Raw genomic sequence first — 288358 nt, forward strand, 5'->3', positions numbered from 1 at the left:
ATTTTTTTCCACTCAAGTATGTACGAGATATTATGTCGTTAACAACATATATTTTCTCCTAATAAGGAAAGTGGCGTAACTTTATAATGACGGACCCCGGTGCAACCACAAATATCATAACTATCTATAGGCCTACTGTAATTAAGACATATATTCAAGAAATGTATTAAAACAGAAAGACGCTATAGTTTCAGCCTTGCTCAAAGACTGAGGAAACAGGCCATTTACAAACGTCAACCCATTCCCGACGATCTTGGTTTGCTTCTTATTTATTAAATATACAGCCAAATAGTTGATTACACATTGATCAAAATTAAAATACAATTTATACAAAACAAAATTAATTTTAAAGAAAGACTTTCTAGAAAACACAATTCAATTGTGCTCAAAATCCATGTCTCCAGACATATGCACATCTGATTATGTAGCCTTACTCATGCTGCTCACTTTTCATAATCAACATATGAAATTAAAAGATTATAATATTTAGACATAGCCTAACTATATGAAACTAAATAGGCTACGTTTTCTTTAACCCTCTGTCCGACGAAGTCGTTGGCGCCTTTTGATGGATTTTTTCCTTATTCCACCAGAAACTCACAATAAGTGCAAGACATAATAATTATAAACAGTAAACTCTCTACTTTTATTTGTGTACACTCAATAACAGCAAAGGCCGTGGACTCAGTGAACAGATTATTTTGCACTCCACTCCAAACGCTGTCTTCATTTCAAAAATATATTTTGTTTATTAAAAGCATTTCTAAATTCAGTTTATATTTCCAAAAAACGAAATTCCGAGCCAAAATAACGAGTGTTACCACCATGCAAATTCAAACTTTTCGCTCGTCTCTGTATGTGGCAATGCGTCACAACAACCTGGCGTATGATCAGTCGATCATTCTTTACAGATGATGGTATGTTTGGACAGAAGACGAGTTCTTTATTAAACTCATAAAAAAACAATAGAATATAAAATGCCACAATTTATCATAACACCTCATAAGTGCCGCTCAAGTATAAGGTGCTTTCCTTGCCATCAATGCTTGGATAACACACACGTCTCTTTCCATTAAAAATAATAGTGCGGTGGCTGGGATATACATAAACCTAACAACAAGCGTAGCATGATTTTTGGAACGTTTTATTACGAGAGGAAAAAAATTGTTTTAGTCGCATAACATCAGTCAATGTAAACGCTGTCATTTCGCGATATTTTTTTATCGACTTTTAGAAAATATCGCAAAAGTTTTGCGCAAATCTGTAATGGAAACACGGCTATAGACGCTGTGAGAATCAAAGGCGAACGGCACGTGACATACGTAACGACCAAACGTTAGCGATTGGTTATGCAGATCAGAGTGACTCTTGGCAGATCCAATAGTTTTAAACTTCAACAGAGTTCCCGCCTTCAAGGAAGTAAACGCTTGTCAATGGAGAGTGGCCAGACTCTATGTACAAATTAAATGTACGAGAGTCTGGTAAGATCAGGCTAGTCCCTCACAACAATTCACCAAATAAGAAATCTTCAGTTCAATCGTCAGTGAAATAATGGAAATATAGAGATGAGAAATTATATTGAAAATGCATCTAAATGATCATAATCTTGTATAATATTTCCACATTTTGATTGTCAAGTAATAGATTATTTTATTTTGCCCTGTCCTTCTCAGTCCCTTAATTGACGGTTGATTTCTGTCGTCTTATGTTAGATTTCTGATTATTTTAGATATTAATTTAATAATATAACCTGTGCCCAGTTTCATCCTCATAATATCCTGTATTACATAAAATGAGCAACCTAGAGCTGTTTATACACTACTAACGTGTAACCATCAAAATGCTCTATATTTGAACTAAATTAAAGACACCATATGTATTTGCTGTTAAAGTAATTAGGTATAAATTCAGGAACTTATCTTTGATTTGTCCAGGTCTGGTCCTGTGGGCGTCAGTATCTCACAGTGATCACAGTTCACACCTGCAGTGAAGCCCCTCCCACAACAATTCACCAATAAATACTGGGAATATTCACATCATCCTACAAGAGAAGGACAAACTCCAGGTGTAGCAGCTGAAATCTGTGTGACTGTTAAAGATGGAGTTTATTAAAGAGGAGATTGAAGACATGAGTTATCCAGATCCATCCAGAATAAAACATGAAGATACTGAGGAACAAATAGGTTGGTGTCCATTCTTGATTCTTCATTATTGACTGCTTTAGTAGCTGTGAAATAATAATCAGTATATGGATAATAATTCATAGAGAAATGCATCTAAATGATCATAACTAGGGATGGACATGATTAATCGACGATCGATAATTGATCGTTAAGAATTTTGTCGATCATGTTAATTTGTTATTGATTAATCTAATGCATTATTTTTTATCTAATGCAGGTTGCGTTGCATAGTGTGAGTCTTGAAGCAATTAAACAAATGTAACTGTGGCAGCAATTAAACATTTTACCACCAGGGTGCAATATTTGACACCAAAGGCCTACTCGGTTATCTGTGATCTTCCGTTTTAATTTCAAAAGAATAATCATGAAGAGGTCACGGCGAAGTGTGGCGTGGGACCAAAATAGTTCACTGCAAACATTGCGATGCCGTTTATAAGTACAACACGGCCACGACTCAAATGATGTACCACTTAAATAAAGTGCATCCGTCCCTGGTTAATGTCGATGGCGGTGCATCCTGCTATCAGTCTCAACCTAGCATCAAGGTGGGCTGGCCAAGTTAGCGTGGAGGTACCTGTGCATCCCGGCAACGTCAGTCCCCTCAGAGCGGGTGTTTTCGGCGGCTGGACTGACCGTCACCAGGTTGCGGTCGCGTCTGACCCCAGATCATATCAACATGCTTATATTTCTCAACAAAAGTCAGTAGACTGGTGCAGAAGTTGTATGCGAGTTACTAAAGTTAGTCAGTTTTCATGAGGCTTTAAGTAGCCTAATTTGTTAAGTTAGCCTAATTGTTAGGAAGGCTAATATCTGGCCCTTTCTTCTGGCTTGAATAGTTTTGAGTTACATTTTGACAAAACCTGCCAGATCTAAGTACTATTACGTTTTTTTTGTTTAAGTTATTGTTTAATATGATTCTTTTTTATTAGAATTATTTTGGAACAAATGAGGTCTCTGTTTAAGAACGCCGGCTCGCAGCTGCAGGTTCCGCTGCTTTAGAGCACCGCATATGCACGCGCATATATGTCCGGTTTGCCTAACTGAACGTAGTTTAACTGTCTGCCACAAGTTGATCTTGTAATAAAGGTCTCATCGAGGAAAAACACGCTGTGTTTTTGTATTCATTGCATTTTTTTATTATAAAAGTTAAATTATTATTTTTATTCTAAAAATATTAATGAATAATCAATAGTCGATCGTTAACTCTCCCGACGATCGACTAAGAAAATTTAATCGAATGCCCATCCCTAATCATAACCCAGTTTTAATCATATTAACAAGTGAATGACAGAACTGATGCAAATAAATAATACTTAATACTCACACAGACAGATACCTGATGTCTTGTTTTCTGCTGAGTGTTTTTCATTTTCACATTTAACCTCATTGAACTGATTCTGACTACTTTATATGTTTATTTTAGACCAGGTGGAAGTGAAGGAACAACGTCACAAACTAAAGGACATGAAGAAACTCTGTGACTTCAAAACTCAAGAAACAAAAGCCAAAAAGCTGCACACCTGCTCTCATTGTGGAAAGAGTTTCCAAAGTAAAGGAAACCTTAACATACACATGAGAGTTCACACTGGAGAGAGACCGTATACATGCACTCAGTGTGGAAAGAGTTTTACTCAAACATCGGCTCTCAATGTTCATCTGCGCATTCACTCTGGAGAAAAACCATTTAACTGTGATCAGTGTGGTAAAGATTTTATTTCATCATCACTGCTAAAAAAACACCTGATAGTTCATTCAGATGAGAGACCTTATGTGTGTTTTCTCTGTGGAAAGAGTTTTACTAGAGCTGACCATCTGAAAGAGCACCAAAGAATTCATACTGGAGTAAGACCTTACAAGTGCTCATATTGTGGCAAGAGTTTCAATCGGTCTTCACACCTGAAAAGACATGAACGAGTTCATACTGGAGAGAAGCCGTACCACTGTACTCTGTGTGAGAAAGAAGAGTTTTAAACGTTTATCAAGTCTTCAAACTCATATTAAAAAATGTTGCAAGTGAGTAACATTTGTTTTCATGTAAAATAGTAAAAGATAAAAAAAATGTTTTTCCAGTCAACAGTCAACAACTCTTACATTGTAAATAAAGCCATGTTTTTATTTTCTGTCAGGATGGATTGTGTGCTAAATACAGTTCTTTCTAGAATTGGATATATTCATGTCAATGTCATATTTATCAGATGCACTAAATTGTCTTCTGAAAGAACATGCAATTATGAGAAATAAAACAGAAACAACATCTAGTCTTGATTGATCTATTTATTGAACAGAGAATGAATTGATGTACAGTATTATTTTAAACTAAATGATCATATCTTGTATCATATAAAGAGGTTGGAGTTCAAATGTCCTTCATTATTGACTGCAGAGGAACAATAAAGTACCAAAGCTTACAGATTTGGTGGATGTAGTGAGAAACAATAAACAAACTGTTGATCATTTGCATTATTTACAGATGGTTTTAAATATCCTAGTACTGTTAGTTGTATGTGTGCACAAATATAATGGATTTACAGGACAATCATCAGGATCTCACAACTGTAGAAAAGAACGTAATTGTTGAAAAATGTCTCAAACATACGACTAGAACAGAAGCCAAAAACTCTTTCACACGTCATCAGTGTGGGAAGAATAAATTAAGGACTTTAAGGATAATGATAATTCCCACTGGAGAGAAACTGTTCTGCTGTCAGTGAAAGAGTTTCAAATGGGCAAACAGTGTCAATCATCATATTGTACTAGAATGTATTCATTAAATTCAAGCATCTTACACAACACACATGACAATGTGCTCTTCATCATTATTGCTCATAGTGTTATTTCAGCACTGCCTGTGTTATTGTGTTAAATGGCTGTTTAAAGGGGTCATGAATTGAGAAATCAACTTTCCCTTGAGCTTTTGATATATAAAAGGTCATGGTAATATAAGAATATCCTGTTATAAAGTTTTGAAGCTGAAAACTTCCTTGTTAGCCAAAGAAAAGCTTTTATAGACAGCTGGCTCAGCAAACGATCAATTTTCGAATGGAGAGGCTACTCACTGCAGATTACACATTACCTCCGGAGTATCCTTTTTATTTGAGGTGTTGTTGGTTTATTGTCCTGCGATTTGGGGTCAGATTTGAACATGTATGGGCCAGGGTTCGCAAAGCCTGACATCCCGAGGCTAATGTGTTTTCCAGTCGGGCTACCAAAATGTATTACCAGCCTGCCCGACGGGCTATCTTAAAGAGTGAAATAACATTCCTTTCTTGATGAGCTTTGTTCACTCTCTTGACTTGATATTTGAAGGAAAAATACAATTATAGAAGTTTTGATCATGCTGATTTGTCTGCAGGGAAGTTTTGCTGATGCACATACGTGGCTTGTGTATGTGTGCGTCAAGTCAAGTCACCTTTATTTATATAGAGCTTTTTACAATACCGATTGTTTCAAAGCAGCTTCTCAGTGTTAACAGGAAAATAATGCAACAGAATTTGATTCGGCTGTACAGCCGAGGAGAAAACAGTGAAGTCATCCAGCTCAGTTCAATTATCATATAGTGTCAATGCGGGCAGATCAGTAATATAGTTGATTATTTACAGTAGAGTCCCCAACTGTGTGTGTGCGTTAGGGATGCATGGTTTGCGGTTAGATTCACCGATCGGGCAGGCCAAGTAATAAAAAATAACATTCCAATTAATTGCGGGTGAATGAGAGATAAATCATTGTGTTTGTTTGATAAAGACATTTTGTGAGCCCTGTGGGCAAATCATTCTGTTCACAGCAGTGGGCATTTACTTTCAAGTCTTCCATGCGACACACCCATAAAAACAGAGCGTTCCAGGAGAGAGGCTCAAACTAATATGCAGCCAGAACTAACTCAGCAAATTCTTTGATAAAGTCTGTATGATGCTCTGGTGGCCTGTATACAGTAGACAGCACAAATGTAACCCTGGACCACAAAACCGGTCTTAAGTCGCACGGGTATATTTGTGGCAATATATCATTAATTATATATGTATTATTAGTAGTGATTTGCCTTGCTAAGGACTTCATTTGGAGATTTTTTTGCACCATCAGATTCTAGATTTTCAAATAGTTGTATCTCGGCCTAATATTGTCCTATCCTAACAAACCATCAATGGAAAGCTAATTTATTCAGCTTTCATATGAGGGTAGCTTTAACGTAACTTCTCTGAGACAGAAGGTTGAGAATCCAAACGCAGCTTTATGAAAGGATAATCCACAATAGTAGTCAAAGAACTGGCAAAAGTTCATACACGTGCAAGCAATCCAAACAGGCAAACAAGACAGGAGAGACAGGCCAAATAGTAATCCAAGAACAGGCGGGTAATCCAAAAACTGACAGACAAGAAACCAGGGAGAACACTCAGAATTGCAGTTGTTACACTAAAAACAAGATTTAGCAATGATTGACATAATTGACCAGGATTATATATGGTGAGCTAACAGGGTAAATGAGACACAGGTGAATGTAATCAGGAATGATGTGTCCGGGCAGTGAGTATTGTGGGTAATGTAGTCTGTGGTGATATGGCAATAGTCTGAGGTGGAGTGCCCTCTGGTGGACTACACGGGCACTCTCACTGGTGATCGTGACATAGCCCCCCTCCTAAGGAGTGGCTTTCAGACACACCTATAATTATCCCGGAGGGCGGTGGAGCAGAGGCGGACCCGGGGGCAGGATGGAGGGCCAGGAGCGGAAGAGGACCCGGAGACTGAGGAAGAGCAGGCAGCCAGGGCAGAGCAGGCCAGGCAGATGACCAGGGTAGAAGGGCGGAGCAGACGACCACCACAGCAGTGCAGACTGTCTTGAAGACCCCAACGGCGGAGCAGACGACCACCACAGCAGCGGAGACGGGTTTGAAGACCCCCATGGCGGGGCAGACCACCATCACAGCAGCGGAGACGGGTTTGAAGACCCCCACGGCAGAGCAGATGACCACCACAGCAGCGGAGACGGGTTTGAAGACCCCCACGGCAGAGCAGATGACCACCACAGCAGCGGAGACGGGTTTGAAGACCCCCATGGTGGGGCAGACCACCACCACAGCAGCGGAGACGGATTTGAAGACCCCCACGGCAGAGCAGATGACCACCACAGCAGCGGAGACGGGTTTGAAGACCCCCACGGCAGAGCAGATGACCACCACAGCAGCGGAGACGGGTTTGAAGACCCCCACGGCAGAGCAGATGACCACCACAGCAGCGGAGACGGGTTTGAAGACCCCCACGGCAGAGCAGAATCCACAATCGTAGTCAAAGATAGTGATGGGACATTTGAACTGAAGGGTCAAGGGTCAAGTCAAACATCACTTGCCTCTTCATCAGACACATATCCTTCAAGAATGATTTTATGATCAATATTAAAATAATAATCAATGATAATCAAGTTATAACCATTTCCTACATTTGATAAATCAGTTCACCTATAACCTCTCTATATTTAATGAGTGATTTTGAAGATTTTAGTGAAGCGGCAGGTCAGATACCTGTGTCTCTTCTTTTATACACATATACTTTTCAATGAGTCTTTTTATTATATCCATAACCTGAATAATCCAGGATAATCAAAATAAATATATCTTTCTCTGCTTTCATATGTAATCTAGAGATGATTGTAATTCTGTGTGATTTTATACTTTTATATATTTAGTTTGAGGATGATTTTGTAGTGTTAAATCTAGTCTCCCCAGCTGCTCTGGGTTGACTAAAGTTACCTTTTAAGTAATACATAACATTAGTTCAGTTTGAAGGAAGAGTTGAATGAATTTAACTTACGTGATGTGAAAATAATTCTGGCCTTATGAGGCTTCCATTCATCTCCAGGACATTCTTTCAATTTTACAGCTTTTGTTAAATCAGTTTTATTTGGAGGCCACATGCACTCTCCGTTTTTCATCCAGATGGAAGAGACAACTTCTACCTCATTGTTGTTGTCAAAAACCACTATGTGAAACATCTATAGATTTAAAAAAAAAAAAAAATCAAAACCACAGAAACATACTCTTTAGCCAACTGAAATACTAAAGCAACAGGGCTATTTGCCTCAATGCAATAGTGGAACAACAACAAATCGGTTTTGGAAAGGCAATCTCACATACTTCTGGGGCTTACTTCTAATCATGAAACATTTGATGTTAGTAGAGAGGTTGGAAACAACATAAATTCCCAGCTCTCTTGAGTCAATAGGATATGTAAAGAAGTGTTCCACCTGTTTATATTCATTGGCCACAATGTACACTACTCCTTTATCCTTAACAATGTTCTGGACTAACACCAACTTTTTATCAATTTTGATGCAACAATCTCTCTCTTTGACCTTCACACCTACATCATCTGTAGCAAGCACTTTATATTGACGAACTTGTTGTGAAAAGCATTCTGGCACTGGCCCATCCATATGCTCATTTTCCAGTTTTTGAGTTGCCTCTTTAACATCAGGACTGTAACTGCCATTTTCAATCTCTGATAATCTGCGTATCACCTGAGTCAAAGGATTAAGTGGCCCTCGAACCAATTTTTTTAGTTTTCCTAAGAAATTTTCAAAGGGAAATGCTGATATAAGGTCTAAATTGCCATGGACTTTGACTTCTTCACTGAGATGCACCAGACCATGAATATTGTATACTAAAAACTCTTCACCGTAAAGCTGGCCAAACTGTTCAACGAATGACACCAATAGAGTTTTAGCAAAGTCATTCAACTCCATACAATATTGTGGACTTGCCAAAATGTACACGCCTACTGACAACAGCATGAAGTTGTCATAGATCTGAGGCTGTAGAACAGGGGTTTTCAACCTGTGGGGCCCACCCCCCTAGGGGGGCGCCAACACCTGTTAAGGGGGGCACGAGAAACTGTGAATTCAGAGTAAGATAGCAAATCTTCATTCATCCACTAGAGGGGGCAATCTGATTAGTACCGCAGTTAATCAGGCGAGGCGACCTTGTTTACATATTAGTTGGTTACAGAGCAGAGTTGACGCGATCGAGTTCAAGCTAAATATTAAAAAACAAAACAAAAATGGGCCGTTGGCTTAAACGTAATAATACCACCAGTGATAAAACGGGTGAAAAAGAAGTGTCCGACTGAACCCGTACAACTTCCGCAAATTGATGTCGAACCCTCCACGTCAACCGCGCTTTCCACGCAGAGAGGATTAATAGCAAAAACCAAAGGCCTGGGATCATCAAAACGACGAAAGTATGACGAACAGTACATAAAATACGGATTCACGTGCATCACACTTAATCACGAACCACGTCCACAGTGTGTTGTCTGTTCTGAAGTGCTTGCAAATGACAGTTTGAAACCTGTGAAACTAATACGTCACTTACAAACCAAACACTCAACGTTAAAAGATAAACCGGTTGACTTTTTTCGCCGTAAAGAATCAGGATTAAAAAATCAAAAACAAACTATGACCAGCCAAACCACTGTGACAGTCAAAGCGCTTACAGCATCATATGAGGTGGCTTATTTAGTTGCCAAGGATAAAAAGCCTCATACAATTGCAGAGAGCCTCATTCGTCCAGCAGTAATGGCCATCTGTAGAAATATGTTTGGAGATAAGTTTGCCAGTGACGTTGAACAAATTCCACTATCAGACAACACTATGAGCCGCCGTATTACTGATATGGCAACCGACATCAAATGTCAACTAATTGAGAGAATACGGGACGGAACATTTTTTTCATTGCAATTAGATGAGTCGACAGACATCTCAAACTCCTCGCAACTACTTGTATTTGTTCGCTACCGTCATGAGAGAAAATTGCTTGAAGATCTGTTATTTTGCTCAGCAATGGAAAAAACATCGCGACGAACTAAGATTTTTTCTGCTCGATTGTGCATCTTCCTTTGCAAATTTTTTTACTGACCCAAAGTGGCTCACAGATCTTGCATACCTGTCTGACATTTTTGATAGACTCAATACCCTTAATTCGTCTCTTCAGGGCCCGAATTCAAACCTATTAACAATGTCCAATAAAATTGTGGGGTTTGTGAAAAAATTGGAGCGATGGAGAGGACAGGTTGATGGGGGTAATGTAGACATGTTCCCAACCTTGGATGAATATCTCACGGAAAATGAGCTTAATTGGGATGATACAAAAAAAGAAATAACTCTCCATCTACAAGCCCTGTCTGCACATTTCAATAAGTATTTTCCTGAGCAGCAGAGTTGGAACCAGTACGACTGGGTTCGTAACCCCTTCATCGAAAGCGCAGTGAGTCTGTCATCAAATCAGCAGGATGCCCTTCTGGACCTTTCAAGTGACCGAACTTTGAAGACACTGTTTGACTCGAACACACTGCCGGAATTCTGGCTGTCAGTGGAGACAGAGTACGCTGAACTTGCGAGACTTGCAATTGATATACTTTTGCCTTTTGCCTCAACTTGGCTCTGCGAAGCAACATTTTCTATATTAACTTACATCAAAAGCAAGTATCGCTCATGCTTATTGACAGTGGACTATGATTTACGGATAGCTGTGTCGGGTATCAAACCACGGATTGGTATGTTGTGCTCTCAGAAACAGGCTCAGCCATCACATTAGGTAAGCTGCTAGATATGTACTACTGTTCAATATAACTATTTTTATGCACGCTATATGCAGCACATAATACAGGTGAAACTCGAAAAATTTGAATATCGTGCAAAAGTTATTGTATTTCAGTAATACAAATTTAAAGGTGAAACATATTTAGTATATAAATATGCGCATGATTTTCAGAGGGCCGACATTTCTGTATTTAAAATCCTGTAATATTCTAATATTCGAGGGGGGCGTGGTTCCGCAAGGTCTGTAACGGGAGAGTTTGAAGGATCCTGTGGAAATACTGATGAGTGTAAAGAGTTACTGACGAGTGGAAAGAGTTTATTGTGAGATTGTTTTGTATGCTGTAGCAAGGCTACGGTGAATGCACTGTTGGCGCGACTTTTGTTTATTGATTTGAGTTTTGTAAATAAAACGTACGAGTGCAGTCACACCGACCCTGTCTTCTTCCTTCCAAACACTGAACCTCTTCACAACTTGTATAGCAATGATGTTCATTTGCACGCATGAAATTGGCGCGAATGAAATTAGACAAACTTGGAGGGGCGCATATCCTAAAAGGTTGAAAACCCCTGCTGTAGAACACCCCTCAGCACAACTGGACCAGTATACAACAAGAATTGGCGTAGTCATTCTATTCGATTTGCGGATACCTGTTTGGTGACACTTGTGACATCCATGATAACCAGTGTGTGACTTCACACCTCTGATGAAGGCTCGGGCTGGGGTGTCACACACAACAGAAACAACATTAAAAAAAAGGTTTTCTGCTTGAACAGAAACCCATCTTTCAACACTTTCAGCTCTTGAACCAGATCATGAAGATACTCAGTCAATGAATTTGGCTTAGAAGTACCACAAAACAGTCCTATCAAAATTGGTTTCTTGGTGTATCCTTGCAACAAACCAAGAATTGTCCAAAACGGTGTAGAAGTAGTCTTGAACATGGGTAAACCATCAAAATTCAATTGCAGTTTAAAAACATGTCTGTCTGGCACATTAGACCAAATTACATCTAGAATTTTCTGAATAGAATTCAGAATCCCACAATAATGGAACACACCACCAGCCACACTGCTAATTTTGTAGCTTGTTTTTGTTTTCAGCAACGTTCGTCCATCTTTTGGCAGAGAGGGATGATAGATTTTGAGGATGCTAAGAAGCGCTGACAGAGCTATTAGAGATATTCCAAATTCAATTGCCCAGTCTGCCAGAGAATTCTGCAAATCACCACCCATCTCACTACACTGTTCTCCAAGAGCAGGCAGATCCTCAACGGAAGCTGCAGTATTTTCATGTTCTTCCTTATCCTCAATGCCATCAACTATATCCTCATCACTTTCATCACCAATTTGCATGTCAGATTCCTCTGAATCATCAACATAAGCACTTGTCTCATCATTCACGGTTCCTTCCCTATGGTGCTCATTTTCCACCAGTTTACTGACTACACTTAACGCCCTTCTTCGTGAATTGCCCCTATCATTGTACATCCAAGTCTTTTCCATACCCTGGCTTTTACTCAGGTCTTTTGTTCTTCATCCTGAAACAAACAAAAGAGAATATTACAAATTGTAAAATGATTTATATAAACACACACAAACACACCAAAAAAACAAGGTCCATGTACATTTTTATAGTTTGTTTTTTCCATTTGAAATTAAATAAGCAGAAACAAGAAAATTGCACCTTTTAATCTTTTTTTTTTTTTTCATTATTGTTCCAAAAAAATTAAATTTTGACTTTATTCAATCAACCAGATTAAAGGAAAATAAAGCAGAAATCTTTTTTTAACAAACTAAAAAAATGAATAAATGTGTTTTTTCATTTCTGCTTAGGCCTATTTCATTTCAAATTGAAAGACAAGCTATCAAAACACATAAACACGTTAAATATTGTTAAGGAGGTCCACAACGAATTAAAACTTTTTTCTCTTTTATTCACCATTGTATTATTAAATCTATATTCAAAAACTTGAATATTACAACATGGCTAAGTTACATTTAATCGCTAAAAATACAGTCACAATACAGTTAAAAAAATGTTTATGTTAATCCATCAGTGTATGTGACTTAATTTTAAATCAGGGATCTCAAACTCGCGACCCGGCCCCCTCTGATCTTTAGAGTTTAGTGTTAGTGCGGCCCGCGCGTTGCTCTGAAAAGCACCTTTTTGCTGAATCGTTGCGTGTGCAGCGCTTGCTGCCTCCTTTGTGTGTGTGTGTGAGAGAGAAAGAGTTGGCTCGCCCCTCTCTCATGCAGTATAATTGGTTGACACCGCGTGATTGACAGGAACAGAAGAACGAAGCTGGCCAATCAAATCAAAGTATGCGGGGTTAACGTTCTCTTTAGGCTCGTGCACACTGCACAGTCTTCACACACAGAGGAGCGCGTCAATCTATCGCTTAATGCCGTTGCTGAGAGAGACTATTCTTTCCGGTGAAATCACAAAACAAAATGCAAACGTGTCCATGATCTTATTATACAATCATTGATGAACATCTTTGATTTTAATGAAGAAAAACTATATGAGAGCGGATTAGAACCCAGAACCTTTGACACGGATGACAAAAATTCTACCACCAGACCACTAGAGAGTTCGAATGTCATTTGCGGATCTATGTATTTATTCACTCACTCATGCGAAGAATATCGGGACTAATAATATATTTGACGAAAATTAATGCAAATATTGTTTACAAATAGTCCCAAAAAGATTATTTCCCAACTAGAATTAGACCTAGAATTTCGCTCACTGTTCTGTTTGACCTGGTGTCTTGCTGTGAATTAGTCTATTATTTAAAATAAAATTAAAATCATTCATTATTTCATAATACATGATCGAATTTCTATAGGCTATATTTATTTCAAATTCAGAGGAACATTTCATGTTCAGAAGAAACATTCATGTTGAAGAACTGTTAATAATAAAGATTGAGAAGATTGGATCAGTTGTGCTACTTCTTTTTGGAATACTTGAAACACTTATGTGTAATACTTGATGCGGCCCAGCCTGACTCAGAGTCTACCTCCAGCGGCCCCCAGGTAAAATGAGTTTGAGACCCCTGCTTTAAATAAATAAACGGCTGTGATATAAAATAAAGATGTCTGGTGTCATCTAACGTTAAATGTAATCGACGAACATTAAACATTAGTGAACTAACGTCACATGTTAACTACGATTGTGCATTGCCACATCCTTAACTTTCCAACAATGTTAACTCACACTTACTCTACAATAAAAAAAGCAACGTCAACGGTCAAACTAAATATATGAAATTGTTTCCAATTATCACTTATCCAATTTCCAAAAAGTTGAAGTCCACGACCATAGATCCACGACCGTTAGTGAAGTGCAGCAGACTCGAGTGCATTAGTGCCCGCCCAGTTCTTCTTCGCTGATTCCGGGAGTAGTTTTCTCATACATTTGGGGGTTTTTTTTACATCTTGGTTAAAGCGTTCTAAACCGTTAACCAAATCAGCTAAATCTTAAGATTACACACTTCAAATGAAGAAAAAAATATGTATTCTAAAATCGAATAAAAAGACAAAGGTACAAGATTGAGTGTGTAATGACTACAATGAAGTTAATGAAGTTTAGGCGCGCTTTCTTGGCGCACTTTTCTAGATGCGACCTGATTGGTAGATGTTTCTTTCTCTCTTTTTTCCATAATAGGACATTTTAAGAGAAAATAAATATGTGTGAAATTTTTTCATCAGTGAATGTTTTGTTCCCTTTCAAAAGCAACACTCAATGCTGCATAAGCTACTGCAAATGGGGAATGTCTTTGACATAACCAGCTGTGAAAGTAGTGTGAAAACACGTCAATGAAATTAACCCGGAGGTATTTATAGCCTCGGCCGGTGACGTCATAGGCGCACCTGCTGCACGAGGCTATAAATAGATGAATTTCAGCTGGAGCAAACCAGGTCTTTTTGTTTTCAGACCAACTCTGTGTTATGGTGTGTTACAAAGTCTCTGGAAACAAATCTCTCTCTCTTTCAAGACTCAACTCGAGATCTTTGTTAGGAGTTAGTTTTCAACATGGCAGTGTGCAGATTTCTCTCTCTCTTTCTCATCTCTGTTACAAAGAAACATTAGTGGAAAGAGTTCTAGTTAAATCTAATCAGTTGGAAACGAGTCAGCAGAGTAAAACGCTGTATATCCATGTTCTCTTTCAAATAACATCACTGATGCGCACGTTTATTGCTGTGTGTGTTTGGGGAAGAGCATGCGGTCGCTGCATTGAGTCAGACGAGAGCGAGCATTGCAAGCCTTTACAGTTAGAATGCTTTATGCTCGTCTGGGCTACTTTCAGTCCGCACCCGTGTTCGGAGCTCTCGAATGGGTTTGTTGACGAGCAAGAGACCTGTCCGTCCCTTTCGCTTGCTCGCTCACCAAATACATGTTTCCCCGCGTGATCCCAAAGCGCGCTCCGCCGTTTCTTCGGCTCGCGCGGGGAATGATGATGAATCTCTTGGTCCGCGGACCTCGAGCAGCCGGCCTGCGATCGTTCCTCACATGATAGTGAATCCATACCAGGAATTTATCGAGGTGGTTGTTCGCGCGGTGGCCAGGGCAGTTTGTCTGGTACCGAATGAGCGATCCAAGAACGCAGTGAGCTTGAGGTTTCTGTCTTGAAAACAAAAACATTTACTTCACGTGTTTTTGTACCCTTGACGTCGACATTTTCGACTATCATGGGTGCGAAATCGCGTGGATTTTTGAGAATACCCCAGGTGGGAGACGCTCACGAGCTATCTCTCGCCTGGGTCTGCATTTTCATTAAAGAGACATTCCTCCCCACGAAGCCATGGAGAAAATAAACGTCGGCTGTCGTGGGCAAAGCTTATATATATATATATATATATATATATATATATATCCACTATAGTGGTCATTTATGAAATCAATGCCCTGTTCTGTAACAGAGTCATATTTTGATTAGAAACCCCATAACATTTTCCTGAGATGTTGATTTATAACAAACAATTTGAAAATTAATCAGATTTAAATTATAATTAAAAAATATGATCATATTTCCATAAGAGTGCTCAACATTAATGTCAGCCATTTTTAAAGACCAAGAAGTTGTTGTCCTGGTAAAACCTCCAAACATTTGGTATCCCTGCAAAGCCCCGAATGTGCTCTTTACTGGACATCCAGACTGTGACATGTGACATGTATGATGTCAGAGAAATTCACTAAAATATAATGTCCACTACAGTGGACAAAAGTCTATTCTTGGGTCCCAGGAGGATAGAATATATATATATATATATATATATATTGTATATTATTTTATATGGAATATATATGTAAGAATAATAAATATAAGGGGACCGGCTGGTATTGCGCTGCACACTATGGCTGTCTTGCAGGCATATCAGGCTGACCTTCTGAAGGATTTGAGTGGTTCATTTGGTGACTCAGTTAACTCTGTAGTGGCCAGATTTAAAGGAGTGGAAGCATGAAGTGTTCACTCAGTTTCTTCCTCAATGCACTCAAGGGGAGGGGCTGTCAGCCACATAACCTCTCTTCGGTCCTTCAAGATTTAGGGGGGTAATAAGTAGTGATGGGCAGACCGAGGCTTCGTAAAGCACTGAAACAGTTGAAGCAAATGTGCCATATTGTTTCGAAGCTTCGAATCAATCCGACACACGTTTCTACGGCGACATCTAGTGGTCACTTGCATGTGTTGATCTGAAATAACCTTGACAATGATCCATGTAAAATAAAATAAAAATTATCTTGATCTTGGTTTTGTAACCTGTAGCCTCCTCATTGTGAGTAACTATATATATTTTTTTTTTGTGGTCATGAAAAATGAACATTATTAAAATAAATAAAGCCACAATGTGTCACATTTGGTACATAACATTTTTATTCAAAAATATTATTTGCTGTGCTGTTAATGTAAAATGAGGAGTTAGCTGACTTCTTTTTTTACATATAATTTCTCCAGCCTTTAAAAAATCCTCTCACATGGGACAATTGTTGTCCTCTGCACCCTCCTAAATGCCTGGATGAGTGCTCTTCAAATGGTGCATCAAGGCTAGCTGCCTATCAAAATACACACATCTCACTTTATTTGGTGTTTCCAAATGGAAATGGTCCCACCACAGATGTACGGCATCTCTTGTAATGGGCAATAACAAAGATAACTTCCTGATTAACAACATCCTCATGCTGGGAAAATTTTATAGACACATGCAAGTTCTTAAAGGTGAAACCACGATTTTTTTCCAATCTTAGATCTTCGAGTCTTACACTAACTATGTGGTTCAGACCCCGGTTCTTGCCTTGGGTCCCACTCTAGGCGTACCTTCTGGCCCTGAAATACTTTCTCCCCCAATTGAGGGGCTGTCATGTCCTAGTGCGGGTGGACAGTACAGCTAAAGTCTCATATATAATCACCAGGGAGGTCTGTGCTCACGCTATCAGAATAGCGAGACAGATTTTTCTCTGGGCTCAGAACAAGTTCCTGTCACTCGAGCAGTGTACATTCAAGGGCGGTTGAATGTGGGAGCAGATTTACTGTCCAGACAGAGTTACAGATGGGGGGGATGGAAACTCCACCCAGAAGTAGTCAAGCAGATCTGGATCAGATTTTACAGAGTGGGAGTGGACCTCTTCGCCTCTTCTCAGACAGCGCAATGTCCCTGCTTCTCTCTGTCACCCAGCCCCGCTAGGTCTGGATGTGATGGTTCATACATGGCCCAAAATGCGTCTGTATGCCCTCCTTCCAGTCGCTCTGCTCCCGGGAGTTCTAGCCAGGGTTCACCAACAAGGGTCTTGCTTCTTATCGATAGCGCTGCGTTGGTCGAACAGGGTTTGGTTCTTGGAGATAGTGTCTCTCCTCAACGGCTCGCCTTGGGCGATTCCGGTGAGGAGGGACCTTTTGTCTCAGGCAGAGGGCACGATATTCCATTCCAGGCCCGACCTGTGTAACCTTCATGTTTGGCCCCTGAAGGGCACCAACTGAGGGACACGGGGCTTTCGCCTGCAGTTATTGAGACCATCCTAAGTGCTAGGGCTTCCTCCACTCGGGAAGTTTATGCTAATAAATGGGGTGTCTTTGAAAGGTGGTGTATGACACAATGTGGATTCAGTCAACTGCCAGGTTTCTTCAGTTCTGGATTTTCTGCAAGAAAAGTTGTCATCAGGCACCTGCCCCTCCACTCTCAGGGTTCATGTGGCCGCTCTTTCGGCTTGCCACGCCTTGATGGATGGGCTGCCGCTCGGGAGACATCCTCTGCTCGCTCGCTTCATTCGTGGGGTTAGGCGGTTGAGGCCACCTGTTAGAACCAAGATCCCTTCATGGGACTTAGCTTTAGTCCTCGAGGGTCTGGTTGAGACTTCTGACCCTTAGAATTGTTTTTTCTTTTGGCTACAACTCTGTGCAAGGAATTGTCAACATAACTTCTCTGAAAAGAATTGGGGACATGCAGGCTCTGTCAATATCGCCATCCTGCTTAGACTTTGCCCCAGGTTTGGTGAAAGTGATTTTGCATCCCCACCCTGACTACCTACCTACGGTTCCTTTCTCGACGGTACATCCTGTCACTCTTGAAACCTTCTGCCCTCTGCCGTTCACAACGCCGGATCAGGAGAAACTTCACAGACTGTGTCCAGTCCATGCTCTTCAGGCCTACGTCCACCGCACTAGCCAGTGGCATAAGTCAGAGCAACTGTTTGTTTGCCATGGGGGCCGTAACAGAGGTTCTGCTGCCACCAAACAATGTCACATTGGGTCAGGGATGCTACTGCTCTTGCCTATGAGGCGCGCGGTCAAGCTTCACCTATAGGATTAAGGGCTCACTCCACCAGGGGAGTCGCCTCTTCTACTGCGTTAGCAAGGGGTGCTCCCTTACAAAGTGTTTGTGATGCGGCAGGTTGGTCCTCTCCACACACATTCATAAGACTTTATAGCTTGAATGCTCATGCCACTCCGGGCTCTCATGTCCTTGAGTCGACATCACAGGCTAATGCCTGAGGCTTCTTGCATTCTTGTGCACACCTACACAAACCGTAAGGGGTCCAGGCACCATCAAGCACAGTGGTGTGGGTATTCTCGTTTCCATTTGCATAAGCTTATGCAGCATTGAGTGTAGCTTTTGAAAGGGAACACTTGGGGTTACTTGACTGTAACCCTGTTCCCTGAAAAAGCGGAACGAGATGCTGCATTGCTAGGCCGTGCTGATGATGCTTCAGGACTGGTCTTCAAACAAAGAACATCTGGTTTGCTCCAGCTGAAGCTCATCTATTTATAGCCTCGTGTAGCAGGTGCGCCAATGACGTCACCGGCCAAGGCTATAAATACCTCCGGGTCAATTTCATTGATGTGTTTTCACACTACTTTCACAGCTGGTTATGTCAAAGACATTCCCCATTTGCATAAGCTTATGTAGTATCTCGTTCCGCTTTTATCAAGTAACAGGGTTACAGTCAAGTAACCCCGAGTGAACCATTTTGAACCATTTTTAGTTGTTTGAGTGCCTCTCAAAATCACAGTCACTGCTGGAAAGGGTTCAAATATGCAAAAAAATGCTTGAAAACTGAAGAATCTGAAGGATTTTTCTGAAGAACAGAGATCAGTTTAGCTACTCAGAACAAACAAGAGACTTAAGAACAACCAAAAAAAAACATAAAAAAAACCATCATCCAGGTAACAACACACAGTATTAAGAATAAAGGGTTCACATACAATTTTAATAAATTTAGCTGTGTTTTTGTCTTGTGGACCTTATGTAAAATATCTTATTCAGGACAGTATACTAAATAAAAATGAACATGCATTTTGTATGATCTCTCTTATTTTGTTAAAATAATTCGCATTTTCAAAGATTCTGCAAGTGGTTCACATACTTTTTCTTGCAACTGTACATAGGCTATAAAATGTGTGTATGTGTGTGTGTAATGTTAAACTGTCGTAGTATATTGCACTTTTGTTGGTTTGATTACTTCTGTTGTCCTCTATTGTAAATCTCTTTGTATAAAAGTGTTTGCTGAATTATTAAATGTAGTAGTAGTTTATGGTGTTTCATTATTATTGATTAAAACCTTGTTGATAGAGAGCAATAAACACACGTTGCAAACATGAATAGGGCAAACAGCTGTGTGTAAATATGATAAATTATGAAATATCACACATATGTGGCCCACAGTTCTATATTTTACATGTGGGCCAAATAATACTCTTTACAACTGGCCCATATCTTGTTTGCCACCTTAAAGGTCCCATGGCATGGCATTTTTCTATTATTTTATAATGTTTCCTGAGGTGTACTTATATTGTTAGTATGATTTTTACATCATAAAATGTCAAAATTTAGAAATAAAAGGCATTTTTTCAATACTGATGTTTGCCCTGTGGCTGAATGCCCTGTTTCAAGAGTGTCTGCTGTGAGACTTCAGTAAAAACGCCCACTGTTGTGATTGGCTGACATCTTTGCATTTGAAATGAGCGGAGGGGGCGTGGTTTAATGAGGTCTACCAGGCACGAGCTGCTGCCAGAGAGACGGATGGACCCGAGTTCACTTCTCATCAGTTCATCGAACTGTTGTAGTTCCTAGCATATACTTCAGGTTATTAGTTTATTTCTAGTCGGAGGGTCTGTCACTCATGTCAGAAAGTTAGTAACTTTAGTAAATGATGGATCAGCGCAGACTCGAGACGCGAACCGTTTAGAACGATTCAGTCCGATTTGGTGAACTGATTCGGTTCACTAAAAAGAACCAGTTCAAAAGAATGATTCGTTCGTGAACCGGACATCACTAATGTACCAGAGACTGAGCAATTGCTAACAAAGTTATTTATAGTAACTACTGAGTTGTGAGAGCACTGTCAGCACAAGTTTATTGTGTTTGTATCTGAGAGTTCTGAATAAACACGAGTCCCAGTCACACGAGTCCGTCTTCATCATTATTCTACCAACTTTGTAACACATGCAATGTACCATTACAGCTGTCGAGATGAACGAGTAAGTGTTGATTATAGCATTATTTTTAGATATGTTCCTATCATATGAAACGTGTCAGTGACGCGCATTGAGTACACAGCGCAAAAAAGACACAACAGCAGTAATCGAATGTAATCCAGTTTATTGTGGGGATTGCTGGCTAGCCTAGCCAGATAGGCTCACGCTTACCCCCCTTCTGCTTAATCTCGCGCCGCGTTTGGTGCCTCCGCTGTGGGCCAGATGCAGTACTGGGGGTCGGGGATGTTGAAGGCCGACCGGCCAGTGCAGCCCGAGCTTCGGCGTGCGTGAGGTTTATCTCTAAAGATGTGACTCTGCTGATGTTGAGCAGAAACGACTGTATGCACATTGTAGAACAGATAGACGCGACGAGGACGTACAAAAACACTGACTCACAAGATAGAAAACACAAAAACACCGTTCTGTCGGGAGAGAGAGAAGCCGCAGCGTGTTCACGAATAATAAATAATTAGCTGCACATACGAAATCACAGATCAGAAGGAACTGAAAAAAGACTTCTGTTTTCATTTGTACATCCAAACACTGAGAAACTGCCAGCATTCACTCGTTCACAAGCCATGATCTCTCAAGGATAAATATGGCGCTTGCATGGGCGTGCCAAATTCTCTGGGCGGAGGAAAGGGAGTTAACCGTTCCTGTTCTGATGTCAAAACAGGAGACTTCAGGATTGGCTAGTCTGGCCTGTCATTTTCTCAAGGGCAGAGAAAGACAGCCAGAACTCAGTTTTACACCGATCAACATTTCTATCCACTTGGGGACAATATTCAGGCTAGGGGAACTCATATTAATGTTGAAAAACCTCATAAAATGAAAATTTCATGCCTTTAAAGACGGTTCCATCTCCACCATAACCGGGCCATGTTCGGTTCACATGCCTTTTGCCAGTGCCGACTGAATGCCAGCTGTGCCGGCTTCATGTCAAATCAGGGCCAGAAGTCTTTGCTACCTGGGAAGGAAGTAGAAATTCTGAAAGGTATTTAAAAAAACATAATAGGCCTCATCATTTAACGGTAGGCTAATGAAAACAAGGCTTTGAGGAACAGGCATGTATCTCTTCAGTGGCTTGTACTGTTATTGTGTTGTTTTTGGGTTCTGCTGATGAAACACTGCAAAAATATCTTTCTCTAAGTTATTTCAGTAGACAAAAAACTCCCAACGATATAAGCTGTGGAAAACTATAAGTGATCTAGGAGCTTTATTCAGCTTTTTACAGCTGATGCCAACATGGTAAGTTGTTTTTCACAGCCTCGCTTTCATACCTGTCAATTCACCTCATTCACTATGGTGAGGTCATTAGTGTCAAGACCAGGGGTGTCCAATCCTGTTCCTGGAGGGCCACTGTCCTGCAGAGTTTAGCTCCAACCACAATTAAACACACCTGAACCAGCTAATCAAGGTCTTAGTAGGCATACTAGAAACTTCCAGACAAGTGTGTTGAGGCAAGTTGGAGATCAAATCTGCGGGACAGTGGCCCTCCAGGACAGAGTTTGGACAGCCCTGGTCAAGACAATCGTCAAATGCAAAGATGCAAGGGAGACATGTAGAAAAACAATACTGTAACTGTAATATTGAATATAATGAATGTAGATATATTGTTGAATCCATACACACACCCACAACACACAATTATTGTGTATTATTAATTATGATAGTGTATTTGCTTCAGGGCCGTGCACAGGGGGGTGGCCCGGTGGCTAGAGCCACTGCCCCTTTGCCCTCATCAGCTGAGGAGCCCCTCTCGCAGTCTATGGTCGCTACCCATCCCCGCTAAAAGGGTTCTGTTTTCCCTCCGCTAAAGATCCACCGATTCCGCGAATCCGCTCCCGTGTTTTCCCGCTCGTTCCCCAGCGTCACTCAGAGTTTGTTGCGTGGAAATCTGGAAAGCGGAGACTATACAGTTCCAGAATGTCGTCGCATTAACAGTAGCTATGCATTGCAATCCGCAGAATTTGTAATTTGGTAGTTTGTTTTTGTATTTCTGTCTGTATTATTTTGCTCCTAATCTTGTAATAGTGCTAACAACTTGTACAAAATACACGTTCTTGGAAGAGAATTAGAACAAATTTTTGTACCCGATCTGATCTAATATAAATAACACCAACTTTTTGTTGATGTATATTATACTTGTAGAATATATATAGGCATAATTTCATATAATAACCAGAATATAGTTACAGAATGTACAAATTACTTTTGATATAATTCTTATTACTATTTATATATCTTCTAAATAAAATATTCTACTTAATTTTATTTTGACAACTTCGTAGAATAATTGAAAAACTGACAACAGAAAAATCTGAATCCCATTAAAAGATAATCATCTGAAAGGTAATTGTTTTATGACTTATGTACAATCATATCAATATTTACTTATTTAATTGTCCATATTTTAATTGAAGATACAGTATGTCATAATAAAAAAAAAACATAATAGATTTTGTCATAATAGAATTCACTCATTTAACCTAGCCTATAGGTTTTAATGGAAGTGAAGATGCCTGAAAAGGTACATCTAAATCATGAAGGTATTAAATAATAGCCCTGTTAATTACAATGAGTATTACACTTAAAAACAATAACACCAGTAACAACATGTCACTTGGGGCCTTCTGTGCCAAATATGGCTCCACAAAACCATCACTATTTTCGATAGACACAAAATTAGATCAAAACTGTTTTGACTGACTAAATCTCACAAATGTTGATATTAAGATGAAATGAAAAGATGAAAAATAGTATATTCATTCATCAAAAGTGCTGAGATGAGATTTTGTCGTCTATGGTCAGGAGAAAAAATTAGGGCTCAGAGAGTGAGGGAGAGCCCACTGAGCATCAGCCAAATCAGACAGTTACTGGCTGTCAGTAAAGGAATAGTAAGATTAAGATGGATAATTTGAAGAGAGAGAGATTGTAAGAGACATGACACCACTCATACCCCTTTTCCACCAAGGCAGTGCTAGAGCTAGTTCAGAGCCAGAGCTAGTCCCAGTTCATAGGTGGTTCGACTGAGGAGCCTTCTAAGAACCGTTTGCTTTTCCACATGCTGAGAGCCACAACAGAGCCATGTCTTACGTCACTGTATACGTCTCAGCTTTCTCAGCAACGCTAGCTAGGCAGCGGCAGTGTTGCCAAGTTGGGCTGTTTGTCATGTCCGCAGGTTGAAGCGACCCCAATTATGTCATTTAGCCCCGGGAATGTGAATTTTAGTAGGCAACCATGCCAAAAAAACACATTTTACCCCCAAATGTGATTTTTTTAACGGGGAAGCCCCCCTGAAACGCGATTGGGCTTGTTTTGAGTAGCAATTGGGCGGGTTTTGGGTTAACACTGAAGACGCGTCACACTGAACCATTACACGATAGAAAGTCTTTATTGCTCTATTTCGCAAGGAACAAACACTTACTTTAACAGATGTTCTTCATGAACCGTACAAAATACCTCAGTGAAATCACAGGAGATGTTGATGAGGACAATAATGGTAATAGTGACTGTGAAGGTGACGGTGACGATGGCATTGACGGTCAACAGAAAGTTTCTCCCCATGCTCACCCTGCCGCCATGATCCAAACCCTTAGCCGCCACACAGGTGAGCACACACATTAATACAAACACCACGCCCCCCAGTGCCACCCACAGTAACCGATGACGTCACTTAGCGCAAGCACATACACAACAGTATAGAAAAAGAGGAAATACCATAAAACTCAAATCAAACCCAATGTATGGCTCCTACACCGAGTACCACCCCAAACTTCCTAGTTCCTGGGGAAAGTTCCTGCGGTGGAAACGCGGCTTAAGTAACATTTTGAGTGAAAGTGTAGCTCTAATACACCTGTTGCACCAGGAGCTTAATCTATTTTGTTAACAATAATTCACATAAGGTTCCAAGTATGTGCTTTTAGTTTTTTTTTTAGAAAGACTTCAGATATTATGTGGATTACTGTAAAGTGCTGTTATATGGGCCATCATGCCAGCAAGGCTATAATGGCTATAAAAAAACAAAAGAATAACTACAAAAGGATAATGAGGATTACGTCTCATACACTCGAAGGTGTAAAACGGTTGTTGACTGAGCACATTATAGCATTAATTGAGCTGTTCTCCTCGCCAGAAATTAGACAAAAGACTGCAAATGGGTGTTTGCTGGCCAACATATTTTGATAGCATCTTCTCTAAAACAAATCCTGACATGGTCATACCTTTTTTTTAATTTTGGACATAACAGCCGCAGATTTGAAATGAAGCATGACCACACTTGTGACTTCACTTCAGTTGTGTGTGGTTATAAGTTGTTATATGACATTCACATAATATTTGTATACATTTAAAAATACATTCTTAATATTTAAAATTTTTGTTTTTATGTTTGAGCCTATATATCTCCATATTAATAACTGTCTTTGTAATTATGATTATTCAGCTGTAAACTGGCAAGTGTTGGCTTTCTAAATATAAATTGGTTATGTGTATATTCAGAATAACTTGTGAGCAGCAGCCTTTTTACTATGGGTATGACAAAATGCCCCACTTGCCAAAATGGGGGGTGACAGGCTAGGGGTTAAATTATAAATAAGTCTGCCCCCCTATGAAAGTAAACCCCCAAATTATGTATTTTCTGCTGACATCCCTGTCACATTTTCAAATCTAGCCATTCATGAAAACCGGGCAACTGACTAGTAGAACCATTTCAAAACCGATTTTTCTTGCACTTTGAACCCTGGCTAACAAGCTAATAGAGTCCAGCCGATGGTGCTGCCGCACTCTCAGAATCAATCCGTGCATATATTGGAAAATGTAACATTTTGCAGTTTATTTAGTAATTGTTAGAGGCCATTTCGCAATTTCAATCATCATAAAGTAACATGCAACTACAAGCAATTTCATGTGCCCTTGGGGGCCCCCGGTGGCCTTAAGCAGCCGCTTAGTTCGCTTATGCCTTAGGCCGACTCTGCTTATGCATATACAGTATATTGCACATGCATGTTCCCATATAAATGTCAATGTATGTACACACATGTATACACCCTTTACATAATGAGTTACAATCAGTGGTTACAACGGATTTATTAGGGTCTTTAAAAGTACAGTTTGTTGCATCAATATATTCTATATAATGCTCTGCAATATACAATGGAAATGTAACAACCTATAAATACAGTACAGTACAGTACAGACAGTTGCATGGTTTAGCACATACATTTTAAATGTAATGCATTGTGTAGGTAACATAACTACAACCGATTACCTATACAGCCAACATAACAGAGCGCTTACTCAAAAGTAAGAAATTTGCTTTCTCCAAGTAATCTACATTTCAGTTAATGAAACATTAGGTAACTCAAATCTCTTTCTTATCTATGTAAGCCTTGTTACCTACAATGTATGCTCTCTTTCCCTCTTTGCGTGCCTTTTCTACAAGACACCATAACTGGGTGTGAGCTTCTTTCCCAGCAAGTGATTTTGTGTCTAAAAGACGTCTAATAGACGTCAAAACATAGCCCAGACGTCTAGGCTAAAACACGGCTAAATTTGGGCTGTCAGTGAAAATCTAATAGACGTCTAATCAATGCCCAAGAAAAGACGTCTAATCATAGCCCAAGAAAAAAACGTCTAATCATAGCCCAAGATTAGACAGCTATTGAATGACTACATATATGGGTCTAGGCTAAAACAAGGCTGAATATGGGCTATCAGTGAAAATCTAATAGACGTCTAATCGTAGCCCAAGAATAGACTAGTCATAAATTCGACGGCTATTGAACGACTACAAATATACGTCTAATAGACAGCAAATATGGGTCTAGGCTAAAACAAGGCTGAATTTGGGCTATCAGTGAAAATTTAATAGACGTCTAACACCGTTTCCTAACTAAACGCACTGCCGCAACACGCAATAAAAGGCGTCTTTTCCATGTTAATTGGAGGTTTTGTCCCAACCAGCCGCGACGACGACAGGCGATGAATCTATTTTAGAAATGGTTTCTATTTCTGCAACGTCGCGGCTGGAACAACAACAACATAAAACATAATCTCAGGTAATGTGTATGTGCTTTATTTAATGTTAAAAGCGTGTAATGTGACTTTGAATATCATTTAGTGCTCCCAGCTTTGTCTTACTAAAAGCAACAATGGATAATTCACCTCAGATCTTGAAATGAAACAAATGGAAACAAGAACGTTCAAACTGTGAACCAGCAAGTATATTCTATGACAAAGATTGTCTTAGTGACTCAGTATGTATTTGTAGTAATGTTTAAATGGCGTGATATTTGTGAATTTGATTATGTACTTATAGCCCGCCCACACGCTGTTCTGATTGGCTGTGGTTTTTGATTGATTTGTCGCATCTCGTAGTCGCGTCGCCTCTGGTGTGGACAGACAATTTGCTTGTCGCTGGAATCTTATTGCGTCGCGTGTAGTTAGGACACGGTGTAACCATAGCCCAAGAATAGACAGCTAATGAATGACTACATGTATACGTGTAATATACAACAAAATGATGGTTAAAAGATTATTTTCACTTAAATACAACATGTTCTCAAATGAAAATCCATCCACAAAAAATATATATAAAAAGGTTTTATTTAGAAAAAGAATTGCACAAGAAAAGCATTGTTGACATCATCATTAAAATTGTGAAGAATTAAATCTCTTTTGCTTGGATGCACACTACAGCTAGGCAATATAGGCCCGGTTTCACAGACAGGGCTTAGACTAAGCCAGGATTAGGCCTTAGTTCAATTAGGACATTTAAGTAACTTTTATAAACGTGCCCAAGAAAAAAACATTACTGGTGTGCATCTTGAGACAAAACAATGCCACTGACATATTTTAAGATTTGTCAGTGCAAGATTCTTTCAGTTAAAATAGCTCAAAGATGCATTTTAGTCTAGGATTAGCTTAAGCATTGTCTGTGAAACCGGGGGATAGAGTTTTAAGAGATATGGCTATATTTTCCAAAGCAATATAGATTGAGACTATATCATCAATATAGCCTGATGTCACATTAAAATACATTTTTCAAGCAGTTTTGAAAGACTTCAGTATTGACACCAGAATGTTTGATTAATGTTCCACATTTTGTTGGTTTTACCTGTCCATCATTCTTCTGGCACTGTCTTTGTTTCTTCCTCCAATTTTGTACAACCTTGACACCTGAACAACACATGCCAATGTCACTACTTGGCAGGTAGTATTACAGCATATGCTTCAGTGTCATTATGGTTTTTAATACATTTATTGTATATGTCTTAATGACAGTAGGCCTATAGATAGTTATGATATTTGTGGCCGCAACGTGGTCTGTCATTACTAGGTTAAAGTTACACCACTGTCCTTATTAGAAGAAATATGTTATTTTAAACAAAATAATATCTCGTTATTACGAGAAGATGTTGTAAAACAAATAACATCTCGTTATTACGACATAATTGAGTGGGGGGGGGGGGGGGGGTAATATGTAGGCCCTATGTGGCAGCAATGCGTCACCTGGTGACCTGTAAATGCAGTTTCCATTGCAGTTTTGCGAGAATTTCCTTTATCGAATGGCCTGGAAAACCACCTCATGCGAGCGTAAAACTTTATTGCGATAAATGGGAGTGATTGCGAAATTGACCATTGGGCGTATTTTCAGTTTGCAATTACAATTTGCACAATTTGAAGGGTAATGGAAACGCGGCTATTGACAAAGATATTGTATTCTATTGGCTCATACTCAGTATACAACAAGCTATTGTTTAGTCATAAATTCAATATTATAGTTCAAATAAATGATGAGAGCTATAGTGAGAATATGTTGCTTTGGAGTGTATTTTTGTTTTTACCATTGCTGCCCGGGTATTCTCCCTTTCCAACTGCCTGTCCAGGTATGGGAACTCCTCCTCAGTGGCCAAGGTAGACAGGTGGAACACAGTGTCTGATTCCACAGTTTGACCAATTCTTATGAGTTCTGCTTTTATTTCGATAAGCAGTGTTAGCACTTTTCATTGGAATCCTAAATGCAACAAAGGCATTGTGTTACTTTCAGATAGACCATGTCAGGAAATGCATCTTGTAGATATTATTGACATTGCAAACACGATGGGATATCAACCATATCATGCGCTACCTGGTCAAAAACTACAATGAATCATTTTTGACTTTTGACTATGTGGGCTACAAATAGCCGGTCTGACTAGGACCTAAATCATGGCTACGCACAGCCTACGCAAAGAACATGTGAAAGAAATTAAACTAACCAAACTTGGTTTACATGATGGAATAATATACATCTTGCACGTTATTTTGGCCAAAACAACATGTATCAAAATTCAAGGTTATTTTGGCTAAAAGTGGGCTACTCATAGCCGGACTATATCGGGTCTATAGTTAACCTAGACGGTGAAATGACGGCTATTGCTTGCTGGGAGGGTTGTCTGTAGCGGTCAGATCCTCTTTGAAACAAAGATGATTTCTTTGTAGATATTCATTCGCTTTGGCATTTCTCCACACCAAGTCTCTTGCCCTCCGTGAAAGGAACCTGATGATCACTGGTGTGACGTTGTTCTTCACCTCTGGAGGTTTGCCAGTCATGTGGACTACATTGATGGCATCTGCATTCAGCTTCTGGAAGGATGTCTTTACATATATTTCTTTCACAACCACTTTGATATGTTCTTCTGATCTCTCATGGACTCCGTAAAGACGCAAGAGCTGAAACTTTCTCCAGTTGGAGCTGAAAGTGAAACTGTTAATGAAGGAGAAATGTGGAATAATTTCCCCGAATGCCTAATATTTCCAATCTGCAGGTGAGAGATGTTTCTCAGATTACAGAGTTTAATATTAATCATCTCCAGAGGTTACATGTTTAACGAACAATGTAATGAAATGCGTTGTGTGTCCTGGTTTATTAGAGTGTGATAATATGTTGGCAGAGAGTTTTTCACAGACTCTGACTCTATTACACCAAAAACATGTGCTTAATGTGCCACTTTACGGAAGATATCAGACATCAGCATAATGAATGAGGTGAAAACAGGGAACTTTAGGAGACAAAGAGGCTTTTCAGCAGCTCAGTTAAACATGATGGTCCTGTTGTTTCTCTCAAACTTTGGACAGGAGTTGAACAAACCTGGTTTTAAATGCAATTCATATCTAACTTGCATCAAACTACTCCATATTCCTGACAGAAAACATGTTCACTTCATTTAAGCATAAATGTAAATGTAATTAAAGTAATCCAGTATAAATTCAGTAACTTCTCTTTGATTTTTCCAGATCTGGTCCTGTGGGCGTCAGTATCTCACAGTGATCACAGTTCACACCTGCAGTGAAGCCCCTCCCACAACAATTCACCAATAAACACTGGGAATATTCACATCATCCTACAAGAGAAGGACAAACTCCAGGTGTAGCAGCTGAAATCTGTGTGACTGTTAAAGATGGAGTTTATTAAAGAGGAGATTGAAGACATGAGTTATCCAGAACCATCCAGAATAAAACATGAAGATACAGAGGAACAAACAGGTTGGTGTCCATTCTTGATTCTTCATTAATGACTGCTTTAGTAGCTGTGAAATAATAATCAGTCAATGAATGAAAAATGATAGTGAAATGCATCTGCAAATTACATAACTAACCTTTGCACATCAAGTATACTTTGGTAACACTTTACAATAAGGTCTAATTTGTTAACATTAGTTAATGTATTAAAGGTGCAGTTTGCAATCTTACATTACACACACAGTGCAAGAGTGCAAAATAATAATAAAGATGATGAACAAACGACAAGGAAGCAAGACTTGGTTGTTAGTCGCCAGCACAGCAGCTCCAGACAAACAATGACACTCGAGACTGTGCTGTTACTATAGCTAACATTACGACAACAGCATTTCTTGGTTCTGTGAAACCGCAAAACTAATGTTACTCACGGATGGAGCAGAAACATTTCCAGGCCTTCCCGCATAGGTCTCTCTAGCGCTAGAAAACACAGATCCTAAAGCTCTTGTCTGATCATAACTCTTCTTTTTCCAGTGATATTCCTGAGATTTTCTCTTTTATGTTTCTCGTCTTTCTTTCAACCGTCTTTCTTCAAATCTCCCTTTTGCTCTCTCTCCTCCTCCATCAAATGCCCCCTAATGCAGTATGGCTACACATTTGTTGATCCAACAACTTTTCAACTGTTTTTGTAAAATCACTCACTACACCTTTTAAAGTCCCTCTGTGGTCAAAATCAAGTTTGTAATGTTTATATGTCTATGTGGTGTTTTTAAAATGCTTTAATACAAACCATTTTCAAATTCATAAGTCAACATCACTGAGTATTTTCTCTTTAAAATTGCAGGTAGTTTTCTTTAAAAACTACCTTGTAACCAATCACGTCAACGTGTGGGTGGGCTTTAGCATATCATTAATTATTCTCTGAAGCAGTGGACTGAGTCTCTAGAGAAGCCAGGTTATCCCGCGGTTGAATTATGTGCATGATGTACTTTTATCATGTTATGATGAACTATATGTCTTTCTCCACTGATGCTCTACGTTGTTTAAAGCGTTTCTCAGGATACTGACTGATACTGAAGGCCGACTGAGATGAGATCATAACAATTACTGTTATGTGTACTGTTAGTGTTGTAGAGAGCGCCATTGTGCAGTGTTTACCTCAGTAAGTTGGCCGACTGTATTTCTGAGCGTGTGCGAGTGAGTGGGGCGGGGCTCATTTGCATATTCATGAGGCAAGGGTGTAGAGTTACTTTCAAGCTATTTTAAGGCACAAATTATTTTTTTCACAGGAAAAAGCGATTAAATATGTCATTTTGGGGATCAAAGTTGAGTTTTGAAGGATAAAATCATTGGGGACTTTAACATGAATTAACAATGAGCAATACATTTGTTACAGTATTTATTCATCTTTTGTTCAGTGTTTGTTCATGTTACTTAACAAATGTTAACAACTCTTAATTTTAATAATGTATTAGTAGATGATGAACTAAGATTATAAATGCTGTAGAAGCGCAGTTCATTATTAGTTCATGTTAACTAATGAAACCTTAATGTAAAGTGTTACCAATACTTTATACTTGTTTTCTGGTGTTTTTAATTTTAATATTTAACCTCATTGAACTGATTCTGACTACTTTATATGTTTATTTTAGACCAGATGGGAGTGACGGAGCAACAACACAAACTAAATGACATAAAGAAACTCTGTGACTTTAAAACTCAAGAAACAAAAGCCAAAAAGCTGCACACCTGCTCTCACTGTGGAAAGATTTTTGGGGGAAAAGGAAACCTTAACAAACACATGAGAATTCACACTGGAGAGAAACCGTATACATGCACTCAGTGTGGAAGGAGTTTTGGCAGAAAAGGAGACCTTAAAAAACACATGAGAGTTCACACTGGAGAGAAACCGTATATATGCACTCAGTGTGGAAGGAGTTTTGGCAGAAAAGAAGACCTTAACAAACACATGAGAGTTCACACTGGAGAGAAACCGTATACATGCACTCAGTGTGGAAAGAGTTTTACTCAAACATCAGCTCTCAGTAATCATCTGCTCATTCATACTGGAGGAAAGCCATTTACCTGTGATCAGTGTGGGAAAGATTTTAATTCATCATCAAATCTAAAAAAACACCTGATAGTTCATTCAGATGAGAGACCTCATGTGTGTTCTCTCTGTGGAAAGAGTTTTTCAAGGCTGGACAGTTTTAAACTGCACCAGAAAACACATGATGAAGTGAGAGATCATGTGTGTTGTGACTGTGGGAAGAGCTTTACTAGAGCTAGCAATCTGAATCGGCACCAAATAATTCATACTGGAGAAAGACCTTACAAGTGCTCATACTGTGACAAGAGTTTCACTCAGTCTGGATCCCTGAAATTACATGAGCGAATTCATACTGGAGAGAAGCCGTACAACTGCACTCAGTGTGAGAAGAGTTTTACACATTTATCAAGTCTTCAAACTCATATTAAAAAATGTTATAAGTGAGCTACATTTGTTTTCATGTCAAATAGTAAAAACTGTGAGATAAAATATGTTTTTTCACTCAACAGTCAAGAACTCTTACAGTGTAAATAAAGCTGTTGTGTTTTTATTTTCTGTCAGGATGGATTGTGTGCTAAAGTTATTTCTAGAATTGGATATATTCGTGTCATTTCCTTATTTACTTGACATCTGTTTGTAATGAAATTATGAGCATTAAAACAGTAAAAACATCTTGTTTTGATTGAGCTGTTTAATGAACAGAGAATTAATGATATAGTTTTAATCACACGAATGTGTAATATTTTTGTGTTTTGTGTTTGTGTTCATGTCTTTGTAATTATGCTCCTTGTCCAGGGGTCCATTCTTCGTACGTCGCTAACTCAGTTAGCTGGATTTGATTGTTGACGATTTGGCATGATCTTGGATTGTTTGGTTCTTAGACACTCATCCTGGACTTGAGCCGCGTTTCCACCACAGGAACTTTCTCCTGGAACTAGGAACTTTGGGGTGGTACTAGGTGTGTTTCGACCGCAGGAACCAGGGTCTAAACGAAGTTCCGGGTAAATATTTCCCGTTTAATGGTTCAGCGTGACGCGTCTTCAATGTTAACCCACATGTCTTAGCCTGCCGCTGCGTTTGGATTGATTTTGAGTTTATACGCCGCAATACTCTGTGTTTCGACCGCAGGAACCAGGTTCTAAATGAAGTTCCGGGTAAATATTTCCCCCTCCAAACGGCCCTGCTCCCGGGGTAGTACTTTTTCAAAGTTCGGGAACTTTCGGGGGTGGGTCTTGGGCGCCGAACATGCTGATTGGTTGAACTCACGCAGCATTTTATTTAAACCGGCAGTTTTAAAAGTCTTTTACGAGGTTTGTTCGTTCTGCGTTCAGTAAATATCAGTCTTGCTCTTTCTGTCCGATGGCATGCGCTGTCTCCTCAATCGCACGGTCAATGTCCGTAATAACTGATAATAACATACGTTGTCTTATTTTAAATCTAGCTTTACGAGCTTTCAGAATACGCTTTAGTATCAGTGCTCGTCTCTTTACCGCCGTTTTGTTAATGACCTCTTTATTAAAAGAATACATAACTACCAAAAGCAGCGCTGCTTGCATCTCCTCGTTATTGTTGCAGACAGTATCGTGCAAAAAGGATTGCTGTCCGTCGCTGACTGGGAGGAGCAGCCGCGCGCAGTCCTACATCACCGGACTAATTGGCCTAATCTTCCTGGTACTTTAGACCGCATTGGAAACGCAGACAGTAGCAGATCTGGGGGGAAAAAAGTTACTGTAAAACTGTAAAAAAAGTTCCTGGTACAAATTGTTCCGGGTAATTTCGGTGGAAACGTCTCAGGTTACTTGTGTAACCTATGTTCTCTGAGTAGGGAACGAGACGCTGCGTCACTTTAATGGCGTAATGGGTCGCCCTCTGGGTGTGCCGGTTGTCTGAAGCCCTTATAGAATCACGCCAATTGATTGGCTGATGGCACGCACGTCACCCCACTTGACGCAGTCACCTATATCAGCGCGCGCGCGCCATCTGCTCCTCAGATTTCTCTGCCGAAAAGGAAGGCCTGTCGGCAGCGCAAGGAGCTTGGCAGCGTACGCAGCGTCTCGTTCCCTACTCAGAGAACATAGGTTACGCAAGTAACCTGAGACGTTCTCTTTCATAGGTTCACTCGACGCTGCGTCACTTTAATGACGTAATGAGAACGATATACCAAACACGCCAAGCTAAAGCGCTGCCGTATCTGGCTCAAAGAACACCAGATAACCTGCATGACTAGGTTAAGCAGACAGGACATGCGAACCCGGAGCCATGTCGAGATCCAAACTATAGAATCTCACAAAAGTGTGCGGAGAGGACCAACCTGCCGCCACACAAATATCTTCCAAAAGAGCCCCTCTAAAAAGTGCTTGAGAGGAAGCCACACCTCTAGTAGAATGCGCTCTAATATCAAGAGGTGAAGGTAAACCACGCACCTCATAAGCTAAGGAAATAGCCTCTGTCACCCAATGGGAAACCCTTTGCTTCGAAGCGGCAAGCCCGCGGCAGCCAGCACCGAAGCACACCAACAGCTGGTTAGATTTCCTGGTTAGAACTGGGCAGAGCAAATGAAGTTTCTCGTCTTCCTCCGAGTCAAACGGAGGGGGGTGAAAGGAGTGAAGAGTAATAACCTGAGAGCGAAATGACGTGGACAAAACTTTGGGCACATAACCCGGCCTAGGTCTTAAGGTAACCTTGACTAGGCCAGGGGCAAAATCCATACAGGTCCCGTTAACAGAGAGAGCCTGTAGATCGCCCACTCATTTCAAAGAAGACAGAGCTAACAAAAGAGCAACTTTGAGAGTCAGAATTCGCTCAGGAGCTGACTCCAAAGGCTCAAATGGAGCCAACGTCAGCCCTTCAAGGACCACGGAGAGGTCCCAAGAGGGAATACCAGGTGAGCGTGCTGGTCTCAGGCGCCTAACCCCTCGCATGAAAGATGAAACCAATCTATGCTTGCCTAGAGGGATTTCGTCCGACTCCCTACCGGCAGCGATAGCTGCGACATAGACCCGAAGGGCGGTGCCCGCTGCTCCAGCAGCAAACTTCTCCTGCAGGAACTCCAGAACCGAACCAACCGGGCAGTTAACTGGATCTACTGCATGAGTCGAGCACCACGACTCAAAGACCCTCCACTTGGAGGAATAGAGCTTCCTTGTGGAGGGGGCTCTCGCATTAGCAATGATCTCCTGAACGTCCGCAGAAAGACCAGTGTTTAGCGTCGTTGGCCCTTGATGGGCCATACCCACAACTTCCAAATCTCCGGGTGAGGATGCCAAATCCTGCCCTGAAGTTGTGTCAAAAGGTCCTTCCTGACCGGTATCTCCCATGAGGGGGAGTCCAGGAGGAGAACCATCTCCGAGAACCAAGTCTGGGATGGCCAGTGTGGGGCTACCAGCAGGAGGCTGGCCCCACTCTCCCTTACTCTGTACAGAACCGCCGGAATCAGCTTGATGGGCGGGAACGCATAGAGTTTCAGATTGGGCCATGGATGCGCGAACGCATCTATCCTCAACGGGGCCGGAGAGCTCAGAGAAAACCAGAGCCGACACTGGGACGACTCCTTCGAGGCAAAGAGGTCCACTTCCGCTTTCCCGAACATCTCCCAAATCTGTGACAGTTTGAGGGTTCAGCATCCATTCCCCCCACCGGAGCTTCTGTCTCGACAGATAATCTGCAGCGAGGTTTAAGACTCCGGGTACATGGACTGCTCTCAGGGACAAAAACTTGTCCTGAGACCACAGGAGGAGTCGGCGCGCATGCCTGTCCAGGGTGCGCGACCGTGATCCTCCCTGGCGATTTACGTAAGACACCACTGCCATGTTGTCGGTCCTGACAATGACATGATGCCCCCTGAGTGAGGGGAGAAAATGTTGAAGGGCCAGGGATACCGCTCTCAACTCCAGGCAATTTATGTGCCAGGAGAGAACTTCCCCCTCCCAGATCCCCATAGCTGGTCTGTCCTCGAATACCGCACCCCAGCCGGTAAGAGAGGCGTCCGTCGTAACCATTTGGCAACGGAAAACCGCCCCCATCTTGACCCCTTTCTGAAGAAAGAGAGGGTCTCGCCACATTGATAGGGCACGAAAGCAGCCGCGTGACACCTTCAATAGGCGAAGGGCCGATCCTGTTGACCGAGCCCCTGAGCATTTCATCCACCAGAGGAAGGGCCTCATATGGAGCAGTCCCAGGAGAAGCACCGGGGAAGCTGCGGCCATGAGACCCAGGAGCCTGCGACACGTACCCACAGAAACATGATGGCCTAGCCTGAAGCGGACCAAGCATGTTGTGATACTGGAAATCCGAGCAGGGGCCAAACGGGCCTGCATCGGAACGGAATCCAGACGAACACCTAAGAAGGTGGTCTGCTGAGCCGGAGTAAGAACGCCCTTGTCGGTGTTCACTCTCAAGCCAAGAGATTGAACGTGTCGAAGAACGACATCTCTGTGATGATAGGCTAACTCCCTGGAGTGGGCCAGAATGAGCCAGTCGTCCAGGTAATTGAGAATACGGATGCCCTGGAGCCTCAGCGGGGCCAGAGCAGCATCCATACACTTCGTGAACGTCCTTGGTGCCAGGGCAAGGCCGAAGGGAAGGACTTTGTATTGATAAGCCTTCCCTTTGAAGGCGAACTTGAGAAACTTCCTGTGTCGTCTGACAATCTGAATATGGAAGTAAGCATCTCTCAGGTCTATAGTGACAAACCAGTCCTCCGCACGTATCTGAGACAAGATAGTCTTTAGCGTTAGCATCTTGAACTTCCCTTTGTAGAGGGCGAAGTTCAGGCGGCGGAGGTCCAAGATGGGACGCAGACCGCCGTCTTTCTTCGGAACAAGGAAATAACGGCTGAAGAAGCCACATTTCTCCTCTGTTGCTGATATCCCTGGCAAAAGCTTCCACTCGTGGAAGAAATTTGACAAAGTGGGAGGTATGATGAGGTGCGGTGGACATACCTGAGTTAGGGTGTCGAGCTGGACCTCTGAGGGGGGTGTGGCCATCCGCAGAGGAGAGCACGTGGCGTCCTGGCGCGGAGTAGGCAGTGGAAGGCTGGGCCGCTCTGGTTCCCGGAGAAGACCGGATGTGTCTCCGTCTGGACTAGCGGCGGATGGTGAGCCAATCAGACGTGAGGGGAGAAAGCAGACAGCGTCTCCTTCCTTCAGCGCCGGAAAAGGCGAGGATAGAGTCGGTTCTGTATTCCGAAGCGCGCTGGGCGGCGGAAATGACAGAGCTGGATAGGGAGAGCTGGTGGGGGGCGGGCAGAAACGCTTGCGCGGTCTGACCCAGCCCCGGTCGTGAACTGCAGCTCCCCTTTTTCTGACCGGAGGGTCAGGAGTGACTCGAAGTGGCCGAAGCAGAAGGTTTGCTGGGGCGCTTTGGGTCGATGCGTCTGTGAGGACGTTGACGGGGAAATGGACGACCGCGAGCTCCCCAGACCGTGGTGGGTGGAGGATAACTCTGGTCGCTCCTCAGGGCGGTAAACTCTCTTTTGAAAGAGGGGCGATCTCTGGACTGAGAGGGGGAGGGGGAAGGAGCGTCCCTCGCTCTCCTCGGCATGAACTGCTTAAGAGCGGCAGACTGGGATTTTGCAGATCTGAACTTCTCAACCACAGTATTAACCGCCTCCCCAAACAATCCGGACTGGGAAATCGGAGCGTCCATAAGGAAAACGTTTTCCTTATCGCGAATCTCAGTGAGATTGAGCCATAGGTGGCGCTCCGCCGCCACCGCGCCCGCCATAGAGCGTCCTACAGCGCGTGTTTAGTAGCCCGTAACGCCAAATCCGAGGCTTTACGAAGCTCCTTTACAGCTTCTGGTGTCAAACCGGTGCCCTCGTCCATTTCCTTCAATACATCCGCCTGATAGGCCTGGAGAATGGCCATAGTATGAAGGGCCATGCCAGCCTGACCAGCCGCCATGTAGGATTTGCCAATCAGGGCAGAAGTGGTCCTACACGGCTTAGTGGGAAGAAGGGGGTGGGACTTCCACGAGGGAGCTGAAGATGGCGCGAGGTGAGTGGCCAGCAGAGGTGGGTAGAGTAGCCAAAATCTGTACTCAAGTAAAAGTACAAGTACTTACTGAAATATTTACTCAAGTAAAAGTAAAAGTAACAATCGTAATATTTACTTGAGTAAGAGTAAAAAAGTAATCGATGAGAAAACTACTCAAGTAGTTAGTTACTAGTTACTTTCGATCTGATTGATAAGCGAAAACCCTGAATTTCAGGCTACTTGGAGAGCTTTCACACACCTCTCTGTAACACTTTACAATAAGGTTGTATTAGTTAACATTAGTTAATGTATTAGTTAACATGAACTAACCATGAACAACACCTCTGTTCAGCATTAGTTAATCTTTGTCAACGTTAGTTCATAAAAATCCAGCTGTTCATGGTTTATTCATGTTAGTTCACAGTGCATTGACTAATGTTAACAATATTTTAATAATGCATTAGTAAATGTTTAAATTTACATAAAGATAAATAAGTGCTTTATAAGTGCAGTTCATTATTAGTTCATGTTAACTAATGTAAGCTAATGAACCTTATATATATATATATATATATATATATATATATATATATATATATATATATATATATATATATGTATATATATATATGTATATATATATATATGTATATATATATATGTATATATATATATGTATATATATATATATATATATATATATATATATATATATATATATGTATGTATGTATGTATATATATATATGTGTGTGTGTGTGTGTGTGTGTGTGTGTGTGTGTGTGTGTGTGTGTGTGTGTGATTAATGGTTAAACAATTAAACTAAACAAGTAAATTAATGGTGTGCTGGGCTAACTAGAGCTCTTCTTAAAACATACTTTGTTCTTATATTTGTATAAGTATATAGGCTATTCTTTAGGTAGGAATAAAATACAATACCGTTTTTATTTGTATGTATTTTCTACACTTCAGACAGGTGTCTGTCCGGATTTGTGTATAAATGCAAGACGTCACATTAGGCTATTCAATTTGTTTCGTTTTGTGAAGAAAAGGATATGTAAATGTGAAGATGAGAACGTTTGTTCGTGGACATGTGTTGTTTGGAGGATTCAAACGATTTGTCATTGCTTGCACAAGAGTGCATATGTGGAAAACACTCGGACAGTGTGTGAAATAGTATTATAATAAGGGAAAATTTCCCATAGTTACCAAATGACCGTTAATAGTGTTCAAATATAGGCATCATTGTGACACTTACCGCTACATGTTCTTTTCAGGGTGGAATTCTTGTATGCTGAGAGATGTCAGTTCGTTTTGGTGCACACAACATGCATCGCATTATGAAACTATTATTTTTGACATCTTGGAGTGAAAACATAGACTGAACTTGAGGCCACGGGCAATCTGCCTCCCGTAGCTCACACACATCTTCCTCTGCTTCGGCCATCATCTTCCGACTAAACGCGCGCTAATTATAAGCGGGTGATGCGTAGCAACCTCTCGCGAAGCAGCCTCTCCAACGTTTCGCGAGACTTGCGAAAGTCATATTCACTTATTTTAATATATATAATATAATTATTACCATTTGACAGTAACGGAGGAACGCCACCGAATGTAACTAAGTAAAAGTACAGTTTTTTCACAAGAAATTTACTTGAGTAAGAGTAAAAGTACCCATCTTTAAATCTACTCTAAAAGTACAAGTTACCCAAAAAATGTACTCAAGTAAATGTAACGAAGTAAATGTAATTCGTTACTACCCACCTCTGGTGGCCAGCGTGTCCTCAACCGCGGGAATAGCGGAATAGCCCTGTTCCTCAAAACCCACGAGGTTGGTGAAATCAGCGGCTGCCGCGTTAGTTAGGCGGGCTGAGAACGGCTGCTTCCAGGATCTGGAAATCTCACTGTGTAGATCACAGAAGAATGGTAGCTTCCTCCGCGGAGGCCTAGAATTAGGGCCGCTGAGGAATCTCTCATCCAACCGAGAAGATTGAGCTTCGCGGGGTTCATCCGGCCACTCGATCGCGAGCTTCTGTGTAGCGCGCGCGAGTACATCCACGAGCTCGTCATATGCCGCTGATGGCCGCGCTTCCTGGCCGCTTGGCGGGAGAGCGTCGTCCGAATTTGCCGCACCGAAATCCTCGGAGTCGGATGCTGCAGTGAAAATGACATCCTCCAGCCCAAAGGAAACCGCATCGCGTGCCTCCAGGCTGGGACAGATAATCATGCGAGTCCCGCGCACGTGCTCGGGGGAGAGAGGGAGAGAAAGGGCGAGGCCCGTCTGCTCGCACTCCACATCCTCGAGCTCTACATCCGAACCCCAGGTCGCGGATCCAAGAGAGGCCTGCACGGCCTCGGGAGCGCGACGGGGAAAAACGGATGACTCCCTCTCAAAAACCGCGAGCCTCGACCGGAGGGTTTTGAGAAGGAGGTTATCGCAGTATTTACAATTAGAGAACCCCTGAACCGCGTCGCGTGCGTGAGGAAATCCCAGACATTTAATGCACTTACTGTGGGGATCCTCGATCGCGATGAAGTGAGTGCACGCCGGTGGGCAACGTCTGAATTCCATAGCACTTCACCAAGAGGAGAACAAAGTTCCACAATCCGCGGTCGCTGAAGTGCTGAGGTAGATATCGACTGAAATCCTAGAATTTTGGGCCAGAAAAATCGAAAACCGAAGGGCATGAAATGGCCGCTTCGTGAAGGCAGAGAAATCTGAGGAGCAGATGGCGCGTGCACGCTGATATAGGTGACTGCGTCAAGTGGGGCGACGTGCGCGCCATCAGCCAATCAATTGGCTTGATTCTATAAGGGCTTCAGACAATCGGCATACCCAGAGGGCGTCCCATTACGTCATTAAAGTGACGCAGCATCGAGTGAACCTATGAAAGAGAACGCGGCTTTACTGTCATAGCAACAGGTCCGGAAGCTTAAACCTGCTCAGGAGCAGCTCATTTCAAGTAAACAGGATTAGATTGCATCTTGAGGTGATACTTAAAATCTGTCCCAACTACTGCTACCTTATTACAAGAGTTCATTACTGAACCAGAGGCAATAATCATTTAAAATAATAATAATAGTAATATAAAAATGTATTTGAAAATAATATTATAATGTTGTGTAAAAGGTGTATAATACTATAGAGACAGCCACTTGATAGATAGAATAATTAGTTTATAATTGTTATTGGAGTCTGTACATTTACTCAGAGCGTGAGTGATGACGTATATTATGGGAGTGGCTTGATGCAGCGCAAGAGATGCCGAGAACTTGATCTTAAGAAACTATAATTAATGCTGTCACGTAACAAATCTGTTTAAAATTGAATCAAAGATTAAATGAATTGCTAATTACAACATTGAAATAAAAATGTAAAGGGTCCACAAATACTATAAAATCGTGATTATAAATAATTGGGAATCATGTTTAAAAAACAAAAACAAATGATCATTTATTTATTATAACTTTTATGTTGGTTTGGTCTTTTGGCTGTTTCCTTATAAAGGTCCAGAAATTTGTGGAGTTTTTTGTGTAATTTGTCAAGTTTTTTGACAGTTGGCTTTTGTAATTATATGATGTCGTTACTTTGTCTTGACTCCAGCCAATTGGTGCTTTACTGATCGTGGTTTTTGAGTATTGATGCATCTGCCCTCTTCAGGGAACACAAGAAGGCGCAGTAATCTTATATAATTTAATCCAGATATTTTAATCCAATCCGGAAATTCGTTTGTAGAACCAAATTAGCCAGAGATCAGTTATCACGATTAAAAGATCTGGGATCTGTCAAATCATCTCAGATGTATTAAGCGAGGTAAGAAGAACGGACCCCTGTTCCTGGATTTGTCATGTGATCCTGCCATGTGTTTCATTGTCATGTGATTCCCTTTTCCTCATGTGTTATCTTCTTCTTATTATGTTTTTATTGGCGGTTGGCAAACCAGCGTATAGGTGCTTTACCGCCACCTACTGGACAGGAGTGTGGAACAGAAGATTTGGCAGGATGTGAGGAGAAAAAACAAAAATAATGTTACTCACGGATGGAGCAGAAACATTTCCAGGCTTTCCCGCATAGGTCTCTCTAGCGCTAGAAATATTAACACAGATTCTAAAGCTCTTGTCTGATCATAACTTCTTTTTCTAGTGATATTCCTCTGAGATTTTCTCTTTTGTGTCTCTCATCTTTCTTTCAACCGTCTTTCTTCAAATCTCCCTCTTGCTCACTCTCTCTCCTCCTCCATCAAACGCCCTCTAATGCTGATTGGCTACACATTTGTTGGTCCAACAACTTTTGAACAGCGTTTTTTAAAAATTGCTTACTACACCTTTTAAAGTCCCTCTGTTGTGAAAATCAAGTTTGTAATGTTTATATGTCTATGTGGTGTTTTTAATATGCTTTAATACCATTATTGTGCAAATTAATAAGTCAACATCACTGTTGAGTATTTTCTCTTAAACTACAGTGAACCAAAATCGCTGGTGTTTGACATCACAAACTACCTTGTAACCAATCACGTCAACATGTGGGTGGGCTTTAGCATATCATTAATTATTCTCTGAAGCAGTATCTTTGTTTATAAAAATCCATCTGTTCATTGTTTGTTCATTTTACTTAACAAATGTTAACAACTTTTAATTTTAATATTGTATCAGTAGATGTTGAAATTAACAATAACTGAGATGAATAAATGCTGTAGAAGTGCAGTTCATTATTAGTTCATGTTAACTAATGAAACCTTATTGTAAAGTGTTACCGATACTTTATACTCACACAGACTGTGTCTTGTTTTCTGCTGAGTGTTTTTAATTTTCACATTTAACCTCATTGAACTGATTCTGACTACTTTATATGTTTATTTTAGACCAGATGGAAGTGACGGAGCAACGACACAAACTAAATGACATTAAGGAACTCTGTGACTTCAAAACTGAAGAAACAAAAGCCAAAAAGCTGCACACCTGCTCTCAGTGTGAAAAGAGTTTCCAAAATAAAGGAAACTGGAGAGAAACCGTATACATGCTCCCAGTGTGGAAAGAGTTTTTCTCAATCATCAGATCTCAGTTATCATCTGCGCATTCACTCTGGAGAAAAACCATTTAACTGTGATCAGTGTGGTAAAGATTTTATTTCATCAACACATCTAAAATCACACCTGATGGTTCATTCAGATGAGAGACCTCACGTGTGTTCTCTCTGTGGAAAGAGTTTTTCATGGCTGAACAGTTTTAAACTACACCAGAAAACACATGATGGAGTGAGAGATCATGTGTGTTGTGACTGTGGGAAGAGCTTTTATAGAACTGGTGATCTGAAACTGCACCAAAGAATTCACACTGGAGAAAAACCTTACAAGTGCTCATATTGTGACGAGTTTCACTCAGTCTGGAAACCTGAAATCACATGAGCGACTTCATACTGGAGAGAAGCCGTACTACTGTACTCAGTGTGAGAAGAGTTTTACACATTTATCAAGTCTTCAAACTCATATTAAAAATTTTTGTAAGTGAGCAACATTTGTTTTCATGTCAAATTGTAAAATCTGAGATAAAATATGGAGGTTTTTTTTATATATATTCATGTAAAAAAAGTCCTTATTTACTTGACGTCTGTTTGTAATGCAATTATGAGAAATAAAACAGAAACATCTTAGATTGTTTCAAAGCAGCTTTACAGTGACAATATGAACTTAATGGAACAGAGATTGTTTTGGCTGTACATCACACTGCATGAAAACACTGAAATCCGGCACTATCCGGGCATGGTATACTCCTGTGTAATTTGATGTTTACCGGATGTATGTGGGAAAAAGCGGATCAGAGTAACACGGAACAGTATATTTCCAGAAAAACCCGGAAACCTCACGTATGCGGACGTATACAGGAATCCGTGAAATTTCACGGACATATACAGCTGAAACACTGCTGGGTGTGCTAGGACTGAAGACTGTTAGGTGTGAAGAAGACCTTTCATATGTTAATGACTGACACTTGTGCTGGCTGTTCTCAGAGGGAGGGGGGCAGGGGAGGACTTCAGGATTGAGAATTATCTCTGGTCTACTGTAGGCTACAGCAAACAAGCTTTTTACACAGAAAAAAAGAATTCTTAAGGCCCTGAAACACTAAACTGAACTAGCAATGACTAAAGCCGACTGTGGGGTTGGTTCACGTCTGGGTCTGGGCCAAACCATCAGAATGGTGTGTCAGGGCCTTAAAACCACTGCATGAAAAGAGTCTCTTAATCAAATATTTTTTATAAAAACAGTACAAAATAAAAACCCTGTCTGAACATATACGTTCACAAAAAAATCTGAATATGTAATGAAATAAACAAAGAAATGTAATGGAATTAACAAAGGATAATTAACCAAACATTTTAGACTATCCCCAAACAATTTTTGCAAAGTTTTACAAATTGTAGGCAATAATAACATTAAATAAAAAGGAGATGAAATGTGGAAAATGAAAAAGTTTGTTTTAAAAACACCAAAAACTGATATGCTCAAAATAAAAATATGGAATAAAAAAGAGCAGGGATTCACTTGCTCAAGAAACACAGAAACACAAGCAGATCTTTCAGCTCTGCAACTGTTAACAAAAAGTGTCACTCCAAGATTCTTAACTTAAACACGCTGCAAAAGAGGGGCGTTTTAAGGTTTGAAATCCACCACTCACAATAGATGTAGGTGCAACCAATAAGGTTACCAATAAAAATAAGGCAACCAATAAAAATAATCCTAATTTTACAGAAAAAAACTTCCGTTTTTTACAGTATTTTCTTGTAATTTTGAATTATGTTTAAAACGATGTAAAATTACAAACAATATCTAAATAAACAACTTGACTGTTATTTTAAGGATTATATCATTAATGACAAATTGCAGTAATTCTCATTTTTTTATACAGGAACATCACTGTATTATTTTTCTGTTTTCATAAATAACAAATTCATGCAAAATTACAAACAATATCTGTAAATTAACAACTGTAATACAATATTTAGCTCATTATATTAAAGGTTTATGTTTGTGTCCATACTAACAATTTAACATTATTCTTTGTCATTTTAAAGTAAATCTTATTAGTTTTATATTTACACTGTAAAAATAAAAACCTAAAAAAAACAGCAGCTACAGCTGCAAAACAAAAACCGTAAAATAAGTCAAATATCTTAAGTCAAATAAAGTTTAAAAACTTCACAGAAATTTACATTAAACGTTTTAGAGAAAACACTATTAGTTTACAGATTTTTCCTTATTTAAATTAAGATATTTTACTTTAATTTTCTGTTTTACAGTGAAGGTGTATTTTTACATTCAAACTGGTTTTACATTCAATTCTGGATACAAATATAACAAAATATATAGCAAACTAAATATCAAACAATAATTGTTTTTAAAGAGTACAAATCTGCACTGCTCTCCGGGTTGAAACTTCCAGGCATCTGCCCACACCACAAAACACCATTTGACCAATTAATTAAATATAACAGCAAATAAAAATAAATATACACATTTTCTAATATACACATTTTCTAACTGTTGTTTAAAACAAGTTTTTTTCTATATTTGCAAGGCTATTTGCTGTCTTTCCGTGTTCTTTTGAGCGTGATTGGTCAATCTGAACGTCATCCAGAAATCTGGCCAATGACAGTGCGCGCCTTCAGTTTGAATTATACACCCGTTGTCTTTGGAGTTGCTCGTGACTCGCGGGGACGCGACGCGATCGCGGGTTCTAATCTTCAACAGGACGGCTTCTTCTGTCCATTAATTGCATTGCATGGATCATTTAAACCTGTTAAAATCTTATTTTGGACGAATTTTGATTGTGGGATGTCGACTGAGAGAACAGACTAAGTTTCCAATGGCGGACAGCAGACGGCAGAAGGTAACGTAAATCCCTTTATATTTTTTCTACTGCTTATCAAGATATAACGTTAGTGCATTAAAGTAATATGCTAATCGTGATTAACTTACATATTCTGTTTCTGTGTTTTGTTGTAATATTGTTAAAATAGGGCTGGGTGTTATGGCGATCTGATGATACTGGCTATTGTTAGCGATTTTGCTGTAAACGTTAACATTACCTTTTTATATCGCGGAATGGGAATATAGCGTATATAACGCAGCACTGACTTTACTAAAACTTTTTGACATTTTGACAAGGAAACATGCATGAATGTAGAATAATGAACGGGACATGCATGTGTTAAAATAAGCCTCTCTCAGACAGCAGGCGATCCCGAAATCAATTATCTTTCTGTAAAATGCGCACAATTATCTCAGAAACCCTGTCATGTGAGGTATTCACTTGATTTAAACAGTCAGTTATGTCTAAAGTAAAGTCAAACAGTTTAAGTTAACTTGGGGAAACCCGGATGAGTGTCATTCTGTGCATCAGTTCTTAAAGGGGCTGCAGCTTTGTCATAATTTTAATAAAACAAAAGAATAGAGAAGACCTTCTACTTCTTTAAGAATCATGTGATATTAATTAATTGAATATCATACAGTGAAGACTTTTAAAGCAGTATTATTCTGTAGCATTTTAATAAAATATCCATCAAAATAAATATATTGTGATATCGTTATTGTAAAATAAAATTTCTCATGTATGTATAATTATATGGTCATAATGCCCATCCCTACTGTCAGCTAGTTTTAAGATCAAGCTTGTCATAAAATGTAACAGTTTTGGAATGAGTAATCTGAGAACACTGTCATGTACACTTGTTCAACAGAGAGGACAGGAATCCACCATCCTTGGACTCTGAAGAATTATAGGCAAACCAGGATTTTGGATCTACTGTGAAGTTTTTGTATGGGCCTGGTGAGTATGTTTTGCAAGTCCATGTCCGTAAGTTGATAATTAATATTAATGTTTTATCAAACAAATTAATATTCATTTGTGTGTGTGCATGTTTCTTCCCCCCTCATGATACAGAAGTTTTGGATCCATGATCCTGAAGAACTTTTACAGATGTTGACCCTGAATGTGTAAAAGGTAATCTTAAAAATGTTGTCATTATTTTAATGTTCTCTGTTTTTTTCTGTAATGTAGACACATGCATTTTCTGTGAAGTTGCTTTGAAACAATATCAGGGTTTTTCCTACATTGAACTAGGGCTGCAACGACACGTCGACGTCGTCGATGACGTCGACTACGAAAATACGTCGACGTGCGTGAAATGCGTCGACGCGTCGGCGGCACATTATTTACGTTCTAGAATGGAACAGAAGATCTAGAATAATGGCAGCTTCTGCTCCCGGGCATAGTGAAAATGATCATTTATCATATAAAGCCAGACCGCGACATTCAAAAGTGTGGGAGTACTTTAAACAGAAGCCGAATAAAACTGTGCTTTGTTCGCTCTGTAACGCCGGTTTCACACTGCGCGCGGTGGCAGAGCAGGAGCTGTGCGCGTGGAGAGCGGGAGCTTTCACACTGCCAGTCAGTGTTGCCAAGTCCGCTTTTTTCCGCGGAATTGGGCTACTTCTACACTGTTGCCGCGGGCTGTGTCTCATGTCCGCGGGTTGAAGCAAAAAAACACACATATTTAACCCCCCGAACGCGATGTTTACCAGAGAACCTCCCTGAAACGCGATTGGGCTTGTTTTGGGCTAGTTTTGAGTAACGAATGGGTGGGTTTTGTTGTGTAAACCTGGCAACCCTTCCAGTGTTCTCTCCATGGTTCTCTCGCGCAGCTGAACCGTGGCGCGTGTATTGCAACAGACGGTCACATTTTCCGGGGTTCTTCTCCGACCCCAGTACGTCTCGTGCTTTTATTTATTATGGGCTGCATATATCTCCTGTTAATGCGACCTGGTTCCGCTCTGTCCCAAACACATATGCATAATAACTTGTTGTATATAGGTAGTTTACATGATTAAAGTAACATTAAAGTTAAGATATGCCTCTAGCTTTAATAATTTAAATGTGTCTTTGAAGTTTGGGCAAAAACTTCTGGCAGCTTTAGTCGTTGTTTATGCACAAGTATATCTTCAAAATAGACGACTAGTTATACATTAACACTATGCTGAAAGCTCCTGTATGTGAACCTTTTGCAGATAAATACAAGTGCATTTTCGTTTACTAAGTAAATCATACTCAACTACTATAGTAAACAACTTTTCCTAATTAGGCCTACTCTGTATACATTTTATGATGAATAGTATCATTATATATTATGTTTAAAAAGCTTCTTTTGTTCATATATATTCATTATAAAATGGCATACTATGTACACTACCCTTCCTGAAATACAATTAATATTGTCATCATTCATTGATTTCATGTTAAAATAATATACAAATTCACTACCCTCTTTGAAATACAATAATCAGTAAAAAAGAATAATAAGACTAATCTGGAAAAATAATCGTTAGATTAGACAACTAATCGAAAAAATAATCGTTAGATTAGTCGACAGAAAAAATAATCGTTAGTTGCAGCTCTACATTGAACATTTTTTGCCGGCCGCCAAAACAAATTTTTGTCCCGCCAAAGCCTTATTTGATGAGTTATTGTGATTTATGAGTGATGTAGAACAGATGACTGCTGCACTTGCGTTAACTGAGTGACAGAGAGAACGACCAGTGAGCTCCTACCCCGCTCGCACGCTCTCTGTCTTCAAAATAAGCATTCTTAGCTTTCTACTGTTTCACATTTTACGTTAATCAAAATCAAAAGGTCGGAAGACCGAATCCATGTTGCACGTGGCGCTATCAGACGATGTCTTCCTTTAATTACCGCTGGGTGTGAAATGCGCTCAAAAAACATTGACTGATTCTCTGACCAGCTGACATAAAGCATACTTTCAATAAACAGGAAACAAATCCTATCCGGTTATGAAGTGTTTTCTGTGTCTTGACAAATCTTTCGCGATTTTCTCAAGACGGGATTCACACACAACGCGTCTGCTAATGTCCAATTCGCCACCTCATGACTCCTTTGAACCGAATCATTTTAACGACTGGTTAGAACAACTGATCTGTCCAACACTGAACTCACAAATCAGTTTAATAATTTACTCAGAACAACACCTGAAATGAGAACACAAGTGTGCTTACCCACTTTAGCAAGAGTGGATAGTAAGAATTATTTTTAATTATCAACAGTCTTTCAGCTTATTTATGTGGACAATGTGTAGTAAAATAAATAGCCTAAAATCATTTAGTTTAGACTGGAGTGAGGTGAACCCAGAACAAATTTGTTGTTAGCTAGCTGATTGTAAATGGCAGAAAATTGGGCTATTTGTTCATTTTTTTAATACTATTTTTTTAATATTGATATGATTACCAAAACAATTATCAGTAAATAGTGTAAAAATGAGGGGAAAAAAACAAACATCAAGGTATCAAAATAAGATAAGCAAAAGTTACAAACTTTCTTTGAATTTATTTCAAATTTATTGTCAGTATTGCGCTTGCAGATCAAGTGGGTAGGGTATTTTTTTTTTACCGTGCGTATGTGTGTGTATGGATGACCATGTCTGTCAGCCACCACCGAAGACCATTTTTGACCCAGGAAAAACCCTGAATATGTATTGTGAAAAGCGCTATACAAATACATTTTAATTTAATTGTTTTACTTACTTTTATTGGCATTAACTATATATTATTAATGTATTATTTGGCAGGTCGCAAGATGTATTTTATTTTGTGAGACTTTGCTGAGGAAGTATTCTTTGGCTCAGTCTGAAAAGGCCCAGAAAAGAAACACTATGAAGAACATCACACAGAACCGTCAGAGAAAGAAACGGGTAAGTTAAGAAACCGGTTAAGCTTTTTCCCTCCAGAATGTTACTATACTCCTCTCTGAGTTTTAGTGGTTAATTTACTGTCATGTTTTGCAGTTGCTGGAGACCAGGTCCAGGGTTGCACAAACCAACACAGAACCTGTGGAAGACCGCAACTATAGACCAGATGAAGATGCTGCTGTTGTTGATGGAAGGCCAGTGTGGATGGTTAGGCTAGCTACTACAAACCAGACTAGACTGACCCACGCTACGCATCACATCACCAGCCCATCACGGCAGTTTGAAAAAATGTTCAAAACTCAAACAACATTGTGTTAGAGTTGGTCACAATTATTTTATAATTATAAATTTAATATTCAATTGTTCCATTTTAGATTGTCTTTATTCCTATGTTTATATACTTATACTTTTATTGGTTCCCATATATAGAACATTTACATATATTTTATATACACTTTTTAATTTATAGATTTCTTTGTCTCGTTTTATATTGTATACTTTGTATGTTTGTAACTTTTTAGATGTCCATGTTGCTTTTGATCTCCATGTTTTGTATTGTTCCTCTTACGTCGCCTTCCTTTAGAAACATTTTGTTCACTTATCTTTTCCCCCATTCATTTTAATGCATGTTTATAATGCTCTTTGTTCTTTTTATTTGGTTATATTGTTTACTTGGAATATTTATGTGTATTTTATATGCACTTTTTTTGTCTTATAAATGTATTGTTCTCATTTTATATTGTTTAATTTGTATATTTATTCTTTTCCTTTTTATGTTCACTGTGTATTTTATTCCTTTACATCTCTGTCTTTTAAATGCATTTTATTCATTTTTTTTCCCTTTTTGTTTCTTTACCAATTCATTTTAATGTATATTTATGTTCTTTGGACTGTTTATATTTTTACATTTGTTCCTTTACATTTTCATCCCTTTTAAATATATTTAGTTCACTTGTTTTTGTTTCACCATTGTTTTAATGTTTGTTTATAATGCTGTTAAGAATGTTTTTTTTTTTATTATACCTTTTTAATAAATATTTCAGACTTTCTCAAATTGTTTTGTGTGTATTTTTCTTTTGGGAGGGAGAGGGGATTATTTTTTATATATTATATATTAATGAGCAAAATCTGCATAGCTGGCCTATAACCAATCAAGTCCCTATGCTACAAAACCTAGCCCACCCTTAGCCTTAGAAGTAACCAATAAAGTCACTTGACTGGGTTTTCAATCCGTCCTGTCCTCCAATAGCAGTCTGGGTTTTGGGAGTGGTTTAAAAAAAACAACCAATCCAGTTTGAGATGAAGGACCAATAGGGGGTGGAAGGCAAAGCTGTTTAGAGGTGTGAAAATGTCTCCTGGGAAAAACTTGATGGGATTATTTGCCATGGCAACAAATGGCTGTAGCATGGGAGTATACGGGCACAACATACATCCGATTTGGTACCATTTCGGATGAATACGGACATATACGGATCCATGGAATTTGACCTATCCGGCCAGTATACTCCTGGATTCTTCCGAATTTCAGCAGTGTATACAGGAGTATCCTGGTCCGGATACACCTTTTTTCATGCAGTGTCAGCTCTAGAAAAAAGTTATTGTCCAGCTGAAGTAAGTTTTTGATTGATTCATTTCCGCTGTAAGAAATAATTAGTAATTTACTTCGGGGCCACTTACACGACACCATCCTCAACTAAAATAGAAAAACTATCAACACTGTTATCATCTTTGTGTAAACGTAAAAAAAACCCGGTAAGAACGGTAACGGCACGCACATAAGCATTACGTGTTTAGTCTATAGGCAGGCACATTTGAATATGTGCACAGGCGCATAGTGTTTCTTTAAAAAATGATTGCCAATGACTTGTCTGACATGTGTAACGGAGGCCACCTAGTAGTTGCTGTGTGAGTAAACCTCAATCCTCTGAACTCAAGAGATGCTCTAGCGACTGACGCCAGAGGTTGCAGCCTTTAGCCTCCTTGTTAAAGCATCCGACTCTCATGCCAGCGGACCCGGGTTCAAGTCCCGCTTGGAGCGGGTGGGTCGAACAGGAGGGGTTGCACATGCATAAAACAGCATTAATACTTAATACTGTGATAAATATGTTTGAGATGTATAGTATTATTGTCCACCAAGTGATCAGGTCCTGTATCACAATAGAAGCTGTAGTTAGAAAATAATAGAAGCTGGAAAATATGAAAAGTTCTGAAAACTGAAAATGAAAATGTTGTTGACAATTCAAACTGATTTGTTGAAAACCGAACAGAATGTCTCAAAACATAAAACTAGAACAGAAGCCAAAAACATGTCATCAGTGTTAAAATAATTTTAAATGTTAACGAAACTTTAAAGAACTCTTGTAGTCCCCCTGTGGTCAATCATTTTATCACTTAAAACTCATCTTTGATAATCAAAATTTAAGTTTTTTTTTCTTGTGAAAACATGTCTTTGTGCCTTAAAATAGATTGAATGTAACTCTTCACTAGAAGTTTGCGCAGGACTGTTTTTTAAAGGGTCATGAAACCCCCCTGCTGCAGGCTGTTTTCTCACACCTTCGATTTGAAAAGGCTTCCAAAAAGGGGCGTGGTCGACTGCGAAAAGTTGGGATGGGTATTGTGTGAAAGAGGGAATGGTTTGCATAAATAGGGGAGTGTCAATAGGCGCATTAAAATGAGCTAATTTGCAAACTGGCAATGCACACACACCAGGGCCGGCTCTAGCTCTTTGGTTGCCCTAGGCGAGATTGAGTTTTTACTGCCAACTTCCTACCCCTACTTCCAGGGAGCACAACGAAGGCAAACCCTCCCAAAGAAAGGATATTTTCATGTTACTAATAAGTATTTTTTGTTGACATATATCAACATAATCACGAAGGTCTCTAGAATCATCCAAACATAACAAATCTTACAACAGATCTATAGTTTTTTTGTATACTTAGTCAAACATAATAAATTTGATTATGAATACAGATTGATCTGTTGAAAGCAGTTATTTTGATTTAGATGCTAAATGTTCTCCTCTTATACATATTTGACATTGAAGGGGTGCATAGGCTACAACATATTTGCCCACCGGCAACTAAGTTGCCACAGATTCAAATACGATTTTCAAGAAAAAATACAAAAACCTGGGGAAAATAAATGCAGGACATGCCATTCAGAAAAAAATTGGGCACAAATGGGTTAAGTATTTATAAAAACTATACAAACAAAAATGCTCCTATAGTTACTCCAAGACTTAAAAAGCTAATTATGACTTAAATGATACACTCTAATAAATTGCACATACAAAAATGTTACAAAGAACGTTGGAGGATATTTAACAAATTATGACTCAAACTATGGATGAACAAACAAAAAGGCTTTTATAGTCACTCCAACACTTAATCAAGAAAATTAAGACTTGAAGGATCAACTGCAATAAATTGGTCATACACAAATGCTAGAAAGAATGTTCAAGGATATTTACCAAATATTAACTCCATAAACTGTGCAAAAACTCTCTTAAGCACCTGTAAAGACACTTAAGCAAATTATGACCCATAAACTGGATTAACTATGCCCTCTACAAACAAAAGTGCTATTATGGATACACTGTACTTACCACTACAAAATTAAAATGTATAAGTTCTTGTAGCTCTATCCCTATCTTAAATAATAAAAGATGAACAGTTGTTTCTGGCATTTCTATTCACCTTCAAAATTGACGCAGCATTAAAATTTGGCTCGTCTGGATTTCCTTATTGTCAGTGAAATGCGTAGTAATATGTAGATAACTAGCTAGCTAGTGATAGCTTAGTGACAGCAATAAAACGTCCAATGCCGTCCAATATTAGTTGATAATATCGATAATACGAAGTAAATTTATTTCGTTTGACACATTTATGGCTGAGATGAGAAGACTTACCTCTATACTGGGCTTTCTTTCGATCATCTGCCTTTCTCTTTTTCCGTCCCTGTGCACTCGAGGGTTTAGACCGCTGCATTTTTGAAGAACGCGCCAGTGATGAGCTCATGCCTGACCAACCGTCTGAATGCCTGTGCTCGACAATACTCACTATCAATTCAATCTAATAATCAGGTTAAGTAATTAAACGTGCGGCTGAGGGGGCGCCCAATGATGATCATGTTTAATAAACAGTATGTTTTATTTCGCTTGTTTTAATTCTATGCTTATTGGGAAGTAAGTTTAAGGGCGCCACAAGAGGGCGCCTGGCTGCGCCCCCAACACATTTGTCGCCCTAGGCAACCGCCTAGCTCGCCTATAGCAAACGCCGGCCCTGACACACACAGACACAGGCAGGGCTTAAAAACGGAAAAAAATATCAATCGGTTCACTCCGAGCAGAATCGATATTATAGCGTTTCCGTTTTTGCGTTCCTCAATAAACATTACTGTTCCGAAAACGGTTTGATATGAAAAAATACCGGTTAATAACAATATTTTAATTTAGCCTATACTTTAAACAAATATGTATAAATAGACTTATTTTCACTCAATAATAATATAACGCATGGTAATTAAACTTGAATATTTATTTCATAACATTTTTAAAACCAGAAATACATGCATTAATTACAAAGCATAAACAGCGGACCTATTTTAATGGAGCGTTAGACAATCTTAAGTGGCCTCTTATGCCTAATTATTTTCAGAAGAGTGATAACATTCTTTGTACATAACTTTTTTTCAACACGACTTGTTTTAAAAATTGCATGAATAAAGAATAAATAAACTGGATAACCATTGCTCTTTTAATGCACCGTCAACAGCTAATTTCAAAGCAAACACTGCGCAACACGTCCTTGCATCACATAATCAAATTCAGTCAGCTAATAAAGCTTGATCATTTAATGCAATATAACATACCATTTAATACGAAGCATCAACCGTCTAAATAGAAAACATTGACCTGTCCTGTACTGGCGATCTGAAAGACTACAGGAAAAATGTTTGATAGATGCTAGTAGCCTGCTTGGACAGGCTTAAACAAAATCCATAAACTAGCCTAAATCAGTCTATTTGAGCTTAAAGTCCGTACTGCTTATTTAAACGTTCGAAAAGAATGTCCTCCAATACCTGCACATTCATTGTAGACCTCAGCGGGGAAAGAAATGTACTTGAGGCATGAAAATGCGCGCGCTCTACACTGACTTGCGTTACCGGTAGATTCATAGATGACTGGTGCGCGGGCATTTCACTCACGCTTGATCCGTCAACGTCACATGCTGTACTACTCTATTCATGATTGGTCACTGCCAAATTAAAATATTAAAGAGAACGAAAAAATAACGTTATTAACTGGTTAATTGTCATTTCAAATTAACGTTTCTGTTCAGAACGATTCAAATTGATTTTGATTTCGTTTCCGTTTATGTTCCTCTTAAAATTTTGTTCGTTTCCGGTTTTCATTTTCGTTCCTTGAACCGGTTCAGAGCCCTGGACACAGGTGACATGGATAGCGATACCGACAGCAGCAGTTCCAGCGGTTCTGAGACATGTTCTTGGTTCACACATTGGCAATGTTTACAACAGAGAGATGATAATGAGGAAGCACACTGAACAGTGTGACCAGAAGGGGCAGGATTATGATCACGTTGACTCACGTAAGATGATTGACATCTGTACAGCGAATGAGAGAGCTCTGAGATCATCATAAGTGATGTGCAGCAGAAAGCAAAATACACTGAGATCGCTCTGAATGTCATTCAGCTCTTCAGATCAGCATAATTCAATGAGAAATTAATAGAAATGTTATTCTGTATGATGAAATATTTTGCAAACATGTGATAATAAATCTATATTTGTCCAATTATGCAAACTGTTTCACAAAAAGCCTGAACACATGCGGGTTAGTGCATGTCTGTGACCACAAATAAAACGGAGAAGACGTGGCTTTTGATTCTTGTTGATATTTCATTCAAAATATTGTTCATTACAGATCGATTATTTTGCACTCCTGACATAAATTCAGAAATTAATGTCAACGATTGTAGGTTCGCCGTGCGATTCCTCAAGTTCATTTTACTTTACCAAACCTTTGTAGCAATGGCTTCCACAGACGGCGTCCCGGTTACAGCTCGCTCAGCACCTTTACTTCGTATCAGCGCGACCATCCGCCTCAGTTGTTCCACCGTAGATTATTGGTCTTTATCCACACGAAAGTAATCCAGGGAGCACATTCCCGATACGCTGAAAACAACACCTCACTTTCCTCCTTGACTTTTCCGCACGCTGCTTCCAAAACTTCCCCACCATGTATCAACAATAATGATGGAAGACGAACCTGACAGAAGTGACGGTCTCATGCAAAATAACTAAATTATATTTTATGCATACTAAAGCGCAGTGATTGGATTGAATGAGCTTTATGTCATGAATATATGTCGAGAATCGCTCGAAACGGTCGACGTCAGCATGTTCGAGCAGCCCATACTTGGGCCTACGGTACACGCTGACGTCAGCTTCTGTGACGCTGCTCTGACTCAGCTTTTCAAACTGGAAGACAGAAATCGCTCTGAAAAATGCAAAAATAACAATTTTTCACATATGAATAACATTAATGAGTACCTTTAGTGTTTTCAATGATGTGCAGCCTATACATATCTGTTTACATCTCAAAAAAAGTGTTTTGGGGTTTCATGACCCTTTAAGTCCCGCTCCCGCTGGGGTTATATTCCGCACCCACCCATTCCCGATATATATACACTCTTTGTTCACCTGCTGTCCGCTTAGAATAATTTTCTTCCTGACCCGACCATCCTACTAAATTTAGATCTCTTTTTCAGAATTTCACATATAAATTTCCACGGAGAAAATAAAAATGTAGTCTGCACAAACATTTTATTTATTATTTTATTCGCCTTATCAAGATAAAAAAAAAAACTGTAACTGTTTTGACTTTGTAAATGTCAGTTTAGTTTGACCCTTTGTGATGATGCATGAGTGCCGCCTTAAACCCGAGGTTCCAGTCTTGTGACTGCTGAACGGGAACACTTTTAGGCCTTTATCACATTGCGCAAAGGGTATTTTTTTTTCATCTGCGTCTATGACACATGAAAAAGACTCCCATACATCAGACTTGCCTGATGTGGGTTTCTTAGCAGTAAACTGACCATTTTCCAGTCCAAGTTGAACGTCCTTCAAGGACAGCGCATCCACCCTTTGCTCTGCCATCCTTATTCTGCTCTGTCAGTTATCGACAACCTGCCTGTTCTTTCTGAGGGCCGTATATTTACCACCGGTACAGTCTGCCCTGAGGACTGTTATGCACATGCTGCGCGCACAGACCTACAATGCATGACGCAGAAAGAACTGGTCCATTCGTGCAGCTCGTGCAGCGCGTGCAGCTCGTGCAGCGCGTGCAGCGCGTGCATAACGTGCGTGCAGGCTGTATACCGGGTGGTCGATAAGATTAAGTAAAGCGAAGATATGCTGTTCTGAAAGGTCGTCGGGAACGTGATATTGAATGACCGACCGCTCCCGTTCAAATTACACCAGAGTTACCAACCGCTACCGTGTTTTAGTCGGAAGCAGACCTCTACTCTACACTCTTGCTTCATGAATATGCAAATGAGCCCCCTAGGGCTGTTCAATTCAATTCTTTTTTTTACGAAAGAATGGATGAACCTAGTCCTGGAGTTGACCCCAGGATATAAGGAAGAAGAAATTCTGAAAGGTATTAAAAAAAAACATAATAGTCCTCATTCACATCAACGCCATCTTTAACTTAACGGTAATGAAAACTAGGCTGTGAGGGACAGGCATGCATTTCTTCAGTGGCTTGTACTGTTATTGTGTTGTTGTTTTTTGGATTGTTCTGCTGATGAAACGCTGCAAAAATATCTTTCCAAGGGATTTCAGTAAACAAAAAACTCCCAACAATATAAGCTGTGGAAAACTATAAGTGATCAAGGAGCTTTATGCAGCTTTTTACAGCGGATTCCATTGAAAACATGGTAAGTCTGTTTTTCACAGCCTCGCTTTCATACCTGTCAATTCACCTCATTCATTATGGTGAGGTCATTAGTGTCAAGACAATCGTCAAATGCACAGATGCAAGGGAGACATGTAGAAAAACAATACTTTATTATTATTGTGTATTATTAATTATGATAGTGTATTTGCTTCATTACAGTGCGGAGATGTGATTTACTGAATGCGGCCCCTTTAAGAGACATGACACCGCGTGCACTGAGCATGCGCAGAAGAGAGAAGCGCTAGAGCCCTTCTATACGTTTTGTTTTCTCTCTTCTCTCTCTCTTTTCTTTTTCTTGTTTCCTTTGACGCTATTATGAATGTAACAGTTGAACACATTGTGATCTCCTATAATTTGTATTATGTTAATGTTCTTGTTAATGTGAGAGAGAGAATCGCGAGAGATGAGATGAGATGAGGAAACCAGTTGAAGCTGAAAGCGACGCAGTTAACGATCGTGAATGAAGGACAAATGTGGAATATTTTCTCCGGATGCCTTATATTTCCAGTCTGCAGGTGAGAGATGTTTCATTTATAATGTAAGAGTTGATTTTTTTGTGTTGCCTAAATGTACTAAATCTTTCGTAGTGTAACGTACAGAGAATGAAATATAGTCATTAATTTTGATCAGCCTCTTTTCAGTCTGCACATATTGTGTATGATTTCTGTTATCTTTGTTAGATATCAGTTTAATTCAATATATTAATTGAAGAATTTGACCTGTGACTTGTTTCATCTGTATAAAATCTGGAGTCACATAAAAACGAGCAACCTTCCTTTAAAGCTACACTGTGTAACTTTTTTAGTCTATTCTTAGCTAAAAACACTTAGTTCTTTCAAAAATATATGTGCTCATTAATGTATATTTACTTCTTTCAAGTAATAAAGTATTCTCGTAAGTTTATAATATGCCATTGAAAATACATTAGGTAATGGGATCTAACGGTGGTCGCCATGTTGCCCCTCCATCTTGAAAGTACATTAGCCAAAGAGGGACATACCCGTAAATTCAAGCTTCGCTTTTCGCGTTTTAACCGGTTTTAATACTCGATGGCACTGTACAAAATTCTCTGCCTCGCGCATGTGCGCGTCAACTTGTTCAGACTTGTCTGGTGCATGTGCAGAGAGTTTTCATCTCAGCAGCGTCAGTAACAGAGTTATAAGGAGTTTTCCTGGCTTGTTTATTCCTCAAAAGTCTGTTTTTCCTTGCGTGGTATTTCTGTGCGTTAATAACTCCGTAAGTAATAATAGTTATTGTCATTGTAGATGTGTTTCAGAGTGTGTCATCGCGTAATTCAGTTGATGTCACCTCAGAAGTATTTTTGTGTCAACATACAATAGCGTAATGCTCACCTATTTGAATAATCATTCAGTTATTTTGTTATCAACAATGTTTATTCGTTTATAGAAAATATTTGCTTGTAATGTATGTTGATGGAAATATGTATCAGGTCTGATCGGCATATTAACAATTGTTATACAGAGCGCACTGCAGTGCTAACGTTAAAGCGCCGCACACACTTTTGTAACCGGACACCGCTTGTTAGCAGCGGCAGCTCCGCTCCTTTTAATGCAGCTGCCTTTAGCGCCTATATATGGTACAATAAGCTCTGGTTTACGGTTACATTATACAAATGTAACTTATAAGTATAGTTATACAGTTCTTAACTGTGTATGTATATTTACCATCCTTATTTGTTCTCTCACAGAAACCACATTTATGTACATATCCACGCAAACCTGTTTATGCCTTGCAATTGGATGACTGAATAAACATTACTAGCATCAAAGTTCACTCTGGATTAGCTGCAGTTCTTTCTAGCCGAAGAATTAGGCCAGTTGAGTTCCAACCATCCCACTGCGCACAGAATATCCCACAGGCACCGTGTCGAATGTGGACGAGGTCGAACTGGAAGCCATGTTAATCTTGGACTAAATCGGCCACCGTAGGAGTTGAAACGAAATCGGAATTGAGAGGAACAGAAACTAAAGTTCACTGGATGGTCATATACCTTTTCACCACTAGATGGGGGAAAATATCACACAGTGTAGCTTTAAGGCTGTTTTAAATGCTACTAATATATAACCATATCAAAATGCTCTATATTTATAAAATCAAGCACATATGGTCATTTGTGTAATTATTGAAGTATTTCAGTATAAACTCAGAAACCTTGAATTTGGCAGATCTGGTGTCCCTCACAACAATTCACCAAATAAGAAATATTCCGTTCAACCGCCAGTGAAATAATGAGAAATATAGAGATGAGAAATTATATTGAAAATGCATCTAAATTATCACAATCTTGTATAATATTTCCACATTTTGATTGTCAAGTATTATATTATTTTGCCCTGTCCTTCTCAGTCCCTTAATTGACGGTTGATTTCTGTCATCTTGTTAGATTTCTGATTAGTTTACATATTAATTTAATAATATAACCTGTGCCCAGTTTCATCCTCATAATATCCTGTGTTACATAAAATGAGCAACCTAGAGCTGTTTATACACTACTAACGTGTAACCATCAAAATGCTCTATATTTGAACTAAATTAAAGACACCATATGTATTTGCTGTTAAAGTAATTAGGTATAAATTCAGTAACTTCTCTTTGATTTTTCCAGGTCTGGTCCTGTGGGCGTCAGTATCTCACAGTGATCACAGTTCACACCTGCAGTGAAGCCCCTCCCACAACAATTCACCAATAAATACTGGGAATATTCACATCATCCTACAAGAGAAGGACAAACTCCAGGTGTAGCAGCTGAAATCTGTGCGACTGTTAAAGATGGAGTTTATTAAAGAGGAGATTGAAGACATGAGTTATCCAGAACCATCCAGAATAAAACATGAAGATACTGAGGAACAAACAGGTTGGTGTCCATTCTTGATTCTTCATTATTGACTGCTTTAGTAGCTGTGAAATAATAATCAGTATATGGATGATGAATTATAGAGAAATGCATATATATGATCTGAATCAGAACTGACTGTTGCACATTAAAGATACTTAATACTCACACTGACAGATACTTGATTTCTTGTTTTCTGCTGAGTGTTTTCAATTTTCACATTTAACCTCATTGAACTGATTCTGTCTACTTATGTTTATTTTAGACCAGATGGAAGAGAAGGAACAACGACACAAACTAAAGGACATAAAGAAACTCTGTGACTTCAAAACTCAAAAGACAAAAGACAAAAAGCTGCACAACTGCTCTAGAGAAAACCTTAACAAACACTTGAGAGTTTACACTGGAGAGAAACCGTTTAACTGTGATCAGTGTGGTAAAGATTTTATTTCATCATCAAATCTAAAAGAACACTTGAAAGTTCATTCAGATGAGAGACCTCATGTGTGTTCTCTCTGTGGAAAGAGTTTTTCATGGCTGAACAGTTTTAAACAGCACCAAAAAACACATGATGGAGTGAGAGATTGTGTGTGTTCGGACTGTGGGAAGAGCTTTACTAGAGCTGGTGAACTGAAACTTCACCAAAGAATTCATACTGGAGAAAAACCTTTCAAGTGCTCATATTGTGACAAGAGTTTCATTCAATCTCATCACCTGAAATCACATGAGCGAGTTCATACTGGAGAGAAGCCGTACCACTGTACTCAGTGTGAGAAGAGTTTTAAAGATGCAGGAGGTTTAAAAAAGCATCTGCTCATTCACTCTGGAGAAAAGCCGTTTAACTGTGATCAGTGTGGTAAAGATTTTATTTCATCATCAAATCTAAAAGAACACCTGATAGTTCATTCAGATGAGAGACCTCATGTGTGTTCTCTCTGTGGAAAGAGTTTTTCATGGCTGAACAGTTTTAAGCTGCACCAGAAAACACATGATGGAGTGAGAGATCATGTGTGTTGTGACTGTGGGAAGAGCTTTTATAGAGCTGGTGATCTGAAACTGCACCAAAGAATTCATACTGGAGAAAAACCTTACAAGTGCTCATACTGTGACAAGAGATTTATTCAGTCTGGATCCCTGAAATCACATGAGCGAGTTCATACTGGAGAGAAGCCGTACCACTGCACTCAGTGTGAGAAGAGTTTTACACGTTTATCAAGTCTTCAAACTCATATTAAAAAATATTGTAAGTGAGCAACATTTGTTTTCATGTCAAATACCTGTGTGAGATAAAATAAGGAGTTTTTCCACTCAACAGTCATCAACTCTTACAGTGTAAATAAAGTCGCTGTGTTTTTATTTTCCGTCAGGATGGATTGTGTGCTAAATTGTTCATTCTAGAATTGGATATAATAATTTCTTTATTTACTTGACATCTGTTTGTAATGCAATTATGAGAAATAAAACAATATCTTGTCTTGATTGACCTGTTTAATGAACAGAGAATTAATTATATCGTTTTAATCACATTAATGAGATTTTTATCGTTCTATCTTAAAGAGCACCTATCATGGAATTTTGAAATTTACCTTTCATGTAGTGTGTAACATAGATCTAAGTGAACAAAAACATCCTGCAAAGTTTAAAATATGACAGTGCACCGTATATATAGTTATTTTCTTTCAAAAGTAAGAGTCGACTCTGAGTCATTTTTAAGAATCGTTAGAAGACCGAAGCTTTTTCTCTGACTAGATGACGTCAACTTGTCAAGTTATTTGAATACGATACGCCAACTTATTGCGCTCCGAGACGCCAGTGAAAACTGGAAAACATCATGGCGATGAGACGCTGTGTTCTGAAGTGCGACTCAAAAGCAAACTTTTTCATCTGCCCAAGGATGAGCATTTGAAGACTAAGTGGCTTGAAGACAAACCATACATCGTCGCGATTGTGTGTTTATTAGTCTTCAAATGCCTCTATTAGCATGTTTCGCGATCTCAGGAAGCTTTTATTATGGACTTCTATTATGGCACATGGTATCTTCTTTGTCTGTCTGTACCATATATGGACTACATGTGCACAGAGCGCCCTCCGGCTGCCAGTATGAATTGAAAACCACACATAAGAGACTCAATCGCTCATGATTAGGCTATCTGCACATTTTGAGGAAGTATTGAATAAAAAATACTCCTGTTTAGAAATTTGACACAGACATATGAGAATCTATCAATATGTCTCCTCATCTGCACACTTTTGAACTAAAAGCCCTGAGGGATGTTGATTTGTCGCGAGTCTTCGTGAGGAGAATAGAGAAGTTTTTTATGAATGAAAGCAGCTGAGGCTCATATTACAATCAAACGGTACCGACGCACTTTTCATATTCATAACACCTGACACATATTAACAAATTACTGTCACTATAAGACTTTGATGGGCGTTCCGTTTCCGAAAATATCTGCACAGACTATACCAATCACAACTGACTGGGTCATCGGACCAATCACCACAGATTAGCGTCACGTAAAGGTGGGGTTTTGAAAAGTGAATCACTAAAGGAATCATTTGAGAATCGCTGTCAAAACAGGTAAAAATAAATGCATATTATAAGAAAACTAAAGTCTTATTTGTCATTGCATGCATGCAAAAACTGTTGTTGGGGACTTCTAAAACAATATTTGGAACATTTTAAATGCCATAATAGGTGCTCTTTAAGTCAAGTCGCCTTCATTTATAGCACTTTTTACAATATAGATTGTTTCAAAGCAGCTTTACAGTGATAATATGAACTTAATGGAAGATAGATTGTTTTGGCTGTACATCTGGGACCTTATTCACAAAAAATCTTAAGGCTAAAAATAAAATTAAGGCTATACATTTTGATAGGTGTAAACCGAGTTCTGGGATATCCTGCTCTGCCTTTGAGAAAATTAAAGCTCAGACGAGCCGATCTGGAATCTTCCCTGTATGTCATCATACGGGGAACGGTTACCTCCCCTTCCTCTGCTTTGCCCGCCCAGAGAATTTGGAGAAAATGGATTCAGTTTATCAGTAGCGATGTCAGCACAGGCTTTACAAACAGGCTTTCAGGATATGGATTCGACAGCACCGCCACAAACAGTGAGTAACAGTGTTCATTAATGCCTGATATGTGATCAGTGATCAGTGATTTCTGATGTTGAGCTAATAATAAAGTTCACACAGACTTTATTTCTAAATCGTTTAATACTGTCAGTCCCGCCGCTGGCTTTCTTGATGCCCTAAGCGTAATGCATCAGTGACTAAAACGATAAACTTCACATGGTTTCTGTTAGTAGCATGAAACAAATCTGTTATTTAAATGAATAAGCTACAGAGAGAGATCAAAGAAATCGCTCTTTATAATGCTCGAATGTTCGGATCTATCAATCACACATTGTGAGTGTATCTGCACACTTGCCCAAACTCCCGTTATAATGAATGACGCTTTTATGCTGCACAACAAAGCTCTTACTGTATTCATATTGAAGTCGTGTTTGCTGTTAGTTGTGGTGAAAGCATTTTGTGAGAGAAAACGCGTTGCAATGACGAGATCACTGCATTCACGCGATCAACAGACTGTCTGCCTACTCAATGCTCATCACTGCAGCCATTCATGTGATGGGAAAAGATCTAAAAATAATGCTATAATCAACACTTACAATTCGTTCATCTCGACGGCTGTGATGGTAAAAAAAACGTAGTAAAAGTATTCAAGAGGGGTTCCATGTGTTACAAAGTTCGTAGAATAAGAAGGGAGAAGACAGGGTCGGCGTAGCTGGGACTCGTGTTTATTCAGATGTCTCAGATGCAAACAAAATAAGCTTGCGCTCTCAACAACTCGGTACAATAAAACTCTCATCTATCTTTCTCCAGCTCTCCGTCTCTCTGGTCCACGAGTGCCCAGTCCGTCTCTCTCTGGACTTGCAGTGCTTGCAGAGTCAGACCTCGCTAAACCACGCCCCCTCCACCACATAATCTAGTACTCATTTCAAATAAAAAGATGTCAGCCAATCACGACAGTGGGCGTTTTTACTGAAGTCTCACAGCAGACACGCCCCTTCAAACAGAGCATTCAAGCCAGAGGGCTAATATCAGTATAGAAAAAATACTTTTTATTTCTAAAGTATGACATTTTTTGATGTAAAAACCATACTAACAATATAAGTACACCTCAGGAAACATTATAAAATAATTTTAAAAATCCATGCCATGGGACCTTTAAAATATGTTTTAAGCCTTTAACACGTTCTGTCTTAATATGTTTTCCTTTTGTTAACTTTTTTCTTAAACACAACCCTACCTAGAACAGTTGCCACTGGTTCACATATGGCTTTATTTGAATGTTTCAGCATGGCATACCGTAAAAAAAGTTGTTAGAATTACGTTGTAGTGACTTTATCACAGTCGCCTGCTGGTTGCCTTTGTGCCTTTGATTGCCACCAGTGGGCACTCCACACTGGACTATTGCCATACATTCAGGACTTCATTACCCATAACCTACTGCCCGGTCTATCAGCCATGATTGTTCTCAGATGTTTGTCAATTGCATCATTAACTATTTAAGGTTGATTCACTCTTGTCATTCTCTGCTAGGTTTTTGGGCTCTCTAAGCATTATTTCCTGGTTCATGTCTTTTGGGGTTTGGATTTCTTGGCTGTCTCTTGCAGTGATGCAAGGTAGGGATGTGTAAATTAAGCCTCACGAAGCAGTGAGGCTTCACCCTGACTGTTTCGGGAAAAGATTCAAAGCTTCGAGAGTGTCAAGAACAGCGCCATCTGGTGCTTATTTAAAATAAAGCAGGCAGAAGTCTGTGGAAGAAGCTCTGTCAGATGAAGCAACCACAGCACACTCCATCGTTTTAATGCTATGTGTACAAATAAAAGCTTTAAATGTTTGTGTTTAATGTGTCCAGTAAATAAATTAATTTACCCATTAAAGTGTGTCAATAAAATATTATATGAGCTTATATGATTCAAAAAGATGTAACGTAGGCCTACTCTCTCTCTCTCTCCACACACACACACACACACACACACACACAAACACAAAATAAGGACATTGTGTGATAGGATCATCTGTAATTAAATGTGCTCATGACACTTGGCAGTGATAGTGCTTGTGTAACAGTAGGAATGACAGTAAGGTGATAAAGGTTTTAATTATTTTTATTAAGAAATAAAAGCTGTTTCACAGTGTTGGGGCTGAGTCTATTTCTCCTCTTAGACAGCACTTCCCCAGCCTTGGAGAACACTCTTTCACATGGTACAGAGGAGGCTGGGGTACAAAGAAACTGTAATGCCAATGAATATAGATGTGGGTACACATGTTTCTGAATTCTCCAGTATTCAAGTGGGTCTTCAGCTCTTTGTATGTTTGCCTCTGTAAGATATTTATCCACTTCAATGATCGCATCAGAAGTGGCATTTGAGCTTTGTTTGTGCTGGTCTACATCAGTGTCCAACAGGAGCCAAAGGTTTCCACCTAAGAAGTGTGAGGAGAAAAATATTTAATTGGCAATGACTGTACATGTACATTGACTGAATATAACACACATCAACGGTCATCAATTATAAAATTGAATAATATTAAATACAATAATAATAAATAAATACTTGAGCTTGGTGTGGGCTGTTGGGTTGATGATGGTGCTTCTGTTGGCTGAGTGCTTGCTGATGTGGATGGTGTTTCTTCCTCCGCCCTGATGAGATTGCCACATTCTACTTTTAGCTGTTTCACAGCCTCTGTCATTTTACCTTGATTAAGGAAACCCAAGGTTTTAAACCTAGGGTCCAGCAGAGTTGGCAGGGTCATTATGCTGAGCGACTCCATATTCCATGTGTTCTCTCAGGCGCCTGATGAGGTTTTCAGTTAACTCCTTCGTGATGTCCATGGTTAACCTATGAAATACAAAATGATTTACTCTGTGCAAAAAAAAAAAAAAACATAAAACATTGCTAAAGAGTATTGTAAATAAATACCCAATTTGCTCAGTCTGTAATGTATGGTGAATCATTTTTAACAAAGGAATCACTTTAGAGCCAGACACTCGTTTTTCTTCAGACAGCTCTACAGTGGCCAGGTGGAATGGGGCGAGAACACACAAAATTTGATGTATGGCTTCGTAGTCCTGTGCATGAAGTGCTGTTATATCAGTTTTAAGTGAGGCAAGGGATGCTCCCACAGTTTGCCTTTCCTCATGCAGCCGTTGAAGCATGTGTAAAGTGCTGTTCCAACGTGTTTCCACTTCATTAACCAGTTTAAGAACTGGCCTGTTCATCTTTTGCTGCACCTGTGTCAACATTTCTTTGGCAGAGGTGCTGCTTCGAAAATAGGTGACCACTTTTTTTTGGTACCTGATCAAAAGACTTTTTAACCATTGTGTTCAGTGCATGTGCAATGCAAACTGTGTGTCTCACTTGCAGAATCCTAGCACAAGCAATCATGTTTGCTGCTGCATCTGTGACAAGACACTTCACTTTATCTTTGATTGCCCACTCCATCATGACATTATTTTTCACCAGAGCCAGATTTTCCTCTGTGTGCCTGTTTGGGAACTTCTCAACATCCAACAACACTGTATTCAGCTTATCACTGTCATCAATGTAATGGCAGGTTATTGCAAGATATGCATCCATGTTGATAGAAATCCACATATCTGATGTTAGAGACACAGCGGTTGCTTTTTCTATGTTAGCCTTGGCCTTCCTCTTTGCTTCCTCATATTTTGAAGCCACCATTTTCTTTAAAGCCTTTTTGAGTTCACAAAAAAACATTAATAGTAGAAGTATATTATTATAGATACATATATATTATATACATTATACATAAAAATCCAACTGTGCTATACTCACCTGTCTGGTTGGGATTATATAGGAAGGATCAAGGGCATGGATGAGGCCCCTGAAACCCTCATCCTCAACCACTGTAAATGGTTGAGAGTCTTTTATGACCATGTTGACCATTGCCTCATCAACCATTTGCTTGCGAGATGCTATAATGAAAGAAGTTCATAATATACAGGGAGTGCAGAATTATTAGGCACGTTGATTTTCTGATCATATTTTTTTTCCAGGCACATTTGACCAATTCCAAACCACAGTAATCCTAATAACTACTATTGATTTAGTATTTAATAATGTATAAGTGATATATAATTGTTCATGAAGGCTGGAAATGAAAATCCCCTTATATTCAGGTGTGCAGAATTATTAGGCATGTTTTCTTTTACAGATACATTGAGCCTAAAACAGAGATTTAACTCAGACTGAAAAGTCAAAAAGTATTAAATGCCCATGAGAAGGATGCAATACTAATGCAATACTAGACATTGCAGTTAAGGCATGACCATTGGACAGTGAAATGCTCGTTGGGTCAGCAGGATCTGACAAAAACAGGTGGTGAAGAAAAGACACCTGTTAACTGCAAAAGAATTAAGAATTAAGGTGAAGAATTAAGGGTGAAACCATCAGGAACCCTTTAGTCTCCAGCGCCACCATTTTCCAGAGCTGCAACCTACCTGGAGTCTCCAGAAGTGCAAGGTGTCAGGATCTCAGAGACTTCAGTTAGGTAAAGAATCCTAAAAAATGACCCCCACTAGATAAGAATCACAAGCTGAAGTGTTGTAAAATACATGAAGAAGGTTTTTTTATAGGCTTTATGGACAGATAGGTTGAGAGTGACTCTTGAAGGACCAGCACCACATCCTCTAGTACCACTTTTTGAAGAATTCATCTTCCAGAATCTGGCAGTACGTTTTGGGAGTTCATTTTAGTCCATCCTGAAGTCCGTTTTGCAGAGATTAAACTATGGTTTTGTAGCATTAATTGTTGGAATAACTAAAAAATGTAAAACATGTGTACCTTGAATGCAATGTTTGTCGCTTTGGATAAAAGCGTCTGCCAAATGCATAAATGTAAATGTAAATGTAAACAATGAGCAATACATTTGTTACAGTATTTATTCATCTTTGTTCAGTGTTTGTTCATGTTACTTAACAAATGTTAACAACTTTTAATTTTAACAATGTATTAGTAGATGTTGAACTAAGATTAATAAATGCTGTAGAAGTGCAGTTCATTATTAGTTTGTTAACTAATGAAACCTTATTGTAAAGTGTTACCAATACTTTATACTTGTTTTATGGTGTTTTTCATTTTAATATTTAACCTCATTGAACTGATTCTGACTACTTTATATGTTTATTTTAGACCAGGTGGAAGTGACGGAGCAACAACACATACTAAATGACATAAAGAAACTCTGTGACTTCAAAACTCAAGAAACAAAAGCCAAAAAGCTGCACACCTGCTCTCAGTGTGGAAAGAGTTTCCAAAATAAAGGAAACCTTAACAAACACATGAGAGTTCACACTGGAGAGAAACCGTATACATGCACTCAGTGTGGAAGGAGTTTTAGTCAAACATCAGCTCTCAGTAATCATCTGCTCATTCACACTGGAGAAAAGCCATTTAACTGTGATCAGTGTGGGATAGATTTTAATTCGTCATCAAATCTAAAAAAACACCTAATAGTTCATTCAGATGAGAGACCTCATGTGTGTTGTGACTGTGGGAAGAGCTTTTATAGAACTGGTGATCTGAAACGGCACAAAAAAAATTCATACTGGAGAAAAACCTTACAAGTGCTCATATTGTGACAAGAGTTTCACTCAGTCTGCACACCTGAAAGAACATGAGCGACTTCATACTGGAGAGAAGCCGTACCACTGCACTCAGTGTGAGAAGAGTTTTACACATTTATCAAGTCTTCAAATTCATATTAAAAAATGTTGTAAGTGAGCAACATTTGTTTTCTTGTCAAATAGTAAAAACTGTGAGATAATGTTTTTTTCACTCATCAGTCAACAACTCTTACAGTGTAAATAAAGCCATTGTGTTTTTATTTTCTGTCAGGATGGATTGTGTGCTAAAGTTATTTCTAGAATTGGATATATTCGTGTCATTTCCTTATTTACTTGACGTCTGTTTGTAATGAAATTATGAGAAATAAAACAGTAAAAACATCTCGTTTTGATTGAGCTGTTTAATGAACAGAGAATTAATGATATAGTTTTAATCACATGAATGTGTAATATTTTTGGGTTTTGTTTGTGTTCATGTCTTTGTAATTATGCTCCTTGTCCAGGGGTCCATTCTTTGTACGTCCCTAACTCGGTTAGCTGGATTTGATTGTTGACGATTTGGTATGATTCGCAGCTGATTTCATGTAAACAGGATTAGATCGCATCTTGAGATGATACTTAAAATCTGTCCCAACCACTGCTACTTTATTACAAGAGTTCATTACTGAACCAGGGGCAATAATCATTTTAAATAATAATAATAATATAAAAATGTATTTGAAAATAATATTATGTTGTGTAAAAGGTGTATAATACTATAGACACAGCCACTTGATAGATAGAATAATTCGTTTATAATTGTTATTGGAGTCTGTACAGTTACTCTGAGCCATGAGTGACTCTGAGTGATGACGGATATTATGGGAGTGGCTTGATGCCAAAAAAAACACACAAAAAAACATTTATCATTTATTTATGTTGGTTTGGTCTTTTGGCTGTTTCCTTATGAAGGTCCAGAAATGTGTGGGTTTTTTTTTGTGTGATTTGTAGATATGGGCAGATCGAGGCTTCTGAAGCGCTAAAACAGTTGAAGCAAATGTGCCATATTGTTTCGAAGCTTCGAATCAATCCGACACCCGTCTCTACGGCGACATCTGAAATAGAGAAATAACCTTGACAATGATCCATGTAAAAAAAAAAAAAAAAAAAAAAAATTTTAACATCTGTCTGACAGCTACATGATCTTGTAGCTTCCTCATTGTGAATAACATCATTTTTTGTGGTCATTGTGTCATATTTGTTACATAACATTTTTATTCACAAATTTTCAAAAGACTTCTTTTTTTACGTATAATTTCTCCAGCTTTTTGTCCTCTGCAGTCTGCACCCCTCAAAATGCCAGGATGAGTGATCCTCAAATGGTGCATCAAGGCTAGCTGCCTATCACAATACACACATCTCACTTTATTTGGTGTTTCCAAATGGAAATGCTCCCACACCACAGACGTATGGCATCTCTTGTAATGGAAAATAACAAAGATAACTTCCTATCCTAATTGACAACATCCTCATGCTGGGAAAATTTTATATACACAAATGCAAGTTCTTAAAGGTGAAACCAAGATTTTATTAATTTAACAAATATTAACAAAACCATAGCCCCTTTAATGTTTTTTGTTTTTTTTTATTATGATTTGCCTGATATATTTTTCTACTGTACTTTCAAGAACCTGATCTGTATTTTGGAATACAAAAATGTTCTGTTATTGCCTTGCTGTTTGTAAATGATTATTTGTTCAGCTATAAAAACGTCATGGAGCCTCCATTTTTATCTATTCTATTAATATATCTATCTATACACTCTAAAAAAAAAAGGAGTGTATATATAGGCTCGTAATCATAGGGGAACCTTTTTTAGTGCTATATAGCACCAATTTTGGTGCTTCAGTGGTTCTTCAGCGGTTCTTCAGAGGTGCTATATAGCACCTTAGTCAAAGAACCAGTGAAGAACCTCCGAATGACCGCTGAAGCACCAAAATTGGTGCTATATAGCACTAAAAAAGGTTCCCCTATGATTACGAGCCAAGAACCATTTTTGGTGCCATACAGAACCTTTTTTTTTTTTTAGAGTGGAATCTATATAATTCTATATCTCTAACTTATGCTGTGCTATCTGTCACTATCTAACTTAGCCTATATGAATGTGTCACTATATCTATCCTATCTGTCACTGTCCTATCAGTCAATATATCTCATTTAAATATAGCCTAACTAACCAAAGTGCACTATAAATCTCACTTATATCACAAAATCACTGCTATCACAAAATCTCTCTCCTCTCACAAAAACCCACCAGGTGAAGATGGATTTACTTCACTTTTAAACTGTGGTGAATTAGGTTCATACAGATGTGTGACTGCGTGGTTTGTTCCCGCCCCCTTTAATCAACGCAGTTTCGGCAGGCGCCACCTGATGAAACACTTCAAAGCTTCTTTTAGCCATAGTCACGTGACATGGGTGTTTCGAATCATAGCTCGGAGCAGTGTTTCGAAACATCTGCGCTTCGGGATCTCGGCAAAGCGCCGAAACGTCAGTTTCGCGTCAGCCATCCCTAGTAATTTGTCAAGTTTTTGGCCAGTTGCTTTTGTAATTATATGATGTCGTTACATTGTCTTGACGCCAGCCAATCGATGCATTACGGATCGTGGTTTTTGAGTATTGATGCATCTGCCCTCTTCAGGGAACACAGGAACGCGCAGTAATCTTAGATAATTTAATCCAGATATTTTAATCCAATCCGCAAATTCGTTTGAAGAACCAAATTAGCCAGAGATCAGTTATCAAGATTAAAAGATCTGGTATCTGTCAAATCATCTCAGATGTATTAAGCGAGGTAAGAAGAATGGACCCCTGTTCACATTTGTTGTGTGATCCTGCCATGTGTTTCATTGTCATGTGATTCCCTTGTCCTCATGTGTTATCTTCTTATGTTTTTATTGGCGGTTGGCAAACCACCTTATAGGTGCTTTACCGCCACCTACTGGACAGGAGTGTGGAACAGAAGATTTGGCAGGATGTGAGGAGAATTTTTTATATATATATATATATATATATATATATATATATATATATATATATATATATATATATATATATATATATATATATATATATATATATATATATATATATACATTAGCCCTAACTTTATACTCGCTCCATCAGACCTCTTTCTGTAAAAAATGTTATTAATTGTGTATGTATTTTCCTCAATGCTGTTCCAAGGATGTGAAATTTGAAAAAGTGAAATTTATTTTTAATTTGTCAAGTACTTCTTTTAATTAGTTTCTTCCCTTTTCATATGCATTACAATCCATCTGTCCATGTTGGACAGATTCTGGTTGATTGCAATGTTAACACATTCCATTTGTATGTCTACCTAACAGATGAAGTGTCTTGTTAAGCCCTGTGTGTCCTATTCTGAGACGTGTGATAATCCTTTCTTCACTTCTATTTTTACTCATATCTCTTTTCATGATTTTGATTGATTTTTTGCATTTGGCAGACGCTTTTATCCAAAGCGACTTACTTATTACAGGGACAATCCCCCTGGAGCAACATGGAGTAAAGTGCCTTGCTCAAGGACACACTGGTGATGACCGCTGGGATTGAACCAGCAACCTTCTGTGTGTCAGTTCCATGGTTTAACCCACTGGACCACAATCTCACACATAGTAGATACGCATTGGCATTTTATGCCAAAAGAGCTTTGAATATTATAAAAATGTCTTCCTGTGTAATTAATATCCCAATATTCCTGCCATATTTTTTTAGTTTGATCCTTTATTATTGTTTTAGCCTCAGCTTTACTTAATGCTATCTGCAACATATCATATGCCTTTTCGATATAAAAAAAGACATCTACTACCATTTATTTATTTGTCTGGGCTTTCCTAATCTCTGATTCTAGATATAATATAGAATCCATAGTATTTCTTCCTTTACGGAATCCACTTTGATATGGTAGAGCAAACCTTTACTTTCTAAAACATATGCAAGTCTCTCAGTTACCATCCTTTCCATTGTTTTCCCTAACTGAGAGGTTAAGGCTATTGGCCTATAATTTGATGGGTCTGACGAATCTTTCCCATGTTTTAAAATCGGTACTATAACTGATTGCTTCCATGCTACTGGGATTTTGCCTGTTTCCCATACTCTGTTAAATAATCTTAGAACTTCAGCAAGTGAACTATCATCCAAATGAGCTAACATTGTAAAGCATATATTGTCTTTTCCTGGAGATGTTTGCCGTGCATTTAAAAAGGCTTTCTTTAATTCAAACATATTAAAAGGTAAATCTGTATTATCCCCTAACATGATTCTTTTGTTTGCTACATTTGTATTTAGTTCAAGTATATTTTTCCTTTCTTGTTTAGCTTCATCTGATACATTTTCAGAACATTGAATCTTCACTAGCACTTGCGCTATCATCTCTGCCTTATCTAAATTACTAATTGCCATTTTACTGTTTTGACATAATACCGGTGTTTCTTGTTTTCTTCTTATGCCACTCATTCTTCTAATCATTCCCCAAACATCTGATAAGTGAGTCTCTTTCCTATACTATTGCAATAATCAGGGGCGCCGCTAGCAATTTTGGGCCCTATGAAAGAATATGGTGTTGGGCCACTACCACACCAACCTAGTTATCCAAAATCTTTGTCTGCAATTTAATAATACTGACCAATTAAGCTCCGCTCGCTCAACCCAGAATGCCCCAATTGGCTGATGAAACATTGATTAAAATTAAGATAATGTATACAAAACTAAATTTACTTTAAAGAAAGGCTTTCTACAAAACTTAATGAAGTGGTCAAAATCATGTCTGACCCACTCCATGTCTCCTGGCATTGCGCAACTTATGATGTGTCCTTTCTCACTCATACTGTTTATTTGAAGAATTTATTTCACACACTTCATCATTTTAAAGACAAAATTAACAATAGTTACAGAAAGGTTATTGTGTGTAAAAAAGGGAAACCTCAAAGAAGCTACTGAAAGCTTTTAGGAGGGGCCCAATAACACCATACAACATATAACATACAACATACAAGAACAGAAGCTCAATCCATAAACACACATAAATATAAATACAACAAGACAACACTATAACAAACAGACGATCCCGGCACAAATGTAACACTTTCAAAATTATCAAAAAGTATATGTTAAAAGCAGTTTATCCTTAAGGGTTTTCTTGAAAACGGAGACAGAATGCAACAATTTAAGGTGTTCACTGTTCACTTTTCATAATCAACATAGATTGACCGATTGACAACATAGATAGACATAAAAAATAACATTATAATATTCAAACATAAATATACAGCTAAATACCTTTTCTTAATGGCTACAACAAGTATAGTAGCCAACAGTACAGAGAAATTTCATGTCGTAGTGGGATTTGAGCGTGACCGGGTCATGAGTGGAGCGTTTTGCTGGATTTTGCCGGAAATGCAGAAATAAGCCTGAAATTTTTTATATTTGTAACTCTTTGGTAGATTATACATTTAGAATTTCTATTACATTACTACTAGTACTGTTACTACTAATAAAACCAATCTCTGGGGGCCCCAAAAGTGCGTGGGCCCTTAGAATCGTCCCAACTTTCCCCGTGGCAATAATTCCTCCAATATTCTCGTTTTGCTGTTCTTATATTTTACTATTGCTGGTGCTCTTTTATATTGTATCAACGTGTCTAATGAATGATGTTTCTTTAACTGTCTAAATATTTTATTTCTATTTTTGACAGGTTTCCTACAGTTTCCATCCCACCATGGAACATTCTTTTCCCCCTTACCCTCTTTAGTTTTTGGAATTGTTTCTTCTGCTGTCTGTATAATTGTGGAGACCAGTTTTTCATTAAACTCATCCACATTGGTCGGATGTTTCCTAAAAAGTTCTTCACATCTACTTTTTATTTAGTATTCAGCTTTATTAAAATTCCATTTAGCTATTTTTATTGATTCATCCTGATATACTTTAGTGATGTGTCGTTCATGAACGATTCGTTCATTTTGAACAAATCTTTAATATGACTCCGGACTACCGAGTTGTCTCAGAGAGTGATTCGTTCATTTTGTGTTGACCGCGCATGCGCATTACGCAACATATGGGTTCATACGAGTATCGAGTTCGGGTTTGAGTCTTTCGTTCTTCCTGTCAGTCCCATAGAGTCTATGCTGTCAGAAGCGGAAACAGAAAAGATTAGTTCTTTCGAGTCTCGGGTTTGAGTCTTTCGTTCTTCCTGTCAGTCCCATAGAGTCTATGCTGTCAGAAGCGGAAACAGAAAAGATTAGTTCTTACGAGTCTTTCGGGTTTGACGTTTGAGTCAAACGTTCTTTTGCCACGTGACTTGTCACCGTATTGAACACTAGTTCACAACCTTTTTACTATAACAAGCACATAGTTATTTTTTTATTTAATTTTTTTATATATAATTCTCAGTTAATATCAGACATATACAAATATGGGAAATATATTGACTATTCAAGTCTAACATCACAAATTCAAGTCAATTAGACTATTACTCGTTTTGAATCAACTGTAATGTATTTTTCTCTATTGAGTTGTTATATAATTTTGTTGTCCTTGTGTTATTAATGAATAAAAATCAGTTTAAAAATGTTACCTAAACCTTTGTAACATAGCTTATAGGCCTATAGCACCTATACAAATACAACCCCAAATCATAAAAAGTTGGGACAGTATGGAAAACGCAAAAAAAAAAAAAAAGTGATTCTAAATTTACTTTGACTTGTATTTCATTGCAGACAATATGAACAAAAAATATTTCATGTTTTGTCTGGTCAACTTCATGCCATTTGTAAATATGCATCCTTTCCTGTCATTCAGACCTGCAACACATTTAATAAAAAGTTGGGACAGTAAAGCATTTACCACTTTGTAATGTTGCCATTCCTTTTCACAACACTTAAAAGACGTTTAGGGACTGAAAACACCAAGTGATGAAGTGTTTCAGGTGTAATTTTGTCCCATTCTTCCTGCAAACAAGTCTTAAGGTGGGCAACAGTACGCTTTTACACAGAGAACGCAGTTGCGCTTCAAAATGTGCCACACATTCTCTATTGGAGACAGGTCAGGACTGCAGGCAGGCCAGTCAAGTACCCGTACCCTCTTCCTCCGCAGCCAGGACTTTGTAATGTGTGTAGAATGTGGTTTTGCATTGTCTTGTTGAAATATGCATGGACGTCCCTGGAAAAGATGTCTTCTTGAAGGCAGCATATTATGCTCCAAAATCTCTATGTACTTTTCAGCATTAATGGTGCCTTCACAGAAGTGCAAGTTACCTTTGCCCATACCATGACAGACCCTGGATTTTGGACTTGTTGCTGGTAACAGTCTGGATGATCCTTTTCTTCTTTGGTCCGGAGCACACGGCGTCCATTCCTCGCAAAAAATACCTCAAATACTGATTCATCTGACCACAGTACACGTTTCCACTGTGTGACGGTCCATCCCAGATGCCTCAGAGCCCAGAGAAGTCGACAGCGCTTCTGGACACTGTTAACATAGGGCTTCCTTTTGGCACAGTACAGTTTTAACTGGCATTTGTGGATGTAACTATGTATTGTGGTACTTGACAAAGGTTTGCCAAAGTAGTCCTGAGCCCATGTGGTGATATCGCTTATAGATGAATGATTGATGCAGTGCCGCCTGAGGGATCGGAGATCACGGTTGTTCAGCTTAGGCTTGCGCCCTTGTCCTTTACGCACTGAAATTCCTCCAGATTCCTTGAATCTTTTAATTATGTTATGCACTGTTAAATGTGAAATATCCAAATCTCTTCCTATCTTTCTTTGAGGATTTTTCAATAATTTTCTCACGTATTTGTTGGCAAACTGGCGATCCTCTGCCCATCTTTGCTCCTAAAGGATTAGACCTTTCTTGGATGCTGCTTTTGTACCAAATCATAATTACAATCACCTGTTGACATCACCTGTTTCAAATCACATCATTATTTAAAGGTCCCATGGCATGAAATTTTCATTTTATGAGGTATTTCAACATTAATATGAGTTCCCCTAGCCTGAATATTGTCCCCAAGTGGATAGAAATGTTGATCGGTGTAAACCCGAGTTCTGGCTGTCTTTCTCTGCCTTTGAGAAAATGACAGGCCAGACGAGCCAATCCTGAAGTCTCCTGGTTTGACGTCCAAGCAGGAGCGGTTTCCTCCCTTTCCTCCGCCCAGAGAATCTGCCACACCCATGCAAACACTCGAGAGATCATGGCTTGTGAACGCTGGCAGTTTCTCAGTGTTTGGATGTACAAATGAAAACATTAGTCTTTTTTCAGTTCCTTCTGATCTGTGATCAGTGATTTCTTATGTGAAGCTAATTATTTATTATTCGTGCACACGCAGCGGCTTCTCTCTCTCCCGACAGAACGGTGTTTTCGTGTTTTCTATCTTGTGAGTCAGTGTTTTTGTACGTCCTCGTCGCGTCTATCTGTTCTTAAATGTGCATACAGTCGGGAGTTTCTGCTCAACATCAGCAGTAACATCTTTAGAGATAAACCTCATGCACGCCGAAGCTCGGCCTTCAACATCCCCGACCCCCAGTACTGCATCTGGCCACAGCGGAGGCACCAAACGCGGCGTGAGATTAAGCAGAAGGGGGTAAGCGTGAGCATATCTGGGCTAGCCAGCTTTCCCCACAATAAACTGGATTACATTCGATTACTGCTGTTGTGTCTTTGTTTGCGCTGTGTAAGTTACTCAATGCGCGTCACTGATGCTTTTCATATGATTGGAACATATGTAGAAATAATACTTTAATCAAACTTACTAACTCGTTCATCTCGCTGTAATGGTACATTGCATGTGTTACAAAGTTGGTAATAATGATGAAGACGGACTCGGTGTGACTGGGACTCGTGTTTATTCAGAACTATCAGATACAAACACAATAAACTCGCGCTGACAGACAGCGCTCTCACAACTCAGTAGTTACTATAAATAACTTTGTTAGCAATCGCTCCGTCTCTGGTACATTAGTGATGTCCGGTTCGCGAACGAATCATTCTTTTGAATCGGTTATTTTTAGTGAACCGAACCAGTTCACCAAATCGGACTGAATCGTTCTAAACGGTTCGCGTCTCGAGTCAGCGCTGATCCATAATTTACTAAAGTTACTAACTTTCTGACATGAGTGACAGCCCCTCCGACTAGAAATAAACTAATAACCGGAAGTATATGCTAGTAACTACAACAGTTCACCCTGAACTGAGACATGCTGAGAGAACTGATGTGAAGTGAACTCAGGTCCGTCTCTCTGGCAGCAGCTCGTGCGTCGTAGACCTTGTTAAACCACGCCCCCTCCGCTCATTTAAAATGCAAAGATGTCAGCCAATCACAACAGTGGGCGTTTTTACTGAAGTCTCACAGCAGACACGCCTCTTGAAACAGGGCAGTCAGCCACAGGGCAAACAGCAGTATAGACAAAATGCCTTTTATTTCTAAATTATGACATTTTATGATGTAAAAATCATACTAACAATATAAGTACACCTCAGGAAACACTATAAAATAATAGAAAAATGCCATGCCATGGGACCTTTAACAATTTTACCTCATTACTAGCCCTAAATTGCTCCTGTCCCAACTTTTTTTGAAATGTGTTGCAGGTCTGAATGACAGGAAAGGATGCATATTTACAATGCATGAAGTTGACCAGATAAAACATGAAATATTTTGTGTTCATATTGTCTGCAATGAAATACAAGTGAAAAGTAAATTTAGAAATCATTATTTTATTTTTATTTTTTTGCGTTTTCCATACTGTCCCAACTTTTTCTGATTTGGGGTTGTACTTGCTATTGGATCCTTGTCTTCCTGCGCTATCCGCGTGACAGGTTTAACTAGGGAGTAAGGTGAGATTTGCTGTCTTTCATTTGGGGTTTTCTTTGGTTAGGTCAGTTATATCTTATTATATCCTTAGTAAGAGGTACTTTTGTTATTTTGGCCTGGACCCCTCCTGAAGATTCACGATTCCATATCTTCTGATTATAACCCCTCTGTGAATAAAACATCTATTTTTATTTGCATAATTTCATCTGTGGTGTTTATGTGTGAGCTGGGACGGGAGAAGGGGACGGACGGTAACCATTTTTTTTTAGCTATTTTCTTTTCGTTATCATTTTGTCATAAGCATTCCCCAACCCTAGACTGGGGGAGTTCGTGACAATTCAAATAAAGTAATCTATGTCAATGCATATTGAAACAATCAAATAAAGTTATTTGCGTGAGTGCATTTTGCTTATTATTGCCTTTCATTCACTTTAAGTTAATGGTGTTGTTTTCACAGTTAATTCATTTATCGACTGAAATTTGCGCAACTAAGCACACATTATATGCACTGATCAACAAACACGGTTATATTTTTTGGCCTACTATAGAAAGAGTAAACCAGTCTTATCAAGTCCTTGTTTATTGTCCTTGTAAACTCGTTGATTTAAAATATAATCTGCATGCACAATAAACTACAGTAAAATTTATTTAAATCTCTCAACAGAAAGGTTTTTGCGGGGTTTTAATAAAATGTATTTAATAACAGTAGTCACAATAAGCATATTTACAGTGCGTGCCTCAGACTTGCGTCGCAAACTCAATCATCCTCGGTAATCCTCGGCAAACTTTGACAGCTGGTTGAACAGGCTCATTCGGTTCTTTTTTAGTCGGACGCGCTCAGGGCCGTCGCTAGTGGGGTGAAAGGTGTGACAATTATAGGGAGCCCACTAAATCCAGTAGTTATGCTATATATATTTCCCTACTCTTATGAATCATTATAATATATACATTTGTATGCCTGAGCGTTAAATGGAAACCACAAAAACATGCAATTTAGTTAAAGAAGTTTTCCAAATTTCTCTCTCTCCCCCCTCCCTAAAAATGGTTTAGTCCGATTAGGCTATTTCAACAGAGAGACCCAATAAAATCGCAATCACCCCAGCTAGTGAACAGAACCAATCAGAGTTGAGGCTGCTCTGAGAACAGTTGAAGTTAGAAAAAGTTAGAAGTGAAACTGACTGAAATGTCGGGAAAAAATATGGGTACAAATAACGTCATGAAAAGGAGAGGGAGGCCAGGAGAACTGTTTAATCAGTCTATCAAAACTTTCTTTAACTAGACAGGGGTGCGTTTCCCGAAAGCATCGTTGGCCATCTATGGTCGCAAGTTCCGTCGTTATCAGCATAGTTCAACGATTTGGTGTTTCCCGAAACCATCGTTCCAACGAACGTTCGCAAATTGCATCGCAAACTTGTGTGGTTGGAACGACAGCTCTTGACCTGTGGTTAGAAGTATAGTTCCTTGTTAGTTTGTCGTGTCGACGTCATTGATTTCGCAGCAGCTGGGATGTGTTCTATTCAGAGCTATCGACCCTATAGCCTATTTCTTTCGAAGGTTTCACCATCCACTTTAAGTAATTTGGATGACTTAAAGTCGAGGTGCCTAGGTTTTACACAATTTGCTTTCTTCATTACAAATTATTTGAAACGATATAATAGCGTGACGATCGCAATTATTCTCCCTTCGAAGTGCCCCCCGAAAGGATTATTTATGCTGGTTGGGACGCAGTCTTGGTTTCGTTTGTGCGAAGAAACGAGTGTGCAAGTGAGTAGCTTTGTTAAATTCCCAAAGACAAATTGTCATATAACAATATTTTACAAAAAGGGGTTTACCCTTAAATATTAAATTGTATCTGTACTGTAGCATTACACATACGCAACACATGCAGTGCTTAGCGCTAAGGAAATGTAGGCAGATTCAGATTTATTTTATTCTGACATTTAAACATTTAACAAATGATGACATAAATCAACATAAAGTCTGAAAAGGAATAGGCAGAAGCATTTATTTTTTGGGTGATTTCTGCCCAGGATTTTTTTTTTTTTAATCAGCATTTGTTACACAATTTTTCAGCTTTGAAAATAGCTGTTTTTTTTTATTCTCCACCTCCTCCAAAAGAACTGTAACTTCATTTTTTGAAAATTGTGGTTTTCGCGTCATTTTCATATAGGTCATATGAACACATAGCTGTATGGCAAGGGGACTTAAATAGGTAGGCTAATGATCTTAAGCAAAATATGCAACAGGTGTACACAATAGTATAACAATCACAGTGATCATTGATCAACAGTAAAACCCATCATTTATTTTCATTTTAATTGTGCTGATCTATCAATATTCAATAAGAAATTAATAAATATGAAATTGTGAAATTAATAGTTATAGATTTTTGGGATCAGAGAAGACAACATTGTGTTTATATATGTTTATATTTTATTGTTCAAAGAATGAATGTTGAGTTGTTAACGTAATTACTCCACATCGTCACTAAGAAAGCGCAGTCGAAAAGAGAAAAGAACCAAATTTACAGCAGGTGGCGATATGTGCTCATAGCACCAATCCACCATTAGATCGAAGAAGAAGAAGAAGAACGTCATAACGACAGCTCCAACCAATGTGGTTCAAACCATGGGCTGCGTTCGAAACCGCATACTCATTGAGTAGGTACTCATTTTCAATAAGTACTTACTTAACGAGCTCTAAAAGAGTAGGTACTACATTGCCTGATCTCGTTAAGTATGAATGCGATCCGCACTTTATGCGCCATGTTGACGTTATCATGTGACCTACGACGTTATCTCAAGCGCAACAACTTGAAAGACGAGTGACAGGTTTAATTCATCGATCTATAAATATCTTAATATTGATTAAAATTGCTAATTTTGTGGTCTTGTTGAAGAAACAGCTGCCCATTTATTTTGTGATATTAACCCTACTAATCTGACCCAGTTTTATCCTTACCCAAGTGATCAAGTGATCTCTTGAATATGGCCTAAATCTCCTTTTATATTTTCCTTTTTCTTGTTAAATTTAACTCCTGTTTCATCCCTCAAGCTTATGAAATAATATTTTAATGCATTATGATGAATTATTCAAAGATATCTAACTTTGTTATTGTTTTTTCTTTGTATATAATGTATGCAAACCCATATTTGTTTTATCATTATGATTGTTAAAGATACAACCATGTAATTATAAAATAAAAGATATGAGTGACAGGTGCAGTGAGAGCTCAAAGCATCAGTAACTCCACAGCGCGACCTGTGCGGTTTCCCTCAGTGTCTGCACAGAGAAGTCTTTTAGCTTCTCGAAGATCTCACCTTTGGAGAAAACTGTTGATTTTATACTCGAAAAATGTAAGTATCACTATTCAAAATTAAGAATACCCCAGAATAAATTGCATTGCTAGCCCACTAAAACACTTACAATAATAATGACAAATGCTGACCAATACTAAATTATATTACTTTTTTTTTATTATATCGTTTTAGTAAAATAAGCAAAATACAATTTGTCATATGACATAGCGATGCATGAATACACACTAGAAAAAATGCAGCCGCTGTGAATAGCCTACATATCAATTTTCAGTCAAGCAATGAATTAATGCATGAGTTATTAAAATATTTTATTTACTGACAACAATAGGAAACATGAATTAATGAGTAAAAGAATGAATAAAAATAAACATCACAATAAATTAATAAAAGTCAACAACACATGAAACAAAGCTTTATTCAAATGTATTGTTCTAACAAACTATCATGCATTTACAGCCGGTGAACCCCACATCTGCTTCCATCTCAACACAGCTGTGTCAGTTCTGAGGCTTTATATTGATGAAGCAGTTGACCATCATGAACACCTTCGCCTGTCCTAGCCGTCCATCATGTCCCTCCTGGACCCCACAACCCTGAAGCAAGAGTGGAGAACATGTGCGGGACAATCTGACTGCTGATGTCTGCTCCAAACATCCGTGTGCCTGCTCTCCATCAGCAAGACGACTTAAAACCTTTTACAATTCATGTTGTCAGCATCCCATTTCTTGCCATATTTAATTTAATATTTTTACAATTACATGCTATTTGTATTGTAGCTTTATCACTTTTGTGGTGTAGTGGACTAAAGCAGAAGGTTTCTGCTTGGATCTCCGCAGCCGTCACCACCAGTGTGTCCTTGAGCAAGGCTCATCCACAAAAGCTCTGCAACAAGTGATGAGAGATCAAGAATCAAAAAGTGCTGTAATAACTCAAGTGCTGAAATAAATTCAATTATTTTCTATGGTATACTTACTCAAAGCCTTTTATTGCAGCATTTCTCTTTCCAGCTTCATTAGCCACTCTCCACTGGATAAGGCTGCGTGTGTGTTCATCAGTCCCTGTAACATCCAAACAAGATTTAATGTTAGATCTGTCATTTATGTGATAAAGTAAATATACATCAAAAGGTTGATGTGTATACTTTGATAGCGGACTTGTTATTTTGTGTTTCAGCCAACACAAACGATCCTAAATTGGTCAATAGACAAATGAAATCTAAAATGCATCTTCAGTTGTGTTAATCTGTTTCTTTAAATCAGTAAAATAAGCATGCATGTGTGTAATGCAAAGTGCTGACAAAAGCTTAGGCCAAATCAATGACATGTCTGTAAAAATGTCCCCTGTCAAATGTTAAACGCACATTTAGGAAACGTCTATATTGCATATGGTTAAGAGTGCATTCACACCTTTTCTTTAAACAAACGTTTATCAGGTTCTTGTCCAGAGTTAAAGCAATGCTTTCAAGAAAATGATGATTAACAAATATTCAGAAGTATGTGTGCTTAATGAAGCACGCCTGGTGCGTTAGCTATATGAAAATCAAATGTTTTACAGCTATTTAATATCTTTTAATATATCAATATTTAATATATATTAAATGTCTTAAAACCAACAGTTTCCTCGTCGGTTGTTAAATATGTGAACTTTAAATACAATTAACAGCGGTTCAGTTTGTTGTACTTACACTTGAAAACAGCTGCGTCTCCGTCCTCCGACATGTTCGGAAATGATGATTTCCCAAGGCCTCATGGGATATTAAAGTGTCCATCGGATGCACACTTCAGAATCTGGGCGGATGCAGTCAGCCATCCGGGGATTTCTCGTCTATACTGTTTTATAAATACTGAGGTTTCGGACATACTACTCCATTCACATACTGTTTCTCTTACTCTATAGTAGGTATGTATGCATATTCGGACGCAATTTAAGTACACGCACGTCCGAATCTCGCGAGAATTAGTTTATCCGCCCGGTAGTTCTCGCCTACTCTTTTATGAATTCTGAGGATTCGGACATACTATTCGCTCGCCTACTGCTTTTTACATACTATATAGTAGGGAAGTATGCGGTTTCGAACGCAGCCATGGTTTTGCGACACAGGTACCATGGTTTCGGGAAACAGTAGTGACTAGCTAGTTGATTTCTTTAAAGATGCATCGTACTATGGTAGTTAAACCAGCGAGTTGCATCGTTGTACGGGAAACGCACCCCAGGTCAGTGCACTGTAGCCATGCAGTCAATTTGATGGGGTGCCATGTCCCGATCATTTCACTGCCTGATTTGCCGCCCGCGCACTCCAGGACTGTCACATCTTTGTATAGCATATTTCAAAGTCCTTTTTTTGCGCTATTATGTAGTTTGTTGGTTTGTATAACATGCAGAAAAATAGATATGCATATGCGTGTCACAAGGATTACAGACTTGCCGGCTGCTGATGTGATTTTTAAAAAAATAGCCTACTGTCAAGAAAACGCGAATAGCCTACAATTCATTGCTATTGATGGATTTATTAGCTTTATTTAATAAAATAGCGCATTATCTTAATAAAAAATGAAGACATTGAGAAACTTAAGTGGTGGTTTTATTTTACATTTGGCTGCATTCATTTTAATTTCGGAATATTTCTCAGATGTTAGACATCAGACTGCCTGGAAAGACATTTTATAGGCCTATTAATATTGCAGCTATTCCTACCTTTTTAAAGTTTATTTTATCATTTTACTAATTTCAAGTATTTTGTTATTTTGTTAGTTTGTCTTGCATAATTGCTTGATGACTTTAAACATAAGTTATTAATCACTTAATGCCATTGTTAGATAAAATATTTATATACAACTTTGCATATAGAATAAGTAAAAGCAATAACCTTTATTTACATTTATTTATTTGTCTTTTTTGTTATTTTGGAAGAAATCCTTATTAGGATTTCAACACTGTCATCCCAACCAAGTTAATAGCCAAACTTGGAGACCTGGGCATCAACACTTCAATGTGTAACTGGATTTTGGACTTCCTAACTGACAGACCCCAGAATGTTCGATCAGGATTCACCTGCTCCACATCCATCACTCTTAACACTGGTGTACCACAGGGCTGTGTGCTAAGCCCGTTTCTCTACTCCCTCTTCACCTCCGACTGCAAGCCTGTGTATGGATCTAATTCCATTGTCAAGTTTGCAGACGACACTACGGTGATTGGTCTCATTAGCAACAACGATGAGAATGCCTATAGGGAGGAGATCCAGCACCTGGCCACATGGTGCACTGAAAATAACCTGCTCCTCAACACCACCAAAACGAAGGAACTCAACGTGGACTTCAGGAAGGAGTCAGGAGGCACACACGACACCATCCACATCAATGGAATGGCGGTTGAGCGTGTCTCCAGTTTCAAGTTCCTGGGGATCCACATGTCGTGGACGACCAACACCTCCAGCCTGGTCAAGAAGGCTCACCAGCGCCTCTTCTTCCTGAGGACACTGAGGAAGAATCAGCTCTCCTTGGCTATCCTGGTAAACTTCTATCGCTGTGGCTGCGCAATAGAAAGCATCCTGACCAACTGTGTGGCAGTATGGTATGGGAGCTGCTCTGTTGCGGAGCGCAAGGCACTGCAGCGGGTGGTGAAAACTGCCCAGCGCATCACAGGGACTCCACTACCTGCCATTGAGCACATCCAGAGGAAACGCTGTCTGCATCGAGCTTGCAGCATCCTCAAGGACTCCTCTCACCCAGCCCACAGACTGTTTTCTCTCCTGCCCTCCGGCAGGCGTTTCAGGTGCCTCCAGACCAGGACCAGCAGACTAAAGAACAGTTTTTTCCCCAGAGCTGTCTCTTTACTGAACTCAAACCCCCGTTGATCCACTTCCCTCATATACTGTTAACTCTCCTACCTCACATCCGCCTTCACTTTGTTATTTGCACTACCGACTGTTTATTACAGTAACAACTGTTTACTTATGCATTTTGCACTACCATACCTTAACTGAATTATGCTCATTTGCACTACCGACTGTTTATTACAGTACCAACTGTTTACATTTGCATTTTGCACCGTACTTCTAACTGTAATATGCAACCACTTTCCACTGCACTTTTACACATTCTCGGATAGGTTCTGTCCATAATTAATTGCACTACCTTAATCCACTACTATATTCCCCATTTAGCCTAACATATCATGGTATAACTCTATCTGTAAAATTCTGTTTATAGTAATAACCATCTGTATATTATATTCATAGTACATATTCACCTTTAAATTCTGTTTATAGTAATAGCCATCTGTATACTTATTCACTGTACATATTCACCTGTAAATTCTGTTTATAGTAATTACCATCTCTCTATTTATATATATGTATATATATTCAGTACATATCCATGTCCTGCACTTATGCAACCGTTGTATATCCTGCACTTGCTGCTATTGCACTTCTGGTTAGACCTAAACTGCATTTCGTTGCCTTGTACTTGTACTTGTGTAATGACAATAAAGTTGAATCTAATCTAATCTAATCTAATCTAATTAGATGCATGGCACCAGATGTGGGCCTCTATATCTTATAGGCCGACCATATATGATATGAGTGGAGGGCGTTGGGGGTCCACATCAATGTTTTTTCAGGGGCCCAGAAGTCTTGTGTCATCAAACCGGAACTAAAGTTCGATTTAGTCCGATCAGTGAACCGGCTCGACCGTTTACTTGCTGAGAACCGGCTTGAAAGAACGATTTGTTTAAGAACCGAACATCACTAAAGTCAAGTCACCTTCATCTTAAACGTTTTTTTTTTTCTTGTGAAAAAATGTCTTTGTGCCTTAAAATAGCTTGAATGTAACTCTACACCCTTGCTTCATGAATATGCAAATGAGCCCCGCCCCACTCACTGGCTATTTGAAAAAAAAGCATAATAGGCCTCATTCACATCAGCACCATCTTTGATTTTTAACGGGAATGAAAACTATGGCTGTGAGGGACAGGCATGCATTTCTTCAGTGGCTTGTACTGTTATTGTGTTGTTTTTGGATTGTTCTCCTCATGAAACACTGCAAAAATATCTTTCCAAGTGATTTCAGTAAACAAAAAAACCCCAGCAATATAAGCTGTGGATAACTATAAGTGATCTAGGAGCTTTATGCAAGCTTTTTACAGCGGATGCCATTGAAAACATGGTAAGTCTATTTTTCACAGCCTCGCTTTCATACCTGTCAATTCACCTCATTCATTATGGTGAGGTCATTAGTGTCAAGACAATCGTCAAATGCACAGATGCAAGGGAGACATGTATAAAAACAATACTTTATTATTATTGTATATTATTAATTATGATAGTGTGTTTGCTTCATAACAGGGCGATGTGATTTACTGAATGCGGCCCCTTTAAGAGACATGACACCGCGTGCACTGAGCATGCGCAGAAGAGAGAAGCGCTAGAGCCCTTCTATACGTTTTGTTTTCTCTCTTTTCTTCTTTTTGTTGTTTCCTCTGACGCTATTATGAATGTAACAGCTCAATACATTGTGATCCCCTGTAAGTGTGTATTATGTTAATGTTCTTGTTAATACAATAAAGAGAGAGAGAGAAGCGCGAGAGACGTGATGAGGTCGGAAACTTTCACCAGTTGAAACTGAAAGCGACGCTGTTAACGATCGTGAATGAAGGACAAATGTGGAATATTTTCTCCGGATGCCTTATATTTCCAGTCTGCAGGTGAGAGATGTTTCATTTATAGTGTAAGAGTTGTTTTTTTTCTTTTTGTGTGTTGCCTAAATGTAACTTACATTGTTCGTAGTGTAACGTACAGAGAATTAAATAGTCATTAATTTTGAAATCTAGAGTCACAGAAAAATGAGCAACCTTCCTTTAGAGCTGTTTTAAAAGATACTAATATACAACCATATCAAAATGCTTTATATTTCTAAAATCAAGCACGTAGGGTAATTTGTTTAATTATTAAAGTATTTCAGTATAAACTCAGAAACCTTAAATTTGGCAGATCTGGTGTCCCTCACAACAATTCACCAAATAAGAAATCTTCAGTTCAACCGTCAGTGAAATAATGAGAAATATAGAGATGGGAAATTATATTGAAAATGCATCTAAATTATCATAATCTCGTATTGTTCTTCCACATTTGAATTGTCAAGTATGAGATTATTTTATTTTGCCTTGTCCTTCTCAGTTCCTTAATTGACAGTTGATTTCTGTCGTTTTATGTTAGATTTCTGATTAGGTTAAAATCTTAATTGAAAAATATAACCTGTGCCCAGTTTCATCCTCATAATATCCTGTTAAATAAAAATGAGCAACCTAGAGCTGTTTATACACTACTAATGTGTAACCATCAAAATACTCTATATTTGAACCAAATTAAAGGCACCATATGTGTTTGCTGTTAATCCAGTAATTAGGGCCCAAGCCCTGAAAGGGCGCAGAGCCCTATTGTTCTTCCTCTGTTTCTTATTAGGGCCCAAGCCCAAAGGGCGCAGAGCCCTATTGTTCTTCCTCAGATTATTCTTTGTTTTTTTTTTTATTTTTTTTTTCGACTTCTCGGGTACTTTTGGGGCACTTAACATGCTCGAAAACTCTTGAAACTTCGCACGGGCGTCGGAATGCGCGGCCATCAGAGCCGGGCTGAAGCTGGTACCCGGGCGTGGCAGGGGGGCTCGACAGCGCCCCCTAAAGTGGGGTCTGAAAACTTGGTCCATATATCAAACACACTTGCACGTACATGTATGAAACTCGGTACACATATAGACCTCATTGGGCCAAACAACTTTCGTGCTCTAAGTTATGCGTCAGCCCTACAGGAAGTGAGCTATAATGGGTTGTTCGGAAAACGCATGCTCTGGAATTTAATATACTCCTCCGAGGCCATTGTTTCGATCATTGCCAAACTCGGTCAGCATCAAGTGAACATATTCAGGATGCTAAATTGCGAGCGGATTTTTGATATCTCAAATGGTTTGGCCGTGGCGAAGCAACGAATTTATGGCGAGAAAAGGGAAACAGGAAGTGTGTTATAACTTGTGCAAACATTGACTGATTTGGATGAAACTTCAGCTGTGTGTTCGTTGTAAGAAGCCGATCACATGGATATGACTTTTGTGAGTCAAAGTTATAGCGCCACCAACTGGCAGCAGGAAGTGTGTCACTTTCAAAAATGCTTTAAATCACCATCTTATTTTGACCCGATTTATTTCAAACTTCATCAGTATAATGTGAAAACATGACAGATAGAGACTTATGAAATGGATTCCTGAAATTTCAAATACTGTTGCCATGGCAACGTGTCAAAGTTTAATAATCTTTTGGCTGTTCTGAGGCTCTTAGCATGCTTGAAATTGCTTGAAACTGCTTGAAACTCAACACACACATCAGAGATATCAGTCAGTACACAATGGCAAAGCCTCAGAAACGGGTGGGGATGAGGGGCTCTCTAGCGCCACCTTTTGACAAAAGTGAAGGGCTTCGTTTCATCTACAATCACCAAACTCAGTATATATATTGACCTCATCGAGCCGGACAACTTTCTAATTTACAGTCATTAGCTCCGACCAACAGGAAGTCAGATATTTTTGTTTGAAGGTGAATTTTTGATTAAATCGGGGTCTGAGTTTTTACGTTCTCCTCGTAGGCGATTTATTCAATCTCCACCAAACTCGGTCAACATAAAACAAAGATACTGAAGATGCTAAAATGTGAACGGATATTGGATATCTCAAACGGTGTTTCCATGGCAAGGAATTAAATAAGGACAAAAAAGGGGAACAGAAATTCTCTGTGTCTGCTGCTCTCCCCTCAATGAACACAAGATGGCAGCATTGTATTAGTTTTGAAGCAGGATAAAAAAAAAACTTGTTTCTCTCTCTCTCTCTCTCTCTCTCTTGTTTGTGATTTATGAGGACACAAATTTGTATAATGACATGGGTATTAAACTGGTATTACAACGTGTATGTGTGTGTGTTTAAAAACATACTAAAACAATGTTTTATTCAAATGTAATCAAATAGCTTTAAAATAATCATACTATTTTTCAGATCAATATATTTATTTTATTTAATATATTTCTTCTGAATATTTATTCTCTGTCTGCCCTCCCCTCACTAAAAGGTAGCAGTGTTGTTATTTTTGAAACTCTCTCTCTCCGTGTGTGTGTGTGTGTGTGTGTGTGTGTGTGTGTGTGTGTGTGTGTGTGTGTGTGTGTGGGCATGTTTTTGTTAAATATCAGGACACAAATGTGTATAATGACATGGGTATGACATAGGTATTACAAAAAGAGGGTGAAATATGAGGACGTTCCCCATGTCCTCACTTTTCAAAATGCTTATAAATCACAGAACAAGGTTTTTTTTCACTGAAAGTGAACTGCACAGTCTCCTGTGAGGGCTAGGTTTAGGGGCAGGGGCAGTGTGTGTGTGTGTGTGTGTGTGTGTGTGTGTGTGTGTGTGTGTGTGTGTGTGTGTGTGTGTGTGTGTGTGTGTGATGGGTAGGTTTAGGGGCAGGGGCAGTGTAAGGGGATAGAAAATACGGTTTGTACGGTATAAAAACCATTACGCCTATGGAATGTCCTCACATTTCACAAAAACAAACGTGTGTGTGTGTGTGTGTGTGTGTGTGTGTGTGTGTGTGTGTGTGTGTGTGTGTGTGTGTGTGTGTGTGTGTGTGTGTGTGTGTGTGTGTGTGTTTGTGTGTCCACCAACTGGCAGCAGGAAGTGTGTCACTTTCAAAAATGCTAAATCACTGTCTTGTTTTCACCCGATTTACTTCAAACTTCATCAGTATAATGACAAAACATGGCAGATGTAGACATACAAAAGGGTTCCTGATATTTTACATACTGTTGCCATGGCAGTGTGTCAAAGTTTAATCATCTTTTGGCTGTTTTTGAGGCTCTTAGCATGCTTGAAATTGCTTGAAACTCAACACACACATCAGAGATGTCAGTCAGTGGAAATGGGCAAAGCCTCAGAAATGGGTGTGTTGGAGGGGTGTTTATTACAACATAATCATGGTTTATGAAGACATTTCATGTGTCCCCGTAAATCAAAATAGCTTTAAAAGCATACTAAACAATGTTTTAATAAAAATGTAAAAATGCAGAATATTTTCTGTGATGGTAGGTTTAGGGGTTGTGTGTGTGTGTGTGTGTGTGTGTGTGTGTGTGTGTGTGTGTGTGTGTGTGTGTGTGTGTGTGTGTGTGTGTGTGTGTGTGTGTGTGTGTGTGTGTGTGTGTGTGTGTGTGTGTGTGTGTGTGTGTGTGTGTGTGTGCGATATGTAGGCTTAGGGGTAGTGTAGGGGGATAGAATTTACAGTTTGTACAGTATAAAAACCATTAAGTCTATGGAATGCCCTCTGCCTGTCTTTCCCCTTCCCCCTCTCTATCACTCTCTCTGTGTGTGTGTGTGTGTGTGTGTGTGTGTGTGTGTGTGTGTGTGTGTGTGTGTGTGTGTGTGTGTGTGTGTGTGTGTGTGTGTGTGTGTGTGTGTGTGTGTGTGGAGGGGGGGGTCTCTCTCTCACCCTGTGAGTATGTGTGTGTGCCTTTCTCTCAGTCCTTCCCCTCCCCCCTCACTCTCCCTCTATCATTGTGTGTGTGTGTGTGTGTGTGTGTGTGTGTGTGTGTGTGTGTGTGTGTGTGTGTGTGTGTGTGTGTGTGTGTGTGTGTGTGTGTGTGTGTGTGTGTGTGTGTGTGTGACTTTCTATTTATTTTTTATATTGGACCACACATATTGATTTCAAATATATTCAACATATTTTTTTCAGAGAGTGAAATAAAAAAAACTTTCTCCCACCATTTAGATTTTATTTCTTTTTGTTGTTAAAATCTTGTGAACCTTGTTCAATGTGCAGATTGCATCTCTCTCAGTCCTTCCCCTCCCCCCTCACTCTCAGGCTCACCCTGGGTGTGTGTGTGTGTGTGTGTGTGTTTGAGTGTGTGCGCGCACGTGTGGTGTGTGTGTGTGTGTGTGTGTGTGTGTGGGGGGGGGGGTGTGTCTCTCTCACCCTGTGAGTTTGTGTGTGTGCCTTTCTCTCTCGGAATGATAATTTACCCCTTTCGTATCATAGACTATTACAAAAAACTATCACTTTAGTGTGAATAAGTAAAAAAGAACTACAAACACCTTGAATTAAATACTGGCCTTCTGGACTTACAAAATTTTGAGCAGGAAAATATAACTTTTATTTATTTTATCCTATGACATTAAAATGAATCTAGATTTAAATTACATCATGGGTGTGGCTTGTGGTGATAGTGGCACCAGTTGCTGCGGTAAATGTGGCATATTCGAGCGATTCTAAAATATTCTCCTGTTTAAATGCATATTGCCTGCCGTGCACAGTTAAGCTGATGCCACCGGCGTGGCGGTGCCACCGGCTTGGGCCCGTCATCGCTGCTCGCAGCTTTAATTAGGGCCCAAGCCCTGAAAGGGCGCAGAGCCCTATTGTTCTTCCTCAGATTATTCTTTGTTTTTTTTTTTTTTTTTTTTTTTATTTTTTTTTTCGACTTCTCGGGTACTTTTGGGGCACTTAACATGCTCGAAAACTCTTGAAACTTCGCACAGGCGTCGGAATGCGCGGCCATCAGAGCCGGGCTGAAGCTGGTACCCGGGCGTGGCAGGGGGACTCGACAGCGCCCCCTAGAACACACTTAGAAACTTGGTCCATGTATCAAACACACTTGCACGTACATGTATGAAACTCGGTACACATATAGACCTCATCGGGCCAAACAACTTTCGTGCTCATAGTTATGCGTCAGCCCAACAGGAAGTGAGCTATAATGGGTTGTTCGGAAAACCCATGCTCTGGAATTTAATATACTCCTCCGAGGCCATTGTTTCGATCATTGCCAAACTCGGTCAGCATGAAGTGAACATATCCAGGATGCTAAATTGCGAGCGGATTTTTGATATCTCAAATGGTTTGGCCGTGGCGAAGCAACGAATTTATGGCGAGAAAAGGGAAACAGGAAGTGTGTTATAACGTCAGCAAACATTGACTGATTTGGATGAAACTTCAGCTGTGTGTTCGTTGTAAGAGGCCGATCACATGGATATGACTTTTGTGAGTCAAAGTTATAGCGCCACCAACTGGCAGCAGGAAGTGTGTCACTTTCAAAAATGCTTTGAATCACCATCTTATTTTCACCCCATTTACTTCAAACTTCATCAGTATAATGTGAAAACATGACAGATAGAGACGTATGAAATGGATTCCTGAAATTTCAAATACTGTTGCCATGGCAACGTGTCAAAGTTTAATAATCTTTTGGCTGTTTTGAGGCTCTTAGCATGCTTGAAATTGCTTGAAACTGCTTGAAACTCAACACACACATCAGAGATGTCAGTCAGTACACATTGGCAAAGCATCAGAAATGGGCGGGGATGAGGGCCTCTCTAGCGCCACCTTTTGACAAAAGTGGGGGGGTTAGTTTTATCTTCAGTCACCAAACTCGGTACATATATTGTTCTCTTCGAGCCGGACAACTTTCTAATTTACAGTCATTAGCTCCGACCAACAGGAAGTCAGATATTTTGGTTTTAAGGTGAATATTTATGTAATTCAGGGTCTGAGTTTTTACGTTCTCCTCGTAGGCGATTTATTCAATCTCCACCAAACTCGGTCAACATGAAACAAAGATACGGAAGATGCTAAAATGCGAACGAATATTGGATATCTCAAACGGTGTTGCCATGGCGAGGGATTAAATAAGGACAAAAAAAGTGGAACAGAAATTGTCTCATATCTTGTAAAATAATATTTTGATTTAAATTAAATTAAGATTGTATGTTTGGTAATTGAACTTAGATTAATTTAAAATGACTATACTATTTTTCAGATGAATATATATATTTATTTTAAATATTTTTTTAAATAATCAATTCTGTATCTGTCTGTGCTGCTCTCCCCTCAATGAACACAAGATGGCAGCATTGTATTAGTTTTGAAGCAGGATAAAAAAAAAACTTGTTTCTCTCTCTCTCGTTTATGTGATTTATGAGGACACAAATTTGTATAATGACATGGGTATTACACTGGTATTACAACGTGTATGTGTGTGTGTTTAAAAACATACTAAAACAATGTTTTATTAACCACTAAAGGGTGGCAGTGTTGTGTTATTTTTTAAACTCTCTTTCTGTGTGTGTGTGTGTGTGTGTGTGTGTGTGTGTGTGTGTGTGTGTGTGTGTGTGTGTGTGTGTGTGTGTGTGTGTGTGTGTGTGTGTGTGTGTGTGTGTGTGTGTGTGTGTGTGTGTGTGTGTGTGTGTGTGTGTGTGTGTGTGTGTGTGCAGGCCCGTCGCGACAAGGCAGGCAAACCAAGCAATTGCTTGGGGCCCCGAGCTGGCCTGGGGCCCCAAGACAGCGACAGGTTAAGAATAAAATGAAACGACAAACTGTGTGAGCGCCCCATTGATAGTCAATGCAGTAAAGTGCAATGACACTGTTATCGGGATCCCCCTTAAGGGGCCCCTCTCAGAAGTCGCTGACAGCAGCCAGCCAACCACGCGATCTCTGCTGCGGCAAAATACAAAATCTTCGGATTTTAAGCGGAATTTTATGCTTCAGGAAGCCAGAAAAGAAAAAACAGAAAGGAAGAGGAGGATAAGAAAAAACAAGATAGTGGTATGTGATAAATTACACTGGATAAAATAGCTCTACTTGTCTTGTACAAAAAAAGTGTAAGTTTGCAGCAGGTAGGCTAGCAAAAATATGTTTATGTTAGCTATCGTTACCTGCCTGACGGCAAATGCTGCTTGTAACGAACAGTTAGTGCAACTTTTTTTTCGAACAGACGGAATGACATGAGATTGCTATAGCTTTGTAATAGGTTTTGATGAAAGTGGCATAGCATGCTCTACTAACTATTATTTATGCTATGCATAAATAACCTGGAATAGTTAATATAGCTTGCTATATTAACAATTATTATAAACATTATTTAACCAGAAAGAGGCAGAGGAACATGATTTTTTTCATAGCTTATCTTAACGTGCTAGTGTCGGGATATATACGGTAGTGACAGTTTATGCAAATATGACATTATTTTTATGAGTTACCAATAGATCTTGAACAATTACTTTATTCTGTGGCAATTTTTACACTATTACATTTTGAAGTACAGTATCAGGACAACCCACATGTTTGACTGGTACTGTTTACATGTTTTACTGGTACTGCCCACGTTTTACTGGTACTGTTTATTAACTATTTAACAAGGTATTATAGTCATCGGTTGCAACTTTATAATAACCATCCAGATAATGTTTATAGACAGTTTACAAAACAACTAGTAACCCTTAAGTATTCCCAAAGTGTTAGGAATATCTGGTCCGTCTATCTATGTAAAAGTAATGTTTATAGATGTTTAAAAAATGGTTACTTAAAGGTTTAAAAAAAAAAATTAATGATACAGTGGTGTTTTTTGCAAATGTTTTCAAATTTTATGCACAGTATATGCAACAACAGTATTTGCACTGTAAACCTTTTTATTAATATAAAGTGTGGGTGAACTTAAACTGTATGGCTATGCTGCGGTATGCTGTGTGTGTGTGTGTGTGTGTGTGTGTGTGTGTGTGTGTGTGTGTGTGTGTGTGTGTGTGTGTGTGTGTGTGTGTGTGTGTGTGTGTGTGTGTGTGTGTGTGTGTCAGTGTCCTATCTGTGTGGATGCGTCTCATGTCAGCTAATCAAGGGACACTGACACACACACACACACACACACACACACACACACACTCGACGCATAGATAGACTCGCGTCAGTTTCCTGCTCACATCGAGTTCTCTTTTGCTCTTGAACAAACCATAACACAGAGGATTGTGAGTATTCTCATATTCGAGTCTTAAATTAGTTAAATAACGTCTTAAATGAACTTAAAGAGTTGTGAGGAAATGAGATACGCGGGACAGCGCGTGAGATCCGCGGCTGTTCTTAAAGTGACAGGAGCACTGATGATGCCTGTCATTAATGTTCATCAAAGAACAACGGCAACAGAGAAAATTGTAGCTTTAATGATGATTCATCTATATTTCATTTATTATTTATGCAGTTAAGGAAGGTTTGATAACTATTACATTTCTGTATAACAGGGAAGGCCATGGGTAAATATAACATTTATTATTTTGGTGATTTAGGTAAAATGGTTTAAAAAAACACAGCAGAACCACAGCGCATCTGATATGACTGGCATAACGCTGGCGAAGTTAGGGACCGTCTGCAAAGTTACATACAACATTGAAACGTGTATAACGTTACCAAACTTCACTAGCATTTAAAGAGAATGACAGTCATAAAACTGACTGTAAAGTGATCATCTAGGTGTCAGGTATGATGCACACATTTTGATATTTAATAAAATAAACTGTCAAATCATATGGAAATATGGATATGCATTATTTCTCTAGGATACTGTTTGGGCTCTAACACAAAATATGCTAGATTTAAATGCATCATAGCTGAACACTGATGAGAATATTTCTTGAGAATATATTTACAGAGATAATATTAGAGATTATATTTACGACAAATTATTATTATTTATGCGTTATGCGTTGCTATTGACGACGGCCATTAAGTAAAGAAATTCCACAGAATCTAGCTTAAAAAAGTGCTTAGAGCTGCTTTAGTTATTTGTTGTTTGTTTAATTTCAAATATAAAACTTGTTGAAATGTTTTAAGTGTGTGCATCTGTTCTTTTTGAACACTTTCATCTTGTTTGAACAAAACCGTGATAATATTGATAACCGTGATAATTTGGGTCACTATAATCGTGATGTTAAATTTCCATACCGTTTCATCCCTACTTTAGTGTGAATAAGTAAAAAAGAACTACAAACACCTTGAATTAAATACTGGCCTTCTGGACTTACAAAATTTTGAGCAGGAAAATATAACTTTTATCTATTTTATCCTATGATATTAAAATTAATCTAAATTTAAATTACATCATGGGTGTGGCTTGTGGTGATAGTGGCACCAGTTGCTGCGGTAAATTTGGCACATTCGAGCGATTCTAAAATATTCTCCTGTTTAAATGCATATTGCCTGCCGTGCACAGTTAAGCTGATGCCACCGGCGTGGCGGTGCCACCGGCTTGGGCCCGTCATCGCTGCTCGCAGCTTTAATTATTATTATTATTTTATCGACTTCTCGGGCACTTTTGGGGCCCTTACCATGCTCAAAAACTCTTGAAACTTTGCACACACATCGGAATGCGCGGCCATCAGAGCCGGGCTGAAGCTGGTACCCGGGCGTGGCAGGGGGGCTCGACAGCGCCCCCTAAAGTGGTGTCTGAAAACTTGGTCTATATATCAAACACACTTGCACGTACATGTATGAAACTCGGTACACATATAGACCTCATCGGGCCAAACAACTTTCGTGCTCTAAGTTACGTGTCAGCCCAACAGGAAGTGAGCTAATATGGGTTGTTCTGAAAACACATGCTCTGGAATTTAATATACTCCTCCGAGGCCATTGTTTCAATCAGTGCCAAACTCGGTCAGCATGAAGTCAAGACACAGAGGATGCTAAATTGCGAACGGATTTTTGATATCTTAAACGGTTTGGCCGTGGCGAAGCAACGAATTTATGGCGAGAAAAGGTAAACAGGAAGTGTGTAATAACTTGTGCAAACATTGACTGATTTGGATGAAACTTCAGCTGTGTGTTCGTTGTAAGAGGCCGATCACATGGATATGACTTTTGTGAGTCAAAGTTATAGCGCCACCAACTGGCAGCAGGAAGTGTGTCACTTTCAAAAATGCTTTGAATCACCATCTTATTTTCACACGATTGACTTCAAACTTCATCAGTATAATGTGAAAACATGACAGATAGAGACATATGAATGAATTCCTGATATTTCAAATAATGCTGCCATGGCAACATGTCAAAGTTTAATAATGTTTTTGACTGTTTGTGTGCCCTCCCCTCTATCACCAAAAGGGGGCAGTGTTGTATTATTTTTGAAACTCCCTTTCTCTCTCTCTCTCTCTCTCTCTCTCTCTCTGTGCTTGCTTATGTGATTTATGAGGACACAAATGTGTATGATGACATGGGTATTGTATTACAACGTAGTGGTTAATGTGGACATGAACTATGACACTATATCAGTACAGGACTCATTTTCTAAATGACATTTGAGTTACAATTCTTTTCACCTGACAGCCGTGATTTCATGTACTCATTCAGACAGAACTCTTTTTTTAAAACAGGAGTGTGAGTGTGTTTTCTATACATGTGCTTTACAGAAGGTCATGTGCTGTGTTTGCAAAGATCACTTTTGACACATTTGTCTTTAAATTCATACTGACATAGTTCAAATTTATTTAAAAAAAAAATTCACATTATTTTCTACAAGTGTCTGTTTATAAGTGTCTTTTTTCACAGAAAGTTTTTGTTTAAACGTGAATATTTGTATAATTCAGGGTCTAAGTTTTTACGTTCTCCTCGTAGGTGATTTATTCAATCTCCACCAAACTCGGTCAACGTGAAACGGAAGCTTAACGCATTAAAAATATTTAACGCAAATAACACAGCGTCCGTTTTTATATCCATTTTTGCTTAGCGTTACATGATCACGCTCCTATTCATGTAAATGCTTCCAAGCGCGACAAGACACAAGAGCGCGCGCTGTATGCCAGTGTCCTGTCTGTGTGTGTGTGTGTGTGTGTGTCAGTGTCCTGTCTGTGTGTGTGTGTGTGTGTGTGTGTGTCCTGTCTGTGTGTGTGTGTGTGTGTGTGTGTGTGTGTGTGTGTCAGTGTCCTGTCTGTGTGGATGCGTCTCATGTCAGCTAATCAAGGGACACTGACACACACACACACACACACAAACACACACACACTCGACGCATAGATAGACTCGCGTCAGTTTCCTGCTCACATCGAGTTCTCTTTTGCTGTTGAACAAACAATAACACAGAGGATTTTGAGTATTCTCATACTGTCTTAAATTAGTTAAATAACGTCTTAAATGAACTTTAAAGAGTTGTGAGGAAATGAGATGCGCGGGACCGCGCGTGAGATCCGCGGTTGTTCTTAAAGTGACAGGAGCACTGATGATGCCTGTCATTAATGTTCATCAAAGAACAACGGGAACAGAGAAAATTGTAGCTTTAATGATGATTCATCTATATTTCATTTATTATTTATGCAGTTAAGGAAGGTTTGATAACTATTACATTTCTGTATAACAGGGAAGGCCATGGGTAAATATAACATTTATTATTTTGGGTTTATGTAAAGATTTTTTTAAGTTCACTTAAATTAAAAGTTGTTTTTTAAAGACTAATAAATGTTGAAATTGGGAGCTTTCAGTTATACTGTAATGTAACGTCATTAATGTTTCATAGAGAATTTAGTATCAGTGATACTGGTCTTCATTCATAAAAAATGACAATACAACACATATTTACAATATGCTGTCTTTAAATTGTTTCTAAATTAATTTGGAGAGTAACTGAAATTATTACAATATCAAAATATTACAAACTTAAAATATTAAAAACTTGCGATTAATCGTGATTAATTACAGAAAAAAATGTGATTAATTAGTTAATTTTTTACTTTACAGTCATTAGCTCTGACCAACAGGAAGTCAGATATTTTGGTTTGAACGTGAATATTTGTATAATTTCTCTTAGCATGCTTGAAATTGCTTGAAACTCAACACACACATCAGAGATGTCAGTCAGTGGAAATGGGCAAAGCCTCAGAAATGCGTGTGTTGGAGGGGTGTTTATTACAACATAATCATGGTTTATGAAGACATTTCATGTGTCCCCGTAAATAAAAATAGCTTTAACAGCATACTAAACAATTTTTTAATAAAAATGTAAAAATGCAGAATGTTTTCTGTGATGGTAGGTTTAGGGGTAGTGTGTGTGTGTGTGTGTGTGTGTGTGTGTGTGTGTGTGTGTGATATGTAGGCTTAGGGGTAGTGTAGGGGGATAGAATGTACAGTTTTTACAGTATACAAACCATTAAGTCTATGGAATGCCATCTGCCTGTCTTTCCCCTTCCCCCTCTCTATCTGTGTGTGTGTGTGTGGGGGGGGTCTCTCTCTCACCCTGTGAGTTTGTGTGTGTGCCTTTCTCTCAGTCCTTCCCCTCCCCCTCACTCTCACTCTATCATTGTGTGTGTGTGTGTGTGTGTGCCTTTCTCTTTTGATCATAATTTAACCCTTTCATATAGGCTATCACAAATAACTATCACTTAAAATAAAAACGTCATGTGATGTGTTTGCCAAGATCACGTATGATGCACATGTCTTTAAATTAATTATTTACTGATATAATATAAATGTATTAAAACATAAATTTCACATGATTTTATAAAAGTGGCTATTTATAATAAACTTCCATAAAATGTAGACACGCATCTTACTCTTACCTGACACTGATATTAAAATCATCTTTGCAGTTTCTGTGATTTGGCTCCATTTATACATTTTTTATTAAAAAGAATTTATTGGACCACCCATATTGAAATGAAAGCATGTTTTATGGTGCATAAGATTGGTGCACAAACGGTAGCTAAGGTAGCTCAAAAACACATGAAGAGAAGTGTTAGAATAAAACAACATCAGCATTCGAATGGTATTCTGAACTCATTCCAATTTGACCTTTGACATAATCTGACATGAAATTCATATAAATTTAATTGATCTCATAGATGTGGCTGTTGTGGTCATAGCAGCACCAACTGCTGCAGTTAATGTGGTGAATTCAGATGACTTTGACATAGTCCTTTTATGTTTTCCCATTTTAAATGCCTATTGCCTGCCGTGCACAGTTAAGCTGATGCCACCGGCGTGGCGGTGCCACCGGCTTGGGCCCGTCATCGCTGCTCGCAGCTTTAATTTATCTTTGATTTTTCCAGATCTGGTCCTGTGGGCGTCAGTATCTCACAGTGATCACAGTTCACACCTGCAGTGAAGCCCCTCCCACAACAATTCACCAATAAATCCTGGGAATATTCACATCATCCTACAAGAGAAGGACAAACTCCAGGTGTAGCAGCTGAAATCTGTGTGACTGTTAAAGATGGAGTTTATCAAAGAGGAGATTGAAGACATGAGTTATCCAGAACCATCCAGAATAAAACATGAAGATACAGAGGAACAAATAGGTTGGTGTCCATTCTTGATTCTTCATTGTTGACTGCTTTAGTAGCTGTGAAATAATAATCAGTATATGATGATAAATGATAGAGAAATGCATCTAAATTATCTTATTTTTATCATTTTTAAGTGAATGACTGAACTGACCTTTGCACATTAAAGATACTTAATACTCACACAGACAGATACCTGATGTCTTGTTTTCTGCTGAGTGTTTTTAACTTTTACATTTAACCTCATTGAACTGATTCTGACTACTTTATATGTTTATTTTAGAACAGATGGAAGTGAAGCAACAACACAAACTGAATGACATTAAGAAACTCTGTGACTTCAAAACTCAAGGAACAAAAGCCAAAATGCTGCACACCTGCTCTAGAGAAAACCTTAACAAACACATGAGAGTTCACACTGGAGAGAAACCGTATACATGCTCTCAGTGTGGAAAAGATTTTATTTTTTCATCACATCTAAAAAAACACCTGATAGTTCATTCAGATGAGAGACCTCATGTGTGTTCTCTCTGTGGAAAGAGTTTTTCAAGGCTGATCAGTTTTAAACGGCACCAGAAAACACATGATGGAGTGAGAGATCATGTGTGTTCTCTCTGTGGGAAGAGATTTACTAGAGCTGCCCATCTGAAACGGCACCAAAGAATTCATACTGGAGAAAAACCTTACAAGTGCTCATATTGTGACAAGAGTTTCACTCAGTCTGTAACCCTGAAATCACATGAGCGACTTCATAATGGAGAGAAGCCGTACCACTGCACTCAGTGTGAGAAGAGTTTCAAAGATGCAGGAGGTTTAAAAATTCATCTGCGCATTCACTCTGGAGAAAAGCCATTTAACTGTGATCAATGTGGTAAAGATTTTATTTCATCATCACATCTAAAACAACACCTGATAGTTCATTCAGATGAGAAGCCTCTTGTGTGTTCTCTCTGTGGAAAGAGTTTTTTGCGGCTGAACAGTTTTAAACTGCATCAGAAAACACATGATGAAGTGAGAGATCATGTGTGTTGTGACTGTGGGAAGAGCTTTACTAAAGCTGGTCATCTGAAACGGCACCTAAGAATTCATACTGGAGAAAAACCTTACAAGTGCTCATACTGTGACAAGAGTTTCAATCAGTCTGGATCCCTGAAATCACATGAGCGACTTCATACTGGAGAGAAGCCGTACTACTGTACTCAGTGTGGAGAGAGTTTTACACATTTATCAAGTCTTCAAACTCATATTAAAAAATGTTGTACGTGAGCAACATTTGTTAACATGTCAAATTGTAAAAACTATGAGATAAAATAGAGTTTTGATATATTCATGTCATTTCCTTATTTACTTGACATCTGTTTGTAATGCAATAATGAAAAATAAAACAGAAGCAACATCTTGTCTTGATTGACCTGTTTAATAAACAGAGAATGAATTATATAGTTTTAATCACATTAATGAGATTTTTATCATTCTATCTTAAGTCAAGTCACTTTCATTTATAGCACTTTTTACAATATAGATTGTTTCAAAGCAGCTTTACGGTGATAATATGAGCTTAATGGAAGAGAGATTGTTTTGGCTGTACATCAGCTCTAGAAAAAAGTTATTGTGTCATGGTTCATGGGTTCACTGACTTGCCCTCGCGCTGTGTGTACGTGTGTGTGAGTCAGTGTGTGTGGTGGGCATTACCTTGTTGTGCCTAATTTTGCGCTCTATTTAATGTGTTTGTTTGCCAACGTGTCCTGTTTGTCAGATTGTTGCAGGTTATGGAAGAATGCAAATTTTAGTGGGCAACCATGCAAAAAAACACATATTTTACCCTCAAATGTTTTTACCAGGGTAGCCCCCCTGAAACGCGAATGGGCTTGTTTTGAGTAGCAATTGGGCGGGTTTTGTTGTGAAAACCTGGCAACCCTGGGCAGCGGGAAACACAAACACACCAGGCTTGTTCGAGATGCATCGGCGCTGCGCAGACCGATCCACGTATGATATATAAAAAAAAACATGAGTGAATCAAAAGCATAAGGAGTCGTATGCTCTCACTGGACTCGTTGTCACACGGCGATCGGTCTGCACAGCACCGCTGCGAACAAGCCTTCCATCAACAATGCAAACGTTGCGTTACTATTGATTCACATGGCTTTACGATCCTACATCGGCACCAAAACACAACAAAAACACGGCGAATCCAACGCATTCATGCAGTTCGCCGTAATTTGTATAGACGGAGATTACAAACGAGAAGCAGCTGTTAGCTCCATTAGCTGCTATTTCAACAATAGCGGATCTCAAGTTTGTGTTGGTCTTGTTGACCCCGTCCCCAGCGCCTGACGTAATCAGTTCTTACTTCTAGCCCAGCATTGTTTTGGTGCTACTTAAGATCCACTTTTCCTGGCTCGGAGCTGGGGCTTTGGGTGTGGAAACACAAAGAACCGATTTGAAACTAGGCTCTGGCTCCGATCTAGCTCTAGCACTGCCTTGGTGGAAAAGGGGTATCATAGGTAGCATATGCTCACAACTCCTTACCAGTATCTGCCACGGGCCTCTTGCTGTTTGAGTGTGTAACCCAGGTCATTAACCTAGGTCATTAGTATTTATTGGCAATTTTATTTAACTATTATAGTTATAATATGTATAAAAGAAAGAAGAAATATGCAGAAATATTGCTCCTATAAATTAAAATTAGAAATACTCCTGAAACCATTGCTCATTGGTGAGGTGAAAGGTTAGCCCCGCCCCCTGCAAAAAGTTTGCGCACAAGCAGGCAGAACGAGAGTGAACTTGAGCGAATTCCTCCATGGTTGTTTCAAATGCCACTAGTTGATCTAGATATACATAATGAGATTAAAAATAAGGATATAAACATTTCAACAGTAACAATGATACAACAATATATTAATCAAAAATATTTTTCAGTATTACAGATATATACTGATGGGTCTAAAGAACCAGAATCTGGAAGAACAGCAGCAGCTATGTATATACCTACATTTAAAGTCAAAATCGCAAGGAGAGTATCAGATCATATTTCAGTATATACTACCGAATTAATTGCAATATGTATAGCTTTACAGTGGATAGAGGAGGTGCAACCTAATACATCAGTGATATGTTCAGATTCAATGGCTGCCCTTAAAAGTTTACAGAGTGGAAAATCTGAAGCACGACAAGACGTAATATATGAAATATTACAGTGTTTGTACAGAGTAAGACAGTTGGGTATACTGGTATATTTCCTTTGGGTGCCGGCACATGTAGGAGTGGAAGGGAATGAGGAAGTGGACCAGCTGGCAAAGAAAGCCCTGAAACAAAATCAAGTTGAATTTACGGTTTCAATAAGTAAAGCTGAAATGAAGAGATTAATAAAGATTGAAGTAAGAAAGAAATGGCAAAAAATTTGGGATTGTGATCAAAAAGGAAGACATTTATATCAGGTTCAGGGATGTGTTGGTGCTGAAAGGTATGGCAATAGAAGGAAGGATGTGATCATATCAAGATTGAGAATAGGGCATACAACATTAAATCACAGTCTGCAAAGGATGGGGAAACATGAAAATGGTTATTGTGACAAATGTGGTCTGCCAGAAACGGTAGAGCATATTCTTTTAAGATGTGTTGCATATGAAAGTGAAAGATCTCAGTTATCTCATGAATTAGAAATGATAGGAATAAATAATATATCGATGCAGGTGCTATTAGGAAATGGGTTAATGCAATCAAGGGTATATGAAATAATGTTGAAGTATTTAAAAAGGATTGGAATAATGGATAGAATTTGAATGTTTTTTTTTGTTTTTTTTTAAGGTAAAGAGATGATTAAGTAGCCTATATGTGAGCTTCACACTCCAGATCAGTAGGTGGCGGGAATGCACCTTTTTAAGTTGGTTTGCCAAACCGCCATAAAACAGAAGAAGAAGAAGAAGAAGAACTTGAGCGAGAGAAGACGCAGTTGCGCAATATATGATCAGAATCCTCTGTTTAGTAATCCAGCAATCGATTATTGGCAAGTTTAAACTTAAATCTGTGATTTATAACTTCTAGAAGGTCAAGTTATGAGAATATAGTGTACACGTGACGAAGTTTGAACAGGACATGACAAGACAGACGCAAGGATAACGTTAATCAACGTCTCTTTCGGGGAGAAACATCTTTTTTTTTTGTTACTGATTTATATTTCTTCTTGGTGAGTACAAACTTTGTTATAAAAAAGTGTATTCTGTTGTTTTGATTGCAAATACTGTGAATTGTTAGATGAAATGGAATTTAAAAGGGTAATGAGTGATGTAAAAGTTTTCAAAAATGCTTTAAATGTGTTAAATCTTTGTATATAGTCATGTTTAAAGGTTTGTAGAATATTTCACGTGTTAGACAGAAATAATTTCTTATTGTGAACTATGCACCATGTGGTGCTAGCTTTGCTAACAGTGTGCATAGGCCCTAGTGTTCAATTGAGCACATGGTGATTAGCGTGTGCGTGTTCTCATGCACGTGTAAACGATTGAGCCAGAGTTTGATTGAATTGTAAATGATTTATTTGGACAGTGACATTAATGCTTAATTCGGCTTTGTTGTTGCAAGGCCGGGTTTTTTTTTTTTTTACTGTCTTTCTTTACTGAGAATTGTGTTCCTGAATCCTGTCCTTGCTGAATCTCCGTATTCCGTTCGGACTGGCGAGCCATTCCATCATCTCGTGCCTGGAAACAGAAAAGAGTGTGAAATTGTCGAACTGGTAGGATCAAACTATTTTTGAGTTTTTTTTTCTCTCTCCACCCGGATCTTCAGTGGGTCGAACATTTGTGTTTTTCTCCTGGATTTAACTTTTTTTTCCAGTCTTGCTGGACATTGCTCTCATATTCTTGAAATTGAGACCCTGAACTCAAACTGAACTGGACAATACGTTTGAACAAAAACCTGAAGTTTATTGTGAAACTGATTTCAAGCCTTACAAACTAAATGTTTTTTGAGAAACGGACACTGACTTTGAAATTTACTTTGTGAAATTCAGTATTTTATTTTATTATTTTGAATCCTTATTGGGTGTTTGAATTTTTATATTTGTTTTGTTTTTTTTGTTTAAATATATTTTGGGTCTTTACTATTCAAACCATTTGTTGTTATTTCTGTTTTGATTTTCTTTCATTGAGAATTTAAAAAAGATTGACTGAAGTCAAAGAATCAGTCGAACCGTTATAATATAATTTTTTTTCCCTACTTGATTGACTCTATTTATTATACTTTATTCTGTGTGATAAATTGATTAGAGACATTTACTAGATTATACTATTACACTTATTACTTACCTTTGCTTCAGTGAGACGATCCAAATCTTCTGATTCTGGTCCAAAGATCCCCACGTTTCGCGTTGCTCCATAGTTGTTGCTGCTATAGTGACCTAGTTACTGTGAGAGTAGTGCTATCTAACGTGCGTTACAAGTGTAGTCTAGGGTCCCCTCTGCCCATGTCTTCGTGTTGCCACACATGGAAAAGAGCCTGAGAGACTCTTCTCCAGGTGGGAGCGCGCACTAAGGCTCTGGCCGATCGCCACCGGCTGACGCCTCCCGTATACGTTGCAGGTCAAAAGATATGGCTTTCTTCTAAGAATATTTCTTTCCGGTCCGTTTGTAATAAACTTGCACCTAAATTCATTGCCCCATTTACTGTCACTAAAGACCTTAGTCCAGTGACAGTCCGCCTCAAATTTTCTCCTGCTTACAGGAGAATCCATCCTGTCTTCCACGTTTCCAAAATAAAACCTATTTTTCATTCTCATATTAATCCGCCTGATTTGGTTCCTCCCTCGCCGCGTCTCATGGGGATGGGGAACCAGCCTATTTGGGCTGACACATTTTGGACACGAGACGGAGGGGACACGGATTCCAGTATTTGGTGAATTGGGAGGGTTACGGTCCGGAGGAGAGAAGTTGGGTTCCTGCTAGGGACATCCTGGATCACTCCCTGATTGATGATTACAATCAACAGGTAGGTTCTCCTGGGAACGCCAGGAGGCGTACTTAGGGGTACTGTCATGGTTCATGTGTTCACTGACTCGCCCTTGCGCTGTGTGTACGTATGTGTGTGTGAGTCAGTGTGTGATGGGCGTTACCTTGTTGGCTGCTGATCGCTATATAGCGCCAGATGTGCCTAATTTTGCGCTCTATTTAATGTGTTTGCCAAAGTGTCCTGTTTGTCAGATCTTTGCAGGCTCTCCTGGGTTTTGTCTCGTGTTCCCCTGTTGTTCTCCCTGGATGTGTATACTCTGGACTGTTCGTGCTGTGTGCCCTGGTTTCTGGGTTTTGGATCTTCACGGAGCACCGTTGCCCATTGCGTCACACAACCCATCCGTCTGAGACCTGCTTCCTGACCATTACGATCTACATTTCTGAGGAAATATTGTTCAATAAACCTTTCTTGTTACTCGCATTTGGATTCTCTGTATTCCTTTCATCAGCGAGCATAACATATTATCCAGCTTAAGTAAGTTTTTGATTTATTAATTTCCGTTGTAAGAAATCATTAGTTATTTACTTTGGGGCCACTTACACGACACCATCCTCAAATAAAATGCTCAACACTCTTATCATCTTTGTGTTAAAGCTACACTGTGATATTTTCCCCCATCTAGTGGTGAAAAGGTATATGACCATCCAGTGAATTTTAGTTTCTGTTCCTCTCAATTCCAATTTCCTTTCAACTCCTACGGTGGCCGATTTAGTCCAAGATTAACATGGCTTCCAGTTCAAACTCCTCCACATTCGACACGGTGCCTGTGGGATATTCTGTGCGCAGTGGGATGGTTGGAACTCAACTGGCCTAATTCTTCGGCTAGAAAGAACTGCAGTTAATCCAGAGTGAACTTTGATGATAGTAATGTTTATTCAGTCATCCAATTGCAAGGCATAAACAGGTTTGCGTGGATATGTACATAAATGTGGTTTCTGTGAGAGAACAAATAAGAATGGTAAATATACATACACAATTAAGAACTGTATAACTATACTTATAAGTTACATTTGTATAATGTAACCGTAAACCAGAGCTTATTGTACCATATATGGGCGCTAAATGCAGCTGCATTAAAAGGAGCGGAGCTGCCCCCGCTGCTGCTGCTAACAAGCGGTGTCCGGTTACAAAAGTGTGTGCACCGCTTTAACGTTAGCACTGCAGTGCGCTCTGTATAACAATTGTTAATATGCCGATCAGACCTGATACATATTTCCATCAACATACATTACAAGCAAATATTTTCTAAAAACGAATAAACATTGTTGATAACAAAATAACTGAATGATTATTCAAATAGGTGAGCATTACGCTATTGTATGTTGTATGTTGTATACTTCTGAGGTGACATCAACTGAATTACGCGATGACACACTCTGAAACACATCTACAATGACAATAACTATTATTACTTACGGAGTTATTAACGCACAGAAATACCACACAAGCAAAAACAGACTTTTGAGGAATAAACAAGCCAGGAAAACTCCGTATAACTCTGTTACTGGATGCTGTTGAGATGAAAACTCTCTGCACATGCACCAGACAAGTCTGAACAAGTTGACGCGCACATGCGCGAGGCAGAGAATTTTGTACAGTGCCATTGAGTATTAAAACCGGTTAAAACGCGAAAGGCGAAGCTTGAATTTACGGATATGTCCCTCTTTGGCTGATGTACTTTCAAGATGGAGGGGCAACATGGCGACCACCGTTAGATCCCATTACCTTATGTATTTTCAATGGCATATTATAAACTTACGAGAATACTTTATTACTTGAAAGAAGTAAATATACATTAATGAGCACATATATTTTTGAAAGAACTAAGTGTTTTTAGCTAAGAATAGACTAAAAAAGTTACACAGTGTAGCTTTAACTTAAAAAAAAACTGAGAACAGTAACGGCAAGCACATAAGCATTACTTGTTTAGTCTATAGGACACATAATACAGCGTTAATACTTAATACTCTGTGATAAATATGTTTGTCATGTACAGTATTATTGTCAACCAAATGATCAGGCCCAGTATCATAATTGAAGCTGTAGTTAAAAAATAATAGAAGCTGGAAAATATGAAAAATTATGAAAACTCTTTTCATAACTGCTGAAAAAAACGTAATTGTTGAAAACCGAACAGAATGTCTCAAGACTTAAAACTAGAACAGAAGCCAAAAACATGTAATCAGTGTGAAAATAATTTCAAATGTTAAAGAAACTTTAAGGAACTCTTGTAGTCCCCCTGTGGTCAATAATTGTATCACTTAAAACTCATCTTTGATCAACAAAATGACATTTAAAAAAAAAAATTCTTGTGAAAAAAAACGTCTTTGTGCCTTAAAATAGCTTGAATGTAACTCTACACCCATGCCTCATGAACATGCAAATTAACTCTGCCCCCTCAGAGCTGTTCGATTCAGAAATTTTTGGAATTGATGGCTCAGTTTTGTTTTCAGTTCTTTCATTTTTTTACAAAGGATTGGAGGATGCTAGTCCTGAAATGACCACAGGATATAAGGAAGTAGAAATTCTGAAAGGTATTCGAAAAAAACATTATATTATAGGCAGCATTCACATCAGCGCCATCTTTGATTTTTAACAGGAATGAAAACTACGCTGTGAGGGACAGGCACAGCCTTGCTTTCATACCTGTCAATTCACCTCATTCATTATGGTCATTAGTGTCAAGACAATCATCAAATGCACAGATGCAAGGGAGACACATATATATATATATATATTAATATTAGTACGATTAATCAAAAAATAATCGATAGCGAAATTGAGAACCTCTAACCAACGTATTTTTCCCATGTCAGTTATTTCAGTTTTAGTCAGTCACATCAAGTGCAGTTTGCAGGCACACAGAGATGCAGGAGCAGTTATCTTTGTTTATAGATGCCCAGAATTACTATAGTAACTGTATGTTTTACACAGTTTATACAGGTCAGTTAATTGCCGTTCTTATAGCCTACGCGGTGCCACACACACACTCTCCTCGCAGAGACGGTGCGCACAAGCCCCGAAGCCAGATCGATTTCACTTTCATCCTCATAAAGTTTGTCAAGTAAATGCGTTTAAAGGCCTGCAAGTTTGAACATTTAAAGCGATTGTGCACTATTCAAAAACAACAATACGGAAAACTTATCCGTTCAGTGCTCAACTTTTTTCTGTGACACAGAGAGCCGAGCCGTGTTGCGTCTCTGACAACGCGCGCGCGCCCTGAAGGCAGACCTCTTTCACTTGCGTCCTCACAAAGCTTTGTCATTTGTATGTTTTAAGACCTGCCAGTTTGAACATTAAAGCAATTTTAGACCATCAGATGTGTATTATGTTGAACTAATGCCTGATATGTTGTGTGACAAACAAACACTCAGACAGAAGCTTGCACATCACGTGAAGATCGCGCGCAGAAATGCAGTGTCAACGCTGTCCTGTGACTAAAGTACAGTCACTAAAATAGCTTAGAAACTCAACCATTATAGGCATGTATTTTAATACCTTTTAAGTACAAACCACAGCTTCATAATGAATAGAGACGGTATGAGTAATTCACACACACCATTACTCTCTCATTAATGCATTCAAATAAATGTAATGTAGGCCTACTGTGTTCATTTATCTGTATCTGATGTACAACAAACAGAAATCTGCCCCATAGACAATAACTGCTGAAAGTGAACCGTTACCTTTGTATATGTGTAGTGTATTTGCTTCATAACAGTGCGATGTGATTTACTGAATGCGGCCCCTTTAAGAAACATGACAGCGCGCACTGAGCATGCGCAGAAGAGAGAAGCGCCAGAGCACAACTTTCCCGAACTCTGACCTTTCCCATGATCGCTATGGCAACGTAGAACAAGCCGGTATCGAACTTCCGGTTTACGTTAGTCTGTAGATACTGCTATCAGCGATACGCTTGGTATTATCAGGGTTCAGGAGTAGATTTTTACAACAACGCCTCTGGCACAATGATCACATCTCCCAGATGGTCGCATAGATCTGACTATCTTACAAGAACTGGTGATAGTACAGTTAAAGTGCCCCATCCGTCTACCTTAACGGAATGGGTAGACGATATGAAATTGTGGCCAGACGTTAGCTATGTGGATATCATTAACTATTTCGTTCTTAATGAGGGTGTTGATGGTGAGATATTAAGAAATTATAAGAGCACAGAGGCTTACAACTATCTACACAGCAACAAAATCGGAAAAATACTGTGTAAAAAATACGACGAGTTTATATTCCTTAAAGGGTTAGTTCACCCAAAAATGAAAATTCTGTCATTAATTACTCACCCTCATGTTGTTTGACATCCGTAAGACCTCCGTTCATATTCGGAACACAAATGAAGATATTTTTGTTGAAAGCTGATGGCTGAGAAAGGCTTCAGTACATTTACACTCCCAAGACCCATAAAAGGCACTTAAAACGTTGTTACAAAGTCCATCTCACCACAGTGGCTCTACAATAATTTTACGATGCGACGACAATAGTTTTTGTACGCAAAAATAAATCAAAATAACACCTTTATCCAACTTGTTCTTGTCTTCCGTGTGTGCCTCCACGACGCATGCGCGAGATTATGACGTAGATCCGGCGTTCGGACACATGACCCAGAAGCGATTTGTTTACAAGCAGGAGGCACACAAGGAAGACAAGAACAAGTCGGATAAAGGTGTTATTTTGATTTTTTTTTGCGCACAAAAACTATTGTCGTCGCATCGTAAAATTACTGTAGAGTCACTGTGGTGATATGGACTTTGTAATAACGTTTTAAGTGCCTTTTATGGGTCTTGGGAGTGTAAATGTACTGAAGCCTTTCTCAGCCATCAGCTTTCAACAAAAATATCTTCATTTGTGTTCCGAATATGAACGGAGGTCTTACGGTTGTCGAACGACATGAGGGTGAGTAATTAATGACAGAATTTTCATTTTTGGGTGAACTAACCCTTTAAGGCTGAAGACGAGCCTAGTCAGAGCCTCAACAAGCCCAAGCAACTTGCTTGGTTAATGACGAGGCCCATTGGTATTATCGAAACAGTCGGCTGTTCATGCATTGCAGGGCTAGGGAAATCTTGTAGCCATGCAGCAGCTGTCATTTGGAAGGTAACGTTAGGCTGTTAGAGCGGTCTTGTCGCACATTAAATCTGTAAATTATTGAAAACTATAAACATACCCCTTGCAAAAATATATACAGTTATAGTGCAGTATTTTAAATAGGTTAAACTAATATATTATATAGACTCATTACATGAAAATAAAAATGTTAACAAATAAAGGCTTGAAATATCTCACTTTGCATGTTATGAGTCTATATAATATATTAGTTTAACCTTTTATGTTGAATTACTGAAATTAATGAACTTTTGCACAATATTCAAATTTTTTAAATTTCACCTGTAATCAGCAACAATATATCATTATGTCTGATTCAGGTCCAGAATGCAGTGGTTAGTGCAAAGACTTGCATGTACTGACGCGCAGCGGAGATGGAATGAAGGGACATCCAAGAACCTTCAGCCCAAGCGTCTGAGCCAGATAGATTTTAGGCACCACAAAGCAGAGGATAAATATGAGGGAGAGACTAGGGCAGTTGGCAGTCAACTCCCAAACACACCACAGTATCAGTCCCACAAAGACTTTAGAGAGAGAGTGGACGCATCTCAAACAAAACCTCTATTCCTTCTCAAGAACACGCTACTAGAAAAGTGTTACAATGCCACTCCATCAGCAGAACAACGGGGCAGAGCGGCTTAAGTTTGATGGGAGATACACTGAAATTGTGAGGAAAGTGTAAAGCAAGAGTAAGGAAAGACAAATGTGTTGTTTTAAAGACAGTGAATGCGCGCGCGTGGGGCTCTAGCTCTCTCTCTCTCGCGCGCGCTCTCTCTATTTACAGTTTATCATCTGCTGAGCAGGCACAAGGGACTAAGCAGTGGCCAGAGGAAGCATCTACAGGCTGTTGTAACTTTTGCACCTATTATTGTTATTATATAAAATTGTTGAAGTTCATTCTATAAATGTCATTTCATATCTTAAATCACTATTTGTACAAAAACATATCCAAAGGAAGTTACTGCTTCAAAAGCCCAGCAGATAATAAACTTTGTAAAAAAATTACCAGGGGTGCCTAACCTTTTTTTGTTTTTGTTTATCTGTATAGCCTAGACACTTAACTCACTATCATCTCTGGTTAACCTACCAACATAGTTTTGCATAATACAGGTTAGAATCTAACTGGGGAAAAAAACATTGTACTAGGCTAACTTACCATGCTCATGGGTTGTGGATGTTTGTCGCTCATCCAAGAATGAAGTCTCCGGAGTAGTGTCAGAGTGGGTGCATGCACTGTAATCTATGTAAGCAATTGAAACACAAACTGGGTAAGTTAAATTGGGCACCCAGAGAAGATAATCACTACTCTTTTAGCCAACTTAAGCTCAGCAGTGCGGTGCATTAGGCTACATTTAGGCTCTTTTTTTTTTAAATGCTAAAGGATAAATCATGTATTTCATTGTTAATGCATGCCATCATGCGAAATAAAGATGTCGCATAAACTAATTACTTACCAGGCTTTTCCAGTTCGTTCTGCACTTCAGTGTTGCTGGTCGAAGCTGATGTCTGACTCGCGTTAGCTTGTAACGTTACCTCCAAGTTATCCTTGCACCTGATAAGTTTTCGCCTTTTCTTAACTGGTTGTCGTTCATAACCAAGGAATAACTCCGGATTCGGGTGGAGCTCCGTTGGTTTGTGGTGTGTTCGAGGGAAGCGAACAAATTGGGGGAGCACAGCCACCACCTCATCCACCATCTTGTGGACAATTCTGTGCACTGTTGGAAGAGGCATGCTAAAGACCCTGGAGACAACTCTGTAGGCTGAACCTGTTGCCAGCCAGAACAGGAACACGAGTGTCTCCAGGGTCGGGCCCCATCCATGCTGCCTGTCGGTCTTCAGGGCCACCATCAGCTGCTGCATGGCCTCTCTGCCCAACCTGAAGTCTGGCCGAGTGTCTTCCCCTCCAAAGTACCGCTGCAGTACTGGCACTGTGGCATTGATGGCACAGTAGTGCCGAGCCTGTACAACATGTAGAAGAGAGAAAGGTTTAAGTATAATTTCAGTTGTGCCATTTATTTAATATTTGTTAAACTATTAAACATATTGGGTCAACTGGTTTGCAGAGGGGGGATTTAAAGCCGTTCCCTTTTACTGGTGATTCACCTTGTAATTTTTACTTCATATATAGCCAGCTAGAATGCTACCAGTCAATAAGCTTAACACTCCTATTATGTTGTGGGTCAATTTGACAATTAATTTTTTCAAAGATTATTTGACAGTCAAATGTGTTTAAACAGTGCTGGTCAATTTAACGCACAATATAATGGATGTAATTATTTTTAAATGGATGATACGAGCGTTAACGTTACTTACCATCCCACGTCTTTGACGGCAGAGGTGGCAACAAATTAAAATCCTCCTGCGAGCCTGACGCCGATGCTGCCTCACCATCTCCATCTCCGACAAAATGCTGTGCAGCAACCAAACCATTGGCACTTCCATTTTTTCCCTGTCAGAATATATATATTTTTACAGTCATTTCTTCACAAATGTATACAATTCATGCATGTAATTTGAAATAAGGTCAACAATTACTTCAGAAAAAATTTTTTCCAGTCAGAACCCATTCTCTGACAACAAATCCTGTCAGAATATATTTTTTTTTTACAGTCGTTTCTTCACAAATGTAAAAAATTCATGCATGTAATTTGAAATAAGGTCAACAATTACTTCAGAAAATATTTTTTCCAGTCAGAACCCATTCTCTGACAACAAATCCTGTCAGAATATATTTTTTTTTACAGTCGTTTCTTCACAAATGTATAAAATTCATGCATGTAATTTGAAATAAAGTCAACAATTACTTCAGAAAATATTTTTTCCAGTCAGAACCCATTCTCTGACAACAAATCCTGTCAGAATATATATTTTTTTTACAGTCGTTTCTTCACAAATGTATAAAATTCATGCATGTAATTTGAAATAAGGTCAACAATTACTTCAGAAAATATTTTTTCCAGTCAGAACCCCTTCTCTGACAATAAATCCTGTCAGAATATATATATTTTTTACAGTCGTTTCTTCACAAATGTATACAATTCATGCATGTAATTTGAAATAAGGTCAACATATAAATAAAATGAAATTCATACTTGAATAAAAAGTTTCTCACCTCAGAAAATACTTTGCTGCTGAATTGTTGCGGAGTGGTGAAGTAAGAAGGGATACAGTGGTATTGAACTTGGTAGCAATCCAATCAGCCAATTAGAAGAAAGCGGATTTTCACTGACGTAATGACGCGCACTTGAAAGCCTGTTCCATTTACGTGTTTTCCGAATGCTAAAGAGGAGCCTCGCCTAGCCTCTGAAGGAAGTGACTTTGAAGGATCCGTCCTACCAAGATCCGTCCTATCCGTCCTTCCGATCCTTGACTTTGAGAAACACCTACTAACTGTTATCGCTGTGTGCTAAACCGGTGTTCTGTCGATTTGTCCTACCTTTTCAGATTTTGTTACCTCCCATTAAAACAGTAGGTAGCACAATTCGACAGCAAAAAATGCTGCCTATCAGATTGTGCTACCAGCATCATATTCATCTGATTTGAGGCTTTTTTTAATATCCATACCTACCCCTACCCTGAACCTACCCTTAAAACTATGTAAATATTTTAAATAAATAAATATTAATTATGGATGTTAAATGCTACCTATCAGATTGTGCTACAAGAATCATATTAATGTGATTTGCTCTATTAATATCCATTAATATCCACACCTACCCCTATCCCTACCCTAAACCTACCCTTAAAATGTAAATATAAAAATAAAAATATTGATGTGGGCATGCGCAGTAAGCCTTGGTAGGACAATCTGACGGGTAGGATGAAAATGTCAGGACACCGGAACTGAGATACCGTCGGCGTCAACAGGAAGTATCGAGTGTCAAAGCGACGCCCAATAAGACTTGCCGGAAAGTTGTGGATACGTTTTATTTTATTTTCTCTCTCTTTTTTTCTTTTTGTTGTTTCCTTTGACGGTATTATGAATGTAACAGTTGAACACATTGTGATCCCCTATAAGTGTGTGTTCTTGTTAATGCAATAGAGAGAGAAAGAGGATGAAAGCGACGCTGTTAACGATCGTGAATGAAGGACAAATGTGGAATATTTTCTCCGGATGCCTTATATTTCCAGTCTGCAGGTGAGAGATGTTTCATTTATAATGTAAGAGTTGATTTTCAGTCTGTACATATTGTGCATGTTATCTTTGTTAGATATCAGTTTAATTCAATATATTAATTGAAGAATTTGACTTGTGACTCGTTTCATCCGTATAAAATCTGGAGTCACATAAAATGAGCAAACTTCCTTTAGAGCTGTTTTAAATGCTACTAATATATAACCATATCAAAATGCTCTACATTTCTAAAATCAAGCACATATGGTAATTTGTGTAATTATTAAAGTATTTCAGTATAAACTCAGAAACCTTGAATTTGGCAGATTTGGTGTCCCTCACAATTCACCAAATAAGAAATCTTCAGTTCAACCGTCAGTGAAATTATGGAAATATAGAGATGAGAAATTATATTAAAAATGCATCTAAATTATCACAATCTTGTATAATTTTTCCACATTTTGATTGTTAAGTATTAGAATATTTTCTTTTGTGCCATCAATCTCAGTCCCTTAATTGACGGTTGATTTCTGTCGTCTTATGTTAGATTTCTGATTAGTTTAGATATTAATTTAATAATATAACCTGTGCCCTGTTTCATCCTCATAATACCCTGTTAAATAAAAATGAGCAACCTAGAGCTGTTTATACACTACTAATGTGTAACCATCAAAATACTCTATATTTGAACTACATTAAAGGCACCATATGTGTTTGCAGTTAATTCAGTAACTTATCTTTGTTCTCTTGTCAGTATCTCACAGAGTTCACACCTGCAGTGAAGCCCCTCCCACAACAATTCACCAGTAAATACTGGGAATATTCACATCATCCTACAAGAGAAGGACAAACTCCAGGTGTAGCAGCTGAAATCTGTGTGACTGTTAAAGATGGAGTTTATTAAAGAGGAGATTGAAGACATGAGTGATCCAGAACCATCCAGAATAAAACATGAAGATACTGAGGAACAAACGGGTTGGTATCCATTCTTCATTAGTTTTAGATCGATATGGATTTTTTAGTGCCGATGCCGATACCGTTTTTTTTTCGAAGGTGGAGCGCGTTCACGTGCAATTTTTACCTAGGAAACTCCTATTTACGATAATCCCGAGAGCACGTGAAGGCAGCATAACACTCGGAAATAAACAACTTAGCCAAAATGTGTCTTTATAATTTGTATTTATTATTTATAACAGATATATTACAGATGAATATTTTCTGAACCGCTTGAATGTGCTCACACCATAAATAATGCATGAAACGCGTCTGGAAATGCTTCATTGTTCAGCTTCTCTCAGTAGAAGGAAATATTGTACTTGTTCCATTTAAGTCCAGTAAAACTTTTTAGTACTGTAGGCTAAAGCAAATCTCAAATACAAATCATTTCAACGCTGCATTACGAGCCATAATCTGTTATCCTTTAATGCTTTAACGTTAAGGAATTAGGGCGATATGATATAACGTTAGGCTATGTTGATTGAATAAATTATCCACTGGCTGAGATCAAGCTATATGTATTTATTATTTTATATATCAGATACAGACTTTTTAGTTAGGCTATTAAAAAATAAGCTGCAAAAGACAAACCAATGTGTGGTGCGATAGAAGGCGGCCGTCTGATTTCTGATTGTATGAAACGTGATGAATGTGCAATGTCCTGGCCGCACGACTGCGCGCTCATATACGTAAGAGATTCAAATATTAGTGCATTTATTATAAGTGAGTGCAAGCAAGAGTTCTTAAAAAGTATTAAAGTAAATACAGTCGTTTTTTCCTCAGGTGATTCACATTAGTAATCATTGTACGCTCCTGAGCGTGTCCTAGAACATGGCGGCAACTACCCATAATGCAATGCGCAATGACGTAGTTTCCCAGACTCTATAGTTGGTTCAAGAGCGAAAGAGTCAGGTGCGTAACCCACACCATACTAGTTGACAATGCGTATCATATGCAAATAAAAAGTCATTTTGGCGTATAAATCGCACGATGAATACAAATTGTGTTATAGATGCACATTTCACGAGAACGTGTTGATCTATAAAAGCACATTCGCCGTTAAAAGCTGGAAACAGACAAAACTGACAACTCCGCTGTGAGTAATGGGCGTAAGGGCAGAGCACGTTTAAATATCCTTTCTAGTCTGTATTTCCATCTGGTAATGCCACTGTTTTTGGGTATTTTTTTACATATAAATTATTTGTAATAGAGCAGAGATTTGGGGTTTGTAATGGGTTATGTTATAGCCCTGCTTGTTTTTATGAAATATATGTAAGTTAGCCTGTAGACTGGATGATCATTTCACCGTATTATGTAGAGCCCGACCGATAAAGGATTTTTAAGGCCGATACCGATACAAATATTTGGTCACTTAAAAATCCGATATTCCGATATATCAGCCAATATATATATTAAAAATAAATGAATAAATAAAATAACAGAAACGCGTAAAAAACACTTAAAAACAGATTTCCCTTATACATTAGTTATTTGTAGTTACTGTTGCATACTGCATACTGTTGCCGTTTTCAAAAGACACCTAAAGACACATCTTTTCCAGCAGCACCTGACCAATCAAGAATAGCACTTATCATTCTATTCATTTTCTGTCTAATTTATTTATGAAAAATTTCAAAAAAAAAACTGTCCTGTGTGTTCTGTGCTAGATTAACTTAGACTTGTTACAGTACTTGCATACTGTTGCCCTTGACTGTTCTAGTTGCTTCTTTTGCTCTCATTTGTAAGTCGCTTTGGATAAAAGCGTCTGCTAAATGACTAAATGTAAATGTTGTAGTTATTCATGATCCCTCAGCCTCTCTAAAATAATATGATAATGCAGCTTAAAAATAAACTTGTTTGTTTTATTGTCACAACAGAACAGAGGAACATAAAAATATATTAAAGTTCTGATAAATAAAATGTATACAAATACAAACTTAAGAAATTAAACTAAAAGTCGTTTGGACGAAAACACAATAACAAAAACAAAAAAATCTAAGTTACCAGTATTAATAGATGTGGTAAGCTTTATAAATATAACTTTGAGCAAGACTGGAAAAAAAATATTCATTTAAGTTCTAGAAGTTCTGATAAATAAAAACAACAGCAAAATATAAACTATATACAGTATAAATATGAGCTACCTTATAATTACAATGTCAACTTGCTTATCCCTTTACATGCACTCTTTTAATTCTATCCATCAAGCTACAACAAACCATTTTCAATCATCATTTGCTGCCTGCCTTCTAAAATCTACTAACGTTATTGATGATGCAGTAAATCCATTATTTGACTTGTTAATGCTGCGTCTGAACGAAGTCGCGCACTTTCGTTAACTCCTCACGTGCTTAACTTATGATTTACAATGCAGAGACTGGAACTACAAATATACTAGTTATAAATACAGTAATCATTACTTTATTTAGGCAGAATAAGTTTGTTGTGTTTTTCAAGGCGCATTAATGTTAGCGGTCTCCCACTGATAGCCATGGCATTAGCTAGCTTTGTGGTTAGCGTCTTTGATAAGTTATAATTTAGAAATATGTATACTTTTTCAAAATAACGGGCAGGGGAGAGATGATACGTCTCATGCTGTCAAACTTTCAGACTATTGAAGAAATGCATCTTATTCAGTCACATTGTCCGAGTTAAACTTAGTCAACTGTAACCTAGCGTAATTACCAGCTCTCTTGGCTTACATGTAACAGCAAAACTGGACTTGGCAGTTACAAATTTTCATGTTATTTGAGTTAAGAGAACTGATGGGGATGTTCTTTTAATTGTTATTCAATTCAAGCAAAGTCTCGTTGCCAACTTACATGCACTTCACGGATGATCTGTGTTGTGAATGCAGCGCTCAGCATGACTCTGCTGGATCAGCTGGTGTTGCCAGCCGGCACGTTGTAGAGCGCCCTCTGGTGGACAATCTATGAAATGCCAACACTCAATGGCCCTCATTTATCAAAAGTGCGTACACCAAATTTCCAGTGTACACCCAAAACCACGGTGACTTTGAGATTTATCAATATGGACGTTGGCGTACGGCACGCTCAAATCCTACGACAGCTCAGGAGGTGGTGTACGCACGTTTTGAGTTAGTGGGAAAATGCGCAGAAAAACAATTTCTAACACAAAACGCACTGACAAAGATATGCTATATTATGACCCACTGTAAAAAAACAACAACAACAACAACTAAAGCCCAATTCGCACGGGATAAGTAGGCTATTATCTGGGGACCTCGTGTGATTTAGAAATTACTCCCCCACATCTGAATTTTGCGTGGCGCATTCGCACGAGATAAGCTGTGATTTTACTCGAATTTACTGACTTATCTCCCGGATATGATGTAAAGACTTGAAAATGTTTTTTCGTTATAGATATAGCTGTATGAAATTATAAACAGTCGTATCGATATCATTTTGAATTTTTTATAGTAATAAAAATAATTTCGTTCAGTTAGAGAACAGACGCAATTAAAAACGTAACTGAGCAATAATAACAATATACGACGGAAGATGCAGTTTCAAAGCTAAAAGTAAAAGTGCCCATTTAAGCGAGTTTGTCATTGTACTGTTCTGTTTTTATGTTTTTCATTAAGAATAATATTAAACACACCATTCAAGCAATTTACTCCCAAATTGGTGCTCATTCTAAAGTGAAAGTATCCGCGCGGCCGCTCATGAATTCATACGGTGTGCATTATATGCCGCCTAGCTCCATTCTTCGTGAAATATAAAGATAGAAATGCGCACAGGACACAAAAACCTTGCAAAAATGATATAGGATCCGCCTAATCCCGGCCAGATCACAGAGATGCCGATTCGCACGGGACTAATATTATCACAGGACCTCTGTGTTTGGCGAAATATAGTAGGTCATTTGCGGAGGAATTTTTACTTTACATATTACAGACATGGCCGATTCGCACGGGATTAAAGGGCATATTGCAGATTAGAGACTCCATTGAGTTAATGTTTAGAAAAATAATGTAGGAACTAGATTTTCTTTAAAATATACTTTAAAATACACTATTAAGGCTTTTGGAGACGTTTTTGTGAGAATTTTACTTCCGCATCTAAAAATGCCAAAACCGGACGTGACATAACGAGAGGGAGTGCGGAGAATCTCAGCGATAGGAAAACAATGAATCGCAATGACAGTTCGGACGCTAAGGACATTATAAATGTTTATTAATACTCATATGGCAGACCACAGCCATACAATTATGACACACGATTAGGGACAGACCAGGATTAGACAGAACAACGATTAGAGTATATAAATTGAGTTGTTGTGTGAGGAGAAACTGGAGAACAGCGTCAGGTGTCTCTGTGAGAGACCAGTGTTAGCTTATATATAAGCTAGCTAACGATATGAACACTGTGCTCAGATTACAATACTGTACTGATTATTATCATGTCTCAGGCAATAGCAAAGCTGGTTATTGTCATCTAGTATACTTAACGTTACCAAATAACAGAAATTAATAGGCTTTGACCATCAGGAAAAGTCACACTTGTTAATATCCGTCCACACTAAACGTTATGTGATATAACGTCAGCGGTTTCTCATCACGTCGACTGATTTGGTACTTAGCAAATGTTTTAAAAACAAGACTCACGGTGCACAGTTCACGTTTTCTCCGAGCTGCATCTCTGACGGATCCGGGACCGTCACATCCCACACAGCAAAAGGACGCCGTGGAGGTGTCGCGGCTTCCGGAACGCACCCGCGAAACGGACCAGTATCGGAATCCATATATATCTTCCGCTGGCGGCTGAACCACAGACAGTGTTATTGTGTTTATCCTTTATTCATTAATTCTGTTATGGGTTGTTTCGTGCCAATTCACCGATAGTGTGTGGATGCGTATGACGATATTTGAGTGAACTTGAATGTACATACATGGCATGAATAAAATATTTCCATTACCAGCACATAATTCAGAACTTTTTTTCGAAAAAGTGTGAGACTGTATTCAGTTGTTTTAATGTACACTTTGTATTCATCAATGTAAACACGACGGCAAAGAAGCATCGCGTGTGGATGTTTATTCATCCTTTAGGTTTAGGCAAGCTACACACTGGCTGCGTGACACGCGCGACTCGAGCCACGCCGAAAGCACATGCTAGAAATAGAACCGAAGTGCATTTTTCACGGCACGCAAGCGTGTTGGAAGCGTTTCCAGGCAAAAAAGCTGTTTGTCATTTTGACACGAATACATATTAATAAATGACATTAGTCAGGGCACTGATAAGGGAGTCAGCCCATTGACTTAAGCCGCGTTTCCACCGAAATTACCCGGAACTATTTGTACCAGGAACTTTTTTCCCAGGAACTTTTTCTCCCCCAGACCTGCTACAATCTGCGTTTCCACCGCGGTCTAAAGTACCGGGGAGATTAGGCAAATTAGTCCGGTGACGTGGGAATGCGCGCGACTGCTTCTCCCAGTCACCGACGGACAGTAATCACTTTTGCGCGATACTGTCTGCAACAATAACAAGTGTAGGTGATGCAAGCAGCGCTGCTTTTGCTGATTATGTACACACATTACCAACACTGCTTATTTAAACGTGCACTTTCACCTGGTTTGACCATTTTAATGCAAAATGGGATGATGGGCAATCCAAAATCTGAATGTGTTGTAATAGCTCAATTCCAAAACAAAACATTTTCTATAAAAGGATAATGAGGTTTCAGTCATGACAGATGTGTGAAAAGTTAATTGAATGAAAACAATAGACTGAATTAAGCGGTTGAAAGATTAGGTACTAGACTGCAAGTATTTTATTTTTTATCACAATAACATCTCTTAACATTCACAAAAAAAAAAAAATTCACATGACTAGTATTACAATATGCTTCATTAAATGCATAATATTAGAGACTTCTTCCTCAAATTTGAAATGAAGCAGGACCACACTTATGGCTTCACTTAAGTTGTGGTTATAAGTTATTATACTACATTCACATAGTTATACATTTAAAAATATAATATTTGGGTTTTCTAGATATGTTTATGTGCACATTCAGAAAGACTTGCGAGCAGCAGCCCTTTTATTTGCTTCCTACACTATATGAATACAATTAGAAAGTGGTTATATAGTTAGAATGTGGAAATTAAAGACACAGTGACATTTTACACATTTTACTTTATTTTAGACAGATTAGTTCTTACAAAATTAAAATAAAAGTGTGCAAAGACAAATAAATTACTAGAACAATAAAATGAAAATATAAAATGTGAAAACAACAATATAAAAAAAGTGTATTTTTCAGTAACCTGTCCAAGAGCTGTGCCAACACGTACAATATATAAAGTACAAATGTGATAGTGCAAATGCTTCATTCAAGCAGCTGGTCATTGTGGCTACTTCTTGAACAACTGGACAAACTGTCCAAGAACAGACAGAAACCCGGTCTGAAAGTCCCTCTGCTGCCGTCAGCTTTCTTCCGCTTCTGACTGGTGGAATGCCAACTCTTGCCTCCTCATCTCTCCTCGGCCTGGCTCTCCAGTAACAGCTGCATATATTGGTCAGTTCTTGTCCATGCTGCAGGGTTAGCATCCTCCATGTCCCTCAGTGCATCAAGAAAGTCACAGTCCCTTTTCCTTTTCTCTAAGTAGAAAAATTGCACAGAAACACATGGAAATTAATACACAAGGCAACCATGAAACAATAGAAACCATCAATTAATTATTTAAAGTGTTTTCACTACAAATAATGAACAATTGTTTGCCCAGCTTGAACAATGCCCAGTGTGCAATTTTTATCATGGGCAATTTAAGTTTACAATTAAAAACAACAAAACCATTAAGGATTACACATCAGTTTTTAAATATATACACATTTTTGTCAGCTTTATAACGTACTGGTGACCGCGGGGGAAAACACGCTGGTCTCCGTTGCCTGCGATTCATCAGGGCCACTCGTTACACCTGGAAAAGCACGTTGAAAAAAGTTACTGCAACGTGTTTAAACACTGCAACGAGTTTAATAGATGATACCAAGATGATATATTTAACTTACCTTCAACCCACTCGGATTCCTGGATGGTTTCCAACAACGCACTAGCCGAGTCTTTCGTTACCGCTGCCCTAGAAAAGGACGGTCTGTGTCCCAGCAACGCGTCCAGGCGGTCATACCACTTGTTGATACGCCGGTCGGAACCGCTCCGGTTGTTATGATCCTTTAATTTCTTGTAATCTTGTCTAATTTCTTCAACTTCTCTCTGCACTGTTTTCCAGTGTGACTGGAACCGAGTCGATATCTTCAGTTATACCTTTTCATTGCGGGTCGCCGTTTCCAGTTCCCGCTGGATGTCCTCCTCCGCATATATGCTCAATAAAGCCTGAACCTTGTCGCCGGTCCATCGGTCGAATTTTTTGTTGAACTCCATTGTTGCAAAAAAAATATTTACTGAACGCAAAACCCACGGAACCCACCTCGCAAAAGACTTGTAAATATGGCGGTGGAAAAAAAAATAGCTGCGAGAGCTCAACCAATCAGCATGTTCAGCGCCCAAGTCCCACCCCCGAAAGTTCGGGAACTTTTGAAAAGTCCCACCTCGCACGCAGGGCCGTTTGGAGGGGGAAATATTTACCCGGAACTTCATTTAGACCCTGGTTCCTGCGGTCGAAACACACCGAGTTCCCCCCCAAAGTTCCTGGTTCCGGGGTAAAGTTCCTGCGGTGGAAACGCGGCTTTATACTGTCCTGATCAGTATCCTGACTACTGAACTAGGGAGCTCATTGAGACCATGATTGTGACGCATGCGTGGTCTTTGCTATGTTTAACAGGAATATAGCCCTCCCTGTACGTCACCTAGCAGCAGCAGCGCCGCATCAGACACGCTTCTGGTGTGTATAAAGACATAGAAAACGCCACGCTCAAGTCACGTAGCCGGCTTTACATGAGTATAAAAATGTTTGACTCCATCATATCGCTGGGATGATAATCCTCCGGTCTAAAGCACTATACACACCACAGCGTGTTTCGAAGCAGATGCACGAAGGGAAGTCCCGTTTCTTCACCTGCACAACGCCACCATGCTGAATTTCTAACTTTCTTTTTTTTTTTTAGGAAACCTGTAGACTCGATGTCCAGACAGGCTGGACACAATAGTTTAACATGACAATGATAAATTGGAATAGAAAAACTACCGAAAATACACAGACTCTACTGAATACCAACCTATTCTGCACTGAGCCAATGCAGAGCTCGGCCAGCGACTCCCTCTCGTGACGTAATATGACGCGATGTTGAAAAAACACTTTTTCCAAGCAGCCAACGAAACGGCCACTTTATCTATTAAATTTGTGCTCTTATGTCTTTTTAAGACATTTTAAATCCTGCATTACCTTTTCATATGGTATTTTCATACAAGGTTATATATTAATCTAAAAAAATCACCAGAGGTCCCCAGATAATGCTAATCCCGTGCGAATAGGGATATAGTATAAAACTTCAGTGTTTATTTTTGTGCAACATGGACTTCAATGTTTAATTTGTGTGACTTTACCAAAGCATTTGATTTGTAGGCATATGTATTCCTCCAGTTGCGAGCATGTGCGCTTTACCTGACGGTTCAAGGTTAGGCCCGACAGCTGCGCACGGACTGGGACTGAAAATAATTCAGACTGACAAAATAATAAAAATTACATTCTTCTTCTTTTAAATAATAAAAAATAAATAATAAGAATAACAACATTCTTCTTCTAAATAACAATATGCGTCATTAATAATACAAATCATAATAAGAATAATAAGAATATTACAAATTGTCATGCAATTATTAATGTGAATGAATGGTACTCCACATCACATCATCATCACTATTGTACACCCCAATACATGTGACGTGATACGAAATTAAATGCTAATTATTTCAAAACACGTGCTGTAAAATGAATTGTGATAAGTAATTTCTCATCCAAACAGCTATTTAAACTGGATTTCCACCGTACACCTTTTTGTGGGCGCCTTTAATCCCACTCTTTAAACTCCCAAATAAAACAATGTAGTTTTTTTTCCACTTCCCTTGTGATGGTCTCGATCTCCACGTCAGAGAAGTTTCGCTTCTTTGCCGTCTTCCGTGTGTTCATGCCGTAAAATGAGGGCGTGGGGGAGGCAGAGACTTGAATATATAGGGGCGTGTTATTCTAATGACGATCGTTTTCTGCCGCGGCATTTATCAAGGGCAGGTTTTGCGTACGCCTGGATTTCAGAGGTGCGCACAGCTTCATAAATCAGGCGGTGAGAGGAGTGTAAGCATAATCTTACGCCAACATATACGCCCTTTTCTACGCAAGATTGATAAATGAGGGCCAATGTGTTTGAGCGGTGTTTCGTCCGTTTTTTTTATTTTTTATTTTTTTAAATATTCATTTATCTGCCATCATAAATGCCGATACCGATAGTTTGGAAAAAGCCTAATATCAGCCGATAATATCGGCCCGCTTCTAGTATTATGTACTGCCATGCGAGCTGCACAATGAGGAACACTGCTCCACGTGAAACTTCGTTCTTCCGACCTTTTTACCGTCGTGTCAATTCTCAATTGTTTTTGATTAATATGTGCGAGGAAGGGGGAGAACAAGACAGTTTGAAGACGGTGAATGCACGTGCGCGGCCGGAGGAGGGGCGGGCTCTGCTAGTCTATGTGTGGGAAACACTGGAGATACACACACCACACGCGTCCAAACCACAGCCAGGGGGTCGCTGAATAAAAATCCCACAAATACCATGGAAAAAAGTTGCATTACTTAATCCTATGATTAGTGTTCGTAACAGCTACCGTATGCACACGGATAGCCTACAACTTCGCTATGTACAGCTCCCTAAATACAATGGCAAGCAGTTTTATAGACAAGGCATTCAGCAGTCGCGTTTTTCATTTAGACGCACAAACTTGCTTAGCTATAGTTGCAAGCACATATAGAGAAACGTGTTTCCACTTTCAAAGTGTATGGCAATGTTTCAGCTGTCAAACAGTTAAAAGATGCTTTGAAAGTTTAAAACTTACCGTTGTCTAGAAGATTCCAGCTCTCTGCTAGTTGGGGGAGGGGCAGTGCAGTGTCTCCAGCAACACAGAGCTGCCTGTCTTTATACAATGCCAGGAAAAAAATATCGGCTGACGCAGCAGCCTTGTATCGACCGATGCCGATACACGTAAAAAGCGCAAATATCGGGCCGATATATCGGTCGATCCCTATTCTTCATTATTGACTGCTTTAGTAACTGTGAAATAATAATCATTAAATGATAGAGAAATGCATAAAAATTCTTATTTTTATCAGTTTTAATCGTAATGACAGAACTGACCGTTGCACATTAAATGTACTTAATACTCACACTGACAGATACCTGATGTCTTGTTTTCTGCTAAGTGTTGTTAAGTTTAATATTTAACCATATTGAACTGATTCTGACTACTTTATATGTTTATTTTAGACCAGATGGAGGTGAAGGAACAACGACACAAACTAAACGACATAAAGAAACTCAGTAACTTCAAAACTCAAGGAACAAAAGCCAAAAAGCTGCACACCTGCTCTAGAGAAAACCTTAACAAACACTTGAGAGTTCACACTGGAGAGAAACCGTATACATGCACTCAGTGTGGAAAAGAGTTTATTTTGTCATCACATCTAAAACAACACCTGATAGTTCATTCAGATGAGAGACCTCATGTGTGTTCTCTCTGTGGAAAGAGTTTTTCACGACTGAAGAATTTTAAACGGCACCAGAAAACACATGATGAAGTGAGAGATCATGTGTGTTGTGACTGTGGGAAGAGCTTTACTACATCTGGACATCTGAAACAGCACCAAAGAATTCATACTGGAGAAAAACCTTACAAGTGCTCATATTGTGACAAGAGTTTCATTCAGTCTGTAACCCTGAAATCACATGAGCGAGTTCATACTGGAGAGAAGCCGTACCACTGCACTCAGTGTGAGAAGAGTTTCAAAGATGCAGGAGGTTTAAAAATTCATCTGCGCATTCACTCTGGAGAAAAGCCATTTAACTGTGATCAATGTGGTAAAGATTTTATTTCATCATCACATCTAAAAGAACACCTGATAGTTCATTCAGATGAGAAGCCTCATGTGTGTTCTCTCTGTGGAAAGAGTTTTTCATGGCTGAACAGTTTTAAACTGCACCAGAAAACACATGATGGAGTGAGAGATCATGTGTGTTCTCTCTGTGGGAAGAGCTTTACTACAACTGGTCATCTGAAACGGCACCTAAGAATTCATACTGGAGAAAAACCTTACAAGTGCTCATATTGTGACAAGAGTTTCACTCAGTCTGGAAACCTGAAAGAACATGAGCGAGTTCATACTGGAGAGAAGCCGTACCACTGCACTCAGTGTGAGAAGAGTTTTACACATTTATCAAGTCTTCAAACACATATTAAAAAAGGTTGTAAGTGAGCAACATTTGTTTTCATGTCAAATAGTAAAAACTGTGAGATAAAATATGGAGTTTTTTCACTCATCAGTCAACAATTCTTACAGTGTAAAAAAGCTGTTGTGTTTTTATTTTCTGTCAGGATGGATTACGTGCTAAATAGTTATTTCAAGAATTGGATATATTCATGTCATTTCCTTATTTACTTGACGTCTGTTTGTAATGCAATTGTGAGAAATAAAACAGAAACAACATCTTGTCTTGATTGACCTGTTTAATGAACAGAGAATGATGTGTCATTCTATAATTGCGGATACATCTCATATCCGTAATGTATATTTTGAATATATCTCCATAAATATAAAGCCCAAGTGCTTATTTTCATATAATTTTGTACTATTTTCCCCAGTCACACTATTAAATGTGGAAAAACCCATATCTTTTGTTCAAAAATTAGGTTCATATCACAGAACCCTGATTTTCAGCTGTCCGGTGTTGTAAAGTTGCTCATTCTACTCTGCAGTTAAGCATGAAAATGATCTCAAACATAAATACATTTTATAGTTTTACCTTCACTTAAATTAGATAATCAAGACATTAGGTTGTGCTCTTGAAAAATAATAAGTGTTTATTGTGATATACCTTATTTTATGTGTCTGAAAAACCACTGTCAATTAAGTTACCCACTAGGAAAACCCCCCTTCAAAAATAAACGGATTGTCCCAATCTCACATAATTTGCATAGTATGATGTAATTTCATCATGAAGCACAGGGATGAAAGACTAAAAGTTGGGTCCTCTCTCTTTTCCATAATATTAGTTTAAAAATGCAAACCTGTGTCAAGAGTGGATTATTTGACTGTCCACAGTGTTACAAAAGTATTACTGCTGCAAATTTTAACAAAATTTTTTTACAAAAACTTATGTTTATGAAAATATATTTCTAAACATATATTTATCTCAGGGGTTCGGGGCTTCCATGTTGAGTATAGGCCCAAAATGCAAAAAAATGTCAACAAAGTTAACGTCAATTGTGTTACCCAGTAAAGGTAACATAGTGCACAGTAGCAAACTTTTACATGTGGTGAAACTCGGGGACCAAGGCAAGAGGATCCAATACAATTATAAATGTACAACCTTTGACAGTGTTTTATGATTCAGCCTCAATTATCACCCCTGAAGAACAACTGCAGTGCTTTACAACTATAGCAGTGGCTCAGTGGTTCATGTAGGTTGTCTACAAACCGGTAGGTTGGTGGTTCAATCCCCGGTTCCACCTGACCAAGTGTCGAGGTGTCCATGAACAAGACACCTAACCCCAGCTGCTCCCGACGAGCTGGATGGCGCCTTTCATGGCTGACACCACCGTCGGTGTGTGAATGGGTGAATGTGAGGCAAGATGGGTCTGTTGAAAGCGCTATATAAATGCAGTCCATTTACCATTTCTAGGACAGGAAGAGTTAAATAAACTTATCATTGCTTCTAAACCAGTGGTCACCAACCCGTAGATCGCGATCGACTGGTCGATCTTTCTCACTGTCCCAGTAGCTCCCGATAAATAACCGAGAATGAATTAATAACATGTAACAAGTAGAATTAGGTACTGCTCCTTTAAGGAAGAACGCACGCACTCACTCACTCGCTGATGAGTGGGCAGTTCGTGGATGGAGCGCGACCGCCTTTCTCCAAAGCGTAGATGGCGTGACCGCAGTGCGAAATATTAGATGAGCGAGTTTTGTTTATACTTGGCTACAACCATTCAGGACAGCTATCCGGCCTCTCTGTGTAAAGCGTTACAAACACATAATCAAGGCTCGAAATCGCTCCATATGCTCCCAAAATGTATTCTCTGCAACCTCAAAATTCACACAGCACAAATCGACTGATGTTATAGTTAGATATGACAGCGCTACTGCAGCACGCATCGCCGCAGACGATCAGCTGAATATCTCTTCAGCAAACCGCCAAAAAGGAAAGTAAAAGTCGCAGACGCTCAATACACAATCATCATAATTAAAATTAAAGTCCTATTGCGATCCTTGATTTTGAAATTAGCTGTTGATCAATACAATGCAGCTCATATTTGTTGATTTCGGTGACGTGCACTCCATTAACAATGCACATAGAGTGGCAATTGAAGATCGGATTTATATCCGTTTTGCAGAGACACATTTATGTGACCAAGTGTAAATGGAATTGTTCTGATAAATCAGATAGATATCTGATCTGTAAAAACACATGAAGTGGACCAGGTATAAATAGTCCCAGCAAGATCACTGTTCGGGATGCTGAAATATAGGAAGAAAAATATAAATATTGAATTGGGGAGGGGGGTTACATGAATGTATTTCTGAACGAAACTCACTGTCTTCAGTATAGTTTCAATGGCATTTTTACAGCGGAAACGCTTCTTTTCCATAAGAACCTTCTACTGTGAAAGAGTGAATTTGCATTTTTATTCAGTCCATCTGTTTTTGTTTTGTTCAGGTGTGTCTTATGTAACAATTTCACAAAGCTAAAGTTAGACCATTCTGTATTTGCTCTAAGTCTTGAAATTATGCAATCTAATTTGAATCAAAAACAACTGTTCATGCTACATGTGTGTATCTTTGTTAGGATCGTGATTAAAATGCAGTGGTTGCCTCACATTTCAAATGGCCTGTTATAGAGCAAATAAACAACAAATACATTTGCTTAAACAAAGAAAAAAAATCGACAGATGGTCTCAGAAATATTTTTTTTTTTAAAAACTCTGAATCGGCCATGAAAAATCTATAGGTAGATCTTGCCTTTCATCATGGCTGAGGTCAGGGATCTTTGGCTTGAAAAGGTTGGTGACCACTGTTCTAAACCAACAACATGTTTATTAGATCCAATACCAACTAAACTACTGAAAGAGTTGTTACCTGTAGCAGAAGAGCCTCTTCTCAATATTATTAATTCATCTTTAACTCTAGGTCATGTCCCAAGACCGTTTCAAGATGGCAGTTATTAAATCTCTTATTAAGAAACCACAACTAGATCCAAATGAATTATCAAATTACAGACCCATTTAAAATCTTCCATTTCTGTCTAAAATACTAGAAAAAAATGTGCCTGCTCAATTGTGCTCTTACTTACAAGAAAACAATATCTATGAAAAATGTCAGTCTGGATTCAGACCCCATCGAGTGACCTCAAGCCACACATCTCAATATTACTAAGAAGCCCAACAACACATACCTGAGAGCGGCAGGTGGCGCGAAACTGTTCCCGCAATTTTATCACATAAAATTCCATAAATATCCCGCATTTTCCATCGCATTTTTTAAGAAAACGTGCAGCATAATCAAGGATTTTTGCCCGCAACAATCACAAAAAAAAGCCGCATTTTTCTGGAAGGACTGTATTAAGTTTCGTATCAATTATTAAGTATTGCTACTAATCTATAATGCACTAAACGGTTTAGCTCCTGTGTATTACGTCTACTGCGGTCTCAAAACTCTGGCCAGTTGATCATACCGAGAATATCCAAATCAACTGCATGCGGTCGATCCTTTTCCTATTTAGCACCTAAACTCTGGAACAGTCTTCCTAACATTGTTCGGGAAGCAGACACACTCTGTTAGTTTAAATCTAGACTAAAAACACATCTCTTTACTGTGGCATACACATAAAATCACTTTTTCAATGAAATGATTGTTAGGCTGCATTAACTAGGTCAGCCGGAACCGGGAACACTTCCCATAACACCTGATGTACTCGTGACATCATCAGAAGAATGGCATCTACACTAATGATAGTCTCTCTGTTTTATCCCGAGGTTTACTGCAGTCAGCCGGATCCAGGCCGTATCCAGTTCAGATGGTGGACCTGCGCCCAGAGAAGACCAACACAGGACCCTGAAGTGTCTGAGAGAGCGTGATTAGACTCCCCCTGCAACTGCCTCATCGACACGGCATCTCAATAAACCCGTCTCCGGCGTGTTGACTCAGATTGTTCGAATATTACAATTAAATAATACTTTAATCGATATGTCATCCTCAATAAACCCGTCTCCAGCGTGTTGCCTCCGATCATTCGAATATTGCACTTTAATAATTATTTAATCAACATCATCCTCAATAAACCCGTCTCCAGCATGTTGCCCCCGGTCCCTCGAATATTCTGATCTATTATGACCTCCGAGCTGTAAAGCTGCCAGAATAATAATAATAATACGCTGTTTGTTAATTGGCCAGAGGAGAACTGGCACCCCGACTGAGCCTGGTTTCTCCCAAGGTTTATTTTTCTCCATTCGGTCACCTAATGGGGTTTTGGTTTCCTTGCCACTGTTGCCTCTGGCTTGGCGTGCTCAGTTGGGGAAATTATTATTTAGATTTATTTCGATGTTTAGTTGAAAAATTTAAACTAAATTTACCATTTAAACTAAATTACTGATCGAATTATTGATCTAACGCCCACACTGTCACTGTATGATACTTGAAATTTTTCCAGAATTGCTATACAGCTGATTAAAATTATGCTGCATTATTTTCCTGTTTAACACTGTAAAGCTGCTTTGAAACAATCTACATTGTTAAAAGCGCTATATAAATAAAGTTGACTTGACTTGACTATTAAACTGATCTTCTATCACCTTATAACCCATCACGATCTTTAAGATCACTAAACTCTGGGCTTCTGGTAATACCTAGGATATCTAAGTCCACTAAAGGAGGAAGAATGTTTTCTTTTTTGGCACCTAAACTATGGAATAGCCTTCCTAATAATGTTCAGGGCTCAGACTCACTCAGTTTAAATCTAGATTAAAGACACATCTCTTTAGCCAGGCATTCACATGATACATCTCATAACCTTGTACCCGTGTATTATTATATTGATTAATAATAGATTGTCAGCTAATCTGTGTGCTGTGTAAATGTGCATTTCTGAAATGCATAACGTGGACAAATCACTTTATATTGTAAAGTAATAAATAAATGTGAATTGAATTTCAGTAGACAAAAAACTCCCAACAATATAAGCTGTGGATTACTATAATTGATCTAGGAGCTTTATGCAGCTTTTTACAGCAGATGCCATTGAAAACATGGTTCGTCAGTTTTTCACAGCCTCGCTTTCATACCTGTCAATTCACCTCATTCATTATGGTGAGGTCAAGACAATCGTCAAATGCACAGATGCAAGGGAGACATGTAGAAAAATATATAGAGAATGGGAACGTGACGTCAGCAATGCAATGCATTCGTGGACTTTAGGACACAGACACTACATTAGAGAAGGAGTAGTGAAGGTAGACGTCAACTTGTATTATGCAGTTAAAAACACATTTGAATGCTGAACGCTTGCTGTGTTATGGACTGCTATAGCCACTCTCACGACCTGCGTGGAAAACGTATGTCAAATGACGTACAATTTTTCAGTTTACCAGCTTGGAAACAAGAAGTGAAAGTAAAAGTGAAACAATGGAAATAAACTAAATGTCTTTATTATTTGTATTTATATATTAATTTTTTATAACAGATATCATCATCTTCTTCCGCTTATCCGGGGCCGGGTCGCGGGGGCAGCAGTCTAAGCAGAGATGCCCAGACTTCCCTCTCCCCAGACACTTCCTCTAGCTCTTCCGGGGGGACACCGAGGCGTTCCAAGGCCAGCCGGGAGACATAGTCCCTCCAGCGTGTCCTTGGTCTTCCCCGGGGCCTCCTCCCGGTTGGACATGCCCGGGAAGGCGATCAGGAGGCATCCGGAACAGATGCCCGAGCCACCTCAGCTGTCCCCTCTCGATGTGGAGGAGCAGCGGCTCTACTCCGAGTTCCTCCCGGGTGACTGAGCTTCTCACCCTATCTCTAAGGGAGCGCCCAGCCACCCTGCGGAGAAAGCTCATTTCGGCCGCCTGTATCCGGGATCTTGTCCTTTCGGTCATGACCATAGGTGAGAGTAGGAACGTAGATTGACCGGTAAATCGAGAGCTTCGCCTTACGGCTTAGCTCTTTCTTCACCACGACAGACCGGTACATCGACCGCATTAATGCAGAAGCTGCACCGATCCGTCTGTCAATCTCCCGTTCCATCCTCCCCTCACTCGTGAACAAGACCCCTAGATACTTGAACTCCTCCACTTGGGGCAGGAACTCTCCACCAACCTGAAGTGGGCAAGCCACCCTTTTCCGACTGAGGACCATGGCCTCGGATTTGGAGGTGCTGATCCCCATCCCAGCCGCTTCACACTCTGCTGCAAACCGTCCCAGTGTATGCTGAAGGTCCTGGTTAGAAGGGGCCAACACGACAACGTCATCCGCAAAGAGCAGAGACGAAACCGTGTGGTCCCCAAACCTGACACCCTCCGGCCCTTGGCTGCGCCTAGAAATTCTGTCCATAAAAATTATGATCAGAACCGGCGACAAAGGGCAGCCCTGCCGGAGTCCTTGACCAGTCTTCCACTTCCTGATCTCATACAGAGCAGACGTGCCTTCTATCTGCTCCCCGCTCTGCTTTGGCGCTGATCTTTTTGTCTTTTTTTCTTGACTCCCTGCTTGCTGGACTCCTGAAAATACTGAAATGGAATTAATTAACTGGTCTCTCAGCGCGATTGACAAGATTTTCTCACTGAGGAAGGGTACTCCGGGAGAACCCACCTGCCCGGACGGGACCTTCCCCGCGGGCTACATGCGGGACGCCTGGAACAGCTGGCAAGTCCTGTGCCTGGAAGTCCTGTCCGTGGAGGATATTGAGGATTTATTTATAATTGGCATTATGATAGTGGGGTTCCTATTTCTCGGCCTTGGGATTGCCCTGACCTATCGAAAAATTGGTAAGACAGCTGCCAGTAAATTCACCCAGCCGCTGTCTGTGGAAATTAAAGAGTGCTTCGTGGATGTGTGTGACCGACTGAAGGTATTAGATCAAAGAGTGACATTGATTGAGGAGCTGTATCGTAACATCTCAGCCCGGACTGCGGAGACGCAGGGAAGAGTGGGCTCCATCGGGGGTCAGGCTAGTGAACTGCTACGCAGTATGTCTGGTCTGACCATGCAATTGGATGAAATGTCCAGGTCCATTCATGAACCGGACGCTCGCCACTGACGCTGAGGATCAGAACGGATTGATTGATTATGGTCTGGAAAATTACAGAAGATCAGCTAAATGGATTAAGATATTTTCCCTCATCCCAACGTCCAGCCTGTCCCTATCTCTCGGTTGGGAGGTCAGCTTGACAGCTGGGTCCTGCTATCTTGCTTTCGTTCCCTGTGCACGGCCATATCTCCTTTCAAGGACAAGCCACAGAACTGAACTTTGAAAACATCTTAAGTTATGGCTAACATTCTCACACAACACAGGAAGCTTCAAGACTCTTACTCGCATCATACACACCTCACCCCATCCCTGCCCCCCATCCAACCGTCTGCCTCCCCTTTCCTCCTTCCTATCTCCCTTACTATTCCCAACAAAAAATACCATCACGTGACCACGTGTACTGTGTGTACTATGTATGTAATGTTTGCATGTATGCTTAGCAATCTGCATTTCTTTATTTCTGGAGAGCGTGTGGCGGCGCTTTAAATAGCTGCGGCTCGGAGGCTTGCTCCAAACTTCATTTCGTTGCATTGTACTTGTACATGTGTAATGACAATAAACTTGAATCTCATCTCATCACATCTCATCTCCAACATGTACCAGGAACAAGTCTGACTTACTGCCGGCAATGCGGACCAAACTCCTGCCTCGGTCATACAGGGACCAGACAGCCCTCAGCAAAGGACCCCGGACCCCATATTCCCCCAGCACCCTCCACAGGACGCCGCGAGGGACACAGTCGAATTCCTTCTCCAAATCCACAAAACATATGTGGACTGGTTGGGCAAACTCCCATGAACCCTCCAGCACCCTGTAGAGGGTATAGAGCTGGACCAGTGTTCCACGACCAGGACGAAAACCACACTGTTCCTCCTGAATCCGAGGTTCCACTATCGGCCGAATTCTCCTCTCCAGTACCCTGGCATAGACTTTCCCGGGGAGGCTGAGAAGTGTGATCCCCCTATTGTTGGAACACACCCTCCGGTCCCCCTTCTTAAAAAGAGGGACCACCACCCCGGTCTGCCATCCCAGAGACACTGTCCCCGACCGCCACGCGATGCTGCAGAGGCGTGTCAGCCAAGACAGCCCCACAACATCCAGAGACTTGAGGTACTCAGGGCGGATCTCATCCACCCCCGGTGCCTTGCCACAGAGGAGTTTCTTGACCACCTCGGTGACTTCAGCTTGGGTGATGGACGAGTCCTCCTCTGAGCCCCCAGCCTCTGCTTCTTCAATGGAAGACGTGACGGCGGGATTGAGGAGATCCTCGAAGTATTCCTTCCACCGTCCGACAACATCCCCAGTCGAGGTCAACAGCCGCCCATCGCCACTGTAAACAGCGTTGGTAGGGCACTGCTTCCCCCTCCTGAGGCGCCGGACAGTTTGCCAGAATCTCTTCGAACTATCTCTAGAACTATCTCTAGTCGGAACCTCTCAACCTCACGCACAATCTCAGGCTCTTTCCCCGCCAGCGAGGTGACATTCCATGTCCCAAGAGCCAGTTTCCGTGTCCAGGGATCGGGTCGTCTAGGCCCCCGCCTTCGACTGCTGCCCGATTCGCTTTGCACCGGCCCCTTACGGTCCCTTCCGTGATCCGTGAGTGGTGGGCCCACGGGAAGGTGTCCCCACGTCGCTCCTTTGGGCTAAGCCCGGCCGGACCCCGTGGGGGAAGGCCCGGCCACCAGGCGCTCGCACACGAGCCCCAACCCCAGGCCTGGCTCCAGGGTGGGGCCCCGGCTGCGCCGTACCGGGCGACGTCACGGTCCTTGTTTTAATTTTCTTCATAAGGGGTTTTTGAACTGCTCTTAGTCTGACCCGTCACCTAGGACCTGTTTGCCTTGGGAGACCCTACCAGGGGCATATAGCCCCGGACAACGTAGCTCCTCGGGTCGTTCGGGTACTCAAACCCCTCCACCACGTTAAGGTGGCAGTTCATGGTGGAGTATATAACAGATATATTACAGATTAATATTTTCTGTGCTCACACCATAAATGATGTATGAAACACGTCTGGAAAGGCTTCATTGTTCAGCTTCTCTCAGTAGAAGGAATATTGTACTTGTTCCATTTAAATCCAGTAAAACTTTTTAGTACTGTAGGTATAATGAATTGGGCTTTCAAATACAAATCATTTCAAATCTGCATTACGGGCCATAATCTTATGTTATCCCTTAATGCTTTAACGTTAAGGAAATAGGGCGATGTAATATATGTTGATTGAATAAATTATCCCTGGCTGAGATCAAGCTATATGTATTTATTATTTTATATATCAGATACAGACTTTTTTGTTAGGCTATTCAAAAATAAACTACAAAAGACAAATCAATGTATGGTCTTGTGTGTGGTGCGATAGAAGGCGGCCGTATGATTTCTCTGATTGAATGAAACGTGATGAATATATCGATGTGTCCTGGCCACACGACTGAGCGTTCATGTATGTAAGAGATTCAAATATTAGTGCATTCATTCTAAGTGAGTGCAAGCAGTTCTTAATAAGTATTAACGTAAATACAGTAGTAATTTTTCTCTGGTGATTTGCATTAGTTATCATTGTACGCTCCTGAGCGTGTCCTAAAACATGGCAGCGACTACCCATAATGCAATGCGCAATGATGTAGTTTTCCAGACTCTGTAATGTTGAATATAATGAATGTGAATATAATGTTGAATCTATCTATCTATCTATCTATCTATCTATCTATCTATCTATATATCTATATATATATATATATATATATATATATATATATATATATATATATATATATGGACACACACACACTCACACAATTATTGTGATTTACTGAATGCGGCCCCTTTAAAGGGGCTATATGCAACTTTTTCCCCAAAATAAACGTAACAATAGCCTTTTTATTTTACAATTTATGACTCAAACATCTCCTGATGAGCATACTGACACCTTGTCCGCTCACAGTGGGTGCACCTATAAGCCTGTATCCTATTTTTCCTATTTTCTGGCGGGTCGTCTTTTCCCGCGCTGTCTGCGGATGTGACGTCACCACCGCTGCGAGAGCGAGCAGAAAATGAGAGCAGTTCTGTTTTTTGGCCACAGGTGTCAGTCGCGAGTTTAAATTTCAGAAAAACGCATATAGCCCCTTTAAGAAACATGACACCGCGCGCACTGAACATGCGCAGAAGAGAGAAGCGCTAGAGCCCTCCTATACGTTTTCTCTCTTCTCTCTCTTTGTTCTTTTTGTTGTTTCCTTTGACGCTATTGTGAATGTAACAGTCGAACACGTTGTGAACTCCTATAAGTGTGTGTAATGTTAGTGTTCGTGTTAATGCAATAAAGATAGAGAGATAGAGACGAGATGAGGTCTGAAACATTCTCCAGTTGAAGCTGAAAGCGACGCTGTTAACGATCGTGAATGAAGGACAAATGTGGAATATTTCTGTCGGATGCCTTATATTTCCAGTCTGCAGGTGAGAGATGTTTCTCAGATTACAGAGTTTAACATTAATCAGCTCCAGAGTTTACATGTTTAAGGACCAATGTAATGAAATGCGTTGTGTGTCCTGGTTTATTATTAGAGTGTAATAATATGTTGGCAGAGAGTTTTTCACAGACTCTGACTCTATTACACCAATAAAATGTGCTTAATGTGCCACTTTACAGAAGATCTCAGACATCAGCATAATGAATGAGGTGAAAACAGGGAACTTTTGGAGACAAAGAGGCTTTTCAGCAGCTCAGCTAAACATGATGGTCCTGTTGTTTCTCTCAGACTTCAGGAGTTGAACAAACCTGATTTTAATGCAATTAATATCTAACTTGCATCAAACTACTCCATATTCCTGACAGAAAACACGTTCAGTTAATTTAACTGTAAGTGTAAATGTAATTAAAGTAAATCAGAATAAATTCAGTAACTTATCTTTGATTTTTCCAGGTCTGGTCCTGTGGGCGTCAGTTTCTCACAGTGATCACAGTTCACACCTGCAGTGAAGCCCCTCCCACAACAATTCACCAATAAATACTGGGAATATTCACATCATCCTACAAGAGAAGGACAAACTCCAGGTGTAGCAGCTGAAATCTGTGTGACTGTTAAAGATGGAGTTTATTAAAGAGGAGATTAAAGAGGAGATTGAAGACATGAGTTATCCAGAACCATCCAGAATAAAAAATGAAGATACTGAGGAACAAATAGTTTGGCGACACAAACTAAATGATGTAAAGAAACTCTGTGACTTCAAAACTCAAGAAACAAAAGCCAAAAAGCTGCACACCTGCTCTCAGTGTGGAAAGAGTTTCCAAAAAAAAGGAAACCTTAACGCACACATAAGAGTTCACACTGGAGAGAAACCGTATCCATGCACTCTGTGTGGAGAGAGTTTTACTCACGGATCAGGTCTCAAATATCATCTGCGCATTCACTCTGAAGAAAAGCCATTTAAATGTGATCAGTGTGGTAGAGATTTTAAATTATCATCAAATCTAAAACAACACCTGGAATTTCATTCACATGAGAAGCCCCTTGTGTGTTCTCTTTGTGGAAAGAGTTTTTCACGAGTGCATCATTATTTACATCACCAGAAAACACATGATGAAGTGAGAGATCATGTGTGTTGTGACTGTGGGAAGAGCTTTGCTAGAGCTGAATGTCTGAAACAGCACCAAAGAATTCATACTGGAGAAAAACCTTTCAAGTGCTCATATTGTGACAAGAGTTTCACTCAGGCTGGAGCCCTGAAATCACACGAGAGAGTTCATACTGGAGAGAAGCCGTACCACTGCACTCAGTGTGAGAAGAGTTTTAAAGATGCTGGAGGTTTAAAAAATCATCTGTTCATTCACTCTGGAGAAAAGCCATTTAACTGTGATCAGTGTGGTAAAGTTTTCAATTCGTCATCAAATCTAAAACAACACATGAAAGTTCATTCAGGTGAGAAGCCTCACGTGTGTTCTCTCTGTGGAAAGAGTTATTCATGGCTGAACAGTTTTAAACAGCACCAGAAAACACATGATGAAGTGAGAGATCATGTGTGTTGAAACTGTGGGAAGAGCTTTACTAAAGCTGGTGAACTGAAACGGCACCAAAGAATTCATACTGGAGAAAAACCTTACAAGTGCTCATATTGTGACAAGAGTTTCACTCAGTCTGAAAACCTGAAAGAACATGAGCGAGTTCATACTGGAGAGAAGCCGTACCACTGTACAAGAGTTTCAGACATTTATCAAGCCCTCTTGCTCATATGAAATGCTCATATGAAATTGAGCGTTTTCACGCTCATATGAATTTTTTTTGTAAGTGAGCAACATGTTTTTCATGTCAAATAGTAAAAACTGTGAGATAAAATATGGAGTTCTACAGTAAAAGTATTTTTAAAAGTAAAAATGTGTGTTCCCAAAATGAACGGAGGCCTTACGGGTGTGTAACGGCATAAGTGTGAGGAATGAATTTACTCTATTTTCATTTTTGGGTGAACTATCCTTTTAATAGTTTTCTGTAGCTCATTTAAGGGCATAACCACTATGTTTTTATATTTCTTTTATATTAGTGGTTAATGAAATGAATGTCAAATGTGTCAGTAAATGAAGTTTCATTGGCACAACAAATATGAACTGTTTGTAATGATTGGATAATACTGTTAGTGTAAAAAATTAATGTTAATAAATATTTCTAAAGCAATTTGAGTCTTGTGTGATTGACTTAGTGAAATTAAGTTGCTAAAATGTAATAATTTTATAAAGAGAACTTAATTTTTTTAGGTGTTACCAATTGAAGTAATATTTCTAAAGTTGATCCAACTGTAGAAATTTAAGTTAAAATGCTATGAAATTAAGTTAGACTAATGTAAATAATGGGTTTGAATGAACTCAAATAATATAAGTGTGATTGACTTATTGAAATTATGTTGATAAAACATAATAATTTAAGTTGAGAGAACTTAATTATTGTAGGTGTTAATAATGGAAGTATTTTTCTTTAAAGTTGATCCAACTGTTCACTTTTTACAGTATAACCAAGCAGATAGAGCAACCATTGACTACCATAGTATTTTTCCCCTACTATGGTAGTCAGTGGTTGCTCTATCTGCTTGGTTACAAACATTCTTCAAAATATCTTCTTTTGTGGTCAGCAGAACAAAGAAACTCATACAGGTTTGGAACAACTTGAGGGTGAGTGAATGATGACAGAATTTTAATTTTTGGGTGAACTATCCAATTTAATTACTAAGTGCACTAAATTGTCTTCTGAAAGAACATGCAATTATGAGAAATAAAACCGAAACAACATCTTGTCTTGATTGATCTATTTAATGACAGAGAATAAGATGAGTTGTTTAGTTTTAATTAAATTTAATATAAATAACATAAAAACAACAAATATTTTAATCAAAGTACTCTCTCAATATTCAAAGTGCAAACAGAGACAAGAGCTAAGAGGTGGTTAACTACACAGCCAAGCTAAGATAGAGTTGATATTGGGAGTACAGGCTATTGTGTGTCGCCTAATGTGTGTGAATCAGGGAACTTGCGTTTCCTTTCGCGTTGCGATCGCACATATAAGAAGCAGCGGTTCTGAGCATGCATTTTACAAGATTACACCATGTCTACACCTAACACTAACCCATTATAATCAGTGTTTTGACTAATATCTACACTGGATACTCAAATAAAATGTCAATACCAAGGTGTTTTTTTTCAACAGTAATTTTGTTTATTTAAAAAGATTATTTAATGCATACAATATGAATAACCTATGTTACTGAATAATTGTGTAGAATAGAACTATTTTCCTGCTCATCTGAACCATAATCTAATTCTGAACACACACAATGCTGCAAGACGGAACCAGTCAATCACAGAGAGAGCGTTCGCTCACTGCTGACACTGTGTTCAAACAGAGCTGCTTTTCACAAAACTATCATAAGAAACCATTGATGCTTTTGAAAATGCAACCCAGAACAATGCTCATCAGAAGAGTTATTTCACAATAAACAAATAGAAATTTTAGCATACATAGTGCAATTATACTCTTTCAAATTAAATGTTGATATTGATCATGTTCTATTCTGTAATGTTAATATAAGTGAAGTTTTAGCAACTAATTTCGGGAGGAGCACGTCCAGATAATTAAACCTTTCTAAATAATGGAGCACGCCAGATAATGCAAATCTAATCAAACCCAAGTGGAGCACGCCCAGATAATTAAAACCTAATTAAACATGAGTGGAGCATACTGAACTAATCAATTCAATCAACAACAGGAGGAGTGTTTATATACAGCTGACTCACCTTCCTTTCGTTGACAGTTTCTTAGCATTGTTGGTCTGACCGTCTGCTACCATGTCACAAATCCAATCATCCTCCTCTGACCAGGAAACCAGCTCTCCTCGGGACCCTCCGCCGCAATCTGCCGGCCCTAGGCCCACTCCTCCGCCGCTGGATATCGTACCCAAGCCCCAGGCCTCTCAGCGCGGCCGCCAGCCTGCTCGATCCGCCTCACGCTCACCAAGACGCCGAGGCCAACCCTCGCCTCCACCGGCGAGACAGCCTTCCTCCCCGGCCTCCTCTTACATCTCGGCCGTCCCGACGATCCCAGCTATCGGGAAGTGGACGGTAGTAGGTCTGAGGCAAGCGCTGGCAAACTCCGACGTGCAGTTCTCGCAGAAATTGAATAAAGCGGAACTGTACAGCCTTTATGTTAGCTTGCAGCCAGCTTACCGCTCTCCTAAGCCCACTTCAGCCTACAGCAGGCAGAATAGAGCTTGCAGGGCTCAGGATTCACCTCGTTCGACACCTTCTCCTCTCCGTACTAGATCCGGCGCGATTCGAGTGACGAGCCGCAGCAACAGGCCTTCAGCGAGCCTGGGACGCGCTCCAGACTCTACCGCATCAAGGCCTCATCGGCTTGTACCCGAGGACCAACCTCGCACCGCGGCTTCTCCCGCTGTAGCGACGCTTGTGGCTGGGCCTGCCGGCCTGCCTCCAGCCTCTCAGCTCGCTCCTCCAACAGTTATTAACCCTTTTCATTTTCAGTGGCCTCCAGCTCCCACCGCAGATGCTAGCGCGAGCTTGCTAGCAGTCCAAGCCCAAAATCACCAACAGTCCTTTCCAACACTCGCTAACACTTCTTCTTTTCAGTGGCCTGCAGCTCCAGTAAACGCAACGCCGGCCCTACCCGCAGCACAAGCTTCTATGTCCCACATGTATCCTCCTTTTCCTCATGTTCCCAACAACTTTTTCCCCCAAGCTCCAGAAGCAGCCCAGGCTTCTCTCTCTTCCAACCCCCTTCTGCAAACTAAATCTTCGTTTTCTCTCCTCACAGCAACACCGATGCCTGTCCCTTCTAACGCCGTTTCCTCTGAGCCTCCTCCAGTAGCGCAAAACATCCGGGCACAGATCCTGGCAGGTGTGGACATTGATTTGTCATCTCTCCTCTCCATGTTCCCCGTGTCAGACACAAACCGCCAGATAGACTGCGGGGATTTTTCAGTCACTTTAAAAAACCCCAACCCAAAATCATCCCGCTTACTTTCTTTTCCCGAATTTTCGATTGCTTTTTCCCGTTTCACAGATATAATTTGTTCAGTTTTTCCCCACAGGCGCCGCGAGCTAAATGATTATCTGGCCATCATAGCCGAGCTCGCGCTGTCCTATGGGGGAGGAAATTTTTACACGTACCACAAACTCTTCGCTGCAAAATGTGCCGTGCGGCTTGCCCAGTGGAATCAGTGCGCTTACTGGGGCGCTCTCGACACGGATCTCCATAGCAGAGTGTTCCTAGGCTGCAGGAACATTTCGTGCGCTGTTTGCAGGTCAGTGGCACATTCTACGACATCGTGTCCTCAGATTAACCCCCACCCCCCCGCCCGGAGACAACACAGGTTAGATCTACCAGTTACGTGCCACGACCTGCAACCTACACAACAAATAACGATTTTAGAAGGGATCCCCCCCGCTTCGAGGACAGGCAGTCCTGCAACAAATTTAATACAGGGAACTGCAGCAGACAGCGCTGTAAATATTTGCATATCTGCAGTTTCTGTGGTGGTGCTCACGCACGATATGTATGCCCCGTGTTCAAATCACTGAATAAAAAACCAAATAATTACTTATCGACTCCTGTAAATATTTCTCGTCTGTCCATCGAATTGGCTCACCACCCGGACGTTGAATTTACGGATTATTTGCTGTCCGGCCTTGAACACGGCTTCATACCCGGCGTCGAATGCCCGCTTTCCCAGAATACCATCTGCAATAATCTCCAATCTGCTCTCGCTGAACCCGAAGTCGTAGATAACCTGATTAAAAAAGAAGTCGAGTCAGGTTTTATGATAGGCCCTTTTGACGATTCTCCCTTCAAAACTTTTCGCATTAGCCCCATCGGAGTGGCTACAAGAAAATTCTCGGGTAAAAAACGTCTTATAATCGATCTCTCAGCTCCACACAATGCCCAGTTTCCGAGTATAAACAGCTTGATCCCTCTCGATGAATTCTCTCTCAAATACCATGACATAGATCAGGCAATCGATATGATTAAAATCGCAGGTCGAGGCGCTTGGCTTGCAAAACTCGACATCACTTCTGCTTTCAAAGTGATGCCCATTCATCCAGATTCATGGCACCTATTTGGGGTTCGCTGGCACGAGAAGTTCTATTTCGCTGTACGCCTAACGTTCGGATGTAAAAGCAGCCCCAAGATTTTCGACATGCTTTCAGAAGCTGTTTGTTGGATTTTGTCGAACAATTATGCCATTCCTCACCTCATTCATCTGCTAGATGATTTTCTAATTATCTCGCCTCCTGACGCCATCCCGGCAGCACATATCCTCACCGTTTCAAACGTTTTTTCCGAACTCGGAATCCCCATTGCCCAGGAAAAAACCATGGGTCCTGCCACATCCATTGAGTTTCTCTGCATTAAATTGGATTCAAAAAACTTCCAAGCTTCATTACCAAAAGAGAAAATTGATAGGATAATTCTCATCTCCTCTACCTTTCTAGATAACTCCCACTTTCCCAAACGCGAACTTCTATCACTGCTAGGTCACTTAAATTTCGCAATGCGCATCATTCCGCAAGGCCGCCCTTTCATCTCGCATCTCCTCTCACTCGCATCTTCGGTTCATGCACTAGAGGACCTCATTTTAATAACTAAATCGTGTCGCGACGAACTTAAGTCATGGATAACTTTCCTAAACCAGTGGAATGGCCTGTCTTTCTTCTACAACAATCTTGTTTCTTCCCCCGTTGACATCCAACTTTTTACAGATGCGGCTCCTTCAGTTAGCTTCGGGGGTTTTTTCCAGGGTCGCTGGTTCGCAACTCCTTGGCCACCACAGCTTCAGGACATGTCACAGTCCTCAGCGCTATTTGAGCTTTACCCTCTCGTTGTAGCGGCTTTTCTGTGGGGGAAAGAATGGACGGCTAGCAGCATATTAGTGCATTGCGACAACGAAGCGACAGTCCAGTGCATTAATAAAGGCCGCTCTCATTCATTAGCCTTGATGCCCCTTCTAAGACGTCTCATCTGGATCTCAGCCTGTGATCAATTTATTATTCTTGCAAAACATGTCCCAGGGTCCGAAAATCTAATTGCTGACTCTCTGTCTCGTTTTCTGTTTCAGAAATTCAGGACATTGGCTCCAGAGGCGGATCAGTTCCCAACTCCAGTACCTCATTATTCAGAACTGATATTCCCTTAAACCACCCGCTAAAACCCCTCCTTGACGCATCGCTCAACAGCATTCTCCAAGCAGTTTCCCCAGGACTATACAATCCTATGTGACAGCGTGGAGATGTTTCAAATCTTTCCACCTTTCATATAGATAACAGTTTCCTGATTTCTCTCTCCTTGCAATCGCCTCTTTCATCTCCTATCTCAACAATATTAAGGGCCTCCAAGTCGGGTCCATCAAAGGCTACCTGAGCGGCGTCCAATTTTTCCACAAATTGATTTACGGCGCTCCCTCCCAAGAGATAAATAATTCTCAAACCTCCCTCCTGATCAAAGGGATTCAGCGATCACAGCCCACCCGCCCTGACAGCAGACAACCCATAACACTAGACGTTCTCACAAAATGCATCCATACACTTCGTACAAATTACCAGCCCCTCGATACAGCCCGCACACTCGACACCATGTTTATTTTAGCTTTTTTCGGTTTTCTCAGATGCTCCGAAATCGCGATCACTTCCAAATTCGACCCAAAAATACACCCCACCATTTCGGACCTATCAGTACTCGATGGCGAAACCATATCATACTTAATCAAACGAAGCAAGACAGACCAAGCTAAAAAAGGTCATTTGATCTACATTTTCAACATCCCATCTCCAATTCAACCATACCAAACCGTTCTTGCGTACCTCCAAATTGGGACATTTCAGGCTAAATCTCCTTCTGAACCCCTTTTTATAGACGCTTCCAACAAACCCATTACACGCTTCTGGTTCCAAAAACATCTCAAAACTGTTCTCCAGCAATCAGGTACCCCAGCGGAAAATTTTTCAAGTCACTCCTTTCGCATAGGGGCAGCAACAACAGCAGCGAAAAAAGTCCTCTCCAAGCAGCAAATCCAAGCTCTTGGAAGATGGTCGTCAGATGCTTTCCAAAGCTACATCAGGACCGACCGGTTCCACATCAGGAAAGCTCATCAAACCCTTATTTTATAACCCTAGACTTACATATATTTTAACCCTTTCTTCCATCTGGCGAGGCTCAACCATCCACTATCCATATTTTCTTTCTCTGTCCAGCGAGGGCCCTCCTGGACATACCTCTATGCTTTACCTTCCACCCGTCTGCCAGCGAGGCTTACCCATCCGATTGCAGTGAGTCTCGATCTCCCGTCGGATGCCGTGAGAGCTCTCCTGCCGGGTGTTCACATCTCTTTCACCGTACCGTTGACCTCATTTATCAGCCGGTAGGATTGTTTCTCATCTGTTGCAGTGAGCCTGGCCCCCCTCAGACGTTGCAAGGACCTTCCCGATCGGTAATTTTTGAGGATGCTCCTCATTTATAAGCCGGTAGGATGGTTTCTCGTCTGTTGCAGTGAGCCGGGCCCCCCTCAGATGTTGCAAGAGCCTTCCCGATTGGTAATTTTTAATTTAAGACTGCTCCTCGTTTATCGGCCGGTAGGGTTGTTTCTCATCTGTTGCAGTGAGCCTGACCCCCCTCAGACGTCGCAAGAGCTTTCCCAATCGGTAATTCGTGAGGATGCTCCTCATTTATCAGCCGGTGGGATTGTTTCTCGTCTGTTGCAGTGAGCCGGGCCCCCCTCAGATGTTGCAAGAGCCTTCCCGATCGGTAATTTTAGACCGCTCCTCGTTTATCGTCCGGTAGGGTTGTTTCTCGTCTGTTGCAGTGAGCCTGACCCCCCTCAGACGTCGCACGAGCTTTCCCAATCGGTAATTTGTGAGGATGATACTCATTTATCAGCCGGTAGGATTGTTTCTCGTCTGTTGCAGTGAACCGGGCCCCCCTCAGATGTTGTAAGAGCCTTCCCGATCGATCGTTCCAAACCAAGGTTGCTCCCAGTACATCGGCCAGTAGGACCCGTTCCGCCCGACGCTGTGAGTTGCTCCCACCAGAGGCAACACGGGCCCTCCTGGTCTAGCAACCAGGCCTATCAAAACGCCAGGCCACCAATTATCTGCGTATTTGGGGGGGTTTCGTGGTGGCTGTCCGGTTATTTGCATTTTGGGGGGATACTCTGGGTTCGGGCCAAAATTCCGAGCCCGGAGCCCTCCCCCGGACAGCACGCCAAATACGCATAATCTTTTACTCCATTTAATTTGATGTAAGTGTGAACTCGTGAAATCAGACACTGTCAAAATAAAAAGGTTGCATTTTATGGGTGCAATGTCCTGTCACTGGCAGTCCCTAATGAAAATGAACCATAGTTGATTTTTTTCCAACAGTGACCACAGTTCAACTAGTATTTGTAGATTCCTATGGTTAACAAGTAAACATATTAACCATGTGTAAACAAAAATATGCTCTAATGATTTGCAACTAAGGTGTGTTGAATGTTAAAATCCCGTTCAAATATAATGTTAAGTGGGTATCTTTACCCATTTTACTCTTAGTAATTGTAATAATTTAATGCATTCATTAATAGTTCAGTTTAGAAGTGATACTTGCCTAATCAGTATCGCATCGAAAACAAAATAAGTGGTATCACACATCCCTACCATGTACCGGTGAATCTTTAAAACTTTACAGACATTACATTCTCAAAAAGCTATAACACAATGCCTGAAAGATAATATTCGAAAAGCATAATAGGGGCACTTTAAGAATATGCGGCCCCTTTAAGAAACACGACACTGCACGCACTGAGGATGCAAGAGAGAAGCGTAAGACTAGGGCTGAATCCGAAATCGCCCCCTATACCCTTAAATAGGGCACTATTTGAGGGGACAGTCATTTGTAGTAGTGTCCGAGACCATAGTGGATATTATTGGGTGCACTTATTCTATCCCATATTGCACCGCGATACCTACAGCCGATGTAGCCTACACACAGCGCCGAATTTATTCACTCGTTTTCATTCACTCCTTCAAGTGAACTGCATTAGTGGACTAACGTAGGGAATAGTGAATGAGGTTTAGGGGGCGATTTCAGATTCAGCCCTAAAGACAAGCAAACACTCCAGTTGACGCTGAAAGCGACGCTGTTAACAATAGTGAATGATCGGACAAATCTGGAATATTTTCTCCGCATGCCTTATATTTCCAGTCTGCAGGTGAGAGATGTTTCTCAGATTACAGAGTTTAACATTAAAAGATCCAGAGTTTACATGTTTAAGGACCAATGTAATGAAATGTTGTGTGTCCTTATTTCTTATTACACCATGTCCTAACTACACGCGACGTGGCGACACGCGATAATGCCGTTTCTCAATTGAGAATGAGGAGATACTTCATGGTCGCTTGCTGTCATGTGACAAATTGGGCGGAATCTGAGCCCGTCCACCATTCTGGGATCCCGCGCTATCGGTTGCCAGGGGCAACATTGTAAGAGCGATACAGAGATCAGAGCAGGAAAGACGGCTCGTGGAATTATCATTGCGGCGTTTAAGCGGAGAAATTACGAGAAAACTTAGAAGAAATGGAGATGAAGAGGTCTCTTACAGGGAGAAACTTACTACCAGCGCCAAGCTGAGGTATTTAGAGAAGCTGGCTGATATCAAAAACGTTGACCCATACGAGCTGCCGCAGCAGAACTTAGAACTCTTTACCACCTTGCACTGAAATGTTTCTATAATTATATTTCCTTTGAATTTTGAATAATAAATAAATATATCTCCCCACTATCCTGCAGCAGTCCAGTGCTCGTCCTCATTAGCAGTGTTTTTCTCTTACTAATCATATTTTATACCTGTTGAGTTTACATTTTTAAATGAATTTGACTATAAATTTAAATGATCGTTTGTGTGCGCTGGTGCTTTTATTCCAGCCTTCTTAAGTAGAATGAATGCTCAGTACGTGCCTTAAATGAATGCAACGTTAACAATGTTAAATATTGAATTAATCTTAAACAGTGATGCACACAGTTAAAGAAAATGACAGTCAACTAGGCCTACCTTGAATATTAATAAAGCGTTTTGGGCATAAACATGTTTATAACATACAGTAAAATGACTGACAATGAAAAATGACAGAACAGTGATCCACATGTTTAATACAAATAAATAAAGGTTCGTATTCATCAAGTGTCTCACACTTCAGCATCGCGATCATTAGTTTAGACCATGACTGACACCCTGTGGTGAAATAATGCCGTACGTTTACCAGCCGCTGCTTTCTCAGATCGGCTTGGGTGGATTAAACTTCATGTTCAGTTGAGTTTGGAAAACGATGTACATAATAATCATCAGAATATCTCTTCTCCAGTCTCTTTCCGAATCCATTACCTGGCGGGCATCCTCCCAAAATGGCGGAAGGGTGAGGATGCCGTGATATTTGAGGGCGGAGCGCTGTGTCGTGACGACATCTCCTCATTCTCAATACCAAGTACTAACTTCGGACTTGCGTCCTTGATAAGGACCGTTATTGTGTAATATGGAGTGGGTGGAGTTACATGAATATTCATTAGGTTTGCATTGTTGTGGGCGTGGTCTTGAGACCGCGCAAATGAAGGGAAACATGTACTCTTTTGAAGGTCCAATTTAAAAGGATCTTCTTTGGTCAGAACCACGGAGAGCGATCGCGGACAGATCCGTCCTATGCACCGATAATTTTTTACAATGCAACAAAATATTTAAAGAGCATCAAGCTATTAAAATCTCTATTATGTAAGCACAGACAATATAACAGTATATTAGTCAGTAATTTTTATTAGGTTAGCAGTGATTTGATAACATTTTTAATTTAAGACCCACCCACAATTCTGGCTCTGGCCCATCCAAAACTGGAATTCTGGCGCTGTGCCTGATTAATATAATAATAATAATAAGTGTTTCGCTTTTTTATTGCATTTCTGCTGAGTTGGACTATGTCGCAACTGCATCAAAATATTTCTCATACGACCCATAGTGCCCCCCCACCGATGACCCAATGCCCCTCCAGTAGATCTGCTCTGGCGCCGACTCTGTCTAAGACCTAATGGTTACTGCCGATAAAGCACTTATTGTCGGTGATTTGAACATTCACGTAGATAATACAAACGATGCGCTAGGGGTTGCGTTTACAGACTTATTAAACTCCTTTGGGGTCAAGCAAAACGTGACTGGGCCCACTCATCGTTTTAATCATGCACTAGATTTAATTATATCACATGGAATCAATCCTACTGATATAGACATAATACTGCAAAGTGATGATGTCACTGATCACTACCTTGTAACGTGCACACTGCATACTGCTGATATTTTACATACTGCTCCGCATTATAGACCAGGTAGAACAATTCTCCCAAACACTATAGATAAATTCACAAATAACCTACCAGATTTATCTCAGCTGCTCAGTGTACCCAAACACACAAATTAACAAGAGGAAATTACCAGCAGTATCAGCACCATTTTCTCTAGTACGTTAGAAACGGTTGCACGATCAGATTAAAAAAGGTAAGAGAGAAAAGTACTGCACTGGTACTACAATTAGGGGTGTGCATTGGGACTGCCCTCACAATTCGATTCGATTACGATTCACCAGGTAACGATTCAATTCAGTTCGATTCTACAATGTATTGCGATGCATCAAAATTCTACTGCACACAACAAGGCAAATTTTTAATCAGTCATGAGGCAATACAAGCAGTCAGATATTGAACAACAGATTTTATTGGCTGCTATGTGTGTATTATCACTCTCCTGTCTCTTTGACATAAATGTCATTAAATAAAATAAAATTGAATGGTACAGGGTATTGGATATGGCATTTTCAAACCTGAAAAAGAAAATATAAATCACTGCTTTCAGTGCTTTGAATGAGAAATGTTTCTCTTCTCTGCTTTAGAACCATTTGAAATTACAGTTTTTCTCGATTGCTAAAACACTAAACCCCATTCTCTGAATCAAATGTTCAGTGAACTAAACCAATTTGTCAAATCAGACACTCTTTTGGCAAAACTCTAAACACATTCTCATTCACTAAACACCTTTTGCACTGTGATGCACTTGTGCTGCAAATTGGTAAACACACGCGGCAAACAGTAAACACAACTACAACACAGTTGTCATCTGTAAAACACAATGACTCAAAATTGAACACACTTGTTTCTAATGATGTGATTAAACCAATTGCCCAGAATATAAGCCAGTTCAGAGGGCACAGGTGTGTTGGGTGGATGTAAGAATGGTGGGAAACAATCTGAGAGGCAGAGGAAGAGTAAGAGGAGGAGGAGGAAGAGGAGGAAGAGGAGGAGGAGGAGGAAGAGGAGGAAGAGGAGGAAGAGGAGGAGGAGGAGGAAGAGGAGGAAGAGGAGGAAGAGGAGGAGGAAGACCAAGAGCAGTCATTTCAGATGATATTCGAGCAACAGTCATAGACCATGTTCTTGTTCATGGTATGACAATGAGGGAAGCAGGCCTACGAGTTCAACCCAATTTGAGCAGATTCTCTGTGGCCACCATTGTCAGGACATTCAGAGAAGAAAACAGGTAAATGTTTCTTTTCATTTCGGTAATTGAAAGTTTACTGTATTCATTTGAGCCAGTACATATCTTTGTCAACAGAAAAATTACTGGGGGGAAATAACCTTTCTTTCCATACATTTTACACATACAATGTAATGTCCATTACTATTTACACTATACTTTACTGTATGTAATACTGAAAGTGCATTTTCCCTTCTTGTAGAATTGCAAGACTACAACATGCGGGTGGAAGGACTGGTATGTTCTCCCAACAGCAAGAGGCTCTCATTGTTGATATGGTCCTTCAAAACAATGCAATCCGCCTGCGTGAAATACAGGAAAGAGTTGTTGAAGACAATGCAAACTTTGAAGGAATGAACAGTGTCAGCCTTTCGACCATTGATCGTGTCCTCAAACGCAACAGGCTACGCATGAAGCAAGTGTACAAAGTACCCTTTGAGCGCAACTCAGAACGGGTCAAAGAACTACGATGTCAATATGTACAAGTAAGTGTACACTCAGAAACTTTCAGCTCTGATGCTTACAGTACAATTCTATGCTACTAGCCAACTGTTACTGTAAACTGCCCTTTATACTAGTGTAGGGTATGTAAATACTGTAAGGTGTGTATACAAATACACTTGCAGAAGTTTGTCTTTCTGTATCACTTACGACTGTAAACTAATTACTGTATGTATCCTTTTTTACATGTGTAGAGAGTGTTTGAACTGGATTCCATGGAAAGGCCCCATGAATGCATTTTCGTTGATGAAGCAGGGTTCAATCTGGCAAAGAGGAGAGGGAGAGGCAGGAACATTATTGGCCAACGTGCCATCGTGGGTGTCCCTGGCCAGCGTGGTGGCAATGTCACCCTTTGTGCAGCCATAAGTAACCGTGGGGTTCTCCACCATCATGCAACCCTGGGGCCATACAACACTGAACATCTTTTAACCTTTCTGGGTGGTCTTCGGGATGTTCTGCTTGAGCGTGAGCACCAGGATTATCAGCAGGCAGTGCATGCTGTGTATGTGGTGGTTTGGGACAATGTCAGCTTTCACCGGAGTGTCCGTGTACGTGAATGGTTCAATATCAACCAGCAATTCTTAAATGTTTTCCTTTCACCATACAGCCCTTTTCTAAACCCAATCGAGGAATTTTTCTCTGCGTGGCGGTGGAAGGTCTATGACCGAAACCCATATAACGGGGTAAGTCTTCTAGAGGCTATGGAATTGGCCTGTGGTGACATAGGTGTGGAATGTTGTCAAGGCTGGATCCGACACACCAGAGGGTTTTTCCCCCGTTGCCTGGCAAGGGACAACATTGCCTGTGAGGTGGATGAAGTCCTCTGGCCAGACCCAGCACGAAGACGCGACGCTGAGGCAGACTGAATTGTGTAAAACAGACTTTTCAGTTGCACAACATTTGAGTTTATTATGCTTTTCATTTATAATTTTCTTTGACAGTACTAAGTGATGGTTACTGTAATATTTTCTTTATTGCAAATGGCATTTACGTACTGTGTATACAGTAACAAACAACATTTTCTTTAACTGCATGCCCTGGATGCTGTGTTCTCCATTTTTTTGTGTTGTGTCTAATGATTGCTCCATAGTGTTTATATATTGATGGGTTGTGTTTATGATCTGAAAGCATAGTTTGATTTTGAGCACAGGTTAAATAGTTTAGGGGCGAGTGTTTGATTTTGCCAGAAGAGTCAAAGGTTTTGGAAATTTAGTTTGAATATTTGGTTTTGTGTTTACAGTTCTGAGAAAATGGTTGACTGTTTCAAGAAATGTGTTTTAGCAATCGAGAAAAACTGTAAATAGAGCAATAATAAGTGCCAACTTTTTCCAGCTGTGAACATAAGTGTTTTAATTAATCAGTAATCTCCCTCCGCCCCAGCCATCTTGATTGTTGTTGCTGTTATGACCCCGGAAGTAATTGAAACTTCACAACTTTATTGTCCAACTCAAGGCCAGAAAATAAACAATGACATAATCGATTATGGCACTTAGCCGCATCGATGCTGAATCGTGCATGCCCCGCATTGCGATGCATTGCCGAATCGATTATTGTTGACACCACTAACAACAATATTACTCATGCTATCAAGAGAGAAACTCGTAATCTAGAGCACAAATGGAAACAAACACATTTAGAGGTCTTTAGAATCGCGTGGAAAGACAGCACTTCACGTTATAAAAAGGCTCTAAAAGCAGCCAGGGCTGAGCATTCCCATAAACTGACAGAAAAAAACATTTTTTTTATTTAGTACAATGGCCAGATTAACAAATAAACAGACATAACCTGAACAAAATATTCCAGTACAGTTTAGTAGTAATGACTTTATGAATTTATTCACAGCCTCGCTTTCATACCTGTCAATTCACCTCATTCATTATGGTGAGGTCAAGACAATCGTCAAATGCACAGATGCAAGCGAGACGTAGAAAAACAATAGAGAATGGGAACGTGACGTCAGCAACGCAATGCATTCGTGGACTTTAGGACACAGACACTACATTAGAGAAGGAGTAGTAGTGGAGGTAGACTTCAAAACTTGTATTATACAGTTAAAAACACAATTGAATGCTGAACGCTTGCTGTGTTATGGACTGCTATAGCCACTCTCACGACTTGCGTGGAAAACGTATCTCAAATGACGCGCAATTTTTCAGTTTACCAGCTTGGAAACAAGAAGTGAAAGTAAAAGTAAAACTCAATGGAAATAAACAAAAAATGTCTTTATCATTTGTATTTATATATTTATTATTTATAACAAATATATTGCAGATTAATATTTTCTGTGCTCACACCATAATGAAACACGTCTGGAAAGGCTTCATTGTTCAGCTTCTCTCAGTAGAAGGTATCTTGTACCATTTAAGTCCAGTAAAACTTTTTAGTACTGTAGGTATAATGATTTGGGCTTTCAAATACAAATTATTTCAAAGCTGCATTACGGACCATAATCTTATGTTATCCCCTAATGCTTTAACGTTAAGGAAATAGGGCAATGTGATATATGTTGCTGAGATCAAGCGATATGTATTTATTATTTTATATATCAGATACAGACTTTTTAGTTAGGGTATTCAAAAATAAACTACAAAAGACAAATCAATGTATGGTCTTGTGTGTGGTGCGATAGAAGGCGGCCGTATGATTAAGAGATGATTAAAAGGTAAGATATTCAAATATTAGTGCATTTATTCTAAGTGAGTGCAAGCAGTTCTTAATAAGTATTAAATATAGTAGTATTTTTCTCTGGTGATTCGCATTAGTTATCATTGTACGCTCCTGAGCGACTACCCATAATGCAGTGCGCAATGACGTACTTTCCCAGACTCTATACTGTAACTGTAATGTTGATTATAGTGAATGTAAATATAATGTTGAATTCATATATATATATATATATATATATATATATATATATATATATATATATATATATATATATGTATATGTATATGTGTGTGTGTGTGTGTGCGCGTGTGTGTGTGTGTGGACACACACACACACACACACACACACACACTTATTGTGTATAATGTATTTGTTCATAACAATGCGGAGATGTGATTTACTGAACGCGGCCCCTTTAAGAGACAGGACACCGCGCGCACTGAGCATGCGCAGAAGGCCTTCTATACGTTTTGTTTTCTCTCATCTTTCTCTCTTTTCCTTTTGTTGTTTCCTTTGACGCTATTGTGAATGTAACAGTCGAACACATTGTGAACTCCTATAAGTGTGTGTAATGTTAGTGTTCTTGTTAATGCAATAAAAATAGAGAGATAGAGACGAGATGAGGTCTGAAACATTCTCCAGTTGAAGCTGAAAGCGACGCTGTTAACGATCGTGAATGAAGGACAAAAGTGGAATATTTCTGTCGGATGCCTTATATTTCCAGTCTGCAGGTGAGAGATGTTTCTCAGATTACAGAGTTTAACATTAATCAGCTCCAGCGTTTACATGTTTAAGGACCAATGTAATGAAATGCGTCCTGGTTTATTATTAGAGTGTAATAATATGTTGGCAGAGAGTTTTTCACAGACTCTGACTCTATTACACCAATAAAATGTGCTTAATGTGCCACTTTACAGAAGATCTCAGACATCAGCATAATGAATGAGGTGAAAACAGGGAACTTTTGGAGACAAAGAGGCTTTTCAGCAGCTCAGCTAAACATGATGGTCCTGTTGTTTCTCTCAGACTTCAGGAGTTGAACAAACCTGATTTTAATGCAATTAATATCTAACTTGCATCAAACTACTCCATATTCCTGACAGAAAACACGTTCAGTTAATTTAACTGTAAGTGTAAATGTAATTAAAGTAAATCAGAATAAATTCAGTAACTTATCTTTGATTTTTCCAGGTCTGGTCCTGTGGGCGTCAGTTTCTCACAGTGATCACAGTTCACACCTGCAGTGAAGCCCCTCCCACAACAATTCACCAATAAATACTGGGAATATTCACATCATCCTACAAGAGAAGGACAAACTCCAGGTGTAGCAGCTGAAATCTGTGTGACTGTTAAAGATGGAGTTTATTAAAGAGGAGATTAAAGAGGAGATTGAAGACATGAGTTATCCAGAACCATCCAGAATAAAAAATGAAGATACTGAGGAACAAATAGTTTGGCGACACAAACTAAATGATGTAAAGAAACTCTGTGACTTCAAAACTCAAGAAACAAAAGCCAAAAAGCTGCACACCTGCTCTCAGTGTGGAAAGAGTTTCCAAAAAAAAGGAAACCTTAACGCACACATAAGAGTTCACACTGGAGAGAAACCGTATCCATGCACTCTGTGTGGAGAGAGTTTTACTCACGGATCAGGTCTCAAATATCATCTGCGCATTCACTCTGAAGAAAAGCCATTTAAATGTGATCAGTGTGGTAGAGATTTTAAATTATCATCAAATCTAAAACAACACCTGGAATTTCATTCACATGAGAAGCCCCTTGTGTGTTCTCTTTGTGGAAAGAGTTTTTCACGAGTGCATCATTATTTACATCACCAGAAAACACATGATGAAGTGAGAGATCATGTGTGTTGTGACTGTGGGAAGAGCTTTGCTAGAGCTGAATGTCTGAAACAGCACCAAAGAATTCATACTGGAGAAAAACCTTTCAAGTGCTCATATTGTGACAAGAGTTTCACTCAGGCTGGAGCCCTGAAATCACACGAGAGAGTTCATACTGGAGAGAAGCCGTACCACTGCACTCAGTGTGAGAAGAGTTTTAAAGATGCTGGAGGTTTAAAAAATCATCTGTTCATTCACTCTGGAGAAAAGCCATTTAACTGTGATCAGTGTGGTAAAGTTTTCAATTCGTCATCAAATCTAAAACAACACATGAAAGTTCATTCAGGTGAGAAGCCTCACGTGTGTTCTCTCTGTGGAAAGAGTTATTCATGGCTGAACAGTTTTAAACAGCACCAGAAAACACATGATGAAGTGAGAGATCATGTGTGTTGAAACTGTGGGAAGAGCTTTACTAAAGCTGGTGAACTGAAACGGCACCAAAGAATTCATACTGGAGAAAAACCTTACAAGTGCTCATATTGTGACAAGAGTTTCACTCAGTCTGAAAACCTGAAAGAACATGAGCGAGTTCATACTGGAGAGAAGCCGTACCACTGTACAAGAGTTTCAGACATTTATCAAGCCCTCTTGCTCATATGAAATGCTCATATGAAATTGAGCGTTTTCACGCTCATATGAATTTTTTTTGTAAGTGAGCAACATGTTTTTCATGTCAAATAGTAAAAACTGTGAGATAAAATATGGAGTTCTACAGTAAAAGTATTTTTAAAAGTAAAAATGTGTGTTCCCAAAATGAACGGAGGCCTTACGGGTGTGTAACGGCATAAGTGTGAGGAATGAATTTACTCTATTTTCATTTTTGGGTGAACTATCCTTTTAATAGTTTTCTGTAGCTCATTTAAGGGCATAACCACTATGTTTTTATATTTCTTTTATATTAGTGGTTAATGAAATGAATGTCAAATGTGTCAGTAAATGAAGTTTCATTGGCACAACAAATATGAACTGTTTGTAATGATTGGATAATACTGTTAGTGTAAAAAATTAATGTTAATAAATATTTCTAAAGCAATTTGAGTCTTGTGTGATTGACTTAGTGAAATTAAGTTGCTAAAATGTAATAATTTTATAAAGAGAACTTAATTTTTTTAGGTGTTACCAATTGAAGTAATATTTCTAAAGTTGATCCAACTGTAGAAATTTAAGTTAAAATGCTATGAAATTAAGTTAGACTAATGTAAATAATGGGTTTGAATGAACTCAAATAATATAAGTGTGATTGACTTATTGAAATTATGTTGATAAAACATAATAATTTAAGTTGAGAGAACTTAATTATTGTAGGTGTTAATAATGGAAGTATTTTTCTTTAAAGTTGATCCAACTGTTCACTTTTTACAGTATAACCAAGCAGATAGAGCAACCATTGACTACCATAGTATTTTTCCCCTACTATGGTAGTCAGTGGTTGCTCTATCTGCTTGGTTACAAACATTCTTCAAAATATCTTCTTTTGTGGTCAGCAGAACAAAGAAACTCATACAGGTTTGGAACAACTTGAGGGTGAGTGAATGATGACAGAATTTTAATTTTTGGGTGAACTATCCAATTTAATTACTAAGTGCACTAAATTGTCTTCTGAAAGAACATGCAATTATGAGAAATAAAACCGAAACAACATCTTGTCTTGATTGATCTATTTAATGACAGAGAATAAGATGAGTTGTTTAGTTTTAATTAAATTTAATATAAATAACATAAAAACAACAAATATTTTAATCAAAGTACTCTCTCAATATTCAAAGTGCAAACAGAGACAAGAGCTAAGAGGTGGTTAACTACACAGCCAAGCTAAGATAGAGTTGATATTGGGAGTACAGGCTATTGTGTGTCGCCTAATGTGTGTGAATCAGGGAACTTGCGTTTCCTTTCGCGTTGCGATCGCACATATAAGAAGCAGCGGTTCTGAGCATGCATTTTACAAGATTACACCATGTCTACACCTAACACTAACCCATTATAATCAGTGTTTTGACTAATATCTACACTGGATACTCAAATAAAATGTCAATACCAAGGTGTTTTTTTTCAACAGTAATTTTGTTTATTTAAAAAGATTATTTAATGCATACAATATGAATAACCTATGTTACTGAATAATTGTGTAGAATAGAACTATTTTCCTGCTCATCTGAACCATAATCTAATTCTGAACACACACAATGCTGCAAGACGGAACCAGTCAATCACAGAGAGAGCGTTCGCTCACTGCTGACACTGTGTTCAAACAGAGCTGCTTTTCACAAAACTATCATAAGAAACCATTGATGCTTTTGAAAATGCAACCCAGAACAATGCTCATCAGAAGAGTTATTTCACAATAAACAAATAGAAATTTTAGCATACATAGTGCAATTATACTCTTTCAAATTAAATGTTGATATTGATCATGTTCTATTCTGTAATGTTAATATAAGTGAAGTTTTAGCAACTAATTTCGGGAGGAGCACGTCCAGATAATTAAACCTTTCTAAATAATGGAGCACGCCAGATAATGCAAATCTAATCAAACCCAAGTGGAGCACGCCCAGATAATTAAAACCTAATTAAACATGAGTGGAGCATACTGAACTAATCAATTCAATCAACAACAGGAGGAGTGTTTATATACAGCTGACTCACCTTCCTTTCGTTGACAGTTTCTTAGCATTGTTGGTCTGACCGTCTGCTACCATGTCACAAATCCAATCATCCTCCTCTGACCAGGAAACCAGCTCTCCTCGGGACCCTCCGCCGCAATCTGCCGGCCCTAGGCCCACTCCTCCGCCGCTGGATATCGTACCCAAGCCCCAGGCCTCTCAGCGCGGCCGCCAGCCTGCTCGATCCGCCTCACGCTCACCAAGACGCCGAGGCCAACCCTCGCCTCCACCGGCGAGACAGCCTTCCTCCCCGGCCTCCTCTTACATCTCGGCCGTCCCGACGATCCCAGCTATCGGGAAGTGGACGGTAGTAGGTCTGAGGCAAGCGCTGGCAAACTCCGACGTGCAGTTCTCGCAGAAATTGAATAAAGCGGAACTGTACAGCCTTTATGTTAGCTTGCAGCCAGCTTACCGCTCTCCTAAGCCCACTTCAGCCTACAGCAGGCAGAATAGAGCTTGCAGGGCTCAGGATTCACCTCGTTCGACACCTTCTCCTCTCCGTACTAGATCCGGCGCGATTCGAGTGACGAGCCGCAGCAACAGGCCTTCAGCGAGCCTGGGACGCGCTCCAGACTCTACCGCATCAAGGCCTCATCGGCTTGTACCCGAGGACCAACCTCGCACCGCGGCTTCTCCCGCTGTAGCGACGCTTGTGGCTGGGCCTGCCGGCCTGCCTCCAGCCTCTCAGCTCGCTCCTCCAACAGTTATTAACCCTTTTCATTTTCAGTGGCCTCCAGCTCCCACCGCAGATGCTAGCGCGAGCTTGCTAGCAGTCCAAGCCCAAAATCACCAACAGTCCTTTCCAACACTCGCTAACACTTCTTCTTTTCAGTGGCCTGCAGCTCCAGTAAACGCAACGCCGGCCCTACCCGCAGCACAAGCTTCTATGTCCCACATGTATCCTCCTTTTCCTCATGTTCCCAACAACTTTTTCCCCCAAGCTCCAGAAGCAGCCCAGGCTTCTCTCTCTTCCAACCCCCTTCTGCAAACTAAATCTTCGTTTTCTCTCCTCACAGCAACACCGATGCCTGTCCCTTCTAACGCCGTTTCCTCTGAGCCTCCTCCAGTAGCGCAAAACATCCGGGCACAGATCCTGGCAGGTGTGGACATTGATTTGTCATCTCTCCTCTCCATGTTCCCCGTGTCAGACACAAACCGCCAGATAGACTGCGGGGATTTTTCAGTCACTTTAAAAAACCCCAACCCAAAATCATCCCGCTTACTTTCTTTTCCCGAATTTTCGATTGCTTTTTCCCGTTTCACAGATATAATTTGTTCAGTTTTTCCCCACAGGCGCCGCGAGCTAAATGATTATCTGGCCATCATAGCCGAGCTCGCGCTGTCCTATGGGGGAGGAAATTTTTACACGTACCACAAACTCTTCGCTGCAAAATGTGCCGTGCGGCTTGCCCAGTGGAATCAGTGCGCTTACTGGGGCGCTCTCGACACGGATCTCCATAGCAGAGTGTTCCTAGGCTGCAGGAACATTTCGTGCGCTGTTTGCAGGTCAGTGGCACATTCTACGACATCGTGTCCTCAGATTAACCCCCACCCCCCCGCCCGGAGACAACACAGGTTAGATCTACCAGTTACGTGCCACGACCTGCAACCTACACAACAAATAACGATTTTAGAAGGGATCCCCCCCGCTTCGAGGACAGGCAGTCCTGCAACAAATTTAATACAGGGAACTGCAGCAGACAGCGCTGTAAATATTTGCATATCTGCAGTTTCTGTGGTGGTGCTCACGCACGATATGTATGCCCCGTGTTCAAATCACTGAATAAAAAACCAAATAATTACTTATCGACTCCTGTAAATATTTCTCGTCTGTCCATCGAATTGGCTCACCACCCGGACGTTGAATTTACGGATTATTTGCTGTCCGGCCTTGAACACGGCTTCATACCCGGCGTCGAATGCCCGCTTTCCCAGAATACCATCTGCAATAATCTCCAATCTGCTCTCGCTGAACCCGAAGTCGTAGATAACCTGATTAAAAAAGAAGTCGAGTCAGGTTTTATGATAGGCCCTTTTGACGATTCTCCCTTCAAAACTTTTCGCATTAGCCCCATCGGAGTGGCTACAAGAAAATTCTCGGGTAAAAAACGTCTTATAATCGATCTCTCAGCTCCACACAATGCCCAGTTTCCGAGTATAAACAGCTTGATCCCTCTCGATGAATTCTCTCTCAAATACCATGACATAGATCAGGCAATCGATATGATTAAAATCGCAGGTCGAGGCGCTTGGCTTGCAAAACTCGACATCACTTCTGCTTTCAAAGTGATGCCCATTCATCCAGATTCATGGCACCTATTTGGGGTTCGCTGGCACGAGAAGTTCTATTTCGCTGTACGCCTAACGTTCGGATGTAAAAGCAGCCCCAAGATTTTCGACATGCTTTCAGAAGCTGTTTGTTGGATTTTGTCGAACAATTATGCCATTCCTCACCTCATTCATCTGCTAGATGATTTTCTAATTATCTCGCCTCCTGACGCCATCCCGGCAGCACATATCCTCACCGTTTCAAACGTTTTTTCCGAACTCGGAATCCCCATTGCCCAGGAAAAAACCATGGGTCCTGCCACATCCATTGAGTTTCTCTGCATTAAATTGGATTCAAAAAACTTCCAAGCTTCATTACCAAAAGAGAAAATTGATAGGATAATTCTCATCTCCTCTACCTTTCTAGATAACTCCCACTTTCCCAAACGCGAACTTCTATCACTGCTAGGTCACTTAAATTTCGCAATGCGCATCATTCCGCAAGGCCGCCCTTTCATCTCGCATCTCCTCTCACTCGCATCTTCGGTTCATGCACTAGAGGACCTCATTTTAATAACTAAATCGTGTCGCGACGAACTTAAGTCATGGATAACTTTCCTAAACCAGTGGAATGGCCTGTCTTTCTTCTACAACAATCTTGTTTCTTCCCCCGTTGACATCCAACTTTTTACAGATGCGGCTCCTTCAGTTAGCTTCGGGGGTTTTTTCCAGGGTCGCTGGTTCGCAACTCCTTGGCCACCACAGCTTCAGGACATGTCACAGTCCTCAGCGCTATTTGAGCTTTACCCTCTCGTTGTAGCGGCTTTTCTGTGGGGGAAAGAATGGACGGCTAGCAGCATATTAGTGCATTGCGACAACGAAGCGACAGTCCAGTGCATTAATAAAGGCCGCTCTCATTCATTAGCCTTGATGCCCCTTCTAAGACGTCTCATCTGGATCTCAGCCTGTGATCAATTTATTATTCTTGCAAAACATGTCCCAGGGTCCGAAAATCTAATTGCTGACTCTCTGTCTCGTTTTCTGTTTCAGAAATTCAGGACATTGGCTCCAGAGGCGGATCAGTTCCCAACTCCAGTACCTCATTATTCAGAACTGATATTCCCTTAAACCACCCGCTAAAACCCCTCCTTGACGCATCGCTCAACAGCATTCTCCAAGCAGTTTCCCCAGGACTATACAATCCTATGTGACAGCGTGGAGATGTTTCAAATCTTTCCACCTTTCATATAGATAACAGTTTCCTGATTTCTCTCTCCTTGCAATCGCCTCTTTCATCTCCTATCTCAACAATATTAAGGGCCTCCAAGTCGGGTCCATCAAAGGCTACCTGAGCGGCGTCCAATTTTTCCACAAATTGATTTACGGCGCTCCCTCCCAAGAGATAAATAATTCTCAAACCTCCCTCCTGATCAAAGGGATTCAGCGATCACAGCCCACCCGCCCTGACAGCAGACAACCCATAACACTAGACGTTCTCACAAAATGCATCCATACACTTCGTACAAATTACCAGCCCCTCGATACAGCCCGCACACTCGACACCATGTTTATTTTAGCTTTTTTCGGTTTTCTCAGATGCTCCGAAATCGCGATCACTTCCAAATTCGACCCAAAAATACACCCCACCATTTCGGACCTATCAGTACTCGATGGCGAAACCATATCATACTTAATCAAACGAAGCAAGACAGACCAAGCTAAAAAAGGTCATTTGATCTACATTTTCAACATCCCATCTCCAATTCAACCATACCAAACCGTTCTTGCGTACCTCCAAATTGGGACATTTCAGGCTAAATCTCCTTCTGAACCCCTTTTTATAGACGCTTCCAACAAACCCATTACACGCTTCTGGTTCCAAAAACATCTCAAAACTGTTCTCCAGCAATCAGGTACCCCAGCGGAAAATTTTTCAAGTCACTCCTTTCGCATAGGGGCAGCAACAACAGCAGCGAAAAAAGTCCTCTCCAAGCAGCAAATCCAAGCTCTTGGAAGATGGTCGTCAGATGCTTTCCAAAGCTACATCAGGACCGACCGGTTCCACATCAGGAAAGCTCATCAAACCCTTATTTTATAACCCTAGACTTACATATATTTTAACCCTTTCTTCCATCTGGCGAGGCTCAACCATCCACTATCCATATTTTCTTTCTCTGTCCAGCGAGGGCCCTCCTGGACATACCTCTATGCTTTACCTTCCACCCGTCTGCCAGCGAGGCTTACCCATCCGATTGCAGTGAGTCTCGATCTCCCGTCGGATGCCGTGAGAGCTCTCCTGCCGGGTGTTCACATCTCTTTCACCGTACCGTTGACCTCATTTATCAGCCGGTAGGATTGTTTCTCATCTGTTGCAGTGAGCCTGGCCCCCCTCAGACGTTGCAAGGACCTTCCCGATCGGTAATTTTTGAGGATGCTCCTCATTTATAAGCCGGTAGGATGGTTTCTCGTCTGTTGCAGTGAGCCGGGCCCCCCTCAGATGTTGCAAGAGCCTTCCCGATTGGTAATTTTTAATTTAAGACTGCTCCTCGTTTATCGGCCGGTAGGGTTGTTTCTCATCTGTTGCAGTGAGCCTGACCCCCCTCAGACGTCGCAAGAGCTTTCCCAATCGGTAATTCGTGAGGATGCTCCTCATTTATCAGCCGGTGGGATTGTTTCTCGTCTGTTGCAGTGAGCCGGGCCCCCCTCAGATGTTGCAAGAGCCTTCCCGATCGGTAATTTTAGACCGCTCCTCGTTTATCGTCCGGTAGGGTTGTTTCTCGTCTGTTGCAGTGAGCCTGACCCCCCTCAGACGTCGCACGAGCTTTCCCAATCGGTAATTTGTGAGGATGATACTCATTTATCAGCCGGTAGGATTGTTTCTCGTCTGTTGCAGTGAACCGGGCCCCCCTCAGATGTTGTAAGAGCCTTCCCGATCGATCGTTCCAAACCAAGGTTGCTCCCAGTACATCGGCCAGTAGGACCCGTTCCGCCCGACGCTGTGAGTTGCTCCCACCAGAGGCAACACGGGCCCTCCTGGTCTAGCAACCAGGCCTATCAAAACGCCAGGCCACCAATTATCTGCGTATTTGGGGGGGTTTCGTGGTGGCTGTCCGGTTATTTGCATTTTGGGGGGATACTCTGGGTTCGGGCCAAAATTCCGAGCCCGGAGCCCTCCCCCGGACAGCACGCCAAATACGCATAATCTTTTACTCCATTTAATTTGATGTAAGTGTGAACTCGTGAAATCAGACACTGTCAAAATAAAAAGGTTGCATTTTATGGGTGCAATGTCCTGTCACTGGCAGTCCCTAATGAAAATGAACCATAGTTGATTTTTTTCCAACAGTGACCACAGTTCAACTAGTATTTGTAGATTCCTATGGTTAACAAGTAAACATATTAACCATGTGTAAACAAAAATATGCTCTAATGATTTGCAACTAAGGTGTGTTGAATGTTAAAATCCCGTTCAAATATAATGTTAAGTGGGTATCTTTACCCATTTTACTCTTAGTAATTGTAATAATTTAATGCATTCATTAATAGTTCAGTTTAGAAGTGATACTTGCCTAATCAGTATCGCATCGAAAACAAAATAAGTGGTATCACACATCCCTACCATGTACCGGTGAATCTTTAAAACTTTACAGACATTACATTCTCAAAAAGCTATAACACAATGCCTGAAAGATAATATTCGAAAAGCATAATAGGGGCACTTTAAGAATATGCGGCCCCTTTAAGAAACACGACACTGCACGCACTGAGGATGCAAGAGAGAAGCGTAAGACTAGGGCTGAATCCGAAATCGCCCCCTATACCCTTAAATAGGGCACTATTTGAGGGGACAGTCATTTGTAGTAGTGTCCGAGACCATAGTGGATATTATTGGGTGCACTTATTCTATCCCATATTGCACCGCGATACCTACAGCCGATGTAGCCTACACACAGCGCCGAATTTATTCACTCGTTTTCATTCACTCCTTCAAGTGAACTGCATTAGTGGACTAACGTAGGGAATAGTGAATGAGGTTTAGGGGGCGATTTCAGATTCAGCCCTAAAGACAAGCAAACACTCCAGTTGACGCTGAAAGCGACGCTGTTAACAATAGTGAATGATCGGACAAATCTGGAATATTTTCTCCGCATGCCTTATATTTCCAGTCTGCAGGTGAGAGATGTTTCTCAGATTACAGAGTTTAACATTAAAAGATCCAGAGTTTACATGTTTAAGGACCAATGTAATGAAATGTTGTGTGTCCTTATTTCTTATTACACCATGTCCTAACTACACGCGACGTGGCGACACGCGATAATGCCGTTTCTCAATTGAGAATGAGGAGATACTTCATGGTCGCTTGCTGTCATGTGACAAATTGGGCGGAATCTGAGCCCGTCCACCATTCTGGGATCCCGCGCTATCGGTTGCCAGGGGCAACATTGTAAGAGCGATACAGAGATCAGAGCAGGAAAGACGGCTCGTGGAATTATCATTGCGGCGTTTAAGCGGAGAAATTACGAGAAAACTTAGAAGAAATGGAGATGAAGAGGTCTCTTACAGGGAGAAACTTACTACCAGCGCCAAGCTGAGGTATTTAGAGAAGCTGGCTGATATCAAAAACGTTGACCCATACGAGCTGCCGCAGCAGAACTTAGAACTCTTTACCACCTTGCACTGAAATGTTTCTATAATTATATTTCCTTTGAATTTTGAATAATAAATAAATATATCTCCCCACTATCCTGCAGCAGTCCAGTGCTCGTCCTCATTAGCAGTGTTTTTCTCTTACTAATCATATTTTATACCTGTTGAGTTTACATTTTTAAATGAATTTGACTATAAATTTAAATGATCGTTTGTGTGCGCTGGTGCTTTTATTCCAGCCTTCTTAAGTAGAATGAATGCTCAGTACGTGCCTTAAATGAATGCAACGTTAACAATGTTAAATATTGAATTAATCTTAAACAGTGATGCACACAGTTAAAGAAAATGACAGTCAACTAGGCCTACCTTGAATATTAATAAAGCGTTTTGGGCATAAACATGTTTATAACATACAGTAAAATGACTGACAATGAAAAATGACAGAACAGTGATCCACATGTTTAATACAAATAAATAAAGGTTCGTATTCATCAAGTGTCTCACACTTCAGCATCGCGATCATTAGTTTAGACCATGACTGACACCCTGTGGTGAAATAATGCCGTACGTTTACCAGCCGCTGCTTTCTCAGATCGGCTTGGGTGGATTAAACTTCATGTTCAGTTGAGTTTGGAAAACGATGTACATAATAATCATCAGAATATCTCTTCTCCAGTCTCTTTCCGAATCCATTACCTGGCGGGCATCCTCCCAAAATGGCGGAAGGGTGAGGATGCCGTGATATTTGAGGGCGGAGCGCTGTGTCGTGACGACATCTCCTCATTCTCAATACCAAGTACTAACTTCGGACTTGCGTCCTTGATAAGGACCGTTATTGTGTAATATGGAGTGGGTGGAGTTACATGAATATTCATTAGGTTTGCATTGTTGTGGGCGTGGTCTTGAGACCGCGCAAATGAAGGGAAACATGTACTCTTTTGAAGGTCCAATTTAAAAGGATCTTCTTTGGTCAGAACCACGGAGAGCGATCGCGGACAGATCCGTCCTATGCACCGATAATTTTTTACAATGCAACAAAATATTTAAAGAGCATCAAGCTATTAAAATCTCTATTATGTAAGCACAGACAATATAACAGTATATTAGTCAGTAATTTTTATTAGGTTAGCAGTGATTTGATAACATTTTTAATTTAAGACCCACCCACAATTCTGGCTCTGGCCCATCCAAAACTGGAATTCTGGCGCTGTGCCTGATTAATATAATAATAATAATAAGTGTTTCGCTTTTTTATTGCATTTCTGCTGAGTTGGACTATGTCGCAACTGCATCAAAATATTTCTCATACGACCCATAGTGCCCCCCCACCGATGACCCAATGCCCCTCCAGTAGATCTGCTCTGGCGCCGACTCTGTCTAAGACCTAATGGTTACTGCCGATAAAGCACTTATTGTCGGTGATTTGAACATTCACGTAGATAATACAAACGATGCGCTAGGGGTTGCGTTTACAGACTTATTAAACTACTTTGGGGTCAAGCAAAACGTGACTGGGCCCACTCATCGTTTTAATCATGCACTAGATTTAATTATATCACATGGAATCAATCCTACTGATATAGACATAATACTGCAAAGTGATGATGTCACTGATCACTACCTTGTAACGTGCACACTGCATACTGCTGATATTTTACATACTGCTCCGCATTATAGACCAGGTAGAACAATTCTCCCAAACACTATAGATAAATTCACAAATAACCTACCAGATTTATCTCAGCTGCTCAGTGTACCCAAACACACAAATTAACAAGAGGAAATTACCAGCAGTATCAGCACCATTTTCTCTAGTACGTTAGAAACGGTTGCACGATCAGATTAAAAAAGGTAAGAGAGAAAAGTACTGCACTGGTACTACAATTAGGGGTGTGCATTGGGACTGCCCTCACAATTCGATTCGATTACGATTCACCAGGTAACGATTCAATTCAGTTCGATTCTACAATGTATTGCGATGCATCAAAATTCTACTGCACACAACAAGGCAAATTTTTAATCAGTCATGAGGCAATACAAGCAGTCAGATATTGAACAACAGATTTTATTGGCTGCTATGTGTGTATTATCACTCTCCTGTCTCTTTGACATAAATGTCATTAAATAAAATAAAATTGAATGGTACAGGGTATTGGATATGGCATTTTCAAACCTGAAAAAGAAAATATAAATCACTGCTTTCAGTGCTTTGAATGAGAAATGTTTCTCTTCTCTGCTTTAGAACCATTTGAAATTACAGTTTTTCTCGATTGCTAAAACACTAAACCCCATTCTCTGAATCAAATGTTCAGTGAACTAAACCAATTTGTCAAATCAGACACTCTTTTGGCAAAACTCTAAACACATTCTCATTCACTAAACACCTTTTGCACTGTGATGCACTTGTGCTTGCAAATTGGTAAACACACGCGGCAAACAGTAAACACAACTACAACACAGTTGTCATCTGTAAAACACAATGACTCAAAATTGAACACACTTGTTTCTAATGATGTGATTAAACCAATTGCCCAGAATATAAGCCAGTTCAGAGGGCACAGGTGTGTTGGGTGGATGTAAGAATGGTGGGAAACAATCTGAGAGGCAGAGGAAGAGTAAGAGGAGGAGGAGGAAGAGGAGGAAGAGGAGGAGGAGGAGGAGGAGGAAGAGGAGGAAGAGGAGGAAGAGGAGGAGGAGGAGGAGGAGGAGGAAGAGGAGGAAGAGGAGGAAGAGGAGGAGGAAGACCAAGAGCAGTCATTTCAGATGATATTCGAGCAACAGTCATAGACCATGTTCTTGTTCATGGTATGACAATGAGGGAAGCAGGCCTACGAGTTCAACCCAATTTGAGCAGATTCTCTGTGGCCACCATTGTCAGGACATTCAGAGAAGAAAACAGGTAAATGTTTCTTTTCATTTCGGTAATTGAAAGTTTACTGTATTCATTTGAGCCAGTACATATCTTTGTCAACAGAAAAATTACTGGGGGGAAATAACCTTTCTTTCCATACATTTTACACATACAATGTAATGTCCATTACTATTTACACTATACTTTACTGTATGTAATACTGAAAGTGCATTTTCCCTTCTTGTAGAATTGCAAGACTACAACATGCGGGTGGAAGGACTGGTATGTTCTCCCAACAGCAAGAGGCTCTCATTGTTGATATGGTCCTTCAAAACAATGCAATCCGCCTGCGTGAAATACAGGAAAGAGTTGTTGAAGACAATGCAAACTTTGAAGGAATGAACAGTGTCAGCCTTTCGACCATTGATCGTGTCCTCAAACGCAACAGGCTACGCATGAAGCAAGTGTACAAAGTACCCTTTGAGCGCAACTCAGAACGGGTCAAAGAACTACGATGTCAATATGTACAAGTAAGTGTACACTCAGAAACTTTCAGCTCTGATGCTTACAGTACAATTCTATGCTACTAGCCAACTGTTACTGTAAACTGCCCTTTATACTAGTGTAGGGTATGTAAATACTGTAAGGTGTGTATACAAATACACTTGCAGAAGTTTGTCTTTCTGTATCACTTACGACTGTAAACTAATTACTGTATGTATCCTTTTTTACATGTGTAGAGAGTGTTTGAACTGGATTCCATGGAAAGGCCCCATGAATGCATTTTCGTTGATGAAGCAGGGTTCAATCTGGCAAAGAGGAGAGGGAGAGGCAGGAACATTATTGGCCAACGTGCCATCGTGGGTGTCCCTGGCCAGCGTGGTGGCAATGTCACCCTTTGTGCAGCCATAAGTAACCGTGGGGTTCTCCACCATCATGCAACCCTGGGGCCATACAACACTGAACATCTTTTAACCTTTCTGGGTGGTCTTCGGGATGTTCTGCTTGAGCGTGAGCACCAGGATTATCAGCAGGCAGTGCATGCTGTGTATGTGGTGGTTTGGGACAATGTCAGCTTTCACCGGAGTGTCCGTGTACGTGAATGGTTCAATATCAACCAGCAATTCTTAAATGTTTTCCTTTCACCATACAGCCCTTTTCTAAACCCAATCGAGGAATTTTTCTCTGCGTGGCGGTGGAAGGTCTATGACCGAAACCCATATAACGGGGTAAGTCTTCTAGAGGCTATGGAATTGGCCTGTGGTGACATAGGTGTGGAATGTTGTCAAGGCTGGATCCGACACACCAGAGGGTTTTTCCCCCGTTGCCTGGCAAGGGACAACATTGCCTGTGAGGTGGATGAAGTCCTCTGGCCAGACCCAGCACGAAGACGCGACGCTGAGGCAGACTGAATTGTGTAAAACAGACTTTTCAGTTGCACAACATTTGAGTTTATTATGCTTTTCATTTATAATTTTCTTTGACAGTACTAAGTGATGGTTACTGTAATATTTTCTTTATTGCAAATGGCATTTACGTACTGTGTATACAGTAACAAACAACATTTTCTTTAACTGCATGCCCTGGATGCTGTGTTCTCCATTTTTTTGTGTTGTGTCTAATGATTGCTCCATAGTGTTTATATATTGATGGGTTGTGTTTATGATCTGAAAGCATAGTTTGATTTTGAGCACAGGTTAAATAGTTTAGGGGCGAGTGTTTGATTTTGCCAGAAGAGTCAAAGGTTTTGGAAATTTAGTTTGAATATTTGGTTTTGTGTTTACAGTTCTGAGAAAATGGTTGACTGTTTCAAGAAATGTGTTTTAGCAATCGAGAAAAACTGTAAATAGAGCAATAATAAGTGCCAACTTTTTCCAGCTGTGAACATAAGTGTTTTAATTAATCAGTAATCTCCCTCCGCCCCAGCCATCTTGATTGTTGTTGCTGTTATGACCCCGGAAGTAATTGAAACTTCACAACTTTATTGTCCAACTCAAGGCCAGAAAATAAACAATGACATAATCGATTATGGCACTTAGCCGCATCGATGCTGAATCGTGCATGCCCCGCATTGCGATGCATTGCCGAATCGATTATTGTTGACACCACTAACAACAATATTACTCATGCTATCAAGAGAGAAACTCGTAATCTAGAGCACAAATGGAAACAAACACATTTAGAGGTCTTTAGAATCGCGTGGAAAGACAGCACTTCACGTTATAAAAAGGCTCTAAAAGCAGCCAGGGCTGAGCATTCCCATAAACTGACAGAAAAAAACATTTTTTTTATTTAGTACAATGGCCAGATTAACAAATAAACAGACATAACCTGAACAAAATATTCCAGTACAGTTTAGTAGTAATGACTTTATGAATTTATTCACAGCCTCGCTTTCATACCTGTCAATTCACCTCATTCATTATGGTGAGGTCAAGACAATCGTCAAATGCACAGATGCAAGCGAGACGTAGAAAAACAATAGAGAATGGGAACGTGACGTCAGCAACGCAATGCATTCGTGGACTTTAGGACACAGACACTACATTAGAGAAGGAGTAGTAGTGGAGGTAGACTTCAAAACTTGTATTATACAGTTAAAAACACAATTGAATGCTGAACGCTTGCTGTGTTATGGACTGCTATAGCCACTCTCACGACTTGCGTGGAAAACGTATCTCAAATGACGCGCAATTTTTCAGTTTACCAGCTTGGAAACAAGAAGTGAAAGTAAAAGTAAAACTCAATGGAAATAAACAAAAAATGTCTTTATCATTTGTATTTATATATTTATTATTTATAACAAATATATTGCAGATTAATATTTTCTGTGCTCACACCATAATGAAACACGTCTGGAAAGGCTTCATTGTTCAGCTTCTCTCAGTAGAAGGTATCTTGTACCATTTAAGTCCAGTAAAACTTTTTAGTACTGTAGGTATAATGATTTGGGCTTTCAAATACAAATTATTTCAAAGCTGCATTACGGACCATAATCTTATGTTATCCCCTAATGCTTTAACGTTAAGGAAATAGGGCAATGTGATATATGTTGCTGAGATCAAGCGATATGTATTTATTATTTTATATATCAGATACAGACTTTTTAGTTAGGGTATTCAAAAATAAACTACAAAAGACAAATCAATGTATGGTCTTGTGTGTGGTGCGATAGAAGGCGGCCGTATGATTAAGAGATGATTAAAAGGTAAGATATTCAAATATTAGTGCATTTATTCTAAGTGAGTGCAAGCAGTTCTTAATAAGTATTAAATATAGTAGTATTTTTCTCTGGTGATTCGCATTAGTTATCATTGTACGCTCCTGAGCGACTACCCATAATGCAGTGCGCAATGACGTACTTTCCCAGACTCTATACTGTAACTGTAATGTTGATTATAGTGAATGTAAATATAATGTTGAATTCATATATATATATATATATATATATATATATATATATATATATATATATATATGTATATGTATATGTATATGTGTGTGTGTGTGTGTGTGCGCGTGTGTGTGTGTGTGGACACACACACACACACACACACACACACACTTATTGTGTATAATGTATTTGTTCATAACAATGCGGAGATGTGATTTACTGAACGCGGCCCCTTTAAGAGACAGGACACCGCGCGCACTGAGCATGCGCAGAAGGCCTTCTATACGTTTTGTTTTCTCTCATCTTTCTCTCTTTTCCTTTTGTTGTTTCCTTTGACGCTATTGTGAATGTAACAGTCGAACACATTGTGAACTCCTATAAGTGTGTGTAATGTTAGTGTTCTTGTTAATGCAATAAAAATAGAGAGATAGAGACGAGATGAGGTCTGAAACATTCTCCAGTTGAAGCTGAAAGCGACGCTGTTAACGATCGTGAATGAAGGACAAAAGTGGAATATTTCTGTCGGATGCCTTATATTTCCAGTCTGCAGGTGAGAGATGTTTCTCAGATTACAGAGTTTAACATTAATCAGCTCCAGCGTTTACATGTTTAAGGACCAATGTAATGAAATGCGTCCTGGTTTATTATTAGAGTGTAATAATATGTTGGCAGAGAGTTTTTCACAGACTCTGACTCTATTACACCAATAAAATGTGCTTAATGTGCCACTTTACAGAAGATCTCAGACATCAGCATAATGAATGAGGTGAAAACAGGGGACTTTTATTAATATTAATATCACAATTAATATCTAACTTGCATCAAAATACTCCATATTCCTGACTGAAAACACATTCAGTTAATTTAATTTAACTTATCTTTGATTTTTCCAGGTCTGGTCCTGTGGGCGTCAGTTTCTCACAGTGATCACAGTTCACACCTGCAGTGAAGCCCCTCCCACAACAATTCACCAATAAATACTGGGAATATTCACATCATCCTACAAGAGAAGGACAAACTCCCGGTGTAGCAGCTGAAATCTGTGACTGTTAAAGATGGAGTTTATTAAAGAGGAGATTGAAGACATGAGTTACCCAGAACCATCCAGAATAAAACATGAAGATACTGAGGAACAAATAGTTTGGCGACACAAACTAAAAGACATGAAGAAACTCTGTGACTTCAAAACTCAGGAAACAAAGGCCAAAAAGCTGCACACCTGCTCTCAGTGTGGAAAGAGTTTCCAAAAAAAAGGAAACCTTAACGCACACATAAGAGTTCACACTGGAGAGAAACCGTATACATGCACTCTGTGTGGAAAGAGTTTTACTCACGGATCAGGTCTCAAATATCATCTGCGCATTCACTCTGAAGAAAAGCCATTTAACTGTGATCAGTGTGGTAAAGATTTTAAATTATCATCAAATTTAAAACAACACCTGGAAGTTCATTCACATGAGAAGCCCCTTGTGTGTTCTCTTTGTGGAAAGAGTTTTTCACGACTGCATCATTATTTACATCACCAGAAAACACATGATGGAGTGAGAGATCATGTGTGTTGTGACTGTGGGAAAAGCTTTACTAGAGCTGAATGTCTGAAACAGCACCAAAGAATTCATACTGGAGAAAAACCTTTCAAGTGCTCATATTGTGACAAGAGATTCACTCAGGCTGGAGCCCTGAAATCACATGAGCGACTTCATACTGGAGAGAAGCCGTACCACTGCACTCAGTGTGAGAAGAGTTTCAAAGATACATCAGGTTTAAAAATTCATCTGCGCATTCACTCTGGAGAAAAGCCATTTAACTGTGATCAGTGTGGTAAAGATTTCAATTCGTCATCAAATCTAAAACAACACCTGATGGTTCATTCAGATGTGAAGCCTCATGTGTGTTCTCTCTGTGGAAAGAGTTATTCATGGCTGAACAGTTTTAAACAGCACCAGAAAACACATGATGATGTGAGAGATCATGTGTGTTGAAACTGTGGGAAGAGCTTTACTAAAGCTGGTGAACTGAAACGGCACCAAAGAATTCATACTGGAGAAAAACCTTACAAGTGCTCATATTGTGACAAGAGTTTCACTCAGTCTGGAGTCCTGAAAAAACATGAGCTACTTCATACTGGAGAGAAGCCGTACTACTGTACTCAGTGTGAGAAGAGTTTCAGACGTTTATCAAACCTTCACGCTCATATGAAAAAATGTAAGTGAGCATGTTTTTCATGTCAAATAGTAAAAACTGTGAGATAAAATATGGAGTTCAACAGTCAACAACTCTTACAGTGTAAATAAAGCCATGTTTTCTGTCAGGATGGATTGTGTGCTAAATTATTTTTATTTTTCTGAATTATATACTGCTTCAGAGCGTAATGCTGAAATCACGTGACTTTGGTGCTCCGAGCCGCTGATTCATATCCCTCCGAAGCTTCATGTAGCAGTGTTTTGAAATCAGTCATCACTATATAAGTCGTTATTTAGTTTTTTTGGCGCACCAAAAATATTCTCGCCGCTTTATAATATTAATATTGAACCACTACTCGCATGAACTGATTTAAATATGTTTTTAGTACATTAATGGATCTTGAGAGAGGAAATGCCATTGCTGCCTATGCAGGCCTCACTGAGCCATCAGACTCACAAAACTCACAAAATTTGTATTCCCAAGATGAACGGAGGTCTTATGGGTGTGGAACGGCATAAGGGTGAGGAATGAATTACACTATTTACATTTTTGGGTGAACTTACCCTTTAAAACCCATGGGTCCTGATGATTCTTTGAGGTTTTATGAAGCAAAACGATTGGCCTATGCAAGACACTGAACATTATTTACAATATTATTACCTGTAATCAACAGCCTCAGCAAACGGTCCTGAGTGCATTCATGGCAATGTTGCATGTTAATAATGTTCAGTTTCTTGCACAGTTTTTCACTTCATAAGACTCAATGTATTGTCAGGAGCCACCGAACCAGGGAAGACCACAATTGGATAGACCTACAACCAATCAGAGCAACGGAGCGACGCACAACGTTAGTTGTCATATGTCAAAAGAACTCAACTGCACACAGTGTTGCCAAGTCTGCGGTTTTCCCTTGGGCTGTTTTTCCATGTCCGTGGGTTGAAGCGACCCCAGTTATGTGATTTTTAGACCCAGGAATGTGAATATTAGCAGGCAACCCTGCCAAAAAAACACACATTTTACCCCCCAAACACCATTTTTTCCCCCGGGGAAACTATCGGGCTTGTTTTGGGCTAGTTTTGAGTAGCAATTTGGCAGGTTTTGTTGTGAAAACTTGGCAGCTCTGTCTGCACGCACGCTGGAAGAAGTAGAATCTTTACGATCTTTGCTGGTGTTGTAAAAAATAATTGAAGTATACAGAGTACTTACCAACACGATCATTTCTGAGAGAAATAGTGAAGGTGAATGCATATACGAACAAGTTCTCCGTTTAGGATTAGAAAAAATTCAACCCAAGGGCTCTTTGGTGACGTGGATGATTACGTTACTGTTGATCATCTGTCTATCATTGTCTAAAGCCCGCCCTGACAATTTCATTGGTCCGAACAGCTTCTGTTCGGGCATAGTTGCTCCACAACGGATCAAGTCCAGACTGAACTTCCCGATGTCAAATGTTGTGGGCGGGGCTAAGTTCGGCTGGCATCCAGGCTAACACTTTAGAATAAATGTCTTGATAATTTACTCACCCCCATGTCATCCAAGATGTCATCTTTTCTCCTCCAGCTTTGAAAATCATCTGACATCGTTGTTTTACCTTTTTTTTTTGGTGAAAGGGCATTTGACTTGGTCTTTGCACTTTCGCTTTGTGAACACTGGATCGGTACTTCCGCCTACATCACGCATGACCTTTCCAGCGTGATAAAATATTGCGTGAAGTCGTAGATGCGCATCGCAGAGCTAAAGCAAAACAAGCCTTTGTGGTTAAAAAGTATATCATTTTTTAAAATGTTGTATATTCGAATTGGTAGTTGATTGGTTCACTTTAAATTGGTGAAAGGGTAATCACCTATAACTCTGAGCTGTTAAGGACATTTAGAATATGCTGATGGTTATGGCCTTAAATGAGCCACATAAAAAAATTAAAGGGATAGTCCATCCAAAAAAGGTTCATGTTATTCCAAACCTGTATGAGTTTCTTTATTCTGCTGAACACAAAAGAAAAGATGATGTGTTGAAGAATGTCAGTAGCCAAACAGTTGATGGTAGCTATTGACTTTCATAGCAGGAAAGAAAAATACTCTGGAAGTCAATGGGTACCGTCAACTGTCTGGTTACCAATATTCTTCAACACATCATCTTTTGTGTTCAGCAGAAGAAAGAAACAGGTTTGGAACAACTTGAACCATTTTTGGGTGAACAATCCCTTTAATAGTTTTATGTAGCTCATTTAAGGGCATAACCACTATGTTTTTATATTTCTTTTTATATTAGTGGTTAATGAAATGAATGTCAAATGTGTCAGTAAATGAAGTTTCATTGGCACAACAAATATGAACTGTTTGTAATGATTGAAAAATACTGTTAGTGTAAAAAAATTATGTTAATAAATATTTCCAAAGCAATTTGAGTCTTGTGTGATTGACTTAGTGAAATTAAGTTGATAAAATGTAATAATTTAAGTTGAAAGAACTACATTTTTTAGGTGTTAACAATTGAAGTATTTTTTTTAAGTTTATCCAACTGTTTTTTTACAGTGTAACCAAGCAGATAGAGCAACCATTGACTACCATAGTATTTTTCCCCTACTATGGTAGTCAATGGTTGCTCTATCTGCTTGGTTACAAACATTCTTCAAAATATATTTTGTGTTCGGCAGAACAAAGAAACTCATACAGGTTTGGAACAACTTGAGGGTGAGTATGATGACAGATTTTTCATTTTTGGGTGAACTATCCCTTTAATTACTAAGTGCACTAAATTATCTTCTGAAAGAACATGCAATTATGAGAAATAAAACCGAATCTTGTCTTGATTGATCTATTTAATGACAGAGAATGAAATTAGTTAGTTTTAATTTAATATAAATAACAAAAACAAACATTTTAATCAAAGTACTCTCAATATTCCCGCGTTTCCCAAAATTATCATAAGAAACTATTGATGCTTTTAAAAATGCAACCCAGAACAATGCTCATTGGAAGAGTTATTTCACAATAAACAAATAGAAATTTTAGCATACATAGTGCAATTATACTCTTTAAAATGAATGTTAAAAGTTTATATTGATCATGTTCTATTCTGTATCTAATGTTAATATAAATCGGACACTGTCAAAATTAAAAAGGTTGCGTTTTATGGGTGCAGTCACTGGCAGTCCCTTATGAAAATGAACCATGGTTTATTTTGTTACTACAGTGACCACAGTTCAACTAGTATTTGTAGATTCCTATGGTTAACAAGTAAACATATTAACCATGTGTAAACAAAAATATGCTCTAATGATTTGCAACTAAGGCGTGTTGAATGTTAAAATGCCTTTCAAATATAATGTTAAGTGGGTATCTTTACCCATTTTACTCTTAGTAATTGTAATAATTTAATGCATTCATTAATAGTTCAGTTTAGAAGTATCGGTAGGCTATCGATGCTTGCCTGATCAGCAGAGGCGTAGCAAGCTTTTCAAAAGTGTGGGGGATGGATGTGGTTTGTTTGTTAACAATAAAAACAATGAATATAATGACAGAAGGGTACAAAAGGTATAACATACAAGATATATAATATATATATTATAAATACCTCAGGTTTTTTTAACCACGGTGTTCGGTTGGGTTCTGATGGCTAGTCACATCAGTTTTTTGCTATTCTATTCTTTAGGTGACGGGGACAGAAAGAGGTTAAGGAGAAGAAAAAAAATGCTATTTTATTATTTTACTTAAAAGACTTAAAAAACCTTACTTAAACTTAAAACTTTACTTAAAAAAAACATTGTACACATTCCTAGTGTATAGTATAATATAAAATAAATATATATAAAGATTTACACTGGCAGCTCAGAGCTGTACAGCAGCATTTAAGTATGAAATTTAATGAATAAATGTAAAAATAAAACACTACATAGACTTCACTATAAAATATACATTTATTCTTATTAAAGCTACTGTATTAATGTTTTTCAGTCAAGAACAGAGAGTGCTTTTCTATGTCTTTTGTAGTTTTATTAACATTAAAGTCCCCATAGTAGGAAATGATATGGAAGTCAATGGCTACCATCAACCGTCTGTGTTCAACAGAAGAAATGAATACAGGTTTGGAACAACGTTAGATGAGTAAATAATGACATAATTTTAGAGGTGAACTGTCCCTTTAAGGACAGCGTGTTCACTATAGGCTGCGCTGCTGTCAATTTAAGACGTGCATCTAATATACAGACACACGCAAATTTACTTTCACTTTACACATAACTGACTGTGTTTATGTTAACCTTGTGTATATTTGACAGTATTAGCACAGTAAGACTACTTAGTCCAGTAATCAAGTGTTTGACAGGCGTTTAGTGTGCGCGCTCTGCGCGATAAAACGGTGCATAAGCGAATAACCGGCAAGTCTTTAAAGGGTTAGTTCACCCAAAAATGAAAATTCTGTCATTAATTACTCACCCTCACGTCGTTCGAGACCCGTAAGACCTCCGTTCATATTCGGAACACAAATGAAGATATTTTTGTTGAAAGCTGATGGCTGAGAAAGGCTTCATATAGGCTTCTATTGGCATTCAGTACATTTACACTCCCAAGACGGATAAAAGGCACTCAGAACATCGTTACAAAGTCCATCTCACCACAGTGACTCTACAATAATCTTACAATGCGACGACAATAGTTTTTGTGCGCAAAAAAAATCAAAATAACACCTTTTTCCAACTTGTTACTGCCTTCCGTGTGTGCCTCCACGACGCATGCGCGAGAATATGACGCAGATCCGGCGTTCGGACAGATGACCCAGAAGTGATTTGTTTACAATCAGAGGAAGACGCGCGTATCTCAGCTGTTGGATTCTACATTGATCGTGCTTTAGGTCTCGGCGTAGTGCTCAAAATGGGGTTAGATTGCGCATTTCATGGATTCTCGAACCCCGGCGCTACGTCATATTCTCGCGCATGCGTCGTGGAGGCACACACGGAAGGCAATAACAAGCTGGATAAAGGTGTTATTTTGATTTTGTTTTGCGCACAAAAACTATTGTCGTCGCATCGTAAGATTATTGTAGAGTCACTGTGGTGAGATGGACTTTGTAACGATGTTCTGAGTGCCTTTTATCCGTCTTGGGAGTGTAAGTGTACTGAATGCCAATGGAGGCCTATATGAAGCCTTTCTCAGCCATCAGCTTTCAACAAAAATATCTTCATTTGTGTTCCGAATATGAACGGAGGTCTTACGGGTCTCGAACGACATAAGGGTGAGTAATTAATGACAGAATTTTCATTTTTGGGTGAACTAACCCTTTAAAACGCATGCAAATAATGAACTTTCGTGATTGTGAATAACTAAAGTGTTCTGTGAGTATAACTCTCTGACACCAGCATTGCAAGCGTGTCTAGCACTGTGTATAGTGATTGGATATTTGCTCATATCAGCGCGTAGACTCACAGGCACACTGCAAAAACAAAACAACAAAAACAACGCAATTCACAAGCGCTTTTTGAACCGTGAATGCCGAACGGTTTAATATTATAATGAGAATTGTGACATCCTTAAAGCGTTTGTGCAAAACTGCACAAAAAGTGTGGGTGTTGAACCCTCTCACCGGGAAAAGTGTGGGTCCCCACTAGGGATGGGCATTTCAAGCAAAAATTATATTCGACGATCGCTGGGAATTATTCGATTTTTATTCGAAAATCGCAACTCCTCCCCCGCATGCACGCATGTAAAGGCTACACGCGTATAAACAGAGAGAGAGAGGGAGAGAGACCATTCACGCTCTCAATCTGTAGGATAACAAACTGTTTAATTCATTAGGGAATAGGCTATATCAACTCAAGCCATATATTTATTGTAACATGCTGAAACATATGACTGTAATGTGACATCGCCCCAAGTTACCGCAACCGATAAATGCCACAAGTCTACAGCGTGCGCGTGAGACGATGTGTTATTCTTCTGTTGTCTCAGGGCGTTTTAACTCTGGCATTTTAGTTCGGAATGGGGCACGGTTAGCATGAAAAATTGCTAATGTGAAAGCTTACCTACAGAGCTTGGTGTGCACTGAGGTAATGAACCCGAGAACACACAACCGGAGTTCGGTTGCTCTCGGAGCTGTGCCACGATTCACGTGAATGTGCAAACAGCACTCGGGTAGTAACCAGCACATGCGTTTTAGCCGATTACAATGTCATTAGTTCAATAACATACACGTAAGAGATGATAGTATTGATGATTTACCTGAGATACGATCGCGAGAGCGAGCCTGCAGTGTATTCGCGCATAGAGTGCAATCAGGGCAGCAAATGAATGGCAATTCACCGTCTCCTCAAAAGAGTCTGTTTGCAAGCAGCAAAGCCGCCTTCAAGCGACACACATACGGTAAACCCAAGTGTCGTTTACTCAGCTGCACATAATAGCACCAAATTAATTTAAAAAAGCCCATATTGACCCGCGTTCTGTTTTCTATCACGCCCGTGCACGTTTGTGATGACGTAAGATGAACGCAAACGCACCAGGGTTCAAGTTGAGTGTGAAACCAGACCAACACTGCGGAGGCGGAGGGAACAATCAGACTCGGACCGCAGCAAACGTGTCCAGTATAAAACAGAGAGCTGACTGGCAGCATTTAGGAGCGTTATTGGCAGCGCCTCTGGTTACATGAACGCGTCAGCACCACATCAGCACCGACAACATGGGGATTTTTTTTGGACGATAATCGCACATACTATTCGATATTCTATAATTAAATAACTAATCGAATATTCGAAAATCGCGACCCATCCCTAGTCCCCACGGTGCGATGCCCCTGCTGATCAGTATCGCATCGAAAACAAAATAAGTGGTATCGCCCATCCCTACCATGTACCGGTGAATCTTTAAAACTTGACAGACCTTCTACATTCACAAAAAGCTATAACACAATGCCTGAAAGCTAATATTCGAAAAAACATCCTAGGGGCACTTTAAGAATATGCGGCCCCTTCAAAAACACGACACCGCGCGCACTGAGGATGCAAGAGAGAAGCGCGAGACTAGGGCTGAATCCAAAATCCCTATACCCTTAAATAGGGCACTATTTGAGGGGACAGCCATTTGTAGTGGTGTCCGAAACCATAGTGGACTTTATATTCAATCCCATATTGCACCGCGATAACGAGTGTACAGCCGATGTAGCCTACACACAGCGCTCACTTGAATTTACTTTCATTCACTCCTTCAAGTGAACTGCATTGGACTAGGAATAGTGAATGAGGGTTTAGGGGTCGATATCGGATTCAGCCTAGACGAGAGCAGACACTCCAGTTAAAGCTGAAAGGTCCGTGTACGTTTTGATAGTTTGATTTCCTATTTGAAATGAAATAAGCAGAAATGAGAAAATGGCTCCTTTATTCGTTTTTTCGTAAAAAAAAAAAACAAGATTTCGGCTTGATTTTTCGTTTTTCGTTTCACGGGTAAAAAACGGATAAATGACTTCAAAATTCGTTTTCCACATGTGGGCGGTCAAGAGACGCCCCTTTCCGCGGATTGGTCAAGCAAACCTGAGCATGTGACGTCATCAGCCCTTCCCCAGTTCTGTGTAACAAAATAAAAGTCTTCTTAAACTGTACAGGGCATGGGCTTTCTTCTGTGCAACTTAACGCGTTTCACAGAGAAAGTTATATCAGAAATATTAAATATTAATCTGCACCCAGCCTGATTTATTTAGCTGTGTGGAGTAGGCTAAATATGTGTTGTGAAGCTGCGCAAGACAGCGAAGAGCGGGTGTGACCATGCAATGTTCAGACAAGTGTTATACGCAGCAGTCATAACTTTTCTTTACAATACGCTCGGTTTTGGACAAGGGATGGTCATTGCAAATACTGTAGGCCTAATACATATCGGCAGAGGGTGGGTAGCGATGATGGTGATTTTCAATTTTACTGTAATCATAGCCGCGAGCAAGAGAGAGTAGACAGCGAGGAGATGATTGACAGGATGAGAGCGGAGGCAAGCGCAAGATAACTTTTGTTGATAAAAAATATTGATTTGTTTAATGTAAGAGTTTGTCTTTGTTTTATTGTTGTTGTTTTCAATCAAATAGGCCTAATAGCCTAGTGAACCACAAACTGAGCATTCGTTTTAAAGGGGAATTTCCAAAGATTTCTTATATATTAATATATAAGGACGAGAAATGACTTGAGTATAAATAAATAAATAAATTAATAAATACGTAAATGCAGAATTAAATAAATAAATAAATGTAGAAATACATAAATAAATTAATTAATAAATAATATATGAAGAAATTATATAGAAATACATAAATTAATAAATAAATAAAGGAATTAAATGCTGAAATAAATAAATAAATGTATAAATAAATGAATAAATAATTAAATGCTGAAATAAATAAATAAATGTATAAATTAATAAATTTTTAAATGAATAAATAAATAATTAAATGCTGAAATAAATAAATAAATGTATAAATGAATAAATAAATAATTAAATGCTGAAATAAACAAATAAATGTAAAAATAAAAAGATAAATATATTAAGAAATAAATACAGAAATACATAAATAAATGAATAAATAATGAAATGCTCAAATAAATAAATAAATATATGAATAAATAAATATAGAAATACATAAATGAATGAATAAATAAATAAATAAATAAATAAATAAATAATTTTGTCAAAAGTATCATTTTGAATTGTGCTATTGTGCTGTATCATTTGTGTTATACTATAATTGTTCTACATTTATTTATGTATTTCTACATTTATTTATTTTTACATTTATTTATACATTTCTACATTTATTTATGTGTACGTATGTTAATACGGTAGGCGGTCCTAACCTCTCTCAATGCAGGATTGGTCAATTAGGCAAACCAGTCAGAACCGTTTCTAGGAACGAAGGCGAGATAGTTACGCCGGCTTCACATGGCACGCGCAAGCAGTTGGCAGGGCAGGAGCGGTGCGTATGGAAAGCGGGAGCTGCGCGCCCCCGTTGTGGATTCACACTGGCAGCGTTTGTCTCACGCAGCTGAACCGCGGCTCGTGTATTGCAAATACAGACGAATATTGTCCATTATGTCACATTTTCTCCTCTGAACCCCGTCTGTCTCGTGCTTTGATTTATGATGGGCAGCATATATCTGCTGCAAATGCGACCGTTCCCCTCTGTCTCATACACACATGCATATAACATGTTGTTTATAAGTAGTTCATATGATAAATGTAATATTAAAGTGAAGATATGCTTCTAGTTTTAATAATTTAAACAGGCTTTTGAAGTTTGGGCAAAAACTTCTGGCAGTGTTGTGTTTTCGTGTATTTTATCTAAAGGTCCCATGGCATATAATTTTCATTTTATGAGGTATTTCAACATTAATATGAGTTCCCCTAGCCTGAATATTGTCCCCAAATGGATAGAAATGTTGATCGGTGTAAACCGAGTTCTGGCTGTCTTTCTCTGCCTTTGAGAAAATGACAGGCCAGACGAGCCAATCCTGAAGTCTCCTGTTTTGACGTCCAAGCAGGAACGGTTACCTCCCTTTCCTCCACCCAGAGAATCTGACACGCCCATGCAAGCGCTCGAGAGATCATTGCTTGTGAACGAGTGAATGCTGGCAGTTTCTCAGTGTTTGGATGTAAAAATGAAAACAGAAGTCTTTTTTCAGTTCCTTCTGATCTGTGATCAGTGATTTCTTATGTGTAGCTAATTATTTATTATTCGTGCACACACTGCGGCTTCTCTCTCTCCAGACAGAACGGTGTTTTTTCGTGTTTTCTATCTTGTGAGTCAGTGTTTTGTACGTCCTCGTCGCAGCTATCTGTTCTAAAATGTGCATACAGTTGTGAGTTTCTGCTCAACATCGGCAGAGTAACATCTTTAGAGATAAACCTCACGCACGCCGAAGCTTGGGCTGCACTGACCGGTCGGCCTTCAACATCACCGACCCCCAGTACTGCATCTGGCCCACAGCAGAGGCACCAAACGCGGCGCGAGATTAAGCAGAAGGGGGGTAAGCGTGAGCAAATCCGGGCTTGCCATCTTTCCCCACAATAAACTGGATTACATTCGATTACTGCTGTTGTGTCTTTGTTTGCGCTGTGTACTCAAAGCGCATCTCTGACGGTTTCATATGATTGGAACATATCTAAAAATAATGCTATAATCAACACTTACTCGTAACTCGTTCATCTTGACTGTAATTTATTTATATTACCTTTGACTTTGTTATTTATATTACCTGTAATGGTACATTGCATGTGTTACAAAGTTGGTAGAATAATGATGAAGACGGACTCTGCGTGACTGGGTCTCGTGTTTATTCAGAACTCTCAGATACAAACTAAATAAACTCGCGCTGACAGACAGCGCTCTCACAACTCAGTAGTTACTATAAATAACTTTGTTATTAATTGCTCCGTCTCTGGTACATTAGTGATGTCCGGTTCGCGAACTAATCATTCTTTTGAACCGGTTCTTTTTAGTGAACTGAATCAGTTCACCAAATCGGACTGAATTGTTCTAAATGGTTCACGTCTCCAGTCTGCGCTGATCCATAATTTACTAGAGTTACTAACTTTCTGACATGAGTGACAGCCCCTCTGACTAGAAATAAACTAATAACCTGAAATATATGCTGTAACTACAACAGTTCACTGAACTGAGACATACTGACAGAACTGATGTGAAGTGAACTCCGGTCCATCCGTCTCTCTGGCAGCAGCTCGTGCCTGCTCGTGCCTGGTAGACCTCGTTAAACCACGCCGCCTCCGCTCATTTCAAATGCAAAGATGTCAGCCAATCACAACAGTGGGCGCTTTTACTGAAGTCTCACAGCAGACACGCCTCTTGAAACAGGGCATTCAGCCAGAGGGCAAACATCAGTATTGAAAAAATTATGTGCATGCGCAGGCAAAACTGTGGGGTAATGCTGACTTCCCATGCTATCGGAATCATCATAAATACTAGCTTCCAGGTAAAAGATGGGACATGAACGCCCTCTCAAGTCAAAACTTGAATGTAATGTGCTCATAACACGATTTCAGTCGTGGGAAGTAGGACATTTCCGATAGCACGTGAAGGCAGCATTAAACTGTAAAACTGTGGCTCTGCGGCTCTGCAGTCAAACCCTTCTCGATCCAAGTCTACATCCATGATATCAGCACTGATCTGAACTAAATCATCGACTATATGTTCCAAACGAAACAGAAGGTAGTCACTTGATGCATGATCTATAATCATTTGCTATTAAATGCAAATCATTAGCAATGGGACTTAAAAAAAATGCCATATTTAACAAAACTATCATCCACAGTAGTACAGCCGTAGCCGACAGGACAATCCTGTTTGACCAATCCTGCGTTGAGAGAGGTTAGGACCGCCTACCGTATTAACATACGTACGCATAAACAAATAAATGTAGAAATGTAAAAATGCATAAATAAATGTAAAAATAAATAAATGTAGAAATACATAAATAAGTGTAGAAAAATTATAGTATGAAACAAATTATACAAAAATAGCACAATTCAAAATGATACTTTTGACAAAATTATTAACAATATTGGTGCCCATTGACTTCTATTGTATGTACAAAAATATAATATTTTTCAAAATATGCCTCACTAAAGAATGAGTCATACAACTTTGAAACGAGATGAGGGCATCAGAATTATTTTTGAACAACCAATCCTTTAAAATTGGACCTTCAAAAGAGTACATGGTTTTTCTCTATTGTATTTAGTTAACAATCAAATAGAGTTTAGAGAATATAAAGAACTAATAATAAATATTATATTAATAAATAGTTATCTTTCTCACACACAAACACATATGTGCTGGTTTAAGCAGGGGAACCTTCTGTGCCATGCATAATTTCAAACCATGACGTCTTAGTGTATTACCAACAGTAACCTTGGAAACGGTGGTCCCAGCTCTTTTCATGTCATTGACCAGCTCCTCCCATGTAGTTCTTAGGATCATTGAGACCCCACGAGGTGAGATCTTTCATGGAGCCCCAGTCCGAGGGAGATTGAAAGTCATGTTTAGCTTCTTCCATTTTCTAATGATTGCTCCAACAGTGTATTTTTTTTCACCAAGCTGCTTGGCAATTTCCCCGTAGCCCTTTCCAGCCTTGTGGAGGTGTACAATTTTGTCTCTAGTGTCTTTGGACAGCTCTTTGGTCTTGGCCATGTTAGTAGTTTGATTCTTACTGATTGTATGGGGTGGACAGGTGTCTTTATGCAGCTAACGACCTCAAACAGGTGCATCTAACTTAGGATAATAAATGGAGTGGAGGTGGACATTTTAAAGGCAGACTTACAGGTCTTTACGGGTCAGAAATCTAGCTGATAGACAGGTGTTCAAATACTTATTTGCAGTTTTGCAGATGCTTTATTTCCACTTTTGTAATATTTTCTTCATTTTTATTGAAAATAAATGCCTTTCCGATCTGATATGTGATGGGAAAAGGGAGTAGAGTGAGTTTGGCAAAAGGCGGATTCGAACCTTGGTTCAATTTGCGTCAAAATTTTATGCCATGCATCTTACCCCTACACTACTGCTGCTCTCAAAGATATGGGTGATTTTCGTTATTTTGGCAGTAGATTTGTACTTAATGTAGATGGCATCTACTCCAGTAACATTTTTCTGAGAGAACCCACCCACATTTTTTTTTTGCTTCCGACCCATGATATATATGTGTATGTGTATATATATATATATATATATATATATATATATATATATATATATATATATATATATATATATATATATATATATATATTAAAGCATACTTCATGTCTGTACTTTGACCATATGTTGCACTGAAAGACAACTTCCTTGCTTGTCAGGTGTGTGATGGCTATATGGTGTGTGAAATCATCTGAAATGTAATGATCCATAACGTTGTGTTAATCGTGTTTAGCATTTGAAAATCTTTTTCTCATTTTACAAGTATACATAAAACATTCTAAAAAATGCTGGGTTAAAAACAACCCAAGTTGGATGGTAAATGGACAAACCCAGCAATTGGGTTGTTTTAACCCAGTAAATGGGTTGTTTAACCCAGCAATTGGGTTAAATGATTACTTAAACAACCCATTCGCTGGGTTTGTCCATTTTCAACCCAACTTGGGTTGTTTTTAACCCAGCATTGTTTATAGTGAATGATTATACCATCTCTGAACATTGTAGGGCAGGGATTCGTTTTGTCAGCCAAACTCTGTTGACTTAAAATATTTACTTTAAGTCTTCTTGATATTAATAAAGTTAATATTTCAATAATTTAACAACAAACTTTCACAGTTCTCTGAAGTTAGTTAATGGTGACATTATGTACATGTAAACACATAAAATGTAAACACAAATAAAACAAATTATTTGGATTGTTTTTATTTTTACAGTTTTATAATTATTACGGGTTTGTAATAAATAATTATTAAAACAGGGTCTTGGCACTCAATGAGAGAGAACAGCCCTCATGTATGTCTAGATTACACACTGCCAGAGCTGCTAGTCACTTCAGCTCTTGCATCCAGTCTGAAACAGACTATATGATTATGTATATATGCATCAAAAAAAAGCAAAATGAAGCCATTGTGACATTGGTGATGAAGACATGCGAAGCCTACAATTTTTTCCTATCCCAGTTTAAAAATAGTAATCTCTGGCCTATGTCCAAGACTGGGCCATCGATCAGAACATTGCTTTGAAGTTTTATGCCCCATGTTGTAAGGGTCTGTACACAATTCCTGGAAGCTGAAAACATCCCAGTTCTTGCATGGCCAGCATACTCACCGGACATGTCACTCATTGAGAATGTTTGGGATGCTCTGGATACAACAGTGTGTTCCAGTTCCTGCCAATATCCAGCAGCTTTGCACAGCAAAATTTGACTTTTTGATTGGTTTTGGTTTACTTTGCAAGAATGTTCAAACTGAACAAACAAGTATATTCTAAAACAAAGATTGTTTTAGTATTTTAGTAATGTTTAAATGGTAAACAAATTGACTTGGTATCACAGTCTGTACTTTTGACAACACTAGTTGGCAGAGAGTTTTTCACAGACTCTGTTTCAGCCTGTTGACACCAATAAATGTGCTTAATGTGGCACTTTAGAAGATCTCAGACATCAGCATAATGATTGAGGGGGAAACAGGGATTTTTTTTTTTAGACAAAGAGGCTTTTCAGCTGCTCAGTTAAACATGATGGTCCTGTTGTTTTTCTCAGACTTTGGACAAGAGTTGAACAAACCTTGTTTTAAATGCAATTAATATCTAACTTTTATCAAAATACTCCATATTCCTGACAGATATGATGTGTTCACTTAATTTAAATGTAATTAAAGTAATTCAGTAACTTCTCTTTGATTTTTCCAGGTCTGGTCCTGTGGGCGTCAGTATCTCACAGTGATCACAGTTCACACCTGCAGTGAAGCCCCTCCCACAACAATTCACCAATAAATACTGGGAATATTCACATCATCCTACAAGAGAAGGACAAACTCCAGGTGTAGCAGCTGAAATCTGTGTGACTGTTAAAGATGGAGTTTATTAAAGAGGATATTGAAGACATGAGTGATCCAGAATCATCCAGAATAAAACATGAAGATACTGAGGAACAAATAGGTTGGTGTCCATTCTTGATTCTTCATTATTGACTACTTTAGTAGCTGTGAAATAATAATCAGTATATGATGATAAATGATAGAGAAATGCATCTAAATGATCATAACCCAGTTTTAATCATATTAACAAGTGAATGACAGAACTGACCTTTGTACGTCAAAGATACTTAATACTCACACTGATAGATACCTGATGTCTTGTTTTCTGCTGTGTTTTAAATTTTAATATTTAACCTCATTGAACTGATTCTGACTGCTTAATACATTTATTTTTAGACCAGAAGAAAGTGACGGAGCAACGACTCTGTAACTTCCAAACTCAAGGAACAAAAGCCAAAAAGCTGCACACCTGCTCTCAGTGTGGAAAGAGTTTCCAAAATAAAGTGATAGGCGCAAGTGATAGGCGGTTGTCTGTTTGCAAGATGGCTGATGCTGATCGAGCATTCATAGAGAACTGTTGTCTGGATGACAAGCGCTTTCAGTGATACTTCAGCCTGTTTGATGACCTGTTGTCCCACATCAGAGCAAGTATCGAACGGGCAGGTCTGCCACCGTTTATCACAAGCAGGCTCCTGATTGGTTAACACAGCGCGAACAGATGGCAAAGTTCAGATTTTTCAACTTCACTTCAAACGGGTGAATGCACAGAAAGCACCAAATAAAATCAGTCATGCAAGATGCTCAATTCGCATCTTTTGCGCGAATGAGGCGAAGTCTCATCGATCGCACCACGCTAAACTGGTCTATCGCGCCACAGGACCTCCAGACGTGCATCTACGTGTCTTTACATTGACTTAACATGGAAATCACTCGCTCCAGATGCTCTATTCTAGTAGTGGGAAGTTCGGATAATTTTACTGACACTGATTTTTGAATCTCGTTCAGCAAAATGAATAAATCTTTTTTCAAGTAATTTCGTTAATTTCATTCATTTCAGCAGAATCTAATAAAAATGTTACATATTAAATTTTCCAACACATTTAGTACTTTTAGAAAAAATAAACTATAAACTAATGCAGCCATGGCCAAACTTTGAGAAAGAAATTATTAATGAATTGCTTAGCTTGCTTCAGGCTATGTATTCAGTCTGTTAGTTCACCTCACCTCCCTATCCAAATTGTTCTTTCTTTTGTCACTTTTTTTGTCACATTTAATCACATCTGCTTCCTGGAAAGTTTAGTTCACCTCTCGTGTCTTCGGGTTCGAGCCGTTAGTTCCGTCATCATGTCTGATCTGGGCGGTGACAGCCTCATATGCAATACATGCAGTCCGGAAACAGAAAAGTTTAGTTCACCTCTCGTGTCTTCGGGTCCGAGTCATTCGTTTATCAAGTTCCAGCCCCATAGGCAAGGCTATGCAGTCACTGGAATCTCTTGAGATTTGAGAGATGGACTAATCTTTTCTGTTTCCGGTGACTGCATAGCCTTGCCTATGGGGCTGGGACTTGATGAACGAACGACTTGAACCCGAAGACTTGAGAGATGAACTAATCTTTTCTGTTTCCGGTGACTGCATAGCCTTGCCTATGGGGCTGGGACTTGATGAACGAACGACTTGAACCCGAAGACTTGAGAGATGAACTAATCTTTTCTGTTTCCGGTGACTGCATAGCCTTGCCTATGGGGCTGGGACTTGATGAACGAACGACTTGAACCCGAAGACTTGAGAGATGAACTAATCTTTTCTGTTTCCGGTGACTGCATAGCCTTGCCTATGGGGCTGGGACTTGATGAACGAACGACTTGAACCCGAAGACTTGAGAGATTAACTAATCTTTTCTGTTTCCGGTGACTGCATAGCCTTGCCTATGGGGCTGGGACTTGATGAACGAACGACTTGAACCCGAAGACTTGAGAGATTAACTAATCTTTTCTGTTTCCGGTGACTGCATAGCCTTGCCTATGGGGCTGGGACTTGATGAACGAACGACTTGAACCCGAAGACTTGAGAGATGAACTAATCTTTTCTGTTTCCGGTGACTGCATAGCCTTGCCTATAGGGCTGGGACTTGATGAACGAACAACTCAAACACGAAGACTCGAGAGATGAACTAATCTTTTCTGTTTCCGTTGACTGCATAGCCTTGCCTACGGGCTGGGACTTGATGAACGAACGACTCGAACCCGAAGACTTGAGAGATGAACTAATCTTTTCTGTTTCCAGTGCCTGTATAGCCTTGCCTATGGGGCTGACACTTGATGAACGAATGACTTGAACACGAAGACTCGAGAAGTGAACTAATCAATTCTGTTTCCTGTACATATGGGATGTTGTTGATTATATAGCTTGGGACCACTTACACAACAGCATTTTCAACTAAAATAGAAATGCGTTCCGGCAGCTTATCCGCACGGCATCAGTGCCCAGAAGCTAGAGAACACAAACCTTGAGACAAAATAGTTTTGAAACAATACTGTTATCATCTTCATGTAAACTTTAAAAAAGAACTCACATGGCAGGACTGTGTGCCAAATCTTCTGACTAACAATCAAAGACTTCAGATTTTAACCTATAGGATCAGCGGAATCTTTTAGGATTTGCTAAATTTGTCTCAGACGGCCAAATCGTCGCACAGTGTGCACCCGGTCTTAAAAGACAATCCACATGGTGAGCTGCACCCTTTCCATGCCTTTTCAGTGCTAATGTATCACTGTGTGTCTTTACTAAACCCTGACAGTAGTTTTTTAACACCAAAAGAGGGTTTGAGCTGGCGCAAGATGTTAGTAAATCTGGCCCAAAGTCTTTAATATGAAATATGAGCCTCTTTTGCATCCACTGTGGGGAAAAACTTGTGTACACTGGAGAAAAACATGGATTGTCATATAAATGTATTTAGAGAGAAGTATTATTTTTCCTATTTTTTACCCAAAATGGATGGAGTGAACACTCCTGGGCACTAAACACACTCATGTTTCATTCATACAGGCGCCCTCGAGCAGAAACACCCCATATGCCTCAGAGAGAAGTAATATAATGTTTTCAGGAAATCCCTAATAAAAAAGCTTGCATTGTAGCTGAAAATAAATAAATAAAATGCTTTGACTGATTAAACATGAAGACAACAAACACACGACGGCGACAATATATGGTGTATTTGAGTTCTTCAAGCCTTCTCTGTATTTTAATATAGTATATTATAATTTGGGTGGCCAATTCCATAACACCAAAAAAGAAGACACTTTGTGGAATTTAGTGAGGCAAGAATGATTGCATAGGACTCTGGTGTACTCTCAACCCCAATACAATTTTGTCCATCATATCAATGGTATCGTGATACAGTCTTGCAAAGTGCACAGTGCCTGAAAACATAACATTTCTGGACTTCTGGAAATAACATAAAAACATAATTTTAAAAAAATGAATGCGAAAAATAAATAAATACACATTTCAGTTCTTAACAAAGAAGTTCACCCTCTGCAGCAGCTCAGGCAGCTCTTTGCTAAGAACTGAAATGTGTATTTATTTATTAATTTTTCACATTCATTATTTGTTTATTTATGTATTTCTGTTATTTACAGAAGTTCAGAAATGTAATGTTTTCTGGCACTGTGCCAGATTATTTGGTTATGTATTTCTGAATGACTGGTGATGCTTGACTGCATGATTATGATTTTACAAAGATCTGCAGCAGAGATTGTGTCTTCCTGAGGTAATTTTGCTTCTCGAAAAAATTACCTAAGGGAAGACGTAGCCTACCTGCGGCTCGTCGGTTACTTTTATGTTTTTCCATGCTGGCATGTTGGTCAATGGTGGCTTTCCCTTGACTACTAATGTCCACTTCCCCGCAACACAGTGTGCTCTTTTGTCCATTCCGGATAAATAAGGTCTGAGCGTCTGACATTTAGGTTAATGTTATTAGTAGATAGTTAGTAACGCTAGTAGAATTGCATCTCACAGTGCCACATTAAAGGGGTGGTAAACCACGATTTCACTATTCTAACTTTAGCTAGCGTGTAATGTTGCTGCTTGAGCATAAACAACATCTGCAAAGTTACAACATTCAAAGTTTAAAGCAAAGGGAGATATTTGCTTTTAAAGAAATCAGTTTCTAAGAACTACAGCAAACGGCCAGTAGGCGACTACACACATTCCTCCAGGGTTGGTGACATCAACAGGCTCAATATTTACATAAACCCCTCCTCCGAGAATATTAAATAAGGGGGGGTGAGGCCATTTTGTATTGCGGCGCTGTTGTGGTATAGTTAGGCTGGAGTGTTGTTGCCGCGATGCCAAGGAAACGCTGTTATTTTCATCCGGATTGCAGGTCTGGGGTACTTGCTCTGTTCAGCCTTCCTTGGGACGGGGTGCGTTGCAGAGCGTTTAACATACAGCATGTTATATGCACGTGTGTTTGAGACAGGGAACAGGCGCTCGCGGGGCTCCCTGCAGCACATCTCACGGAGGAAAACTTCCACCGTCTTCGCGATTTCAATGCCGGATTTGCACAACGTCAGCTGCGTGAAAAAAACACTGCCAGTGCGTGGATGCACGACGCGCGCGCTGCACATTTCACGGAGGACAACTTCCACAAACTTCGCGAGTTCAATACAGGATATGCACAACGGCTTGTCCTGAAAGCTGGATTTACAAACAGAAGCTGTTTACGGGCCACAACCTGTAAGTCTGATTTATTTTTCATCGATGTGTTTTCCTGTAATAGGTTAATTGTATGTTGTAGCAAGGAAGTAAACAGATGACAGCGCTGTTCTGCAAACCAGTCTGTTAAATGCTCATTCATACTTAACGTTATCCGACGAACACCTAACGTTACAAACACTAACTTTAAAATCTCAACAGCGAACCTGGCATTAGTGTAAATTATTCTTTGATTAGAGCTTTTATGTATTGTTTATCTACAGGCATGCTAAACATGGCTCTGTGTGTGATTTGGCTAACTTACTAGTTAAAGCCAGTGCTTAGTGTTCGTTTTGGGTTAGTTCTTGCGACAGATATTTGGCTATAATCGTTCTAAAAATACAAAAGTTAAAGTGCCATTCAGTAGCGATCATTATAGATCCGCAGTCTTTACTCTTGAGGACTGAACAGGTTCTGCTCGATCATCTTCACTCAAATGTTCTGGGTCTGATTCGGGCTCATATGGTTTTATTGACGCCGTTGTTTCTAATACTGACCAAAGCACAGCCTCCGGTAAAGGTAAGGGGCGTGACGTTTCCGACAAACGTGCACTGCGGTTAGCGAATCACAACACACTGGGCCAGCTAACCAATCTGAGCCCATCACGTATTTTTGAGGGACTGGCGTCATACAACCCGGAAAGCATCAGACCGTTTTACAAGGAGGGACAGAGCAGTGTAGACTAAAGGTCAAATATATGAAAAATAAGGCAATTTTTTTTTAAACGAAGCATGAACACATGTTACAGTGCACCCCACAAACACAGTCAAGCCTTCAAAAGAATGTGTTTTACCACCCCTTTAGTAGACAAAATACTCACAAACATTATGGAAAACAATATAGATATTGGGCTATTATATAATGGCTTTAGTTATAATTTACCTGTTTTTATTCTCTATCACTTTAAGTATAGGAAGTATATGGATGTGGATCATTGGAATAGCTGAGAGCAGTGGAAAGAAATGAGGTAATAGACACTGTGAGAAAGTGCAAAAGCAAATCCTCCATGGATTGGAATAGCATTATGATTATAATAAAAAAAATGTTAATTAGCCATTAACTTATATCTCAAACTTGTCTTTTCAAAATGTGAAATTTCCAAATAAAATAAAAATAGCAAAAGTTATACCATCATATAAAACTGGGGATAGATACAATTTCACAAACTACAGGCCTGTTTAAGTTCTCCCCCAATTCTCCAAAATCCTTGAAAAACTTTTTACAGAAAGACTGTTCCATTTCATGGAAACACACAACAGTCATACAGACTCCAGACACACATCTTTGGCACTAATGGAACTAATTGAGGAAATCACAAATTGCATAAATAAGAAGAAACTTGTAGTTGGAAATTTCATAGATCTAACGAAAGCATTTGACACCATAAATCATGACATTTCATTACATAAATTAGAGAGGTATGGTATCAGAGGGGTTGGGTGAGTAGCTATTCAACAAATAGGCAACAATTTATAGAAATTGTTGAACATAACTCTACATACGGGAACATAACTTGTGGTGTACCGCAGGGATCGGTATCAGGTCCAAAACTTTTTATAATCTACATCAATGACATTTGCAGAGTATCAAACATACTAAAATGTATTTTATTAGCTGGTGACACAAATATGGTGATGACTGCTCCATCCCTTGTCAAAAAATCCTAAAGGATTCTATAAGAAACCTGTACAGGATTCTATTTAGAATTTCTATCATATTTTGGAACCGTTCTTATAGGATTCCGTTAGGAATTGTCTTATAGGATATTTATGTCTTATCTTATAAGATTCTTATCTGATTCCTATAGGATTCTGTGGGAACTTTCTTATAAGATTCCAGCATTATTTCTCTCTCTCTCTCTCTCTCTCTCTCTCTCTCTCTCTCTCTCTCTCTCTCTCTCTCTCTCTCTCTCTCTCTCTCTCTATCTCTCTCACACACATGTGTTACTCTAAAAAGTAATTATAAAAAATATTAAGTGAAATTCCATTAAATAAAAACAAAATGTCCAATAAGATTCTAAGAATCCAATAAGATCCTACAGGATAAACTGAAATTCAAATAGGATTTTTTGACAAGGGATCTTTCAAATGATCTGCAAATCCAGCGTCAAACTAGGCCTTGATTATAAAACATTCTTCAACGAAATGCTTTGCCCCTCTGTCTACTAACTCTCATTAGAGTGTTATTTTAGCATTAGTAGACTGGTAGGATTAGAATAAGTTGTTCGCAAAGGAAGTCGCAAAGTTACTTATAGTCAGTAGAATGTCTGTTGGGGGACCAGAGATAGCAGATATTAAGCAGACTGTATATTAATACTCTAATGAGAGTTAGTTGACATGGAGGTGCTACTTTACTTATAGTCAACAGAATGTTCAAAAGGGACCCTCCAAATAAATTGTTACCCAGTAATTAGTTGACATGTCTGTGTTTTGTATCAACTTAAAGTTTAAATGTGCTAATGTGAACAGCCCTTTTGTTTATGTTTGTTCTGAGAATATAAATTATTTTCTTTTTTTCACTGGAATTCCTCCACAACTTGTAACATTCTAAAACAACATTCAGAGGCAATGTACATCTAATGCAATACCAAAACAGTATTCAATGCAGGCCTTCTGATCAACATTAGACCGCCACCCTGAGGCTGAATAACGCACGGAGGTTAAGACCTCTGCTAAAAGTGTGTCTGCATGTGTTCAGCGATTAGAATACAAAGCTTACAAAATGTTTATCATAACTAACTTTATCCACTCTAGTGACGACCCTGTATGTGATTTACTTATAAATGCGCGGCCCCTTTAAGGAGAATGACCGCGCGTACTGAGCATGCGCAGAAGAAAATAGGGCGAGTGGCTGAGAGGAGAATCGCATTCACCATTCAGTCGAGTCTGCTAGAAGAAAGACAATAGGTATTCTGTTGCTTCATACCTGAGCTATCGTTTTATGTGTAAATATAGCCAAAGCAACTGTTATCTTATGTGTATGGTGCTTTTGTCAGACGTCTCAATTATAAATCAGGATTTTAGTGAAGAAGACCTGTTTGGAAGTGACGGCTGGTTAACGTGTGGGACGCGTTTCAGTCACTATTTTATATTCGTCCCGTTGTCTGACAACAGAAACTGAACGATATAGAGATGGAAACAAGTTTATTTTGAAGGGCTGACAGTCGGCAGAATGCAAAAGTGACGTAATGGCGTCATTGATATGCTAATTAGCGATCGTGAATGAAGGACAAATGTGGAATATTTTGTGAGAGATTTTACTCACATTATAGAGTTTAAGTGCTAATGTAACGATAATGAAATTCAATGGCAGAGAGTTTTTCACAGACTGTCTCAACCTGTTTACACCAATAAAATGTGCTTAATGTGCCACTTCACAGAAGATCTCAGACATAATGAATGAGGGGAAAACAGGGAACATACAAATAAGCTTAATGGCTCTGTTATTTCTGTCAGACATTGAACAGCAATTAAACCCTATTTCAAATGCAATTGATATCAAACTGCATCAAAATATTCCATATTTCCAAAAGAAAACATGTTCACTTAATATAAATAATTGGTATTTCAGTATAAATTCAGTAACTTCTTTTTCTGATGCCCCACCCATGACAAATCACCAATAAATACTGGGAATATTCTCATCATCCTACAAGAGAAGGACAAACTCCAGGTTTAGCAGCTGCAATCTGTGTGACTGTTAAAGATGGAGTTTATTAAAGAGGAGATTGAAGACATGAGTTATCCAGATCCATCCAGAATAAAACATGAAGATACTGAGGAACAAACAGGTTGGTGTCCATTCTTGATTCTTCATTAGATATCACTCATAAGATATAGAAGTGCATCTAAATGATTATGATCTAGCATAACTGTTGTCATCCAAAAATATTAACTTGAACTAATCTTAACCACAGACTATTTTATTTTAGACTGGATGGAGGTGAAGCAAGGACATAAACTGGATGAATTTGAGGAAGAACATTGTGACAGAGAAAAAGCCAAAACATTGCACCCCTGCTCTCAGTGTGGAAAGAGATTTTCTCAAACATCAAGTCTCAGTAATCATCTGTGTGTTCACTCTGGAGAAAAATCTTTTAACTGTGATCAGTGTGGAAAAAAGTTCATTTCATCATCACATCTAAATAAACACCTGATAGTTCATTCAGATGAGAGACCTTACGTCTGTTCTCTCTGTGGAAAGAGTTTTTCGAGGCTAGATCATTTTAAACAGCACCAGAAAACACATGATGAAGTGAGAGATCATGTGTGTTCGGACTGTGGGAAGAGCTTTACTAGAGATGACTATCTGAAACGGCACCAAAGAATTCACACTGGAGAAAGACCTTACAAGTGCTCATATTGTGACAAGAGTTTCGCTCAGTCTGGACACCTGAAAATACATGAGCGACTTCATACTGGAGAGAAGCCGTACCACTGCACTCCGTGTGGAGAGAGTTTCAAAAATCCAACAGGATTCAGAAATCATCTGTTCATTCACTCTGGAGAAAAGCTATTTAACTGTGATCAGTGTGGCAAAGATTTTCATTTATTATCCAATCTAAAAAAACACCTGAAAGTTCATGCAGATGAGAGGCCTCACTTGTGTTCTCTCTGTGGAAAGAGTTTTTCAAGAATGGAAAATTGTAAGCGGCACCAGAAAACACATGATGAAGTGAGAGATCATTTGTGTTGTCAGTGTGGGAAGAGCTTTACTGCATCTGGTGAACTGAAACGACACCAAAGAATTCATACTGGAGAAAGACCTTACAAGTGCTCATATTGTGACAAGAGTTTCAATCAGTCTGGAACCCTCAAATCACATGAGCGACTTCATACTGGAGAGAAGCCGTACCACTGCACTCAGTGTGAGAAGAGTTTCAGACAGTTACCAAACCTTCTGACACATATGAAAAAATGTTGTGAGCAACATGATTTCATGTCAAATACCTCAGAGTTAAACTGCGTGAGATAAAAAATAGTGTTTCCTAAAAGCAAAATATCATCTAATTTACTTATTTATGAAGTGTACTAAATTGTGTTCTGATAGTACATGTAATTATGAGAAATAAAACAGAAACAACATCTTGTCTTGATCTGTTAAATAGTGTTAATCACATTAATGGTTTTAAACATTCTATCTTAATACTGTGATGAATATCTTTGGCATATGCAATATTATTGCCAACTAAATTATCAGGTTTTGTATCATACAAAGAGATTGGAGTTCATTTTATCCTTGATTATTGACTGCTAAGAAGTACCAAAGCTTCAGTTCACCAGATTTGAATGTAGGGCTCCATATTTACCTGTTTGCAGTTGTTTGATTTGTTCATTTATATGCCGTTCAAAAATTATTAGCCACGTTTCCACTGTCAGGCCTGTTAGAGCAAAGCACAAAACAACTCTTTCAGGCTTTTAGTTCAAAAGTGCACATTTAGAAAAAAAGATATACATTTTATGTGTTTATGTCACATTTCTTTAGTGAAACGGTAATTTCTATTAAGTAGTGTCATTTATCTCTTGTCTCGCGGTAGTGGTACTGTTTCCTGTCACACAAGGGCAGAAATGCCATCAAATAATAAAAAATGACCTCATAATTCAAGGTATAGGGGCACAAAATCCCTGTTATGAGATTTAGTTTTTACTCAATTTGTTTAACTTTTTTCCACCATTGATGGAAATTTCTGTCATTTGTAAACACTTCCCTGCCATCTTCTGAAAGAGAACTGAGTCTCCTGATCATCATGCGAATGCAGAAATGAGCGATATATAAAATAACACGATCATCAACATTAACCCTTAAATGCATACCTCGGGTCTTTAGCGACCCGAGACGTCATTCACTACCCTCCTCCTCATTCATTTTTTAAAGTTAGACATCAACATTCTTAGTATTCCTCGATCAATCCATTTGAAACAATATAACAAGAAAAAAATATATAATTGAATGCCTGTTTTTCCACTAGTTTTTTGTCAAAATTGTATAGGGTCGCTAACGACCCGAGGTGTGTAAGATTGTACTTTTTTTTTCTGCACACTAATAAATGAATCTATAAAGACGAAATAACTGCAATTCACCTTTATTCCACAAGGTGGCAATGTCTGGTTCACAATGATGAAGTGACATTTCACTCATACTTACTGCAAACTGAAAACAAAACAATAATAATTATAATCTGCAAAACTTGAAATGGCTCAGTGATTTACTGCAGAGCAAGTACTAAACACATTCAAGTCACTGTCACTGGATGATGGATCTGGTGAAAGCTGTCAGTGATCAAAATATTGATTTTGAAGATGTTGAAAATGAGTTTTGAGAATATGTGTGAGATCGCGAATATGTTCCAAATGCAGAATGTTCTGGGAAATGAGTTCTGACGAGGACAGTGGGGATGTTATAAAACATCTGCTCAAACTGAACCCTTCCAAGCTCCAAAAGGTAACAAAATATGTTTTATTTTATTCTTCCGTAATTGTTGCTCTACTATCAGGAGTTTTATATATAATCGCGACATGTTAGATATAGATTCAGGTTGCTAAAGACCCGAATATGTAAGAATGTTTGGCGAAACAGTCATGCATTTAAGGGTTAAACAGCATATAAATCAAAACTGCCTAATGTTACCACAGATAGCACAGATCCGTTTTTACTCTTCCGGACCAGCACTGGGCCAGCTCCGGAGCAGATGCGGATTTCCTTTATGGTGATTTGTCCTCTCTGTTATGGATCTGGCCCAGTATCATACCAGATTTGGGCCAGATCATTATCTAGACACAAACAAAGTAGTATTAATTTCTCCTTCAAGCATCTTCGTCTCATATGAATGATTACATAGCTTTATGCTACTGATATTTTTTTCTCTTATGTTTCAACATGAAGCTCTTAGACTGCAATAAGTAAAAAGTACTGATTTAGATGTAAAGACAATTACTATACTGAACACTATTTTTTTTTTTTTACAATAAAATACCACCTGATAATCTAGTGCCCATGCTGACCCATGTCCACCGCCGAAAGCGCCAACCAGAGAAGTAGTGGTAAAAAAAGAGGTGGGTAAACTATAAATTCTGGGTGACCGCATCGTGGTCACGGTAAGGTGGGCCACTGCCTACCGGTGTATAGCGTATCCTAATGATAGCTATTGTTCTCAGAGAGAACAAAAATATTTAAGAGAGATAGAGAGGGGAGGCTTATATCCAGGGGTTCCAATGCAATGCACTTGTACATAATGATTAGATTTGGGATTATTTTCATAGTCGATTAATCTGTTGAATATTTTCTCAAGTAATCGATTAGTTGTTTGGTCCATAATGTCCGAAAAATGTGGATCAGTGTTTCCCAAAAGCCCAGGATGACGTCCTCAAATGTCTCGTTTTGTCCACAACTCAGTTTACAGTCCCATATGAGAGAACACACTAGAACATATTCACATTAAACAAGCTGGAATCAAAGAATTTTACTTTTGTCTTTAAAAATTACTCAAGCCGATTAATCGATTATCAAAATAGTTGTCGATTACAGTTTTTGCCAATTGCTAATGAGGCAGGTGCAGATTAACGACAGAAGGATGAATTTGGTGAAGAAGAGCGAGAGCTTTGTGTTGATGATGACAGGGTGCAGACAGCTATCGCTTGCGATTGCATTTAGAATGTAAACTTTTGATGAATTTATGAGAAATCTACAGACGCAAACTGGAAGTAAAACTCCCATTGATTTTTCTCCATAAGGATTTAGATTATCAGGCATAATGTCTAAAATATCTGAGGTAGACTGATCACGAGTTGTGAAACGAAAGTTTCTGCTTCTGTAGATAGAGGTCTGTAAGAAAAACTACACTACCCACAGTCCTAAGCTTAACAGCGACACCTCTGATTGGTCCAACTCGCTGTTATTACCATATAAACGTTTACCGTACCCGCGAACGGCTGTAGCGATAACAATAACTAGCTAGCTGACTAGCAAAGGGAGCTTGTTGTCACAAACTTTCAGTGGTTTAAATACCAGAGAAATCATATAATTACATCCAGTTATTTATCTGATAATAATGTATCCTGAATTTTACTTGTAGGCCTACATTGGCTAATGGGAAAAGGAAGAGGTGACTTGTTGAGTCAGTGGCATGAATCTAACCGTGAATCAAATTAACACCAAAAACATAAAGTTTAGTACTGTTTTCCGAGCTCACTCACTTTGGGCTTGTAGCCGAGCAAGTTTGTTGGCATTAGGAGGAGGGCTGCTATCTTGACGGCGCTTAAAAAATTGCCGGATATCCATGTTTGAATCTTGGTTGCGTGTCGTTCATGAATGATTCGTTCATTTTGAATTAATCTTTAATATGACTCGGGACTACCGAGTTGTCTCAGAGAGTGATTCGTTCATTTTGTGTTGACCGCGCATGCGCATTACGCAACATATGGGTTCTTTTACAGTTTATGGTTCTGATTCTGAATCGACAGGTGAGATCCGAGTCTTTTGTTCTTCCTGTCAGTCCCATAGAGACGGAAAGAGAAAAGATTAGTTCATTTTGCTGAACGAGACTCAAAGATCAGAGTCAGTAAAATGATCCGAACTTCCCACTACTCACACTGACAGTTGCAGCGCAATATGAAAGACTTCGTCTAACTGTACAACAAACAACCAATGAAAAGGAACAATATGAAACTAAAACGACATAAGCTTAATTTAAAATGGCTTAGGAACTGTAGGCTATTTAGAGGTGGATAAAGTCAATTTTGAGGTGGATAAACGCACTTTGGAGGTGGGTAAACGCTATTTCCGAATTTTGGGAGGTGCGTAAACGGCGTTTACGTGCGTTTAGCCTCCACTACATCCCTGGCACCAACAGTGGTACGTGACCATCAGAACTGGACCCCGGAGCAATGGAAGAAGGTGGCCTGGTCTGATGAATCATGTTTTCTTTTACATCACGTGGATGGCCGGGTGCGTGTGCGTCGCTTACCTGGGAACAGATGGCACCAGGATGCACTATGGGAAGAATGCAAGCCGGCAGAGGCAGTGTGATGCTTTGGGCAATGTTTTGCTGGGAAACCTTGAGTACTGCCATCAATGTGGATATTACTTTGACACATGCCACCTACCTAAGCATCTGTGGGATGTGCTGACAAACAAGTCTGATCCATGGAGGCCCTGTCTGTGCAATAAACTGAACATTATTTATAACATTATAACCTGTTATCCACAGCTTCTGCAAGCTTTCTGTCACATGATGATATATGCACAGGAACTCAAACATTGGGAATCTGTGAAAAGTCAGTCTACCCGATTGTGATTGTGCAAGTGAATGTGATGTAATTGTTTTAATGTTGCGGCATCCAGTATAAGCACAAGTACCATTTTAATGAACAGTACAACACATGCATCCTTCCTCTCTGTTGTAAACAAACACAGCGTCAGCTCATGTATGAGTTTGCTCCCGCTCATGTGTCATCAATCTTGCAATCCAGACTGTTCTGAACGTGCTCTGGACCGTTTGCAGAGGCTGTGAATTACAATTTATATTATTGTAAATAATATTTGTGTTTGCACTCTGGCGAATGTTACTCTGTTATGCAGCAGGCTCGCGAAATCTCTCATTAACAAACAAAGTGTAGACAAGATGTAAGTTAGAGTTTTATTGTGCATTGTTGGCAGCTTTATTGATTATAACGGACAAAGCGACACTGTGGTTTCTTTGGGGCTATATAATCCATTGAATAAAACTATTGTTTTTCATGCTGCTTAAGGCCCTTTCACAACGGACGCGTAACAAAAAAGCAAAGCGGAAAAAGCGAATATATTTTGTGTGCGAATAGTTTGTGTCAAAACCATTCACATCAGCCGCGACGCGAGTTTGCGACGTCTGGGACATTTCAAAGCTCATTCGTGGCGACAGCTGAGAAAACATGGATACTTCCTCATTCAGTGAAGACGAGCTTTTCATTTTATTTAAAAGACCGAAAAGAAGGTTTTGGGTGCACCCAGTCTTAAAGAACAGAGAGTCTGAAGGGGAGTCTGCTAATCTTGTACAGGAGCTAAAACTTTATCATGGCCGGTTCCGCACTTACTTTCAAATGTCCGTGGGATAATTTGAGGAGCTCCTCCAGAGACGGTAGCAGCGCATCTGACGAGACAAACACACTTCAGGAACCAATCGATCCGGAGCAGCTGTGTTTCCAGTTGAGTCACAATGTAAACATTTAAGTGCCACAGTCGTACTGACGGAAACACATTCACTTTCTATAGTCGTGGACACAATTAGATTAGAAAAAAATCTATGAGTTTTTACTCAAAGTTATGATATCGTAATCTGTAGCCTATTCGCATTCGGTGTGGAAGCTCTCATTACACAAACAGCTGATCAAAAAATAAAACCATTACGCAAATTATTTACGCGTCAAAATCGTGTCCAATGTGAAAGGACCTTTAGAGGACAGCCAGCCAATTGACCTATCGGTAAGCCCCTCCCCTTGAACGCAGATGAGCCAATAGCAGTTGAGTATCAGTTGCGTTGGGACCGTAACTCGGACATCTTTAGGTATCAGCGCCATAGAGAAACATTGGAAAATCCGAAGCTCTCATCGGTTTGATGGTGTTTATGCTACAAAAATGCTAAAATGTCGTGCCTGAGGTACTGTTTACAGGTAGTGAAAGGAAGAGCTCGCACACAGTTTATCGGAGTTGTTTTGCAGATACCAAGTTTATCAGTTATTAACTGCACCCTCGAAAAGGCATACGTCTGTGTATATGTTTGTTTACTGTTAGTTGTATGAGTGTTTTTGTGTAATTTGCTGTGTATGTTAATGGTAATGCAACAAAGAGAGATAGTTTGTGAATGAGACGTTAATGCGCACTTCTTATGCTTTGTTTGTTCAGCTCTTACAATTATTTTTTTTGGAGTGAAAAAGGACATAATAAACTTGATAAACCATCAGTTAAGTTCGGACGGGATATACGCTACATTCTGTGTCCAAAAACATTTTCACACTGACAGCTGTCATTGTAAGATATAGCAACTCTGTTTGTTTGTCCGAGTTAGCAACAGTAACTAAGGGGGGCGGGGCTTACCGATAGGTCAATTGCATGCTGCAAAGTTTCGAAAGTGACATCTGCATATAAATGCTTTATTCACTCTGCACAGGACAGAAATATGACATGTTGAAATAGTAACACATTAAAGCAATGTAAAGGAAGAGTAATAGAAAAATATTAGTGGCAATATATTTTTGAAATTCTATTCCAATTGTTGGTAAAAGTGGTGACTTGTAAATAATCTCAAATGTCTCACTGTACACTGCTATAGTGGAGCCGTTGCTTAGCCTTCATCTGCGCTTTACTAGAGCACGCGCTGTAATTTCAGAAGCACCTTCAGTGATTTCATTCTGGAACCGGGCCTGTTTAAGTATACGCGGCCCCTTTAAGAAAAATGACGCGCACTGAGGATGCGCAGAAGAGAGAAGCAAGAGAAACCGGACGAGACAAGTGTTTACGTTTTCACGAGTTGAAGTGAAGTTGTTAACCATCGTGAATGAAGGATAAATGAAGGAATATTTTTTCCTGATGCCTTATATTTCCAGTCTGCAGGTGAGAGATGTTTCTCAGATTACAGATTTTAAAATTAATCAGCTCCAGAGTTTACATGTTAAAGGACCAATGTAATGAAATGCGTTGTGTTTCCTGGTTTTATTATTAGAGTGTAATAATATGTTGGCAGAGAGTTTTTCACAGACTCTGACTCTATTACACGAATACAATGTGCTTAATGTGCCACTTTACAGAAGATCTCAGACATCAGCATAATACATGAGGGGAAAACATTAAACATGATGGTCCTGTTATTTCTCTGACTTTGGACAAGAATTGAAAAAAAAAAAAAAAACTTGTTTTACCTGCAATTTATATCAGAACAATCCATATTCCTGACAGAAAACATCACTCACTTGAAATGTAATTAAAGTAATCCAGTATAACCTGTGCTTCTATGTTGAATAATTTAGGAGCGGGAGCGCTTTTAGAAAGTTTAGGTGCACAACTAACTATTTCTGCATTTATATATAAAACATACTGTAACAGCTTTTGCCATACTGCGTTATTTTATTATCACTGAGATACTATATAGTTTTTGTTAATATTTTGAATTCCATTTAATACTGCTTTCATTTCAGTTTTAGTAATTGTTGTTTTGTCAATTTAGGGTACATTTAACATTTTGTATTTATTATTTTGTAAATGTCTGTATATTTCATTTTAATTTTAGTTTGGTACATGAGGTTAATGGAACTAAATAACTTGTTCATTTCAACTAAATGAAAATAAGAAAAGTTTAAGTTTTTTATATTTATATTTCATGTCAGTTCAACATTTATTCATTTCAAATAAAGAGTTTATGGTTTACTAGTAAAATCTATATATTTAATAATATTCGTCAAATAATATTCTTAGTCTTTCTTTCCTGTGACGGGGCATCCCTGGCAGAAGCTACATTAGTTTACTTGAAATTAAATTAAATTGCATACAGTTTGTGTAACCAAATAATAAACGGGGTGGAAATTGGACACACTGCGTGACTTTTATTTAATAAACAAGCACGAAATACACATGCACACGTGCTTCAAAATAAATGTTACAGTTCGCACACATCTATTTTTAGTCGCAAATGCAAGTGAAATGGTCGTACTGTTGATCCCTGTATAAATTCAGTAACTTGTTTTTGATTTCTCCAGGTCTGGTCCTGTGGGCGTCAGTATCTCACAGTTCACACCTGCAGTGAAGCCCCTCCCACAACAATTCACCAATAAATACTGGGAATATTCACATCATCCTACAAGAGAAGGACAAACTCCAGGTGTAGCAGCTGAAATCTGTGTGACTGTTAAAGATGGAGTTTATTAAAGAGGAGATTGAAGACATGAGTTACCCAGATCCATCCAGAATAAAACATGAAGATACTGAGGAACAAACAGGTTTGTGTCCATTCCTGATTCATCATTGTTGACTGATTTAGTAGCTGTGAAATAGTAAGCAGTATATGGATGATAAATGACAGAGAAATTGCTCAGTATTAAGTGCACAATATGTAGGATTTTTAGATGAAAATGTCCAAAAACCACTAGAATTTTTTTTAAATATATTTTGTTGACTTGTGTACTTAAATTCTCCCAAAAGCTTCCAACAATGTTTAGATCCAGAGAAATAAGTCATTTTAACCAGAAAACGGACCGTGTCATTGCTTCGCCGGTCACTGACGTCATATCTGGTCTACCCTCGATTTCCAGTTTAACTTTCGTAGAAACCAATAAAAACCAGCTGTACTGCAGGGGGTCTGTACATTAGTGTTTGATTTGATCACAAATATTTTTTGAAAAAAAAAATGTAAACATAGGTAAAAAATAACAAAGTAAAGTTTAAATATAAGCACCCTGAAAAGAAAGCAAGGCCACCCTCAGTTGATACTGTAATAATATAATATTATTGGCGAAACAGATTTGGCTAACACTATTGCGTCTTTGAGTTTCCGCTCTGGAGAACATGAAATATTCCCGTGTTTTTGCAGCGGTGAGAAATGTGGCCAATCACAGAAATGTTTGTTGATCCCTTGAACGCAATGGCCATTCACAGGTGCTGAAGTTAGAATCCATTTACCGCTCAAAATGCCAGAGTTTTTGTTCAAAGCGCTGAGTATTAACAAACAAAGACACGATGTAAGTAAGAGATTCGTTGTGTAGTGTAGACAACTTTACTGATTTTAACGAAACGTTGTGAGAACGTGAACTGAGATGAGTGACAGCTTAATTGTGATTGTAAAGTGAGCGCTCTTTCGTGCTATCGAGGCTATACAGCTAAAATCCATTGAATAAAAGTATTGTTTTTCATTTACAGGCGCAAACATGGGCAGAGTTTCTATTTATAACATGTTTTTGCAGAGTTGTGCAATGTAGCAATCACAGAAATATGTGTTGATTTCCTGAATGCAATGGCCAATCAGATGCATTTAAGATAGAATCCACTCACCGCTCAAAGTGAGTTTTTGTTCAGTGCTGAATTCTGCATGTTGGCAAATCCTGAGATTATAACAAGGAAAATGTGTAGACATTTTGGACATTATGGATTCATTGTGCAGTCAGCTTGATGGAGCTTTGTGAGATCGCGATGAACTGAGATGGCAGCTTTTTAGGAATTATTAAAGGAGCACCCTTTGTGCTCATTCTGCCACGCCAAACAATGCACTCGCTTGCTTTTATGTTAAATTACTTGAAACTATTTAATGGACGTACAGAAAAGAAAATCGATTTATACTTTTATGTGGGTGGGAGCGGGACAAAACATGAATGTTGCGGGCTGGAGCGGGAGAAGGTAACGTATATTTTTGTGGGAGCAAATAAGTCTGGTGTGTTTGTGTTTCCCGCTGTCTTGCTAGCATTGCTGAGAAAGATAAGACGTATGAAGTGACGTTAGACCTGGCTCTGTGGTGGCTCTCTAGCCCGTGGAAAGGCAAACCGGTTCTTAGTAACACCCCAAAGTTCGTAGTTCCTGGGGAACGTTCCTGCGGTGGAAACCCGGCTTAAGTTAATGTTAATGAAAATCCAGCTGTTCATTGTTTGTTCATGATACTTTAAATATGTTAACAAATAATTTTTTTTTCTAAATAATGTATTAGTAGATTTTGGAATTAACATGAACTAAGATTAATAAATGCTGTAGAAGTGCAGTTCATTTTTAGGTCATGTTAACTGATGAAACCTTATTGGAAAGTGTTACTGATACTTTATACTCACACAGACTGTGTCTTGTTTTTTTTAATTTTCACATTTAACCTCATTGAACTCATTCTGACTACTTTATATGTTTATTTTAGACCAGATGGAAGTGACAGAGCAAAGACACAAACTAAATGATGTAAAGAAACTCCGGGACTTCAAAACTCAAGAAACAAAAGCCGAAAAGCTGCACACCTGCTCTCAGTGTGGAAAGAGTTTCACAAAAATAGGTACCCTTAACAGACACAAGAGAATTCACACTGGAGAGAAACCGTATACATGCACTCAGTGTGGAAAGAGTTTTTCTCACGATTCAGGTCTCAAATATCATCTGTTCTGTCACTCTGGAGAAAAGCCATTTAACTGTGATCAGTGTGGTAAAGGTTGTATTTCATCATCAAATCTAAAAAAACACCTAAAAATTCATTCAGAAGAGAAGCCTCATGTTTGTTCTCTCTGTGGAAAGAGTTTTTCACGACTGGACCATTTTAAACTGCACCAGAAAACACACGATGAAGTGAGAGATCATGTCTGTTGTGACTGTGGGATGAGCTTTATTAGAGTTGACAAACTGAAACGGCACCAAAGAATTCATACTGGAGAGAAACCGTATACATGCACTCAGTGTGGAAAGAGTTTTACTGATGCATCAGGTCTCACTTATCATCGGCGCGCTCACTCTGGAGAAAAGCCATTTAACTGTGATCAGTGTGGGAAAGGTTTTATTTCATCATCAAATCTAAAACAACACCTGAAAGTTCATTCAGACGAGAAGCCTCATGTGTGTTCTCTCTGTGGAAAGAGTTTTACACGACTGGACAGTTTTAAACTGCACCAGAAAACACATGATGGAGTGAGAGATCATGTGTGTTGTGACTGTGGGAAGAGCTTTACTAGACCTGACTGCCTGAAACAGCACCAAAGAATTCACACTGGAGAGAAACCGTATACATGCTCTTAGTGTGGAAAGTGTTTTACTCAAGTATCAGATCTCTGTGTTCATCTGCTCTTTCACTCTGGAGAAAAAACATTTAACTGTGATCAGTGTGGGAAATATTTAATTTTGTCATCACATCTAAAATCACACCTGAAAGTTCATTCAGACGAGAAGCCTCATGTGTGTTCTCTCTGTGTGTAACCCTGCTGAAATATATTCATTGGTATAAGATATACAAGTTTGAATAAATTATTTCATAGTTTAATAAATAGAATTTAAGGTTAACAACAACAACAACAACAACAACAACAACAACAAAAAGTTAAAATTCATTGACCAGCAATGAAGTTATGATTTTGCTCAATGAGAGAAATGCATGTTGGGTAATGTTCATGGTTTACTGAATACAGCATTTAAAATGTTAAATATGCAATATTTTGTAATAATATGTAATAATATGTAAAGATGCCTGTAAGAATAGGAAGAAAGAGTTATACAAATGTTTTGTGAATTTCTGAAAGTTTGCGTATGAGTCAATCACAGTTGAGGTCAAGGGACAAGGAAGTGGAAGCAGAGCGTTGAAGAAGTGAGAGGGGGACACGCGCGTGTTTTTTTTTGAAAGAGAAACGTGGTTACTGTTAATGTAATGCACCAGATTAGTGAAAGTGTTCAACAAGGACTCTTATATGAAGCGTTAATGGTGATAGTTCTGTCTGTGTGAGTGGTAAACTCATCACACGAAGACAGAAATAAGTTTTAAGTTAGCCGCTGATTTAGTGGCTAGTGTTTTTGCATGGACTTGGCCAACAAGCTAGCAGCCAGCGACCTCGATTAGTTAAGGAACACGCCACTATTTTTGAAAATAGGATAATTTTCCAATTCCTCTAAAGTTAAACAGTTTTACCGTTTTCGAATCCATTCAGCCGATCTCCGGGTTACATTACTATGTTTTTGCCGGCTATTTTATTTTCTTGGGCCCTTATGTTTTGAATGTGAATTTGAATGCTTTTGTGATCTAAAGTGATTTTGACAAGACATTTAAAAAAGTAAATCTGTACTTTTTCATAAAACAGTTGTGGTTACTGACTCTTGATATTTTAAGTTAATTTTTTGGCCTAAATGTTTACATTTTTTTTGGGAGAGATAAACCCATGAATGGCACACAAATAGTAACCAATGAACAATAAACTTGGTCAAGAGAATATATTTTAAACATAATCTTACATAGCTCACCTTTTAAAGGCCAATTTATACTTCTGCGTCGAGTGTACACCGTACCCTAAGCCGTACCCTGATGCGCACCTCTCCAAAAATGTAACAACGCGCCAATTCTACGCGGACCGCAAGCGACGTGATTGGTCTGCCAGAACCTCTCCCGCCTCAGGTCAATAAATACATCTGCGATAGGAGTGTGTGTGTGTGTGTGTGTGTGTGTGTGTGTGTGTGTTCAGAAATGGGATGATAGTTTCTTCCTTACGTCTGCTATAACACAATATTTTGTAGTCCAGAGATTCTTTATGTTAGTAAAAAAATACATAGATCCGCTGAGTATAATTTATTTATTTTCTCATTAAAACCAAAGATGTTAATCAGTGATTGCTTATCAAGAACAGGGACACATTAGGGTATATTTCGTGAATGAAGTCTCCGCAACAGCAATCGATTGCTCGAGCCACCACTGCTGAAAACAGCTCCACGAGCTCTGCATGATTTCACAAACGCATTCCAGCGCCAGATCACCTCTTATTTAACTCTACTAATCAACTAGAGATGCTTTATTTGTATTAGATACAACAACTCAAACTACAAGAAAAGCCGTTATCTCACTGCTGATACTCCGACAATGAATGTACACATTCTACACAACAAGCTGCTTCTTCTTCGGCTGTTTCGATTACAGCAACATGCCCGAGGACACTGCCTACTAGTGTCTGCATGTGGAATTGCACATTGACGCAGACATCAACGCAGAAGTAAAAATGAAAACCAACGCGTAACTTGCACCGTAGAGGATACGGCGTAGGTCCGACGCGGAAGTATTAATTGGCCTTTAGAATGTGCGGTCCCTTTAAGAAGACACCGCGCACACTGAGGATGCGCAGAAGAGAGGCGAGAGACGATATGAATGAAACTTTCACCAGCTGAACCTAAAATTGACGCTGTTAACGATCGTGAATAAAGGGTAATATGTGGAATATGTTATCGGATGCCGTCTATTTCTATACTGCAGGTCAGAGATTTTCGCAGATTACAGAGTTGAACATTAATCAGCTCGTGTTTACAGGGTTCACTAGTCACCACAAAATTTAAATGCTGTCACTAACGCTGCCTTCAGTTCACATGCTAGCGTAATGATCGTAAAAATGAGTTTCATAGGTAAAAATTGCACACGAACGCCCTCTTATGTTTTGTTTACCACTTGGAAGTTAGGAAAATAATTTTAATAATTCCAGAGTGTGCCATAAACTTTAAACATATAACTACTGCAGTGACAGTTATTACTTTTTTACCCAAAACAGCTCGTCTTTTCTTGTCCTTAAGAGTGCATATCTACATATGAGTAATCATTTAAAGCGTATTGTATGTTTTTATATACAGTGAAAATAGCCTGCATTTGACCAAAATTATACAAAATCGGCAGAAAGCGGACTATCTGGATAGCAATGTAAATGTGTATGGTTGTAAGTACATGTGACACTACATATAAGTTTGGTTTTAATAAGATTTTCCCAATAAATAGGCAAGAATAAACTTGGGGCCGTATTCACAAAACATCTTAAAGGGGCTATATGCGTTTTTCTGAAATTTAAACTCGCGACTGACACCTGTGGCCAAAAAACAGAACTGCTCTCATTTTCTGCTCGCTCTCGCAGCGGTAGTGACGTCACATCCGCAGACGGCGCGGGAAAAGACGACCCGCCAGAAAATAGGAAAAATAGGATACAGGCTTATAGGTGCACCCACTGTGAGCGGACAAGGTGTCAGTATGCTCATCAGGAGATGTTGGAGTCATAAATGGTAAAATAAAAAGGCTATTGTTACGTTTATTTTGGGGAAAAAGTTGCATATAGCCCCTTTAAAGGAACACTGCACTATTTTTGAAAATAGGCTAATTTTCCAACTCCTCTAAAGTTAAACAGTTGAGTTTTACCGTTTTCGAATCCATTCAGTCGATCTCCGGCAGGGTTGCCATATTGGGCGGTTTCGCAATCTATTTTGCGGGCAAAAATGGGTTTGGGCGGGTGGATAAAAATTGGGCTGGTTTTGGATCAGTTCGGCGTTTTTTTTGTAGCTGAGACACCGGCACTTCAGATCCTTCTTCCTGCGACCCTCTGTTCAGCAGGCAGCAGTCTCACTCACTCACTCACTCACTCACTCACTCACTCACTCACTCACTCTCTCACACACACACACACACACACACACACACACACACACACACACACACACTACAGCTCTGGGCTGGCTGACGTGCCCTGACGTAAACTCACAACAGACGATCCCTCCCACTTCAGCTCATATCGGTTCGTGGAATATAGGCTATAGCTTTATATTAGGCCTAATTGTTCAAAATCACAGGTGTTAAACTCAAGTTTGCTATTATATTTAGCGTATGAAAATATTTTTTTGTGTAGAGATGGCCCGCCATGCGCCAACGTTCTGCTTCTGCAAAGAGCGCACTGACACGTTCTATAAATAATATGTTCAACGCGATTTTCATGTAATGTTATTCATGAATATGCATGTTTCATGTGGCTATTTGAAATAATTGAAATGTTAAAGTGGGTTATTTTGTATGTCCATATATCCACTCAATGTTTTCATGTTTTCATTCCAAGTGACTTTTATTGACAATAAACAGACTCGTTGATCGCCTAAGTTGATCGCATTATTTTCCGTAACATAAGCTTATAGTTTAATAGTATAATGGTCAGACTGAGGACGCTTTTGCGTCCATTCCGTTTTCCTTTTTTAAACCAGAAATGAAATTTGGAAACGCGGTTTCTTCTTTTTTTATTTTAACACTGATTAAAAGAATTAGCAGATACAAGGTAATTTTCCTAATACCTTATTATTATTTTTATTAAAAATAATATAAATGATTTATGATTTTATAATGATTTTTTTTTAAGTGTAAATAAGCTCAATTTAATTTCTAGGGTTTATATAGGCTAGTCGATAAATGGGTCATTTTAAAGCTTGAAAGCAAAAACCGCCCAATTTTTTTTGGCTTGTTTCTCGTTTAAATACAAATCATTAAGATTTGTATTTAAACGAGAAACAAGCCAAAACAAATTGGGCGGTTTTTGGTGAAGTTTTGGGCTGGAAAACCCTGCTGGCATCTGGCAACCCTGATCTCCGGGTCTGGCGGTAGCTCTCTTAGCATAGCTTAGCATAGATCATTGAATCTGATTAGACCGTTACTGAGCTTTCACACTGCCGCCGGCGAGAGCGTCAAAATGGCCGGAAGTCATTTATTTTCAATGGGAGCCTGGCGGCGAGCTCCGGCGAGAGTGGCGCGGTGCGTCTTGAACGATTTGGGCGTCGAGGAGAGTTGAAATCAGCTCAACTTTATGGTAATGAGCTACGACGCGGTTCGGCGGCAACCAATGGGAATGTAGAGGTGCTCCGCTGGAGAAGATTCCAGAGAACGCAGTGCTGTAAACTTTGGTTCCGACCACATTAGTTCCCATGCAAAAAATGGAGGAGAGGTTGTGGCGGGTTTGATAAGAAAGCGCTATATAAGCAATATTTTCGCTCCAGAACGCTTGTTTTTCAGCGGGAATACAATTAATTTGCTCAAAACAACACCGATTTGACCACTTGCATTAATGCTGCACTTCACCCAGGACAGTTATTGTAATGTAGGGTGTACACAAATTAATGTTAATTAAAAATCACGGCTAGCAAACGCCTCCTATAAACTGTAACGTTGTGTTGAAATCATACTAGCACTTAACCATGAACACAAAAGCCACACCACACAAATGGCTTTTAATTGGTTTATTTCGTTAGCAAACATGTTAAGTTCTTTCAATCAATTTTTTTATTATTTTTTTTTATTTCACATTTAAATTATTTCATGAGGTTATCTTATACGGTTATACCCTACCTGTGCTCAGTCTGAACAAATGCAGATCAACATGATTGTTTCCTTTGCAGCCCCTTTAAATACAGTTTTAAAAAAGACCAAGCATTCGATCTACGTCAGAGCGGTAGCGCGTCCACGAATCTTTCTACAGCGTCGATGGCAGGGCGGCCAGAGCAAAGTTTGATGCTCTGTAGTTACCTCTGTAGTTACATCGTGTACTAAGACCGACGGAAAATGAAAAGTTGCGATTTTTCTAGGCCAATATGGTACTCTCATTCCTGTGTAATAATCAAGGAGCTTTGCTGCCGTACTATGGGTGCAGCGGCGCAATGATATTAGGAAATAAACGTGACAACCTGCTTACACAGGGAGCGTGCTGGGGACTATTTTCAGGCGCTGTGTAATATCATTGCGTATCATTGCGTGACAGTAAAATTTACATGATTCTCTCTTCTGACTGCTGTTATCAATCTCTCTCTATTTTTTCCCCTCTTTGTGAAAGTTGTGAAAACACAATTGTCGAGTTTCTCTTTTGCTATTTGAGCAAATGGGAACACCAAACATATATTTAATGTAGTCTCTCATTCACCGCTATTACACAACTATGACGACTTCCACTTCTGAGAAACCCAGAAGTGTGAAAAGGCTCTATTTACAAAGTATCAATCTCCAATGTGTGTTAACGAGAGCGCACCACAACGCATGCATTTTGTGTTGACCGTGCAACATCCCATAGGTTCTGAAGAGGGTTAGTTCACCTCTCAGGTCTTCAGGTCCAAGTTGTTCGTTCAGTGTGTCCTTGTCGTTTGACTGTGTTAAATAGACCTACTGTACATGAAAGACTTTAAGCACTGTTTATTAGGGCCTGAGCAATGATGGTGTGATGATTCTATTGGATTTGCTTGGTCTATTATTATTATTATTCTCCGAAATTAATCACAAGTATGATAAAAAGTTAAGTATGAATTTTTTTTTAACCTTGACATTTTTATTCTTAAATGCAAGACATATCTAACTGTATCAAAGTACTCTATATTTCTAAAAGAAACACAGGACGCGAAAATTAATTCAGTATATTCAGTAACATCTTTTTGAAATTTGACAGATCTGGTGTCCTTCCCAACAATTCACCAATCACATCTCATCGTCCTACAAGAGGAGGACAAACTCCAGGTGTAGCAGCTGAAATCTGTGTGACTGTTAAAGATGGAGTTTATTAAAGAGGAGATTGAAGACATGAGTTATCCAGAACCATCCAGAGTAAAACATGAAGATACTGAGGAACAAATAGGTTGGTGTCCATTCTTGATTCATCATTGTTGACTGCGGAGACATACTAAAACTTAACTTAAGTTTAACAGATTTATGATGCATAATTACATTTAAATGTGACCCGTGCTGGCAAAATGAGCCGCAATGAGCACATTTTCAAAAATTAGTTATTTTCACATTCACAAACGAAATGCAAAGAGGGAAAAGAAATGTGTTGCACACAATGCATGAGTGAATTAATAAGACACTACACATTAGATTGTGCAGGGATCATCTTTGTGACTGATCTTATTAGAGATCTTAATCTGCTCCATGCATGTTATTTGACGGACAGGTGCATTTTTTATGGACTTCAAAAACAGAGCAACTATTACTGCTATTATAATGCTTAATGCGAATAAATTTTATTCGTCTGAAAGAAGAATGTCATATAAACCTAGGATGACTTGAGGATGAGTAAATCATGGGCTAATTTTCATTTTTGGGTGAACAAACCCTTTAACTCTAGGGAAGTTGGAAAATGAGCCTATTTTCAAAAAAATTGTGCCGTGTTTCTTTCAGTAGAACATTAACAGCATGGTAAATAAAAAATAAAGTGTATATATATTAATTATGTCTGTGAGGGGGAGAGAGAGAGAGAGAGAGAGAGAGAGAGAGAGAGAGAGAGAGAGAGAGAGAGAGAGAGAGAGAGAGAGAGGTAAAACATGAAAAATGACGCCTGTAATTTCAAAGAATTATAGACTATACTTAAAAGCACTCTTTTTTTTTTCCTTCTTGGACAACCGACCAATCACAGTCTTCACAATTATGCGTACCAACGGGGTCAGCCCCTCCTCCTCACTTAGATAAAAGTTTTTGTATTTTCCTTGTTCAGAGTTGCTCTCAGATCGGCCCTGAATCGCTCTTAAGCTAAGTCTCCTACGCAGAAGTTTTTAAGGTAAATTAGGAGCTTTCTGAGAGGATTCTTAAAAGCTTTAAGAATACGGGCACTGTTACTTTATACAGTTAACTGATCTCTGTTTCCTTCCGCTATTAAATCATGGTTACTTGAACTGATCTTAACCACATACTATTTTATTTTAGACTGGATGGAAGTCAAGCAAGAACATAAACTGGATGAAGTTAAGGAGGAACATTGTGACTTCAAAGCTCAAAGTAAAAAAAAAACAAAAAGATGCACACCTGCATTCAGTGTGGAAAGAATTTTTTTCAAACATCAGGTCTCAAGAATAATCTGCGCATTCATTCTGGAGAAAAGCCATTTAACTGTGTTCAGTGTGGTAAAAAGTTTAATTCATCATCATATCTAAAACAACTCCGGAAAGTTCATTCAGATGAGAGACCTCGTGTGTTTTCTCTGTGGAAAGAGTTTTTCATGGCTGTACAGTTTTAAACTGCACCAGAAAATACATGATGGAGTGAAAGATCATGTGTGTTATGACTGTGGAAAGAGATTTACAACATCTAGTCATCTGAAAGAGCACCAAAAAATGCATACTGGAGAAAAACCTTACAAGTGCTCATACTGTGACAAGAGATTCACTCGCTCTGGGTCCCTGAAAAAGCACAAGCGAGTTCATACTGAAAAGAAGCTGTCCCATTGTCCTCAGTGTGAGAAGAGTTTCCAAATATTTATCAAGCCTTCAAACTCATATTAAAAAATGTTTCAAGTGAGCAACGTTCCTTTTTTCATTTCAAATACATTCAAGTAAATTCTCTGAGATAAAATATGGTGTTTATACCAAAAGCACAGTATCATCTAATTTGGTGAATTTGGTGAAAAACTAGAAAGACTTAAAGGGAAAATTCTGTCATTAATTCCTCACCCTCATGTCATTCCAAACCTGTAAGACTTTTGTTCATCTTACACAAATAAAGATATTTTTAATAAAATCGGAGCGTTTTCTGCCCCTCCATTGACAGCTACGCAACAAGTGATTGTAAAACTAACCCATATGAAGTGAGCGGTATGGTCCAAATTTTCTGAAAATACTTGATCGCTTTATATGATGAACAGATTTAATTTAGGCTTTTATTCACTTTTTTTTTTATTCACAACATTCATCAACTCACACATCAGTTGTGGTAAACGGAAGCTCAAGCATGTTTGCTTGACTTGCGAGAACAAATTAGGTTCATTCTCGTGTTACATATCACTTTTGAGCTTCCGCAAGTTTTCTTCTTACTCTTCAAGCAGGTTCGCTTGAGCTTCTGTTTATGTTCGCTTATCATCGTTTATATGTGAATAAAAGCCTAAATTAAATCTGTTCATCAAATAAAGTGAGTCTCTTTGGAAAATTTTGACTAAGCCACTCACATGAATTTGTTTTATTCTTGAGCCTTTGATATATAAATGTTCATCGTGATATAAGAATATCCTGTAAGTTTAAAGAAATGGAGAACAAAAAACCATTTGGACAAACCAGGCTCAGTTGCGGGACCTGCTCTGGCTAATGAATGAACATGGTGTGATTTAGGATTCAGGCTGCTTAACAAGCCAGATGGATTTGGTATCCTTCAGAATATTTAATCTGGTTCCTGCTTGAAGATCAGGATTGATTCAATGATTCAGAGGGGTGTCCCAATACCTTTGGCAATAAAGTGTACCTTATGATGGCCACAAAAAAAACTCACATCTCCACTATTAATAGAAAGATGCTGCATAGACACAGGTAATTCACACACTCATCTCTCTCTCTCTCTCTCTCTCTCTCTCTCTCTCTCTCTCTCTCTCTCTCTCTCTCTCTCTCTCTCCCTCTCTCTCTCAATAATTAATTATAATAATAAATGTTATAATTCATGCATTCAAATAAATATAATCTTACCGAACTACATATGCTTGTGTCTGATTTAACCCTCTGGTGGGTTGGTCGGTCTCTATAAAATGATTGTACTAAAAAATAAAAAAAATCTGTTCTGTTCTGTGCTAGATTAACTGAGACTTGTTACAGCACTTGCATATTGTTGCCCTTGACAGTTCTAGTTGCTTCTATTGCTCTCATTTGTAAGTCACTTTGGATAAAAGCGTCTGCTAAATGACTAAATGTAAATGTACTATATTTTAGTTCAATAATATTTTTAAAGAATAATATTTTGTGTTTTTAGTACATTTTAATGTACTAAATTATATTCAAGCAGTAGTTATAATCCATTTATTCACTTTTTGAGAATTAACTTGTTATAATTATATTTATAAAATTAAATTTCTAACTTAAACAGTCATAAATCTTGAGTGTTTTGGAGCAGACTTAAAGACACTTGGCAGATTATTGCTGAAAATCAGGATATATGTATACACACTGTATGAATGGAGAGATCCCTGTGGATTTTCACTATAGCACTGAGCCTGAACCGCAGAATCAACAGAAGATAGAACTAATCTCTGCGTTTCTCAATGAATTAGCACACAGTGTTAGGTAGCCTACACAATAATATAAGAATTATGTTTTCTTGTCTCTGATAGACCACCATCTTCTCTTTAATTTAAAAAAAGACTTTATATCTAGCCAACATTGCTAAGATTGGAAGAGTATGAACTGAAGTAAACAGTTTGTTTTTTATATATATTGAACAATATCAATTTACAAACTCAATAGGGGACAACAATAACAATAGCATATTAAGTATACAATAAACATAGGCATAATCTTCAGACACTTAAGGGGGTTGTGAGGAAAAAAATAAAAGACTCATACATGACTTTATACAATACCCAAGGGATAAGTATTTTATGGATTAGGGGAGAGCAGGGACGAAAGTACAATTTTTCAGAAAAACGTAATCTTTATGTTTTAGACCGATATATATATTTGCTGTGGTCAATAACTCACAAGTGTGGTCTATCAATAGCAGGTGGTATTTTGTACAAATGTAGAACGACTACAGTATAATTTCACTTTGAACATAAGCTGCACAATGTTACTTTTGACCCCATCAGGTGGGACGAAAATAACACACAGGTGGGTCAAAAGTAACACAACAATACAGATAGATTTTTTTGTGTTACTGTTGTTTTTATTAAACAAACCTGACTATGACTTTGTTTATATGTAACTGCAAACATATTTTGTCCTTTATCTTTGCAAAAAAATTATTAAATTACGTTTTCATTTTAAATGTTAAAGTTCATCAAATGTAACCTGACAGTACAAACTTGAATTGTTTAGAATATTTTTTTATTTGCAATGTCAATCTATTTGCTAAGTTTTTTCTTCAATAGTATGAACAATATAAAAATTTAATTAACTTGCCATAATATGCAATAAATATATATATATTATAGCGGGATCAAATGTAACCTGACAGTACAAACTTGAATTGTTTAGAATATTTTTTTATTTGCAATGTCAATCTATTTGCTAAGTTTTTTCTTCAATAGTATGAACAATAAAAAAATGTAATTAACTTGCCATAATATGCAATATATATATATATATATATATATATATATATATATATATATATATATATATATATATATATATATATATATATATATATATATATATATATATATATATATATATATATATATTATAGCGGGACAAAAATAACAAGTGTTACTTTCGTCCGGCCAGGAAGTCCTGACATATAAACACGAGATTACTTTTATACTGAAAAACTCTGAAAAGACAAACCTTCAGGGTGTGTAACAGCACTAAATAAACAACCTGTAGATTGATCATTACTGTGACACATGAAACAAGAAACACAACTTGTAATTAGAAAAAAAGTGCTGCTTCATTAATTTACTTGCCGTAGCCTACAGATTAAACAGTAGTAAAAAGTTGTCAAACTGGATAGCTTTACACATAAAAGTTTAGCTAGTATTTTTTAACACTAAAATCATGTTAACAAGTGCATAATTTGCTTTATCTTTGAAATTGTGATTGATAAGGTTTGATCCCATTTACTTGCATTTACTCACCGTCAGGCAGCAAATGGCCAAGTTTGTCCAGAATCATCCAGGTGTTCCGACATTTCCGTGGAGAGAAGTTTGCAGCTTTCACCAGTTTTCGGCAAAATATAAGCTTGAAGATCTGAACGTTTGAAAGTAAAGAATTTCAGACATCAATATTAGCATTGTATCTTTTTTGCGTAAAATCAAATAGTTATTTGGCTGAGAGGCCTATCAAAAATTCATTTTCTTTTACATTTTTTCACAGTTGTAATTTACAGCAATTTAGCATATATCTTCATTTTTTATAATTAGAGTTAAAACTATAATATAATATTATTATTAGCGCATAGAGCGCATCCTCTCACTCCGCCTCACTACCTCCTCAGGGCCTACACACATCTTTAGTGTCTACGCCCCCACACTCTGCTCCACAGCCGAGGCCAAAGATGCATTCTATGAGGTGCTCGAGACAAGGATTAGAGAGATCCCAGCGAAGGAAAACCTGTTCCTGCTTGGAGACTTTCACGCCCGGGTAGGCGCAGCCCACACCTCTTGGCCACGTTGCATCGGACACTTCGGCGTTGGCAAGCTCAACGAGAATGGACAGCGGCTACTTGAGCTCTGCTCCTTTCATGATCTCGCCATTACCAACACCTTCTATTCCACCAAGCCCCACCACAGAGTGTCTTGGCGACATCCCAGGTCGAAGCACTGGCACCAGCTGGACTTTGTCATCACTAGAAGACCCATGCTGAACCACGTGCTCCTCACGCGCAGTTACCACAGTGCCGACTGCGACACCGATCACTCCCTGGTCGGCAGCATGGTGCGTCTCCGACCCAGAAGGACCCACCAATCCAAGCAGAAGGGCCGGCCTCGCAACGACATGGCCAGAACCTCAAAGCTTGAGCTGCGTGAACGCTTTGCCGAGGTCATTGATAAGACCCTGGAAGACTGCCCCACAGACAGCGCCACAGCACGCTGGGACTTTATCCGTGATGCCATATACCAGGCCGCCTCAGACACCTTCAGAAAGAGAGCCAGGAAGAACGAGGACTGGTTCGAGGCTGGGATAGAAGAGATGGAGCCTGCCTTAGCTGCCAAGGGTGCTGCACTTCTCATGTACAAGAGGAAGCCCTGCGAGAAAACACTGGCCGCCTACAGAGAAGCCCGCAACAACGCCAAGAGGGTCGCCCGTAGGTGCGCCAATGACTACTGGCTGAAGCTTTGCAGTGACATCCAGACCTCTGCAGACTGTGGAAACCCCCGTGCCATGTACGAGGGGATGAAGAAAGCACTTGGACCACGTGTTATCAAGATCGCACCCCTCAAGTCCACCTCCGGCAACATAATCAAGGACCGTGGCGAGCAGATGGAGAGATGGGTTGAGCACTACGGGGAGCTGTACTCTAGAGAGAATGTCGTCACTGACATAGCCATGGAGAACACCACCCCACTGCCCACCATAGAAGAATTTGACTTGCCACCCACCATCGAGGAGCTCAGTAAGGCCATTGACTCGCTGTCCTGCGGGAAAGTACCAGGCAGTGACGGAATCCCACCAGAGATTGTGAAGGCCACAAAAGAGAGCTCCCTCCTTGGACATCTCTATGAGCTTTTGCTACAGTGCTGGGAAGAGGGAACGATACCCCAAGACATGCGGGATGCGAAGATCGTCACGCTCTACAAGAACAAGGGCGACCGCAGCGACTGTAACAACTATCGAGGGATCTCTCTCCTCAGCATCGTGGGAAAGGCCTTCGCCAGGGTTGTCCTCAACCGCCTGCAGGTACTTGCTGACCGTGTGTATCCCGAGTCACAGTGTGGGTTCCGGGCCAAGCGATCAACCATCGACATGGTGTTCTCCCTCAGGCAGCTGCAGGAAAAGTGCCGCGAACAGTCCCCTGTACCTCGGCTTCATCGACCTGACCAAAGCGTTTGACTTGGTCAGTCGGTCTGGCCTCTTCGCCCTCCTCCACAAGATTGGATGCCCCCCCAAGCTTCTGAAGATTGTTGAGTCATTCCACGACAACATGTCTGGCATTGTTCAGTACGACGGAGCATCATCGGACCCTTTCCCAATCAAGAGCGGTGTGAAACAGGGGTGTGTCTTGGCCCCGACACTTTTCGGCATATTCTTCTCCCTGCTCCTGCGCTACGCATTCAGCGAGTACGAAAATGGCATCATCTTTCACACACGGAGCGACGGGAACCTATTCAACCTTGCCCGCCTCAGAGCGAAGACCAAGGTGCGCAAGGTCCTCATCCGGGAGATGCTCTTTGCCGATGACGCCGCCCTCACTGCTCACACGGAAGCCGACCTCCAGCGACTCATCACCCTCTTCGCGGAGGCATGAACAGAGTTTGGCCTCACCACCAGCCTTAAGAACACCAACATCATGGGTCAGGATGTCAGCACCACTCCCATAATTACCATCGGAGATCACACCCTGGAGGTGGTGGATAAGTTCACATACCTCGGCTCTACAATCTCCAGCAACCTATCCCTGGATGCCGAGCTTAACGTGAGGATAGGCAAAGCAGCAACCGCCATGGCCCGCCTAGCGAAGCGTGTGTGGGACAACCCCATGCTGACCCTCAACACAAAGATGAAAGTGTACCAAGCGTGCGTGCTGAGCACCCTTCTGTACGGCAGTGAGGCTTGGACCCTATACACGCACCAAGAGCGAAGACTGAACGCCTTCCACATGCGCAAACTCAGACGACTCCTCTGCATCACCTGGCAGGATCGTGTCTCCAACGCAGATGTTTTGGCCCAGGCAGGCTTGTTAAGCATGTTCGCCACCCTCTCTCAGAGGCGCCTGCGCTGGCTCGGACAAGTATGCAGGATGGACGATGGCCGCATCCCGAAGGACATCCTCTATGGCGAGCTCGCCATCGGTACACAGCCAGCCGGTCGACCCGCCCTGCGCTACAAGGATGTCTGCAAGAGGGATCTGAAGTCATGTAACATCAACCCAGCATATCTCGAAACAGCAACTTCCGACCGCTCTAGCTGGCGTGCAAATGTCATAACCGGCGTCAAGCAGGCTGAGGAGAAGAGAGAGATCCAGCGCGAGGAAAGGAAGAGCCGCAAACAGCAGAGAACCCAGCCTACCACTGCTCCCCCCATAGTACCCACCACGGACTACACTTGCAGCAAGTGCGGCAGGAGCTGCAGCTCCCGCATCGGCTTATTCAGCCACAGCCGGCGCTGCTGCCCCACAATTAAATAAATACTCAGGTGCAGACTCCATTGTCTCTAGAGACAGAAGGATGCCACAGATAATAAAAAATAATATTAATAGGCCCTTATACTCACAGCCCTGTATACAGCCTACATATTACAATAAAACCAATTAAAATAAGACACTTGCACAACAACAACAAAAAAAGAGATTATAGTGCCTATATTTTATATTATTTTATACTAGTATATTTTATCCTCATGTCCTGACTGTCACCAACATCAGAAAATCTTTAACATGCAAATGTGTGTTGAATTATTGACATATTAATTTAAAGTCTGAGGGTTCGGCTGAGATAAAGAAAAAAGAAAAGAAAAGTTAGTGAACCTCTGGTCTTATTGAAGCTGAGGAGAGAAGCGGTTGCAAAAGAACATGCGCTCAGAGGTCTGTGTTGCTTGTAGACTGAGAGAGAGAGAGAGAAAAAAGGCCCCCTGTCGATCGCCCCCTGTAGGAGAAAGAAAGAATGACGAGGCTGAGCTGTCTTTTGCCACACGGAAAGCGTACAGAAGCCAGGGATAAAGCAAAATGAAAGAGCACTAAATGAAGCGATTGAATTTAAAATGATAAAGGAACAATTGTCAGAGCCGATCTAGTGAAGATAAAGCAAAAGCTTACAGCACCTGGTATTCCCAGGCGGTCTCCCATCCAAGTACTAACCAGGCCCGACCCTGCTTAGCTTCCGAGATCAGACGAGATCGGGCGTGCTCAGGGTGGTATGGCCGTAAGCGAAGGTCTCAGCCAATAGAGAGCTATTTAAAGAGGGGACACCGGCAACAGCCCTGCATGGCTCAGACCGTTGCAAGACGGACAGCAACCATCCACTGTTTTCAAGTCTTTATTTACTAAAAAAAAAAACTTTTATAGGCTATAGGCCTATATATATTTTTATCTATATGCTATATAATAAACTGAGTAGCCTACTCTCGCTTCATTGAAAGCTGTCTCGGTTTTAGATTAGGCTATATGTCGATTCATTCTGCAGACACATTTTAATATCATTTGACATTCCATTTTATTATTAGCTTTTCATCAAGTCACACACCAACTGCAGGTCCCGCACGAGCCCCCATTTGGGAAACCCTGAACTAGAAGAATAAGAAAGAAGCAGAGAAAAACAACAAAAATAAATAAATAAACCCAGAAAGAAACAGATCTATCACAATCCAGTTAACAGCCCCATCAATGAACACTGTAAAAAATACTGTGCCCGTTTTACTCAATAAAATTGAGGCAACTATTTGCATCAGCTTTTTGAGTATTTTAAACTCATTTTATTTGTGTTTATCCTATTAGACTTTGCATGTTTTCAACTTGGACTCTTAAGTAATAGCAACTCAATTTTATCAATTTAGAAAATTATAGTTTTAAGTATATCCAATATGATCTTTTAAGTAATATTTACAAATGTCTCCTTGTAAGCCACACATTAAGTTACTTTTTTCCAAGCTACCTGTTTTAAAATATAAATTTAATTATTTTCCAATTTTTTTTAAAGTACCATGAAACAGTAAACAGCATCTCAATACAAAACATTTATTCACTTTAAAATGACAATGCAACAGTGCAAAACACAGTAGCTTATTTTTTCACTTTTACATAAAGCTGACTTCAAGTAAAAAAAACAAAACGTTATGTACTACAGCAACAGTATTTCATTTTCGTATAACAGTTTTTTCAATGACCATTGGTCTGTTTAACCCACTGAGAACAGTAATTCAGTCATCTAATTAAAACAAAGTTTCGAACAATGTTAATAACATAAAATTAAAATACATCATAATTACTACATCAGCTGACAAAAAAAAATAATCACTGAGAAAAATGAACACCAATTTAAAGGGTTAGTTCACCCCAAAATGTAAATTCTGTCATTAATTATTCACCCTCATGTCGTTCCAAACCTTCGTTCATCTTCAGACACAGATGAAGATATTTTTGATGAAATCCCAGAGCTCTCTGATCCCTCCATAGACAACAATGTGATGAACACTTTCAAGGCCCTAAAGTATAGGAAAGACATAATTAAAATAGTCCATGTGACTCCAGTGCTTCAAACTTAATGTTATGAAGCCACGAGAATACTTTGTGCGCAAAAACAAACAAAAATAACGACTTTATTCAGCAATTTAGCTTTAGCCTGTTAGCGTTAGCCAAGCCGTGTAATTCAAGGCAAATTTAAGTATTTATCAATACAACATTTAGCTTTATCCTTGCTATATTTAAAGCATCAAACCATTGAACAGTTCATATTTAATGTCATTCTTACCTTTTTTAGTGTCGTTGGGTTGCCAGCAGTGCAAATTCAGTCCTGTCACCCATCAAAATGGCGTCTGTCATGAACATTTGTGTTTTTACAACAGCCAAATCCCCTTGTTTAGACTTTTAAATACATTTTACTTAAAAAGTATCTCGAAAAGGCACACATCTAAAAAGCCTAGTAAACATTACTCAAGATAATACACGCACCATTTAATTGTAAAAAACATGGTTTTACAACAACATTATATTAAATAAGTTACTCAAAATATTAAGTATAGTAACAAACATAGATTTATTTGTTGAAAATATTGAATTTATTTTTGTTACAATTACAACCCCACAGTCTTTTTTCCCAGTGAATGATATTATTACAGATTGAAAAGTAGTAAAAAGTTGTCAAACTGGATAACTTTACACATAAAAGTTTAGCTAGTATTTTTTAACACTAAAATCATGTTAACAAGCGCATAATTTACGTCTGTGGCTTTATCTTTGAAATTGTGATTGATAAGGTTTGATCCCATTTACTTGCATTTACTCACTGTCAGGCAGCAAATGCCTAAGTTCAGACTCCTGAACTCAGTCACGTGACTTCACTTCACCCCGCACACGCATAAACATACAGTTTTTTAACATTAACATCCACATACTGCAATTGCACTGCACTTTACTTTCCTATTGTTACTGCGTAACAACCTGTAATAAACCTTGCACATTATACTTCTTTATATATACATATATATATATTTTATGTTAACCACTTATTTTTAAGTCTACAGTTTATCTCACTTATCATATCCACATATTTTTTATATTTTTATTTTTATCTTATTTCCTATTTTTATCTTTTACTTGATTTATTTATAATTCTACTTATGTTAATACTTTTTATTCTAATTTTATTCTATTTCTATTTTAATTTCTTGTAACTGTTATTTGCACTGTCCATGGAGCGGACCTGTTTACATTTCACTGCCAGTTGTATATTGTGTATATAACTGTGTATGTGACAAATAAAACTCTTGAATCTTGAATCTTGAATCTTGAATCTTGAAGTTTGTCCAGAATCATCCAGGTGTTCCGACATTTCTGTGGAGAGAAGTTTGCAGCTTTCACCAATTTTCGGCAAAATATAAGCTTGAAGATCTGAACGTTTGAAAGTAAAGAATTTCAGACATCTATATTAGCATTGTATCTTTTTTGCGTAAAATCAAATAGTTATTTGGCTGAGAGGTCTATCAAAAATTTATTTTCGTTTACATTTTTTCACAGTTGTAATTTACAGCAATTTATATCTAAAAACTTTTATAAGTAGAGTTAAAACTATAATATAATAAAACATTATATTAATAGGCCCTTATACTCACAGCCCTGTATACAGCCTACATATTACAATAAAACCAATTAAAATAAGACACTTGCACAAAAAAAAAGATTATAGTGCCTATATTTTCTATTATTTTAAACTAGTATATTTTATCTGCATGTCCTGACTGTCACCAACATCAGAAAAGCTTTAACATGCGAATGTGTGTTGAATTATTGACATATTAATTTAAAGTCTGAGGGTTCGGCTGACATAAAGAAAAACGAAAAGAAAAGTTAGTGAACCTCTGGTCTTATTGAAGCTGAGGAGCGGTTGCTAAAGAACATGCGCTCAGAGGTCTGTGTTGCTTGTAGACTGAGAGAGAGAGAGAGAGAGAGAGAGAGAGAGAGAGAGAGAGAGAGAGAGAGAGAGAGAGAGAGAGAGAGAGAGAAAAAGGCCCCCTGTCGATCGCCCCCTGTAGGAGAAAGAAAGAATGACGAGGCTGAGCTGTCTTTTGCCACACGGAAAGCGTACAGAAGCCAGGGATAAAGCAAAATGAAAGAGCGCTAAATGAAGCGATTGAATTTAAAATGATAAAGGAACAATTGTCAGAGCGGATCTAGTGAAGATAAAGCAAAAGCTTACAGCACCTGGTATTCCCAGGCGGTCTCCCATCCAAGTACTAACCAGGCCCGACCCTGCTTAGCTTCCGAGATCAGACGAGATCGGGCGTGCTCAGGGTGGTATGGCCGTAAGCGAAGGTCTCAGCCAATAGAGAGCTATTTAAAGAGGGGACACCGGCAACAGCCCTGCATGGCTCAGGCCGTTGCAAGACGGACAGCAACCATCCACTGTTTTTAAGTCTTTATTTAATAAAATAAAAAACTTTTATTGGCTATAGGCCTATATATATTTTATATATAGGCTATATAATAAAGTGAATAGCCTACTCTCGTCTCGATTTTAGATTAGGCTATATGTCGATTAATGCTGCAGACACATTTTAATATCATTTGAAATTCCATTTTAAAATAAATAAATAAACCCAGAAAGAAACAGATCTATCAGAATCCAGTTAACAGCCCCATCAATGAATGATATTTTTATTACAGATTATTACAGAACAGTAGTAAAAAGTTGTCAAACTGGATAGGCCTATAGATAGCTAATTTTTTTACATTCGTTTTTAAAACAAATAGAGAGGGTTTACTGTTATTCCGTTTTCTTTTAGGTATATGATACTTACCCAGAGTAATAATAATGTTTACATCAATGATATAGAGACCGAGTGTATGTAAACATGCACACACTTGCATCACCGAAGCTCACAGGCGCCATCTTGTGCGCATAGTCCAATGCTTCATAGTGCAGAGATGGGATTTACTGAATGCGGCCCCTTTAAGAAATACGACACCGCGCGCACTGAGAATGCGCAGAATGTTGTTTACTTTTATCCTATTATGAATGTAACAGTCTAATATACTGTGGTCTCCTGTAAATGTATGTTATGTTAATGTTCTTGCTAATGTTAAAGCAATAAAGAGAGAGAGAAAGAGAAGCGCACGAGAAGAGGCGAGTGCTGAAACTTTCACCAGTTGAAGCTGAAAGTGTCGCTGTTAATCGTGAACGAAGGACAAATGTGGAATATTTTCATCGGATGCCTTATATTTCCAGTCTGCAGGTGAGAGATGTTCCATATAATGTAAGAATTGATGTTTGTGTTGCCTAAATGTACATTTGTTGTATTAAATATAATACAGTAGTAGGCTATATTTATATACTCTCAAAAATATAGTCATTTATTTTGACTAGCCTCTATTCAGTCTGTACATAATGTGCATGATTTCTGTTAACTTTGTTAGATATCAGTTTAATTCAATATATTAATTGAAGAATTTGACCTGTGACTTGTTTCATCCGTATAAAATCTGGAGTCACATAAAATGAGCAACCTTTCTTTAGAGCTGTTTTAAATGCTACTAATATAACCATATCAAAATGCTTTATATTTCTAAAATCAAGCACATAGTTAATTTAATTATTTATTTAATTATTGTAATTTATAGGTGCAATATGTACGATTTTTGGATTAAAATATCCAAAAACCACTAGAACAATGTTATATTGTTGACTTGTGTACATCATCCCAAATGTTTCCAAGAATGTTTAAATCCAGAGAAATTAGCTATTTTAACCAGGACACGAACCGATACATCATACCCGCGTTACCCTTGATTTCCCTCGGTTTTATGGTTTTGTAGAAACACCAAATATGCTTTAATATATTATGTGTTTTATTAGACGGGTGAGCAACGGTTTGGAGACCTTCATCCACAGAAAACGAATCATTGTTATACAGCTCAACACAGTTAATCCTAGTTCACACTGCCCGATTTTAGCCCCGATTTTGACTCGCCGGCAGGTTTTGCGAAATCGCCGACAAATGCCCGAAATCATAGGCAAATCGGTGTGACGCGATCACAGAGAATCGCCAATGAGTCAAACTCCTGCTGTGTGAAATGTGTTCTGACTGAAAAATACATAGGCGATGACCGACAACCAATGAGAGAGCAAGATACAGTGCAGCGGGAGGTTCGGGGAGGAGTTCTAGACCATAATATTAGTATTTTAATAAATATATGTACAGTTATATCAAACAGAAACAAAGCACAAACATTTGCTTGATCAGCCGCAACAGCAGCACATTGCAATATTATTTATTTACCTCAAACTCTCTTTGCAGAACACAATCCTTGCTCCCTCTGTCTCCCCAACCATTTCCTCCACCATAATCTTTTTTTATTTTTCTCCATTTTTGATTTGATTTTTTTTTTATTTGATATCTTTATTTCGAACATGAGAGAAGAAAAAATAATAATAATAATAAAATACAATAATGTTCCAACATTTTAAAAGGAAAAAAAGAAAAGAAAAAAAAGTAAAGAAGAAAATTAAATTTAAAAAGAAAACAGAATCTTACTTTCCTGTATAAACATGCTTCTATCTCATGTACGAAAAGGAGTAGGAAGAAGTAAAACTTATGTACTCCTACCCCTTAAATCTTGTTTTCCTTTAAATAACATACATATGCCTACACCTACGCATATACATATACACATACACATCTACATATATATACATACACATATACACATCTCTATATATACACATACATATCTATACCCCTATAGCCACATAACACATACCTACATATAATCATACATACATACATACTTTACAATGACCACTAACAAGTATTTCAAATCATAACAGAGGAGCTCTCCTATTTTCCTACAGTACTTCTTGATACTTCTTAAAAATATTTTCTGTACACATTTTTTTAAAGAGGAATATGTTAGGGCATTGCTTTAATTTTTCATCTAATTTATTCAACAATTTAACTCCACAAATTGATAAACATAATCTTTTCCTTGTTGTTCTAAATCTATTAGTCTTAAAGTTTCCCCTTCCCCTTAAGTTGTACCCTCCCTCCCTCTCAGAGAACATCTTTTGTATATTCCCAGGCAATAACCTATTTCTTACTTTAAACATAAATACTGCAGTTTGATATTCAATTTGATCGTAATATTTTAATAATCTCGACTGCAAAAATAATGAATTTGTATGTTCACAGAATCCTGCATTATGAATGATTCTCATAGTTCTTTTTTGCATTATGACTAACGGCTGTAGTGAATGTCGGTAAGTGCTTCCCCAAACCTCTACACAATAGTTCAAATAAGGTAACAATAATGAGCAGTACAAGATACGAAGAGATTTAAGATCCAGCATATGCTTAGCCCTAGCTAGAACTGCAATGCTTCTGGACAGTTTGGTTTTGATGTATTTTATGTGAGGCTTCCAGCATATCTTTTCATCTATGATCACTCCAAGAAATTTATTTTCATTCACTCTTTCTAAGTTAGCCCCCTCTATCTGTATTTGTACTTGTTGCTTTGACTTACAGTTTCCAAATACCATGAATGTAGTTTTACTCAAATTTATCGATAATCTGTTAGTATCCAACCATTGTTTTATTTTCTTAAATTCTGAAGTGATTAATTCCGAAAGTAGCTGTAAGTTGTCTCCTGAACCAAATATGTTTGTGTCATCTGCAAATAATACAAACTTCACTACTTCAGATACTTTACAAATATCATTAATATATAATAAAAATAACTTTGGTCCCAGCACTGACCCCTGTGGGACACCACAGGGTGCACTGCAGTCTATATTTTTAATAACAATTCCAGTCTCACACGAGAATTCCAGTCTGATGCACGTGTGATCTTGCGTTGTTTCCTTCTCACTTCTCGCATGTGCTTTGTTGTGAAACGTAGTTTGCGGACGGGACAGAGCTGTCGGCGATTTTCCCTCTTGTACAGTCATGCAGTGTGAAACCCCCTGTCGGGATGTGGGAGGTGAGGAAATTTTCCCACCGGTTAATCGACATGCGACAATACAGATAAAACCTGGTATCACCGGCGGGGGCTTCGCTAATTTTAAACCGAAAGTAAAATGCGCATGGAGCGGTGCGGAGCAAAGCGAAAGTTTTCAATGAATTTCTATGAAAGTTAAGCTTTCATAGACATGAACTGAAAACGCGTCAGACTGGACGCGCACCGTGAATGACTGTGCGGCCGTGAATGAATGCCCGTGTGGCCGTGCGCATTTTACTTTCGGTTTAGAATTAGTGCCAATTCGGGAGCGGGTTGCTTGAATTGTGGGTTCATTAGCCTATTATTCTTAATGAAAAACACAACAACAAAACAGTACAATGACAAACTCACTTAAATAGGTGCTTCTACATTTAGCTTTGAAACTAAATCTTCCGCGATCATCTTGTGGTATAATCTGTGGTATAATTCAGGCATCATCTGGTGTTATGCCTGAACACCGGCAACGCCGACTATCACAGCAAGCCTAAGGTGAAGACGACAACTCCCATGAATCCGCGCTCAATCTCGTCGTCATCAAGCTACGCCTTTGTTTTGAATAGACCTCTAGCAAGAAAAACTACATATTGTGGCTTTAATAGATGTATTCACGTTTAAATACACTAAGGGAGTAATAATGCACACCGAGGTGGTAATGTGGTCACGAAGCTCGGTGGCTGTTACACCTTGGGTGTGCATTATTTTTCTATTCATTCAACGGCACCATATGTTAAAGTAATTCCGTATCAATTCAGTAACTTATCAATGATTTTTCCAGATCTGGTCCTGTGGGCGTCAGTATCTCACAGTGATCACAGTTCACACCTGCAGTGAAGCCCCTCCCACAACAATTCACCAATAAATACTGGGAATATTCACATCATCCTACAAGAGAAGGACAAACTCCAGGTGTAGCAGCTGAAATCTGTGTGACTGTTAAAGATGGAGTTTATTACAAAGGAGATTAAAGAGGAGATTGAAGACATGAGTTATCCAGATCCATCCAGAATAAAACATGAAGATACTGAGGAACAAATAGGTTGGTGTCCGTTCTTGATTCTTCATTATTGCCTGCTTTAGTAGCTGTGAAATAATAATCAGTGTGTGGATGAAAAATGATAGAGAAATGCATCAAATGATAATAACCATGTTTTAATCGTATTAACAAGTGAATGACAGAACTGAACTATGCACATTTAACCTCATTGAACTGATTTTGACTGCTTAATATGTTTATTTTAGACCAGATGGAAGTGATGGAGCACAGACAGCAACTAAATGATGTAAAGATACTCTGTGACTTCAAACCTCAAGAAACAAAAGCCAAAAAGATTCACACCTGCTCTCAGTGTGGAAAGAGTTTCAGACAAAAAGGAACCCTTAACACACACATGAGAATTCACACTGGAGAGAAACCGTATACATGCACTCAGTGTGGAAAGAGTTTTTCTCAAGCATCAACTCTCAAATATCATCTGCTCTGTCACTCTGGAGAAAAAACATTTATCTGTGATCAGTGTGGGAAAGATTTTATTTCATCATCACATCTAAATGAACACCTGAAAGTTCATTCAGATGAGAAGCCTTATATGTGTTCTCTCTGTGGAAAGAGTTTTTTATGGCTGAACAGTTTTAAACAGCACCAGCAAACACACAATGATGTCAGAGATCATGTGTGTTCGGACTGTGGGAAGAGCTTTATTACAACTGGCGATCTGAAACTGCACCAAAGAACTCATACTGGAGAAAAACCTTTCAAGTGCTCATATTGTGACAAGAGTTTCGCTCGGTCTGGAAACCTGAAATTACATGAGCGAGTTCATACTGGAGAGAAGCCGTACCACTGCACTCAATGTACAGAGAGTTTCAGAGATGCAACAGGTTTAAAAAATCACCTGGTCATTCACTCTGGAAAAAAGCCATTTAACTGTGATCAGTGTGGTGCAATGTTCAATTTGTCAAAACATTTGAAAAGTCACCAAAAACTTCATTCCGATGAGAAGCCTCATGTGTGTTCTCTCTGTGGAGAGAGTTTTTCATGGCTACGTCATTTTAAACAGCACCAGAAAACACATGATGAAGTGAGAGATCATGTGTGTTGTGACTGTGGGAAGAGCTTTAGTAGAGTTGATTGTCTGAAACGGCACCAAATAATTCATACCGGAGAAAGACCTTACAAGTGTCCATATTGTGACAAGAGTTTCACTCAGTCTGCACACCTGAAATCACACGAGCGACTTCATACTGGAGAGAAGCCGTACTACTATACTATGTGAGAAGAGTTTCAAACATTTTATCAAGCCTTCTCACTCATATAAAAAAATGTCAACAGGCGTCAACAACAAAACAGGCAAATCTCACTCAGCTTAAATGTCAGAAATAATCAGTTGTGGAGTGCAGCCTTACATGTTTGAACCGGAGTCGGAAACAGATGGAGAGACTCGGGAAGAGGTTGCAACTTTTAGACTGCACTTTATGAGAGATTGATAATCCATAATAGATCTGCATAATAGATCCTCATAGATGTATCAAATAAAGCGTAATATGTGTAAAAAGGTAAAGCTTTAGCTTCTTGATTAATTCTGTCATCCAGGGGTAGATTCGCTTATAATTGTTTTTAAAAGCTTGGCTTTCTGCACAAAATTAAGCTCTGGTGTAGTTCTTCCTTTGCCGATTAATTACAGCTTTTCTTTAAAAGTTCATCTTGAAAACGGAGTGGATAATAAATTAACAACGATGTTGCTTGCGGTTTCCATTGCAAATAGCACTAGCCAATTTATCAGCTGTATTCTTTTTTTTCTGATCGAGTTCCTCACAGCGGGCGAAACACATCATCATTTTGATGATAGCCAGCCCCACCTATTTAGATGGTTGGTCGATTTTCCTGTCAATTGAATTTCGTCTCCCATTAGGCTTGTTCGACTTCATGCAGTGCTGGAAAAATCGGCTGCCATCTGACAAAAGCAATGCATTCTGGTTAGAAAATGTGTCCAACTTTGATCGGCGCTGCAGCCGCCTTACGATCACATGTGCCATCAAAGTACCGCGAGAGCAAAACGAGACAGGCCGCCTACACTCTCAAAAAAAGAGTGCAAAATTTGACCTTTTAAGTTACAAGGGGCCGTCACTGGGGTGGTACCTCTAAGTCACGGTTAGGCAAGTTCGGTCCTAGAGAGCTGATGTCCTGCAGAGTTTAGCTCCAACCCTTCTAAGCCACCACAATATAAAACTCATGGCTCCCAGCATGCATTGCAGCATTAAGTATGTCACCATTGTTGAGATTCATATGCTGATTATTGATATCTGTGTGCGTCTAAACTTTTTTCCCCCTAGAACGTATTTAACAATCAGAATTGAGAATGTCTGGTCTGTGGCAAGGAAGTATTGTTGGTGAATATTATTTATTAACATTTTTAGTCAGTGATGAGTTTGGTCAAACATTTTTCTTCATGATCAATTTTGTGACAGATTATGTGTTTTGTTAACACTGTAACAACCACGAACTCACATAAAAAGCCAATAGTCAAACTGTCCAACTAAAGTAAACAATGATCACCATAATGGTGACCGAGCATTTTCAATAAAACATCAACATCTAAACCTCTGTTAATTCTCAATAAGAGCTTCTATAGATGTCTTTCAGGGTTGGAGCCAAACTCTGCAGGATAGCGACTCACTTGGACCGAACTTGCCTACCCCTGCTCTAAGTAGAGGAAAACAATGGTATAATTGTACCCTAAGGACCAATTGTGTACCTTTCTATGTTTTGTTTCCCGAGGAAAAGGCTTTTGAAAGCTTTGATGACGACACGCATTATTCTCATTGGTCAGATTTTTGATGACAAGTACAACGCATGTTGCATGTTTTTTTCTTATACACGTTCCTGTATTTAACCAATCTTAATACTGAATATCTGATATTCAAACAAAACATTAACCAAAAAATTAAGATTACACTATCTAGTAAATATATATTCCTATTGTATAAGAGTAACAGTTTGGAAGAAAGCATTCTTGTTAACCTATTGCTTATTTGATACACACAAACAAAATTGTGCAAATAATAAACCTAACGTCATATTATAAAAAAGTGAACTAATACACTATTTTGAGACTCTTAAAGATATGAGGAATTAAAAACCAAAAGAATTCCATATAATTCCTGATACCTTTTATTTTATTGATAGATTTATAAGATATACCCCTAAGTAGTCTCATTTCTTCTTTTTTTCTTTCTTTTAGGATGTTTGGAATACAGTATCATCCTCTATATATTTATAAGTATGTATGTTTCTGTTATGCAATAAAACATTTTTTGACATGGTCCGTGTTTTATATGATCTATTTCCATGTCACTGTAATGTTATAGTGACATGTTTATTTCATGTTAAATATCTACACACAAAATACTTTGATTTACACTCGATTTCTCTAAGTTACACTGACTACTCTTACATGCAAACAAATAATCCATTAGTCCATTAATATAATGCATTAGTCCATTCATATAATACATTATTAATCGGATTGGCTGCTCAATCGGACTGAAAAACCTTAATGAACACCTTAATCGATCCGATTGAGCTCGATCCGAATGAAATCTGGATTGGACTGTAAGGGGTGGTTTATTCCTTTTCTAATCCAATCAAGAGGAAATGTAAACACTTGATCAGATTGAAAACCGAAACTGAAAGGACAGCGTATGTGCAATGACATAGAAATAGCGTAATGACGTATGCAGCGTGGAATAAACTGTTCTTCCTGTTGGTGAAAGTGTCATATCAATGAGTGTCCCATCCTTCTAACATTAGCCTTTCACTCAGCGTCTGTGAAGTGGAGCAGGACAACGTCCCACCAGTCCTTGTTTCGGAATCGGGCGTTTTGACTGCATGATAAATATAAGCAGCACGGCACAATGGTTCACATGCTCATAATCTAAAAAAAAAATATGATCACATAAATATTAAGTCAAATTATTAAACATTTTTAATTATTAAACTGATTCAAACAAATAAAGAACCAATGTAGGAGAATAGTTATAATGCGCAAACAACGGGAAACTGCATTTTTGTGCAGTGCGCATGTCAAAAAATCAATTCTGATTTAAAGCTTAATGCTGCGTTCACACCAAATGCGAATAGAGCGTCAAAATCACGTCTACTGCGTCTAGTTTCACGCGCAAACATTTTGAATGCATTTGCGCGTCCGCTGCGAATTGGACGCGCGTAGAAATCGAGCGCTCGAAGTGAAATTGACGCGCGTTCAAGGCACTCCAGAAGAAATATGTCATAAAACACCACTCTGCCTCTTTTCATTTTCATTAAAAATATATATTAAGCATTAATAGCCACACAAATGTGGCCCAGGCAACTCCTACATTATCTTCACTGCATGTGTATTTAAATATCCTTTAAAAATAAAGTTATGAAACTTCTCTTTGCCCTCAGTCAAAACGATTTGGCAGACAACAAATTATAGATTGATGACACCAAAGATCGCCCGTTAGATCCACACAAGATGAACCACTACAGGACATCAGAGCCAGCGGTAAACGTCAGATGACTCGCCGAGGAAAGGCTGCTCTCGCCGGGGTTATGAGCGGTGATTGCCCTGTGATTGCCTGGATCTCACAACTCCAAAAACACAATTTTTTTTTTTTAAATAGGTGCTCTCTTTATAAATAAACCACAGATTTGAGCTTTAAACAACCACATTCTCACCTGAAAAAGTCTTAAAACTACATTTTGTGACACAATAGTATTTTTAATTTATGCAGGGTTTCTCATCACTTCACTTCACTACCACGTGATAGCAGCAAGCAGGCTCCTGATTGGTTAACGCGGCGCGAATTGACGGCAAAGTTCAAATATTTTAACTCCGGCATCAAACGCGAATTCGCTTCAAACGCGTGAATGCACAAAAGCACCATTTGCGTGTAATGAGGCGGATTCGCGTTCTTCGCCCCGCGGGACCTCCAGATGCACGTCAACGCGCCTTTCCATTGACTTAACATTGAAATCACTCGCGCCAGACGCTCTATTCGCGTTTGGTGTGAACGCAGCATAAGACACACTATATTGTCAAAGGTATTGGGACACCCTTCCAAATCAATAAATTCAGGTGTTTCAATCACTTCCATGGCCACAGATGTATAAAATCAAGCACCTAGGCATGATGATGCTTCTACAAACATTTGTGAAAGAATGGGTCACTCTCAGGAGCTCAGTGAATTCAAGCGTGGTACCGTGATAGTCCATTCGTGAAATTTCCTCATTACTAAATATTCCACGGGCTACTGTTAGTGCTATTATAATAAAGTGGAAGCAATTGGGAACAACAGCAACTTAAGGCCACGTAAAATCACAGAGCGGGGTCAGTGCATGCTGAGGGTCACAGTGCGCAGAAGTCGCCAACTTTCTGCAGAATCAATAGCTACAGACCTCCAAACTTCATGTGGCCTTCAGATGAGCTCAAGAACAGTGCATAGAGCTTCATGGAATGGGTTTCTATGTCCTGAGCAGCTCATCCAAGTCTTACATCACCAAGTGCAAGTTAACTCCGTATTAAACGTTACGGATTAAGAATGGGATGTCATTAAAGTTAATGTGCATGTGCAGACGTCACAAAACTTTTGGCAATATAGTGTGTTTCATTTAAAACCCATAGTGACTCATATACTTTTGAGTGATGGAGAAAACGTGTGAAAGAAATCTCTTTCAGATCTCTTTTCAGAAACATTATTTTATTAATATGGGTTAGGGATTGAAACCCCATATTCAGGCTGTTTCTGTTTAGAACACTTTTTATTACAAAACTCTGTTCATGTACTTTCATTTTAAATAGTAACACATTACAGCAATGTAAAGGCAAACTAATTGAAATACACAAATATTTGTAGCAAAATAATTTGGAATTTGTATTCCAAGTATTGGTAAAAGTGATGTATCTGTTGCTTAGCCTACATCACGTGCTTTACTAGAGCACCCGCAGTAATTTCTTAAAGGTCCCGTTTTTCCTGTGTTTTTGAAGCTTTGATTGTGTTTACAGTGTGCAATATAACATGTGTTCATGTTTCGCGTGTAAAAAAACACTGTATTTTTCACACAATTTACTTATCTGTATACCGCTGTTTTGACTGTCCTAAAAACGGCTTGATGATTTCCTTGTTCTATGAAGTCCCTCCTTCAGAAACACGTAACGAGTTCTGATTGTGCCAGCGGTTCCCGTGTTGTGATTCGACAGCAGCTTAGCGCACGTTGCCCGGAAAGGTCACGCCTCTTACCATAACGTTGAGATGTATGCGCTCAAAGTACAGCGTCCCTGAAGGCCAAACAAAGGTGATTTGACTCTGGGATGAAAATAACAGCGTCTCGACGACATGGCGACAAACACACTCTACGAACGCAACACTTCCTCTTCTCCTCGTGGGAGAACAACAAGACCACGCCCCCTTTTTTGCATATTCTTGTGGGCGGAGGTTAGTCAACAAACTGTTCTACTGGCGTCATTAAAGCAGGGAGTACAGGGATGTAGTCCAAACCGGCCGTTCGCGGTAGGCTTTGAAAAGGAACTTCTGTTAAATAAAATATCTTGCTTGGCATTGAACTTTGAGCTTTATAATTTTACAGGTATTATTTATGCTCTAACAGCAACATTACACACTAACTAAAGTTTGAAAAATGGGATCACGAAGAACAGGACCTTTAAGATTTGATTTGATTCTGGGACCTGTTTAAGAATATGCGGCCCCTTTAAGAATAATGACGCGCACTGAGCATGCGCACAAGAGAGAAGCGCGAGAGACGACATGAGATCTGAGACCAGTTGAAGCTGAAAGCGACGCTGTTAACGATCGTGAATGAAGGACAAATGTGCAATATTTCTGTCGGATGCCTTATATTTCCAGTCTGCAGGTGAGAGATGTTTCTCAGATTACAGAGTTTAACATTAATCAGCTCCAGAGTTTACATGTTTAAGGACCAATGTAATGAAATGCGTTGTGTTGTGTGTCCTGGTTTAGAGTGTTATAATATCCTCATGGGATCCAGGAATAAACTTTTGTCTTCTTTAGACATTATATTTTAGTGAATTTCTCTGACATCATTGGCCGACGTGTCACAGTTTGGATGCCGTGACTTTACTGAGATACCAAATGTTTGAAAGTTTCACAATTAAATAATGTAGTGATCAAATGTAGCACTCTTATGGAAATATGTTGTAATTATCATTTAAATCGGACACATTTTTGAATTGTTTGTCATAAATCAACATCTCAGGGAAATGTTATCAAATCAAAATATGACTTTCTGGTATGAAACCGGACAGATTCCATACATGTCCACTGTAGAGGAAACCAGGACTTAAATCAGGCATTTTGGAAGGCACAAGTGAATAGAGGAAGAAATTATATTGCAATATTCCCATGAAATATTAGATATTATCATGAAAATCTTGCCAATTACTACTCTCATCATTACACTTATATTTGTATTAACGTTACTTGTTGCACCAAGAGCACATTCATATGCAAATTAGATACATTGTATATAATGGGGAAAACCCACTTGTGGCCATTTTACATGCATATTGCATAAAATAAAAATTATATATCAAATCATTCTGTTATATCTTTCATAACATAGTTGAGAATCATCTTTGTACAAATTTTGCTATAAAAAATTCAGTCTCAGTTGTTGACACCAATAAAATGTGCTTAATGTGCCACTTTACAGAAGATCTCAGACATCAGCATAATGAATGAGGTGAAAACAGGGAACTTTTGGAGACAAAGAGGCTTTTCAGCTGCTCAGCTAAACATGATGGTCCTGTTGTTTCTCTCAGACTTTGGACAGGAGTTGAACAAACCTTATTTTAAATACAAAATTATATCTAACTTTTATATTAAAAAAACCTCCATATTCCTAACAGAAAACACGTGTTCACTTAATTTAAGTGTATTAAAATAATTCTTTGTAAATTCAGTAACTTCTCTTTGATTTTTCCAGGTCTGGTCCTGTGGGCGTCAGTATCTCACAGTGATCACAGTTCACACCTGCAGTGAAGCCCCTCCCACAACAATTCACCAATAAATACTGGGAATATTCACATCATCCTACAAGAGAAGGACAAACTCCAGGTGTAGCAGCTGAAATCTGTGTGACTGTTAAAGATGGAGTTTATTAAAGAGGAGATTAAAGAGGAGATTGAAGACATGAGTTATCCAGAACCATCCAGAATAAAACATGAAGATACTGAGGAACAAATAGGTTGGTGTCCGTTCTTGATTCTTCATTATTGACTGCTTTAGTAGCTGTGAAATAATAATCAGTATATGGATGATAAATGATAGAGCAATGCATCTAAATGATCATAAGCAGTGGTGAATGAAGTGGTGAGTAAAAGTACAGATATTCTATTAAAATATTACTCCAGTAAAATTAAAGGGATAGTTCACGCTAAAATGTAAATTCTTTCTTTAATTGAAGACATAATCAAGTTTTTGGATTGATTCATGGTCTGTTGTGGTAATTTGTTAATGCTTATACACTGAAAAATTTCAGTGCAGCGTCGCTGCAAAATCTTCACATGATCAGTAATGTCACGACATTCACTTACACACTGTAAAAGCACAACAGCCAACATCATCTTGAAATTATTTTCTGAAAGTCTTGACTAAGTTAAGAGCATGAAATCCTCCCTGAGCCTCTCATTATTCAGCACATGTAGCCTAGGCCATAAAGTTAGGTTACGTGTCAGGCGATTACAAGCCCGAAGACAAGTCTGCAGCCCACACGTTCTGAACATTACGGCTACATTAGCCCTGTTTACATGCACACTTTTAAAATAATTCCTATTGAAAGATTCGGTGGACAGTTTACATGAGACGTTATCTAAACCGATCATGTGTACTGACATTTCAATCAGAATCATTTTGTGATGCAAGTTTGTCTGCCGCATCAGATTCGTAATGTTGCCAGTTATAGTAACTGCGTGGATCAATAGGCTAGTTCTGTGTTCGTAATTTTTATATTTATTTATAATTTTTGATGTTATCGTTATCAATCCGATAAGAAAATTTGACTTATATATTCAAGCCGATAGATAATGTATTTCTTTTAGCTTCAGACGCGCACTGTCCGCCATGATGGTTTTGAATCGCTTCAAATAGGATTGAAATCCCTTCGAAAAGAAAAATACAGTTAAGTGCAACATGTGCAGCTCAAGTATATAGACATAAAATTATAATGAGAACACCACTGTAAAGAATATATTGTGTTTTAGCGCGTTTGTTGAGGGAAGAGCACGTGCGCGTCCACGGAGTTACACCTTCATGACAAGCACAGTCGAGTTCACTAGTGCATTTGCAGTTTTTTGTGCCATTGTAAGTTGTAATATTATATTTATTCTGTGTATATATGATTTATCAAGTTCGCTTGTGCATTAATTTCATTTTAAGCATATATCATGTGTAATAAGTTTATGTAGTATAAACATCTGATTAATCACATATAGGATGTGTTGAGTTAATAACCCACAGCGCTTCATTGTACCGGTGATCATCTTCAGTTTTAGCGTGCTTTAGGGAAAAAATACTATGGTAGTCAATGGTTGCTCTATCTGCTTGGTTACAATCATGCTTTTTTCATGGCGCGAATATCCGCCAAAGTTCAGATTTTCAATTTGCGCCGCTGTATATGTCTATTCGCATCTTTGCATTGACTTAAAATGTAAATCACTCGCTCGAAACTCTTCATTCACGTCTGGTGTGAACGCACCATAAGACTTTCGTTCATCTTCAGAATATTTTCAATAAAATCAGAGATTTCTGTCCCTCCATTGACAGCTACGCAACCAATTTTGATGCTTCAAAAACTTAATAAATATATTGCTCTGCAAGTAAGAAATTTTTTTTATTTCAAAAACGTATCATACACTATCAAAACGTGAAATATATTAAAATATAGTAAAAGTAAATTTAGGTTACTTCATGTGTCCAAACAAACGGTGTTATTTAAAATAAGGAAAAAGAATGCGTGTTTTCAAAGAATAAAGGCATAAGTGCAAACTTACTATTTGATCTGCTACGGCAGCGGGGAAGATGCATGGACATCGATTTTCGTTATTTTAATGTTATGTTTAGGGTTGTTTTTTAACTAAACCCTACCCGCTGAGACAGTAGTGTGGACATTACCGCATATAAGCGTTACAGTGATCTGCCTCAAACGGCTCGCCCTTTTACAGCCGATTTTGTTGACAAACAACTGACAGCCGTGACCTAAATATGATTTTCATTTATAATAATCCTAAAATGTGGTATTTGTAACTTACTTTTCACCATAGGTCATGTTTGCACGGATCTTCCAAGGATCTCCTGTAATTTTCCATTAGATTTGTGAGTTCAGTTAAAGGGTTAGTTGACCCAAAAATGAAAATTAGCCCATGATTTACTCACCCTCAAGTCATCCTAGGTGTTTATGGCATTCTTCTTTCAGACAAATAAAATTATTTTAAAAAAGTTATTAAAAGAGTTTAAAAGAGTTATTTAAAAAAAGTCTTGGCTTTATAATGGCTTTGTAGTCGATAAAAGTGCAACTATCCATCATATAACTGCTCCACATGGCTCCAGGGGGTTAATAAAGGCCTTCTGAAGCAAAGCAATGCGTTTGTTTAAGAAAAATATCCATATTTAAAACTTTTTATAGACTAAAATAACTAGCTTCCGGCGATACTCTAGTCGACTTGTGCTAAAAGAGTAACCCCTGACGCTACGTTTTTTTGCTCTATCCTCTGCGCTTCTGTGTTTGTCAAAATGCATGCTTCACGGGTTCAGGGGTCACGGGTTACTCTTTCACCATAAATCGATTGTGTATGTGTAAGAAAACTTCCGGTGGATTGCCAAACGCATCACTTCGCTTCAGAAGGCCTGTATTAGCCCGCCGGAGCTGTGTGGAGCAGTTTTATGATGGATAGATGCACTTTTAAGGACTTCAAAAACGACACAACCATTCACTGCCATTATAAAGCTTTGAAAAGCCAAGACTTTTTTTAATAAAACTCCAATTTTATTCATCTGAAAGTGAAAGTGTCATATACACCTAGGATGACTTGAGGGTGAGTAAATCATGCGTCATTTTCATTTTTGGGTGAACTATCCCTTTAACAGGAGACTCGCTCTGAACGGATCATTCAGTGAGTTGTTAACTCAAGAACAGCAGCAATCAGATCAGTGTAATCGCAATGAATCGTTCAGGGCGTACAATTGTAGTAAAAAGTACAATATTATGCTTTACAATGTAGTAAAGTAAAAGTTTCTTAAAATAAAAATACTCTGAGACTTGAAAACTTTACAGAAGTAATGTAACAATGTAAAAATACGTTGTTACTGTCCACCACAGATCATAACTTTTTAATCGTATTGCACATCAAAGATACTTTATATTCACACAGACACTGATGTCTTGTTTTCTGCTGAGTGTTTTTAATTTTTATATTTAACCTCATTGAACTGATTCTGACTGCTTTATATGTTTATTTTAGACCAGATGGAAGTGAAGGAGCAACAACACAAACTAAAGGACGTAAAGATACTCTGTGACATCAAAACTCAAGGAACAAAAGCCAAAAAGCTGCACACCTGCTTTCAGTGTGGAAAGAGTTTCGGACTAATAGGAAACCTTGACATACACATCAGAGTTCACACTGGAGAGAAACCGTATACATGCACTCAGTGTGGAAAGAGTTTTTCTCAAACATCAAGTCTCAATAAACATCTGCGTGCTCACTCTGGAGAAAAACCATTCAAGTGTGATCAGTGTGGGAAAGATTTTCTTTCATCATCACAGCTAAAAGACCACCTGATAGTTCATTCAGATGAGAGACCTCATGTGTGTTCTCTCTGTGGAAAGAGTTTTTCATGGCTGAAGAGTTTTAAACAGCACCAGAAAATACATGATGGTGTGAGAGATCATGTGTGTTGTGACTGTGGGAAGAGCTTTACTACATCTAGTCATCTGAAACGGCACCAAAGAATTCACACTGGAGAAAAACCTTACAAGTGCTCATATTGTGACAAGAGATTCGCTCGGTCTGGAAACCTAAAATCACATGAGCGACTTCATACTGGAGAGAAGCCGTACCACTGTACTCAATGTGAGGAGAGTTTCAAAGATGCAACAGGTTATAGAAATCATCTGATCTGTCACTCTGGAGAAAAGCCATTTAACTGTGATCAGTGTGGTAAAGATTTTATTTCATCATCAAACCTAAAAGAACATCTGCAGGTTCATTCAGATGAATTCAGTTGACTGGAATATTAAGTAGTGAGGAAATTTCATGAATGGTCGTATTGCACAGGTGGCAACTCTATCACGGTACCACGCTTGAGCTCCTGAGAGCGACCCATTCTTTCACAAATGTTTGTAGAAGCGTCTGCATTAGTGATGTTCGGTTCTTGAACAAATTAATCGAACTGAATCGAATGTTAGTTCTGGGATGAGGAGACAAGACACAAAAGCTGAAGTAGCACATACGACTCAAAAGGATCCGAATGAGCCGGTTCAAGCCGAAGTTTGCAGAGGATTGTGATGAGAGTGAGTTGGTGATGCAAGCCTGAGGCACGTACTGGAAATATGCTTATGACTACTGTTATTAAATAACATTTTATTAAAACCTGTTAAAACCTTTATGTCGAGAAATGTTAATACATTTTACTGTAGTTTATTGTGCATGCAGATTATATTTTAAATTAAGTGAAATTGATAAGTTTAGACTGGTTTATTCTTTCTTTATAGACTACTTCAGACATGTAACATATCCACGTTTATGCATGTCTGTAGTGTGTGCTGTATGTGTGAAGCTTTTAGGAATCTTATCCAAGATGTGGGCTACTCAATATTGGTCAATCGTATCCAAAAAAAGGGATGAAACTGTGACCACACAAACATTATTAATTTAAGCGTAGCTGTGGGCGGGCCTGGATGGATCCGATCCAATCAGAAATTCACAAAAAAAATTATAAATACAATGTATAGTTATACATAAACTACTGCATGTGGTGTATTATCAATAACATGTTATGTTAAAAACAGTAAAATTATAAGCAAGCCTGAGAACTATTTAAAAAGTTAAGTCAACATCAACGTAGCACCATTGCAATCTGGCGCGAACAACGCTAACGTTCGCTAGCAGTCTCATGGCATCTTGATTTTGTTTTAGTTAAACAAGTTACACTCACTCATTCAACGCTAGGAAGATGAAAGTGTATTTAAACTGGGTCATTTATGTAGTAGAAATGTGAAATTATTTTTGAATTTGGTGCCTTCTAGACTGAGATAAAACAGAAAATTTATTTTTGTCTCATGTGGATAAAAGACAACAACTCCCAGAATGCACCTGCTTTGCTGCCCAACGAGGCCACTCCCAAAGCCACGGCTATTGGTTATCACTTGCCCACCGCAGCACCGCCCCCACCATAGTTTTGATATTCATAGTAATAAAATCATTTCGTTCTGTTAGAGAACAGACAATACAATTAAAAACTGAACGTGTCTTTTCAATAAAGTGTGAGTGAGCCGAACGAAAGTCACGGCACAAACGCAGCAGGAGTCAGATTTCATTCATCACGAGAGTGAAGAGCTGAGGTAAGCGCGGCAGTCATTCACGACGCGTGTCCAGTCTGGCGCGTTTTCAGATCATGTCTATGGAAGCTTAACTTTTAAGTTTAACCTTTCTCCGGCCTTTGTTTTGTAATTACACTCAGGGTCTTTGGGGTCTCAACAGACCCCAGGCAACAAAATGTAATTTTGTAACAAAACAATTGTTTATTTTTTTTTAGAACAAATGTAATTTTACTCTGTTTATAAATGTTTTTTACTCAACATCCATGCAATTTTTGGAGTATTTATAATTTTTTTATTTTTATAAATAAATTAAAATATATATTTTTAATGGATTTTCACACAAAATCAGTTTTTTTTATGTAGAATTCACTTTATAAAAGACCCAAATTTCTAACTTTCATTCGTGGAGATGACATGGATAATTTTACATCATTTAGTGTAAGATTTTTGCCCATCTTTTGGAAAATACAGTAAAAAAAAGTCAACTTTTACTGGTAATTGGCTGCAGAGCTCCACTATTTGCTATGTGCTATTTGACTGACTGAAAGACATCTTTTCACAAGTATTTTTCAGTTGGATTCTTATCTAAATGTTATGAAATCACATTTATAACAATTAAAATTAATTAATTTAGTCAAAGTTAACATTTTTTTGTACTGAAACTCAAATGTTACATTATGATTAGAATCACACCTGAACAAGAGAAAAGTTGGAGTCTTTAGAGTTTATCATTTATTTCAAACATCTGATTTTCTTATAATTCTACAAATTTAATCTACACTTCAGTTACTAACTGTAACCGAACAAAAATTAACCGAAATGAACAGTTATATTACATATTGAGTAAAAAACATGAACATCAAAATGCAATGAACTGAATAGTAATAACAAGCAATAACAAATGTTTTCGTGTGTGTGTGTGTGTGTGTGTGTGTGTGTGTGTGTGTGTGTGTGTGTGTGTGTGTGTGTGTGTGTGTGTGTGTGTGTGTGTGTGTGTGTGTGTGTGTGTGTGTGTGTGTGTGTGTGTGTGAGGGCATGATCATTTTGCATTGTGGATGTTTTATGCATTGTTGGAATTGTGCCACTTCATTTCTATATGCGTGTTCTGTGTTGTTTTTGTTTTCGAGGAAGAATTTTGTCCATTTTCTACCCTGAGTGTGACTTTTTTATGTCACACGAACATAAAAACAGATATCAATCCAACTTATTTTTTTTATTTGTAGATCTAGAGAGTGTTGACCACCGTACAATGTCTCATGCCATTTGGACAAAGGGAACATCTTTTCTTATTTGAGCTAACGTCATTAGGGGTCAGAAAAGACCCCGAAGACCGGAGAAGGAATAAGCAGCAAACACACCGGGACATTTGTTCTGCACATTACATTTTTTGACGTTGTTGATTCTTCTTGAAATTGTAATGCAGTGGACTATGGCCTACATTAAACTTTTAAATAAAAGAGTTATTGAGCTGTTTACATTGTCATATACAATAAAAGAGCCTTCACAGCGTCAGGAAATAAAAATGAACGCAAAAAACCTGCCTACCTCACCAGAGCATGTGAGCGACTCCACTCATGAACTGGTAAAACAACGTGCGCTCAAATCCCTCTCCGACATAAAATGTCTCTGTAGGCCTACTGTAGCCTATACTTGTTGTAGCCATTAAAATGCATATTTAGTTTCATATGTTTAAATATTATAATGTTATTTTTATTTAATTTACGTTGATTATGAAAAGAGAGCAGGACACATAAGATGCGGAATATAGGCTAGGACATGGAGGTCAGAAATTATTTTGACCACTTAATTAAGTTGTTGTGTAGAAAGCCTTTCTTTAAAGTGAATTTTGTTTTGTATAAATTGTATCTTAATTGTAATCACTGTTTTATCAACCTATTGCCTTGATTTAATAAATAATAAGCAAATATAGCAGACAATGACATGGAGGCGCTGGCGCCGCGTGAACAACGGCTTAAATGAACAACTACTAGAAAAAAAAAACTTTAGTTGGGGGCAGCCCTATAGCTACTTATTTCAGATAGGCCTATTCGAACCAGCATGTCACAAAGGGCATTCTGGGTTGAGCGCGCAGTGCTGAGGGGAATGAGCCTGGAGATTTCAAAAATGCATGGTCATGAAATACCTAGCTCTTCTTTTCTGGTGTGTGTGTGTGTGTGTCCTGTCACAAAATGCGGCGAAAACTCCTACACAACGTTAATAGTTAGATTAAGGTGTGTACATGTCTGTAATGCTCTCTGATAATTCGACTAAAATAGGCATACTCCACATGTCTTAATTCGATTTGCGTCTACTTCGAGTATGACTTTAACCGGATTAAGGTAATTAGAAATTGCTGTTTACATGGTAGCTTCTTAATCAGAGTATTGTCTTAATCAGGTTAATATTGGAGTATTGTTGTCTGTCAGTACGTTTACATGGACAACAATACTCCGATATTAAGCTGATTAAGACCATACTCTGATTAAGAAACTACCATGTAAACAGCAATTTCTAATTACCTTAATCCGGTTAAAGCCATACTCGTATTAAACAAAAATCGAATTAAGACATGTGGAGTATGCCTATTTTAGTCGCATTATCTAAGTGCATTGTAGACATGTACACACCTTAATCTAACTATTAACGTTGTGTAGGAGTTTTCGCTGCATTTTGTGAAAGGACACACACACACACACACACACACCAGGCAAGTGCAGAGGGGAGGGCTCTATCATCAATAATATTGTGACAAATAAAATTTGAATTATAATTAATATAACCGCGCGTACAAAACAGTAACAATGCGCTCAAATTCCCGTTTATCTTTTACGTATCTTTTAGTCTTAAATGTCGTTGCCATGACGTGTTGCTATGGTGCGTGACTGCGTGTCTTGCTTGACTGCTCACTCGGACACGGCCTCCTCTATATTTTTTTTCTTTGTGTTGTAATAATTCTGCTCATTGTAAAAGTAAAATACAATAAGTTTGTATCTGTAATCCCAGATTCATAATTGTCTGCTTACAACAGCGGTCGGGAACCTCTAGGCTCGCGAGCCATATGCCATTCAGTGAAGGCTTGTGGCTCCATGGCAGAAAAAAACAATCCAAACAATCACGATTTTGAAACCTTAATTTTCATCATTAATCGAAGCTATTATTCGAAATGTAGGCTGTCAAGAAGGAGGCAAGATGGGCAGTGTCTCTTAAAAAAAACTGAAAGACACAATATTTAATATTAAAAAAAATAAAACTATATATATATATTAATACATTACATTAAAAAGTATAAAAGTCACTCGTTTTTATAAAGTCACACTGTCCAACAGCGACACCCGCAGGTAAAGTTACAGCGGGTTGCCTTAGCCCATTGATTTGAACTGACCCACGAAAGGAAGGCGCGCTATGATTGGACGCCGGACAGCGTAGTGTGGCATGGGGACGTAATGACGTACCATTAATCGAGCTATGCTCTGTAACATGTAAAACGGGAACATGAACGTAATATTCTAAAAGCAACTCATGTAAACGCCTTAATCAGAATATTGTCTTATTCAGAGTAAGGTCAATAATTAGATTACTGCAGTCCATGTAAACGTAGTCAGTGTAAACGTTCTGACAGTGATAAATGGGATGTTTGGGATGTGCATGTATTATGATAAAATCAGCCCAAATGATCTGGGGCCTCATTTATAAAACTTTGCGTAGGGTTTGCGTCAGAAGTGCCGTACGGATGAAACATAGGACGTGCGTACGCACAGAAATATTTGGATTTATAAAACCGTGCGCACGCACATCCTACGCAGTTTTCCCTTAATAAATCACAATCAATTCTAAATGTAGCGCAGCTTTTGCGGCTTCATGTCACGCCCATAGTTGCCCATAAATAGTCAGTGAAACGCCCACAAGTTAATATTCATCGATTGCGAAATCATGGCAAATACAGAGAGGAAATAAAAAAAACGTAACTTCACTCAATGTGAAGTAGAAATTATCGTTGGCGAGGTGGAAAAGAGGAGAAAAATATTTTTTGGAGGGCACAGTGTGGGCATTAGGCTACTAATGCCAAAAAGGCACTTGAGGTGCAAAAGGTTGCAGACGCCGTAAATGCTGTAGCCTCACAACCTCGGACCATGGCCGAAATAAAAAAGAAATGGTCGGACATCAAAGTCGAGGCAATAAAGCGTCTAGCGCTGCATCGCCAGAGTGTGTCTGCCACGGGTGGGGGAAAGGGGACACCGGAGCTGACTCCTCTTGATGAGAGACTGGCGGCAATTATTGGGGAATCCCTATTAATCCCTATCCCTATTATCTACGTGGAAATGGGAAATAGTTCAGTGCAAATGTAATGTCTTGCAGCTTTCTGAATGGTTGAGACATAGGTCATATGTTATTTTATCGAAAATAAAACAAACTAAAGGCATTTGCATGAATACCATGATTCCGTAGCTGATGAAGACATTTTTACTATGAAAACAACTTTCCCCAGTGGAAAATTAATACATCTATCTATCTATTTATCTATATATCTCCCTAATTATCTATCTATCTGTCTATCTAATTGCATCTATATCTGCTCCGCCAGACGGACACATTGACGAGAATATCAGTTTTGTACATTATTTCGTTCTGTTTAGTGTTTACCATATTAGCCTATTTATGAGGATGAATTGCATAACATGCCAATATTATTGCAGAACATATTTCATTTTTTTTTTTTTTGCATTTCTGTTGTTATTTTCGTTTGATTTTGTTTGTTTTACACTACAGATCGATCAAACGGGTGTTCGTGTAGGCTGTTAATTGTAAGACTTGCTTTGTGAAGTCTTCATGTTATTTATGAGAGGCAGTATAGCCATTTCTTTCACACAACGGTCTACAGTTTCACACACTTTCACGTGTTTCTTCCATCTGCCGACGGTGTCGCCATTTCTCATTTCACCTGTTTTTGTGCGTACGCCTGGGTCAGAGCTTGCGTGCAGGACCGCACATTTTCCCGTCAAGTTTGCTTTTTATAAATACCAATTATTGCGTAGAGAGTGGCGTACGCCTTCTTTTGTGCGTATGCAACGTTTATAAATGAGGCCCCAGGTCTTGTATCATACAAAGAGTTTGGAGTTCATTTTTATCCTTCATTATTGACTGCTTACAAGCAATAAAGTACCAAAGCTTCAGTTTAACAGATCTGGTGGATGTAGTAGTTAAATAATAGAAGTTGTAAAATATGAAACAATAAACAAACTGATAATTTATATTATTTAAAAATGGTGTTAAATATCCCAGTACTGTTGTAAGTTGTAAATATAAATTACAGGACAATCATCAGGACTTCACAACTGACTTTCTAGTCTATTTTAAGTCATAAAGTAAGCATGATCTATTCAAATTTAGCGCATGACTTAGGCAGGAATGCATTATACTTATGATCACACTGTCAGTCCAAATCTGATTATTTGTGCACCCGATTGGAATCTGATTTAAAATTACTGTTCAGATTGTGTGTGCATGCCGCTCTTTAGTTCCCTTTCAAGGGAGCTTGCGCTGCGTCAAAGCGCTGCGGGAACACCTCTGCATGATTGCGTCGTGAAGCACATGTGAAATCAGTCCAATGGCGTGACAGTACGTCATAGGCGTGTGACGTCACTGACCAGGAAGCTATAAAGCACCCCTGAACCAGACAATGTCAGCTTCTGTTGTCTTCAGCAAGCCCTCTGTGTAAAAAGATATATAGCCTATGAAATGGCGAATAAGCAGCAATTCAGGCAATGTGTTCCTCACTGCCCTCGTTTTCTCACAGGTGGGGATACACATTTGCTTTGTGTTGTTTGTTTGGGACCGGAGCATGCTCAGGCAGCCCTCGAGGGGGCTGGTTGTGAGCATTGCAAGCTGTTTTCAATGAATACGCTCCGGTCCCGCCGAGCGCTCTTCGAGGAGGGCGCTTCGGCTCGCGTTCCCCAGAGCTCGGTCCCGCTGCTGCCGAGGCACAGCGAAGGCTTGCGACTTGGGGTTCAAAAATGGATCTAACAGCGGGGTTAGAGACGGGCGAAGCCCTTTCTCTGCCTTCACCTGTTAGACCCAGCATTTCAGATTGCTAGTCAGAAGCACGCTCTGCGGTAAATAAGATTTACACTGGCAGCTCAGACCTCTACAGCAGCATTAAAGTATGAAATTGAATGAATGAATGTAAAAATAAAACAAAAATAAAATTTGTCTTTTGTTGTTGTATTAACATTAAAGGGACAGTTCATTCAAAAATGAAAATTCTGTCATCGAAAAATGAATACAGGTTTGATTGAAACAATATTAGAGTGTGTAAAGGTGAACTGTCCCTTTAAGGACCGTGTGTTCACTACTGCGCTGTTGTCAATTTAAGACCTCCGTGCATCTAATATACAGACACACGTGATTTTACTTTCCCTTTAGACATAACCGACTGTGTTTATGTTAACCTTGTGTGTATTTGACAGTATTAGCGCAGTAAGACGACTATTTAGTCCTGTAATCACGTGTTTGACAGGCGTTTAGTGCGCGCGCTCGGAAAAGCGCATGTTAAAACCGCGCACGCGAATGAGCCGGCAAGGCTTTAAAACGCATGCAAATAATGAACTTTCTTGATTGTGAATAACTAGAGTGTTCCGTGAGTATAACTCTACCACTAACGTGTGATGTGAATGTATGTCGCGTTGTTCAGTATGTTGGAATGGAGGCAAATGATAGAATTTGTAGAAAAATAATTAATTAAATGCAAAACCGAGAAAACCGCAATTCACAAGCGCGTATTGAACCGTGAATGCCGTACCGAACGGTTCAATATTATATTGAGTATTGTGGCATCCCTAGAAGGTACGCTTTCCGGGGGCTGGATTACCCCCTTGGTTAAAGCTGAGAGCGCGACGCTGTTAATGATCGTGAATGAAGGACAAAAATTTTGAATATTTTCTATATTTCCAGTCTGCAGGTGAGAGATGTTAATCAGATTACAGAGTTTAAAATTAATCAGCTCCAGAGTTTACATGTTTAGGACCAATGTAATGAAATGCGTTGTGTGTCCTGGTTTAGAGTGTTATAATATCCTCTTGGGATCCAGGAATAGACTTTTGTCTTCTGTAGACATTATATTTTAGTGAATTTCTCTGACATCATACATGTCACAGTTTGGATGCCGTGACTTTACTGAGATACCAAATGTTTGAAAGTTTCACAATTAAATAATGTAGTGATCAAATGTAGCACTCTTATGGAAATATGTTGTAATTATCATTTAAATCTGACATTTTTTTGTCATAAATCAACATCTCAGGGAAATGTTATCAAATCAAAATATTACTTTCTGTTATGAAACAGGACATAGATTTCATACATGTCCACTGTAGCGCAAACCAGGACTTAAATCAGGCATTTTGGAAGTGAATAGAGGAAGAAATTATATTACAATACCGATATTCATATTGAATATTAAATATTATTATGAAAATCTTGCCAATTACTACTCTCATCATTACATTTATATATATATATATATATATATATATATATATATATATATATATATATATATATATATATATATATATATATATATATATATATATTCATTATTTTTTGAACCAAGAGCACATTCATATGCAAATTAGATACATTGTATATAATGGGAAAACCCGCTTATGGCCATTTTACATGCATATTGCATCATTCTGTTATATCTTTCATAACATAGTTGAGAATCATCTTTGTACAAATTTTGGTATAAAAACATCTCATCTCAGTTGTTGACACCAATAAAATGTGCTTAATGTGCCACTTTACAGAAGATCTCAGACATCAGCATAATGAATGAGGTGAAAACAGGGAACTTTTGGAGACAAAGAGGCTTTTCAGCAGCTCAGTTAAACATGATGGTCCTGTTGTTTCTCTCAAACTTTGGACAGGAGTTGAACAAATCTGATTTTAAATACCATTAATATCTAACTTGTATCAAAATGCTCCATATTCCTGACAGAAAACATGTTCACTTAATTTAAACGTATTAACCCTGTAAGACCCAAATATAGAAAAAAAAACTGTAAAAAAAATTTTTTTCCACCTTTTACATGTTGTTGTAGGAGGCCTCTAATGCAGAAATAAATGGGTTTTTACATTTTCGACATTTTAGTTTTTAGGGGAATGTTGTAATATTGCAACGTTGGGCCTTTTTGGGTAGAATTCAGTGATTTCACTCACTGTCCTGATAAATGTAGAGAACATCTAAGAGGGTTCATTTGCAGGGTGTAACGATTATATTAGTGGCATATGTATACACCAATAATCACACAATATTAATAATTGGACAAGTCATATTTTTATGAAAAATAATTTATTATAAAAAAATATGTTCAGATTGTATTTACAAAACATGATGAACTGAATGAAAACTTTGGCATTTATGTGATTTAGCTCTGTTCATAGCCATATTCAGTTATGATAGTCCCAAAGGCCGTTCTTGTGCTCTGAGAAGCAGAGGTGGACATTGTTGGTGTAGCCTTTACCACGGTGTCTTCAGCGTCCTCTATTTTCTTCATATCTTCTGACACAAACTTTCAGAAATACGCCAGTGGTGTAGTTAGCTCGGCATCATTGGTATCCTGACCTGAAAAATCAGTGTTGGGACTGATAAAATCCTTTATCAGCTAGCGATACCTGTCACGGGGCACAGGGTCTGTGTTCTTGAGTGACTTGATTTTGTTGGCATGATGTCCACATAATCATCAGACTGGTGGTCAATGGGTTGTTTATTTTACTTTTCCAGTTCACAGGCATCTCCACATTCATCTTCTTAACTTGTATCAGAATCTATTTCAAAATCATTGTTCCCATTTTGGACGACATCAATGACATCATACACTTTGTTGTTAATACAGTCTTTCCTGGCTGGTGACATTCTGAAATGAAAAAAAAAAAACACTGGTTATTTTACATATCCCAATGATACTTACACATATAAAGAATTCACACATCAGAATTCACACAATACAGTCTGGCTAGCTTATTGTGCCCTCTACTATCATGCTAATAGCACTATTACCCCCCACATTCCTGAACATTATCACCTGTCCCTCATGCAGGAAGCAGATATTTGGGTAAACAAAGCCCATAAAAGGAAACAGGACCATTTTATACAGGAGGTTTTTATAAATTATTAGACCGATAAGACTACACAAATACTTTCAAATTCTCAAAGAAATAATTTATTCCTTAATTCAACTTGAACTTATTTAATTAAATGTTGATTAAAACCCAAAGTCCTGTAAAACTTCATGATGTGCTTCAAGTAAAGTTCACAGGTTGTGTAGGTTCATGGCCAGGTAAACTGGCCTATTCACAAAATATTCCATCCAATAGCATTGTAAGACTCAACAATAGGACCTATTAGTTGTGTAAATGTGGTCTTCGAGAGAGAAAAAAACTTCTGCAGGTTTATTTTAGTAGAGCTAAACTTCTTACAGGTCTTACAGGGTTAAAGTAATCCTGTGTAAATTCAGTAACTTCTCTTTGATTTCTCCAGGTCTGGTCCTGTGGGCGTCAGTATCTCACAGTGATCACAGTTCACACCTGCAGTGAAGCCCCTCCCACAACAATTCACCAATAAATACTGGGAATATTCACATCATCCTACAAGAGAAGGACAAACTCCAGGTGTAGCAGCTGAAATCTGTGTGACTGTTAAAGATGGAGTTTATTAAAGAGGAGATTGAAGACATGAGTTATCCAGAACTATCCAGAATAAAACATGAAGATACTGAGGAACAAATAGGTTGGTGTGCATTCTTGATTCTTCATTATAGACTGCTTTAGTAGCTGTGAAATAATAATCAGTATTTGGATGATAAATGATAGAGAAATGCATCTAAATGATCATAAGCAGTGGTGGATGAAATACTAAGCATAAAACTACAGATATTCTATTAAAACATTACTCCAGTAAAATTAAAGGGATAGTTCACACAAAAATGTAAATTCTGTCTTTAATTGAAGACATAATCAAGCTTTTGGATTGATTCACAGTTTTATATCATTACAATTAAAATCCTTCCTATTGAAAGATTCGGTGGACGTTTTCTAAACCGATCACGTGTGCTGACTTTCAATCAGAATCATTTTGTGACGCACAGTTTGTCTGCCGCATCAGATTCGTAATGTTGCCAGTTATGGTAACTGCGGTGTTCGTGGATCAATAGGCTAGTTCTGTGTTCATAATTTTTATATTTATTTATCATTTTTGATGTTATCGTTATCAATCTGCTAAGAAAATTTGACTTATATATTCAAGCCGATAGATAACGTATTTCTTTCAGCTGAGACACTTCAGACGCGCACTGTCCGCCATGATGGTTTTGAATCGCTTCAAATATGATTGGAATCACTTCGAAAAGAAAAATACAGTTAAGTGCAACATGTGCAGCTCAAGTATATAGACATAAAATTATAATGAGAAGACGACTGTAAAAGAATATTGTGTTTTAGCGCGTTTGTTGAGGGAAGAGCGCGTGCGCGTCCACAGAGTTAAATCTTCATGACAAGCACAGTCGAGTTCACTAGTGCATTTGCAGTTTTTTGTGCCATTGTAAGTTGTAATATTATATTTATTCTGTGTATATATGATCATGGGCTTCGGAACCATTGTACTTTTTTCACTTTTTACGATCAGTGATATTGGACCCACTCACTTTTATCGTCTCTAATTCAGCACTTGTCTGTTCACATACCCCTAACCGATAAACACTCATTATTAAACACATGTTAGATGCTTTATTTCCACTTTTCTAATATTTTCTACATTTTTATTGAATATAAATAAATGTATATTCTGACCCACTTTATATTAGGTGGCCTTAACTACTATGTACTAACATTTTAATTAATCATTTGATACAATGCACTTATTGTGTACATACATGTTTTTACATTGTACTTACATTTAAAAAAAGACCTGCATGTAATTACATCTGTAATTAATTTCGGTAGTTACATTTTTAATTACACAGTTGACACTTCCCTTACACCTAACCCTACCCTTAAACTTACCCATACCACCACACCTGTCCCTAACCCTACCCATATCCCACCTCAATATCAGCAAAGGTGTTTCGCAATACAATTTGAACACAGTAAGTACATTGTACTTATTTTTTGATGTAAGTACATAGTACTTAAGGCCACCTAATATAAAGTTGGGACGTATATATTGTAACGTTAACACACACAACTTTAGATCTGAAAATGTTGAGATTAACATGAACTAAGATTAATTTCTAATCCTGTAGAAGTATTTTTCATTCATTATTGGTTAACTAATGCTAACAAAAATTAAACCCTATGGCAAAGTGTTAAAAAAATTTAATAAAGTAAGTTGGCCATAGGAGTGTAACATTTATTTGAAATGTTAAAGAATTTAACACTGGTTAAAACTGGCTGCTGTATAGGTTTGATTTATGTTGAAGTGTTTGAGACATGGCTTTTAATTGTGAGCCTTTTGTTTTTGTAATCAGGCTCTCAAAGTTGATCAAAATTGGATTTAGATTTATCGGTCTATATATCAGTTATCGGCTTTCAAATAGAAAGAATTATCGGTTATCGGTATCGGCCAACATGTTCATATCGGTGCATCCCAAAGTTCAAGGTACATGCTGCAATAATCATGCCTTGAATCTGTTGATAGTATGTCATATTTGTATGTCTCAAAATGTCGATTTCTATCCACAAAACTTGCCAGAAGTCATGGTTTAAGGGGTTATTTTAAAAAAAAATATTCCGGAGGTGCATGCCCCCGGACCCCGCCACGTAACAGCACCGCTGCTGGAAAAATTTCTAGGGGAAACACTGAATTTACTTTGAATATTCAGTGGTTGAAGGGTGAGTAGAATAATGTCGCATTGTACACAGTTTTTGTCAATGCTTATTGCATTTATAGAGCAAAGCTTTCGCTGACTGACAGTTTCACAGAAGTTACACCAATAATTCATGCAAGGTGTCATGAGGTGTAGGAAAAAGGTGGATAGCAGTTGTAATAATCTCTCATCTCTGTTGTTTTCTCCTATTAAATCAGTTCACATGAGCTTATTTTAACCATATACTATTTATTTTAGATTGGATGGAAGTGGAACAGCAAAGACATGGATTGTATGAGGTGGAGGAATGTCACAACTTCAAAACCGTAACAAAAGCCAAAAAGACGCACACATGCACTCAGTGTGGAAAGAGTTTCAATCATACAACAGCTCTCAGTAATCATCTGCTCCGTCACTCTGGAGATAAACCATTTAACTGTGTTCAGTGTGGTAAAAAGTTTATTTCATCATCAGATCTAAAAACACACCTGATAGTTCATTCAGATGAGAAGCCTCATGTGTGTTCTCTCTGTGGAGAGAGTTATTCAAGGCTGGATAATTTTAAACTGCACCAGAAAACACATGATGAAGTGAGAGATCATGTGTGTTCGAACTGTGGGAAGAGCTTTACTAGAGCTGGCGATCTGAAACCACACCAAAGAATTCATACTGGAGAAAAACCTTACAAGTGCTCATATTGTGACAAGAGTTTCAATCAGTCAGGAAACCTGAAAACACATGAGCGAGTTCATACTGGAGAGAAGCCGTACTTCTGTACTCAGTGTGGGAAGAGTTTTAAACATAAAAAAAGCATTCTCTATCATAAAAATTGTTGTAAGATGTTACCGTCGTCCGTTAAAGAGGAGATTGAAGACATGAGTGATCCAGAACCATCCAGAATAAAACATGAAGATACTGAGGAACAAATAGGTGGGTGTCCATTCTTGATTCTTCTTCATTAGACAGAAAGTCACGCCCACACATCTACACCATTTAAAGGGATAGTTTTTTCACCTTCGTGTCGTTCCAAACCCATAACTGTGCGTTCACACCAGATGCGACTTGCGTGAATATATCTACACAACAGAAGCATATTCGCGTCATTGGAGGGGCTTCAGCCAGCCGGCTCGTCTCGTTGCTGACATGGATTGTTTTAAAATATGGCTCAATTTGCCGGCTTTAACTAGCTTGTAGTCTCAATAGGCCTATGTATAGCTCAAATTGAGTAAAGAGCGTTTACAACTTGCCAGACTGTCTGACCTCCTACTTTCTTCCAAGCAAGATCCCTTTCTATAAAGTATGAAGATATCGTACAGCTCCGGGTATCCACATATGATTTTGTCCTCATTGTTGTCACTACTAGAGCGAGCTCCTGATTGGTTAACGCGGCGCGAATATCCGCCAAAGTTCATTTATTCAACTTGCGCCATTCGCGCGAATCACGCGTCAAACGCTCAATTTCGCGCCACATATGTCTATTCGCGTCTTTGCATTGACTTAACATGTAAATCACTCGCGCAAAATGCTTCATTCACTTTCGCTCATCTTCGGAACACAAATTAAGATATTTTCAATTAAATCTGAGAGATTTCTGTCCCTCCATTGACAGCCACGCAACTACCAATTTTGATGCTTCAAAAACTTCATAAATATTTTGCTCTGCAAGTAAGAATTTTATGAACATTTAATTTTATTTCAAAAACGTATCATACACTATCAAAACGTGAAATATATTCAAATATAGTAAAAGTAAATTTAGGTTACTTCATGTGTCCAAACAAACGGTGTTATTTAAAATAAGGAAAAACAATGCGTGTTGTCAAAGAATAAATGCATAAATGCAAACATACTATTTGATCTGCTACGGCAGCGGGGAAGAGGCCTGGGGATTGATTTTCGTTATTTTAAAGGGTTAGTTCACCCAAAAATGAAAATTCTGTCATTAATTACTCACCCTTATGTCGTTCGACACCCGTAAGACCTCCGTTCATATTCGGAACACAAATGAAGATATTTTTGTTGAAAGCTGATGGCTGAGAAAGGCTTTGGATAGGCCTCCATTGGCATTCAGTACATTTTCACTCCCAAGACCGATAAAAGGCACTTAAAACGTCGTTACAAAGTCCATCTCACCACAGTGACTCTACAATAATCTTACAATGCGACGACAATAGTTTTTGTGCGAAAAAAAAATCTAAATAACCCCTTTATCCAGCTTGTTATTGCCTTCCATGTGTGCCTCCACGACGCATGCGCGAGAATATGACGCAGATCCGGCGTTCGGACACATGACCCAGAAGCAATTTTTTTACAATCAGAGGAAGACGCGCGTGTCTAAGCTGTTGAATTCTACATTGATCGTGCTTTAGGTCTCGGCGTAGTTCTCAAAATGGGACTAAAGTGCGCATTTCATGGATTCCCGAACCCTGGCGCTACGTCATATTCTCGCGCATGCGTCGTGGAGGCACACATGGAAGGCAATAACAAGCTGGATAAAGGTGTTATTTAGATTTTTTTTTCGCACAAAAACTATTGTCGTCGCATTGTAAGATTATTGTAGAGTCACTGTGGTGAGATGGACTTTGTAACGACGTTTTAAGTGCCTTTTATCGGTCTTGGGAGTGAAAATGTACTGAATGCCAATGGAGGCCTATCTGAAGCCTTTCTCAGCCATCAGCTTTCAACAAAAATATCTTCATTTGTGTTCCGAATATGAACGGAGGTCTTACGGGTGTCGAACGACATAAGGGTGAGTAATTAATGACAGAATTTTCATTTTTGGGTGAACTAACCCTTTAATGTTATGTTTAGGGTTGTTTTTTAACTAAACCCTACCCGCTGAGACAGTAGTGTGGACATTACCGCATATAAGCGTTACAGTGATCTGCCTCAAACGGCTCACCCTTTTACAGCCGATTTTGTTGACAAACAACTGACAGTCGTGACCTAAATATGATTTTCATTTATAATAATCAATCCTAAAATTTAGCATTTGTAACTTACTTTTCGCCATAGGTCGTGTTTGCAGGGATCTTCCAAGGATTCACGTAATTTTCCATCCGATATGTGAGTTCAGTTAAAGGGTTAGTTGACCCCAAAATTAAAATTAGCCCATGATTTACTCACCCTCAAGTCATTCTAGGTGTTTATGGCATTCTTCTTTCAGACAAATAAAATTGGAGTTATATTAAAGTCTTGGCTTTCAAAGCTTTATAATGGCAGTGAATGGTTGTGTTATCTTTGAAGTCGATAAAAGTGCATCTATCCATCATATAACTGCTCTATACGGCTCTGGAGGGTTAATAAAGGCCTTCTTTTTAATATAACTATGATTGTGTTCATCTGACAGAAGAATGTCATATACACCTAGGATGGCTTGAGGGTGGGTAAATCATGGGCTAATTAAAATTTTTGGGTAAACTATCCCTTTAACTGGAGATTCGCTCTGAACGGATCATTCGGTGAGTTGTTAACTCAAGAACAGCTGCAATCAGATCAGTGTAATCGCAATGAATCGTTCAGGGCGTAGAGTTGTAGTAAAAAGTACAATATTGTAAAAATGTCTTAAGTAAATTTTTCAAGTATCCAAGTATTTTTATTTTAAGTAATGTAACAATGTAAAAATACATTGCTACTGTCCACCACAGATCATAACTTAGTTTTAATCGTATTGCACATCAAAGATACTTGATATTCACACAGACACTGATGTCTTTTTTTCTGCTGAGTGTTTTTAATTGTCATATTTAACCTCATTGAACTGATTCTGACTGCTTTATATGTTTATTTTAGACCAGATGGAAGTGAAGGAACAACAACACAAACTAAATGATGTAAAGAAACTCTGGAAGGAACAAAAAGCCAAAAAGCTGCACACCTGCTCTCAGTGTGGAAAGAGTTTCACAAAAAAAGGAAACCTTAACACACACATGCAAATTCACACTGGAGAGAAACTGTATACATGGACTCAGTGTGGAAAGAGTTTTTCTCAAGCATCAGGCCTCTGGAATCATCTGCACATTCACTCTGGAGAAAAACCATTTAACTGTGATCAGTGTGGGAAAGATTTTAATTCGTCATCAAATCTAAAACAACACCTGAAACTTCATTCAGATGAGAGACCTCATGTGTGTTCTCTCTGTGGAAAGAGTTTTTCAAGGCTGAACAATTTTAAACTGCACCAGAAAACACATGATGAAGTGAGAGATCATGTGTGTTGTGACTGTGGGAAGAGCTTTAGTAGAGCTGGTGATCTGAAACGGCACCAAAGAATTCATACTGGAGAAAAACCTTACAAGTGCTCATATTGTGACAAGAGTTTCAATCGGTCTGGAAACCTGAAATCACATGAGCGAGTTCATACTGGAGAGAAGCCGTACCACTGCACTCAGTGTGAGGAGAGTTTCACATGTAGCAAAAATCTCAGGCTTCATCTGTTCATTCACTCTGGAGAAAAGCCATTTAACTGTGATCAGTGTGGGAAAGATTTTATTTCGTCATCACATCTAAAACAACACCTGAAATTTCATTCAGGTGAGAGACCTCTTGTGTGTTCTCACTGTGGAAAGAGTTTTTCATGGCTGAAGAGTTTTAAACTGCACCAAAAAACACACACAGGTGTGAGAGCTTGTGTGTTGTGACTGTGGGAAGAGCTGTATCACAACTGGTGATCTGAAACTGCACCAGAGAATTCATACTGGAGAAAAACCTTTCAAGTGCTCATATTGTGACAAGAGATTCGCTCGGTCTGGAAACCTGAAATCACATGAGCGAGTTCATACTGGAGAGAAGCCGTACCACTGCACTCAATGTGAGAAGAGTTTCAAAGATGCAACAGGTTATAGAAATCATCTGATCTGTCACTCTGTAGAAAAGCCATTAAACTGTGATCAGTGTGGGAAATATTTTATTTCATCATCAAATCTAAAAGAACACCTGCAGGTTAATTCAGATGCATTCAGTTGACTGTGGAATGTTAAAGGGTAACTTCAGTGATTTAGCATTAAGCTTTGTATTTAAACTGGGTCATTTATGCAGTAGAAATTTGTGAAATTATTTATGAATTTGGCGCCTTCTAGACTGAGAAAAGACAGAAAATTTATTTTTGTCTCATGTGGATGAAAGACAACAACTCCCAGAATGCACTTGCTTCGCTGCCCTACGAGCCCACTCCGTACACCGTCGTTTTGATCTTCATAGTAATACAATCATTTCGTTTAGTTAGAGAATATACAATTAAAAACTGAACGTGTCTTTTCAATAAAGTGTGAGTGAGCCGAACAAAAGTCACGTCACAAATGCAGCAGGAGTCAGATCTCATTCATCACGAAGAGCTGAGCAGAGCTGTGGTAACGTTAAGCGCCAGTCTGGCATGTTTTCTGATCGCATATGGAAGCTAAACTATCACAGGAATTCATTGAAAAGTTGAAACACTCACTTTACTCTGCACCGCGCTCCGTTATTATGATTATCCGTGCGGCCGTCTGTGTCTTACATTCTGTGCGTGAGATCTCTCCCCTATGGGTGGGTTGATAACATGTAGAACAGCTTCATCTAGTGGCTGTAGTCTTTGCCTCTGTCCAAAAATCCTCAGATGACGCAAAATGACGATATTTGCATCATCGGAGGAATTTTTCCAGAAATAAAGTGCATAATTCTCTCATCTCAGGGGGATATGAGGGGGGAAAGTACCATAATTTGTATATACTACTGGGTTTCTACTGATACAAAGCCTAATGCTAAATCACTGAAGTTACCCTTTAAGTAGTGAGGAAATTTCATGAATGGTCGTATTGCACAGGTGGCAACTCTATCACGGTACCACGTTTGAGCTCCTGAGAGCGACCCATTCTTTCACAAATGTTTGTAGAAGCGTCTGCATTAGGGATGTTCGGTTCTTGAACAAATTAATCAAACTGAATCGAATGTTAGTTCTGGGATGATGACGCAAGACACAAAAGCTGAAGTAGCACATACGACTCAAAAGGATCCGAATGAGCCGGTTCAAGCCAAAGTTTGCAGAGGATTGTGATGAGAGTGAGTTGGTGATGCAAGCCTGAGGCACGTACTGGAAATATGCTTATGACTACTGTTATTAAATAACATTTTACTCAAATCTGAAAAAACCTTTCTGTCGAGAAATGTGAGTACATTTTACTGTAGTTTATTGTGCAAGCAGATTATATTTTAAATTAAGTGAAATTTATAAGTTTAAGACTGGTTTATTCTTTCTTTATAGACTACTTCAGACATGTAACATATCCACATTTATGCATGTCTGTAGTGTGTGCTGTATGTGTGAAGCTTTTAGGAATCTTATCCAAGATGTGGGCTACTCAATATTGGTCACTCGTATCCGAAATAAGGCATTGACAGCTGGCCCGCCCAATCAGAAATTTACAACAAAAAAAAGTATAAATACAATGTATAGTTATACATATACTACTGTATGTGGTGTATTATTAATAACATGTTATGTTAAAAACAGTAAAATTATAAGCAAGCCTGATAACTATTAAAAAAATAATGTCAACATTGAAGGGGCAGGTCAGATACCTGTGTCTCTTCTTTTATACACCTATCCTTCTCAATGTTCATATATTCAGATATATTCATAAAAGAATATCTAGTATGTATGTCTCTCTCTGGCGAAGGAGAGCGATGGCTGTATCTTTGTTTAGGTATTGGGTGTTCTTTTGATAAATGTCAGGATCCGCTGACACTAACTAGAGTGCGATATACCCTAGTGCTTTTGTGTGTGCGTTGCATGATCGGTGCAGGCCCAATATTGAAGATGGACGTTTTCTGCACACGACACCAGACCTGAAGACACCTTTCTAGGACCTCCGGGGTCATTGTGATCTAAATCTAGTCATGGGGCGGCCGACAACTAGTCTACCCAGTTTAGTGATATGCTCTGCTATCCATCCTTGTGTGGAAATGTACCTTGACTGTGCATTTTCTCTACCAATCAGAATCATTCCACATGGCAGTAATGACGTGGCTAGACCTTGAAAACAGTATAACTGTTCAGAAATTGTATGTATGTTAGGCGGAGGCGGGGAGACTCTTAGAGGGAGTGCGGTCTACGAACTCCTTGTGAGCTGGCTTCTGCTGATGAAACTGCAAACTATTATTCAGTACATTTTTCTTGAATTAATCGAACTCCTGACTCTTGGTCTTCATTTTTCACTACTGGTCCTGGGTCCTAAGCTGTTACCCCAACAACATCAACATAGCACTATTGCAATCTTGCACGAACAACGCTAATGTTCGCTAGAAGTCTCATGGCATCTTGATTTTTTTCAGTCCAAATCTGACCAAAACCACGGCTATTGGTTATCACTTGCCCACCGCGGCACTGCACCAACCGTCGCTTTGATATTCATAGTAATAAAATAATTTCATTCTGTTAGAGAACAGACACTACAATTAAAAACTGAACGTGTCTTTTCAATAAAGTGTGAGTGAGCCGAACGAAAGTCACGGCACAAACGCAGTAGGAGTCAGATTTCATTCATCACGAGAGTGAAGAACTGAGGTAAGCGCGGCAGTCATTCACGACGTGTGTCCAGTCTGGTGCGTTTTCAGCTCATGCCTATGGAAGCTTAACTTTCATAGACATTAATTGAAATGTTGAAACACTCACTTTGCTCCACGACGCTCCGTTATGAATGCCCGAGCTCACTGGCTGTGCGCATTTACAATCTGTGAGTGAGATCCCACCCCTATGGGCGGGTTGATAACATGTGGAACTAGTTCCTTTTACTGGCTGTAGTCTATAGCCGCTGGCAAAAAAAATCCTCCGATGCAGGGGCGTAGCCACGAGGGGGCCCCAGAATTCTGATTGCTTAAAATAAAATAATGGATTGAGCGCACAGAGGCAAACAGAGGTGCGAGCTTGTCGCTTTTTCACAGACATCGCTGGAAGTTTAAAGATCGGTCGGATATTATAGCAGATAAAGTCAAATAAGAAGCATATTACTAACGTCAACTGTCTGACGGTAAAGAGAGAGAGAGAGAGAGAGAGAGAGAGAGCGCACACTTCTGTTGCTCTTGAGTGCTGATCGCTCACTCAGCACATGCTCGAAATCATATGTGCAAGTAAAAATATGAACTCTTACATGATTTATGTATAACGAGTGGTTGCCTACATTATTATAGGAAGGCGGTACAGTAATCAAATTATGTTTTCAAGAAGTTTTCTGTGCGCAACAATCCTAATTTTTGCAGCTCGAGCGGGCGCATCGAGTATAAACTAAGCTTCAGACAGCGCCACATTTCAATAAGAAACAATATTAAGTCTATAAAACACAAAAGCACAACAAGCATATCGGTGAGAACACTCGTTTAACCTTTCTCCGGCCTTCGTTTTGGAATTACACTCAGGGTCTTTGGGGTCTCAACAGACCCCAGGCAACAAAATAATTATTAATATTTTATTTTAGAGCAAATGTAATTTTACTCTGTTTATAAATGTTTTTTACTCAACATCCGTGCAGTTTTTGGAGTATTTATAATATTCTTTTAATTTATATGAATAAATTAAAAAATAGTTTTTTAATGGATTTTCACACAAAATCTTTTTTTTAATGTATAATTCACTTTATAAAAGACCCAAATTTCGAACTTTCATTCGTGGGGATAACATGGATAATTTTACATAATTTAGTGTAAGATTTTTGCCCATCTTTTGGAAAATACAGTAAAAAAAAAAAAGGCAAAAAAGTGAATGGCTGCAGAGCTCCACTATTTGCTATGTGCTATTTGACTGACTGAAAGACATCTTTTCACAAGTATTTTTCAGTTGGATTCATATCTAAATTTTATGAAATCACATTTATAACAATTAAAATTAATTAATTTAGTCGAAGTTTAGAATTTTTTTTTACTGAAACTCAAATGTTACATACAAGTGTGCCACTTCATTTCTGTATGCTTGTTCTGTGTTGTTTCTGTTTTAGAGGATGAATTTTGTCCATTTTCTACCCTGAGTGTGACTTTTTTTGTCACACGAACATAAAAACAGATATCAATCCAACTTATTTTTGACCACTGTACAAAGTCTCATGACATTTGGACAAAGGGAACATTTTTTTTTTATTTGAGCTAACGTCCTTTGGGGTCAGAAAAGACCCCGAAGACCGGAGAAGGAATAAACAGCAAACACACCGGGACATTTGTTTTGCACATTACATTTTTTGACGTTGTTGATTCTTCTTGCAATCGTAGTACAGTGGACTATGGCCTACATTAAACCTTTAAATAAAAGAGTTATTGAGCTGTTTACATTGTCATATACAATAAAAGAGCCTTCACAGCGTCAGGAAATAAAAATGAACGCAAAAAACCTGCCTACCTCACCAGAGCATGTGAGCGACTCCACTCATGAACTGGTAAAACAACGTGCGCTCAAATCCCTCTCCAACATAAAATGTCTCTGTAGGCCTACTGTAGCCTATACTTGTTGTAGCTATTAAAATGCGTATTTAGTTTCATATGTTTAAATATTATAATGTTAATTTTATTATTTAATTTACGTTGATTATGAAAAGAGAACAGGACACATAAGATGCGGAATACAGGCTAGGACATGGAGGTCAGAAATTATTTTGACCACTTAATTAAGTTGTTTTGTAGAAAGCCTTTCTTTAAAGTGATTTTTTTTTGTATAAATTGTATCTTAATTGTAATCACTGTTTTATCAACCTATTGCCTTGATTTAATAAATAATAAGCAAATATAGCAGACAATGACATGGAGGCGCTGGCGCCGCGTGAACAATGGCTTAAATGAACAACTACTAGAAAAAAAAAACTTTAGTTGGGGGCAGCCCTATAGCTACTTATTTCAGATAGGCCTATTCGAACCAGCATGTCACAAAGGGCATTCTGGGTTGAGCGCGCAGCGCTGAGGGGAATGAGCCTGGAGATTCATAAAGTCATAAAGTAAGCATGATCTATTAAAATTTAGCGCATGACTTAGGCAGGAATGCATTATACTTATGATCACACTGTCAGTCCAAATCTGATTATTTGTGCATCCGATTGGAATCTGATCTAAAATTACTGTTAAGATTGTGTGTGCATGCCGCTCTTTAGTTCCCTTTCAAGGGAGCTTGCGCTGCGTCAAAGCGCTGCGGGAACACCTCTGCATGATTGCGTTGTGAAGCACATGTGAAATCAGTCCAATGGCGTGACAGTACGTCATAGGCGTGTGACGTCATTGACCAGGAAGCTGTAAAGCACCCCTGAACCAGACAATGTCAGCTTCTGTTGTCTTCAGCAAGTGCTCTGTGTGAAATTGTTTGTCCAAGAAAAAACTGTGTGTAAAAAGATATATAGCCTATGAAATGGCAAATAAGCAGCAATTCAGGCAATGTGTTCCTCACTGCCCTCGTTTTCTCACAGGTGGGTAACACATTTGCTTTGTGTTGTTTGTTTGGGACCGGAGCATGCTCAGGCAGCCCTCGAGGGGGCTGGTTGTGAGCATTGCAAGCTGTTTTCAATGAATACGCTCCGGTCCCGCCGAGCGCTCTTCGAGGAGGGCGCTTCGGCTCGCGTTCCCCAGAGCTCGGGTCCCGCTGTTGCCGAGGCACGGCGACAAAGGCTCACGACTTGGGTTTCGAAAATGGATCTAACAGCAGGGTTAGAGACGGGCAAAGCCCTTTCTCTGCCTTTACCTGTTAGACCCAGCGTTTCAGATCTGAAGTACATTTTCAAAAAAATCTATTCTGATTTAAAGCTTAAGACACACTATATTGCCAAAAGTATTGGGACACTCTTCCAAATCATTGAATTCAGGTGTTTCAATCACTTCCATGGCCACGGGTGTATAAAATCAAGCACCTAGGCATGCAGACGCTTCTACAAACATTTGTGAAATGAATGGGTCGCTCTCAGGAGCTCAGTGAATTCATGCGTGGTACTGTGATAGCCCATTCGTGAAATTTCCTCACTACTAAATATTTCACGGGCAACTGTTAGTGCTATAATAACAAAGTGAAAGCAAGTGGGAACAACAGCAACTCAGCCACGAAGTGTTAGGCCACGTAAAATCACAGAGCGGGGTCAGCACATGCAGAGGGTCACAGTGCGCAGAAGTCACCAACTTTCTGCAGAGCTAATAGCTACAGACCTCCAAACTTCATGTGGCCTTCAGATTAGCTCAAGAACAGTGCATAGAGCTTCATGGAATGTATTTCTATGGTCGAGCAGCTCATCCAAACCTTACATCACCAAGAGCAATGCAAAGCGTGGGATGCAGTGGGGTAAAGCACGCCGCCACTGGATTCTAGAGCAGTGGAGACGTGTTCTCTGGAGTGACCAATCACGCTTCTCTGTCTGGCAATCTGATGGACGAGTCTGGATTTGGCGGTTGCCAGGATAACGGGACTTGCCTGACTGCATTGTGCTAAGTGTAAAGTTTGGTGGAGAGGGGGATTATGGTTTGGGGTTGTTTTTCAGGGGCTGGGCTATGTGCCTTAGTTCCAGTGAAAGGAGCTCTTAATGCTTCAGCATACCAAGACATTTTGGACAATTTCATGCTCCCAACTTTGTGGGAACAGTTTGGGGACGGCCCCTTTACTGCGCACCAGTGCACAAAGCGTCGGTCCATAAAGACATGGATGAGCGAGTTTGGTGTGGAGAAACTTGACTGGCCTGCACAGAGTCCCGACCTCTACCCGATAGAACACCTTTGGGATGAATTAGATCGAGACTGTGTGCCAGGCCTTCTCGTCCAACATCAGTGCCTGACCTCTCAAATGCGCTTCTAGAAGAATGGTCAAAAATTCCCATAAACACCCTAAACCTTGTGGAAAGCTTTCCCAGAAGAGTTGAAGCGGCAAAGGGTGAGCCAACTCCATATTAAATGCTACAGATTAAGAATGGGATGTCATTAAAGTTAATGTTCATGTAAAGGCAGACGTCCCAAAACTTTTGGCAATATAGTGTGTTTCATTTAAAACCCATAGTGACTCATATACTTTTGAGTGATGGAGAAAACGTGTGAAAGAAATCTCTTTCAGATCTCTTTTCAGAAACATTATTTTATTAATATGGGTTAGGGATTGAAACCCCATATTCAGGATGTTTCTGTTTAGAACACTTTTTGTTCCAAACCTCTGTTCATGTACTTTCATTTTTAATAGTAACACATTACAATGTAAAGGCAAACTAATTGAAATACAAAAATATTTGTAGCAAAATCATTTGTAATTTGTATTCCAAGTATTGGTAAAAGTGGTGTATCTGTTGCTTAGCCTATATCTGCGCTTTACTAGAGCACCCGCAGTGATTTGATTCTGGAGCCGGGCCTGTTTAAGAATATGCGGCCCCTTTAAGAATAATGACGCGCACTGAGCATGCGCAGAAGAGAGAGGGAGAGAGACGACATGAGATCTGAGACCAGTTGAAGCTGAAAGCGACGCTGTTGACGATCGTGAATGAAGGACAAACGTGGAATATTTATTTCAGAGGCCTTATATTTCCAGTCTGCAGGTGAGAGATGTTTCTCAGATTACAGAGTTTAACATTAATCAGCTCCAGAGTTTACATGTTTAAGGACCAATGTAATGAAATGCGTTGTGTCCTGGTTTAGAGTGTTACCCAGACAGCACACGTACGTCAGGCCGATGTCGACCCGATGCACAAAATTCCATCGTCAAGATGTAGCTCAGAGAGCGTTTGCTAATTGGGAAAATGTCGCCGAGACATCGGCATCGGCATCTGATCGCGAATGATCTCCGGCCGATGTGTGGACGATGCAAATCCTGGCTGCTCTGCATGGGCTTTCTAGGACCTTTATTCATTTAGGCTGAACCTTTTGGGATACACCCGATGGGTCGTTCCTGTTATACAGTGACATTTCTGTCTTTATGATTTACTTACTCATATTTTCTATAAGTCACATATTTATAAGAAATGGCTTAAATTAAAAATGTAGGTCTTCTTTATCACTTAAACAGATATAATAGATTAAAAATACTATTTTGTATTTTACACACATTTTTATTGATATTGATATGACAATAATTTGACAGCAACGTTAAATGTTTTGAATACTTATGTTTTATTTTGGGAGGTGAGGATCATTAACAGCAGATACAATATATCTTTTTGAACAAATATTTTTTTTATTTACCATCCTGTTGGCAAAAATGGGTACAAAAAGTGGCTGGACCAATCACAGTCTTCGGGTGATTAATAGAGGAAACACCAATCTGCAACACAAACATACATCTCAGGGCTCCAGACAAAAATATAAATTAAGGAGCCATTGGCTCCTATAAGGGAAAAACTTAGGCGCCAAATAATTTTTACAAGTGCCACAAAAGAATAAACGCTTTTTAATTTTTCATGTGCAATTATATGGGCGTTGCTGAATTTCATTTTTGGCTTCTTCCATTCTTTCTCATTAAGACAACAGGTTAAGTAAAACATATTTGTTTTTGTCTTTTTTGCCTGTGTAGAACTGAAACAACTTAAATCTATGCGCCTCTTAACATTTTAACAACACCACACACAGAGCGATTTTCAGTAGCAGTAGTAACATTAAGTGACATGGCATCTGACGCACAGAGGCCATTGGCACATGTCGCTATGCTTAGTGACACACCCTGTGGCACTTCCGGTTCTCAGTGGCATGTGCCAGTGGAGAGTGGCATGTGTCACTGACATTGTCGCGAAACACTGACTCTGACAGTGACAGTGAGTCGCGGAACATCTCGCTGTATGTTGTGACACTCAGCAGTGACTGACAGATGAGCTGAGCAGCTGTTCTGGTGTATTTGTGCCACAAAAACCTAAACAAACTATTTTCGAGATATGTTTGAAATAAATGTCAATTGAACGTTTTAAAGATCGTAATATATGACGTGTTGGTTTGTGACAATCTTCTGTATCTGCCACTGAATGTTAAATGTAATGCCATGAATGTTGTTGATCATGCAAACTGCACATCCTATAAAACACGAATAAACCATTCGTCATAAGTCAATACAAATACCGCATTAACAGTCGCACACGTTACTGTAAACCTTTAAATTGTGCATGCAAGCATCATGATGCTGCACGCTCGCCTATAGGTGTCAGTATACACATTAGCCAGCGCAAAGATACACCATAACTTATTACAGTTGAGGAACATCAACGGTGTATTTGACATTTTGTTTAATTAGTTAGACGGCAATGCAGGGTCTGATATATAAATAGGCTAATTTGTAAATACTTTATCTGATTTAAATTATATAATGGTAGGCCTATATATAATTTATATTCTATAAATGATTTACTTATTATTTATATTAATATCAGTCTCTGATTACTTGTTTATTTTTGCATACCTACCTACTCATGGCTTTAATATTTCACAACTAATTTTATGGAATTATGTAATAAGAAAGAAACAAATTTTTACAAATGTGAACGCTTTCCTTCTGGAGATGCCTGAATGTCACACCATGGTGGACAGTGGCATAAGTCAAAAGTTTTAGTGACACATGCCACTGTCCACTGACAAATGTCACTAGTTTTAGTGACACATGCCACTGTCCACTGACAAATGTCACTAGTTTTGTGACACATGCCACTGTCCACTGACAAATGTCACTAGTTTTAGTGACACATGCCACTGTCCCACTGGCATTTATGCGGAGTATGTTGCTGTATGACGTGGCCTACTGACACTGTCTGCCCATTATGTAGATGGCGTGGCATACGCACTTAATGTAAGAAGGACATTTAATTAATAATACGCTGATTTCAAACATTACATCAAAGTATTAATTGTTTTGTGTGTATGTATATTTACTAGTGCTGTCAAACGATTAAAATATTTAATCGCGATTAATCGCATTAATGTCATAGTTAACTCACAATTAATCACAATTAATCGCACATTTTTATTTATTCTAAATGTCCCTTGATTTCTTTTTGTCCCATTATTTTTTCTTATTTTAATGCTCTTATCAACATAGAAAAGTGGATCGGCTTGCTTTGTTCAAATGTTTGTTTTATTGAAAACAACATTGGCATACTTTAGTGTTCGATTTCACACCAACATTCTCACTTGGAGCAAATAATCTCACACAATGTAACACTGCCCATCAATAAAAGGGTGAAACAAATACTTTGTTGCACAAACAGCCCCTTCAACAGCCCTTTCTAAGGGATCAAAACAGGGTGATACAAAATAAAATTACAAAGTGCACATGCAAGGTAAACTAGGACTCCGCCTATAGTGCAGTTAAACCAGGGGTCGCCAACTAGTGAACTCCGGTCCGAATCCGGACCGCGAAGCCTTTTGACATAATGAAACAGTTAACGTTGCAATGCTCTCTGTTACTACGTTCAGACCCAGACGCGCGGTCAAGCATGCAGTGAAGAAGAGACTGATGGTGCGCTCACACCGGACGCGAATGACGCGACATGCACGCCGCTTAATCCGCGCCGCAGAATGTCTATTTGCGTCTTTGCATTGACTTAAATCACTCGCGCAAAACGCTTCATTCGCGTCTGGTGTGTAGGCTACGCACCATCAGAGCAGAAAGCAGCGCTCAAGACAAGCACTTTTAGTTGAAGACCCCTGAGTTAAACCATGGCTTAATACGTTTCTCATTTCGGCGTCTCACGCTTGCCATCCACGTCTACTCTTTTAATGGCCCAAACGAGTGCGGGCAGCCGCAGCGTGCCTGATGTTTTGTTTCCGGTCTAGCTACATCCGGAGTGGTGTTGTAGTTTTTCTAACGTTACTAGTTGTTGCAACAGCATGTGAAAAAACTACAAAGTTTGTTAGACCAAAAAGAACGTTAATCTCGCGATAAAAAAATTGACGCCGTTAAAATAGGTTTGCGTTAACGCCGTTAATAACGCGTTTAACTGACAGCACTAATATTTACTATAAGTTTCTTTCTTTTTGTAAAAAGAAAAATTGACTATGTATTTAACTATACATTGTTTTGATAAAAAAAAAATGTATTTGGACATAGTACTGACACTTCTGCTTGGAACTATAAAAGAATATTTAGAACTATTTAGCCTCAACAAAAAAGTGAAACGTTCAAATTAAAGTGGTATCAACCACCATGGGTATGTGCAACCACAAATTGACACTTACCAATCGGGTATTTCATATAATTTTAAACTAGCATGAGAGAAAATGACCATTGTAAAGTGGCATTTGCCATTGTTAAAAGAATTATGAAAACTGGCACTAACCGTTTTGAAGTGTGCTGGACCTTGACACTGTCACCAACTCTGCTTATAGATAGGCTACTATCCAAAACTGGATATCTATTATAATGTGGCTTCAGCAAGTCAAACATTTTATCAAAACATCTCCAGATGCCATCTCCAGAAGGAATGCATGTTCACATTGTAAAAAATTGGTTTATTTCTTATTACATAATTCCATAAAATTAGTTGTGAAATATTAAGCCATAGATGAGAACCACTTACCACATATTAAATGATACCTATTTTAAAAATAATTTGTGGTTATTGTAGACTAATCCCCAATGTTAAGTCAATCATGGCATATAAAATGTTTACACATTTTTCAGTAAAGTAGAGACAGAAAAGAGACTCAACAAAAATGCAAGTTAAAGCAACAGCTTTTTTCTTTTAATAGATAGATGCATACTTCAAATTAGTCAAACTTGACCATGCCAGAGGCCATTAAAAGTTCAACCGCATAGCGGCAAATCTTCTCCTTTCTTTGTACAAGAAGTATGGTCACCTTAAAAAAAGGGGGAAAAAGTTTTCCATCAAGCAGCAAATAACACAAATCGACATCAAGTATTAAGATAATGAATGATTCCACATACCTCTGGAATCATAACATCAAATATGTAGTTCAGGTTTTCAAGATCTCCATCTGCATCCACTGCTCTCTTTATCTTATCAGCAAGTTTGATGAGCTATTAAATATGAGAAATTTAGGATAATAAGGAACCTCTTGTAGTAAAATAATAATACAATATACTGTAACTAAAATGTGAAAAGCGTTTAACAAGAAGCTTTTTACTCACATCACTTTCGCTGAAATAGCACTGTTTTGGCTTTAAGTGCTGCTTGAATTTCAGTGATGTCTCTGGATGTTTCCACAGATAAAACCGACAGGATTTGATGTCTTCATTGTGAAAAGCTTCATGTAAAGCCTGTTGGAACAGTCAGAATATGTTAAATAATTTTATATACAGGGAGTGCAGAATTATTAGGCACGTTGATTTTCTGAGCATATTTTTTTTCCAGGCACATTTGACCAATTCCAAACCACAGTAATCCTAATAACTACTATTGATTTAGTATTTAATAATGTATAAGTGATATATAATTGTTCATGAAGCCTGGAAATGAAAATCACCTTATATTCAGGTGTGCAGAATTATTAGGCATGTTTTCTTTTACAGATACATTGAGCCAAAAACAGAGATTTAACTCAGACTGAAAAGTCAAAAAGTATTAAATGCCCATGAGAAGGATGCAATACTAATGCAATACTAGACATTGCAGTTAAGGCATGACCATTGGACAGTGAAATGCTCGTTGGGTCAGCAGGATCTGACAAAAACATGTGGCGGAGAAAAGACACCTGTTAACTGCAAAAGAATTAAGAATTAAGGTGAAGAATTAAGGGTGAAACCATCAGGAACCCTTTAGTCTCCAGCGCCACCATTTTCCAGAGCTGCAACCTACCTGGAGTCTCCAGAAGTGCAAGGTGTCAGGATCTCAGAGACTTCAGTTAGGTAAAGAATCCTAAAAAATGACCCCCACTAGATAAGAATCACAAGCTGAAGTGTTGTAAAATACATGAAGAAGGTTTTTTTATAGGCTTTATGGACAGATAGGTTGAGAGTGACTCTTGAAGGACCAGCACCACATCCTCTAGTACCACTGTTTGAAGAATTCATCTTCCAGAATCTGGCAGTACGTTTTGGGAGTTCATTTTAGTCCATCCTGAAGTCCGTAGCTGGTAGCGACGTCAAAAACCGCATTACTTACCATTCATGTTTGACCGAGAGTAGTACAACCGTTCGTTATCTGTAGTTTAATATCAATCATATTAATTAATCAAGATCAGACTCTAGATAATGTTTTTTGCTACCTTCTAACTCGCAAACAAAATGTCAAATACACCGTTGATGTTCCTCAACTGTAATAAGTTATGGTGTATCTTTGCGCTGGCTAATGTGTATACTGACACCTATAGGCGAGCGTGCAGCATCATGATGCTTGCATGCACAATTTAAAGGTTTACAGTAACGTGTGCGACTGTTAATGCGGTATTTGTATTGACTTATGACGAATGGTTTATTCGTGTTTTATAGGATGTGCAGTTTGCATGATCAACAACATTCATGGCATTACATTTAACATTCAGTGGCAGATACAGAAGATTGTCACAAACCAACACGTCATATATTACGATCTTTTAAAACGTTCAATTGACATTTATTTCAAACATATCTCGAAAATAGTTTGTTTAGGTTTTTGTGGCACAAATACACCAGAACAGCTGCTCAGCTCATCTGTCAGTCACTGCTGAGTGTCACAACATACAGCGAGATGTTCCGCGACTCACTGTCACTGTCAGAGTCAGTGTTTCGCGACAATGTCAGTGACACATGCCACTCTCCACTGGCACATGCCACTGAGAACCGGAAGTGCCACCGGGTGTGTCAGTGTTTCGCGACAATGTCAGTGACACATGCCACTCTCCACTGGCACATGCCACTGAGAACCGGAAGTGCCACAGGGTGTGTCACTAAGCATAGCGACATGTGCCAATGGCCTCTGTGCGTCAGATGCCATGTCACTTAATGTTAATACCGCCTCTCGCGATTTTCGCAGTTTTCTCCACTATAGGCTTTATTAATTTATTCTCATATACATAGAGCGCTTCACAGCTGTTACACATCACATAGGCTACCCAACACTTGTTTTGTCTTGTTAAACTACTTCACTAAAACGCTCCGACATTTTACTTTACTTTATTTCCTTCCTTTTGTTAATTTGGTAAATTTGGCAAATTAGAACCTGAAGAAAAAAGTTTTAAACATGTTGATATTTCCAATCACTATGTTGGACAATTCTTATCAGAATAATTTATATAAAAGTTAGTGTATATTTTTTAGGTAAAACTTATAATTTTTTAAGCAATATCTCATGTAGGATTTTTCCTTTGCGTTATATTCTGTCCACTAGGAGGTGCTCTAAGCATATCTTATCCTTGATTTGTTTTCCCTGAATAGACGCTGGTTTTGAAAGTGAAAGAGTGACACGTTCGTTGCGTTTTACAGTGAAATGAGTGTTCCGTGTCTTTAATAATATCAACACTTGAATTATTTATCTCTCATCCACCCGTAATTATTTACAATGTTATGATCCGCTCATCACAAACACACTCAAAAATATCCACGCACACACATACATCCGCTAAACTTCACTGCGGACAAATAAGCATGATCAAAAACATCCGTGATCTTATTTTTCCTTCAGACAACAAGAGAGTCAACAATGCAAAGCAAGAAAGGAATTTTATTCACTATTTAAAATAGCCTGTCGGGCAGGGCGGTGATACGTTTTGCGTATTCCTGTGAAGTTAAGGCAGTAACAGAAAAGTTTAAAGAGTAAAATATATTGAGAATAAGTATCAGTATCAATTAAAAACGAGAATTGTTACTGATTAGTTGGCGTCCACACAGCCTTCCTGCATTTTTACAAGTACAACCCCAAATCAGAAAAAGTTGGGACAGTATGGAAAACGCAAAAAAAAAAAAGAAAATAATGATTTCTAAATTTACTTTTCACTTGTATTTCATTGCAGACAATATGAACACAAAATATTTCATGTTTTGTCTGGTCAACTTCATGTCATTTGTAAATATGCATCCTTTCCTGTCATTCAGACCTGCAACACATTTCAAAAAAAGTTGGGACACGAGCAATTTAGGGCCAGTAATGAGGTAAAATGGTTAAATATTGATGTGATTTGAAACAGGTGATGTCAACAGGTGATTGTAATTATGATTTGGTACAAAAGCAGCATCCAAGAAAGGTCTAATCCTTTAGGAGCAAAGATGGGCAGAGGATCGCCAGTTTGCCAACAAATACGTGAGAAAATTATTGAAATGTTTAAAAACAATGTTCCTCAAAGAAAGATAGGAAGAGATTTGGATATTTCACATTCAACAGTGCATAACATAATTAAAAGATTCAAGGAATCTGGAGGAATTTCAGTGCGTAAAGGACAAGGGCGCAAGCCTAAGCTGAACAACCGTGATCTCCGATCCCTCAGGTGGCACTGCATCAATCATTCATCTATAAGCGATATCACCACATGGGCTCAGGACTACTTTGGCAAACCTTTGTCAAGTACCACAATACATAGTTACATCCACAAATGCCAGTTAAAACTGTACTGTGCCAAAAGGAAGCCCTATGTTAACAGTGTCCAGAAGCACCGTTGACTTCTCTGGGCTCGGAGGCATCTGGGATGGACCATCACACAGTGGAAACGTGTACTGTGGTCAGATGAATCAGTATTTCAGGTATTTTTTGGGAGGAATGGACGCCGTGTGCTCCGGACCAAAGAAGAAAAGGATCATCCAGACTGTTACCAGCAACAAGTCCAAAAGCCAGGGTCTGTCATGGTATGGGGTTGTGTCAGTGCCCTTGGCAAAGGTAACTTGCACTTCTGTGAAGGCACCATTAATGCTGAAAAGTACATAGAGATTTTGGAGCATAATATGCTGCCTTCAAGAAGACATCTTTTCCAGGGACGTCCATGCATATTTCAACAAGACAATGCAAAACCACATTCTGCACACATTACAAAGTCCTGGCTGCGGAGGAAGAGGGTACGGGTACTTGACTGCCCTGCCTGCCAAGCGCAAAATGCGACAACAAAGACCCCGTACTGTTGCCCACCTTAAGACTTGTTTGCTGGAAGAATGGGACAAAATTACACCTGAAACACTTCATCACTTGGTGTCTTCAGTCCCTAAACGTCTTTTAAGTGTTGTGAAAAGGAATGGCAACATTACAAAGTGGTAAATGCTTTACTGTCCCAACTTTTTACATTTACATTTACATTTAGTCATTTAGCAGACGCATTTATCCAAAGCGACTTACAAATGAGGGCAATGGAAGCAGCTAGAGCAGTCCAAGGGCAACAATATCAACAATATGCAAGTGCTGTAACAAGTCTCAGTTAATCTAGCACAGAACAGAATTGTTTTTTTGTTTTTTGTTTTTTTTATAAATAAGTTAGACAGACAGACAATGAATCGAATGATAAGTGCTATTCTCGATCGGTCAGGTGTTGCTGGAAAAGATGTGTCTTTAGACGTTTTTTGAAAATGGCTACAGACTCGGCCGCACGAATTGAGATATGCAGGTCATTCCACCAGGTGGGAACAGTCCAGGAAAAGGTCCATGACAGCGATTTCATGCCTCTCTCTTTTTTTGAAATGTGTTGCAGGTCTGAATGAAAGGAAAGGATGCATATTTACAAATGACATGAAGTTGACCAGACAAAACATGAAATATTTTTTGTTCATATTGTCTGCAATGAAATGCAAGTCAAAGTAAATTTAGAAATCACTTCTTTTTTTTTTTTATTTGCGTTTTCCATACTGTCCCAACTTTTTCTGATTTGGGGTTGTAGAGTAGGGTACTTGGATATTCATTCATTGACATGTCTCTGTCGCAGATCTCTCTCCGGCTGGCACAGCCGTCAGTGTTGTTGCTTGATAGAGATGAGGGCTTTGAAAAAGCATGATATTTTCCGTTTTGACATCCGTTTCTGACGCGTATTTTGGCGCTCCGACTCAGCGAGGTTTTTTCCTCTGTAACTTTGCTGCACGTCGTCTCATTTTATTACGTCAACACACAACAAGACTGGTCGCCAATGGCGATCTCAGCAAAAATATCACTCGCAAATTAATATTTGCGACCGTTTTAGTCGCAGTCTGGAGCCCTGCATCTACACACAGAGATAGACCGTATACACAAAACCAGTTGATAAAATAAAATAACTTCAAGATCATAACACATGGTGATAAAAATAAAATATTTTGTGGGGTAACACTTTGGTATGGGAAACAAATTCGCTATTAACTTTGCCTCAAATTCTTATTTTACTGCTTAATAGATAGTAAGGTAACATTAGTTGTTTAGGTATCAGGTAAGATTTAGGGATATAATAAGGGCATGCAGGTCAGCCATTAATATGTGCTTTATAATTCTAATAAATTATAAAGTACAAATATGCAAGCTAAGAATTATTCCCCTTACTAAAGTGTTACTTTTGTACAATACGAATGAAGTTATTTAATGAGCTCCTTCACCTGAGTTTTCTGCTTCTCTGTCAGCAGCCCATGGGTCCTCCTTTGCCTCCGTTGTTGTAGAATTATAATTTTTTCCTGAAATCACAGAATTTTTTTTTTTCTTGAATGTAATTGGTATTAAATAATTAAACATTAAATGTAATCAATGTAATTTATGAACCATGAAAGATAATTTAGTTTCATTTGATTTGCACGCTTCCTCTAAGGGATGCCGTTAACATAACTTATTGTAAGTTTGTTTAACGTTAAATAAATTAGCTCACTTCTAATTACCCATTGAAAGATTACCAGAAAAACCTAACAAAACTATCAAAGCCTCTCTTCATAAAGACGTTTGAGATGCTCCGATCAGCATTTTTGGGGCCGATTACCAATCAGCAAGATCATGATCTGCCGATTGCCGATCACAGAATGGCAGGGGAATGGGAATCTTTTATCTATAATCTTGCAGAGTTTGCACCATTTGTAGAAATGAAACTAACTCTTAATTAACTGTATTGAGAAAAAAACTGTAGAAATAGGTTCGAGTCAAGATTTTGAAGAACCACCAAGTGTTTATTTTAGAAAATTAGATATCTTAAGGCTACTGTAGGCCATCTTTCCCAAATAAGGCAGGGTAACATAAAATTATTCCAAACAAAGAGGGGTTTGGCAGACCAACACACATCAGATCAGCTTAATGGGATGTAGCCTCTTAAAACTTACATTTAATAATTGGCAGCTATATGTAAAACGTGTTACTCCAAAACTGGCTACTGCCACAAAGGACAAAACTATGGCAAGTTTTTTTTTCTGTTATTAAGGGTGCTTCGATCAGGATTTGTGAAGCCGATCACAGGAAGCAGTATCTGCAGATACGATCACCGATACCGATCTATTTGAAGCCTTCTTTTTATCATGTAGAATTATTTATAGGAAATTTTACAGACATTCATTCAGGGCCTGAATTTTATTTCTGACAATGGGGGAATCCCCCCTTAGGTGACTCTTGTCATTTAAATGTATATAATTATCTCACCTAAATATTTGATCATGCAGTGCAATTTTTGTTTTTAAAGACAAATTTTCAGGTAGGTCTAACATTAGTATTGAGGTAAGAAATACTGAAGACATTTAATAAGAAATCAAATCTAAATTAATATTGGTCTTCCCTGAATAAATTAAATTAGATTAATCCTTACACTTAAGGTTGCAAAAGTTAGTCATTCAAAAGCAGTGAGTGTCATAAAGGTTAATCAAACAACACAAAACAAAGAGAAACTCCCAGACAGCAGCAGTTTATTCGACAGCTGTCAGTTTAAGAGCGAACACGGATACGGTTACATGCAGTTGCACAAACGTTCACTCGCGAGTTACGACGGGGTTTACGTGCATACTCGCCAAGACGGTAATTTAGTACATACATTTGTGTGTATCTGACCATTTCAGCGCAATTTGTACTCGCTTTTTGTGAGATGACCTGTGTGTGAGTGTGCGTGCAGCGCTCACGGTCTGGAGAACGCGTGAGTGCTGAGCGGTTTGAACACTGGCAAGACTTAAAAATAAATGCAAATTATAAACTTTAGTGACGATGCGACACTGCCTCGATTGTGCAAGTGGCAAATCCTGTGTCAACTGTGCAGCTCGATTTTAGTGCAGATTAGATGCGATGATGTGAAGCCATTCGAGCATTTTGAGGGAAAGAGAGTGCTCACGCGGTGATTCACTCGCGCTGTTTGTGAACTTACGTCTCACAGAAAGTTTTCAAATGACTGCGTAAGTTATTTAATATAGAAATATGAATTGTAACTCACCTTCAGCATTATGATTATTTTACCCGCGCCAGAAAGAGAATGAGACGGTGTAGCTGCATGTCATGCCCTCGCTCTCACGGCAGGCACGGTTTTTATGTGTCGTCAGCATGAGATCGGTTCATGAGATCAGCCTTTTTGGAGACCGCCGATCAATCATCCCAAAGCGATTATCTGCCGATAGAGATTGGTTGCCGATCAATCGGAGCACCCCTAAAAGACATGATTAGAAATGGAAACTTTCATAAGAGCTAACGTTAAGTAAGTTGTATTAGCAAACCTGTTCTGAAAACGGTTGAGATGCTAAGTCTTTTTCAAAGATACTGAACTATTTCAATAAAGTAAATATTTGACAGAAGCGTGTCAATTACAGGTAAGAAACGTGTCTGGAAAAGTTTTATATTATGTGTGTGTGATTTTAGGGACTAAACTCACCTGAAAGCAGAGAAAACAACAGTGAGAGCGTGTCCGTCCGTTACTGTTGTGTTGTTGCTGCCAGTGCCACCCGGCCCGTTTCCATGGTTACGATGAATGGACGCGCAAACAGATAAGCGCGGCATCGGCCTCCAGTAGTGTGCCGACCCAAAGCCGACGAGCTGGAAATAAAGCGCTATTCGCCTATGCCTGACCTTATTCGCCTATGCCTGGCCGATACTTATTAGATGTTATAGATAGGAAGTCGACGTCCCACTCTGCGGCCGACGTCGGCCAGACGTACGTGTGCTATCTGGGATTATATCTTTCACAACAGTTGGGAATTATCTTTGTACAAATTTTGGTATAAAAAATCTCAGTCTCAGTTGTTGACACCAATAAAATGTGCTTAATGTGCCACTTTACCGAATATCTCAGACATCAGCATAATGAATGAGGAGAAAACAGGGAACTTTTGGAGACAAAGAGACTTTTCAGCAGCTCAGTTAAACATGATGGTCCTGTTGTTTCTCTCAGACTTTGGACAAGAGTTGAACAAACCTTGTTTTAATGCAATTAATATCCAACTTGTATCAAAATACTCCATATTCCTGACAGAAAACATGTGTTCACTTAATTTAAATAATCCTGTGTAAATTCAGTAACTTATCTTTGATTTGTCCAGATCTGGTCCTGTGGGCGTCAGTTTCTCACAGTGATCACAGTTCACACCTGCAGTGAAGCCCCTCCCACAACAATTCACCAATCACATCACATCATCCTACAAGAGAAGGACAAACTCCAGGTGTAGCAGCTGAAATCTGTGTGACTGTTAAAGATGGAGTTTATTAAAGTGGAGATTGAAGACATGAGTTACCCAGAACCATCCAGAATAAAACATGAAGAGACTGAGGAACAAATAGGTTGGTGTCCATTCTTGATTCTTCATTATTAACTTCTTTAGTAGCTGTGAAATAATAATCAGTATATGGATGACAAATGATAGAGAAATGCATCTAAATGATCATAAGCAGTGGTGAATGAAGTACTTGAGTAAAAGTACAGATATTCTATTAAAATATTACTCCAGTAAAATTAAAGGGATAGTTCATGCAAAAATTTAAATTCTGTCATTAATTGAAGAAATAATCAAGCTTTTTTGTTGATACATGGCCTGTTGTGGTAATTTTTTAACGCTTGTACGCTGACAAATTTCAGTGCAGCACCGCTGAAAAATCTTCACGTGATCTATCTAGGGCTGTAAAAATCCAGCTGTTCATTGTTGGTTCACGTTACTTACCAAATGTTAACAAATACAACTTTTGTAACTGTTGAAATTAATAGGGCTGTAATCTCCCAGTCGATTAGTCGATTGTTAGTCGACACGTTCTGGCTCGACCAAAATTCTGATTGGTCGATTTTTTGCCGCGTAAATTTCATCAGGTGGAAAGCACTAATTGCTAATGGAGGTGTTTTCAGAGCACCCCTGTTTCACAGGTAACAGTCTGTCTTCAGAACACCCACCTTGTTTTCACTTCTTTTGGATTAGCCCAACCCACTGGAGTAGAGAGACAGATTGAAGTAGGCTACTTTGTATATTATTTATTTATTTATTTAATTGTGAGAGCGTTTTCCTAGTCAGTCCTCTTCTATCATGTCAACAAAGACATCGGCAGTGTGGCAGTATTTTGTAAAAATTGAAAATGGGAAAAAAGTCGAATGCAAATTTTGCAAGCAACAGTTTGCATATCATAGCTCGACGACAAACATGTCATATCACCTAAAAACGGTAAGCTAACTTGTCTGCGTTAGGTTGCCCCGTCTGTTTTGAGTAGGATATAGGAACATGTCAGAATTGCCATATTTCGATTTTTTTTTTTTATTTGGAGACTAATGCGCGATGCGCTGTGGCCACTATTTGTATTAGTTTTAAGCCTATGCTTTATTTTTCAGTTATGCACTTTATTTCGTTTCTGCTCTTGATCTGGCTTGTTTAATAAATATTCCTTTTTTATTAAAGTGGACGTGCCTTTTGTGTTTAAGAGTAAAAGCTTTTAAGTTAATAGTCTATTCGTGTCTCAGCCGCGAAGCTGAGCTGATCCTATGTTCGAGCTGCACAGAGCGGCTGAAATGATAGTGTCTGTCAGTTATTATAATACATAAAAAAACAATTGTCTAAATAATGTTGCATATTCCTCAAAAGTTCTTGTGATGATATCACTAGTTGACAACATAGTACTATATTTTCGTAAATCATAGGCTATGATATTGCGCAGGTGCACGTGATGCAGCGCTGTCAGAGCCGACAGACTCGTGTGTCAGACTCATTTCAGTGCAAAATAATCAGGTCAAAAACGATTTAATATACTGCTTATAGCAACTAGTTTTTGATGTTTATTTATAATTAATTTAGGCAGACAGACAACAAGGCTACCAAGTACTGTGCACAGTGCGCAGCTAATTAATTTAACTTTTTTTTTTCCTAACGTCATTTTTAGTCTATTTTTTTTTTTAATAGAAAATTTCAGGACTTCAGTCGACCAAGATTTTCTTTGGTTGATTAAAGCCCTAGTAATATCACGACATTCACTTACACACTTTAAAAGCACAACAGCCAACTTCATCATATTATTTTATTTTCTGAAAGTCTTGACTAAGTTAAGAGCATGAAATCCTCCCTTAGCCTCTCATTATTCAGCACATGTAGCCTAGGCCATAAAGTTAGGCTACGTGTCAGGCGATTACAAGCCCGAAGACAAGTCTGCAGCCCATACGTTCTGAACATTACGGCTACATTAGCCCTGTTTACATGCACACATTTATATCATTCTGATTAAAATAATTCCTATTGAAAGATTCGGTGGACAGTTTACATGAGACGTTATCTAAACCAATCACGTGTTGTCAGTTATAGTAACTGTGGCGTTCGTGGATCAATAGGCTAGTCTGTGTTCGTAATTTTTATATTTATCATTTTAGATGTTATCGTTATCAATCCAATAAGAAAATTTTACTTATATATTCAATCCGATAGATAATGTATTTCTTTTAGCTGAGACACTTTTGACGCGCACTGTCCGCCATGATGGTTTTGAATCGCTTCAAATATGATTGGAATCACTTCGAAAAGGAAAATACAGTTATGTGCAACATGTGCAGCTCAAGTATATAGACATAAAATTATAATGAGAACACCACTGTAAAAGAATATTA

At 39.0% G+C, this 288358-nt stretch overlaps 6 protein-coding genes and 1 long non-coding RNA gene across 13 annotated transcripts in view; all 7 read left to right on the forward strand.

The window, feature by feature from the left end:
• The first annotated feature begins 2064 nt into the window (after nucleotides 1-2064).
• Nucleotides 2065-238435, forward strand: LOC307129956 (uncharacterized protein). 5 transcript variants are annotated; one of them, XM_079822775.1, is made up of 3 exons: nucleotides 198730-198812; nucleotides 199562-199696; nucleotides 199838-201969. In XM_079822775.1, exons 2-3 carry the CDS (start codon nucleotides 199612-199614, stop codon nucleotides 200878-200880), a joined length of 1128 nt encoding a protein of 375 aa, XP_079678901.1. In that variant the 5' UTR covers nucleotides 198730-198812; nucleotides 199562-199611; the 3' UTR covers nucleotides 200881-201969. The 5 variants fall into 5 exon arrangements, 4 of the variants coding, with proteins under 4 accessions (XP_079678903.1, XP_079678901.1, XP_079678902.1 ...); XR_013816970.1 differs by lacking the exons at nucleotides 198730-198812; nucleotides 199562-199696; nucleotides 199838-201969 and adding exons at nucleotides 231109-231357; nucleotides 234891-235151; nucleotides 235355-238435; XM_079822777.1 differs by lacking the exons at nucleotides 198730-198812; nucleotides 199562-199696; nucleotides 199838-201969 and adding exons at nucleotides 2065-2183; nucleotides 235355-238429.
• On the forward strand, nucleotides 58222-62328 carry LOC307129967 (uncharacterized protein). Its single transcript, XM_079822790.1, has 3 exons — nucleotides 58222-58511; nucleotides 59705-60871; nucleotides 61116-62328. Exons 2-3 carry the CDS (start codon nucleotides 60787-60789, stop codon nucleotides 62099-62101), a joined length of 1071 nt encoding a protein of 356 aa, XP_079678916.1. The 5' UTR covers nucleotides 58222-58511; nucleotides 59705-60786; the 3' UTR covers nucleotides 62102-62328.
• On the forward strand, nucleotides 88105-103178 carry LOC307129968 (uncharacterized protein). Of its 2 annotated transcripts, XR_013816977.1 has the most exons (3): nucleotides 88105-88400; nucleotides 101570-101818; nucleotides 102087-103178. XR_013816977.1 is itself a non-coding variant. In XM_079822791.1 (2 exons), exons 1-2 carry the CDS (start codon nucleotides 101734-101736, stop codon nucleotides 103067-103069), a joined length of 1068 nt encoding a protein of 355 aa, XP_079678917.1. In that variant the 5' UTR covers nucleotides 101580-101733; the 3' UTR covers nucleotides 103070-103178. The 2 variants fall into 2 exon arrangements, 1 of the variants encoding a protein (XP_079678917.1); XM_079822791.1 differs by lacking the exon at nucleotides 88105-88400 and having other exon boundaries at nucleotides 101580-101818.
• LOC307129966 (uncharacterized protein) lies at nucleotides 116203-129708 on the forward strand. The gene is made up of 3 exons (XM_079822789.1): nucleotides 116203-117062; nucleotides 117793-118013; nucleotides 128492-129708. The coding sequence occupies exons 2-3, from the start codon at nucleotides 117929-117931 to the stop codon at nucleotides 129475-129477; spliced, it is 1071 nt and encodes a 356-aa protein (XP_079678915.1). The 5' UTR covers nucleotides 116203-117062; nucleotides 117793-117928; the 3' UTR covers nucleotides 129478-129708.
• LOC307129986 (uncharacterized protein) lies at nucleotides 207337-219849 on the forward strand. Of its 2 annotated transcripts, XM_079822816.1 has the most exons (5): nucleotides 207337-207489; nucleotides 208629-208868; nucleotides 210761-210892; nucleotides 217797-217982; nucleotides 219047-219849. In XM_079822816.1, exons 2-4 carry the CDS (start codon nucleotides 208784-208786, stop codon nucleotides 217868-217870), a joined length of 291 nt encoding a protein of 96 aa, XP_079678942.1. In that variant the 5' UTR covers nucleotides 207337-207489; nucleotides 208629-208783; the 3' UTR covers nucleotides 217871-217982; nucleotides 219047-219849. The 2 variants fall into 2 exon arrangements, with proteins under 2 accessions (XP_079678942.1, XP_079678941.1); XM_079822815.1 differs by lacking the exons at nucleotides 217797-217982; nucleotides 219047-219849 and having other exon boundaries at nucleotides 207352-207489; nucleotides 210761-212665.
• Nucleotides 238436-241891: 3456 nt separating the features above from the next.
• On the forward strand, nucleotides 241892-248707 carry LOC307129994 (uncharacterized protein). Its single transcript, XM_079822824.1, has 3 exons — nucleotides 241892-242024; nucleotides 243117-243377; nucleotides 246649-248707. Exons 2-3 carry the CDS (start codon nucleotides 243281-243283, stop codon nucleotides 247413-247415), a joined length of 864 nt encoding a protein of 287 aa, XP_079678950.1. The 5' UTR covers nucleotides 241892-242024; nucleotides 243117-243280; the 3' UTR covers nucleotides 247416-248707.
• Nucleotides 248708-272958: 24251 nt separating this feature from the next.
• LOC307130001 overlaps nucleotides 272959-288358 on the forward strand; it is a 21315-nt gene continuing 5915 nt past the window's right edge. Inside the window, exons 1-2 of the long non-coding RNA XR_013816981.1 lie at nucleotides 272959-273090; nucleotides 285831-286068. This is a non-coding gene — a long non-coding RNA (uncharacterized lncRNA). The remainder of the gene's footprint in view (nucleotides 273091-285830; nucleotides 286069-288358) is intronic.

The sequence above is a fragment of the Gobio gobio genome, assembly GCF_949357685.1.
Source record: "Gobio gobio genome assembly, chromosome: 8".
NCBI classification, from domain to species: Eukaryota; Metazoa; Chordata; class Actinopteri; order Cypriniformes; family Gobionidae; genus Gobio; species Gobio gobio.

What these genes read in the sequence shown, in the direction of transcription:
- LOC307129967 (XM_079822790.1), top strand. Translation starts at nt 60,787, where the DNA reads ATGGAGTTTATTAAAGAGGAGATTGAAGACATGAGTTATCCAGAACCA. An exon ending in AGATACTGAGGAACAAACAG is followed by an intron (nt 60,872 to 61,115) that starts GTTGGTGTCCAT and finishes TGTTTATTTTAG; the next exon opens with ACCAGATGGAAGAGAAGGAA.
- LOC307129968 (XM_079822791.1), top strand. Translation starts at nt 101,734, where the DNA reads ATGGAGTTTATCAAAGAGGAGATTGAAGACATGAGTTATCCAGAACCA. An exon ending in AGATACAGAGGAACAAATAG is followed by an intron (nt 101,819 to 102,086) that starts GTTGGTGTCCAT and finishes TGTTTATTTTAG; the next exon opens with AACAGATGGAAGTGAAGCAA.
- LOC307129966 (XM_079822789.1), top strand. Translation starts at nt 117,929, where the DNA reads ATGGAGTTTATTAAAGAGGAGATTGAAGACATGAGTGATCCAGAACCA. An exon ending in AGATACTGAGGAACAAACGG is followed by an intron (nt 118,014 to 128,491) that starts GTTGGTATCCAT and finishes TGTTTATTTTAG; the next exon opens with ACCAGATGGAGGTGAAGGAA.
- LOC307129986 (XM_079822815.1), top strand. Translation starts at nt 208,784, where the DNA reads ATGGAGTTTATTAAAGAGGAGATTGAAGACATGAGTTACCCAGATCCA. An exon ending in AGATACTGAGGAACAAACAG is followed by an intron (nt 208,869 to 210,760) that starts GTTTGTGTCCAT and finishes TGTTTATTTTAG; the next exon opens with ACCAGATGGAAGTGACAGAG.
- LOC307129956 (XM_079822774.1), top strand. Translation starts at nt 235,055, where the DNA reads ATGGAGTTTATTACAAAGGAGATTAAAGAGGAGATTGAAGACATGAGT. An exon ending in AGATACTGAGGAACAAATAG is followed by an intron (nt 235,152 to 235,354) that starts GTTGGTGTCCGT and finishes TGTTTATTTTAG; the next exon opens with ACCAGATGGAAGTGATGGAG.
- LOC307129994 (XM_079822824.1), top strand. Translation starts at nt 243,281, where the DNA reads ATGGAGTTTATTAAAGAGGAGATTAAAGAGGAGATTGAAGACATGAGT. An exon ending in AGATACTGAGGAACAAATAG is followed by an intron (nt 243,378 to 246,648) that starts GTTGGTGTCCGT and finishes TGTTTATTTTAG; the next exon opens with ACCAGATGGAAGTGAAGGAG.